At 40.7% G+C, this 220,173-nt stretch overlaps 29 protein-coding genes and 1 long non-coding RNA gene across 77 annotated transcripts; 12 read left to right on the top strand and 18 right to left on the bottom strand.

The window, feature by feature from the left end:
* Window positions 1-1,380: 1,380 nt before the first annotated feature.
* Window positions 1,381-53,203, bottom strand: LOC135163225 (zwei Ig domain protein zig-8-like). Of its 5 annotated transcripts, none has more exons than XM_064122472.1 (8): window positions 53,184-53,203; window positions 36,804-37,399; window positions 28,792-28,958; window positions 10,310-10,520; window positions 9,609-9,662; window positions 6,340-6,503; window positions 5,963-6,119; window positions 1,381-1,899 (listed from the first exon to the last, which is right to left on the bottom strand). In XM_064122472.1, exons 2-8 carry the CDS (start codon window positions 36,925-36,927, stop codon window positions 1,781-1,783), a joined length of 996 nt encoding a protein of 331 aa, XP_063978542.1. In that variant the 5' UTR covers window positions 36,928-37,399; window positions 53,184-53,203; the 3' UTR covers window positions 1,381-1,780. The 5 variants fall into 5 exon arrangements, with proteins under 5 accessions (XP_063978542.1, XP_063978540.1, XP_063978541.1 ...); XM_064122470.1 differs by lacking the exon at window positions 53,184-53,203 and adding an exon at window positions 44,092-44,377; XM_064122471.1 differs by lacking the exon at window positions 53,184-53,203 and adding an exon at window positions 41,352-41,485.
* LOC135163226 (uncharacterized) lies at window positions 47,079-51,165 on the top strand. Its single transcript, XR_010299089.1, has 3 exons — window positions 47,079-47,118; window positions 50,886-50,984; window positions 51,081-51,165. It is a non-coding gene; the product is annotated as an uncharacterized LOC135163226 (long non-coding RNA).
* Window positions 53,204-56,646: 3,443 nt separating the features above from the next.
* Window positions 56,647-60,964, top strand: LOC135163311 (DNA helicase MCM9-like). The gene is made up of 9 exons (XM_064122652.1): window positions 56,647-57,022; window positions 57,646-57,949; window positions 58,037-58,269; window positions 58,450-58,666; window positions 58,756-58,831; window positions 59,165-59,322; window positions 59,446-59,825; window positions 59,878-60,087; window positions 60,171-60,964. Exons 1-9 carry the CDS (start codon window positions 56,928-56,930, stop codon window positions 60,325-60,327), a joined length of 1,830 nt encoding a protein of 609 aa, XP_063978722.1. The 5' UTR covers window positions 56,647-56,927; the 3' UTR covers window positions 60,328-60,964.
* On the bottom strand, window positions 60,104-63,878 carry LOC135163318 (secretory carrier-associated membrane protein 5). The gene is made up of 7 exons (XM_064122662.1): window positions 63,636-63,878; window positions 62,934-63,188; window positions 62,700-62,766; window positions 62,458-62,586; window positions 62,111-62,369; window positions 61,905-62,031; window positions 60,104-61,759 (listed from the first exon to the last, which is right to left on the bottom strand). The coding sequence occupies exons 1-7, from the start codon at window positions 63,690-63,692 to the stop codon at window positions 61,598-61,600; spliced, it is 1,056 nt and encodes a 351-aa protein (XP_063978732.1). The 5' UTR covers window positions 63,693-63,878; the 3' UTR covers window positions 60,104-61,597.
* A 147-nt stretch (window positions 63,879-64,025) lies between these two features.
* LOC135163305 (anaphase-promoting complex subunit 4) lies at window positions 64,026-66,867 on the top strand. 2 transcript variants are annotated; one of them, XM_064122634.1, is made up of 4 exons: window positions 64,026-64,266; window positions 64,362-64,753; window positions 64,821-65,527; window positions 65,598-66,867. In XM_064122634.1, exons 1-4 carry the CDS (start codon window positions 64,161-64,163, stop codon window positions 66,586-66,588), a joined length of 2,196 nt encoding a protein of 731 aa, XP_063978704.1. In that variant the 5' UTR covers window positions 64,026-64,160; the 3' UTR covers window positions 66,589-66,867. The 2 variants fall into 2 exon arrangements, with proteins under 2 accessions (XP_063978704.1, XP_063978705.1); XM_064122635.1 differs by having other exon boundaries at window positions 64,054-64,266; window positions 64,340-64,753.
* LOC135163323 (uncharacterized) lies at window positions 66,679-70,305 on the bottom strand. Of its 2 annotated transcripts, none has more exons than XM_064122676.1 (5): window positions 70,164-70,305; window positions 68,524-68,778; window positions 67,785-67,919; window positions 67,619-67,724; window positions 66,679-67,099 (listed from the first exon to the last, which is right to left on the bottom strand). In XM_064122676.1, the coding sequence occupies exons 1-5, from the start codon at window positions 70,179-70,181 to the stop codon at window positions 66,933-66,935; spliced, it is 681 nt and encodes a 226-aa protein (XP_063978746.1). In that variant the 5' UTR covers window positions 70,182-70,305; the 3' UTR covers window positions 66,679-66,932. The 2 variants fall into 2 exon arrangements, with proteins under 2 accessions (XP_063978746.1, XP_063978747.1); XM_064122677.1 differs by lacking the exon at window positions 70,164-70,305 and adding an exon at window positions 69,544-70,157.
* Window positions 70,306-70,336: 31 nt separating this feature from the next.
* LOC135163328 (transmembrane protein 60) lies at window positions 70,337-71,698 on the bottom strand. Of its 2 annotated transcripts, XR_010299104.1 has the most exons (3): window positions 71,483-71,698; window positions 70,895-71,129; window positions 70,337-70,475 (listed from the first exon to the last, which is right to left on the bottom strand). XR_010299104.1 is itself a non-coding variant. In XM_064122685.1 (2 exons), the coding sequence occupies exons 1-2, from the start codon at window positions 71,696-71,698 to the stop codon at window positions 70,953-70,955; spliced, it is 393 nt and encodes a 130-aa protein (XP_063978755.1). In that variant the 3' UTR covers window positions 70,526-70,952. The 2 variants fall into 2 exon arrangements, 1 of the variants encoding a protein (XP_063978755.1); XM_064122685.1 differs by lacking the exon at window positions 70,337-70,475 and having other exon boundaries at window positions 70,526-71,129.
* A 172-nt stretch (window positions 71,699-71,870) lies between these two features.
* LOC135163312 (T-complex protein 11-like protein 1) lies at window positions 71,871-76,601 on the top strand. 4 transcript variants are annotated; one of them, XM_064122653.1, is made up of 7 exons: window positions 73,700-73,836; window positions 73,933-74,049; window positions 74,302-74,418; window positions 74,607-75,408; window positions 75,464-75,648; window positions 75,717-75,883; window positions 75,966-76,601. In XM_064122653.1, the coding sequence occupies exons 1-7, from the start codon at window positions 73,826-73,828 to the stop codon at window positions 76,211-76,213; spliced, it is 1,647 nt and encodes a 548-aa protein (XP_063978723.1). In that variant the 5' UTR covers window positions 73,700-73,825; the 3' UTR covers window positions 76,214-76,601. The 4 variants fall into 4 exon arrangements, with proteins under 4 accessions (XP_063978724.1, XP_063978726.1, XP_063978725.1 ...); XM_064122654.1 differs by lacking the exons at window positions 73,700-73,836; window positions 73,933-74,049 and adding an exon at window positions 71,871-72,012; XM_064122656.1 differs by lacking the exons at window positions 73,700-73,836; window positions 73,933-74,049 and adding an exon at window positions 73,088-73,229.
* On the bottom strand, window positions 72,188-72,928 carry LOC135163330 (uncharacterized). Its single transcript, XM_064122686.1, has 3 exons — window positions 72,752-72,928; window positions 72,452-72,681; window positions 72,188-72,333 (listed from the first exon to the last, which is right to left on the bottom strand). The coding sequence occupies exons 1-3, from the start codon at window positions 72,843-72,845 to the stop codon at window positions 72,280-72,282; spliced, it is 378 nt and encodes a 125-aa protein (XP_063978756.1). The 5' UTR covers window positions 72,846-72,928; the 3' UTR covers window positions 72,188-72,279.
* A 31-nt stretch (window positions 76,602-76,632) lies between the features above and the next one.
* Window positions 76,633-79,832, bottom strand: LOC135163300 (regulator of telomere elongation helicase 1 homolog). The gene is made up of 2 exons (XM_064122613.1): window positions 78,133-79,832; window positions 76,633-78,024 (listed from the first exon to the last, which is right to left on the bottom strand). The coding sequence occupies exons 1-2, from the start codon at window positions 79,684-79,686 to the stop codon at window positions 76,633-76,635; spliced, it is 2,946 nt and encodes a 981-aa protein (XP_063978683.1). The 5' UTR covers window positions 79,687-79,832.
* Window positions 79,833-79,920: 88 nt separating this feature from the next.
* Window positions 79,921-82,630, top strand: LOC135163319 (glucosamine-6-phosphate isomerase). 3 transcript variants are annotated; one of them, XM_064122664.1, is made up of 6 exons: window positions 79,921-80,040; window positions 80,667-80,804; window positions 80,895-81,179; window positions 81,301-81,674; window positions 82,146-82,222; window positions 82,325-82,630. In XM_064122664.1, exons 2-5 carry the CDS (start codon window positions 80,681-80,683, stop codon window positions 82,218-82,220), a joined length of 858 nt encoding a protein of 285 aa, XP_063978734.1. In that variant the 5' UTR covers window positions 79,921-80,040; window positions 80,667-80,680; the 3' UTR covers window positions 82,221-82,222; window positions 82,325-82,630. The 3 variants fall into 3 exon arrangements, with proteins under 3 accessions (XP_063978734.1, XP_063978736.1, XP_063978735.1); XM_064122666.1 differs by having other exon boundaries at window positions 81,316-81,674; XM_064122665.1 differs by lacking the exon at window positions 79,921-80,040 and having other exon boundaries at window positions 80,096-80,804.
* On the bottom strand, window positions 82,283-84,155 carry LOC135163325 (FGFR1 oncogene partner 2 homolog). Its single transcript, XM_064122681.1, has 2 exons — window positions 83,995-84,155; window positions 82,283-83,710 (listed from the first exon to the last, which is right to left on the bottom strand). Exon 2 carries the CDS (start codon window positions 83,708-83,710, stop codon window positions 83,102-83,104), a length of 609 nt encoding a protein of 202 aa, XP_063978751.1. The 5' UTR covers window positions 83,995-84,155; the 3' UTR covers window positions 82,283-83,101.
* A 477-nt stretch (window positions 84,156-84,632) lies between these two features.
* Window positions 84,633-88,985, bottom strand: LOC135163306 (YTH domain-containing family protein 1-like). 2 transcript variants are annotated; one of them, XM_064122637.1, is made up of 5 exons: window positions 88,285-88,985; window positions 88,150-88,177; window positions 87,647-87,997; window positions 85,863-87,490; window positions 84,633-85,487 (listed from the first exon to the last, which is right to left on the bottom strand). In XM_064122637.1, the coding sequence occupies exons 1-5, from the start codon at window positions 88,318-88,320 to the stop codon at window positions 85,422-85,424; spliced, it is 2,109 nt and encodes a 702-aa protein (XP_063978707.1). In that variant the 5' UTR covers window positions 88,321-88,985; the 3' UTR covers window positions 84,633-85,421. The 2 variants fall into 2 exon arrangements, with proteins under 2 accessions (XP_063978707.1, XP_063978708.1); XM_064122638.1 differs by having other exon boundaries at window positions 84,633-85,469; window positions 88,285-88,984.
* A 573-nt stretch (window positions 88,986-89,558) lies between these two features.
* On the top strand, window positions 89,559-90,691 carry LOC135163324 (cilia- and flagella-associated protein 20). 2 transcript variants are annotated; one of them, XM_064122679.1, is made up of 3 exons: window positions 89,559-89,854; window positions 89,976-90,280; window positions 90,348-90,691. In XM_064122679.1, the coding sequence occupies exons 1-3, from the start codon at window positions 89,809-89,811 to the stop codon at window positions 90,651-90,653; spliced, it is 657 nt and encodes a 218-aa protein (XP_063978749.1). In that variant the 5' UTR covers window positions 89,559-89,808; the 3' UTR covers window positions 90,654-90,691. The 2 variants fall into 2 exon arrangements, with proteins under 2 accessions (XP_063978749.1, XP_063978750.1); XM_064122680.1 differs by having other exon boundaries at window positions 89,585-89,854; window positions 89,938-90,280.
* Window positions 90,655-93,140, bottom strand: LOC135163322 (uncharacterized). Its single transcript, XM_064122675.1, has 3 exons — window positions 92,630-93,140; window positions 91,346-92,361; window positions 90,655-91,215 (listed from the first exon to the last, which is right to left on the bottom strand). The coding sequence occupies exons 2-3, from the start codon at window positions 91,637-91,639 to the stop codon at window positions 90,778-90,780; spliced, it is 732 nt and encodes a 243-aa protein (XP_063978745.1). The 5' UTR covers window positions 91,640-92,361; window positions 92,630-93,140; the 3' UTR covers window positions 90,655-90,777.
* Window positions 93,141-93,857: 717 nt separating this feature from the next.
* LOC135163314 (zinc finger protein 625-like) lies at window positions 93,858-97,627 on the top strand. Its single transcript, XM_064122658.1, has 5 exons — window positions 93,858-94,001; window positions 94,930-95,154; window positions 95,246-95,457; window positions 95,571-95,990; window positions 96,046-97,627. The coding sequence occupies exons 1-5, from the start codon at window positions 93,858-93,860 to the stop codon at window positions 96,389-96,391; spliced, it is 1,347 nt and encodes a 448-aa protein (XP_063978728.1). The 3' UTR covers window positions 96,392-97,627.
* A 272-nt stretch (window positions 97,628-97,899) lies between these two features.
* On the top strand, window positions 97,900-104,610 carry LOC135163307 (nicotinate phosphoribosyltransferase). 3 transcript variants are annotated; one of them, XM_064122639.1, is made up of 10 exons: window positions 97,900-98,139; window positions 98,508-98,678; window positions 99,372-99,498; window positions 100,006-100,217; window positions 100,952-101,070; window positions 101,152-101,345; window positions 101,956-102,204; window positions 102,886-103,432; window positions 103,524-103,652; window positions 103,731-104,610. In XM_064122639.1, the coding sequence occupies exons 1-10, from the start codon at window positions 98,070-98,072 to the stop codon at window positions 103,806-103,808; spliced, it is 1,896 nt and encodes a 631-aa protein (XP_063978709.1). In that variant the 5' UTR covers window positions 97,900-98,069; the 3' UTR covers window positions 103,809-104,610. The 3 variants fall into 3 exon arrangements, with proteins under 3 accessions (XP_063978709.1, XP_063978710.1, XP_063978711.1); XM_064122640.1 differs by lacking the exon at window positions 101,956-102,204 and having other exon boundaries at window positions 97,901-98,139; XM_064122641.1 differs by lacking the exon at window positions 97,900-98,139 and having other exon boundaries at window positions 98,645-98,758.
* Window positions 104,611-104,739: 129 nt separating this feature from the next.
* On the top strand, window positions 104,740-107,652 carry LOC135163308 (zinc finger protein 37 homolog). Of its 6 annotated transcripts, none has more exons than XM_064122642.1 (5): window positions 104,740-104,973; window positions 105,051-105,130; window positions 105,281-105,357; window positions 105,427-105,570; window positions 105,683-107,652. In XM_064122642.1, exons 2-5 carry the CDS (start codon window positions 105,067-105,069, stop codon window positions 107,273-107,275), a joined length of 1,878 nt encoding a protein of 625 aa, XP_063978712.1. In that variant the 5' UTR covers window positions 104,740-104,973; window positions 105,051-105,066; the 3' UTR covers window positions 107,276-107,652. The 6 variants fall into 6 exon arrangements, with proteins under 6 accessions (XP_063978712.1, XP_063978714.1, XP_063978713.1 ...); XM_064122644.1 differs by having other exon boundaries at window positions 105,427-105,549; XM_064122643.1 differs by having other exon boundaries at window positions 105,051-105,102.
* On the bottom strand, window positions 107,534-112,394 carry LOC135163313 (WD repeat-containing protein WRAP73-like). Its single transcript, XM_064122657.1, has 7 exons — window positions 112,245-112,394; window positions 111,973-112,155; window positions 111,695-111,874; window positions 108,466-108,747; window positions 108,212-108,386; window positions 107,920-108,129; window positions 107,534-107,842 (listed from the first exon to the last, which is right to left on the bottom strand). Exons 1-7 carry the CDS (start codon window positions 112,383-112,385, stop codon window positions 107,640-107,642), a joined length of 1,374 nt encoding a protein of 457 aa, XP_063978727.1. The 5' UTR covers window positions 112,386-112,394; the 3' UTR covers window positions 107,534-107,639.
* Window positions 108,890-111,693, top strand: LOC135163303 (elongator complex protein 2). The gene is made up of 2 exons (XM_064122627.1): window positions 108,890-110,788; window positions 110,881-111,693. The coding sequence occupies exons 1-2, from the start codon at window positions 109,203-109,205 to the stop codon at window positions 111,665-111,667; spliced, it is 2,373 nt and encodes a 790-aa protein (XP_063978697.1). The 5' UTR covers window positions 108,890-109,202; the 3' UTR covers window positions 111,668-111,693.
* Window positions 112,395-112,542: 148 nt separating the features above from the next.
* On the top strand, window positions 112,543-117,111 carry LOC135163310 (V-type proton ATPase catalytic subunit A). Of its 2 annotated transcripts, none has more exons than XM_064122648.1 (4): window positions 112,543-112,628; window positions 113,613-113,711; window positions 113,831-114,309; window positions 114,438-117,111. In XM_064122648.1, the coding sequence occupies exons 2-4, from the start codon at window positions 113,630-113,632 to the stop codon at window positions 115,725-115,727; spliced, it is 1,851 nt and encodes a 616-aa protein (XP_063978718.1). In that variant the 5' UTR covers window positions 112,543-112,628; window positions 113,613-113,629; the 3' UTR covers window positions 115,728-117,111. The 2 variants fall into 2 exon arrangements, with proteins under 2 accessions (XP_063978718.1, XP_063978719.1); XM_064122649.1 differs by having other exon boundaries at window positions 112,610-112,745.
* On the bottom strand, window positions 117,101-119,999 carry LOC135163320 (upstream stimulatory factor 2). 8 transcript variants are annotated; one of them, XM_064122669.1, is made up of 6 exons: window positions 119,781-119,999; window positions 119,588-119,703; window positions 119,449-119,522; window positions 118,472-118,821; window positions 118,162-118,332; window positions 117,101-117,938 (listed from the first exon to the last, which is right to left on the bottom strand). In XM_064122669.1, exons 2-6 carry the CDS (start codon window positions 119,614-119,616, stop codon window positions 117,738-117,740), a joined length of 825 nt encoding a protein of 274 aa, XP_063978739.1. In that variant the 5' UTR covers window positions 119,617-119,703; window positions 119,781-119,999; the 3' UTR covers window positions 117,101-117,737. The 8 variants fall into 8 exon arrangements, with proteins under 8 accessions (XP_063978739.1, XP_063978744.1, XP_063978742.1 ...); XM_064122674.1 differs by having other exon boundaries at window positions 118,472-118,749; window positions 119,588-119,713; XM_064122672.1 differs by having other exon boundaries at window positions 118,472-118,767; window positions 119,588-119,713.
* Window positions 120,000-120,140: 141 nt separating this feature from the next.
* On the bottom strand, window positions 120,141-122,389 carry LOC135163315 (odorant receptor 46a-like). 2 transcript variants are annotated; one of them, XM_064122659.1, is made up of 5 exons: window positions 121,832-122,387; window positions 121,350-121,724; window positions 120,926-121,130; window positions 120,561-120,716; window positions 120,141-120,495 (listed from the first exon to the last, which is right to left on the bottom strand). In XM_064122659.1, exons 1-5 carry the CDS (start codon window positions 122,221-122,223, stop codon window positions 120,442-120,444), a joined length of 1,182 nt encoding a protein of 393 aa, XP_063978729.1. In that variant the 5' UTR covers window positions 122,224-122,387; the 3' UTR covers window positions 120,141-120,441. The 2 variants fall into 2 exon arrangements, with proteins under 2 accessions (XP_063978729.1, XP_063978730.1); XM_064122660.1 differs by lacking the exon at window positions 120,141-120,495 and having other exon boundaries at window positions 120,552-120,716; window positions 121,832-122,389.
* A 262-nt stretch (window positions 122,390-122,651) lies between these two features.
* Window positions 122,652-125,043, bottom strand: LOC135163327 (uncharacterized). Its single transcript, XM_064122684.1, has 3 exons — window positions 124,737-125,043; window positions 123,448-124,587; window positions 122,652-122,993 (listed from the first exon to the last, which is right to left on the bottom strand). Exons 1-2 carry the CDS (start codon window positions 124,780-124,782, stop codon window positions 124,154-124,156), a joined length of 480 nt encoding a protein of 159 aa, XP_063978754.1. The 5' UTR covers window positions 124,783-125,043; the 3' UTR covers window positions 122,652-122,993; window positions 123,448-124,153.
* A 154-nt stretch (window positions 125,044-125,197) lies between these two features.
* LOC135163326 (uncharacterized) lies at window positions 125,198-126,181 on the bottom strand. 2 transcript variants are annotated; one of them, XM_064122683.1, is made up of 3 exons: window positions 126,021-126,181; window positions 125,635-125,856; window positions 125,198-125,538 (listed from the first exon to the last, which is right to left on the bottom strand). In XM_064122683.1, exons 1-3 carry the CDS (start codon window positions 126,064-126,066, stop codon window positions 125,369-125,371), a joined length of 438 nt encoding a protein of 145 aa, XP_063978753.1. In that variant the 5' UTR covers window positions 126,067-126,181; the 3' UTR covers window positions 125,198-125,368. The 2 variants fall into 2 exon arrangements, with proteins under 2 accessions (XP_063978753.1, XP_063978752.1); XM_064122682.1 differs by having other exon boundaries at window positions 125,198-125,856; window positions 126,021-126,180.
* Window positions 126,182-127,081: 900 nt separating this feature from the next.
* On the bottom strand, window positions 127,082-130,028 carry LOC135163302 (elastin-like). The gene is made up of 2 exons (XM_064122625.1): window positions 129,871-130,028; window positions 127,082-129,711 (listed from the first exon to the last, which is right to left on the bottom strand). Exons 1-2 carry the CDS (start codon window positions 129,923-129,925, stop codon window positions 127,391-127,393), a joined length of 2,376 nt encoding a protein of 791 aa, XP_063978695.1. The 5' UTR covers window positions 129,926-130,028; the 3' UTR covers window positions 127,082-127,390.
* Window positions 130,029-130,759: 731 nt separating this feature from the next.
* On the top strand, window positions 130,760-132,146 carry LOC135163317 (PE-PGRS family protein PE_PGRS3-like). The gene is made up of 2 exons (XM_064122661.1): window positions 130,760-130,909; window positions 130,972-132,146. The coding sequence occupies exons 1-2, from the start codon at window positions 130,855-130,857 to the stop codon at window positions 132,006-132,008; spliced, it is 1,092 nt and encodes a 363-aa protein (XP_063978731.1). The 5' UTR covers window positions 130,760-130,854; the 3' UTR covers window positions 132,009-132,146.
* Window positions 132,147-132,254: 108 nt separating this feature from the next.
* On the bottom strand, window positions 132,255-165,805 carry Dysc (dyschronic). 10 transcript variants are annotated; one of them, XM_064122617.1, is made up of 16 exons: window positions 165,645-165,805; window positions 156,257-156,615; window positions 155,874-156,127; window positions 155,205-155,216; window positions 152,648-152,778; window positions 148,566-148,901; window positions 147,901-148,133; window positions 147,531-147,825; window positions 147,366-147,425; window positions 145,414-145,556; window positions 144,927-145,008; window positions 144,628-144,738; window positions 138,493-138,696; window positions 136,931-137,236; window positions 135,788-135,866; window positions 132,255-135,699 (listed from the first exon to the last, which is right to left on the bottom strand). In XM_064122617.1, exons 2-16 carry the CDS (start codon window positions 156,595-156,597, stop codon window positions 135,557-135,559), a joined length of 2,730 nt encoding a protein of 909 aa, XP_063978687.1. In that variant the 5' UTR covers window positions 156,598-156,615; window positions 165,645-165,805; the 3' UTR covers window positions 132,255-135,556. The 10 variants fall into 10 exon arrangements, with proteins under 10 accessions (XP_063978687.1, XP_063978685.1, XP_063978690.1 ...); XM_064122615.1 differs by having other exon boundaries at window positions 147,531-147,828; window positions 165,508-165,805; XM_064122620.1 differs by having other exon boundaries at window positions 148,566-148,886; window positions 165,645-165,804.
* A 1,128-nt stretch (window positions 165,806-166,933) lies between these two features.
* On the bottom strand, window positions 166,934-185,843 carry LOC135163304 (ral guanine nucleotide dissociation stimulator). Of its 6 annotated transcripts, none has more exons than XM_064122630.1 (6): window positions 184,566-185,843; window positions 173,606-173,885; window positions 171,282-171,386; window positions 170,696-171,125; window positions 169,619-170,241; window positions 166,934-169,086 (listed from the first exon to the last, which is right to left on the bottom strand). In XM_064122630.1, exons 2-6 carry the CDS (start codon window positions 173,774-173,776, stop codon window positions 168,136-168,138), a joined length of 2,280 nt encoding a protein of 759 aa, XP_063978700.1. In that variant the 5' UTR covers window positions 173,777-173,885; window positions 184,566-185,843; the 3' UTR covers window positions 166,934-168,135. The 6 variants fall into 6 exon arrangements, with proteins under 6 accessions (XP_063978700.1, XP_063978698.1, XP_063978699.1 ...); XM_064122628.1 differs by lacking the exon at window positions 184,566-185,843 and adding an exon at window positions 178,283-178,499; XM_064122629.1 differs by lacking the exon at window positions 184,566-185,843 and adding an exon at window positions 177,802-178,247.
* A 176-nt stretch (window positions 185,844-186,019) lies between these two features.
* Window positions 186,020-204,141, bottom strand: Axud1 (AXIN1 up-regulated 1). 3 transcript variants are annotated; one of them, XM_064122610.1, is made up of 6 exons: window positions 203,805-204,141; window positions 202,028-202,150; window positions 192,012-193,434; window positions 191,034-191,275; window positions 189,852-190,268; window positions 186,020-189,454 (listed from the first exon to the last, which is right to left on the bottom strand). In XM_064122610.1, the coding sequence occupies exons 3-6, from the start codon at window positions 193,414-193,416 to the stop codon at window positions 188,516-188,518; spliced, it is 3,003 nt and encodes a 1,000-aa protein (XP_063978680.1). In that variant the 5' UTR covers window positions 193,417-193,434; window positions 202,028-202,150; window positions 203,805-204,141; the 3' UTR covers window positions 186,020-188,515. The 3 variants fall into 3 exon arrangements, with proteins under 3 accessions (XP_063978680.1, XP_063978681.1, XP_063978682.1); XM_064122611.1 differs by lacking the exon at window positions 202,028-202,150; XM_064122612.1 differs by lacking the exons at window positions 202,028-202,150; window positions 203,805-204,141 and adding an exon at window positions 194,090-194,470.
* Window positions 204,142-220,173: the final 16,032 nt, after the last annotated feature.

Genomic DNA, 220,173 nt, shown 5'->3' on the forward strand with positions numbered 1-220,173 from the left:
TTTCCACCTTGGGATCAATTGCCTCTTGAATTTTATTTTCCAAGTCTATGAGTGCAGGGTCCTTGTCCTTGTCTTTGCCTTTATCCTCCTCATCCGCCTAAAAATTTAGGATTAATTTTACCCTGAAAATTTGAGTTGAGTTGTTGGAGTGGAGTCGGTCGAGACACGAAGCCAACGAGAGACATTTTATTCCGAGTAACTCGAATAATAATTTTAATTTCCCTCATAAAAAATCACCTCACCTTTGCATTGGACCAGAAACCACTTATCACGAAGATAATTACAAATATTCTCAACGCCTTCATATTTTCGCTGTTTATACTCTGCTATTACTTCAAGAACTGCGACGTCCTTTATGAGCTGTTGTCTACTTGGGGACTTGGACTATTGATAACGAATAATTATGCGACCTTCTTCGTGTCTGCGGCAATTACCACAAATTGTTTCCCATTTTTATCAAAACGTGGAACAGAACACTAGCTCTCGGTCTCTTGTGAGAAATATTTCCTGTTACTTTTCTATCCAGAGAAATAACACCATTAAATTCAGGAGTCCTCATGATTCCGAAATTTTCGATTCATTATGAATTTTTAATTATAAAATTAACAAGCTTGGAAAGTTGATAATTATCAGTGCTCCGAACAGCAGAATTTCCAATATTCAAATGACAGCCAAAGGGTCGAAAATATTTAATTATATCAAATCTTCCATAATTTATTCATCAATTCCGTAATAGAATCGATACATCGCTCCATTTATTCTGTTTATCGAGCCATCAGCTTCGAGCATCGGAGAAGCAGCAAAATTTGAAGACCCTTCACCATAACTTCACAAACCATAAACTGCAGACCATCACTCGTTGAAAAATATCCTCCGGACAAGGCCACCGAAAAGATATTCATCCTCTATCATCTTAATCGAATTCAACCTTTAATCCATCTCTCAATTTGATTATCCAGGAGAGTGCACAAAGAGGTGAAGGAATTTTTCATGATTAGTCAGTGAGAAATTGAGCTGCCTCGTTTTTAAAAAAACTGAACAAAACGATAGGAGACAAAGAAGGAATGAAATTGCTCCAGTCAAGTTTGATTTGTAAAATAAGTAGAGAGGAGTGAGGATATAAAATGTGAAAGTAAGCAGATTATATCCAGACTCGGTCGACATAACGTAAAATTGCTTTTCCAGTAGAAGTGGTCTCTTTGATGTACTTGGTGGAGCACTTTGATCTCAATAAATCTCCCCTGCTCCGTAGAGTCCGGGAAATATTTATGATAGGGTTGTCATTTTTGCTCGTATCGTAAAGAGAAAGGTAAGATAGAATAAATGAGGATGAAATAAAAAAATTGCGAGTAATTGAACATTCAGCGTTCCGGATCTGTTTAATGGGGGCCAGCTGCACTAGACGGATTATTAACTTCTGTGATACATTCTCAGGTCATTATTTTTATTTATCATTATGAAACTCATATTCATTTAAATTATTCACTGGGGAGTGGTCAACGATGAACGTCTCAGACGAGGCAAAAGCACGATCCCTCTCGGTGAAGTTCGCAAAATTCGTATTAACTGTCGCGCGCACTCCCCTACTTAGAGAGTAATTAAATATTCAGGATAGTGACATTATTAAAGCTTGTCCAACTGCACTGGAGAGATTGTTACATTTCCTCATTAATTTTCCCCTTTTTTATTATTTATTAAATTCATACTTATTTGAATCGCGCACTGGAATTCACCCTCAAATAGCAAAAAATACTGAGAACCCTCTCGGCGCTAGACACTCTCAGAATTTCCGCAAAGTCATAATCCCCCCAAACAGAAGCAGCACAAAATGCTCTTTATTCAATTCACATCCCGATGAAACGTACTCCGCATCCCTCTGCATAGCCTCCGTGTATTCCCCTGAAACAGAAAATTCAAAATTCAGGGTGGGTCACTCACTTCCCAGTTCGGCTTTAACTGGTAGACGTTTTATTGTACTTCACTGTCCGACTGCAGACGTGACTAAGAAAATTCTCATGACAGTATCATAATTTTCCTCAACAAATGCAAATAAAATATTGACAATTTAAATTATTAACCCCTTTACCATAAATTCCGCGCGCTCCCTCGCACAGTTCGTAATCGCAAACGGACAACTTCTTTTCATTCAATAAAATAAGTTCAACTGACGGGATAAACCGATTGGCAAATCGAAGAGTAACGGTATTATCCAGAGCATTTCCCGGAATAACAGATGATATTGTGCACCGAATGGAGGATCAAAGTCAAACGAACAATGGTAAATTCTTCGGTGGTAGTGCATTGGAAGGCGAGGGGTTGAGCAATTACACTAATGCGCAGCTCCTTCAAGTCCCGATGGAGGAAGAGCAAAAGTCAGGGCTGAAAAGAAGGCAGGAGCTGGCAGGGGTGAAGGGGATGAAGAGGGAATAACGCTGGAGGATCTGAAAAGGAGGTTAAAGTTCCCCAGTTGAGCGGTGTATATGTATACCTCCGGGGCGTGCGAATCGCGATAGAATTTGCCGTTCAAGACGATCGAGCCACCCACCCCCCGCCACCCCTTGGCCACCCGAGCAACTTCCCCCAAGCCCTGCGGGACAATGGTCAAATGGAATAGGAAGACCAGTTGAAAAACCAAAGAATTGCAAACCGAATGCGGTTTGTTTCCACCCCCCCCCCCGTCCCTCACACCCTCTCACCCCCTCTTCATTCCGTTACTCTTGTGATCCTGTTGGGTCTCTAAATTCTTTTTTCTTTTCATTCCTTCCATTGAAGTTGGAAAAATTTCTTGAGGCGCGATCGGAATTCCCCAGTGCAGGAGGGAAACCATAGTAAGGGGGCGGGGGGGAGGGAGATCGAAATAACGAGGGAATATCGTGATTCACGTGGAAAATTGAGTAAGAGAAAATCGATTTTTATACTTCTGTGCAGCCGAAACGCCTATCCAATTTACTCTTGGCCTTTATAGGTACTTTTATGTAAGCATTTATAACTCTTTTATATGGGAAAGAGGATTTTCTACTGCTTCTCCATGATTACATATAAATATCTCAGAATTGAAAATTAATACAGAACTATTCGCCCCATTGAAGTGCTCCTTCTATAACAATATTTCTCTTTGAAACAATATCTTCAGGAGGAAAAAATCTTTCAACAAGTTTTCAACATAAATTCTCTTCTGAATATAGTCTAAAAAAATTATCTCCGGGCGAATTCATCCCTCCCCTTCACTCCAGCCCTCTCCAAACATCATCGCCCTTTTGACTTCATCCACGCGATAAAATAATATGTTATATTCGGACGATAAATGGCAGGTTATGACTCGCGTGTTTATTGCACTTGCCTTCGACTCGTGCATCAAATGCCACACTCATAACCTACCAGTTATCGCCCTTATATCACAATGAAACGTTGATGAGCACTAACTGATGACAGCAATAGTCTCAGCGGTGGACAGTGTCAGCGGTGCCATCGTGAATGGAACAGTGTATTTGCCTGCATCCCCTGTCACCCCTTCACACAGATAACTTTTTCATATGTGAATGAGACTGTTCCAATGCTTCTCTATGATTGCATATAAATACCGGGGGATGGAGAGTGTTGGCTAGCCAGTTGAAATAAATATCAGGGGGGGTGGGTGCGGGAATTGTGGTGTTCTATAGTGTTTGAAAAGTTTTGGGAGGGACTTGCCAACGCGACCGACAATAACGGCCCTCCTCTAGCCAACAAATTGGGGATGGCCCAAAAAATAGAGAACATGGAGGCGGCTGATGGGAGAAGGGAGGATGGCGGGGCAGACGAGGGGGGAGGGAGAAAATATGCCCTCGGTGAGAACGACGGGGTTTAGTGGAGGAGGGCAGCATCCACTAGTCCAGAGATAACGAGGCTGAGAAAAAGTAACGTGGGAGAATAAAGGAAAAGGAATGAGGGGCCGGATATCAGTGAGGAAAAGTTTTCTCGAGATAAAAAAAAAGAGAGAGAGAGGGAATGTATGGTAAGAGCAAAAAATTGGGGATGAGGTGGAGGGAAAAATAATTCGATGGGCAATTAGGAAAATTGAATTTCTCCATCCCCCCCCCTCCCGGCCCGCACCTCTCGGCAGCCGTAATTAACTTTCTTAATTAATAAAATAAGAGAATTGTATCTTTAATCTGGCCAGTTGGAAGTCACGTTTTGTGAGGTTGTAACGAGAGACGTTGATAGGGCAGTTGTAGGTGGGTGAGGGTTGGGGTCAGGGAGTGTGGGAGGGAATTGGATGAGGAGTCGAGATTTTCTCGGGTGAAATGGAGGGAGAGGGTATGATAGAGCCGAAGAACGCCTCAGTGGAGGTGGGTAGAGGAGTCGTTGTAAGTTTTGATATATGCGGGGACGTTATTTACGATCGCATAAGAATTAGCTCCGTGTGGGCCAACCTAGCAGTTTAGCAAAAAGCATTCAACAGAGCTTTTTGCCACTGGGGGATTGGAGGTAAGTGGAGGGTTCGGATGAGGATGGGGGCAAGGGTCACCCGGTGGCTCCAGTGTGTCGTTGAATCTATCTGACTTCGTGATTTCTTGACTTGAAAATTTTCTTGTTTGTTAAAATCGATGGGCCTTGGGAAGAAATACCCCCTCAGCGCCATATGGCGGCACCTGCTCTCTCTTAATCCAATTCTGCTGTTCTTCATCGGGGGTTAAAAAATTTTTCTACCGTCGGAAGTCGAAGGGAGGGGGGGCGAAAAAAAGGGGGATGACTGGAGAAGGGGATATATCTATCATGGAGATACATGAGACTCTTGAGAGGTAAGACAGAAGACGTTGGAAAAGTATGAAATATTGAAATCGATGATGCGCTACCATTAGTGGATCCATCCCTTCAATTTTATCTTCAGTTATTCCACTGCACTCCGCTCTCTGTGTGCCATCATTCCCCCCTATTTGTACTATTTTTTCTTATTCACAGGGACCACTTATTCTCTCATTCCTGGTAAGTTCGAAAAATCATGGTGGAGACTGTCGTCCAATGGGGAAACCACGTAAATTCTCAATCTGGGAGATGGGGGATGACTGGGGAGAGAGCGGAGAGTCACCGAAGTTCTGATTTATCGTTCTGGTTCAAGCGCACATTTGCGTATACAGTGGTAACCAGCAAAGGAGAAACAGTGGTAGGGGTGAGTAGAGAAGGGTAAGTGTATAGGTGAGAGTAAAAAGACGCGAATGGAACAGAGACGAGGAGTTGGGGGTGCATGGGGCTGGGTAAAAATGCGACGCCGCCCCCCAGGAGCCACCAGGCAATAACTTCCGAAGGAAAATTCACGATAATAGAGACCACCCTGTGAATCTCATACAAGCGTGCTTACAGACCCATGCACTACTCCTTATATTTATTTTTTATTTTCACCCCTCTCAACCCCCTTACTCACCTCCCCCTCGCTGCACCTCACCCTTTCCACTTCTTGGTTTTCCAACAGGACCCTCTCCTCATTTGAGTACACTGTATATATTACGAAAAACGACCCCTCTGGCGGGGAGATCAGCCAGACAAATAGCTTCGACGTGATATACAGTCATTCGGTTGAAAAGCCCAACCTCTTGTGGGTTTATTTCCTGGGTACGCAATTTCTGAGATACAGTGAATGGCGCGCTTCAGCCGGGGCTAATCGTCGACAGGTTTTACTTAATATGTAAGGGAGTGATAGACCGGCGGTACGTGAACGTTTATTGGGGCTAATAAATTCCACGTGACAGCAGTTAGAGGGGAGAATGGGCTTCTTGATTGAAATAAAATTGTGAGATTTGTTTTTACGATCATTGATGCCGAAGAGATTGGACAATTGGGGTTGAAATGGTCTTGATGAACCGTCCGCATAATTATAAAATTTGGCTTATTTTTTTTTTTGAGAAAAAAGTTGCGAAATGACCTGTGTCATCGACTTATTTTCTCGGAGAGATTGAGAGTGGTCGCCTGGTGATAAAAATGGTCTCACCTTGCTCTATCACAAGGGCAATGGAATCAGCACGTCCCTCAGTGGGTCGGCAAGTGTATTTGCCAACGTCCTCTTTTGTCACTGCTGCCAATGTCGCTTCAGACACTGTACGACCCGCATCCCTCTCCGTTTCAATGATAATACCACCTCTGCCTGCCTGTAACCAAAATTGACGGTTGCAAAGAGGAACAAGGATAACGCAAATGCCAGTGCCACAGCAGAAAATGACAATATTGTTGGGGAGATACTCTCACTGATAGCCTCAGGGAGATAATAATAAAATACAGAAGGGGGATGAATAGAGATAGAAGGGAGAGAGAGGAGGCTGGAGTTGTTTTCAAGTGGATATCCTTCATCATCTCGAGAACTTCAATTACCTGGAATGTCAGGAGTTTGTTGTCCCGAAGCCATTGCACACCCCTGATGGGACGAGTCTGATATGGTGACGTTATGACACACCTAAGGGTGATCGTCGAGCCTGACGGCACATGCTGCTCTCTTGGACCCATTATTACTGCCACCGGGGCGGTACTCTCGTAGCCTGAAATATGAGTTTACAGTGTCGATTTTTACTGATGCGGGTTAATGGAACAGACACGATCTATCCACTCAATCATTAAACGCGAGAAAAAATTATTTTCCGATGGAATCAATGATTTTATCGGTTGAGGAACAATTCTGCTGGAAAAAATCAATTCCCCGGACCCCGATATTTTACTTGAAGAGAAATTTATTATTAAAAAGATCACACTACTACTGCAAAAGTGAGGCATGAGGAAATTTGATCGAATATGATGTCCTATGGTCATATTGAGAAACGATAATCGCGGACGAAGTATTAACCCATTTCTAGTTTATGAAAATAATCGGAAAAATTATTATCCACGAACGCAACGCACTCGCGTTTACATTAAAATTAAAGGCAATTAATTGTTTCGCCAATTACATATTGAATAATCTGCAATCTCCGTAAATATTGACGATTTCATAGTGAACCGCAATTAATTTTGTCGAATTGAACGCGTCTCATTTAATGTATTTTGAATGACTGAACCGATAACATTTTTTTCTCAGCAATGTTGATGTTTATTGATGATCATTTGGGCGCCCGAAATTATATTTAATATTGACATGGCCCCTGTAAATTTCAATATTATAATTCATCCAACTTGGAATCAATGCAAATTATGAACCTTCGCATTGAGATTTCCAAACAAACTCACCACCGCAAAATGATAAATTCTGATGCCGCGGTGATTTTACTCCCATTCATCTCATATTCAAACTGAATATTGAGTGAAATATAAATATAGATTTAATGAATCGGTGTAAGTCCCCAGTGTATATTGAAATATTCATTAGTGAATTCACAAATCATCCGGATAAACTCGAATGACTCTACCACCATCCCTCTCACGCTCTATCTCCCTCCCGTTGACCCCAACGAATTCCATTAAGTCGTAATTATGGTCGGCCGGAGGGGAGTGAGGCAGTGCGGGTGGGTTTGCGGTTAATTATTCTAGTACTAATCCCAGAACCGCGGGAATTTCCGCAAAGGCAGATGAGCCAATCTCACCCCACGCCACATGTCAAGAGGATCGATGACATATTAGTGTCGATTCCCTGTGAATTATGCCATAATCCAGAGATCCGTATGAAAAATACAATTGTGGACCGGTCCCAACACTTGACCGATGATTCTACCGAGTGACACAAATTACCTGACTAAAAATTTCCAGGATCATTACGAAAATCTAATAATAACTTTTACAAAATTGAAACTCCACAAATTTTCTCATTTCCCTTCAAACAATTTTTTTCAATTTCTCTCCTTTCTTTCAAGTGCCCCCTCTCCCCTCACCCCCTCAGAATGCTCAAGCATTCTCCAGAAGTGGCGCAGTACTACCAGGATTAAAGATAATCCTATTGGACTTAAATTAATCCACCGGGAACTGCATTTCACCGTGGCGTAATATTACGTTATACCATTATCACTATATGCATTATTACTTGCGTCCGCTGGTTGAGGTATAGATATAGATACCTTGTGTATTAACGCAGAGGTCTCGAGAACCTCGGGGGTTTTCACACCCTGTCTCCCTCCCCCCCTCTATTCTCCCTCCCTCTTTACCCCGGTCGCACCATCGGACTCATACCAATTCACTTCTCCCTTCGCTCCCCAACTGTCGCTGTGTTGCATTTAACTTTGAGTTTAATCGAAAAACCACCGTAGCAAAGGTGAAAGAAAACGAGAGCCGGCTTATGCGACAAGTTTTATTAACGGTGTTGGATGTGTTGGTATTTGAGAATTATGGAGTTCAGAGAATGTATGATAATTAAAGTATTTTTTACTTCTGTCACCTGGATTATCTCTGTATCTAGTTTAATATGTATTGCGACAGATGAGAATGAGGGACAGTGGGATAATTAAAATGTAATTTTTCTCGCCACGGTGGGATAAAAGTACTTGGATATTTCAGTTTCAAGTTGGAATGAGATGGAATGAGGTAATTCTGAGTGAAAAAAAAGGAAATAATGTATTCGATCGATTTTAAGGCATCGGAAACCTCTCTGGAATGATCTTTGAGCGATTTATAAATAAATTCTTGAAGTATGACAGGTTTTTTTTGTCAGGAATTTCTGAATCCCGATCGTTCAATTGAATAGCGTCTAGCTCAGTCCACGCAAAATAAACTCAAGATAAATTTCTCAATCAGTTGCTGTCTCTCTCTCTAAAGTTAACGTCTCGCTCCAAGAAATTACCAGGCGAATTCCCTTGACAATAGCTAGAAAAACGTGGAATTACGTGAGTATTTAGGTCCTGAGAATAAATTTCTCGGTAACGAGAAACGGCGGTGGTGATTTAACCCTCGTTAGACCGCCTCCACCCCGCCACACAGCCAGAGAAGAAACGGCTGGATTTCATCTAGGGGAGTAGATAGCTGTAGAGTCAGCCTTCTTCGACTGTCCTTCATCGGTTTAGGAGGCGCGCGGAGGGGCAAGTGTGGGTGGTAATAGTGCATTAGTATTTGTGCTGGAATAGTTCGGAGATGCCGACGACATTGGAGAAATGGACGAGCCACACTACGCGTCAAGGACAGACGTGGGATGTACTCTCACCACTAGACGTCTCACTGCCTCGTGCCCGAGGAAGTGATCGATGATATGGCGATTCGAGTGGCCGAATAAAGACCACGGGTGCGAGCGATTATTCCCATCTCGGCTTTCTTTATGTACCATACGACATTATTTTTTTCCACGATTCGAGAGAATCGAGTTATAAAGATGTTGACCTTAACTCAGAAATGACGGAGGGACTTTGGTAAAGTTCGGCTAATTTTTTTTCAATTTGAACAATAATACGGGGGGAAAAATATATTTTCTCCCCGGAAATCACTAGTATCAACCCTGGAATTTTTAAATGACCGTCAAGTGCCGGAAATTCCGAAGAAAAATTCCCAACTGTCTCCCTTTAACAATACAAATTCCGAACGAAGGAGGGCATTTCAGGACAAAAGATTATCCAACTGTCAATCGAGAAGCCATTGTTACATTACACATAAGGGTCACATCCGGCCGAATCCTCGCAAACTCCCCAAGTTCGGAAGTGAAAGCACCGGTCGACCCCAATTTTTGTTCTACTTACTTATTCGCGTCTGCTGGGAGTACGGGGCGTCGTCTCCCTCCGGCTTATCAGGATCTGAAACACCGAGAATTGTGAAGGTGAGGATGAAGAATTACCACGATCGATCATACCGAGGAACCGAGCTTGGAATTGATGACGTGGAGTGTAAGAAATCGTTGATGTTGTGATAAGAAAAAAGTCGAGGGAGGAGGAAAAAAAAATTGATTCGAGATGGTACGAGATTATGAAAATGCGACGGTGATTTCAGGATCCAGAGAGAACTTTCTGGTGAATGATATTTTAGGAATGTTGGTTGGATACTGGTTTAATAATATATATGGGAGTAAGAGAGACGAGGTAATTTTAAGTTTGGTAATGAATAATTAACCGGTGCAAATACGTCCCACGGAAGTTAGGTAACAATCACACGATAAGTTGGACTCAATCTCATCGTTCATCATCGCTTTTGCTTTGTGTTTTCAATTAAAGTCTAACGATTGCGTGTCAACGCCGCACTAATTTGAAACTTTTGAGTGGAGTCGAGCGGAAATGGGTCAGTGGAAAGTGATTAAAATTACTAAGGTAGTTAATATCTAATGAGAATATTGTTTGATCGTGAATTTAATATTCTGCGGCGCCCTTCAATTTAATCCCGTTTCAAAAGCCCACCGACGATACGTGAATTATCGTAGCTACAACCAACCTAAAAAATACAATCATACCTCGCACCGTCAGCTCGACTTTGTACATAATCTTCGGCTCAGTGTTGACCTGACACTCGTAGCCCCCCGAATCCGTCTTCTTTGCCTCCAAGAGCCTCAGGGTCCAGGCATCACTCTCCGGTACATGTTCAGGTGTGAACCTCGAGTCCGAGCTGAACGTGAATTCACTTGAAGTGAGAATGTGAAGATCTTTGCTCCTCATCCACGAGACCTACAACACACCAAGTGCCGTCCATACAGAAAAAAACAAATTAATAATTCCCTAATTAGCGTGTCCGCATAATTAATTGAATTCAGATATCATTCGAAGCTAAACAAAATCATTTTTGTAAATTAAAATTTTTTCTCTTTATCGGAGTCATGGCTTTTTAAAGTGTAAAATGCTGCCCTGCAGAAACAAAATGACTCACGTAAACAAACCATGAATAACCCCCCCACCACCCCTTGCTGTCGTCAGTTCCTTCGAGCCCATGCATCGCGTTCAATTTGGAGATTGGGAGAAATGGAAATGTCATTTTCCAGCCTACCCTACCTCATAGAGAGAGTAATGGCAGCAGTATCGAGGCCTCCACGGTTATTTTTACAGTGGCTTTTTTCTTGTTGGAGGGGGGAAAAAAATGAAGGATGGACACAGGCGGTGGAGCAGGAGAAGAAAGAGTGTGAGGCAGCAACAAACGTGGCTGGCAAACAGGTCCATGGCTTATCCGATCCTCGTATTTTTCGGCTATTCGAGCCAGAGACGAACGCTCGGATATTAGATATCCGGTTATCGGCTGGCACTCATTTCCTCCCTGTATATATTCCAAACGCCATTCTAACCAAAGTCAATTCACTGAGAACCATGGAAATAACAGTTTCCATCCTCGTAAACCTTTCCAATGCAAATAAACCCGATATACTTTTTCTTGACTCATCATAAAAAGAAAACATTTTTCTTTTTCATGACATGATTGTTTTTTTTTTAGAAAATATTGGCATTTTAAGCTCTTATCTTCGGGCCGTTGCAAATATTACGGAAATAAAAATAGTGAATGAAGAAGCTTCACGATTTATGCATTCGATAAAAAAATATTGAACCTTAGAAAAATGTGAAAAAATATCACAAGCAACAAATGTGTTATCACAGGCAACAAATGTGTTGTCACGAGTCATAAAGAAGCTCTTCATCAGATGCAATAAATTATTACCCGGATTTACTGAAATTAAATCATTGTGCAGATTTTTCAGAATTTTAACCAGAAATCTCAGAGCACTTTATATTGAAAGAATGAAATTTTTCGCGATAGATTTCTCGGGAAAGATTTTTATCACATATGAATTTTCCTAAATTTCGAGATAGAAATGAGAACGCGATGACTCATGATACAATTTTCTAGAACAGTAGGGTAATTTTTATCAAAAATTTCGCTCTCTGTACGACTGCTCGCATGTACAATAATTTTCCAAAAGCATTCTCTCTCTCTCTCTCTCTCTCCTTTGTCCACCTCACCATCGGACATTTCTCTTACCTCTCTCACCGGTAAAACCACCTATCCCTCTTTGTCTTTTGGGAGAGAATCCCTGCATCGCTCGTAAGAGGCTCTGTGCTTCACCATTATTGTTGTATAAATCATGAACATGACCGTTGCTATAGCCCCCAAGCACCAGCAAACCTCGGTCTTATCCCGCAGCTGGAATTTCAAATCGCATGATGCTACCTTCACCCCAGCATTTCTTCTCTGGCTCTCTCTGTCCCTGCTTTTTATGTACTTTATCGTTTTTCATTTAGTTTATCTATTCCCCAGAATGTATTCTCCTACATTTTTAGATTTATCCAACTCAGATAACTGAACACGTGACCCCCAGTTATGATTTCCCTTTCAAATAGACATTCTAACGTTTCTGTATTCCTAAAAAAATAAAACGTCTATTTATCAATAACATATTCTATCAATAGAAAAAATCAGACATGATCCAGTGCACTAATTAATTTAATTATAATTCAATTCAACTGTTAATGTTCTACTCAAACTCAGACTGAGTATGAGTCTATAGAAATGAGGTAACGATGACTCATGATACAACTTTTATAGAATGGTGAGATAACTTTTATCAAAAACTTTTCTCCGTGTACATTTCCACTCCGTTCTTTTCATTCTTTCTCCTTCATCTTCACTATTTTGCGGTGAAGATGCAGTTGGTATACACACGGTCTTTCACGTATGGGCTGATGGCACTTGGTCTGACGCCAGAGTACGGTAGAGATGGGTCCGAAATAGAAGTCTGGCTTTGAGGTTTGCAAAAAAGTGAGGAAAAATGGAATGGAAGATCTCGGGGGGTTGAGGTGAGATGGAAGATGTAAAAATGGGACGAGGCAGGAAATTGGAGGATGAGAATCTTGGAGGTTGTGGAGGGATGAGAACGTTGGGGGGACTGTTATGTGCTTTTGTGGAGGGGTGGGTGAGGGGGACGGCTAGACAAAAGATGGCAGTCGCCGGTAAGCATAACCAGTTTCATCTGCTGCGTCTGCAAGAGTAAAAATGCAACTGCACACCCGAGAGGAGATTTCGGCGCTCTCGTTTGAGTATATATGAGGCTGACTGCGACATCCTGACGGGGATGGGAATGCTCGTTTCTTACTGCGGTGGGTGGTTATGCGAGTTGTATCGTCTTGAACTTTTTTCCCAATGTTTTGGAAGGCGCTGCATTTCTTAGATTAAATTGAAAATCATTGGTGTCTTGTTTTGAATGGTGAACAAGTTATTTTTACAGCGACTGAATTTCATTCCGAAGCGTCCAATCATTTTTTTTTTGAACAGCCAAAGGCCCAGACCCTTCCGTTAAATAAAAATCAAAATACACAAGATAACCCGGACAAGTTCAATGATTATTTCAGAAGTGCTGTCAACAATTGCTTTGCAATTTCATGATGAAACTACGAATGAACAACAGTACTATCTACGACAATAGACAATAGATCCTCGAGAGTTGTAATATATTCTTTGCGGCAATTACACGTGGGGAAAGAGATGTGAAGAGAACTCTGTCGATGTTCGGGCGTAACCCGTCATTTTGTGTTATGTCTTTCTCACAATAGAGACACCCCGACGAGGTGAGAACGTAGGGCGAGGGCTCCGGATGGGATGAGAGAGGGGTTTAAGATGGGCACAATATAGGGTAGGTTATAAGAGTGAAGTCTGAGCAAATGGAGGGCACAAGAGGACACGCGTGCACCCTGCGAGTTGTACATTTTGCATACTGATGAGGCCACTTTGGAGGCACTCCATTCCCATTTCCTCTCCCAGGGCATTTTCCCTTGTCATTTTCAAGTTTCACTTCAGTACTAGGCGAAAGGCTTCCATCATTTCTCTATTCTCAACATTTCATCCCCTCCTTGGTTTTCTCCCTTGCGCTATGTCGGGCTTTTAACTCCTCGGTTCATATTGTTCGGCGGGGCTTGTCTTCTTAATTATCAAGAGTACGATTGAGGGAAAACCACACAAGTCTTTGACCAGCTCACCGTGAAATACGACCTGGAATCGTCTTCTTCGAGGTTTGCTCTTGCTCCGGTTTTTTTTTTGCTGGTCTCTTTGCTTGTCTAATTGTTTTAATTCCATTTTTTTTTACTTCTCCGCGCGTTCTCTCTCTCGTGAAACATCCGCTCCCTCTCACTTCTTTTACAACTGCAGAACATCGTGACGAGGATGTTAAACTCGTTTAGGGACTTTGGATACGGGTAAACGGAGCTGGGGGGTGTGAGGGGGCGCGTGGATTTTCAAGGCGCCATGACTGTGGGAAATAAGTGGACACCGATGTCTTGATAAATTTCCGAGGGGGATTTTTTTTCTAGAGCTTTTTTTTTGCGGTTATTATACACTGTTGACGCGAAAGGGCGAATGGGCGGGGAGAGCACCAACTGAACGCCCTCTCGAGACTTTTAAAAACCTCGAATAATGGACGTGTGAAGTGCGAGGAAAACACTCGACTCTAGCTGTTTTGTAATTAGTTGAAGTGAAGAATTATATTTTTTCGGAAGTTGCCGGTAGTTAAATGAGTGAGGGGGGGAAGAGAAAATAGAAAAAGTACCGGAAAATTACCAACCTCTTTACGTTTATGTTGGGATTTTTATGAAAAATCACTGGCACTTTGTACTGTCGATGGTTTAATCTGAAGAATATCCGATAATTCTGAAGCTTTTGGGATAATGAATATAAATTTCTCTTCGTGGATGAAATAATTACTACAACACTCGTAAAAAATTCATGCCTCTTTGTCACTCAGACAATTTCACGCCCCTTGTTCCATGCCATTCACATGAAAATTCACCAGACACAGCACCGAGACGATGACGCAACACCAGCGAATGATCCCGTATTATTGTAGTGCGCGGAATTTCTCATTCAATGTGGGAAAGGCTGATCTCTCGAGAGATATTTCTGGTACTTTTTTTTTTACACTTTTTGAGAGTATCAGTGACGGCGGCGAGGGCCGGACAAAGGGAGCTTCAAAGGATACAGAAAATGCCAAGTCATTCGCATGACAATAACATCTCTCCATAAAAAAAATCGGCGGTATAAAAAAAATAGTAGAAAAGAAAAACTCAAGTGGGTACGAGTCATTCAACCTCTCGGCAATATTTCCCTTTCATCCATCAATCGCATTTGATTATTCAAACCTTCATGATGATAATATCAGGAATAACATCTCGTTTTTCATTGCAATATAAGATAAAAAAATGACGAGTCATAAAACGTGGAGGAAAACGAAGAGAAGAAATAACCGTGGGAAATAATAGGAGTATGCTGGGGTGAATTCACACAATTTCGGCGAAAATAAAGAAATAAAAAAGCTCTCCCTCCCCAAGCTTTTTCCTCGAATAGCGGTGGTGCATGCCACGTGGCTCCTCCACGTGAACATCGAAAAGACGCAGTAGATTTCGTTGAGAACGAGCTGCAGTAAAGCCACGTTGATTCAAACGCGAGTTTTCTCGGGAAAACTCTTTCCCCTCTCTCTCTCTCTCCCCTTTAGAGTCGAGCGAAATTCGGCTATTGGAGTCGGCTTGAAGAAGTAACAAAAGTATAATATAAGAAGAGGGCATGAGGTACGGAGAAATTTCAGGAAGAGGTTGGAGAAACTGAGAGAGTGTCGGTGGCAGTGAGGTAGCACTCTCACTATTCTCTTTTTAACCGTTGATTTTTTTTACTTTTATTTTTTTCCAACCAATAGGAAGGGAAAAACGGGTACTTCTTAGTTCCAACTGGGGGTCGAGTAACCAGGACGATTTATAGGTTTATGCGGAGGTGAGGGAGTTACTTCAGCCGGTTCTCGGACGATAAGGAGCCCAGGAAGAAGATAGGACGTCGGGGAGGGCGGGAGGCTTGAGATCGTCGGCTGCAAGGTCACGAGTTAAACTTCACTGAGGGAAAAATCGACGAAGAAGATTGGCCGGGTGCAATTCTAACGGTCGAAATCGCTTTGGCTCAGGCTCCTCCTGAGCTTTCTTCTTGCATATATGTATGTCGTTATGGTAATTTTTATCCTCACCCAGAGGAGTTCTGCCTCCTCCGTCGTCGTGTCGCCCACTGTCCCAGCATGTGCCGCCGTTTTCCTACGTTGTGAGTGAGCTTTTCCATTCGGTATCACCCTTTTCACACACTCAACAATTTCCGTTTTTCGTATTTTGTATTTCTCCACTTTGCATCAATGCCCCTGCACCAGCTCCACCGAAGGTAATTGTTTTCACTAAAATTCCATCGGACTCAGAGTAGCCAATTAACCCTCCAACTCCAAAAATTTCGAAAACCCTATTTTCGTACCGAAAACATTCCCCAAATCGTCATCAACTACCATATAACAATTTCATACAACCGCCCTGTTCTCTCCCCCCAAAAAACCCCCAAGCAAACAGTAATTTCGCTCACCAACCGCATTCCCAAGCCCTTGGAAATAAATTCCCCCTGTTGAAAAAAAAAAAAATATTGGTAAATTGAACCCGTCCCTTTAATTAAGAGTCTCCATCAATCGCAGCAATGATTAACCCACGGCCGATCGAGCAAGTGAATCCAGCCTTCTCGAATATCCGCACTCGTTTCGTCTCACTTGAGCGATTCTCCCCTAGAGCGAGAGGGCAAAAGTTATCGGCTTTGGCTCGGTATCAGTCTTCCCCGTCTCCTCTACCCGCAGATACACCAGTGACACGCGTGTGTGACTCGAGTCTACATCGAGTCGATCGACAGAGCGAGAGAGGGAGAGAGAGAAAGGGAGAGATATAGAGAGAGTGAGGTCAGAGGAAATGGGTCCAGGGTACATCGGTATCACATTGTTCCATCGGAGAATATACGACTCCAGTGTATCTTCTGCCCCCTCCTCCTCGCCCTTCCAAGCCCTCAATCTCTTCCACACCCCCTGGCTGTTTGAACTAACCTGTACCACCCCCACCTCATGGAGCTCGACGAAAGGAATTGCACAAAATTGTATCGTATATCTAGAGTATCTGGACACTGGTACATGAGTACGGTCCATTGGTAACGTTTGCTTGAGCACTAGTGAGCCAATGGCCTTCACCATCCAATACCTGAAACAATTGTGAAACAGGAGGATAAAAGAGATCAATGTATCGGGCAATGGATACGAGAGGAATTAATGAACCGGAAGTAGATCACAGCAAGTGGAAGTGGGAGAGAGGGAAATGAACACTAGATGAGACTCCGGGGGTGAGTGTTACGGGTTAAATCGAAATCACCCTGTTTCGCGATATTGAACTAACATTTTCATTTTACAAAATGCTCAACGATTTATCGCTACGACATTTCGTATTTTATTTCTACTCTCGTACGTTTATTTTTCATCTTCTCACGCTATTTCTTTTTCCCCAGTCTTTTCAACGGGATATATTTGAGGGGAAATAGAACAAATGCATTTGAGAACTGGTGCTTGAGACTTGGAGCTCGGACGCTTTATATCCAGGGGGGGTGGGGGAGGGGGAGAAATCGGCGAAAGTTATCTCGTTGCACTTTCAAGGACCGATATTTATGGTACGTACACAGTGGCAAGGATTTTCACCCTCGTTTTAGGGGAGTTTTGAATTCCGGGAGAGTCTGATTTGTCGTCTATTTTATTGGTTAAATTTTCTTCATAAGTGTGGAGGTATGATAGGCGTGTTAGGGTCAAATATATTCCAATGCAATCGGGGTTTGATAGTTGAGGAATTAAAATAGAAGTTGATGATTACAACTTCGCAGCTGTTTTCTGTCTGAATGGCAGTCACTGCCACTGTCCCCCGAATTCAATAGTGAATTTACTAGAATTTTCTGATGTCACTTCACTTCTAGAAGAGAATAGAATGATAATTTACAGTTCTATTCGATTTTACCGTGACGTTCTGAACTTCCAACGGCGATATGTCCCGGAATTTTGGGGCAGGTGAGACGTGACGAGATGTTTATGGGAAAAATATCTGAGACAAAATTTTGAGTACAGTACAGTGTCAGTGCCTTTGTTATCCGAAATTCTCCCCCACAAGCTGCAATATTCCCGGGTTGATACAACAATCAAGAGAGCTGCACAGCCATATCAAGGCACCCCAAAACGATTCCCCCATAAAACTCAGCTGTCCTCATTCAGAATCTCCTTCCGCAAAACAACCGCACGAGCAATAGCCTACTAGCTCCCAAGACAGGAGCTGAGCAGTGTAGTCACTGGCGGCCATAAAATTGACATGACAGTTTGGACATTTAAGACGTGATTGTCGAGCGTCTGAGAAACGATGTGGAGCACCAGTGAAACGCCACCAGATAGATATAGAGACGGGTTAAAACAAGTTGGCTGGATTTACCTCCACCGAGGAAAGATGATGCCTGGAGGACGTTGATAGTGGATGCCGCTGATGGTTTCAGGGGGGGGAAAACGATGGAGGCGGTAAAGGGCGCAAAACTGAAGAGCGTCCCCTAGCTGCCATAAACGCAGTGTCATTGCACCCTGGCAAACAAGCTAACCCAGTAGTAGTCGAGGAGTTTACTTCCTTCGTTACTTCCCATCGTCGTCTCCATCTCTCGAGTCCTTTTGCACTCAGCCACGTTAATTCACCGAGTTGCATTCTTAATAAAAGTAATCGAGAAGTTTTGAATGCAGGGAAAATAATGCCATAAAACCAAAAAGGGAGAGGCAAATGTTGAAAATATCCTCGGGAATGTGGGGGAGGGGGATGGCAGGGGGAAGGTAGAATCAGGAGAGTCAGCAACTCTCTTCTACTCTATTTCTCTTTACGACATTCATTTCCTTCTCGATGCTTTCTCCTTGTCTTTGCATAAGTCTAGGGAATTGGTCGGTTGCAGAGGGTTGGGAAGGGGAGGGGGGGCAGCTGGTGGGAAAAGTTCCAGTTTTCGGGGAAAACTGTACACGTAAACTGCTGTTGGAGGTCGATGAAAGACGCTTGGAGGAGTTTAAAGGGCTGTATTCATCCACCGCAGAAAATGCAAAAGTTTTGATTTTCCGGAAGATGTTACTAGTTTTTCAGAAATTTATCATCAATTGTTGAGTCCCTGTGATTTTCTCCGTATCAAATCTACACTCTACCAAGAAATTGAAATTGATTATAATATTTCAAGTGGAATGTCACTCTCCTGTGAATTATTGCTCAACAACCAATAAAATTCCCATTGTCTTTCCAGAAGGTACGCGGAAGAAATCATTTCCCACGTCAAATATAAATAATAGTTTTTTTAAGAGGGTGAACGTGACAGTGACACCAACGATTTCATTCCTGTGAATCGTCGGGTTGTAAAAACACCAATGAAAATTCTACGTTTTCATATCCATTTTAAACTGATCCACAGATATATTTATGGAAACATAGAATAGCTGGCATTTCTTCAAAAATCAATTGAACAGATTCCATTCAATTTGCTCCATCAATTTGATGTCCCCCTGAAAGATGATGACTCAATTAAATTTCTTGTCGAACGTAACGAGGTAAACTTTCACATCGTCCATAGAAAGAATCGCATTCCATTGAAACGATTGGAAACCAGATGGTGAATTTTTCCCTTGAAAACTCCATCGAATTCCCAACATTTCAAGTCCCTTTTTCCCATTCAAAATGTCGCGGATAATCTGCATTTTAATCCACTGATTCGACCGGATCAACGTGTGAAAAATGAGCGATTAAAGATGGCGGAGGGGTGAGAGTACAGATGAAGGAGTAAATTCAAAGATAGTTGCAAAGATTACCGGCAACTCGAATTCCTTCGCGTCGAGGGAGAATCTCATAAAAAAAAAAACACTATCAAATCCCTAATCAAGAAGTTCCGGCTGCTTTGGTAGCGGAAACTCACGTCGGAAAAACGTCACGAACGGAAGTGTGTACGAGAGTGAGCCCGGGCGAGGGGAAGGGAATGGGGGAGAATTGGCAGAATTGGAATGGAATCGAAGCTTCAAGGATGGTAGACTCCTGGAATGGCTGAGAAAACTTGGAATAACGCAAGTAGCAACCAAGCAAAATGCGGAAGTCAAGACGAGGGTGTGTGTGGCAAACACTCTTGATCCAACCCGTTCAAATTATCTACCCCGCAGAGTTATTTTCTCCCTTCTTCTTCTTCACCCCGTCCACCCTGTGCCCCACCGTACCCACTGCTCGATTCATTCGAGGACTTAACTCGTGGTCGTTATTTCATGGATTACCTCAGCGGTGGAGAGAGTCGAAGAATCATTTCGTAATCCCCGGAACTCTGATATTTTCATTCCCCTTCTACCCATTTGCAGGGATTCCTCTTCTATTATCTTTTCCTCCCTTTTGTTTTAGTCCACCATTCACGAGCATTAATCGCCTCATGCTTACAACTCTTAATCTCGTCATGAATTCATAAAAACATAATTTTCATCATCCGGATCAACATTTTTAATTCAATTCCCGTCCTGCAGTAGAAAGACTTATTTTAATCTGGAAAGGGACTCTGATGAATTCATAATGGTGAAGGGGTGGGATCGGTATTTTTTTTTTTTTTTGTAATTAGTTAATGGGAAAAATAATTCTTGGAAATAATGAGTGATGGATCTCTGGGGGTGAATTTATTCTGTGTGGAGAGAAAGAGGGAATCTTCACTCAATCTCTCTGACTGAAGGAAGCGTGCACCTTTCACGACACTGCCGAGTTTCCCTTCAGGTAATTAGATTTATCAAGTCAGTTATGTTTACACGGGAGGCAGGGAGAACCAGTGATTTATTGGTAGAGGGGCTTGCAGATTAAACAGAAAATATTTACTCCAACAGAAATGAAGTTTCTCTGACAAAAGCTGGTGGGAAAATTTTTCCCTCCTCGGATTTCTGTGCACTTTTAATGAGATTGGATTAATTATGAATGTGCAGTGCCATATTTGCGTGCACCCTTACAAATTCCAGGACCTTTCTGTCACAAAATCACCCGTATTCCGAGTACAGTGAATTGACATTAATTTCAAATAAAAATATCGGGATTTTTTTTCTATATTTTTACAAACAAGACAATGTTACATCGGCGCAAGTGATCAGTAAAACCCGGTGGGCTATGCAGCCCCCCTCCCCCACGTCCTCACGAGATATCAAAAAATTAATATCATCCAATAAAAAACAATCATCCATTTTCTCAACGTCAAGAGCAATATTCATCCCTACGGCCATTTTTATCCTCTCAATCCTTCTGAGTCGACAGATATTCAATAAAACATAAGGATTTCCTAAATTGAAGAATAAAATCCGACTGGAAGGGGCGTAAAATTGATTTTCTATGAAATGGGTTTTAAAGACTTGCCTGTCCAAAACGAGTCTCATGGTATTACATTTCTATGGGTGTGAGGGACTGCACTTGGCAATGGCGTTTGCTGCAGAGGATATAACACCCTGGTGAAACGTTACAAAGTTATTCGCGCGACTAAGCCAGAAATCTCCCTCATAAAAGTCGTAAGGACCGCGTTTGGGAAACAATGGCCATCCACAGAGCACTTCCACTCGGATATGACCCTCCCACAGACCACCCCCCCCAACCCCCTTCGCCAGTCAACTTTTTGTTTTTCTTTTTATTTGCCTGGTACTCCAACACCTTTGGACCACCAGAGCGTACCTCCAGCGAAAAGCCGTCCAATAAATATCGCCGGCTTGTTATTAGCGTTTTAATTCACCCATAGGGGCCGACATCCCCCGGTAACTTAATCCCGTGAAATCGGAAAAGTGTCATACCGCTTGGAATGAAAAAACAAAGAGAAGAAAAAGGGATCGAGTTGATGTATAACGCTTGCGTAAATTCGATACCATAAATAATGAAATAATACCGGCGTCATCGTTTGTAACTGTGTCTAGGCCATAGTATTCCAATTTGGTAGTCGATTTTCAAAGTATTCCGAGTTTGTTAATGCTGAAAAATATATTGTCGTGGCTCATTGTGAGATATTCCAGTGATTTCGCTCGGACGGGGGAAAATTAATTCAATTTAATTAGCAATTTGGGAGACATGATTTCGTTGATTAAATTGGAGGGAATTGGATGGTAATATATTATCAAGGGTGAGTGTTTGAATTTGATTAAGAGGTGCAATGGGGAAATTATTTATTTATTCGGTATTTATGTCAGTGTGAACCTCAACAGTAGCGGAAATATCCACAATATTTAAAATCGATGGAATTTTCAACTCGTGAGGCCCCTTGATTAGGGAAGACACCCTCCCATGGTCCATCGCTAGTAAACTCCCCAGTGAAACACTCGATACTTTCCCAACGCAATCATGAAATGAAGGGTTTGCTTTTACCGCCCACTTTCCCAGAGTGCCGCGTAAAAATGAACTTTTACAACGCAGGATAAATTACAACTCTGTGCAACTCTCTGTAAACATTTCTCTGTTCAGAAATAATGATGGACACCATAGAAAATGCCCACCGAGCACACGAGAAAAAAAAAATTTATCAGCACCGAATGGAGCCCCAAGTTTCCGGACAACCGAAACCTTGACCTGATTCATGACCCCAAGAATCATGGACAATAGGACTCTCCGTGAATATCCAACATCTCGTGTACCCTCTGAACGCCACATAAACCTCCCCCACTGCCGGCATCATGGGCAGAGGACAGGGGGGGGGGGGGTTGAGGAGCCAAGGAGTTCACTGAAGAGGGTGCAAAAATATTGTTGCCTCGTTGGGTAACAATACCGCCGGACTGATAATACCAGCCAAGGGGGTAACCCTCCCCCTCGTCCTCAGGGTCTTGGTTTAATACAAACTCAGCTGTTATGTGGTACATGTTCTACACGCTCACAGAAGCGTAATTCGACTCGTTGACGCCGTCGATAAGAAATTGCTCACTAAATAATTTCTCCCTCTCTCCCCCATCCCTTTCTCTTAAACATTGCATTCACGAGCGTCCATTTCGGAGCGCCTGGAGATTTCATTATTCTTTTCTTTTTCATTTTATTATACAGCATGAAACGCAATTTTCGTCGTCCTCTGGTTGCAACGGAAATTTCCACACAGAAGACGAGAAAATGGGAGAGACAGGAATGAGTTTAGTTTTTTTATGCTAATGATGAATCGTGATCGCAACGGATGAACGTAGTTTTAAATTTCTCAAAGTGATTAACCATAAAAATTCCAGCATCTGAAGGATTATTTACTTCGTTCATAGGAGAATTCACGGTTATCGAGTTAAACTGACTTTGAATTATTTGAAATTGGAAATTCCCTATCAATCTATCGTCACACATTATTCCCTCGATTGAAATTGGAAAAATCGCAGGTTCCAGGCTTTCTACGATTTTTAATAATTTTAATTGTCATGTGCCCCGAAAAATTGAATTCTCCCTTATTTCTTCCTCTGGAATATTGCCTCCCCCAGTATCCAATGGAGACTCCAATCCCTAGACTCCATCGTATTAATTTTTTCATCACACGACCAAAAATGAAATTTTGATTGACTCCTGGTCACAACGGAAATTTTCCCAAAGAAGAAAATAGAATGAACGTGACGGGAATGAATGCAAAAGGCTGAACAAAGAGGAAAGAAATCAGCAGATATTCGATCAGGAAAAATCGAAATAAAAGTATTGTCTATAGAATGTTGGAGGGCTTAAAATGCGGGTAGAATCGACTCGATTGACTTATGGACGGCGGTTGTAATTAAAACGGTATCTACCTGAAAAAAAAAAAACCTATGACTGCCTCCCACCGTGGGATATAGCTCTCCGGTTCTCCTCGTTTTCACGTGTTTTATATGTAACGGTGAAAAAAAAATGCGGCGAGGTCTGCAAAAAAGGGCGAAAAGGGAAGGGCCGATCGGCTGCGCAGTGCTCGGACTCCTCTCTATTTTCTTACTTTTTTATTAATTTTCTTTTCCGAGGATATATCTGTCCCATTTCCCCAGAATTTCAACAATTCCCCCTGCGACCGTTTCACCCCATTGTTACCTCTCATTATCTCCCACATAATGAAACTCCTTCAATAATTAATGGCGATTCTTTGACGAGTATGATTGCATCATCCACTCGCAAACAAAAATTCACCGAGTGAATTCCATTCCCGTGAATGAACTCGAAAAAGCCTTCATACATTTACGACCCCTATCCGTCTCGCTTTCAAGTGTTATCTCGCTCGTGTGTACGGATGATTCCGATGTACTCACGTTTGAGAAAGCGACTGAAAAAAAAAAATCCTGGCTCTTCTGAATGGGTATTACGTGGACGGTTTGAGGTGGAGAACGGCCTGAAAGGATGAGATTTTCGGACTTTGTGATAAATTCACTGTGGACAATGTCACTGTATCCTTATATAATACCTTCTTCTCCTGATCCTCTCGAGTTTTGTGCTCTTTTTCAGATTACATTCGGTTTATTGCATTCGCTGAAGAAGTTGAACAGTGACTTTATAAAGAACTTGTCACATACCACTCCCGACGATTGTAGTGACTCAAAGGAGAAGAGGGATAACGGATTATAAGAGGATTTTAAGTGGGTGACAAAGGGGTTACGAGATCTTACGATTTACTCCTCAAATAATTGAATTCTTTCCTCGTTCTATATGAGTGGAAAAAAAAAGTCTCGAGATGTGACAAGATCTCAAGAGGTTCTTTCGGATAATAGGGGTGCGATGGGCTGAGGGATGAGGCCCGGGACAAAGGGGGTAGGGGGAGGGAAAGTTCGTCGGTCATGCCCGTGCAACCGCCAGTTGTTACGATCGTCGTAAAAATCATCCGGAAACCCCCGCGTCCCATAATTTCCCCGGAAAAATAATTTCCCCTCTGTCGTCAACGGAATCATCATTAAAAAAAAAAAATCACGAGGCGGAAAAAAGTGTCTTCTAACTCTTATTTTTTTCCCCCTTACTTGATTTTAATTTATGTTAATTTATATGCGACGCTTGGAGAACCCGGGATAGAAGTCTCAGGGCCACGGTAGAAAAGTTCCTTGCGGGGCTTTACGCGCCACCGCTCGGTGCCGTAAATTAAGATCCATTTTGGTCATAAAACCCGGTGAGAGTGAATGCAGAGGCGGGGACATTAGAATATAGAATAGGGAACTAACGGTAAATCCAGTCGTCAAAAAAAAATAACTTTCGTTCATTTCTGATTTTTCATTTTGCGGGCGGGTGACTGTCATTATTGTCTTTATTGAGCTCCGGGGAGGGTGGGATTTGGGAGGACGCGGAGATAAGTCGATTTTTAAATTAAAGTTTTAAGAAATATTTCAAAGTAGGAGAGAATAAGAAAATGAATCTGGTCCGTATTTTATGGAAATTTTCTGCGTAGAAAATTTTTTGTTTAATGAAAATCTTCCAGAATTCTTCAGTGGAATCAAATGGAAAAATAATTAAAATATTTTACACCTGTCGAATTACTACAAATTGATCACTAATTAATGAAAAAATTACGAGGCTTCATATTACCACTTATCCACTGAATCTTCGCCATAAAAAAATCCCCATCGAAAATTTCTCCCTCTGCCAGCAAAAACTCGGTGATATAAATTGATTCAATACCGGTATTACATTTTCAATTCCCCAAGAAAACGTAAAAAGTGGATGAAAAATGAATAAAAAGTGTATATCAATTACTTCAGGGCTTTTATGTCCTTTATACAAACTCGAACAGCGTAACGGTCGACTCTGAGGGTTTTTCCATCCGCGAAGCATCCGCATCGGATATTACTACCATTCCATTGATCCGCATGTGGCCCTCCTTTCCCTCCCTATCCCTTTGAAGTGCTTACTCGACCAATAAAAGAGGAAGAAACGACACAACTGCTTGCCTCTCAATGACCGAGGCCACACAGATATGTGCCTCATACTTTGACAACCCCCGCCAACTTCATCTATTGGTCTCCACTAATACTTTATCCCCGAGATGAGTAGATCCTCTTTTCCACCCGAATCTCACACCGTCCAGGACGTGCCTGGTTTTTCATCGTTGGGACGTGACGCGATATCGCGAAACTCGAATCACTGAGATTTTCCTTTCTTCTCATACTTTATGAGACAGCCATTCATCATGAAAATGGGTTAATTTCGCTGATATTGAGATAGTCTAGAGATCGGATAATTTATGTTTAATATACGGTGAGTTAATTACTACAGACTTCGACATATGCAAATCGAAATTCCTTAAAACCGTCAATAAAATCTGCAATTGCCGGAGGGATAATACAACAAATTGTTCTACGATTTCCTCCAGTCCTGGGATTTCCGCGGTTGAAGAAACCATCGGAAAATTCGTTTTCAGTAAAAAGATAAAAATAAAAAATTCGATTATATGAAAATTCATAAAAAATTCTATTCCATTTTAGTATTATCTCAGAGACTTCAACATTTTAAAAGCGAGATCGCGAGTTTCTCAACTTACGATTTAAGAATTCACTCTGGCTCTTTGATGTGAATGGGATTCTTCACTCTCATTATTTCATAAATCACCGTTCATTGGCGTCCATAACTTTTCTTATTAACTAAAATAATAACTTCAATCATATTTCACTTTTAATAGATACTTGGGACTCCAGAAGTGATTATTAAAATGTGATAGACAGCATCTGAGCGCGGACGGAGATAGACACAAGTGAGGCATATTTACAACACACTGTGGCAAACACTGACTGAAGTTTTCGAAAAGCCTCTTAAATTGAAGGCAAGGGAAACAAATTAATGTAATTTCAAGTTTCCTGATGAGCAATTATTTTCCTCGTAACGAATCTCTCGTCGATTTCTATGTTTGAGTCATGCGAAATTCGCAAGATCGATCGACTCTTCACACGACTGTCCTGCATCCGTGCACCCTTAGTCCCCCCTTTTTTTCTCTCCCTTTATGCAACCCCGTGTACTTGCTACTCTCGTTTGACTTCTCGTTCATTTTTCCACCTTCGGTATCTCTCCTCTTTTTCCGCCTGACCTTTCTATATTTATTATGGATGTGGTCGTTAACGAAAGGGCCAACCTCCGAGCAGTCGACTGATTTTAATTATTCCACTCTGACGGTCCCACTGGTGATTTGCTGGGCGCAATGCTCTCGCAGGGAAAATATATTCTCAGTCTGTACTTCAACAGGGTGCGTTGATCAATAGTTTATGAATTCTCGAATTCTGATTTCTGTTACTAAAACTATAATTAAAGGGAGAAGTTTCCCACAGAGAATTTTCTTGATCATAAATTGAAAATCTGGGCCTCACGATCATCTCAGAATTTTTTATGTATAAAAATAAAATAAAACTGTTCATTCAAGAGATATTGTCCTCATGAGAGAAACAATGTCTCACTTATGTCCAATTTTTCAACCCCAAAAACATTGAAAAACTTATAATAATTTACATCTGTTCTTGAAAAAATATTTCAACATTTATCGATCAACACAATTTTTCTCGCGAATAATAACAAAGTTAAAAGTTGAATGGAGTGAGCGCACACCTGGTACGTACCGTGGCTTTCTGACCAGACGTAAATTAATCATATTTACCCCCGGCAAACCTTTACGCGCGTGTATAACCATCCCTCATGAATAATGCACGGTGATTCGCGGTCGTTCAATTTATGCCGTTGAAAAAGGTATACGGCGTGTGCTCAATGTGGAGAGAGGGCGTCGAGTGGTGTAGGTCGGTGGTAGAAGAAATCGGTGGGGGGATGAAGAAGTGATGAAAGGGAGGGAAAACGATGGGAATCTCACGCGTCTCTCGATTCCTCGGGGGCATCGATCTTACCCCGATCTTCCTTCAAACATTCTGGGGTCTTTTGGAGGCGATCCATCAAGTTAAAGGGTGCGCGTCGTCTGTCTAACGTAGAGTCGACGAGTTATACGAGTCAATTTCTGGAGTGAAGGGGGTGGAGATGCCAAACCCCGTGGCTGTCAGGAATGATCGAGCGATTTAAACAAATGTTTTTGGATATTTTTTTTTTTCACGAGCGCGTCAACAGATGAGGGTATTTAATGGATATTAATAGGAGTGAGAAGACGGGTCATTTGATAGCGTCACTATGGGGTGAGAAGGACATCTACTGCCGCCATTTTATCGATAGCCTCGTAACGAAGCTAAAATTCATCTGATTCAAAGATGATTTTTTTTCTATGAAAAAAACTTTTTTTTGCCAATCAAGTTATCAACGGGATTTTCCCTTGCGATCGAGGGGATGATTTTCGACAACAGTTTGGTGGTTAGGAAGAGTGAAGCGGGGGCTAAAAATATTATAGAAATACCTATCGTTGGGCCGACGAACGGTGAGCCCTTTGATCGGCTTTTAATCAGCGCAAAACGTGAGTGGTTTCAACGGCGGAGGGACAGTGGAAGAGGGAAAAAAAAAATCGACTCTGTACCGCGTTGGGACCCCAAACAGTTGATTGGCTCGATTCTGTGCTTTGTTTAACGCGCCGCGATGCCAAACGGTACCACCGACTGACGATGAAAAAAACGGGCAAATTAAATGGAAAAAATAGAGGCGAATAGAGGGGAAAAAGAGGAAGCCCTCGACGGACACGCGTGGAATCTAGTTGCAGGGATGGATAATTTTCAATTGTGCTCAAGTGGATCTTTAAAACGTTTTTCCAAGCGCACATACCTATTGTGAAATATAATTGCCCGTTTCGTAATATTTTTCAAAAATGTGGATCTATGAAAACAGGGAGAATGAGTAAATGGCCTTTGATTAAAATTTCACAATCGGCTGTTGGCAGTGATGAGATTTAATGCGATTATTTTGCACATGAGCGACTGAGAGATATGACCAGATACAATGGCAATGAAAAATAAGAAGAAAATAATCATTTAATTGCCTCTCCGATAATCTGTCCCCAACGGTTCCCAAAATTCTCTCACCATTAATGACGCAATCGTATTTCAAACCAGATATTTCTAGATTCCATTTTATGCTCCAATTAAATAGATCATTCGCTCTCACGTCTATCCAAAAAAAATGTCTCCCTGTGTATTTATTTTCCCGCGCATTTTAAAATCCTCAGCATCAATTTTCCCCGCAATATTCTAAAGATACATTTATAACCAGCTTGAAAAAACAAACTCACCACTTTATCACCCAGGTTTCTGACACGACACGGTAGATAAACAGTTTGTCCAACGAATGCTGTGACGTTGGTGGCTGTTTGCTCGAATACAGGAAGCTCCCCAATGTCTTGAGGCACCTCGACATCCTGAACCCTCTCCCGCCACACCAGTGAATCCTCCAAAGGTGCTGAAAGTAGTTAAAAAAAATTTCCATCAATTCATTGAAAATAATTTTCAAAATCACAAGTTCATTGCTCAATGCCTGTCTGGGTAGTACATTAACCGAGAAAATACATCCGTCATCCATCATCATCATCAGCCGACATCAGTAGTCCATTTTTCCCCCCCACTGGGGATTCTCAATAATAAAGATGAGGAAATGCTCCAACCAGATATATCGTTGTGTACTCAGAAACAGTTTTAGTCATCAACTGTCGAGGGAGCGAAAAACAGAAAAACTACGCAGCAAAAGAAAAATGAAAGAATGATAATGCGAGAGGGATGAGTGGGCGGGATACGGAGTCGATGACACAGTGAACCAGAATCTGGCGAATACATTCTCACCCTCGACTTCCCCAAAAACCCCACTGCCCCCTACCACCGCCACCCCCTTGACAAACCGACGCCCAGGGTAAATGGGGGAGGGGAGAAATCAGTGTGAATGCTACGTCATGACCTTTCTCGGTTGGGTAGATAACACTACCACCGTATCCACGCAAACACACGTCCACTTCTCGTTCGGCTAAACCATCAAGTGTACATTGGTCTGACCATTCACTGACGATCCTCACTCAACTTCCGTAATAGTGAACGGTACAACACTTGGTGACGGTGATGAATTAATAGCGGAGTATTTTCCATGAATGCCAATAGAAATGATAATATTCACTTTTTGAGGGAATGGTAAATCTCCAAACGGATATTGATATTTCAGATAAATTACCCCTGTTCGGGGTGAGTGTATTATGGGGCCTCATTTCCATCGCAGCACAAAATTTTTATCATAAGTTTGTGAACAAATCAAATACTTCATTCAGATAAACGGCTTCACTGGGGGGCAGCCCTAGAAAAGCGTTTGAGACCCGGAGGGATACACCCACCGGGTAAAAAAAAATCCCAGACATCGCCCACCCCTTTTTTTCACACTGGTGTGTGTGTTTGATGTTACATGTATCAAAGTATAACGCGGCGAGAAATAAATTCCACTTCGGTTAGCGAGTAACGAGGCATACCCGCGAGTAGTTTCATTTGAACTCGGCTGGGACCACTTCTTCCCTCGTAAATTCCCCCCTACCCTCCGCCTTTTTTTTCCACTTCTGCACCCCATCCGTACAACTCCACCAGAGATCCGCGAAAGAGTTTGTCGTGCTCCACACTGTATGATGTGAATTCCCTGAGTTATATACACATCCCCAGACCGAGAGTTGTCTTCCCAATGGAAATAATCTCTTACGGGCAAAAATTCTCTATAGAATTGTGGAAAATACCAGTACAAACACTGATTCGTTAATCCGACAAATGCAGTACGCAAAATTGGCTTTCCATCGAGTGACATTTATCTATTTGCGTCATCGAAAAAAATAGAGGCAATATTGCATTAACTTGATGAGTTTTTTTTATGAAAATAAAGATTCAACTGAATTTATTCGATAACATCAAGCGAATTTTGCCATCAGTGAAATCGCGACTTCTTTGAAAACTGAAAAACAAATACTGCACTACGATATATTTTCCATGTCTCCAAACCCCTCTGTTTATCTACCGTTCCATAAAACCATTGGACAACATTTGAAATATTGCATCGAAATACCAAAGTCTGTAACCCAAAATCTGCATATTGACCCCCTCAATTAAAACCCTATCAGCAGCCTCTGTTTATCAGCTCAACGTCAATATCCCAATTGATATTCTATATTTTCTCTGAACAAATAAAATCATTCAACAAATGGATGAAAATCCGGACCTCATCCTACGAGATTTATTTAAAAAAAAAACCATGAGAAAAATTTTCTAAAAATTATGGAACAAATGTCACAGTTCTACAGAATTAATTTCTCGGAAAAAACCTTCAAATTTCTCTCGCGCCCGGTATCTTGTCAATTCTTTTCTTCGCACCCTCCCCCGCACCTGAGGACTGTCCCCCGATGGAAATGATCTCTTATGGCCAGGAACTCTCTATAGAATAGCAGAAAATGATAAAACATACAACGAGTCGTTAATTCTACCCCCGTTATATTCGCTTGAATTGCGTCTGTGTACCCCGTTTCCTCTTCAAAACAATGAGAAGACAAAAGTTTACAGCCCCGAATCCTATCCGAAAGCGCAAGGGACCGAGGATCATATATTTTAACCAGGCTGCTCATAAAATGCGGTTGAACTATGACGCAGTGGTATAGAACACGACAAGTTTCACGGCAGATTTGTGCATCGTTTGCCCTTCTCTGTCCCTTCTGCTTTGCCCTGACTCGTGCCATGTACTCCACCAAAATGTTGCTCGATGCGCATCACCGACGATGAGTGTTCTCAAATGATAGTGTGAAGAAACCCCAAGAGCTACTATTTTTTTTCATTCTGAGAATTTTTCCGGAAATATGAACCGTATTACGTTCCCGGACAAAAAATCGAAAATTTCACGGACAGTTTAGTAGGCATTTTCAGGAGAGTGACTTCCTGTGAAGGGAGGAGCTACCGCGTTTCAAATTTCACGGATTATTTCATCTAATTACGATGAATTTTTCCGCAAACAAAAAATAATATTTCCTTAGGAGGGTTTTTCCTACCAAAAATTTCCCTCCACCGAGAGAAACGTAAAACCGCCTACTCTCCTTTTGTATCCAGCTATTACAACAATAAACATGTTTAAAAAAACACGAAATGCATCCCAGGCCATGTCCATTTCACCCGGTAATATGAAAAAAACCCCTCCTGTGTAAACCTCCATAACCCACCTTTACACTGTCACTCCATGACATTCACAAGTGACGAGAAACTCACCAGCAAATGGAACTATGACGAGATGTAGAAGGCAGTGGAAAACAAAATAATGTCAGACTGTTCTCTTTTTCTCTAATAAAAGTCAACTACAGAGACTGTATGTAGGGTTCGTGCCCCTTCAAACTTTATAAAAACACCGTGTGAAGGGGGTGGGGGTCTCGAAAAAGAAGAACTAAAAAATTACGAAATGGCGGAGGAGTGGTGAGAGAAAGAGAGAGGGCGATGGCAAAGGAATTCCACGACACGCTTCATCGTCCCGTGGTTCCCCTTTAACTCAACTCACTCATACGTTTTTACTCTTCTTGTTATTTACAATTTTCTCGTCATTCTCAGTTTTCTGTTCTGTTTCAACATTTTTTTTCTCACCGGCAAGGACATACTTTATTTATAATTGGCATTATTCCACGTGTACGAGCCCTCCATTTTCTGTTGACCTTTCATCTTGTGCTCTTTATGGTGGCATAAAGTCATGAGTTGGGCGGAGGGGGAGGAGATGAAAAGGTAGAGAGGCCGTAAAAGAAAATGAAAAGCGCGGGAAACTCTAAAAATATGTAAGAGCGCTGGGGTAAAGCGTTCGGACGATTTGTGGAATTCCTTGAGTACTTTTGTTGCCCTTGTGAATAGTCAGAATTCCGCTCGATGTTACCGCTCAAAAGACTTCAGGAAATTGGACGAACATGCGTCGGTGGATATAATTTGGTAAATTATTGGTTGAATGGTGGGCGGACAGGGCGCACTCGACGGGAGGGAGGGAATGAGTTACTAACCTGTCGTCAAGGGCATTTATATTTGAAATCTGTGAAATATACACTGACGATAGGCCAAGACTCTCACGCCCACTGGAGGATATAAATGGATGGTGAAGGGGTGGAGGGGTTGAGGGAATTAGTTTACAGAAATCTGGTAAAACAGTAGACGACATTTAGATGGGGGACCACTGGGGAGGATAAATGATGGGGAGACATTTGGGGGGGGAGGAGGGGGGAAGGTCGTGTGGTTTTGTCTAATTTTAGAGAGCTAGAGAATTTAGAAAGGTTCGAGAATTGAACGGCTTTGGGGTGGGCAAAAAGTCCCGCCATCCCAGAAAATTATTGTACGATCATTTACAAGTTTGACAAAAAAATTCTGTGGAAGCTATTGCATTAGTACATTCATAAATTTCATCAGCCAGTAAAAAAAGAATTTTCACCCATCCAATAACTAACCCGGCAGCACTGCGCAACTGCGAAACGAAAAATCACAGCGAGTTCCAGTTGAAAACGGAAGCACAAACTCTCCCGAGGGGTGGTTTGAAAAAAAAAGACTCGACGCAAGCAAACGAATAAAGAAAAACTGGAAAATACCAGAAGTCAAAAGGAAAACGGTCGAGGAAAAAGAGGAGGGAAATGAAGTAAAAATATAAAAAAAAACAGCCAGGAATGAGGTGAACTGAAACAACAAAAACTGGGGAGTGAGGAGAAAAAAAGGCTCGAGATTACATCGGGAATTCCGAGCGAGAGCGCACGAACAGGAAAACATTCGTTTGTTCGCGAACGCCCGGAATAACACGAAGGCCCTAAATCAACCAATACCCAGAGACTCGAATCCTGCATAATCTAGCATATACAGGTCCATCGAAACTATTTACCCGGAAATTCATCAAGTATGATTAGATAATTACGATTGAAAAGTCCGACATAAAATTTTAACGTCCCATAATTTCTTTAACAATATCATCCCTTACCTCATTTTTAACTGAATATAAACTTGCAATATTAGAATTTTGCACGCAGATGTGCAATTTAATGTGAAATCAAATGATATGGAAAACTCGACGGCAGTTTAAAAGCTTGAAAAAATGTTTGAGGAGAAAAAGAAAAAACTATATGGGGTGGAGTGAGTCGAGAGGACGAAAACTTTGACTTTATTAAACAAAAGTGGTGGAGTACGTGGTGGCCGGGGAGAGGGATTGGGTACATAAAGGGGGAATCTGAGGGGATGTCTCCTGCCATCCGGTGCCGCGGTAGAAAACTCTCAGAGGCCTTTCAGGGGGATATTAAAATTACCTGACCAGCGACCTTAAACCTCCCGCTGCCTATCTCCTACCCCCCTCTGTCGCCTTTTCATATTAAATTCTTACGGAAGCGATTCCACCGTACTCGATCCATACTTTTTTCCCAGTCCCAATTGTAGAGCTTTACTTCCCGGGGAAGAAAACTCCGATAACCGAGTTCAGTCGGGAATATTATCAGAGTTATCTCTCAATCATGATATCGAGTTTTTCCTCAATATTTGCTACTTGTTTATTAAATTCGGAGGGGATCAGTCGGCGAAATTCTCAAGATTTTATTGGAGGTCTAATGAAATGCCACAAGTAAAGCCCTACAAATATTTATCACTCTCAATTCAATGGAACATAAATAAACACCTCGTGAACCATAAAACAATTCTCTCTCGAGATAATTACAAAAATGTCCAATAATTTCAATTGAATACCATTCCCTCGTCGTTGAACAAAATTCATTCGACTAAAATGGCAATTACGCTCATTCACCCACCCCAAACATGCAAATTGTCGAAATTTTGAAGATAACCATGTGCCTTAACCACAGCAAAGTAAAAAGATATAACAGTAGAGTGGGATCAGACGATTCACAGAGTCGTTATAAGGTATACGCCACTACGTGCGCCAGTTACCAACGGTCCAAAGTAGTTTCTCCCTGTATGGGCTAGGCGAGGAAAACTTTGCACGAAGCCCCAGTTCCCCCATCGCCATCCTCATTTCACTCCACCTCATCCACAGAAAGTCCGGGGAAACAGTGTATGTTATATGCCACCATACTCCAACAGTTTTCGGTGGGAAAAAGCCACTTGTATATACCCCCATGGGTTATGGTCTCTCTGTGACTCACATAGGATGCTGGCGACGCGTTCGAAATTTTCGGGATAAAAGTTTTTGGAAGTGTGCTATCATAACACACACAGCACTACTCTATACCACCAATGTGGGTAATCCCATGGATTTCAAAGGAATTTTATTTTCGTTGAGCGTTTTGATTCGATGGGCTACGTGTGCTGACTTGATGATAAACGAGTGATAGATTGAGTCTGCGTGATTTATTTTTTTAGGGATGAAATAAAGGTGTTATTACTGATTTTTCGAAATTTACTGGTGGGTGAAAAGCGATCCTATTGAATCATTGAATGTGAAAACAAAAAATATATTTATTTTTTTCCATCCAGCAATAATTATCGTTCGTTGATTCTGGAAATTCTAGAATTTACAACTAATTAAAAATTCGTGGAATTCCTCCTCCAAATGATAATGAATGGAATAAAATTCTCACTTCCCCTGAAGACAATGACGCTAAAAGTAAAATGAGATTGAGGAGTGAAGAATTACGTAGGCGACAGTAGTGAGTACTCCCGTGAATCATTCTATGAGCATAAATTAACACCCCGTCACAACGCCGGTTAATTAATTAAGCTAAATTATCCTAAGCGTGAGTAACTGCCGTCGCTGAGGGCACCACGTAAGGCTTCAGCACTATTCTCATTTTCATCTCAGCCCTTAAACCCTGAATTTTTCCTCTCATATCCAGAAAATTGTTCTTTATATTTCGCATACAAAATGCACATGCATTAAGAAGTTTCCGGCTCGACTAAAAGAGATGACTTTTGAATTATCGAAGTTTTAAATTCCCTCCCGAGTTTATGGAGGTACGGAGTGAAGTAGAGAGGAATTTTATTTTACAGCGTATCGCGAGTCGTTGAGATAGCTGAAGGTGAGTGGTTGAAAACATTTTTTTTTTTCACACAAATTATGTAGAATATCCAGCAATTACTGGCGCATTAATCACGCGTCGATAGGTTGTTCATTAAATTTTAGTTATTTGAGAGCTTGAGTGTTATCTTAACCATCAAGACCTGGTGACCTGACAGCATCAGAATTCCGTCACAGCTAAAGGTCAACAATTACGATTATTCTAAGCACTTGGGACTTAAATTACCGTTCCATAAGGTGAAACCAATGGGAAAATGGATCTAACCGAAAGCTACGACGTACCTTACAAATTATTTCTCTTGAAACATTGTCGCAATCCTTGAATATCCCTTGAGATAATACAAATATTCAAACATCCAAATTAAACTTTCTACACCACTCGCCAAAATTAATTCCACATCCCTCTCATTCTCCCTCTATTCCAGCAATTTTTCGTCCGCTATTTCTGCAGATGAATTCAGGAGCATAAAAAAAAAATTGTACATTCAAAAGGAATACCAGGATGAAGAACCCCGGTCCCGTGAAGTCGGCAATTAGACGTGGAATTTTCAGTATCCATCTCCCCCTCGAGTCCCTTCAAAAGCTTCAAACCTCATCCAGCAGTCTGTGACGACGATGCTTTTTCGGCTGAGGGCTCGCAAGCTGGAAAGTGGGGGAGGGGCCTGTGTTAAAATCGGTGCATAAACTGTTGTATATACACCAACACCACGACACCGGTGGAAATAGCAGAGAATGAAGTGGCTGTCCAGTGTATACTGTGTTCGCAAGAAATGGAAGCACGAGCTGGGGCAATATGAGCTTTAATTTTGCGCTGTAATACTGCGGACACGTGTATTGTCATTAACTTCGCCGTGGATCTATTCCACCAGCTCCCTTGACTACCGTGTAATCCGATAAACCCCCCGAATGTCAAACTTTTTGCGCTTCTAATCGCCCCCTCAACGTCGACAATTAATCAGTAAAAATTATGGAAAAATTATAGATTTCTTCAGGGAATTGTTCGGTTCATCAACAAATTGTCACGTTTTTCTTTTTCTTCAAGTCGTGACCTGAATGAGCTCAAATATTAACTCAGGAATATTTTTTTTATAATACACAGAGGGTAAGATTCCTCGTAAAAAGTACTTTTTATTAAATCACAATATCGCTCCTTGATTACCTTTCCTATAATAAAAGTCTTCGTGTGCCTAGCTAAGGGCCTCAGGCGATGGCCTCCAAGTTCTCGAAGTTTCAGCGAATTTATTAAAAATTAAAAGAATAAAAAATATCACTAACCAGATATCGAAGTGTTGGGATGAACAACGAAGAATGCTACGATGACGATATAAATTCGTGCCCTCATCTGGCTCAACTCCAAATCTGTCGCACTCGGTAGGCCACCGATTCTTGACCCCCTCATCGTACCGCATAGTTTTCGTGTCTGACACGTTAACGTTGGAGTCGTTACACCCGGTGGATTAGATGGACACTGTAGATTTTAATAAACACTTCCTTCCTCTTTCAAACCCACCACCACACTAATATCACACATGAACGCACTGTAACCCGTTGCGCAATCAAGTTGGGCAACGATCCAAATTCCCGATCGCCACCGATTTATTCCCCGCTAAATTGTTTTGTTTATTTGCACTAATGAAAACGGAATGGTTTTATTTTCTCTCGCACTGGACCTGTTTCCATTACGAAATGCGACGATGTATTCTCCCTTTGTCACCTTTTATTCGTGTTTACATCCCCCGGGATGATATCACTAATCCTCTGAAGCTTGTGTATTTTTCGAGACACAGTCTTTGGTAATAAAAGTCAGTCCCTTCCGCTCCAGCTGATTGTTGATCCTCTTTCATTAAAGCTATTGGAGCATATCTTGGAGCCTGCGAACAATTTTAAAAAATCCGATATTCAAGCGGTTGCGGTAATATTCTGGAAATCTTAAGCAGTCAAGTAAACAAATAATTTAATCCTTAGAAATCTAAACGATGACATATTCATTTAAATCTGGTAAATGTTTGCAGTGAAAAAATCATTAAATGTCCCCCAGCTGAAGTATTTCCGTTGAAAAATAAGAAATACTGCGCAAATAAACGGAAAAAGTTTATATTTTTCTCTATCTGCAGAAAGTTTTTATTCACAATATTTCCTTCAAGATTATATCACTGATCTGCCTCGCGACTCTTTTTTTTCCACCACCAACTGACACTGATACCTGAGACAATGAATGAGAGAGTGAATGAGAAATGGAGGAGATGAAAAATACATTTTTGCAATAAAAAAAAAATATTGAGACGTCCGGGGGTGTAATCAATCATGTAGAAACTAGCGATGATAATCCCTGGTGATAACAGCACGCCCGTGCGCGAGCTATGATCCCCATTTATGACACGAGGGAAAGGGGTAACGTGCAGTTTGAGGGGTGCGGGGGAGACGAGGGAGAACTGAAAAATCGCGTTGGGTCCGGAGCAGTCGCTGACAAATGAACTGAGAACCCGAGTGCAGGGGCCTCTTCTCTCTTACCCACTCTCTCCTCTCTTCTTTCTGTAATAAATGTTGGTGCGGAGAAAAAAATGTTTAGAAAAAAGGAATATGGATAAATGAACATGAGTTGGGTGAGGGAAAGATTGAAAAATCACGTTAATTGCCATTGTCGTGCGATAAATTAAACGGGAGCTTGTGGTGATGTGTCTGGAGTATCGTGGGATAAATATAAGATGAGATTGTGTTAAAGGGAGGACTTTTTTACGAGTTTGTACAGAAAGGGAAGCGAATATTATGTCAATAACGGTAGGGCTTATAATAAATTAAAAAGTTCTTGAAAATAAAAAACTTGGTCTTAGAAAGTCAAGCGTTGTTCCTCTTTGCAATGCCATTAACTTCCTAAAAATGATGAAAGCAACACTCGAAATTTTCAAATAAGGTATTAATCCACTTCTAATTCAGTGGAGCGATGCCCTCTCCCCTACTCATATCTTAATCACTAAAAGTGATTATTCCGTCAACAGCAGCGTTCATAATCACGCTGGAGACCCATTCTGCAATTAATTAATTTCTCCAACATCTTCTATTACTCTTCTGTCGTCGTGATATATTCAAAGAACTCAGTCCTGTCGAAACGTCATCAACCTGACACTAATGTGAATTGCAATGCCATGGGAAAATACGTAATTACAGTGCTGCCTTAATTAATGTCTTTCGAAGCTCACAGCGGGCATTCATCACTGCCGTGCCACGAAAATAGACGGAGATTTTGAGCTCGTCATTACTCAATTTACAATTTACAATTCAGGAAAATGCGATCAATGTTGGGTGAATCAGATATTCAGCGAAATTTTGCTGGCTTTTTAAAAATTGCAAAACTGAACATCAACTCAATTATGTTCTTCCATAATTTAATGCTAATTGAAATCAAAGCTTCAAGTGGAAAATTCCAGGGTTGATAGGCTCAACAGTATTTTCATCCAAAATTGATGAAAGCACATGTATGTTTCACAAATAATTGGGAAACAATGTTCGTAAACTTAATCCAATTTACCCTCAAAAACCGAACGTAATTAATCATCGCATTACTGAACCCTAGAGCATTTTCATGAAATAATTAACCCCATAACTTATTTCTTCCCCTCCAGGAAGCCCCAAGTCGCCAGCAGTTCCTTTCCATTTGTTGCATAAGTCTAAAAAATGCTAAATTTTTTAAAAATTTTCGAGAGGTCCGACTACCCCAGATTCTTCTTACCCCCTTGGGTCCATATCCCAGGTAGGAAAAAACGAATGGGCCAACCTTGGTACAAGCACGGCCGCCGAGCTGCCGTAGCTCGGCACCCGGGCTCCAGCCAAACTCGCGCCGAACTTGGCTAGACCCTGGGATGATAACACGGGGCCAGGCCTGGGACCGAACTTTGGCCAGACTTCGGTCGCCGTACTTTGGCCGCACTCTGGGCTTACCATTCGGCCCGAAATTGGCCCAGGCCTGTTGCCGAACTTTGGCCGCACTCTGGGCTTACCATTCGGCCCGAAATTGGCCCAGACCTATTGCCGAACTTTGGCCGCATTCTGGGCTGACCATTCGGCCCGAAATTGGCCCAGATTTACGACCAGAGCTGTGGCCAGGCTCCAACCGTTGCCTGTATTGGGTTCAGAATCACCAATAAATATATGAACGGTATATCTGATAAGCAGACATGTATTTATTACCTTCAACATTATACAGAAAACAGTTTTATTATGTGACAAAACTTATATTTAAATTTATTAAATCTATTGACAAAAAAACTCAGCCAATCAAAAACTTTTTTCCTCCTATCGACATAGTACATGTTTTCATCCGATTTTGGTTGAACAGTTAAAGATATGCAGTGTTTGTATCTCCAATTTTCATGAAAGATAATCACAACTATGAGATTTTTCCGCGAACAGAATATGAAAACTCAAAAAAATGATTGCAGGTATAAATTGTAGAAAAATCTTTTGTGGATTATTTTCATCCGCTTTTAAAATAAATAATCTACGTAGATCATTTGAATCCGAAATTTAATACGACATACCATATTAAGTCTTAATAAACTCTCTCTTACAATCTAATAATATTAGCAGTCAGTCTTCAGAATTCGAAGATTGTATTAACAAAATATCCAACAAAATAACGCACCAATGTTATTTTTTAAATTAGTAGTTTAGAATTGATAAATTATCGTGCTTCAATTCAAGCATGAAAACAGTCATTATAATAGCAATATTATGGATAATTTATTCCGCTATGGATGATAAGAATTAATTCTTATATCCATAGACAATTGCTGATACGAATTATCCTGATAAGAATTATTTTTTCATCTCGGAAAGACGTCCTTTTTTTACAATAATGTCTTCTCCATCTGCAACTCCGGAACACAGAATGATATTTAGTTGCATTGATTGTGTGCTAGTTCTATATAATATTGCTTATTATATTCACTCTTTCAAACAAACTTAGAAATATAAAAAAGTCTTGGATAGGATTACATATAACTAATTAATTTCAACCCTTAAATTTGAAATCTTTGGGGAATATGGACGCAGTCCGATTGTGAAACTTCAACCTTATAAATATTATTTGACTTGAATCACCAAATACTGAAAACAGCTCTCAATGGCTGAAATTACTTTCATTAGAATTTTTCTTAAAAATTAAAAATCCACTTATTATTTTTCCCTTTAAACTTTTGGACATAATATTTAATCCCTGAACCAACAACGGATATTTATTCCCGTGATCTAACTTATGAGGAAATGACATAGAAAATACTTTATTATGCTAAGATACATCACATTTTCCAATTGTTATTTCCATCTTCTGGATTTCCGACCTCGCCAGGAGAAATATAATAAATATAATTAATACTTCAATGACAGCCGAATACTAAACAATATTCATATATTAATATATATTCTGCCCAATGAAACGCCTCGCGATAAAAATATATTGATAATATAAACTTTTCCTATTAATCGTACCTTTTATCAAGAATATCACAACTAATACAATTACGAAAATGAACTAATGGAGTCATATTAACACAGTGATTTTACAATTCCATTTATCCCGGAAAAATGAAGTATTATCAACTATAAACCCCCAAGAATTGGTTCATCCCTGTCTCCAACGCTGCTATTGGATTCACTGATGCAATCATTAAGATGCTTATACGAGCCACAATCACCATCACCACCCGACCAACTATCACCACAAGCACTAGCATTATCATCGAGATGTCGAACATCGACATCTCCACTAATTTGATCCACAATAGATCCACTACGGATAGTTATTTCATTGGCTGTTGGCAAACTAACCTCTTCCTCATCGGCATTATTGCGTTCACTGTAATCCGGAGTTTTTTCTTTAGCGCCTTCTACGTTTACAGATTCTTTTTTCTTCAGTTGATGAAAATGTCTGTATTTTTTAACCCGTGAATATGAACTCTGAGACATATTACAATAGTAAAAGAGTAATATTAAAATAATAAATTGCCGCACACGACACTCATGTCTACTGCCACAATCAGACTACTCAACACGCCATCTTACGGGCTGTTGTCATAGAATGTGTGGTATACGGTGATATCCACGCATATTTTCCCCTGAAATAGTATGTTCAGAAGAAATAATGGTACCTTCGGAAGAAGGAGAATCAAAGGACGAAAAATTTAGTGAAGGAACATTCCCCATGAGAATTCAATTTTTGGAATGCTGTTCCATATGGGACCCAAGCCTGGCAAACCATGCCCCTTGTCTGCCTGGCCATGTCTCGGGGCAAGCTTGGTGACCCAAGCCTGGCAAGCCATGCTCTTTACCAGTCTGGCCATACCTCGGGTCAAGCGTGGTTGCCCAAGCCCGGCAAACCGTGCTCTTTGCCAGTCTGGCCATACCACGGGCCAAGCTTAGTGACCCAAGCCTGGCAAGCCATGCTCTTTGCCGGTCTGGCCATGCCTCGGGCCAAGCTTGGTGGCCCAGATCTGGCAAGCCAGTCTCGTGCCAGACCTGGCCCGTTTCGTGGACATTGGCATTTCCTACCTGGGATTCCAGTCGTTTTCGTGGTAATTTTTGTGCTAATTTTCTCTCCCCTTGAAAAGTCTGAAAACATCGAAATATCCCGAGATAATGTGGTATTGGCGGGCTCATTCGGAATGTTGAAACGCGGAAAATACGGTAAAAGTGTTAATTAATACTGAGTTGGAAAAACCACTGAGAGGCAGAGAACACTCAGGTGTAAGAGTCCACAGACTTCAGTGGTGCACCCCGGTTACGGACTATTTATAGGAAATTCGTCCGTACGAGAGGTACACCGAGTTTCCCTCCGGTTTTTCAGCCCGCACTCTCATGTTTTGATGAAGTTACTTCATTCACTCATTACCGAGTTGTTCGGGGGATAGTGCGTACCTTGTATCGGGATTCTTGATAATATTCCAGGGCTTTTGTCTCACTTTGAAAAATAATTTCTATACGCTATCGAATTTTTTATCAAATTTAATTAAGAGGAGACTGCACCCCAGTTTAGGGAGGCTCTTTGGTATGTCAAAGGATATTAAAATCTTGTTTCACCGCCGAAATTAATTCAATACCATCATTTCAACGTCATGCAAATATTATCCACAAAGCACTAAATATATCCCTCAAGGACAGTTGACGGTAATGTCCTTCAGAATTATTTTTACAATTCTTTTCGAATAATTTTTCCTGAACTTTTCTCTCCCCGTAAAATTAATCTTCAACTACAATCACCATATGATATTGTGAATTTTGCGTCACAGAACAGTATTATCCACGTGCACATAACGGCCTTTCACGTGTGTGGATAGTGTAACCCGTAAAATAAGTGGAGAAGGAAATTTTAGTGGGGTTAGTCCCAGTTGAACGCAGTGAGAGAGTTTATTCGGAAGTGCCGTTTGCCGAAACAAACCCCTCTTGGTTAGTATCGCCGGTTTGTCCTCTCTCCAGTCGTGTTGGCAAACAAACCGAGTAAATAATGTGTACACGCGTGTACACCAGCAAATGTGTTCATTATTTCAACGTGAATTACCACTGGGTTAAAGTTTGTTTGGTTGTGATTCGAATTATTCTACGTTTTGTCAACTAATTAAGGCATTCATTATTGTTTACAGTGGTTGAAGAATTATGACTGCGGTGTACGTGAGTATTTTTAATTGTTTCAATTACCACATTTGTCTTCAATTACTGTCGAATGAAACGTTCTGATAATTGTTGGAACAACGGATTAATGGACTGACGACATTTGCGCGGATAAAAATAATTTTACTCCAGGGGAAGGTGGGGTGGGTGGGGGAGGGGAGGGATACGCTCGAGAGATATTTGAAAATAAATTTCCATGGGAATACAGTTGCTTCTTGTTTTATTTTGTATTGATACCGGGGAGTGACCGACATTCACACTGCGTACATTTCGCGGATGTCCGTCAATCACCGGAAGACAGTGAAGAATAGAAATAAAAGGGAAAAGAATTGGATGGAGAGAATATTTTTCACACGTTCGATCAGTCGTTCGTGAAACATTTAACTGAATGTCGTTTTCGTTGATTTTTACATTTATATATTCCCTCGATGCGGGAGAATTAAAATCCCAATGGAATGATCGAGATGACGTCCACCTAATTGTTGTTATAGTCAATCGTTAAAAAAGTAAAATTGTATTAGTTCAATTAATACCTCTTTTACTCAGGAAAAAATCATTCTCTCGTAAACATTGTGGGTGTCTCACCTTTACATTGGCATTCGTTGATTTTTTTCGCTCGCGACATTATCTATAAATTTAATATCATAAATTGACTCTCGCGGTTCTTCTCACATCGATAAGTAATTCCTTATTCCTTTCAATTCTACTTCCCCACATTCTTTCATCTGTCGCAACCCACTCCATTATATTTGTCACGCGTTCGTGCCACCCTCTCAAAGCAATCCGCCACTTCAATGGAAAAATTTCTCCCTGGAATGATTTCACGCTCGAAAAATTCTTCGCTCCAGCGACACAAAAAAAAATGAGAATAAAAAAAAAATTATAATGCTCTCAGCAAACATACCAGGGTGCCTCAGTTGCGTGTGAATTCCTCGAATTCTCACATTTTTTTTCTCGCAAACATGGGCATGAATGTCAAAAAAAAATGTCAATCAATTTTATTGGAGGAGTGGCTGCCTGCAGATATAATCCAAATAAACACATAAAAACACAAAACAAAGTTCATTAATTAAAAATGGCAATTAGCTTGATATTCTTTAATGAAGGCACGTGATACCGGTTGAATTGCGTACGAAATACTGAATCCGTCCTCACAACAACCGGGTGGAGGCCCCTCTCGCCAACAATAAACCCAACCGCGAAGAAGTGTGGGAGCGTTACCCCAGTGTAAAGCCCAAACCCGCGGTCACAGGGAGGGGGTAAAAGAGGCAGAGCACGTTTGGATCGTAGTTTATCCATCGTACGAGTGCGTGTGTCATAAACGAGCGTTGATTTTAGGTTTGTAAACCCATGTGTGAAGCCAGTGGTACAGAAGAGGAAGAAGGGGATTCTCCACATGCTGCGGAGATTTGTGCCCCCCCCCCCCCACGGCCGTCATAATTTGTGTTCTTTCCACGGCCACGCTTGTGCTCCACCCCCTCACCAGTTCCCTCATCACGATATCTCTGTTTCTCTTCTCCTCCTCCACCGACAGCCGCTTTACCCAGCTCTCTTCCTGCCACAGCGTGGCGCCAAGGGGACAGCATTCGGAGCCATGCACCTGACCCAGACACATCCACACATGCATCGGAAATATCAGTAGGCATAATCCCTCTTTGAATGCTACGACTAATGAGGAATTCCGGGGAATAACTGCCAGTTGGCAGGCAGAGGAAAAAAAGTTTATTCTGTCGGAAGTGTCTCACATCGATATGGATTACTGAGCATTGGTGACATTCCTATGGGAGTTTACATTTACAATGGTTTATTAAAAATTAATTTATGGTTCCATGGAACAGGTCTTCAGAGAATTTGCATTTTCTTCATTCTCGTGGGTTCACGTGAGATTGGAAAACATAAAAATATGGGTGGTAATGCCATTTTCTTGGATCCAAATGGAGTTTTGGATAATTCAATCTCCATCACATCCCCCTTCACCGTTTCCCTTAAAATTAAAAACAATGTACCGTCATTCACTTACAATCCGTTGTTTGTCAGCCAGTGTTCGTGCAAAAGGTTAACCGCTTCCTCCCCTCGTCAATTTCCCCAAGTCACGGAAGGATTCATCGCATCGTAAAAAATGATATTTTTACCTCTGCTTATTTTCATTTCGTCTCTTCAAACTGGGTGAGAGCGGTTAGAAAGACGATGAAAGGGGCGGGGGGGGGACATGAGTTGGAAAAATAAAGTATATGTGAACGGCAACATTTGTGGGAATGCTATACATTATCCTGTGGAAGTAAATTCACGGAAAAGTACGCGAGGCGTCGCGACAAATCTCCTTGGCCACGGTGGAAACCACCCCTGTGCGTGTCTCCCTTCCACTCACTGGAAAACTAACAATCCCGAAAGAAAGGGAGAGAGCGAGAGGAAGTAGTGAAAGAGGCTGGAGGTGTGTGCAGTGTCTGGAGGGTGAGCATGTGGGGGACTACACTGGACGACTCGTTTCGTGCTCAACCCTTGGTGTACGTGCCGACGATCTCCAAAGGATCGAGGGGGAGGGAGGGGGGGGGGGAAGGAGCGAGCAAGATATTATGCAGATAGATATTCATTGCCATCGGAACTCGCGATCGGGTACCGCCTTTATTTTTCGAGATGAATAGAAATCGAGCCAAGAACACAGAATGGAATATTACGGGTTCGCGGGGGTGGGAATGTGAGGGGAGGAAATTTCATTGTGTTCAGAACGAAATGTCGAGTAAAGACATTATCGAGCGGTGGTTCTCGCATTCATGTCTGTGACAATATTCCGATGATTTTTTTCCCGGACACGAGAATAATTTTTTGATCAAATCAAAATTTATTGGTCGCTTGAAAAATATTATTCTGAGGAGGTGCAATGTCTCAAAAATAAATACGGCTGCCGAAATATGAGCAATTATGACACCTACGATGACGCAGAATAATTCAACAAATTGTCACCCGTATGCGACACTGTAATACAAATTGAGAGCCATCAACATGTGACACGTTAACACATGTAAATTCCAGGATGGATATTAAGACAGAAAATAATTACGAAGTAATAACACGTGTCACTGGATCCTGTAACATTAACTGGACGAGTGAGTACTCTGCGGGTCTCTGACATGATTCTGCAACATTGTGAAAATCCTCCCGCAGTGCCTGGACCACGGCCCATCCCCCCCCCCTCGACCCGTCGCTCCATCAACGGTGGAACGCCACTACGAGATGTGCCCGCAGTCGCTTGTCCAACTGTTTTACCGTGTATATAGCAATGGCGCCACCCGGTTAACGCTCGCCTATAATTAAGCTGCTTGTATTCGCAAAATAATTGGAGAGTAGAGTATAATTGGCTGGGCATAACATACGTGTTCAAGCACTCGAGTTTATAACATTTGGCATCAAGAAATAATCTATTTTCATGTGTTTAAGCCAAATACTTTTGCAATTATTGTACGAGAAACAGTCAATTAAAATCGATTGGTTAATTCCACCGTTGGCACTGGTAATCTGGGAATTTTGAATGGACTGAATACAATTCCAGACTAATATCAAATTAAATGAATTTCATAATTACCATCTGCAATTATATCGAAGTCTCGATTACATTTTCGTGGTTCAATTAATTTCGGCGGTAATTGTTTGTGATTAATTTTTTGATCCGTCGGGAATAGTTGGGGAGACAATAATGATGTTTAATTACATTTAAATTGAATACTATTAGGACCATTGCAATTGGTCAACTCGAGAATTGATGGGTTTGACATAATATGCGTAGAAAGATTGAAATAAAATTATCCTCAGGCTCATCATCGAGTATTTTCATACGGATTCAGTTACACTGACATTTTTTTCTTTTTACAGGGGAGAATATGGTTTATTATTCATCCCGATTAATTCATTTATAAGGGTGGAGTAAAGTATTCAGGTGAGCCCAATAACTTATTCAATCAGCCCCCCGGAATAATTATCGTCATTGAATTACAATCAACGGTAGAATTTAATTAAGTGTATTTCTATTAGCTCGATCAACTCATCCCTTGATCAACGTAATACAATACCAAGGTGATACTTTAATCCCCTCCCTCTGTCCTCGAATCGCGTCGAAAAGCACACTAATACCCCAAAATTGCCAGTTACACCTGATTAGATCAAATGGGCCAGGAAAACAGAAATATCTGGGGGTTCTACAATTTAAACTAATTATCCGAGAATTCGTGAATTAACGCAAATACCCTTGGCACACGAGTCTGGGTAATGCCAATAGAATGAAATTGCCCGTTTCAATAGAAATTAAACGATCGAAAGGTTCACAGCGCTGAGAGGTGGACGGGGGAGGAATTGGAGGAGACAGGTGGGGTGGGAAATTGTGTATAGAAGGACTAGGAGATATCGGGGTGTGTTACTGCTACACGTCTACGCCCATTCGACCGATAATAATCGATTCGACGCGGCTGTTTGCGGTGTACCTTCGCGCCCAACCACAGGGACTCGTAAAACTTTGACCAGGGTCAGAAACGGCCATTAAGGTACCATGGGAAAATTAGAGGAAGCCACCGCATTAACCGCATTAATTGACATAAAAGGAGAAATTAAATCGAGGTATTTTTACCCCTTATATTTGGAAAAATGTGAGCTATTAGATTTTTCCAGAAAATTTCAGCACCGAAGGCCCATCATTTCATTTTTAAATTTTCAAGTTCATTATTAATTCCTCCCATTGAATATTGCTGATGTCCAATTTTTTTTTTATTGTTATTCATTAGAGTCGTATGTGACCCGGAAATAGCAGCAATTATTTACAGTTGGTCGTCAGCTATAATGGTCAGAAATCCCGGGATATGCTTGTCCACACAGCGAAAAGCCCGGAGAGTTTAAATTTTCGACTTCTATTCTCTTCCGCTTTTATCCCCCTATTTTCCGACTCTCTATATATAATCGTATTCTCTTTATACCGTTATATGTATATGCCTACCGCAAAAACCAGGGGGTAAAGGTAGATATAACGTGCACAGTGCAATGCGCTCTAGTCCCGTTCTCAAATTAGCACCGCGTACTCTGTCGCTCTTTTGGCCGCGATACCGCGACTTATGCGCGTACAAATTATCGAAGTGGAATCTCCACGCGACGGAAAGGGCAACGGGCTGAGGAAGAACGAGGGAGGGCGAGGGGGAAATTCGTTTGATCGCTGTAGCGTCAAACACCATTCACTTCGAATAATTGTCAGAGATTCTGAATTCTATTTGTGAGAACAAGAGCGCCGGAAAAAGGCCGACAATGAGAGACGGAGATGTCTTCGTAATTGCATTCGCGAAAAAGCAGTTAACGAAGTACCACAGATTATTACCAATTTACGTGTTTGCAATGAATCGGACGAGAAGTTTTTCCAAGAAAACTCAGTGAGGGCGAAGTCCATGGATTTTCCGAATAATTTCGCAATTCCATGGAATTAGCAATTTTTTGCTAGAAAAATTTCCAGGAAAAATCCGGTGACTAAGCCCGGGAAAAAGGGCGCAAGGGATGATTTTTAAACAGTTATATTTTTTTCAAATGGCTGAATTTTTCACTTTATCGTGAGAAAGTATTAGCAAACCGAGGAACACGATATCCCAGCAGTTAGTTACAAAGGGTCTGCGCGTCGTCGGAATCACAACGCCCGGGTTTCCCCGGCCCTTTCCCCTCCTCGTCACAGAAGGGTTGAGGTTAAAAGCTTCTGGATGAAAACAGACTACCCGTTTCTCCTCTTCCGCCCCTCGCCAAACCTGACAAAACTCAGTTCACGTCTCGGTAAGATGATATCACTAAAAGAGCCAGTGAGGAGGGTGGAGGTGGCAGGAAGTTGAAGTTCGGTAGCTCCTCACGGGGTGTTGCACTTCTGTTGGTTTGTATATTATAGTAACAGTGTCGTTGACGGTCTTTGGGGGTAAACAACAGAGTGGCCCACTCCACTCAAGCTCACAGGATGTACGTGTGACTCCTCGAGGCGAAACGCGCGTCCGGGAACACGGATGCCCCTGTAATCAAATACAGTAACACAATATCCGCGATATTCAGGTCTCGCGTTACCTCCGGATGGGGAATCGCCTCGGGCTTTGGGCGGATGGAATACCTACTTTGGATTAATTCGTTGGGTGAGAAGAATAATGTTGGTGTGTTGAAGCCCCCGTAGATTAATTTCCAATCACCGGTGAAGACCACACGGGCTGGATGACGCATGCGGGTGAATGCTTCTTTCTATGGCCTTTGTGTGGGAGGATCAGTGGAATTTTGCAATTTATTTTTCGAAGGGTATCGATTGCCGGAGAATTTATCCGGGGATTTCATGGATCAAAAGGCTTATCAACGAATTTTCCATTGCTTTGAATTTTTGCTGGAAAACGAAGTGATTGACTAATGGAATATATGGCACCGACTTTTGATCGCATTAAAAAAAAATATTCCGGAAAAATGGGGGAAATTATTACGCAAAATGCAATGGAGCGGCGGTTTTCGGTGGATTTTTATGAGAAAGAAATGGTTCCCACGGATTTTTCTGTGTCCAAGTGCAGATCGCACCCTTTTGGCCATGTGACGCACCACTCGAATGCCCCTTCAGTGTTCGATTGACTTCCTATTCGACCCCCGAAGTTGCTTCCTCAGGACGGGGGAAAAACTGGACGCAAAAGGTCTCGTCCAAAACAGATGAATTTACGACGTTGTCCCCCTCTCACCAATCACCGCAAAAAAACTATATTTATGGACACATAAATAGTTATGGATTGGAATTCGAAAAAACGCTGAAATCCCCTTTATCACAGAGTGTCCCCGCCCACGATTTCATCCCCATATAAATTGTGGAAATGTAACCAACAAGACCGGGGAAAGCCATACGCGTGATACTGGTTGAAAGGGATTCTCCTAACCCACAGATGCGGTAATAAAGATATAGGAGGGCAGGGGGTTTGTAGGTCGAGAAGCCGGTTAGGTCGGCAAGCCCTAGAGCACCGTAATCGGTGGACAGCGATATAGGGACTTCGAGTTGACTCCTCGGGTGTAATCCCTCGTAAAAAAAATTGCGGGAAAGAATAAACCTTCGGGACACGAATAAAAATCCTCCCCTGGTGGCATTCAATTGACATTGAATTGGGGTTGAGCGTCAAATTTTTTCCTTCAACGTTGTAGCAAAATGGGAAAGTCAATTCGAGAAGTAAATATATCCTATATGCCTTCCTCCTTTATATAACATTGGCTGGGGAATATTATGACAAATGTGTAGTTTATTCTTCTGCCTTCACTTTGTTATTCAAATACTCGGTTGTTATTCTTCGCTTTTGCAATTAGCCAACTTACAATTTTTCCCCGAGTTTTCATGAATCATTCCGCAGAAGCGCCACTCAACTCACTGGAATTTCATCCCCATCACCACTCCCAATCCGTTCCAATTGATTAACTTTCCATTTACAAATCCATCGAGATTCTCCCGAACATTCCGCGTTGTCAAATATTTCATTAATTTCTCGAAAAATTCCAGGTCCAATTATCATTCATCATATTTCCCTCATATCCCGAAAAAGTGTCATACGAAACCCCAATTGACACTCAAACAACCGAGGCAAAATGATAAACGCCGCAATTTTGGTTTTCTCTTCCCAATAAAAAAACTCCCACAAAAACAAAATGTGAAAAAAAATACTACTACTCTCCCTTTATTTTTAGCAATCTCGTGAAAAATGCTTTGAAGTAATTTCAAGGCAAATGTGAGTTTGAATAGGGGCAACACGCCTCCACCCTCCACCCTTCATGAGTATATAACCCGTGAGTATAAAAAAAATTCTTTAATATCTGCCTTCTCGGTGGTGACTTGAGAAATTACGTTCAGTCCTTCTTCTTTATTTTTTTGATATTACGCAGGCCAAACGGAGCGTTTAGAATTGGTGTGGTAGCATCATGGATAGGGGTGGGAGGGGGAGAATAAAGAGGGGAAAGTGGAAGACGGAAGGAACTATATGTATAAGATGAGGAGCAGTGGGTGTTTAAAAAACGAACAACTAGATGAATGTAAAAAGGTGAGTGCTGGCTGTCCCATAAATTATCCTCCTCTATTCCTCTCCCACCACCATCCTAGCTCCGTTCGCCCGAGACACTGTCAAAAAATATGAAAAATTTTGAGTGGCGTAAAATGCCGAACTCAATGAGAGGAAAGGCCAAGTGGAAACGGAATATGTATATCAGACCTCACCTCACGGATTGTTTCATTCTATATTTGGAATATCGATTATTGTTACGAGATTTATGGATTTTTTTTCGTGATCTGCGGGTATCGAACGACTTTTATTGAATATTCTTCGGACTATTGAAATAATATTAAAATCCACCTGGAACTTCTTCTATTATTCGGGCTTTCCATACAAAGCAGCTGAGAGAATATGATCCCAGACGCTTCACAATTTTTCATTCCCCTTTAATTTTCTCATTACGTAATTTTTTTTACCCTTCATCAATTTTTTTTGCAGATTGAACCAGCGGAATTGGAAGTTTTTCATCTACATATCCAATTGGAATTTCATTCTTTATGTAAATTTCGTGGAATTGCATCGATAACGCTAAATCCATTCTCAGTGTTAACGAGAAATAAAAATCCCAAGGGATTTAATTAAAATGTCATAAAATTTAGTTGAATGTTTATGACGTGATATTTCATCTCTCGATATTTTTGTCAGGTTTTATTACCCTTCATTTTCTTCATCCAGCGGAGTCCCCGAATACGGATTTGAATATTCATTCAGTGTAATTCAACAGTTACCACTGCTCCAAGAGGGTGAGAGAAGGAGAGAGAAAATAAATTGTGATATTCTCACTCACGATCTTCTCTTTGTCTCAGTAAAGACACATGGATCATTGGATAATGATAGGATGTTCCATTCGGCTCCATTCGGTTACAATTCCGGGGGCCTCGAGACGCCCGCACAAGCACGATCATCATACCCCGGGGAATGGATTACTTGCCGGTGGCAGTGGGTCGGGGGCTAGGGGACTTCCGCACGTTCTATCATTTGTCTTCAGTATCCCTGTCCTCGTCTCAGTTACAGTCTCCCGATAACTCAAACAAACGTAAATTTATTTAGATTCAACTGAGGGATACCCCCACTTTGTCAAAACAACGTACAATGAATAAATAAATTCTGGGGGAGCGGGTGAGACGTGGAATCGATTTCAATTACGAGAAAAATTGCTGTTCGGGGAGAGCCATGAAATTTGCATATTCTCATTAGATTGATTCAGCTCTAATTAATTTATCTGTGATTACGGGATTAACGACCACCAATTCCATATGATATTGAAGGTTCTATTAATTTCAATCGATTAGTTACAACCGCATGATTGCAATTTTATGAGAATTATTATTTTTCATTTTTTTTCTCTTCGGTCTTTAGCCATAAAATTTATATACCAATGAGTGATCAATCAATCAATCATAATTCGCGAATAATAAAAAGATAGGGATATTAGAGTTAATATTCATATAATTGTCAGTGAAATCTGATATTTTATGAGTTTTCCCAAATCGAATTCAATGTCTCTCTCCTGAGAATTAATTGAATATCTCTCGCACAGTGTAATTACCACAATCGAGGGCTTATTTGCAACGCCCAATGTGCACACGATCTGATTGAATACATCTCCAATAATTTAAAAAATAATTACAGAATAAATCGCGGCCAATCGCAACTGAAGGGAGGACTCCTGTCACGTGTATTAGCAGCGTGTTCCTCGCTCGTACGTCATTTTTAGTAGGCCCCAGCTACAAGACAACCCGTAGCAGGTAGTCGAGGTATTAAATTATATTTCATCCGCATGATTAACGATCTTCCTGCACCGATGTATTATTAAACCGTACAGGCCAACACTGGGCAAGAATTCACTTGCTGGACATGACGTACTCCACCGGTGCATTATACAGACTACTGAGTCCCTCAATACAACCTTTTGGGTCTCATGCAAAATCCAACTTACCCAGCTGCCAACTCGATAGAGCCCAAATCTCTCCACCCGTTCTCCTCTCACTCCCTGGGCCAACATGAATGCGAAAACCATCTTCTGACGCCCCTATTAGTTCTGCATATTCTCTCGGTTTGAATTTTCGTGGATATCGATTATACGGGTAAATAGAGATGAGAAGAATTCAGGTCATTTGCAAAATCCAATTTGTCTAATCCACTTACTAATGGAAGGATTTGAAATAGAATTCCGAGACCCAAAATATTTCTGAAACTGAAGAAGAAATTCACGGGAAATTGTCATGTGCGGGGACTGAATTTTTTGGTGTCAAATATTCTATCCTCATCGTTCTATTAAATTGTGTCATGAATCATCAATTCTTCATCCCCTATTAATATTTTTTGTTTAATTAATGAAGAACTTCCCTCAATATTCACTCGCCTCTTGAATATATTTGTCTCCCTGTCATTAAGCTACAAATATATTTTTTTAATTACGTTGCCCGGAAAAAATCTGAACAGCTCACGGCCAACAGAATGTATTTATCAACCGTAACTCGACTAGGGACTAATTAATTAATCCCAAATAATCAACGGCAAAATTTTATTTCATTCCAACTCCAATAATTGAAACAGTAATCATCGAGGAACAGCGTTACCATCACGAAATAAAAAATGAAAAAAAATTTGTGCTAGTTATGCGAGTCCATCCGCAGGATTGAGGTCCTTGAATTTTTAACATGCAAAAAAAACGAAAAAAAAAAAAAAGAACATGGGAGAAAAACGAAAAATACGAGCTCGATGTCGCTCACTGGCATCAGTGACACCTGTTACCGAGGGGGAAGGGGGTATGTCCCGATAACAACTATTCGAAATTTTCAGCATACGCGAAAGAGAGGATGGGTGTTATGTTCCCCTCAGTTCCATCCTCCCCCTCATACCCCTCACACCCCCCTATTTCCTCTCCTCGTACCCGGTGTATGCCGCAGCATGAGCCCTCTAATGCTGGGCATCTGCAGTTGACAAGTTATTTAAAATTCCCGAGAATTTATATTCACCGGGTGTGTAATAGATATGTATAGAATATGTGTAGAATACGAGAAAGGCAGCACCAGAGGGTCGCCAACGGGGCTGACAATTGAACGCGTGTATACACGCGTGACGTGCAAGTAGCGATGGGAACAACAAAAAAAGTGAATAATTTACGGATAAATTGGAAAAAGGCAAAAGACTCTATTACATGCAAAATATATAAACAAAGTCTACGGTTTCCACGGGTTGTTGGAAGAGATTTGTGAGTAAAAATTTGTGACGCTGCGGAATGAGGCGCAATTCCATCAAATTTCAATCCCAAAATTAATCGACGCACGTCCCTAATTGATGAAGGAACATGAGAATCTGTATCCTGATATTTGCAATGAGAATAATGGGATATGGAATTTCTCACTGTGCTGACGTATCTCCATCGTCTATGGTATTTCCACCCAACCCCCGTCCACCTGCTCATCGGTTCGCTGTACGACTAATACCGCTGCATCGTAGAACTCGAGGTCAGAATGTTGTCTATCTCATATCTGCAGGGGAATGCATTCTCGGTACTGTTATAACGAGATATGTTCCAACGCGTATTGTTCCCTGGGGAATTGATGTAATTGCAGAGACGCTGTTCATACTAATGGCGAATCAGTATCATTTGTAATTTAATACGCTCACTAATTCGAGTGGATCAATTTTTTTTTGACTCCCAATAACAAGGGCCAATCAAACACAAGTTGTTCTCCATCTAACGAACAATAAAACTCCGGAAAAAAAAAATAAAATCGTGAAAAAGGTTTCCAGTGTAAAGCGGTGACAAGTTTCCCCGCAGAGGGTTCTCCCGCGGCACCGCAAAACAGAATTGCGCGACAAGAAGGGGAGGAATCTCCAAAAGGCTGTGAGTACCAAACACAAAGTGAACAGAAGGTCTGAAAACAAAAAAAAAACGCAAAACACCAAACAAAGGGTAGGGGAATTGATTAATGGCCGGTGCGCCAATGCGGTTTAGTGAATGCGAAAGAAAAAAGCAGAAAGGCCACTCGACAGTTCGTAACAAGAGATCATCAGTGAGTACAGTCCCATTTGCATTGAGGGCGAAAATCAATAGCCATTGAGACTGATCAAATTCGATAGAGGGAAAAAACGAGAAAGGGATTTAAAAAAAAGCATTTTTATTTAGAGTATCCAAACAAACACATTCCCGGTTTTCGAAATTCAGATCATATTTACGTGAAATGCCCTGACTGCAGTGAATTTTAATGGAATAACTTGATGAAAATTAGTACTTTTTTTCGTTAAATTGGGAATTATTGATAACGTTTATTTTGTTGATTATATTTACTGTTTATAAAATATCAATATCACTCAAAACACCAATTCAAAATAAACGAAGCTAAAGAGCTACTCGATAGTTCACTGAAACGTGAAATAATCAACGAGTGCTTTCTCAATTGTATTATGGCACGAAAATCAATAGCTATTGAGACCGATCGAATTCGATAAAGGGAGAAAAGCGGAAAGGGAAAGCAAAAAAAATCCCATCCTCGTTTGGAACAGCAACAAGATTCACATTGACCCACCCGCTTTGAGCACTGAGGGCCCAGTAAAAAAGACGTTATATTGCGTTACTGCTCTTATAGAGGTTCCATCGTAAAAACCTTGAAGTAATATATCCAGTAGTTTGCACTCGTGAGCCTATCAAAATCCCCTGGAATTACCTTTTACTCGGTGGCCAACCTCCCCTGCTCCCTCCCCTCTTCCCCTGTTCCCACCCAACCACTCCCAGGGATGTTTCCACCGTCGGGTCTTTATTACCACACGTACCCCATGACCTATCTTCTCAGGAATATGATTTTTCACTTTATGAGCGATAACGATAAATTGTCTGATGCTCGGTTTTTTTCCGCGCAATTTTATTTTACTTCTTACCTTGACGTTAGGTGTGTAAAGTTGGACGACAGAGTTTTGTAATGACTCATTACTGTCGATGGGCTTCTTTCTGTTATTTTTTATTGATCCTTGGAATGACGGGGGGAGGTGGATGGGGCACATTCATGAGGGGAGTGTTTTCGATGGGCGTGCCAATGGGAGCTATCAAGAAAATCAGAAAATTATTGTTTTCCCGTGCGGAGAGATATCCTGACCAATAAACAAAAAATTCAAGAGCAAAGTGGTAAAACGAAATCAGTTGACTGACATCTGAGTCGAGTTTTAGGGGAATATCTCCGAATCTAAGGGGGATGCAATTTTTTTTGTAGTTACATTTATTACAGTACTCAACTCGCTCCACAAAAAAGGTCATAATAAAAATTCAGCTATCTATCCTCGATCCCGAGATATTCGTTAGAATCGGGTTGACAGTCAGAAGTGGTTTATCTCATTTTACCACTTCGCTACCGAATTGTATCTATAGAAAATAATTAGTTAAGGGTACAACAAATATTTTTCTCGACGTATTTAAGTCTTTCCCGCCACGGGCTCGCCGCGACGCCTGTGGCCGCAGCGTAAACTAAAATACATAACATTCTTGAAGGAGTTTAAATGTTTTTCGACCCGGCAAGACTCCGGAATTCAGCAAATCATCGTCATTTGTGAGTGCAGTGAAATGTGATCAAAATAGTTCATGGGATCCGGACAATGAATAAACTTTACTCGGAGTTATTGCTATTTTTCACACAACAACAGTGACACGTGCAGTCTAACCTATCAAAGTCACGCTGTAAACATGTTGACGGATTATTTTTTAAAGTACCACGCTGATGATTTGATGACGATACTTGAGGCACCGGACAATTCGATGCATTATCCAATCTACGTTAAGTGAGTTAATAATATTATTATTGAAGCTGGAAGGGATTTCATGAGGCTATTGACCTTCTATCCTAATGCAGTCTCAGCATTTGTTGCATGTCATTTAATCCTGAGATGAACGTTTTGCAGATGATAATCGTGTTATCATTGACATTGACCCTCTGGAATTTTATGTTCCCAAATCAAACTTCAAGTCATCAACTGGACTTGTTTGATTAATGTCATGTTAAAGACTTATAAATTATAAAAATAAATACACTGAATGCAGTTCGAATCGATCGCTTCCTCTCGTGGGTCAGCAAGTTAAATATAAATGTTAAAGCGAAAAAAAAAACAACAAAAGGTGTACTACCTTCAAAGGTGAAGTGGAGATGGAAAGAAAACACAGCAAATCCGGTGGAATGCGTTCCGAAGAGAAAATCAGACATTCCTACCAATATTTCTCTTTTGAATTCCACAGTTCAGTTGTCGGTTTCAAAAAAGGGACTTTGACGTGAATTTCGAGGGAAGAAAATCGCGAAATTTCAAGTACTCGTGAAAAAATGTACTCTACAAATATTTCCGTAATCTTTTTTATATTTTTTAACCCCATTTGATATTAAAAATCGGCTACACCCAATGGTTTCTCGTAGTTTCGTCACATTATTTGGGGCTGAACCGGAAGCAGCCAACAACATCCTTCGGAAGCCAAGGCTGCACTTGCCCCTCTGCGACGCATCAGCCATAAAATCGCAAAAAATACTAGCTCAATCCCATCACAAGATAAAGCAAAGAATTCACACGAGAATCACATCAATTCCCCATCGAGCAAATCACGAGAATATCGGTGAATTAGTAACCACCACTGGCATTGCAGTCAGAATATCCCAACCCAGTGTTTTAAAACTGGTAAAGCGATGGTACTGCAAAAAGTGCGAGCACATCACAGCTGTCAATGTGAGTACAAAAATAAACTGGACATTGGGGAATTCGAAACATCTTCGGAATGAGAGAGAACAATTCTTTTCTTTCTGATTCTTTCAGTTGTCTTGGGAATTGCAAACATTAAAAGAGCCCAAACAATGCGAACAATGTTTCGCAAAGAGCCTCAGAGTTGAGAATAATGTTGATGCGGATGATTGCGTCGATTACCAAGAGGTGAAAATTCAGGAGAAGGTGCAGACCGACAGCAGTAGCACATACAATGAGGGAATGCAGGTGATCCTGATGAGTGATTTGGTGGATCAATGCGCCCCAGGGAATGATGTAGAAATAAGGTAAATTCATTGGGTCTGGTCTGGTCAATCATTGAATAAATTATAGGGTAGAGATGCGCTACAACGGAACAGTAGGAAAAAAATTAATTGAAACCACCTGCGATTCAATTATTCAATAATTATTGGCCTCTCACCGATGAATAATCATCATAACATTGACTCTTTCGTATTTGCTTTAAGTGGAGTCGTTATTGAACGTTGGACGCAAATAGCTGAGGGCAAAAGACCCGAGGCAACTACGGTAATGCTTGCCAACAGTTTATCAATATTACGAAAAGTTTTGGATTCAAATTATTCCGAGATTGAAATAACGGAAATATTCAGAAATTACTGGGCAGGATATGGGGATAATCCACTGGAAGGGAGGAATAATATTCTAGCCTCTATTTGTCCCCAGGTAAAAATTCGTTTCGAGTTATTTCACTTTATGTTATTACAACACCATGGAGATATGATTGATCAATTTGGTAATTAATTTATTATTAGCTCTTCGGTATGTACTTCGTAAAACTAGCGCTTGCTGTGGTTCTTGCGGGTGGAGTTTCCAAGCTCAATCAAACTGGTGAGTTTCCAACTTTGAGAATTTCGCTGCTTCATTCTAGTTCATGACAGGTCAATAGTAGGGAATAAAAAATGAAGAATCGTTTAAAAATAACTATTGTTATTTGAAAGTTATCTAGAAAATTTTCAAAGGATATCCGCAGGTATTTTCACTCCGAAATTCGGTGCTTCGAAACAACATTCTGCCATAGAATATACCGGCAACATACTTTCTGAAATTCGATAACTACCACAGGCTATTTATCGGTTGTAAAGAATTTTTAAAGTATAATTTTTTTATAGAGTTCCTGTCGATATTAACATGACATAATTCAGAAGAATGAGATTCTTCCAGGCGTTAGAGTTCGAGGAGAGCCACATTTATTGATGATAGGTGACCCTGGAACTGGTAAATCTCAGATTCTTAGAACTGCTGCTAGATTAGCTGTGCGATCAGTGCTCACTACCGGTGTGGGAACTACTGCTGCAGGATTGACAGCAGCTGCAGTCAAGGTGTCTTTTCACTTACATTAATCGAATAACGGGAGGAGACAGCGACGAAAAAAATAATCTCTAATTTTCTTGGGCTAGAGTATTTTACAATTCATTGATTAAATTTTTCATCCCCAATCTAAGGACACAGATGGCTGGCATCTGGAAGGTGGTGCCCTAGTCCTGGCTGATGGGGGAGTTTGCTGTGTCGACGAATTCACAACAATGAATTCTAACGACCGTGCATCCCTCCACGAAGCTATGGAACAACAGACGATATCAATAGCCAAAGCTGGTCTAGTGAGTACTCTGAATTCACGATGTTCAGTCATAGCTGCCATAAATCCAGTTGGTGGTAAATTCGTGGAGGGAGCTGAGATGAAGACAAAGCTTGGTAATCCACTTCTATCAAGATTCGATTTGATTCTGCAACTCAAGGACAATAAAAACCTTGATTGGGACCGTATGACTGCTGAGCATTTACTGAGAGCTGCTTGCGACGATCCTTGCGATCAGGATACAAGGTAATGAATGCTGAAGTTTTTTTTATATTAAATTTATCTCGAAATTTCCTAGAACTGTAAAGAAGCCCATGGAACTTCTGAAATCGGAGAATCTGTGGGACGAAGAGAGTCTCCGCGAGTACTTCGCCCACATTCACACCCTGGAGCCTACACTAACCGAAGAAGCCGACATAATCCTGCGAGCAACTTTCCTCCACCATCGAAAGAATCCAAACCGGAGGGAGGAGAGAACGACAGTGCGTCTCCTGGAGAGTCTCATCAGGTGTGAAAACAAACAATTCTCCTGGTTAATCGTACAACTTTATTATATTGATCAATTAATAAGACTCCATTTCGATATTTAAGATTGGCGGAGGGCCATGCAAGATTAATGTACAAGAAGGAAGTCGATATTATGGACGCAATAGTTGCAGCTCAACTTGTTGGTACAATAGCCACGTACAATGACGCTGGCTGTCCATTCCCCAAGGATCCAATGGCGGTATTTAATCAAGAAAGTTAGAACTTTTATATTTTTTTCACTGATCAACTCACATGCTCGGTCAATTTATTTCTTTACTCTCTTTTTTTGTCCAGCAACGGAACTACTCGAATTACTCGGCTTAGAGCACCTGCTGGACTCCTCATCGGACAATCAATAGTAATTAATATTCACTCGCATAAAGAATACATCTCAATATCAACAACAGGCCCTCCATTATCATTCCATTCACCCCTTGACACGAATTTTCAATTTTTTTAAACCCTCAAATATCCTCTCTTCCATTAAAATATTAATTAAAATGATTTATTCATCTAATGTAACGAAAAGTCCCATAGGCCTAACGAACTAAACATAAATTCTCACAGTTTTAATAACGACATCCTTGTAAAAATTAACCTGTTTATTGTTGGTGTACTATAATCAAACATTTTATGAGTACGAATTCATGTGGGACTCCCTGACTCCGTATCCTCTCACATTTCCCTAGAGACTATATAAAAATAACGATACATACTCGTGTCCAAATAACCGGTCTATCATCATCTGGTCCTTCTAATAATTTTCATTTTTTTTGATATACTGTCAAACAATTTATTTTTCCAATGACGAAGACAGTAGAAAGTAAAACAAACGCAGTCGTTTATTCCTCGAATAACTTTAAATCGTGAGACTAGTTTTAACCCAAAAGAATAAATTTTAATTAATTAAATACTCAATGCTACTAATTCAACAGAGCTCGTTAACAAAGAAAAAAGTCGCCAGAATGGCTGTGCATATAATGCAATAGTGTACGTATAATTACATTCAATGTGGTCATTATCACCAGAAATAACTTTGAAAAGTCTCCTCACATTAAATTCTCAGTTCACCAATGATATATCGATTAATACTCACAAGTTTCGTGGAAACAATAACGATAAACCTCGAAAGAGTCAATAAAGCAATAAACGCGACACATATTCAATACTAATGTTATCAATGTTCACGTGCATTTCTCCCCCCCCCCTCTCTCTCTCTCTCTCTGCATCAAATTGATTGTTTCTGTTCATTCTTTTATGATTAACAAGAAAGCCAAGAGCCCTCTGATAAATGTCAGCCACTCTGGGTAGACAAAGAGATGCAAATTGCATTCGGATGCTAGTATGCATACATCAGAGCTTCAGAGGAGAGCAATTCTACTCGTCGAGCTGAACTATGGTGGGTGAGACGCAATATCTACATCGAATTTTTTTTCCTTATTTTAGTTATTGATTTTTCTTTCTTCAATGGACTCACAAAATGTTCATGTTCAGTAGCGCGGCTGAGTGGCGTTCGCCATTTGGGCCCGAACAGCACTTGCAGCTACATCACCAGCTGCATTTTGAACATGCTCATTTCTTAGGAAAGTCGTGGTGAACTCTTGCTGGGCTTTCGACATACTTGCTGGCGAGGAACGATACATTCGGTGAATCTGAAAGTAAAAAATACAATGGCATATGTATGAATTTTTATTGACAGGCAAGGAAAAACTTGAAATATTCTTCAGCCTAGTATCTATCTTCAATCGGTTATTAATTAATTATACAGGACTCACTGAAATCATTTGAAAAATTTACCTTGGAAAGAAGTAGAAGGTCACCGGCGACAGCTACACAGTAACAAATAGCGATCAATAATAAGAGAATGCCAATGAAAGTATCCTTTGCACTGCTACCGAAAGAGTTTATCGCCTTGATGAGACCACTGTATAAAAAAACGCAAATCGATAATGAAGAAATTCCTTTAATGGTGTCAAATTGTAACTATCACTGATTATAATCACCATGTGCCAATGCCAGGTATTCCAATAGCTTGAATACTCGTGACAACGAGCTGGAAGAAAAATATGAAGAAAAACACCATGAAGTTGATGGAGCTGTCGCTCTTGAATGCTTTGTACGCCGGCCGGAACCAGCAGATGAATGAGAATGGTGTGAAAAGGATGAAGTAGAGAATACCGAGACCGAATGTTCCGAACTCCCCTTTTGCCAGCAATAGGGCCAATCCCCCCACTACATTCAGTAGTAATACTAAACCATGAACTGAAATAAATTGATAAAATATTGTTATCAAATTGAATCGTCCAAATTTGGCTGTGAATGGATATTACTTTCAACTTTTTATACTCACACATCCAGAGGTAGTACAGGTGCCTAACGATTCTTTGAAAATCTGGCTGAATTTCGAAGTCAATGTCTTGGTAAAAGCACGGCTGGAAGCAGCACTTGTCGGGTAATGGTGGCCAATTATTTCCGTTAGCTGGAAAAATTATGTCACATTATCGGCAATTGTTTCCTAGGTCAAAAAGTTTTTTGGGACACCATCGTTGCAATCGTTATCACTTAAACATTGTCTGATTAAAAATTACTCACGAGGATATGCCGGTCGTCTCGTCTCCTCCTCAGTTCTGGCTTTCCACTCCTGCTCAGCTCTCTGTTGCTGGATAACATTAAACATTCCAATAAGAGAAACTAATAATGGCCTAACGAAGTGAGAACAATAGACCTTTTCATCTTCAAAGTCAATAGATTCTCTGTCACGAGGTGACGTAACTTTTTGTTCTCCTTGATTATCCTCAAAAAGCCCAGCATTTATCGACTAATTACCTCAGCACTAGGTGACAACGTTGGAGGAACAGTCTGCTGTGGTGATCGTGCATATGCCGGAGGTGGTGGATCTTGATTTGTGGCCGGTAATGTGGCTGGAATGAGTGTTGCTCCGTAACCGCCATAAAGGGGTGGATTTGACGCACCACGAACTTGCTGGGCATTTGCTTGTGATCCAGGCTCAGCAAATGGATTGTAATCCTCAATTCCTCGAGGTGCAGGATTCGTGCCAACTGCACGCTGCACCGAGGGATCCTGGTAGCATAAATTGTCTAGTTATCATCACGAAAAAAAGCGAGGAAACATATTATCTCAGGGAGAAACGAATCCTCCATGCACAAGAATTTTCAAATAATTGTTCTATTATTTCTTCCGACTCGTACCAGCTGAATTAATAATTGGAAATTTACATGTCGACATGTTTAAAGATTTGGGAATTAATGTACATGTCAAGAAATAAATCAATGAAACGTGGCCGATCACAATCTCCGTTGTGCCCTCCGGTGAAAAAAAAATCTGTCAACACGTAGTATCATACGGAAACCTGACCACTTTTAGATACGCAGTGATGACTCACAAACCGCGATATTCACTCGGACATTTTTGACACAACGGCCACGATTGGAGTCTGTAATCCATTCCAATGATCTCCTATCACTGGTTATTGGTTATAAACGTCAAAGGATTATTGAATAAACTCACCGAGAATGGATCGTTGACAGTTGGCTCGCCAAAGGGATTTTCCTCGAAGCCAGACATATTTTTACACAATTAGTGGACTAACCTCTTGCACTTCTGGGCTCTCGTTTTATCGAACTCTTTGATAGATGGACAATCTAAACAGCACAGTGATGAGACATATCTACAGTCGAGTATTCATTATTGTCTCGGGTTATTTCTTATATGGGAAAATCCACTGATAGTCTTTTCGATGTCAGAGAGGACGTGGCCCCAGACGAAAACTGACTAGAGGATTTGTTCGAAGCCGAAGTCAATTGAGGGTGCCATGTCATTGGTGGTTGCCACAGGATTTTACGTGTCATTGGTTCATCGATGTAGACAGACAAGATTGTGGAAATTAATCTTTTTTACCCAGGAAGGAGAAGTGAAGTGAAACGACCGCTGATAAAACAGATGCAGGTGCTAAATTTTAACCTCAAAATGACAGTGCTGTGTTTATATATGTTCTGTGCGATTTTCTAATTGATGAATTCATGATACTATTCAATGTCTGGGTCGATTAGACAATTGGAAGAGCGTCAGTTGCCAGCGGAGGTGACATTGATGCGATGGTCGCCGAAAATGGACCTCCTGGCGGTTGCCAACAAGAAAGGTAAGTGGACAAAATATTTACGCTCAGCTTATATCGTCTATTATCGATCCCAATAAAGAAAAAACTGATCCAGCCCAATAAATAAATACCTCCAGGGGAAGTAGCGCTCCACCGCCTCACATGGCAGCGTGTGTGGTTGCTAAACCCCCCCGAGGAATTAGAAACGGTCTCCAACCTCTGCTGGAGACCCGATGGGAAACTCCTAGCCGTGACCTACCAGAATTCTCGAGCTCTCCACCTCGTGGACATCGAGAACAAGAACCTCCTTCACAAGAAGGACCATGAGTCCAAGGGGAAGGTGACCTGCATCTCCTGGTTACCCATGGACAATCGAACGCCTTCCGATTCTGATAATTCCTCACAAATCTCGAAAACCATAGCCTCACCAACTGGAAAATATCTACCAACTCTTCCAAATCTCAATAGAGGCTTCAGTCAGGAGCCAGAAAGGAAGGACTTCTTGTATCAGACTCTGGACATGCTCTTTGTGAGTCCCTATACCGAAATCCCTGATTTAATGTACGTTTAGTAACTAAAAAAAAATCTTTTGGCAGCTGGGACACGATGGAGGTGAAGTAACGATGTACGTTTTCGGAATGTTCTACTGTGGGACCATAAAAGTAGGGCAGGATTCAATCTCGGAGATAACTGGTGGCTCGGGCAAGCCCATCTACGTCTCCTCCAAAAGCCCCCAAGGAATTAAAGTGAATTGTCTTTCCTGCGTGCTCCTGGAGAAGTCCGCAGCCTTCCTGAAAGTAGCTCAAGTCCAGGCGAACGTGGAGTGTCTCATGGATTACCTGTCGCACACGTTGATGGCGATATCCGAAGCATGGGAGACGATTCTCCTGGAGATGGATGAGAAACTGGCGAGGTACGAGGAGTGTGATGTACCAGGAGCTCTCGCTGCTGACTTCCTAGAGCTGCTCATGATAGGAATCCCAACACCCAAGCTCAAGAACTTTCTTCTTCGAGATTTAACCGAGAAGGGATTGAAAAAACTTGGGCACAGCATCGAGATCTGTTACAGCAATATTCAGAAACTTGTGCTGAAGCATTTAAACAGTGTGGGAATGGCCCTGGTGTATCAGTTGGCGGAGATGAGGGGAATGGCAAGACTCGGTGGTCCCTATGAAGCTCTAGGTCTCAAAAACGAGGAATCGATAACCACTGCTCTTCATGCGTCCGAAGCATTTCTTGCTAAATCATCTGAGATACAGCAGGTCATCGATCACAGCATGAGAGACTACAAAGCATTCTTCAGGTAATTTTATGTTCCCTTAAATTCGCGAGCACCTGTGCGTTTCTAAAAACTCCCGTAAAACCTCTTCCAGATGGCTGTACGTCGTAATCGCAAAATTAACTGACGAGAGGGTTCCCTCAGAGGCCAGTAGAGTGAGTCAGCAAGAGCTGACATTCATCGCTGAGTTCCTCCGTGGTTTCGACAAGACCGACACTGGTAGCCGAAGGAAAGGGGTGAACCTAGAAAAGCTGGGGCAGTATCTTCGTCGAGAAAGCCTTCAGATACCCTTGACCCCGGAGGGTAGTGAGTGGGCGAGCCTCTTAAGTGAAAATAAGTGTCTGAATGATCATCCTCTCATAGTGAAGCAGGATCTCAACTGTTCATTGCTGCAATCCCATGTGAAGCTCGTGGAGGCAGTCACGGGGGTCTTCTCCGAGGCTTACAAAGATCTGACGTCCCATTTCGTAGTCAGTTCGACGATTCTGCCGACTTTCGAAGTCTCCACGTGCAGTCAGGTGATGAATCTCGATGGGGATCTCGTAATCGCAGCCTCTGATGGCGATCACAGGTCCCTCAAGATTTTCAAAATCACATCTGGAGCTGTTGAGGGGAAACTAAGGTTTAAAGCTTCAGTGATATCTGTTGATAACAAGCACACGTCCTTCTCCAGGACTTTGACTGACTTTACCATCAGTGATCTGCAGTTTTACTCCCCTCAAATCCTCAGTCTTCTGTTATTAGACCAGAATAATCTTGGTTCGACTCTGGTGCAGCTGAACATCAGTGAGAAACAGATATTCAATGACCAGGAAGAGGAGCCTGTGTTCCTGAGTGAATTGGTGGGGGGCAACTGGCCCAGGAGCTTCCAGGGCATATCCGCGAGGAGACTGGCGGTCTCAGGGCCCAGAAAAGTCACGGCTGTGCTCAGTGAAAACAACAAGATGATCAGACTTCTCGAAACTGAGGTGGAGCCTGAGGATGAGGAAGACGATGAGGAGGATGAGACTGGGGACGACAGTTGGGAGACTTCTGGTCATCTGATGGAAACTTCCGGGAAAAACGTGTCTGGAGTCAGTACGTGAGGGACAGGAGAATATATGTAAATATGATTGAAGGATTTTTTTATTCATTAAGTATTTGATTATTAAAATTAAAAAAACGATGAATACGAGTAATTTTTAAAAGTTATATTTACAAGTTCCTTAGACAGTAATTCTAAGATATAAATTGATTCAAGTAATTTACAAATTTGTCAATGAACATTGAGTCGCTGTTGTTGTTGGTTTTTTCGTTTTGAAAATCTTCGATTTAGAGTATAAATTTACAGCCTTCATGCTTGAAGGGGGAATTATTTTTTCGAATTGGAGTTTAAATTATTTTTTTACTGGCAACTTCAGAACAATGAGAGATTTTTGAAGGCCCTCAATCAGGGCAATGTGTCTTCTTTCTGCAACTGTTTAAAAACCTTTGGGAAGTCTACGTCCAATCCTGCGTTGTCGATTCCCCCCGATTCTATTCGCGAGGGACCTGCCGTAGCCTGCGGCTGGTTCTCCTTGTATCTAGCGGGCGACCCCTCCCTCGACTCTTCCAAGTCTGAAATACAAAGGAGAAATCATCGAACAATTGATTGAAAAAAAAACCACCAGCGTCAATTATTCTTTATCAACTGTGATGAACATTGACACTTGTTTTGTAGAAAGAATAGTCAGCTGTAAAATTCTATCAAGTCTTCCTCTCAGCAGCGGAACCGAGTAATCGAAAAAAATTGCCACGTTTTATGGTAAGATCTAAAGCTATGATAAGTTGGTCTTATCATTAACGACCTCTCATAGGATCATAGATCTCTTTGATAGTTCCATTCAAAGATAAAAAAATCGTTGATCCATTTTCTATAAATTATCACAGTATCTATTAGATTTCATCAGATTTTTCATGAAAGAACTCAACCTTTCGTGGTCTCTTGATAGTAATGATCAATAGTAGTTTTATCAGGAGTCACCCATAGTTACCTTCCAAGATAAAAATTCATGACCGACATAAAAAATTCCATTGATTCCTTTTCTATAAATCATTACAAAAATTTCATCATGTTGTGAACGAATTATTTCTTACCAAAAAACCTGGCACTACGTTTCCTCTTCATAGTGATGATCAATAGCACCACCGCAATTCCCACGACAATCACCATAACCGCAGCCATTCCACGAAGTAAATTAGTCTGTCAGCGAAAAATTCTCATTATCGTCAGTCTATTGAAATAATGCCGAAAAATAATTACCTCGTAGTCATTCTCCCAAACATCCTCCCAGTCTCTCGTTACTACGAGCTCCACAGTATGAATATTGATCGAAGCATGATCGTTAATTCCTTTTGAGACACATTTGTAGTAACCGGCCTGTTTGCTGGAGACCCCCTGACAAAAATTGAACAATAAGATTTTTTCATTTTCTTTCAAATTTCATTTTTTTAAATCACTGAAATGCATGCCTGTTGCCCAACAAAGATGCTCCAAAGTCCTTGGAGTTGATGAATTACTTACATGTACATAAAATGAATCTTTACGAGAAGATGAAATGGCTTATAATTAACTAATGAAGATGTTAGAATTTGTCGGGTAATAAATCCTCAGTTACATAAATGATTAAACCAATTTACTTCTTTCTCAGTGGTCTAGTGATACTTCAATCGTTTATAACGGGACCGATGATTGAAACAATAAGGAAATAGATATTCTTATGATAACTGCAGCCCGAGCTGCTCGGCCATTTCGTTCCTGAAAAATTTTTTTTTCTGATATTTGCCATTTTCTAAAAAATATAGCTGCGGGATTTTCTGTAATGCGTTCCCTTGCATGCAGACATCGAAATCATCACATGCACGAGGCGAATAATTTCTCTCATCGCTTTTCCATTTATCACACAAATATTTGCACCTTATCGTAATCGCGACATTGTTTATTCATTCTCATGGTAAGCCGAGTGACTAAGTGTCGGATTAATTGGAGGAATAATTATTACCCTGATAAGAAGTTTTCCCGTAAGAACTTCATAATTATATTTCTCCGTATCCAGTGGATTTCCAGGTCCAATGATTTTGCTGTCATCGGTGAGCTGCCAGAACATGAAGCGATGATAATCATCGTTACTCAGACAAGGTAATTCAGCCAAATGCCCGGCCTGTACCTCCTTGACGATAACATTACCCTCGGCCATGTAATTCCCCCCGACAAACAGTAATACAAACATTGGTATCGCCATTAGCCTCATCATCTTCTGTAAATACAACGAGAAATCATGAAAATTAACGGTTCCGCGACGAAGACCGGTATTAAATCTGCATTGAGATAATTTTAAAACCTTGAAAGACAATTTCCTCTTTGATCATTACACGATAGTCAGCCTTTAATACGGTGATTCAATCGTTAAAGCATTTTTCACACATCTATCAGGCAATTGCTGAGTAATTATAGTACTCCTAAGTCAATAGTATACAATCAACAAGTTGAACTTGTTTCACTCGAGGTTTTATGGAATTGTCAAGTGGAAAAAATTTACCCTGATTTCCTTGCGAACCGAAGAGATCGATTGCAAAAGTGACTGCTGAGTCCTTTGAATTTTATTTGCATACGTGCGACAGGGACGACAAGGATCGTATTCTCTTTATGAACTTACGAGAGTAAAGTTTAGCATAGTAAATAAATTATAAATCATTTTATTAATAACAGACCTTGAATGATCGAAGTGAGAGAGAAAAAAGAGAAGTGCAATTTGATCCAGTCGATCAACAGAATTGAAATTTAAGCTCAATTTTTAAAAATCAATTAGAAAAGGAATAGATATAGATTCTCTCGCCGTTATGGAACCGATTGAGCTGAAGGACTCATCATAATTAATTTCTTGATTACCTTCCAGATCTATTCTGATCACAACAAAAAAAATTTACCCTCTTCAATCAATTACACGTCAATTGAAAAAAAATGTCTCGTGATTTTGCAGATGATACAGAATTTCGAGTGAGATTTTTTCCAACAAACTTACAGCTTTCTTCTGAAGTAACACCTTTCGGCAAAAAATCAACCAAGTGAAACAGAGACAATCCTGCTTCCACGCTCGGCTGCACAACAACTTCCACACTGATCTTCAAGTTTGATAAAGGCTTGTATCAATTCTTCCAGTTAAACTCTAAACACCTATCATAAACTCGACTCTTTGTAGCACGTTTTGCTCATCAGGGAATCGTTGCATCATGAAAAACAACTCATTTGTAACGTTCAATGATTCCTTCAAGTTCCACTTTCCCTCAGAATTAGCACCAGTCAAAATATCGCCAAACTATTCTCCACGTTGTGTCTATAACGTTCAGCCCGTCGAAGCTAATTAATCACCTCGAGGTATTCAAAATTCAAACACGTTCTGTTCTTTATTCACAGTCTATTTATAATAGCAAACATTTTCCGTTCAATTCACCCTTGGACTTAAATTATAAATAGACTCCCAAATGCCGTGCAGTACCTCACGTTAGACGAACTGTCTTGTGATTGAAGCGAGTCACAGAGGCAGACTGACTCCTCTGACACTCCGTTACTCTTCCCCAAAGACAGGCATTCTATTGCGTAAGGGGTATGTCGCACTATATTCTTTCTTCATCTGTGACTTACATCTTTTTTCGTTGTCATTGTCTTTTCCTATCCTCCAGTTGGTATTCCATTTGATGGATTATTGGGATCAACAGCTGCACATTGACGAGGACATGTGTTCAACTGCAATGCAATGTTTATGAATGCATTACGTAAAAAATTGCCGATGTAGCGAGGATCGTGGTATTTTTCATCTTTTTTTCTTCTATCTCGTTGGGGTAGTGCCAAGGTTTCTTCTTCAGATGTAATACATATCGACGGTGACTACCACCTCAAACATTTCGAACTCAACATTTTTCTTTTCAAATCATCATTTCCTCAAATATTCCTTCGCTAAACAGGAAAAATATGTTTATCAGGGCTATGAAATATCACAGAACTGGTTTTGGAAAGGTTTTGATGATTTATTTTCTTAATTATTTGGGCGCGGATCCAAGGGTTGGTCTCGTGAAACACGTAAAATTAGATGTTTCCACGTGAATCAAAGCTCGAATGACGTATTCAATATTTGTTTACCATCTGATTTACGTCAAAACGTGGCTTCGATTAGCCTGTTCCCGGTGTGCATTTACGAGTGCACTAAAAAGTTATCCACGAGGCAGCTTATAATAGTCATTTTTTAATTCTATAAATTATCACAATCACAATTTTTTTTCACTAAGGATAAACTGGATAGCGTCGTCCGAACGCCTGACTAGTAAATTCCTAATTATTTTCGTTTGAAGGTGAATATAAGGTTCAAGCAAGTTTACTTTTAATTGTCTGTCAATGACGACTGTGACGCAGGACGTATATGTCTCTGAGAATTGGTCAGTATCTTGACTGTTGAATTAAATGAATAAAAACGTCAACAGCGAGGGCTGGGAGAAGTACCCAGACAGGAGCCAGGACTGCTTTAGCTGGTAAACTCCATTGGGGTGTTTCTAGTTTTAGGCAGATTAAAATTTGAGCACTGAATTTTAGAAGAACTGCCAGGACGTACCATCCCTGCAATGATAAAACCACAAGTATTCAGTGGAAAATATTTTTCTATTTAAGGGAGTGAAAAGGAGCAATGAAAATGAAATATTTCATTACGTCAGACGTATCGTATAAATGAAGGTATCACAAATGAAGATATGGTCAAGAATCAGGGAATAACAATTGCCTTTCTCTCATTTAACAAAAGAGGAATTTACTAAAGCATTCAATTCTATGGCAATAGTCATTGTAAGATAATAATAATTATTGTCAGTGCGAGGTAGTCTCTTACTGTCAGTTTTAACGCAACATTATTTTGCGAAGCGTGAGTTAAATAGATAAAAGTTAATGAGCTGATAAGACTAATCAAGTCTTAATACCTTTCGACGTAGGGTGTTAATCCTGTCGTGCCCATTCTTACAGTGAGATATCATATTGAACACAACATAAGTCAGTAAAATGTTATCGTAGAGCCACATTGGAATGAAGACAATAAACCAATTCCACTGGATCCTCTGGTCCAACCTCAGCACCAGGAGGATTAGGAAGATTAGGAGATTGAACCAGGTGAAGAGGGCCCTGTGCAGCACAGCCATCGTGCAACTTTTTAAATCTTGAAATTTTAATGATCAACTGCATGCAAAGTTCACTTATTGCAGGTGTTTTATAACTGTACTTCAATGTGTGGATTAATTGATACGTTTTGAAGCACAACATATGCACATAACCTGTTCAACAGTCTGGCCTAGACGTCAGCACTAAGCAGAGGTGGGTGATCAGAGATTATAGGGGAGATTGGTGACGCTTCTGGAGTGGCTTCGACTGTAAAATTTCGTAGCGGTGGCGCATGAAATACGATGGTGAAGGTGCCTGTTGGTAAGGCATTTGGGGCAGCCCATTTGCGATTCAGGTAAGACTCCAGGAATTTTATAAAATCGGTTTTTTCGTTTTTCGCGTTTTTCTCGGCTCCTGGGCCTCCTAGAGCAAAAAGCCTCCCATCACAGCCAGCCACGTTCTGCACGGTAGTGCCTTACCGACCGGAGGAGCCGCCAGCGCCCGAAGTAGTGATGTATTTCAATAATTAATTTATAAGAAATTTATTCTGTGCATTTACAGTAATTTTATTCTAAGATAAATCAGTAAACATAAACTACAATAAATCATTTATTCGGATTCATCAATAAATCCATCCGATTTCCGGATATCCTTTGACCGGGCCCACCTTCTTCATCTGAAAGTAAATTCCCGGGAATTAACAAAATTACCGCACTGAGAGCAAGGCCCGGGACGCCTTCTAATTAATAATTTTTTCATTAAAAGAATAATCCAATAACAATTTGAAAACCCACACAAAGCAGACTGAACAGGAAGAATGCAGTGGAGTACAGCAAGGTTTTAGTGTCTTTTTTGTTCTCCTCATCGTACGCTTCCTGCCACGGTCCACAAGGAACGGGCAAAAGGTCCATCATGCATCTCTCTCTAGGCATCTCGCAAATGGGAATAGTCACTGGGTCACAACAGTCTACGGTACTCCGATCTCTGATGGCCTTCAATTTCCTGGCCCAATTTATACAAATTCCTGGAACAAAAAAGATTCTCCAGAAAGAATAATTCTGGGAAAAAATATAGAAAACATAATCTCAAAATACCAGGAAATCCTTCTCCAGTCTTTAAGACTCCAGTCTTCCCCAAGAATGTACCAGTCCTCAGCATATTTATTGACACACCCCACCGCAAGATCATTAAAGTTCAACTCAATCTTCCGCCACGTTGAAAATCATTATAAAAAATGAGAGATTTTTTTGTTTCCTCCGAAAACAATAGTTGCTAACTTCAGAATCTTTGGTTTAAGGTAGTGCTGTCTTCACAAAAGCTTGACAAAGTCAATTTTAAAGCTCAGGTGGAGAATTAAAACCCCAAAAATATCAAAATATAGTTTCAAATCTCGCGCCTACTTTCTAACGCGCACGCAATGGAGTACGTAACCTACTCCAGCGATTGTAAACAACATCATCTGCTCCAAACACGCAGTTTACGTGACTTTCATTTCATTCATGATGAAATTTCGTAGATAGAGTGACAAGTCCGAGGGTTTAACAGTTATTTTGTGGTGAATCAACAAAACAGGTAGGTAAATTTTGCTCACATCCCTGCATTCCAGTCGCAAGTCTAGAAGCAATTTAGGGTTCTTTAAAAATCACCTGATGTTTACAAACAAATCAACAAGTTCTCAAAAATACACGAACGAACCTGCAGGGGAAATTCACGATTTAAGGTGTGATTGTCCGAGGTTTCTGATGTAGTTTAAGGATCTGGCAGTTCGTAATTATGGTGTTGAGTTCTTGGAGTGTCTTGTGCACTGTTCGTGGGAACAAAGGAAGTCCTGAATGCATTTATGGACGTCCAAGGACGACCTCGGGGTCAAGTAATCAGGAAGCAAGTGGGCAAGGCCAAGGATGATGAATCGAGTGCAATGTCTGGTGAATTTCCACTTGTGATTCCCTTTTTTGAGAGACCAGTGGACACTGCAGCGGTTGCAGGAGCCGTGGGTGTTCTTTTTATAGACAAACATCGACCTCTTTTCCGTGTACGTGGCGGAGGGCCGATCAGTTCAGCTCTGGACGTTCTCATCGCTGTTTCTTTGTGTTTTTCTTTAATTCCCGTGTTTTTGCATTTACAAGATTTTTTAGATCGCCCGGGGGTTTAGAATTCGTAGTGAGACAATGCCAACGAGGTGAGAAATTTTGTACAGTAATTACTTTCTTTTACCACGTAACGGTTCAGCTGATTTTACAAAGTCTGAGGAAACAAACGATTGTTCAACGATTAGGGAGAAAGTATTGGTCGGTGCTGGAGTGGTTTGGGGGATCACACTCTGCTGTCTGTTGTTGAGGAGGAAGATTTTTCCTGGAAATATTCTAGGTCTCATTCCCGTCATTCTTCATCGGTCAGTTTATCCCCCTTTAAAAATTCTGTGTTGGGTCTGGATTTATGTCCCTGAAAAATGACACTCTCTTATGTCCACTAACAAAAGAGATTGTGCCAGACGAGTCAAGCGAATCTATACAGTTTTTATATATTTTTTTTGTCAAGTGGGATTGATCTCTAGCACAATTATTCGTGTGCTATCCCTGAACTGAAAATTTCGGATTTTGTTCAATTTACGTTTAGCCGATTGTAAAAGAGTTATTTGTCACAGTAATCACAGAATGGACAGTGAGAAAGACCAGAAGAACAGTATTGAGGACGCGAGCCCTTCCCTGAACCATCAGCCACCCTCTCCGAGTAGTCCTGGTGCCTCCAGCAACTCAGGAAAGTACGTAAACTCCTCATCAATAATTTTAAAGATGGCCAAATATTTTTCAAATATTTTTGAACAATTCGAAAGGCCCATGAATATTCAGCCTTTTTTTTTATGAAGAAATACCTTACGATTTCAATCAACTAATTTCAATGGTGCACAACTGATAAAAATCAATGTTATTGCTGTTGGCATATGTCTAGACAATGGGTGTCGAATTTCATGGCTGGGGCTTCTCCCCCGAAGTTCGTGTCTTTAGAGGAGATTGTCCAAGCTGCTAATGGGATGAAGAACATGGCATTGGCCCATGAGATTGCTGTTGACAAGAACTTTCAACTCCAGAAGCTAGAGCCGGAGGAGAATAGCATTCAGAAACAGGTGAAGGAGGTCATGCACAAGGCCTTTTGGAATATTCTGGCTGGACAATTGAGTGAGGACCCACCACAGTATACTCAGGCACTCGTACTACTCAAAGAAATCCGTGAATCTTTAGAAGAACTAGTACTCCCTCACCACACGAAAATTCGCGAAAATCTCCGAGAAGTCCTCGATATTGATCTCATAAAGCAGCAAGCAGAGAAAGGAGTCCTAGACTTTCGCAACTACTCCCAGTACGTACTCTCTATAATGAGTAAAGTGTGTGCACCAGTGCGAGACGAGAAAATCCATGAGCTGGGTGAATGCACTGACGTTGTGGAGACATTCAAGGGCATCATGGAGACGATCCAATTGATGAGGCTTGACCTCGCCAATTTCACAATCTCAATGATGAGACCAAACATTGTTGCCTCGAGTATCGAGTATGAAAAAACCAAATTCGCGGAATTTCTCAAGGTGACGACTGATGGCCTCCAATTCACCAGACTGTGGCTGCTAAAGCATCTTGACGAGACTAAAGTCAACGCTGCTGGGGCTGATCCTAATGGAGTTAAACACGTCACTCATTATCTTCTTGCTGAGGCTTATCTGGATTTGCTTAACTGGGATTCTAGTCCTGAGGCTGAGGTAGATGAGCCTTGAACATTTTGCAGAACAGAATTGTATTTTATTTTTGTTTCAGACACTCATGCTCGATCAAGGGAGACTCTTAGAGCTCAGAGATAAGATAAATCACCTGTCAATCATCGGTTCTATTCTCCTCGTCTGCGGTAACACCGTCGGCGCACCTGTTCAAGGAGTTGCAGCCTTCAAGAAAGATATTAAAGAGCACCTGAAAGTTCTTCTGGACTCTGTTCACTCCAACAAGTAATGAAAATTTAATTTTAGTCTGCCCGGAATATTGAATATTTTGATATTGACTTTTTCCTGTCCAGGGCTTTGGAAGAAGTGATGCCAAATATTGTACTTCAAGTCAAAGAAGATGTGAAAGCTACTTTAGGTCAAGTTGGTGCTTCAGAACTCACTCCAGAAGTTGAAGCCATTCTTCAGGGACAAATTTTGGATCTCGTCAATGAAGATCATAAAATTCGGCAGCTTCTCAGTAAGTAAATCCAAGAAAAATTAAAAAACTAATGAATATCTAGCCGAAAATGATACTCTGCACCTGCTTTTTAATCTACCAGACTTGAGGATACGACAATTCCTCCAGAAAATAATTCTGAGTCAGACAGCAGTGCCCACTCCAGTACCTCCAGGATTGTCGTCTCTCCAGGAAGAACTAGCGGCAGTGGCTGCAAGATTTTTCATCATAGTTGCCCACAATCGCAGCGTCTTCGGAGATTATTACCAAGAAATTGTGGAAACTGAAATAGCGCGATTAAATTCCACTCTGGGATCATCAGACAACATGACTGATGGCATGGATGCTTAGCTCCTATCAATAAAGGTCTTCAAATAGTGCTGACGATAAAGAAACCAATCTGGATATTCACCAGTTGCATACGCAATTAAATGGCTGCCAGTAGGATTTAACTGTTCAACTGTGCCCGGCTTTCCTCTGTTTAAATTACAAATACATCTTTTGTATCACATTTTAATGAGATAATCACGTAGACGTGAATGGATTAATTTCGACGAATTAATAATTTCCTATTAATATTGGAAAGAGAATCGAATTGTGATAGATCATGTAATTTTTATGTAATAGCGTAATTAATTAATGAGTTCATAACAACTCGAGAAAAAATTATGAAAGATTTGTTCTTTATTCCAACTTGTGGTTTAGGTTTTTAGTTAATAAATAATTTAAGGCACTTTTAGGTACAGAGGACGAAATCCAATGTGATTATTTCATTTTCTCGTGTGAGTATCGAAGGCTGAGATGTGTTGTTTCTTCAAGAAACTTCTAAACCCATTAAAAAGCCTTTCAAATCCACTCCCAACAGGAAACAACTCCTCCAGCGTCTTTAAGAGCTCGTCGAAATCCCCCGTTGTCGTGTACACCTGAATCATCTTCGCGAAAATCTTGTAATTATCGTCGCTGAGTGATCGTTTCACCTCCTTCAGGTACACCCTTCCCAGTTCCTTTTTCTCATCCCCAGGACTTTTCTTCTCTAATCCATTTCCATTCTCCGCCTCAAAGTCTCTAGACGTCGATGGCTGAGCATTAAACGTGAAGTCAATCGGTTGAATCTTCAATTTCCGTTTTTTCGGCGCTGGCTCTAAGGAGGTGGAATTCTGGACAAGTTCTGATTGACTCCAGCCCCCCACAGCCTTCAGTGTCCCAAAGTTAATGACATTCCTCGCCTGAGAGTTCGAAAAATCCTTCCTCTTGACACTCGAATTGTTCTCCACCTTCTCAGGCTTGTACATATCAATATTAAAATTCTCTTCTGGTGCAGCGGTCTCTGCCACCTTGAGGGAGCTCCCTTCACGTGTTTTACTGCTATACTCGAAGCTGGCAGGGACCGCAGGGAGTGAGAACTCCCTCGAGGAGGTTCCTTTGGGCTGTGGAAGAGTGGCTTCAGCAGTTTTGAAGAAATTCCTCAGCTCCCTAGTGACAATTCCAAAGTTGGAGAAGTTCTTTATGTGAGGCCTCAACCAGGATGATAATTGTCCCTTGAAACTTGCGTTGTTGAACCTCGTGTCACACAGAATAATGGCTCCATAGTCGTCCTTGTGCCTTATGATTCTGCCAATCGCCTGATTCACTGCTCTAGAGGCTTCCAGCTGGTACCACTGCTGACCCGACAGTCCCTCCTTGTTCTTCACTCTCATCTCCTCTAGATACCTCTGCTTCAACATAACTCTTGGATCCTTCAAGGGGGGAAACGGCAGGCCTGTGATGAGGACAGCACGACCGTTGGCGTTCGCAAAGTCCAGACCCTCAGAGACCTTGCCTCTGCAGACTGCCAGAAAAATTGCTCCGTTGTGCGTTGGGTCTTGGATCTTCTGGTAAAAATCGTTCATTACACTGTTGAAGCTGTCTTTGGTCTGGGGCTCCACGAAGATCGGCTTCTTCTCGGAAATCGTCGACCAGAGACCCGAGCTCTGCCAGTCGTCTCGACACTTCTTCATCATGGGGTAAGAGGGAAAGAAGACCAGGAGACCGTGGGGGATGAGGCAGCTGAAGTTGTAGAGGGTTCGTCCTAAGGCGGAGATGTACTTTGGGTCGTTTCGGGTGTTGTACGAGGAATTCAGAGGGTGAGAGTCGGGCCCTTGGCTCAATACTCCTGCACATACCTAAAGAATGACAGCCATTGAATTGGGGTGAACAGTCATCTTTGATGGTTTAGATGAAATTTATATGAATTATTCAAGAAATAATTGAGAATAACTGGAGCTATGTACCTGGTTACCAGTGACGATATGAGGATTCTCCAGCTGCACATCAATAGGAATTCCCAGTTCCGAGATAAATGGTTTCAAAGGAGACAACGTGCCACTAGTCAAAATGATAGAATGAACGCCTTGCTCCAGCAGCTGTTGCATTCCAAAGCCCGGGCTGAAGCACCAGTAGCTGATGAGCTTCCCTCCAGCCTTCTGAGCAGGTTTCTTGGGCTCCCATCCATCGTTCCTCCCAATCTTCTTGGCTTCTTCGGGCTGAACATAAACTTTGTACGCCTGCTTAACTCTCTCGCGATGTTTGAATGAATTCGATGACCCCCCACCGCTAAAAACTGTCCTCAGAAAATCACAGAACTTCTGCAAGGAATTTCCACGCCTAGCAAATGGAGATGTGCTGATTGTTGACAGATACAGGATTATCTTGTCGAGTTTTTCGATGACTATTTGCTCTTTCCCATGGGTTAGATCGGCCTTCTCGAGGAGTTCGAAGATGTAGCCGCCAGGGTATGTCTCTCCCTCACTGCCCAATTTCAAGGGAATCTCATCGACGGCCTTCTCCACAGCCAGGAACATTATCTTGAGGACACACAGGTCCTCAGGGGTGAAATCCTTCTGTGCACTGTTCCCAGGGCCTTCGAGGTTGAAACCAATGTCCTCAGCTTTCTCCTCAGCCATGTCCTTCATGACTTTTGTGACTTCATCGATACACAGGGCTATGTCTGTGCTACTGATCTGGAGGGATGCAGCCTCTTCACACGTCTTCTCAACGTTGTGTGCCTCGTCAAGAAGAATCACGTAATTCTGGAGATCAATCCCCTGAGATTTTCTTGTCTTCGGATCCAGGAGGTAATTGTAGGGCATGAAAGTTATGTCTGCTGATGTCTTCAGTTCCTTCGCTAGGAAGTATGGGCAGCACTTCAACTTCTGACCATTCTTAACTAAATCTTCAATGTCGCAAATTTCATTTTTAAAAAGTGGATCGTCTTTTCTTAGCTCAACGTTATTAAAATAAAAACAAGTTCTAGCCCTGACTTTGGCCTGGCACATGTGGATTTTGTTGGCAGAGTTCTGCTCCTTGGAAACCTCAGGATGAATGCACAGCTGATCCCTAGATCCAATGACAGCAACCTTCACGTGTTTGTATGAGGTCCTCTTCAGCTCTTGCATTGCCTGGGACAATTGTGAGTGAGTTCTCGAGGCATAGATGATCTTTGGCATGGCCCAACCAAAATTAGGATTCTGAACTGACACCTCTGTTGATGCCCCAGCAGCATTGTCAAGACTATTCGTGAGATTCTCAAAAAACTTCCCACCAAATTCTGGCTTCTCAATACCTCCCATTAACGCCTGGGCCTGCAGCTGGGCTTTTTTCACTAGTAGCCAGCTCAAGGAGGAGCAGAGCATACTCAGTGTTTTTCCAGTTCCTGTTGGTGACTCCAGAACCCCATGTTTTTTATTCTGGAGGCACTCGATCACCTTTGCCATATAGTCCTCCTGCACTTTGTAGGGAGGGAATGGAAATGTAACCTGAATGCCATTAATAACGATGTCAGGCATCTTCCACAGGGCAACCCCCACACTTTATCCAGTTCAACTCTCACAGAAACCCTTACTTTATCTACGTTAACAAATCCGGACCATATTTGGAGCAATGAGGAACGTCACCATGTCTTTCCACCCAACTTTACCGCCAAAACAATGTCCACACGTGACTGTCAAGGTCATTTAAGCGTCAGGTGCTGCCTTCATATGTTCAACCGCCGAACTAATCTGTTTTTGTATTTTTTATTTGAATGTACAAGGCAAAATAAACACAAAAGAATCAATCGTGAGTGTTCAGTGATAGGTTGGTGTGCCAGCTGATAAGTAGACGGCCGGTAAGTGGTCAGGCGTGTCTCCATTATTCCGAAGGTGAGATTTTTTTAACAAATTCAATTTAAATGTGTCTATTTGTTAAGTGGGCGGAATCTCCAGAGCTTTTTAGACTAGAGAACTTCGTGGGAATGCCGGGGAACATAGGTCTAGGTCGACGATTAAGGGTTTATGGGGCGTCGGTCCTTATCAGAGTTGATTGACCTCCAAAAGAATTCATTGTACGTTCGCGAAACAATATGAGTGAAAGTGATTAATTGATATTCTGAAGTATTTTATCATCAACGTCGGCCATCAGTTTTTTTTATCTGCGGTGAGGGGTATTTAAAGACTTCTGGGGGATTTCTCGTCGGATTTTTTAGCTGGGGCTTTCAGAGAGTGCATTGTTAATGGTCGAGGGAACTGATCACAATAGAACTATAAATTAAAAACATACCGCAGTCATTCGAGACAGATAAACATGTTTCTAGTTTGTGGTTTGATAACGCTGGGTCAGGTTATTTTTATCGCTATCGAGGGGTATTAAAGACCTTTAGAACCTTTCTCTGGTAACTCTCGAGGCTCCAGACCCCCCTGAAAGTGCACTAAATCTGGAGCAGCTGCTACAGCTACAGAATCGTAAGAAGTCTTTAGAAAATCAGGATTGAACTAATTTCTGTTCCAAGGAAAATCATTAAAAATGCGTCTGGTGATCTGTGATACCGTTGATTACGTATCGGAGTGGTCCGCTAAATACGTAATGAAGAGAATCAACGACTTTCAACCGAATGCCAATAAGTACTTCGTCCTGGGACTCCCAACTGGTAAACAATTCACAATTTGCCTGATTAACTGTTGAATTATGTGGAGACAAACGTCTGGACTGGTGAGTTCTATTGAATGATTCTGTCCAGGTGGCACTCCTCTGGGAATGTACAAGAAACTTATCGAGTTCCATAAAGCTGGGAAGATCTCATTCAAGTATGTGAAAACTTTCAACATGGACGAGTACGTGGATCTACCCAGGGATCATCAAGAGTCATATCATTACTACATGTACAACAATTTCTTTAAGCATATTGACATTGAACCTCAGAATGCTCATGTTCTTGATGGTAATGCACAGGACTTGGTGAAGGAGTGCGATGAGTTTGAGCAGAAGATCAAGGATGCTGGGGGGGTCGAACTCTTCATCGGAGGTAGGAATGCATAATAACAGTGTCAGTCAGGCGTAAAATAATAATTTTCGGGATATTCATAGAGTCTTCTGTATACGAGTCTCCTATTCACAATTAAATCTTTCACAAATTCTCTGAATAGTTTTTTATACTCTAGGCATTGGCCCCGATGGTCACATTGCATTCAACGAGCCAGGCTCGTCCTTGGCTTCGAGGACACGTGTGAAAACTCTTGCTCAAGATACTCTCGAGGCAAACGCCCGATTCTTCGGTAATGACATAGATAAAGTTCCCAAGCAGGCGCTCACTGTCGGAGTGGGCACTGTAATGGACGCAAAGGAAGTTATGATTCTCATCACTGGCTCTCACAAGGCTTTCGCACTTTATAAAGCTGTCGAAGAGGGGGTCAACCACATGTGGACAGTCTCAGCATTCCAACAGCATCCTAAGACTCTCTTCATCTGTGATGAAGATGCTACACTCGAGCTTAGGGTCAAAACTGTTAAATATTTCAAAGTAATAACTACTTGCCATTGAATCTCGTCTACTCTATTTGAAATTAAAAAATGGTCTTATCTCCGAAACGAGTCATTTTACGGGAGAAAAGTAAAGATCTATTTTTTATAGTTGAATGAATTCCTAGTAATGTTTTTTGACACGAAAAACCGATTTCCCATATTTTTTCCTTTTAAATGAACAACTCGAAATATAAAGTGATATTTTGTATATTTGCCTAAGTTGCCAATAAAAAAAATATTTTAGTATTAAAAACAACAATTAAACATCCAACTGACTTTCTCGCCGAAGAAATAATCCCTCCCGGGATTATTGAGAATTTCTTCAACTATAAAAAATGTCCAATGAATTTATTAAACGAACAATCAAGGGCCTTATTCTATTTTTGCTGGTAGAGAAACCTATAATAAAACCCATTAAATCGATAACAAAATGTAAAAAGTTTGTTTCTCATTTTCTCGATATTTCCAGGCACTTAGTGAAGTCCATAGCAAACTCATAGAAGGTGATGAGCACACGATTCTTCCACGTCGTGTTCAAAATTAATGGCAAGTACAATTGAGAATTAATTTGATTTAATTCGGGTTGAAACTTAAAATCAGTCAACATTTTTTTATAGTAGAAAATGTGTTTTATTTCGTTTGTTTCAGAGCGTATACACTGCCAACGTACCAATCGAGGACACCTGAAGGCACCATCGATATTGTTTAACACTAAGAAAAATGACCGACTGACTGCTCTTCGGACAATGGAGATTCCCACATTTTCTCGAAGTGCGAATTCCATAATTACAATTTTTTAACAATGAAAAAGACAGTCGAATGTCCTGCCAGAGTTCATTTGACTGCTAAGTGCGAGTTATTCTTAGAAATAATTTCTACGACTAATTCAAAAAAATACAAAACTATTTTACTATGCATGTAACATTTGTACGAATAAACAATTCTTGGAGATTACTGCACTCAAGTTTCACTAGATAGTATTAAAAATTACGTTAATTAAGAGACCAAGAATGGATATACGATACATAATGAAAAAGATGAAGAACACACCAATGAAACATTCAAAGGAAAACCTAGTGAATTCGCTCGGTGCTTTCGATTCGATTCCATTTCTACTGAAAAAATCCAGTTTTTCAATACTTCTACACATATACAATTAGTCAATGATACAATTTAGTCGAACTCCAAATATTCCAGTTCTTTAATCGACACGTAAGAAATGAAAAAGCCAGAAATTGCAAGTTATGTAATCTTTGGTAAAAAAAACTACAGAATTTCGCCCAAAATTATCGAAAAACATTGCGATTTCCAATATTATTCATCAGCGAGACTGCTAGGTTTTTCCACAAAATGCTCAACCGACCCTTCATTGGGGTTCAAAATATATAAAAAAGGTAAAGAAAAATCGCAAGCGACATTGGCACTTTATTCCGGTTCGGTCTGGACAGTTTTGTGATCGTGTGGAGGACCCAGAGTCAGTGAATCTCGTGTATTAGTAATATTGAGGATCTCCCGAAGCTCCATGTTCTCCTTCTTAAGCCTCGAGAATGTCTCTCTGAACTTGAGTTCACTCTCCTCGTCGACCGAAGCTGCCACTCGCATGACAGCTGCCATCTCGTTGATCTTCTCCGCCTGACTGGTGATTATATTTGCATATTTGGCATTGTAGAGGGATGAAAAATCTGTCTTGGAGGTTTTCATGAGGGCTGACGTCTGCTGGCGGTACTTGGACATTATTAGCTCCAAGGTCTTCTGGTAGTCCTCGAGGGCAGTTTTGAGCTCTTTGTTCTCAGCCTGAATCTCTCTCAAGTGTCTCGTCTCCTGTTGGATACTGGTTATTAACTCCTGGTGGGGTCGTTGCTTGGCTTCCGCGTTCAGCATGTCAATCTCGTCCTGGTACTGCTTCATATTGTCGATTTGATTGCACACAGACTGGATCTCAGTTATGAGGTTGTCAGCTGTGTTCTCGTGGTCTGTGATCCTTCCCACGAGCTTCCTTGCATCGCATATTATTTGTTGAAACGTTAAAGACATCTGCAGTGGCAGAAGAATACGGAATATCGATCACTTCTGATGATAAAGGGAAGATTAACCTATGAGGTACAAGGTCGATGTGTCGTATCGACCTATCCGAATGAGAATGTTTGCTCGACAATTACGATTCATCTCAACCGCATTATAAGGGCAGGAGATATTTATAATTTAATAAGAAGTATTTTGGTTAACCCTCTAAGCAAATCACCGCAGAAATTATCACCCAAATGGAAATAATGATGGAGAATTGTTATGATTAATTGGTTCAAATGAAGATTCATTACCTTTGGGATGTGGTAAACTGATTGAAGATGATGCTGGTGGTATTTTATTGAGCAAAATTTATTCTCCTAAGATGACATTTGGTGGATTACTGTCTTCTGCTGTTTTTCTACAAGTTAGGTTAGATTGTTTTTTCCAGAGGGGATCGTTTAACCAAAAAAAACCCCAGAAAGTTTAATAAGTTGGGAGCTCTTAGTCGGTAAAGAAATTCTGTTCGATAATGGAATGGATGCTGCCATCTTATGGCATGAATGACAGTAACAAATTGTACCGGGATTACAGCGATCTTGTAGCCCCCTGAAAATCACCGTCTCATATTTCTGAGAACTCGTCTCTAGAAAATTTTTTGGATTTTAATTTTACTATATCGTGGGCTGCTATAAAAACCTGCGAATCTAGAAAACAGAAACGACCCCCTTCCTGTAATGGCGATGGTCCAGAACGTGCGAATCATACGATAGGAAGTCCCCGTTGCACAACTGTCAAACTATATTTTCCACGACGCTGTGAGAAAAAATAATGAGCTCAAATACTTGACTAAATTCTGGAAATTAGTTATTCAGAATTGGCTAATAAAAGAAAAGCAGATACTAAATACACAATGTAACAATAAGAACGGATTTCCGCATCAAAGATATCATTGATCAATAAAATAATGATAATGTTCTTCCATTTTGTCTTTTTTCTTTCATTTTTTCTACATCCTTCCATTATACATCACAATCTATCTAATAGTATCTTCCACGTTCTTTCATTCGCATAATTGTAATAATTTTTATTTATTTTCATTGTGTCTTTATGAATAGACAATTAAAAAAATTGACAAAAAAAGAGATTTTCTTCAGAAGAAAAAAAAGATTGACAGAAATTATTAAATTCACTCCTTCTGTTTGCTTAATCTTGCTTTGCATTCGTGTCATTTCAATTACACATGATAACATAAAAATTTCATTTCTCATTCGAAATTACATCTTGCTGTTCTTCATTTTCATATTTGTTTCCCCTCCCCATTGTGAGGCCGCAGGCACTGAATTTTCAATTGTCCACTGGGTGGCGATTATTTTTTTCTTTTTCACTCAATCAATAATTATTTGTATCAATTGAACAAACAGTTTTTGCATACTGAGAAAAATAATTTTAAGCTGAATTTTTTTTATCATTTATCTTCATTGCTGAGTTATTTCTCCGTCAGTTGTATTCCATCCTTCTTCATCGTTATTTTTTATATTTTTTTTTATCAAAGTCCCATTTTTTGTTTGTTTCTTTGTCCGGCAAAAATGTCGTGCTCACACATGCAGAGTTTACTTGTTTTTTTTTCTCCTTGGGTAAATAAGTAATAGGTCCTCTTTATCCGCTTCACCTTGTGTATAGCTGTTTATCTCATTTTTTCATTATTAACAGTATTATAGATGCAGTGGGTTAACCATTGCTACTGACGTGGCATTCCTCGTCCTCTGCCGCGACCACCATCACGTTCCTGGAACACGAACGAGGACTATTTCAATTTCTCATTTTTTTCCTTTTCGGCTTCTTACCGTTTGTTCCCCTTTACATCCCCAGCCCCGCATACCACATTCGCCGGAGGTAGACTCGTCCCCTACGAGTCCCCCGCTCCGGCAATGAAACTGTGAGAACTAGAGCGTTACAAAATTTTGGCGCTCACTAGTGGCATTGAACCCATGGCCACAGCTAGAGAAGCTAAATGCGGGCTAAACCTGCAGTTTTTATCTACTTTTGCCAATTGAACAATTGTGATTTTAAAAAACTCCAATCGTACTCGAGATATATTTAGATGATGAAAATGGTAAAGATCGATTTCGGAAAACTTACCAGGAATATACCTTATAATAAAATGGAAAAAACTACTTACTCGACGATGAGGCGGATGTGGCTGATGTCCTTGATGGCTTGGATGTCCCTGATGATGTGGGGGATGTCTGGCCATATCCCCATGGGGTCTTCCCCTGTGCCCTCCCATAGGCGGAGGTGAATGCGCCTGATGATGCATACCCATCACCGGCACCTTCCTCTGATCCTCTTCCGCCTGTCTCCTCTCGTAATGTCCAAAATCATCGAAAATACTCGTTGAATGGGGATAAGAATGAAGAATCCGTAATACTTGAATCCCCCTGGCATAGGGCACCTCCTGAGCATCTCTCGAGTTTGTAACTGGTTTATTTTCATTATTCTCCAATTCAATGTGCCTCAACTGCATGTTGGGCACGTCCTTTACGTATATCCAACGCACTCTAAACTGTCCCTTCCACTTGTCCTGGGACCAAACCGAGCTGCTACTCTGGTAATCGACTGATGATACCATCTGAGCCATTCCGCAGAAATGTCCTGAGCCATTAACTGAAAAGAACAAATACAGAGGTGCTCCCTCTCTCACAGCATCTCTGTAAGCTTGATCGAGCCTTTTATTTCCATGTTCAGTGCTACACCAGATCTCATACTTGATAGATCTGTGAATATCGTCCTCAGAGTACGATTTAATCACGAAAAATTTTGCACCAGGTGCTGTCTGATCGAACTCGATAGGATTGTAATCATTCTTGACTTTCAATTCATCTAGAACCGGATGAGAAATGTTCACTGCTGTCACTTGCTGTGACTGATATTGATTGGATTGATGGGATTGAGGCTGGTGCTGCAAGGGAGCTGAGTGCTGGTGTTGATGCGGATTCTGGTTCTGGTTCTGGTTGTGGTGATTCTGGTTTTGATTCTGATTTTGCGGCTGATTCGGGGCCTGTAGATGTCCATGAGACGGATGGGGCTGGTGGGTTTGATGGCCGTAATGACCTCCTTGGTGTCCTTGATGTCCTGGATGCCCTCCCTGATGAGTTGGACGATGTGTCGGAGGATTGTGCACCACTTGCTGTGCAGGTGGCGGCTGCTGCTGCTGCTGCTGTTGCTGCTGAGGAGATCCTCCAGGATGGTGTGCAGCTTGAACAGACGGGGGAATAGCCTGAGGCGGTCCAACATTTGTGGGAGGCGTTGAGAGGGATCCTGGATGCTTCCAGCTTGGTGGAGGCGTTGGTGGTTGTCTTTGAATCGGTGGAGCTGGGGCAGCAACTGGCAGCTGGATTTGCGGTGGGAGGGGGGCTTTGGGGGGCGGTGGAGCTGATGATTTACCCTCACCCCAGGTCCCAATGTCCATATTGTGTTTGCCGGGGACTATTGGGGGCGGTGGCATTCCTGCTTTCTTCTTCATGCCGGGATTCGCGGACACGGGGGGCACTGGTTTCGCTGGCTGACTGGCTACACTTGCCCAAGTGATCTTACGCTGCTCCTTAGGCTCGGCTTTCGAGGACTGGTTGGAAGACATACTCTGATCATGACGCGGGAGTTCACCGAGGGATAAACCCTGAACTGTTTGCTCAAGGTTTTTCATGTCGTTGGCTGGGTATGTGCCGTCTTGGTTACGGGGCTGGGGGTAGTAGTCCTCGTAACGAGCCTTTCGAGGGGTTGTACCCCATGCGTTGAAATCACCATTTCCTGGATCAATCATTATTGTCAATGATAGTGGGTTCAGACACATTTCAATGGATATGACAGAATTATAGCAAAATATCTCAACAAAAAGCTACGAAATTGTTGAACCGCCACAGTTATAAACAACTCTGGGAATTATTTCGAAGAATTTATCATCACCTGGAAAATAATTAGTAAATGCAGGCTGTCCAAAGCCCCCGAATGCGCCGCCAGCACCAGTGGAGAACATCTGATCCATACCGTATGCATCGTGGCTCATTTGGCCGCCATAACCAGAGAGAAAGGCTACTGACTCAGTGCCATTTGACCATGTGCCATCGCCCGCACCGAATGTTTGGTATGGAAACGAAGTGCCAGCATAGTAAGGATACGGTTCACCAGTGCCGATGGGATAGTTGGAGTGGTGCTGTGTATTATTCCCTCCTCTCCATGAATCAAATGATGCATCGTCCCCAGCATGATCACCTCCTTGTTGTTGCTGTGCCTGATGTTCCTTGGGACCATTGCTCGCTGTAAAAACAACATTGCAATCGTAATTCTTATTGACATTTCGTTGACATCTTGAAGAACACCCCAAGGGGCTCCTCTCTAAGATGTGTCCCCAAACATTCTCACATCTCGTCTCACAGAGGATGTCATATTGGAGCATAAAATTAACTCACCCTGACTATTGGTTTGTCCTTTCATCCGCTGCATTCCGTAGCATGCAAAAACAGATAAATCTTTATATGGATGTTCCTGTTTTCGTATGATGCCGATGATACGGTACCCAGGGCGTCAACAGTGTCAAAACTAACCTGATCTGGCACAGCACCTGCCGATCCAGCTGACATAACCTGACGATTAACAACTATTACTCCAGTCTCACCCTTTTAAGATAAATTGCAATCGTAAAATCACTCTTATCATTAAACTGGACTAATGCTAATGCATTCTCCGGAGTCCTTGAGGAGTTAATCGTTGACACTGGGGGCCACAACAAACCACAGTATGTTGGGTACAATATTTTTCAAAAGGTTAAAATCGTTGGAATAAAGTTATTTATGACGTAGACGTGGGGCACACGTCCACGGGGACGTCGCCGATGAAGACGATGAATAAGGCAATTGTCCTTCACAAATACCCGAAAACGCAACTCCCCCCAGTTGAGTCTCTCAGCGGCACTAACTTTTTTTTATTCTTTTTCACCACTCACAGTTCACTCCTCTAATTTCTGTCTTTTCTCTTTCCACCCAACAAAAAAATCTTCCGTCTCGCTCCACAACTCCCCCCGGCTTGTAGGGAGCCTGTCTGGCAGTTTTGGACAATAAAATAACTTCTATTATTGAGTGAGTTCACAGGAAAGTCACTGGCGGGACAATGATGTACATTGGGATTTCGGTGATTACCGGTGATTGTTTTAGAGTTCTTTTTTTATGGATTTTACGATTGATCTTGGGTGAGAGAGATGTACGGGAGGGTATTATAATTGCGTGACGTGCACTGACCCCCCGATATACTTGTCAGTGTTGCCGAGTGTTGCCGGCAGAGCGCAGGTGGCGCGCAGACGAGAGCGCGAAACGTATCGGTATTTAAAAAGTTGCGGCAACAATCAGGACTTGGACAGATCTTGTCTCAATTTTTAAATCTCAAGTTTAAGGCGAATGATTGATTGTTAAAAGAGAAGGGTTGCCAAGATTTTGTATCGCTAATGGCGTCGTGCAAGGGGTTGGTCAATCACGAGATTCTAACCTAATCTCTTGCAGCGTCCCGACCAATGGAGGACCATAAGTCCCTATGCCCTTCACGCGCGACCAATGAAGAGTGGAGGGACCGTTTTTATGAGATCACGATCAAACAATTGATGTCGGAAATTATCGTCATTTAATTAATTATTATTAGGAATCTGGAGAATATCTTCAGCATTTAGGTATCCCTAGGGTATGAGGAAGGGGTAAGTTGTGGGCAAAGCCCTGATTCGTGCGGAATTTATAAATTTCTCAATCAACCATAAATAGTCATCTAATCAATAATTAATTTTTAGTTGCATTTGTCGAAAACGTCTCGTCATATGACGGCTCATGGTGGCCCTCACAACTCTAATTCTAGCGCCATGAAGTTTGGCGAACGTGAGTCAAGTCAGCTGTAGTACTACTACTTGAGTGTTGGTGGTCAGGACATGACAGTTGCAACCCACACTTTGGCAGAATGGAAATTCGATGGTGATTAGAGGCTAGATCGACCAAACAATATCTTAAATCATACAGTGTAGACTAATTATTATCACAGGACATGAAAATTCAATTATCGCCCATATTTTCCTCATTCTTACTCAGCTGTTGATGTCAACATTTGTGGGATTATTCCATTGTTACTCCAAAATCATTGGTGAGTAGGTGCGAGAACACTCTCACAGGGACTAAAACATCAATAACTAAAGCTCTAATCACTTTTCCCTTTCATTCTCACAGATTGGAGGAGTTACAAGTCATTATACTTATTATTGCAGCACATTTTGTACTCAAAAAAGGATATGCAATGTTCAAAAACACATTTCAAAGCGGATTCCTATCTATATTGTACAGCATCGGGAGCAAACCTCTGCAGATTTGGGACAAGAAAGTGAGAAACGGACATATCAAAAGAATCACTGATAATGATATTCAGAGTTTAGTACTCGAAATACTTGGAAGTAATGTCAGCACTACCTATATCACATGTCCAGCTGATCCTAGAAAGACACTTGGGATCAAACTGCCTTTTCTGGTTATGATTATCAAGAACCTCAAGAAATATTTCACCTTTGAAGTTCAGGTATTCATTGAATTTATATCTCTGTAATTTTATCTGTTCCTAGACATACGATAATTTATCTTTTCAGGTGATTGATGACAAAAACGTACGAAGAAGATTTAGAGCGAGTAATTATCAATCAACGACAAGGGTAAAGCCATTTATTTGCACAATGCCAATGAGGCTCGACGATGGATGGAATCAGATACAGTTCAATCTCGCAGATTTTACTAGACGAGCCTATGGGACTAATTATGTTGAGACACTGAGAGTACAAATTCACGCTAATTGCAGAATTCGTAGAGTATACTTTTCGGACAGGCTCTACTCCGAGGACGAGTTGCCAGCTGAGTTTAAACTTTTCTTACCTATTCAAAATAAGGCTAAATGTTAAAAAATGAGCAATATACAGGTGTTTTATACTTGAGGAAATATTTGATTTCATTTATTTTCATTCATATTCCTTTAAAATATTATTCCAATAAGTTTTATACATCTCTGCGTAAATTTAGAAATTTTTAACTGTTGCTTGGAGGTTCTTCTTCGCTCTTCCTCTTTCGTTTCTTCTTTTTTATGGGTTTCTGGACAATTTTTCTCGTCAACATTTGCGTTTGGCAATTTTTATCGATGGATTTTACAGTTTTTTTTCGACACTTATAAAACTCTGACAGCGTATCAAAAATTTCCTTTGGAGTTTCGTTCGGCTCGTAGTGGCGATCCTGCAAATATATTCTCCGCACTCGAAAATTGGGGAAAATGATAAGTCGGTTCAGCGAGACGTAGTCAGTGAGGTACACTTCTTTGCATAAATTTCGAAGATCTATCTCTAGCATATTCCAGCTATCATCGAGTAATAAAGGGAGAAAAGCAATAGTGGGTGTGATTTTCGGAATTTTCTCTCGGATTGCGTTCGTTATTAAAATAAATCTTCTCCTGAATTGTAACTTATCAATAACCTGAATGAACAAAAGTTATTTACATGTAAATAAATTATTGAGCTTTTTATTTTCATATATTGTCGATGCAGGTAACAATAACTATTTGAATCAAATCAGAAATTATTTATCAATTAATTTATCGACAAACCTGCAACTCAATTTTCCCTTCTTGTTTAAGATTTTTTATCACGAAAACGAGAATTGGTAAATTAGTCTGGAGAAATTCATTAGGATGGGAGGGGCAATGGATAGAAGTGGGAAGAACATCCTTGGGAGTGCTCCCCTCTGTCCTCCCAATTATTTCAATAACCCTATCACCCTTCAATCCTTCATCTCCGACCCTTTTCACACTTCCGTCCAAGGCAACAGTCTTCCCCCATCGGCACAAGGGTCTGTCAGCCACACTACTCAATAATGACTCAAAACCCTCGACATGAAGCATCACAGTGAATTTTTCAGAAAAATTTCCCTCAATTTGATTGATTACATATTTTTAAAAAGATTAAAACTGATTTTCTTTTATTTTGTCAGTTTCCTCTACAACAACAGGCTCATCTGTATGTGTCCTTTTAAATTGATTGAGTGACAATTGAAAGTAATTGCCACGATAAGAACCCTTCAATAAATTTCAATTGCGATTTTTCGGAGGGGTCCTCACACCTCCGCAGGTATCGAGTTGTTAAATATATTTTCTATAATCGATAAGAATTCAGAGGGATGTAGTAATACAGATGAGTAACGTTATCCTGCGCCAGACAAGGAAGAAACAAATGATGCCACACACTCGCTCACGCATGTGCAGGTAGTATTAATTGGTAATTATTAAGTATTGATTTTTTTTAACGAGTGGGTGGTATCCACCTCCAGCCGCAATGATTCTTTTACATCCGGGGCTTGTATTTAGGGCTACAATCGACTACTACTTCTCCTCCACGCTTTTAATCCATCTGTCGATGTTTTTTAAATTGCTAACATTGAACAAAAAAAGGATTTATCCACTGGAGTGATGGAACATACAATTTGACATTTTTACACTATTTTCACTAGAGCAATTGCTGAAGAGCAGAAATTGGAAAACTGGACAGAGAAATTGCAATTAGAATGACTCATCTGCGATGACGCTGGATAGAGGACAAGCTTCAATTCAATTCGTTTCCATTTTTCCTGTGAATGAATAGATAAATCATTACAGGCAGGGCATTGAAGTAGGCCATCCCGAGAATATTCGAGCGCCTTTCTTGGCTCTTCGATTCACCCCGAAAAAACACCCAAAGGACAATACAATTATTCGAATTCAATAGAAGTGGAAAGAAAATCATAAAAATAGCAAAGGCAGATTATTCTACCATGAAATGAAGGAAAATAAGAAAATTAACAGGAATTATTTTTCTGTCACACTGCTGCTTAAAATAGAATTAATTAATTATTTCACCTGGTTGAATTCGGTCAACTCCGACGAGAGTTATCTTAAAATCTGTAACGAAAGCAGATTCTTTCACCACCCATTCCACTTTGTCCTACTATTGTCGACACATCGAACCATTTATAACAATTCGTTACAAACATGTGGAAAATTAATCAAAATTTTGGTTTCCATTATCTCTCACAATTTCTTCTCATAATTCTAATTAGAATTATGGGAAGGGTTTCTTCGAGAACCCCTGCAGGCTATGATTTTAATCTCTACTTGCAATCATCGTAATCTTTGCGACTATCGAATTAAAATGGCGTCTCAATTACATGATGAATGCCTCCCAATCTCAGATTCTTCTCACACCGAGATATTTCCATCCCACCCCTTTCAAATAGTCTCCCAGTGAATGGAAAAATTCTCCTGGTGCTAAATATTGCTCAAGATGAATTCTAGAACCGCCTGAATATTTACCGATGTAAATTCATTAATATCCACCATCTCGAAAATTAAAATCCCTGTCATATATGGTTGTATGTACCAATGGGGTTTGCGCGGTACGCTGGGGGTGAAGCTATTCGTTTTGCCAGCACACAAACCCGTCTAGAGCGCAAGATCACCTCTCGTTACACACTGATATAAACCTAAATACACACATACAAAAGTTGGGTGCCTTTTTCAAATCGACGAATGCTATTATATATTTTGTATTGAGCACTCGTTTCGGGGAGGAAGGGGAGGAGGACGAGGGAGAGAGAGAGACGCCGACGCCCGGCGCCGACGTACTTTTTAAAGCGACGAGAACCGCGTTCAGAGTAATCTCACCAATCCCAGTGGCCATAAGGCATTACAACGTCCCTTAAAAAAAAATACCAAATAATTCTATTACATGAACTCTCCAAAATAAGACCCAGCATTGAGACGACTTCTTGTCTGGGCAGTAAATATAGATTCCATTGCTTTAAAATAATTCATTAAGCCAATTCAGGGGGGTTGTAATATCAATAAAAGCCTCGTGTTTATTTCATGTTTATCTCCTGGGAGGAAGGAACATGAAGCTCAGCAGTAAAGATAAAATGGAAATGCGTGGAATCAATGGGGTCGATGACACAAGCGGGGAAAATCGCGTGCGATCGACGATACGATTGATTGAGTAATCGATTTTATTGATCCCTTCCCTGCCATGGGACTCCAGTGATTTTCAGTTTCACAATCATTTTTGTAAGCCTCGAGGATAAAGATTGATGAGATGGACACAATCAGAAAAAATGATGATGAATTGTGTAGAGTCTGTGCGAGTGCAGTGGGGAAAGAAGAGAGCGTACAGATCTTCGCCGAGGAGGGCAGGAGAAATTATTTACAGACGAAAATGAGGAAATATTTGTATGTCCTGGTGAGTATCCGTAAATTAGAAGAAACATTTTTAAAAATATCCCATATGTCCCATAAGGATTTCTCCTGATAAATTCGATAGCGATGAGTTATGCCGGGGAAATCGATTTTGATTCTGAAGATCCTTTTGGGTGACTAAAAAGTTCATCAGGATCTTCACTATTGTCTTCTAAAGGTCCCTGGAAGGTCCTGCAAAGGCAAATATTTTCCTCCGCGGGAACATCGCAATCAAATACATCTTTGATTCAAGTTTTCGGGAAAGCTCGCTGAATTTTACGACGGTGTCTGAAACCATGCAGAAATCATTTTGTAACTCGTAAATCCTGATACATCCCTCAGCTTTAATGATCCCCGATTAAGCAGGCTGGCGTCAGGACGTTGCAACGAATTTCAAAATCCGGGGGTGAGAAGCTCGTATGCACTCTCTGTGCTTGCTCTACAAAACCCTTGAGATCTGAATATTCAATCATTTGATTATTTCTATTAACATCGGGTCGACCATTTTGTCCTGAGAGAGGCAAAGTGTGAAAAAATTAGCATTTTATCGATTTAGTGACTATGAGTGTTGTATACCGTGTTACCTCTCTCCTCTTTTTTCTTACTCGTTACCTCTCTCGTTTGGCGCTATACTACTGTTGTAATATAACTATCGATGTCTATAAATGTAATTGTTCCGTGCATCGGTGGTGGTGGTGGAGTAGGGGATGGAAAAGCGTCAGCGAAATATCCTGGGAATTGGTGACGTTCGACGGTAAATCGACCGTACACAACAATTATTATTATAGCGGCCGATCGACTTCGAGTAAATTAATATAAATAATTCCTTGTGAATTTTCCATTCCATTGAGGGCAACATGTACTTCTCGAAAAACTTTTTTCCCATCAGTGGGTTGATGTTGGAGTTTTATATTTTTTATTCCATCCTCCAGGTGTCCAGGGAGGACCGATTACCGAAGATTGTTTGCGAAACTTGCGTTAGACGCCTCGATGGTATTCATCGGTTCGCTACTATGGCGCACAGGGCACAGGAGAGGCTCAAATCGCAATTTTATGGTACCTCAGGGGATGAGGACATCAAACAGGAGGATCAGAATGTCTTGGAGGAGAGTGAGAAGAGTTGTAGAGGACTATTGAGAACGATATTGATGAACAAAGTGAGTCTGCGACGATGAACCGATTTGCCCCGATGGTTTTTTCTCTCAAATGAGTTTAGTCCCTAATTCTTGATATTCTTGTAATTAACAGGATGGAGCGGATGTTCCAGAAGTCCCCAACTCCCCAGACTCGTCAATCATCCCTCTGCGTTTACCGGACGCCGAGGGAACTCCCTCAACCACCGAAGAAATGGAAGTCAAGGTTGATCCCATGATATTTCTTCAGTGTGGCCTGGAGTTCTCAGCATCTCCAGAAGTTTCGGACGAAGACTCGGATTACGATAAGAAATCACTCCACATAAAGTTTGTATTCAGTTTGTAAATGCAGATTTGCCTCGACGATATTATCGAATATTGCTGATTTCAATTGAGCCGGAAATTAATAATTCCATTGCATATTCATTAATATTCTCCAGAGCTTCGTGTGAAGATGCAGAGATTCGTCATAGAATTAAAGGGAGTAATTCAATAAGATCTCAAGAGGACCAAGAACCATCGAATGATTCAAACCAGAAGACTCACAACTGCACAATCTGCTCTAGAACATTTTCTTCCCAACTTATCCTCCAAAACCATCTTTGGTCGCATTTACCAAGGAGCGATCGTAGTTACCAGTGTGATAAATCCCTTCAAGAGAGTATTACGAGGGATAGTCACGCTAACAATGGCGTTCTCATCTCAAACAATGATTCGGATAATTCCAGTGGATTTGGGGGCAATGCCAGTTTCGTCTGTCCTATTTGTAATAAGAAGATATCAACGAAAGGGAATTTAAAGGTGCACTTGGAAACACATAGGCCTAAAGGAAAATACGGATGTGATATTTGTGGGAGAATGTAAGTATCAGCCCTTCCAACACTTGATAAATTGTTAATACTTTGAATTCCACAGATTCAAAACTCAATCGAATTTATTCCGTCACAAAGATTACCACGGTGGGGTTCAGTTTCCCTGCAGTGTCTGCGGTCGGGTTTACCCGACGAATTCAACTTTGCGCGCCCACAGTATCACCCACTCGGACCTAAGACCCCATGCCTGTCCCCTCTGTGATAAAACCTTCAAACGCAATCAAGACTTGAAGTTCCATATTAATCAGCACACGGGAGCTCGACCATATCAATGCCCCTACTGTCCAAAGGCATTCGCCAGCTCCGGGAATTGCTTCTCGCATAGGAAAAGAATGCATCCTCGTGAAGTTCATCGGGACAGACAACGAGCCGCTGATCTGATGAGATGAATTCCAATAAAAACAACCAGAGAATGATGAAGAAGTAGTTTTCATGGCTTTCACAAGTCCAAAGGTGATATCGAAATATTTTTAGCTGATAACTTAGTTGAAATATGAATTTAAGCGAAGAAGGTATATTTTTAGAAACCTAGAATACGTGAGGATTAATCCAGACGAAAGAATCGATGAATGTGTTATGTAATTAATACCTTTTATTTTGCCCTGCGACAATAATAGCCAGTGAATCATATCAGGTTTTTTTTAATGCTGAATTTGGATAGAATTTCGAAATCTAAAGGAGATTTAAATAATGGGCATAACTTTTTCCATAGAGTTAATGAAATGTCATTAAGATCATGAGAAAAGGTTATCATTTGTTTAAAAAATGGGGAATAATTACAATCAATTATTCGCTACTGGATTTTCTTGGAAAAAAACACTCCCGGATAAAACATTAGGCCCATTAATTTCTCGTCAGCCTTACTCATTGGGTCAGTTATTATTGAAATATGAAGTAACTTGACACTATTGATGATAATCATTGATTGGATATCCGTAGATTATTTGTATAAACATAGGTCTGTGATAAATCAGGGATCTCGACATTTAATTAATGAATTATTAATTCGTGGCACAGGGATCCAAACCCAACAAAAATTATATATTATTTTTCCTGAATTCGTTCTGTCAATTTTTCCTGGATTTTGTTGCCCAGTCAATGGATAGACAAGGTCCATGTTTTCAGAGGAAAGTAAAAGTAATGGATATAGAGAGTAGAAAAGCGCGAATGGCGTTAAATTAATTGAGGTCCATGGTAGATGATGCAACAACAATAATCAATGTCAATGTAAACGATGTTAATAAGACTGTATGAAAATCAGTGTCAACGTAGATCGTCGGAAAAAAAATCAATAAATAAAATCGTGATTCTGCACTGTGGCCAATCAATTCTGAGCAGCAATATTGTTTACATGAATGTGTGTATAAATGATAGGGCAAATCACGCGAATGACTGAGACATTAGGAACAAAATCACGCAGTAAAAAAATAAGTCTGAGTAGTTTAGTTAATTAGATCTGTCACTAAAAATAATTCTAAAAGTTGCGGAAAACCAGAGTAATTTCCACGGTAATCAAAGATAAATCCATCGAATGAAATATGTGCCAATTGTACTACTAATCATCGTCGGTAAAAATGAACTTTAGCACCATTAAATATGAGAATAAACAATTTTAATTACCCAATGGAATTCTAAGTATTTCTTTCCCTCCAGTGTCCCGCCCTTTGCAGATCTATCGATCATGTCGACTAAATTTCCAAAGTCTGCAACCTGTGATAGCAAACCTAGACTGTTGGTTGTCTTCTGGTTGGCGTTGCCCCTCCCCCCTCTGCCTCCGGAGGGCGGCAAGGGGAGGCAGAATCACCGGCCCCAGTCGCGCAAAGGACACATATATATCAGGAAGATATATAACAGCGTGATGTTTTCAAATGTACGTCAGTTAACTCGCAACAGCCGAACTGTTGATTTCGTCGGTTTTGAGAAGTGAATTTTAAACTGCGATAACCGCCATCTAGCGTCTCTCAATCAATCCCGACCTTTCCCGACACAACAATTACAGTGTTCGACTTGTTGAGAATTTGAATTCCTGTGAATTCCGATTGTTGGATTTTTTTGTTTATTGCAATTATGCTGAATGACAGTGAGAGGCTCTCGGCCGGTATGCAACAAAATGGCGTCGTCCAGCCTCTCCTCACTGGTAAAATTTTTTATTCTCAGACGTTTAACCTCCAAAAATGATAGCGAAATTTCACGAATGTTTGTCTCAAAAAAAAACAACACCTTTGGCACATTTTGATTTAACGGCTTTGTTGGGAAATTGGAGGAAAAGGTGTGCTTTAAATCTGTGGAATAACCTTGAAGTCTTTGTACGATTGTATGTAGTGATAACCGGCTACTCTCCTTTACTGATAAGTTATCATTAATGCATGGCTAGAATGACATAACATTGTATTCGTGATTCGATGGAATTAATTATAGAAGTGCACGAGGAGTTTAAATCAGCCTTGAATTAATCATAGACAATTGAGGCGTAAAAGAGACTGAGCAACTGTTGTTCTGTTTCAGATCTTTATCAGATTACTATGGCCTATGCTTACTGGAAAGGCGGCAAAATGGATGATTTCACTACTTTTGATTTGTTCTTCCGGAAAAATCCATTCAGGGGGGAGTTCACCATTTTTGCAGGACTGGGGGAATGTCTGAAGTTCATGGAAAAGTTTCGATATTCTGACAGTGGTAATTATCAGCAGTGAAGGGGGTTCCAAGGTTAAACGTGTGGAGAAAAATATTGATAAAGAATTTGCTGCAAGAGTGAGGTAATGGGGGAGTAGTAAGACATTGTTGCAACAAAAAACCACGAGGAATAATCAATTTTCCGCACATGCTGCAAAACATTGATAATTGTCGGAAAATTAATTCCAAAATGATGAAATTTATGTGGGATTTCATGAATAATTCTATAGGGAAGCAGAAAAACGTATTGATTTGGGTTTAAGTGTTGACGAGTTTTTAATGAGTGAAAATTCCTCAAAATTCAGTCAAGCACTCAATTGACTTAACTATCACATTAGTAAATCTAAATAATTAGTGAAAGTTCAGCAACATATACTTGAAATGTTCGATTCATAATGGGTTTCACACAATCGATTTAAAATAAAATGTAATTGATTGATTAATCTTATGTCATTACTCTGACATAAAATAGATGCCCTGCGGATGAGTGACGTATATCACTCAAAATGTGTGCAATAGTAAATGGATTTTTTAGATTTGTCAGAAAATTGCTGATTACATTTATAATCGAAGAATTTTTTTTGAAAAGTCAAAACTACAATGGGGTATCCAGATTCCTGGAACAACTTTTTCTTTTAACTCCGATATTCGTGTGCTGGATTCATAGTTGGGAGGGTTTTGGTTGGCTATTTATAGATATTGAATACTTGAAGACAACAATGCCGGAGTCTGTGGAGCCCGAGTTTTTTGAGTACCTGAAGAATTTAACGCCGGTCGATGTTACTATTTATGCTATTGAAGAAGGATCTGTCGTATTTCCCAGGTGAATAATTTCCTTGAATTCTTATTCCTTATTTACAAAGTCATACAATACTGTGTCTCTTTTAAATTCATCTTCCTTTTACTGTTCCAACGCCAGAGAAAAACAAAAACAAAAACACTTGCAATCATTCTTTTCCTTGAACACCACTGGTTCCAGGAACACTGGCAATGATTGACTGCCAGGTGAATCAATAAGGACCTTGCATGATACAATTTTGAAAATTCCCAATATTTTCTATAAATAATTTGTAAACAATCAAATTTCTACCGTGATAGAAAATTGTTTGGAGCCGCAACAAATTTATTCTTTAGAAGTTTATCAGCAATCGATTTCGTGCCTGAAAAATAGGGTTACATAGATTTTAATCAATTTCAATGATCTCTCGATAAATACCAAATGTTTGCAATCTCAAAAAGGATTACATCAAGCACTCCTCGCCTGCCTATCCCTTATTTGTTCCTCATACAGAAATTTTCTATCAACAAAAATTTGAAACATGTTTTATAGAGTGCCTTTGATGAAGGTGGAAGGGCCTCTGATAATGGTGCAACTGCTGGAAACAACCCTTCTAACTCTCGTAAATTACGCGAGTCTAATGGCAACAAATGCAGCAAGATATCGCATGGTAGCTGGTAATAATGTATCGCTTCTCGAATTCGGTCTACGTCGTGCACAAGGTCCTGACGGTGGCCTGAGTGCCTCAAGGTACAGCTACATAGGTGAGATACTTTCTACTACCTTCTTCTTTATTCTCAAGTTCAAGTTTACAATGAATTCATAGATGGATTTATCGAAAATCTTTCTTCACTGCTATCTAAGAAAGTATTCAACTTTCAATGGAATTTCAACGTGTTTTGGCATCACACAGACTTCTCCATGACAACCAGTTTTCGATTTTCCAGTCGATAAAACGGTACCAGTTACCCCAGTGGTACCGACATTCTCCACATTCTCATTCTCCCGAACGCTTAATCGACAAATTTTAACTGGTGGTTCAGTCGGTTAATTGCCGGTTAATCGATTGACTTTGAAATTTTCAAGGGAAACTGGTGCATACCCTTGAAAGAAACTTTTTTGCACAGATAAACATTGTAGCAGGGGAGGAGCCGCGTGTGATTGATGCTTTGGATTCATAATATCTCAATTATTTTGAAGAACTTGTTCCGGAAGTTTTTTACATTTTATCGTTCTATTAATTTTTATTTGGTGATGACCGGGGGCCTGGTACGGGGTCATAATTTTTCCAGGTCGTTTGAAACTGTAATTAAGGTGCAATTAACTGTCTTCATGTAGAATACGCGAACAGAAGGTGAAGAACGTTGTCAGGATTTCATTTGCAGTACTCAAATGAATTATTATCATTAAATTGAAAACAATTTTTCCCAGTAAAAACTTGACAAATGAGTCATTCCCAGATAATTTGAATTCACTGATTTTTAATCCCTATTTCTAGGTGGTTTCGATGGAACAAGCAACATTCTCGCTGGTAAACTCTTCGACATCCCAGTGCGAGGAACTCACGCTCATGCCTACATCAGCTCTTTCGCTGGAATTGATGAATTGAAGCTCAGAGTAATTATCCTCTCATTTAATTTTTAATTTCCTCTATTCCCAAAGGAAATGACTACAAACCCACCATTTTTCAATCTCCAGACTCTAAGGCATAAAGATAGCGGTGAGGAGTTCAATCTCCTTGACCTTGCGTGCCAGTATCGTGAGGCAATAGCTTCTGATCTCGAAGCACTAGTAATGGAGGCATCTGACAGTGAACTTGCAGCTCTCGTAAGCTTTGCAATTGCCTTTCCAGACGGTTTTATGGCACTCGTCGATACTTACGACGTCAAAAGGTAAGATTTATTAACCATTTATTCAACTTAGTAGTGAACTTCATGCACTAAAATACAGCTGCTTCCTTCTGATCTACGTTTATACATTCTTTTATGGAAATTTTGTAGATATCACAACGTATTGATCTTGTCTGCATGACAGATACTTAAGATGAATAAATAATGATACTTTTGATATGTAAAAAAAACGTGTGGCACTGTTTTTAGCACGCTTGTTGTTACTTTTGGAGTCATATTGTGTGATGGTAACTGGGGAATAATTCATATACTTCTTTTCTATTTTCTCTTCACACGAAAAAACAATCGGGGAATAATATTATTGGCTTCCGGGTGGATGCCGCGCTTTTTCCAGCCTTCTGCCTTGGCATGTAAATTTAAATATAATCATACAAATTTTTACATTTTATTACTGGTTGCCAGCTCAGAGACATAAAAAATTCGGAAGTATTCTCCATAAAGATAGAAAAATAAGAGAAATTATCATTTATATCTCTAAATATAAAGAAATTAATTGATGAAACGACAAGAGACTGTTATTAACACATGTAAAAGTATCTATTATTTCATTAATTTGACTCCTGGTTTTGGTCTAACGCTAGTGTATTTGTAGCATAAAATCATCGATCGAACGGCAGGTACGCATAAGCAGCTCAAAACTTAATTCTAATGACACTAAAACCGAGACCACGGTCAGTGTTAGTGATGGAAATAACTTGAATTATGAGACGATTAAATCAGAATCCCACAAGAATGACTTTAATGTCATGCAACAAGACTGGCCCCACAAGAGCCTCACAAGAACACCGTCACACAACACTGATTATTTAAAACCAGGCGAATTGGGCGAGCTCTGTGTGAGGTAGGATTTCGTGTTCTCACATTTAATGAAAATCCTTTCTCTGCCATCGTTGTTTTATTGAGGATTGTACGTTGCTTAATACAGGGTCTTTTTTCGTTTCATTGATTGATTTTACATTTCTTTCATTCATACCTCATGACAATTAATAATCTCACGAATTGGACGGTGAGTGAGACTGTACAGGTGACCTGACACAAAGAATGGTCCTTTTTTGCAAATTAATTTTGTGTTGGATTTTGTCTCTAAAAATCTGGTTAGCATGCTCATAAAGGCATACGACATTCATTCACAACACCCGCAGCAAATCAATAATTTTCTCGCTTTTTCCTTCATTTCTGGATTAAAATTTTCTGCGATGAAAAAAAAAGCATTTTGCGCATTGTTAACGCCTCATATATTGCCCTTTCCAATTCAGCCTAAATACCGAAGATTAATAAGTGATTTATGTGTTAATGAAACCGTGCACGTTCTGTACAGTCCAGTGTAATAACCCAAAAATAAGACTTCAACTGACGACATTCATCATTGCACCTGCATTGATCCTACTCATACACAAATACGGTAGTAAATTGCTGAAATATTAAGACTTCATATTTGATTCAATTCAGGCAATCTCTCGATTGCCAGAATTAATGCTCGAGAAACTAAACAGGACTGTCATGGTCTGTTGTCTGATGACAGGAGTGGATTATTGAATTTCTGTGCCGTGGCCCTGGCTCTCTCCGACTTGGGCTACAAGGCAGTTGGTATCAGAATCGACAGTGGAGATCTTGCCTATCTTAGTCAGTTATCGAGAGAGACCTTCCGTAAGCTTGCCGACAAGTTCAATCTACCGTGGTTTGCAAAATTAACGATAGTTGCCTCTAATGACATCAACGAAGAGACAATAATCAGCCTAAATGAGCAGAATCACCAGATCGATTGCTTCGGGGTCGGAACCCATCTGGTGACATGCCAGAGACAACCGGCTCTTGGTTGCGTGTACAAAATGGTGGAAATTAACGATCAACCGAGAATAAAACTTAGTCAGGAAGTTGATAAGGTTACGATACCCGGAAGAAAAAATGCTTACAGGCTTTATGGGGCTGATGGGCATGCCTTGATCGATCTTCTGCAAAGATCGACTGAGCCTGCACCACAAGTCGGAAGGAGGGTGTTGTGCAGGCATCCGTTTCAGGAATCCAAGAGAGCTTATGTCATTCCTACCAGAGTTGAGACCTTACACAGGGTAAGAATTGTTATGAGTTCTTTTTTGTACTTACTTTATATTCAGGAAACTTCTTTATTGAGCTTTCAATGCAATCGCTTTTAATTTTAAGGTATACTGGAATAAAGGACAAGTGGTGCTCCCAATTCCCACTTTGCAGAAGGCAAGAAACCGAGTTCAGGAATCCCTGAAGACCTTGAGAACTGATATCAAACGCAGCTTGAATCCGACTCCATACAAGGTACCAAGACAGCAAAAAATTTTGAAAAAATTCATTGACAATTGTTATCAAATGCCTGAATATTCTTTTGTAATTCAGGTAGCTGTCAGCGACGACTTATACACTTACATTCATGATCTCTGGGTTCAAAATGCCCCAATCGGTGAGCTATCATGAAAAAACTGTCGAGTCGAAGCTATGGAAGACTTCAAACTCACGAAACTTATCAAATTGGAGAAATAGTCGATATGATGTAAAAAATCTGACGACATGAATATCTCCAATTATTTTCTATGTTCCATTTCAATGGACAAGTTTGATATTTTGAGAGCCGAAGTATATGTGGTACCTTGTTAAAACGACGAACTAATGGCGAAAGTGCAAAATGTATGTGAAAATTAGAAATTGAAAACGAAACTTAGATAATCAAGTCAGTTCTAAATGCATAATTATTGTGAATCAAAGTTGCCAGAGATGAAAAATTTTTCTGGTATAAAAAAATATTTTGAGGGCTAGCAGAATGTGATTAATCATAATAGAGGTTCAACTAAACGAGAGACAGATTTTTCTATATAGAGGCTTTATCGAGGTTCAAATCAAATACATATTTATGCTGCGTATGTAGAGATGTGTATTTACAAGCACCAATGCATGATAAAATTACGGTACAAAGAATAAAAGAATTTTTAGATACAATCGATTAACACTTCTGTATTCTATCGAGTATTGAGTTCTATAAGATGGAGTAGTGAAGATTATCGAAATGTGTTATTGGTAGCTCAAACATTGGAATGGGAATGACACCAAAAAATCCATAGGCATAAATAGAAATAAATATTTTTATTGACGGGATAACAGGCAGCTATTGATTGGGTAATCAATGGTTAATGTACATGCCATTTTGTTTTTGTTATTGATACAATATTTGTTAATCTTTTTATGTGCTTTTAATACATAATAAACTGTTTTTCTCGTCTTATTTTTTTTATTATCTTACCCTTTCCCGATAAATGACGGGGGGTATTTTTTTTCTTAGGAGATGTATTTTACTTCAATTTTCAAAATAACATGACGGCAATAAAATTTAAAGGTACGTGACTCAGTCGGTAACTAATTACATTCTGCACTTGATAAAAAAAAAGAATAATTGTCGTATGCGGTGTAAAACTAGGCGACAATACATTTATTTATTGCTATGAACTTTCCACTTTTTTATTAAATGAGTGATCACCCTTTGAAGTGCGATTGTTTCAAAGGAGACATTAAGGAGAGTGAGGCGCCAGGGTTTGAGACTAAAGTTGACGCTGGTCGAGGTTATCACACTTTGTCGCGGTAGATTATGGTATTACATCAGTTTTTATCATGGAAACTAGCATTCTTGCATTGGAAAGATGATTGGAATTTAATTTCATTTTTTAGAAACGAAAATTTAGAAATGGACAATGTGAAAAATCCCAGGAAATCGTTGAGAGTATTTTTAATTCACAGTTACAGTAGAGGTTAAACAGAAATTCAATGTTGTTGATAAATGAGGCTTTGGAAATTCATTTTTTTTTAATTTCATTTATTTTACTAAAAAAATTCAATATTTGAATCAGCAAATGAATATTAGAAACTTACTTCGGACGATGATTTATTTAATTTTATAGGAAATGGATCGTTGGAAATTTTTTTAATGATAAATACAAAGTCTAATGACAACACCATGACAACGCATAGAACAATGGTGAGTTAAAAATGGTGCAAAATGCACTTATTAATATGATCGTAAAACAATGACAATTGGCACCAACAGGAAGAAAACTTCGTTAGCGGAGTGTTGAAAGAAGAGCCAGACCGCCTTCTACCCACTACTTATATTGAGGACATCTGCGCCTCAACTTTCGAGAAGGTGTTCCTGCCCCTGGAGACCCACGAGGTTGATTTTCCTAATGAAATGGTGATGATAAACTAGAGTATGAATGCTTTCTACTTCTCCAACTCCTCGACTTCGCTCAGTGACTTTTGCTCGCCATCACTTTCCGCTTCTCTGAAAAAAAATTTTTTTTCAGGTGAAACTAGATTTAGAGGGTCCGAACTCCCACCACTCGTGGGTCTCCCAGATCGCCAGCACGAGTTCCTCCTTTAAACTCCACATGAATCACGAAATCGCCCCGAAATCGAAAGAAAATACAAACCAAGAAGATGAGCAGGATAAAAGGGCAAGAGGTGAGCAAGAGGAACCAGAGACACTGAAGAAAATCGAGACACGCAGTAAACTGTCGAAAAAATTCCGAATAACGGTTCCGGCGACGAACATAGAGGAGGCCCTGACCCACGAGGGCTACCCCAGCATTTCTCACACCTCAAAATTCTGTAAGATTCAATGCTCCCTCTGTAACAAATGGTTCCTGAACAACGAGTCAATGATAGCCCACCTCCGATCCCACTCCTCCTCTTTCATCTGTCAAATCTGCCAGGAGATGTTTCCAAACGATCACACTCTCGATTCCCACATGCTGAAGCACTTGGAGACGAAAATTTCCACCGCAACGATCGCTTCAAGTTCTCCCTTGGAATGTGGAATCTGCAACAAAGAGTTTTCCCTCAAAAATTGTCTCCGAAATCACCTACAGGCGCACTTGACCCAGTCGCTAACCAACCATTGTGCCTGTCAGCATGATCAGCACCTCCAAGAAGACAACGACAAACCCTCTACTCTATTGAGCAGTCCTTGTAAACTCTGTGAAGAAAATTGCGAAGAAGAAGCACCAGGAAGAAGCAAGAAGCTGGACTTCAGAGAGGATAAAAAAAATATCAAAAATAAATCGCAGACAGTTCTAAAGTTGAAACCATTCCGTTGTGCCCTCTGTCCCCGATCCTTTGCTCAGAGGACACCTCTGAAGAATCACATACTGACTCACAGCGAGGAGAGGCCCTTTGCCTGCAGAATCTGCGAGAAGACTTATAAGAGAAATTCAGAATTGATCAGGCACACGATGGTCCACACTGGAGAACGCCCTTATGAATGTAAAGAGTGTCTCATGACATTCAGGGAGAAAACTAAGTTAAACTCCCACATGGTAGTCCATACAGGTGAGAAACCCTTCGAGTGTCACATCTGCCATAAATTCTTGGCAAGAAAGTCGGACCTAACCAGTCACATGTTATCTCACACTGGGGGACAGTACGACTGCAAGATCTGTGAGAAAATATTCACCAGAAAGTCAGATCTCAATCGACACTTGCTAGTCCACACGGGTGAAAAACCCTTCGCTTGTGACTTCTGTGATATGGCGTTCAGGGAGAAGACTAGGCTTAACACTCACTTAGTAATGCACACTGGGGACAAGAGACATGCATGTCGAATTTGTGAGAAGAGATTCAAGGATAAATTGGGCCTGAGGAAACATATGATTGGACATGCTGGGGAGAGACCGTACGTCTGTTTTATTTGTAAGAAACGATTCAAGATGAAGAGCACGCTGGTGAGTCATATGCAAGTGCATGAAGTGGACGTCGAGGAGGAGTACACGAAGGGTGAGAATTTCGAAGGTGAAGGAGTCCTGAGGAAACATATTCTAGGGTTGGCGGGAGCGAAACAAAGGACGAAGGTTAAGAGTGAGGGAGATGAGTTCGCAGCCATGGAACAGGGCAATGGATGAATATTTGAAATTTATAGACGTTAAAGTTTTTCACGCGAGAGGTGACATTCAGTGCAAGGGTTGATGGAACTAATTCGATAATTTAGCTTCAGTTGAAGATTGATTTTTCATAAATCTTCTTGGACTGTCTTTGAACAATTGAATGTATTCAGTTTCATACAGAAATCTGATAACTGCGATCAATGGATATTTCATTAAGGTAATTTTGTATCTGGAAATTTTACCGATCTTTTAATTCTACTGAAAATAGGAGAGATAAATAATTAATAAATTTTATTATGCAATCAAGATTTTTTGCGTAAAAAATATAATAAATTATTGTACAGATAAATTCGTAGGTTCTGTGTGAAGACTCCAATAAATATCAGTCAGTGATACGAATAACCGAAGCTTTGTTGTACCCCTGGAGAGCCAGAACTTCCCCTTCTGGATTCCACTTGGAGTTCAATACTTTCATGGCTTTGGGGGACTCGAAAAAACCGGCTGTTGTTCTAGGTCTCCATTCAAAAATGAAAGAGGACTCCGCGGTGACCAACAGACGAGTTTTATTTGGTTCCCAAGAAATTCCTAAAACGTTAAAAATTCACCTTGACATTGTGCAGTCAATGTACAAGTCTCCTGAGTGACTGAAATTTCTCTTTTACCAGTGATGGAGTTCTTTAATAAAAGATAATCAACACAGTCGTCCACAAGGTCCCAGATCCATGCCGTGGTTGGATATAGCTGATGTCTCACTGCTAGAAACCTTCCACAAGGGCTGAACTCCATAATGTCAATGGTAGCGATTGACACGTCCCAGTTTATTGGTATGGTATCGATTTGAATATTTATAGGTCTTTCATTGATTTCCTGCACTGCAAAGTGACAAATAAAATCGCCAATTTTACAAATTTCTTTGTATAAAATTGTCTGTTCATTACTTTTTGATATACATACTTTTGTGTCGGATGTGTCTATCCAGAATTGAAATCGAATTCATATCAGTCGTCCAGTCTCTCCTTTTCACACCAATTTCTTTGAATACTTTCCCAAGATAATTACTCTCTCTTATGACAGGATCACAGTATAATGATAAAATTACGGTCCAGGTGACATGGTTGATAATGACAATCTATAAATTGTATGATAAATTAACAAATTTCAGTTCATTTCTGTTCACTACGAAGGGTATAATTATTTTGTAATGGTACCGTCTCATTATAACCAGCGATAGCGAGTAATTGTCCGCCGGGGCTCCACACCACTTTATCAATCCCCTTGATGCTCTTTTCTCCAGCGATTTTCCTAATGCCATTCGATAATCCATTCTTATGTCTGTCCCCATCGCTGAACGCTCCAATATGCGAATCCGTCACAATCGAATAAACTAATAGTTTCGATTTTTCAATAGTGGAAGACCAAATGGCCAGTAGCTCTCCGTTAGGGGACCAGGACACTCCATCAATTCCGAATAATTTATCACACATCAATTTCTGAAATAATATAAATTTTTACACCTTAATTTATGAAAAAAAATTTAGATTTCATTGCTAACATTTAAATTTGCCGCCCAGAAGTGACAGTACTCTGATGTCATAACATGTACGTTTCGCGTAAATCTTCTAAAGTCGGTTCCTACGTTTTTCGCATTTTTCGCGGCTCCTGCACCTCCTAGAGCAAAAAGCTCTTCAGCCCGGTGAGCACCCACGTTCTCCGTGGTGATGCCTTACCGACAGGGACGTTTACCATGCTAGTTCTTGCGCCACCGCTACGAAATCTTGCGGTCAAAGCGGCTCCATAAGCATCAGCAGTCTCCCCTATAATCTCTGGTCAGAGCCACGCCAGTTTAGAGAGGTTACCCTGTGTCGTAAACAATAATAATCCAAGGAAACATTGATAAAAACAAAGCGAATGTGACGACAATTGGAAATTATTAAAAAATCGGAAGATGTCAACAAGTTACATATCATGTGCTTGCAACTGTCAACCCCGCGCTGTAGACTGGGGCACGAACGGTCTCGTATGCTATGGACACTCTAATTCCATCGCGATCTACGACCCGGCCTGGGAGACGACCGGCAAAGTCGTCCAAACCCTGCACAAACATTCTTCACAGGTAAAAATAGCCCAATGGATCAAAACAGACGTAGACACTCCAGAAAGCGAGATTCTGTCGGGTTCCCTAGACGGTTCTGTCATCGTCTGGAGCAAAACCTCGGAAACGTTCGCCCCAAATATAACAATAACCCTGGGGGGTGACTTGACAACAGTCCACGCCGTCTACCTCAAGAGCAACCAAGAAGATCGGAGCGAGGAGACAGGAGATAATCGCCCCCTGTTGATCTGTGCCTCTTCCTTCAAAGAAATCTTCGCGATCTGGTTGAGAACGTCTTCGGGAACAATCTCAGATAAACAAACACTCGATCTAAAGGAAGACATCGCCATAGAAGCGAGGATAATCCACCTCCCTGATTCTCAGAACACACCAGCCCTAGTGATTGTCACGGACGACGCTACAATTCACCTGTTCACGTGGAGCAGGTCTCCACTCGATTCTGCACCTCTCAAACCGAATTTCCAGTTGGCGAAACGACTAACCGGGCATTCAGACTGGATCCAATGCCTCGACATCATGCAGGTCTCCCCGAATGCGTCTCTGTTGGCGACCGGGTCTCAAGATGGAACGATTCGTTTGTGGAAAATATCGACATGTTCTCACGAAAAACCCCCGGAAGATCGAGTAAATGAATTTGCAGTGGACAATCAGCTGTTTGAGGTGACTCTGGAGTCTATTTTAAGTGGTCACGACCATTGGGTTTATGGGCTCCACTGGCATCCACCTGTTCTGACTGATGGGGAGTGGAAGAGGCCGAATAAATTGCTCTCGAGTGCTTTGGATAAAACTCTGATCATCTGGGAGCCAAATGCTGCTGGAGTTTGGATGGAGACTGTTCGATTGGGAAAAGTTGGGGGTAATACATTGGGATTCTACGGAGGCAAGTTCAATAAGGACGGATCGAGTGTTCTGGCTCATGGATATCAGGGAACGTTCCACATGTGGAGGTTTAACGAGGAACTAAAGAGGTGGATTCCAAGGACTGCCCCCAGTGGACACTTTTCTGATGTCAGTGATCTCCACTGGGATCCGTATGGACGATATCTCATTACCACAAGCTTGGATCAGACGACGAGGGTTCACGTTCCCTGGAGGAAAACAGGGGGTTCTGAAATTTGGCACGAAATTGCTAGACCTCAGATCCACGGTTATGACATCAATTGTCTGTCGATTTTGTCACCTCATTTGTTCGCTTCGGGAGCAGATGAGAAGGTTGTGAGGATTTTTGAGGCCCCTCTGTACTTCAAGAAGTGTCTGGAGGGACTGGAGTGGAGGAATCCAAGGAATGCTGGAGATCGAGCTGCAGTTCCTGCCTTGGGGTTGACGAATAAGGCTATTGATGGAGAGGGAATTCATGACGAGGTGGAGGACGAGGATCTGAAGGTGGAAAGACCACCGACGGAGGAGGAAATTGTTAGGTAGGTTGAGTTGACAATTGTTGGTATTTTCTGGATGGAGAATAATTGATAATTAATTATTTTGGATGACTGAACTATTTTGGGATTAATAGGTACACGCTCTGGCCGGAGTTAGAAAAACTGTACGGTCATGGTTACGAAATATTCGCGATGACTGCGAGACGAGATGGAAGGATACTCGCGACTTCTTGTAGAGCAACCAATGCCGAGCACTCTAGCATCATCCTCTGGAGTACTAAGACCTGGGGACAAGTGCAGAAACTGGCTGTCCATAGGTTGACCGTGACTCAGATGGAATTTTCCCCGAACGATGAATTTTTGGTTTCTGTATCGAGAGACAGGAGATGGGCTCTTTACAGAGCTCTCCAGGATGCGACCGACGATCAAATTAATTATGAGGCGATTCTACTAAGTCCTGCTGTCAATGCCCTGCATACCAGGATCATCTGGTGTTGCTGTTGGACTCCAGACTCGAAATATTTTGCCACTGGATCCAGAGAAGGGAAAATTGGATTCTGGAGTGTCGACAGTCTTGTGAAAGGAGACAAGCCTGAACCTGTGGGGAGCTTGGATCTCCAGGGCAAGTCTGTCACTGCCCTCGCCTTCCACAGAGTGATTTTGAAAGACAATTATGTTTTGGCGATTGGTGTTGAGGAGGGAAGCATTCAAGTGAAGAGAATCAATTTCGATAAAAATGAAGGAACCTTTGTGGATTGTTTGGAGCTGGACACTTCGACTGCCCATCATAAAACCGTTAAACGACTATCGTTTAGACCAAACTGTACTGAGGGACTGGTGCAGTTGGCGAGCTGCAGCTGTGATCGAGCTGTCAAGATTTACGATATAGAGCTCTCAAAAATCTTGGGAGAGGATATTTAAGTAATAAAGAGATTTCGGTAAACTCACTCTTGTTAGTTTCCAAGTTGTTGTTTCATATATCTCTACCCAGTCTCTCCCTTCCTTCGATACTATCACTGATAACTGTTTGTGAGGGGCGTTGAGGATGATGTTCTGAGGTGCTGAAGATTTTAAACTCCAAATATTTGTTAGATTGTGGTCATCCAGTGTCAAGACTGATATATGCACCTGGAGGATTGATTGGACAATATAAAAATACATTAGAACGGAAATTGTACCATCTCACGAGTGAATTCGTTTAGTATAGACACGAGGAAGAGGTTTACGTTTAAGTCTGAAATGATCAATACTGATCGATCGTTCGGACCCCAGAAAACTTTTTCCATCCCTGAGCTTCCTTGCGTCAATTTGCATTTCCATTTTGGGTTTCTAATCGAGTAAACTTGAATGATTGCTCTCTTGAGATTAGCACAGAGGATTAATTGGCCTCCAGGAGACCACTCCAAATACTGAAAAATAAAATTATGGAACTGTTCCGTCCTTTACGACATTCTTCTAATTCCTCCGATTTTTTTAAACCGATTTCCTTCATCCTTACCTCTATAACTTCCGGAAAAACGAATGTTTGAACATCCTCCAGCGTCCTGCAATCCCTCACAACCATTTCCTGTTGCTGTGCAGTGACAAAATACTTTCCAGAGGTCGAGAAAGCGCAGAGATCTCGATTAATTCGAAACATATTCTTCAGTAAACTTGATCTACTCCAAAAAATCCTTCGAGTCACAACAACCTGCCTGATTCCCTCCTCCAACTCGAAAATAAATCTGACAACAATAGTTCATGCGTATGCGCCCATTCAATCTCACCCCCCACTCCAGTTCATTGAGAACCGCCACGTTTAGTCAGCTGACCAGTCTTGTGATAGCTGGGCAGGCCTGACTCTGGGTGGTATCCTCGACTCAGTCCAAGTTGGACGTCTTCAGTAAGTTTTCTCATCGTTTGTACCTATTTTTACTCCATCACTACTGTCCAATCATTGTCAACAGTTACAGACAAGTGTCAACGTTTGTCAGTGGTCGACAATAACAGTACAAAACAAGTGAATATTTTATTACAATCGAATTAACTGTGAATGAACTTATGCGAGGTAGTATCGATCGCCTCTGCGCCATCGTTTCACTCGGGGGAGAATTATCTTGGAAGATTTAATTACTATTCAATCGATGACGTGGTCTGGGGTTCATGGGGGTAATTATCCGAGGTTGATGGGGCACGTCAGGGTTTTTCCATTTTTTCAATTCATTGGCGATTTTTGTGACCACTTTGCACCCAACCATCAGGGGTACACTGTAGGTAGAGGGCTACGCCTTCTTTTCGAACTCACGTGAATTCCGCGAGACCGATTATCATGGAGTATGACGGATGACCGATGTGTAGAGTGGAAATTTATTTATTATTGGTGGAAGAGTTGGAGCCGATCGATTCTATTCTGACAGTTTTGGAATAAGATTGTTGTCAATTATTGCGGATTTATTTGCTTCAATTGTTGGACGACTGGAGGGGGAGGGGTCACATGATTTTTGAAAGCTCGATTTTTTCTGCGGATTTATTTTTGAAATTAATGTCAATAGCAAAAACTATCTATTGCAAGGATTATTGTATTAATAGTACGGATAATAGATCGAGGATTTTCCCTTCGGATTTTTTTGGAGTAGAACGGCTAATGGACCATTGATTACGTCTTTCATATGAAAAACTTAAATTCTTGAATCCTAGTGTTTTAATTTTTAAATTAAAAAAATGTTCAGATGTGCAATTTTTTATCTCGTATCAAACAAATTTGCAATGATAATTTTTTTGACCAAATAGCTTGGAGTTATCTTAAGAACGTATTAGGTTTCAATTACGATAATCTTCGCATTAGAATTGAGTTACCGTAATAATTATTTTATCTTGTGTCTATCAGGTGAATAAATCAGCAAAATGGCGGCTCGTGATTTGGCAAAGCTCGCCCATGAGGACCGAGAAGGAAAGTTCGGATATGTCTACGCTGTATCCGGACCTGGTGAGTTGGTTAATTTCTTGCATAACCTAGTGACATTGTTTATTAGACTGGTCAAACATCAGGGTTTTCATGGGACATGGGCACAGCCTTAATAATACCTTGAATTAATCGATTCACAGTCGTTACGGCAGAGAGGATGTCTGGATCTGCTATGTACGAGTTGGTTCGTGTGGGATACTATGAGCTAGTGGGTGAGATCATTCGTCTTGAGGGAGACATGGCGACGATTCAGGTGTACGAGGAAACCAGTGGCGTCACAGTCGGTGATCCTGTCCTCCGAACGGGAAAGCCCCTGTCTGTTGAGCTCGGTCCAGGTATTCTGGGAAGCATTTTCGACGGTATTCAGCGTCCCCTCAAGGACATCAACGAGCTCACCAGCTCGATTTACATTCCTAAGGGAGTTAATACACCTGCCCTGTCTCGTACCATTGCTTGGGAGTTTAATCCACTGAATATTAAAAATGGAAGTCACATTACTGGGGGCGATCTCTATGGTATCGTCCACGAGAACACTCTTGTTAAACACAAAATGATCTTGCCGCCCAAGAGTAAAGGAACTGTTACTTATATTGCACCTGCTGGCAATTACACAGTCGATGTGAGTATTAAGTTGACGGGTAATTAAATTGAAGTAGTGCTGGTGTCGTTCTTTGACTCTCTTTATCAAAAATTCCATCCAATCCACATGGGAACCAATTAATCAATAATTTTTTTTTTCATTCCCAGGATGTAATCCTGGAAACCGAGTTCGACGGTGAACGCAACAAATATACTATGCTCCAAGTATGGCCTGTTCGTCAGCCCCGACCTGTTACGGAGAAACTGCCTGCAAATCACCCACTTCTCACTGGTCAGCGTGTCCTGGACTCTCTCTTCCCTTGCGTACAAGGTGGAACCACTGCAATCCCCGGCGCCTTTGGTTGTGGAAAGACTGTCATTTCCCAGGCCCTCTCCAAATACTCCAACTCAGATGTGATCATCTACGTCGGTTGTGGTGAGCGTGGTAACGAGATGTCTGAGGTACTTCGTGATTTCCCAGAGTTGACGGTAGAGATTGAAGGAGTTACCGAGTCTATCATGAAGCGTACTGCTCTTGTTGCCAATACTTCCAACATGCCTGTGGCTGCTCGTGAAGCTTCCATCTACACTGGTATCACGCTGTCGGAGTACTTCAGGGACATGGGTTACAATGTCTCCATGATGGCTGATTCCACTTCACGTTGGGCTGAGGCTCTTCGTGAAATTTCTGGACGTCTCGCTGAAATGCCTGCGGACTCCGGATATCCCGCTTATCTTGGTGCCAGGCTGGCCAGTTTCTATGAACGTGCAGGAAGAGTCAAGTGTCTTGGTAATCCAGATCGTGAAGGATCTGTCAGCATTGTGGGTGCTGTATCGCCTCCTGGTGGTGACTTCTCTGATCCTGTTACAAGCGCCACACTGGGTATTGTTCAGGTGTTCTGGGGTTTGGACAAGAAACTCGCCCAACGAAAGCACTTCCCGTCCATCAACTGGTTGATCTCCTACAGTAAATACTTACGTGCCCTGGATGATTTCTACGACAAGAACTTCCAGGAATTCGTACCACTGCGTACCAAAGTTAAGGAGATTCTTCAGGAAGAGGAGGACCTCTCCGAAATTGTGCAATTGGTTGGTAAGGCCTCGCTCGCGGAAACCGATAAGATTACACTCGAGGTTGCTAAGCTCTTGAAGGACGACTTCTTGCAGCAGAACAGTTACTCACCCTACGATCGTTTCTGTCCATTCTACAAAACTGTGGGCATGTTGAGGAATATGATTGCCTTCTACGATATGGCAAGACATGCAGTTGAATCTACAGCACAGTCTGACAACAAAATCACCTGGAATGTCATTCGTGACAGTATGGGAAATATCTTGTATCAACTCAGTTCTATGAAATTCAAGGATCCAGTGAAAGATGGTGAACAAAAAATAAGATCCGACTTCGACCAGCTCCACGAAGATATTCAGCAGGCATTCAGGAATCTGGAGGACTAAGCAAATTAATGATAAAAATTATTCTCCGCACAGAGCCCCTTATTTGATCGATTGCTCGAGGATGCCAGGTGCTTAGGGGTGTTCCAAACGCCAGGCAAAAATTAACGAGGTATTAATCATCGAATGGCATAAATCAAGTTATGTATACTCCTCTTCCGGTGCATTTTTCATCTTTGAAAATATTTCAGTTGCTTTATTACATAATCCGAGAATTTATTGGCCTAACTCTCAGATTTTTTCCCGGCCATGTAAATATTCACAATTACTGATTGATTCAGTAGTGAAGTAAGTTTTAATGAGTCGATTTCCTTCTCTTACTAAATATTATCTTATTTCCATGAGAACCATTAGAAACAATGTGGAGCAGTCTTTTCTTAAAGAGTGCTATATCTACGACTATTGGTTCCTCTAAATTCCATTTTTATGCGAAGAAAATTATTCTGGTAAATTAACGTCAGATTTGATTAATTATTCTATGCCGTTCCTAATAGAACTAGCAATCTGAAAATTGTGTATAAAAAAATTGCGATTCATTTTATCTCGAGTGCCAACTCAACGTTTTTTGATCGAGACAATAAAGGTGGAGCGCCCCTGAGCCCCTGCGGAATTTAAAAATAAAAAAAAATGAATAAAGTAACGAAAATGTGTTTCCAATCATTGTAAACTATTTCTTGTTCAGCCGTGATTTTTGATTTTTTTAAAAACCTCAGTTTTAACCCCAAAAATGGGGCAGTTCATTTGGATCGGTCCAATGAAGAAATAATTCCCCTAAGTGCTTTTTTGCACGTTTTAGAGTAAAGAAAAATAAATTGAAAAATTGGAATTCTATTTCATGTACAATATTGATGAAAAATATCTTTGGGAAAGTTTAACTGTCGTTCTGTTTTCAATTGAAAGTAATTTTATTCCGAAAATGTCTATTAACAATAATAAATGAATAAAAAAAATACACACTTTGCCTTCAATGTGTCAAGTGAATGGAATAAAATGAGATGAAACAGCACTAGTCTAGTACTGATGTGAACGGCAGCTTTTCCACGGAGAATGAGGAATATCAATTAATTGAAAATCATCAAGTATTAGTTACTGTACCATATTATATGTTAACGTGATAGAAGTTTAATGAAAGAGTACATATAAGCGTTGAATAGATTTAAAGTAAAATTATGTTAACGTTGATACGTTAAAAAATGCAGAAATGGAGGTAATAAAATTCTGACAAAAGTTTTGAGACGGTTGTGCATGTGTGGTAGGCTTGACAATGGTTTGCTGAGTGTTAAAGATGAAATTCCTCGGTTGTCCACTGTTTCGAAACAGCTCCACTATCATTTCCATTGTACGATATGTAAAAATAAAGAAAATAAACCGCAAACTGTGCACAAAATTCCAGTGGCTTTGGTTTTTTATTTTACAAAATTAATTTGCATCAACAATTCTCATTATTTAATTCTAATGCAAGAAATTAGGCGAAGAAAAATCAACCGTAGATTCTCTTACTTTTTAAATTTTGTTTTAATAATAATATAACAATAACCCCGGTATATACATTAACGATATATTACAATGTTCATTCACAATTAATCGATCGATGGTTTTTTCAACTTTATTTACCAACTGGCGCACGCAACCAGAGGACTAACCATTTAAACAGAACTATAAATTCTCCGATTAGAATTTTTAAACTGATTTCTTTCGATCTTTGAGATGATGAAGCAAAACGAAAATAATTTCTTTAAGAAGCAAAAAAAACCCGTCCACTTCGAGGGAGCTACAATCAATTGGCATTCGTCATTCACAGCCTTTTGCCTAAACCGATGTACTCTAGTGTCTGATCGAAGGGACAGGATGCCGTGTCCACGTGGATCTTTTGAACCAATCAAAAAAAATTCGAGTCGAAAAAATTTTTCTCACATTTTGGTTGCCATTCTTCCTTTTTTCTTTTCCTAGTAGAGATAGTGTCTCTAAATGGTTGACGGTATTTACAGTGGCTTGAGAGTATTGAGAGACGGATTAAGGGTCCAACTGAGTGTTTGTCAACCCACCAGATCTCAGTTGTGCATTTTCACGTTTTAGTTGGGTCAATACTTGTTTTAGGGCGGTCACTTCCTGACGAAGCTTCTCGTTCTCCTTTAGACATTGGGATAATCCTTGATTGGCGTTCCGGAGTTCGGTTATGTACTCACAGGCTTTCGCTAGGATTCCTCCTTTGCTCTGCATGAACACAAAATTAACTTTGCATGAGTAAGAATGTGAAATTTAAGCGAAATCCGTGGAGGACTGTCTTTAAATTAAATAATTTTATCATGTGAGTCAACAGACAAATTCTAGACACTCCTTTTTCAATTACTGCTTTGAATGGTTCATATCATTCTATCTAAAACACTTGATTTCGTGTAGAAGATGAGAATCTTACATTCAAAGAAATATTTAATACCTGGGTTTCATAATTCACCTTTCCCTCTCCACTGCTATTTCCATTACCATTTCCATTGGTATGCGTGTTACATTCTGGAATAATTTTTCCCAATTTAGCTATCCAATTATTGATTTTATCTCGACGACGACGTTCAACCTCGTTGTGAGTTGCTCTTCTTCGATCATCTCTCTAGAAAAATCAAAAACCAAATTTAAACGGCTGAATTAAAAAAAAACAATCATCGCTGTATTTTCCAATCTGAGAGGCTAGCGCATTGAACAGAGAGTAATTAAATATAGGAGCAAATATGTATTTAATTATTTAATACCTTCTTCAAGCCTGGTGTAGCAGTTCTCGGGGTGTCAATTTGCATATTCCTCGGGGTAAGTGATCTCGTACCTTGTGCTGTTGAAAAAACGTCATTGGCATTCCCGATCACGTAAAACTGTCCATTAATCGGCGATGTTAACACTTGTACAGCTCCATTTCCTTGCTGAGCAACTGGCAGCTCGATTTCGTTGGCAACGGAATTGCCATTGACCTGCACAACTCGATAAGCCAGTGCCTCCTGATAACGTATTCCATCTTCAGTGTCTACAGTATCACCTGCAAGGGGATCCAATGCTTCATCAGCGATGAAACATATGTCACTGACATTATGAATCTTTTTTTCAACTCCTGAGTGAAACAATCCAATGATTTCGGGAACAAGCATTAATGGGGGAATTCATTCTTTAGAAAATATTTTTACTTACAAATCTTAATATTTTTCAATACGAATGTGGGTGTAAAGTTTGAAGAGATGTATCGAGAGGAAAGGTTTACAGAAATTGCCAGGAGAGTATTCTAGGTCATTCTAGACTGAGAACAAAATAAACAAGGCCTCTGACGAGGCTAGTTTGAGCCAATAAAAATACTAGCTAACAATCGTAAACAAAGGATAACAATCTAGAAATTGTGCTTTACAGTCGCACACTTGGGAGGTTAATAGATTCGTCTTTGAACGATTCGAACATCCAGTGAATATTACATTGAATAACTTGTTATGGCATATAAAATTGTCAGCAAAACATTTTTTTATGTTTCGTTAAGATTACGATTTCTCGGAATATCTTTTTAATGAGTAGTAACGAATTTCCCGGCTCTTTCGTTCTCTGTTCCATCACCACACAATTCAAAACAAACGAAAGCCATACGATTGCCGAACGTAATTAAGCAAGTTCATGCAGCGAGAAGAGTAAATTGAATGTGTAGACTAATCGTGGGATTGCACTGGGGAGAAAAAATGAAGGTGTCCAATCTTACCATCGCAGTCAACAATTTCAGCTTCCTCGATGACTATACCCGCGCTATCCTCAGCCTTTGTTACTACTCCACCGCTATGAAACATTAATGAAACATCCCATAACCAATAAATAATTTGTCACTGCAATAATGTGATTACCAACAAACGTTTGTGTTATTGATTGTCATCAATGCCGTCGTAATCTCATTATAAAAACAAGGAAAACTTCAGTCTGTTTGGAATTAAATGCGCACTGTAGGCAATAGCATGGTGACCTTGAGGTGACTATTGTTAATACGTAATTGCTGATAATTTATCTGGAAGAATTGGGGTTAAAATAAATGCTGCATACCTGACATCCTGTTGGTCAAGGTGTTGCTCCAAAATATCCATTTTTTGATATCAAAAAACGTTTGAATTTGTCAAAATTCACGTGAGCTGGTCACGGGACACAGCAACGAGGTCATGTGGTGCACAAGATGGCGATTTATGGCAGCGCGCGCATTCACTGCTACTTGGTTTCTCGCTGACATTTCATGTCTCTGTCGGCGCAATAATTCTGTCCTTCTCTCGGTTTGCTTTTGGAGAGGTGTTACCAGATGGCGTTAGGTTCGTTCCCACTATTTTTTTCTCAATTTAAACCGTTCCAAAACACAGTGCCGTTCTTCCCTTTGCAGTGAACAATTAATTTTTTTATTAAAAAATAGAGGAATATTTTTTGTCAGCAATTTATTCCATCGACTGTATGCTAGACTCAAGAATATTCCCAGGCTATTTTATTACGGATTCATATATATTTATATTCAATCGGGCATCCGCTTAACAAAATAAATGAAAAAAAAACTCGAGACTCGTGACACAATTTGATTGGATTTCTACGAAAAAAAATCCAATCAGTGCGGTCGATTAAACTACAACAAAATAAATTCTGCAGGATATTCAATAACTATAATCTTTAAAATCGCTAACATTTGCTAACAGACAAATTAACACGATCCGTATCAACTCCACATTTACGCTGATGTCTGCTGAAGCAGATTGAACGTTGAGTACGATAATTTAACGAGCTGTAAAATAATAAGATATCGAATCACTTCACGCTGGCAGTCTTTAAACTGAATCCTTAACTCACGCTTTTGAACGATTCAAGTGACATGTCCACGATGGAGCCGCATTTGAAGACAATCGGATGAGTCGTCCGGGTCATTATCAATATCAAACTTTGGATAGTGGATCCATTCAGCTCTGTCCAGTCCATTTCATAAATTGCATCAGCTATACTCTCACTCTGAAAAGAAAAAAATAAGGGGAATGACAATGCGAACTGCTCTGGCAAAAAATGATTCCTTATTTGAATAAAGTAATATTAAATTGATGTGTTGAAAATTTTTTAGCTTCAATGAGCGACCCCGAAGACGACTCCACATCGTCTCTCTGCTCACTGGCCTCTGATCTGTGCCTCATTTACGTATCGATAAAAATTAACATCATAATTACCACAAGTGTCAGCTCATTCCCAGCTGCACACAAAATAAATATCTCCATCAGCATGCAACCGAGGTAAAGTATAATGCCAGATCCTTCTGATGACATTATATTCGTATTAGCCAGATTGTAAATACTGACGCATATCAGCAACGTACTGAGCGAGTATTGCAAAAAGACAACGGCATTGAACACGTCGTTTATTGTTTCAGCGAGTCTGAAAACGCAGTTTTCCTCATTTATATCGTTTATCAACGAGACAGTATCCTGATGAACTTCTGAACTAGACAAAGTGCTTTAAATAAAATTTTTAATAACTTCTGGAAGCGATTTCAGGAGAAAAATGGGTGCTATTAAATATTTTTTTGCTACGAGATATCTCATTTCTAAAGTTGCAAAAAAGCACGCATCGTAGGTCTAGACTATAGGAATAAACCTGAGGATGATGAGATGGCATCGAACACACTCAGTCACTAATCTCCGTTCGTTAACGAATGCGCTGACATTCTCAGACGTCTCCAGCAGAGTTCTAAAATTCAGAAACCGATATTTAAGAACGTCTAACTTGGCGCAGATCTCCATCATCATCCCGGGCACGGCAGTGTCGTAGGCGACAGCCATCGAAGCCGAAAACCATATGCTGATGATCTGCTGGCCGTAAGCGAACCGATAGCCAAAGCCTGAGTCGTGGTAATAGGGCAGCCAAGTGTTGAAGGGTAATTCACCCTCTTCGGGATGTTGTAGTAATGAGCCAACACTCACCATCATCGCGGTTACTTCTGTCAAAATTCCATAGATGAGGGTATTGATCCTTAAAGAAAATAATTGATTCAACTCTTGGAGATGGACCCGGACGATTTATTTTATAAATAACTTGACTCAATTGAACTATAATTTTGGGGGGAATTTTCAACTTACCAAACAAAATGTTCCCTCTTGTACTGTATATCCTCTTCCACGGCGTCCCTCGGCATACACGGATCCCTCTGCAGGGTATCAATGACATCGATAATCGTATCCCGGCAGACAATCATATTAATCGATTTGCCGCAGCACGCGATGAAGGAGAGCAGCAAAAAGTCACTCATCACCGCGGCGATGCCTCCGTGATTTGCTATGATTCCGAGAATCGAGGTTGTGGTGAATGTGTACACCAGGAAAATGGTGAATATGGAGAACCCCTTGTAGAGATACACAAGAAAGGGTGATTGCCAGCTGCGCGGTCTCCAGAGGCCTGTGGCGACGAAGACCCACCAACTGCCAGGCAAAAACCCCTTCACCCCATCCTTCTCCTGCGTCAGCACAACCATTCCCTCGGAATATTTCCCCTCTGGCTAATTGTCAACTCCCTATTTTCTTCCACCGACTGTCGTATTTAGACGATAATTATTTATTCCACCGAATAAGAGATAAACTGGGGAAGTGACGCTCCTACTGGAACAGGTGGAACTGTCGCATCAGTCCCTCCACAAAAGTTTGAATGATGGTACCTCGAGGAGTTTAATTATTAACACATTTATGGCGACGTTTTGTCTCTTCGCGACAATTGTTTTAGTTTATCTCTTCTTGGGAAATTTTCCTCGTTAGGGGAGTTATTATAGACACCTGGAAAATTCACTTCCTTATATTGATCTGGAGAACACCAGGGGGTGCAGGACTAGTTGGTGGCGAAGGCTGTGAGAGTTCGTGGAAGTTTCTTGACAGGAATTTGTTGAAGTGGAAAAATCAGTTGAGGGAATTATCCGAATTCAAAAGTCAATTTATTAATTTGTACATAAAATTGTTACAACATCCGGAGTCAAACTCCTCCGCCTACAAATACTTTAACTTTGACTCGACGCGGCTGCGGCAGAGTGGAATAGGTTCCCAAAAATACCTCTCAGGGGGTTGTTCTTGAGGAGATCCCCTCCTGCATGCAGCAGTGAGTCCCCAGCCTTCTCGACCTGAGTTACCACAGTATCCAAATCCTTCTCAACAACACCTGCTGCACTACTGGCGGCAGCGGCCGCAGGACGAGCTGCAGCGGCTGCAGCAGTAGCCACTTGCTCCTCTTCAACTGGATTTCCGCTGACACATAATGCTGGGAAATATGTACTTCATTAGGAATATATATCATCAGGTAATTGCCAGCACTAACGCGTGGTCAAGCTCCAATGAAAGCCCGAAGCCCGAGCTTCAGCACTTGATCTCTTCAAGTCACTTAATGACATCAAGAAATTATCTGAAACCGTTGATTCTCCAATTTTGAGCTGTTAATTTTTATCGACACATTTTCATGTTCAACTCTCCGTTTGTTTTCAATCTTAATGTTGAACATAAACTGCCTGAAGCTGTTGTGATTTATTTTTTCGTCCTTCATTTACTCACGAAGACAGCAAATATTATTTTATTGCGATCGTATTATATATTTTGCCATGTAAATTCATGTTTGCCTCTCTGCAGGAATTCATAGTGCAACATGTCGCAGTAATTTTAATTAAATAATAATGTTGACGAAATGATTTCCTGCAGCGAAGCAATAGTTCATCACTCACCGAATGCAAAGCACAAAAGGGTAATTATTAAATGAGTATTCATCTCGGATAAATTTTTCGTGGTCACCTTGCGATGAACAACTGTTTATTTCAGTTTCGCACATGCGGTTTTTATCTGAATTGTTGTGTATTAAAAAAATAGTCTGCTTGAATTACGACCAACGTCACTAATAAGTCATTATTTTGATTGGCACAGGAATAACGGCATGAATAACAATGTGGTACTACTGTCCGATAATGAATACCGCACTTTGGAAATTATTTTGGATTTATACCATTGCGACTGGTGGAAATGGTAGTATAAAAAGCATGAACACGTGGAGGATAATGGACCGATATAATCTGTCGAGTAATTTATGACGCGCTCTTGGGTTTATGAAAATTTATTTAGAAAATTCTGAACAATCAACGCATACATACGGTTTTATATTTAATACATACAAAACATACAAAATATCATACTTTCCCGTTTCATGACAATCGATATCATCCTACACTAATTAATTAAAATATTGCGATAACGGTCCTGGAGGTAGCATTATTCTCTCCAGATGTTTAATTTTAAATTCTTAATATTTATCAGTAGATTAGATTGCAAAAAATCCATAAAAGTAATGTGAAGTCTATTGTTTTGTAACTGGTGCATCAGTAAAATTATTTTCTGTACGCTGGATTGCGATAGTGATTTACGTAGTTCTTTGGTACTTCACTTATTTCCCTTCTGTGGTTTTTGCGAGCCACCGAGTCCTAAGAGACCGCCGCCTTGTTGGCCACCACCGAGCCCTAAGAGACCGCCGCCTTGTTGGCCACCACCGAGAAGTCCACCAAGTCCTAAAAGACCGCCACCGTTTTGCTGGCCACCACCAAGAAGTCCACCAAGTCCTGGACGACCACCACCGTTTTGCTGGCCACCACCTGCTAGAAGTCCACCGACTCCTGGCAGCACATTACCATTAAGTAATCCGCCTATACCTGGTAGGAGATTGCCATTAAGCAGTCCACCTACTCCTGGAAGGACGTTATGCTCGAGGAGTGAACCTACTCCTGGTAAAAGTCCACCGACTCCTCCTGCCCCACCATTTCCATTGGCTGTACCACCAGCGTCAGCGGGTACAGGTTTTTGTGCCACTTGTTGTGCCGCTGTTAATTAGAGAGTCACTGTTAGACAAATATAGTCATCCACGTGAAATGGCGCGCGCTATTTTGAATTTCCCGCCGGGGGAAATACTGAGACAGCATAATAATTGTTATAATAATTGTTGTAGTTGAAATGGTACATATTTACTCACCGGAAAGGCAGAGAATTGTGAATAACAATACTATGTATTTTTCCATATTTGATTCGCGTACGTGCACGTCTTCTCGGGGAGGAAATCTCTGACTGGTGTTCACGTGTCGATTCCAACATTATATATCACTTGGAACGGAAATAATAACATCCAAAATTTGTGTCTTTTCCCTCATTAATCTTATTTATTCACAAGTCTTCCCAAGATAAAAAAAGCCTGTGTAATATTTTTGAATGTTACTGAATGCGGAAAGTCCGATCGCATTTTCAAAATTCTATTTACGAGGGAGAAGCCCACGCCGAGGGGTCTCAACGTATGAAAATTTTCTGTAATGTCTCTGCAATAAATTTTCCAGAAATTGCTAATTTCTGTTACATTCAAGAGCGCTCTGGGATGGACATGTAGCAAGAAAGAGGATTATACTGGCGGAAAATAATAAAATTATTAGCTTATGCAAGAGGGTCTTTTACAAAAGGTCATAAACCTTGATGTTTATTGAAAACGGTAAAATCCATAATTTTGGTAATCAATTGTTAGGTGCAAAAACCGCACTAGTATATGATTGTTGTTATATGATGGAAAACTGGGAAAATTCAACAGTTTTATCATCTCTACGGTTGGGCACTTTCACCTCATTCCGCAGCGGGTTCACCACCGGGTTGAGTACCAGGTTGAGTACCGGGTTGGGTACCAGGCTGAGTACCGGGTTGAGTACCGGGTTGGGTACCAGGTTGGGTACCGGGTTGGGTACCAGGCTGGGTACCAGGTTGAGTACCAGGTTGAGTACCGGGTTCAGTACCAGGTTGAGTACCGGGTTGGGTACCAGGTTGAGTACCAGGTTGGGTACCAGGTTGGGTACCGGGTTGAGTACCGGGTTCAGTACCAGGTTGAGTACCAGGTTGAGTACCAGGTTGAGTACCTGGTTGGGCACCGGGTCCGGCACCGATAATCGTGCTCAGTGGTACACCACCTGCGGCGATTCCACCAATTCCTCGAGGGCCTCCACCTCCGATGATTCCACTTCCTGGTAGAATACCTCCGCCACCACCACCGAAACCACCCCCACCGCCACCACCACCAATAACTGAGCTAAGGAGACGAGTCAAGGGGTCTTGTGCCGCTGTCAAGTCAAGGAAAAATATTAAAAAATCGAAAGCTGCCCTTTTGTCTGACTACATTCAATTCTATCCACTTCCATCATTAATAATCAGTTTTCAGTGATTTTTTTTATCATCCGGTCACTTATTCAATGTAAATCTATCAAGAAAACAGAATTTCACTCACCAGCGAGGCAAATGATTGTGGATAGCACCAGTAGGTAGTTCCGCATGTTGCAGCCGTTCGTAACAATCTTCTTAGGGAGAAGAATCTCAGAATGTGATGCCCTCCTCGATGAACAGCATTATATACACCAGGAAGTGGAAACGACAATAGTTCTTCGCTTACCAATCTCCCAATAATAACAACTCCTCCCCAGATAAAAATGTTTTTATTTTTTAAAATCCAAATAGACATAAATATGCTCCTAGTGTTTTCACAATTTGTCGTTGAATAACGTCGGTTGGTGGCTGTTTATGCAGACGGAATAGATACTTCGATATGCAAAAATAGAAACAATTACTATATTCGCAAGAAAGAGTACTATAACGATAGAATAAAATAGTTCCCCTGTTCCCAAATAGAAACCTCTATTTTATGGCTGACTAATATACGCGAACATTAACGCAAATAAAGTCAATAAATACATTCATTACAACTGTGAACACAGTCTTTTAAGAATGAACGAATATTGTTATTTTACGTAAAATTTTATTCCATACAAAATTGCATCAGTCTACGTGTATTCCAGAGAGAAAGAGCGCTTGAAAAATATTGCACATATTGCTACACACACATAAATATTCAATAAAATAACCGATCAATTCACGCGATCCGTATTGAATTATCTTGCGATTGTCAGAAGTCGAATGAAGATCGAAATCATCGCCAAGATCATTAAAATAGTCACTGTTTTTTGGTTCATTCCATAGTCTAACAATTGTTGCCCTTATCTATTAAATTGCAGGATGAAAATTACTGACTCACCATATATTCTTTAATTAGTAAATACTATATCACGATGAGAAACGTTCTCATTGGGAATTCTTATGTCTACAGTTGGGGGATTCTATTAACTCAAGTGTTCGTTATCGTCAATCGGTGTTATTGCAACTCACACTCATGCAATATATGTTGTTCCCCAGCACTCAGTGATTTTACAATTGTCAATCATATTGACGTCAATCATCTACTAGATATTGATCACGTGTGCGTTCAATGTTAGGTGAAAAAAAATTGCAATTGAATTATTAGGATTGTAACAATTGTTTATTTTTTATACTGTTTCCTTAAGTTCATGAGGTGTTATCAGACAAGTACATGAATTTCTTTGTACATATTTTTCATTTTTATTGCTCTCTTATAATAATGAGAATACATAAATGATGGAGATCGAAGCAGCGGATGCTTTCTACTCGCTATTTCCATGACTCTTCAAATACTTAATGATTCTAGTTCATTTAACGTAGAAATGGTAAGCAAATGTCTCTGTGTGATTAATCAGTACAGCGTGAACGGATTCATACAAAAATTATGTTCAATTAAATCTAGTTTATTTATCCTATAAGTCGGCGTGAAGGGCCGATACCGCCCAGTAAACCCCCCAACCCAGATGAAGATTTGGATTTCTTGAGAAGATTTCCTAGTAAATTTGCGGATATTAACCCTCCTGGGCCTTTAGGACCACCTTTGGACCCCAATAATTTACCCAAAATATCTGTAACGATATTGCGCTTAACGACTCCACCGCCATCACGAGAACCGGAGCCATCACTAGGGCAGGATTTCCGAAGGGTGTCAGACAGAGTTTTGGTGTCAATAAGACCACCGCCAGTGCCTTTGGCCTTGTTCAGGAGATTGATTAAGACGCCCAGATTGAGTGGACCTCCGGCACCCCCAGGAATGCCCGTACCTTTGTGCTTACGGAGGAGGTTCAGCAGAGTACCGATGTCTATGAGCCCTTTGCCTCCTGAACTGCTCGGTCTGGGGCTAATTATGCTGTTCAATAAACTGACAAGGGCAGTAGCATTGATTAACTTGGGTGGGCCAATACCGGGATGACCGGAGCCGCCGAGACTAGAGCCAAATAGTCGGCTCAATATGTTGATGAGGATGTTGACATTCATCAACGCATTACTGTCCTTGCTAGAGCTAGGACCGCAGCTTGATTGTCTCAGGATTTTAGAGAGAACAGGGGTACTGATCAACTTTCCAAGGCCCGAAGTGGACTGACGACCCGAATCACTGATTTTGCTGAGAAGGCTGAGAAGAGTATTCAAGTTTATCAGTGAACCACCTGTACCCCCCGCGCTTCTCCCCTTTAGTTTGCTCAAGAGCTTCAACAGAATATCGATGTCGATTAAACTTCCGCTGCCTTTTGATTTACCCGGTCCCGGCTGTCCGCTACCGGAGTCCTCGTCTGAACCTCCTTTTTGAGGTTTTTTCCCTTCGGAGGTTTCCTCACCAGGTGAGCAGTCTTCTCCGTCTTGACCGGACTCGCCGCCCTTCTTGTCTTCCCCGCCAGAACCTTCGGTCTCTTCTTCTGAGTCCTGCTCTCTGCTGGGCTTTTTTACGGGCCCATCGTCGTCTGGTTTTTTGGGGCCTCGCGAATCTTCCTGATCACAATCCTCCTCTTGTTCGCCACCTTTTCCTTTGTCCAGTAATCCACCGATTGTTCCAGTAAGCTTACTTTTATCTATCAGTCCGCCTACTAGTCCCCCTAACTTGTCGCCACCGATTGGTATCCTGGGTTTATCTTTACCAATTAATCCGCCGGGTTTATGTCCAGGTGAATCGCAGTCTTCTGAACCCCCGGGTTTTTGACCAAGCAATCCACCCAACTTATCTTTACCGACTAATCCACCTACTGTTCCAGTTACCTTATCTTTATCAACTAATCCTCCTATTGTTCCAGTAAGTTTATCTTTATCAACTAATCCTCCTATTGCTCCAGTAAGTTTATCTTTATCAAGTAATCCACCTACTGTTCCAGTCAGTTTATCTTTATCAACGAATCCTCCTATTGCTCCAGTAAGTTTATCTTTATCAAGTAATCCACCTACTGTTCCAGTCAACTTATCTTTATCAACTAATCCACCTACTGTTCCAGTCAGCTTATCTTTATCAATTAATCCCCCTACTGTTCCAGTAAGTTTATCTTTATCAACTAATCCACCTACTGTTCCCGTCAGCTTATCTTTATCAACCAATCCTCCTATTGTTCCAGTAAGTTTATCTTTATCAACTAATCCACCCACAGTTCCCTGCAGTTTATCTTTGTCAAGTAATCCACCTACTGCTCCAGTTAATTTATCTTTATCCAGCAACCCACCTACTACCCCACCTAACTTATCTTTGTTAACCAATCCACCTAGCGTTCCAATAATCTTATCTTTGCCACCTAATCCGGGGACTAATCCACCCGGTTTGCCTCCACCCTGTGTTTTGCATTCTTCTTCAATTTTTTTATCAGGCAATCCTCGCACTATTCCACCCAACTTATGTTTCCCGAGTACTTGACCCACTGCGCCAGTCAGCTTGTCTTTACCAAGTACTTTACCAACTGTTCCCACGAGCTTATGTTTACTCAGCAATCCTCCTACTACTCCACCTAATTTATCTTTTCCAGGTATGGCGCCTATTACGCCCCCAAGCTTGTCTTTGCCGAGTACTCCACCAACGGTTCCAGCTAGCTTATCTTTTCCAGGTAAGGCACCCAGTACTCCTCCAAGTTTATGTTTGCCCAGTAGTCCTCCTACTACTCCTCCTGGTTTAGGCCCACTGAGCAACCCGCTCGGTTCTCCGCCGGTGTTATCTCCACCGAGTAGTCCACTGACTCCACCGAGTGCATTTGGAATGCCTAGTCCACTCGTTGAACCTGTAATCAAAATAATTAAAAAGTCCTCAACATTTGCAGAATATTGGTTACGTATTTGTTATATTGTTGCAAGATTTTTTTAGGCATTAGGAATTTTTTGTAATCATGATATTTAACTCAGAGGTAATAAATCAAAAATCAGTACTCAAATGCACTCACCAATTATGTAGAACGCTGATAAGCCAAACAGCGTTAGAATTGGTATTTGCGTCATTGCGCCAGACCCGATTGTTGAGGGTGTGAAAGAGTCGTCTGGACTGACCGTTCAATGATCTGGTCGCTTCTTATAGTATTCCACTAGATCAACACGTAGCTTCGAACATAGCGATTCCATTGTCTGCTAAGATCCCCCTTTATTTCTAGAAATAATAATTGGTGTGTTCAACTCCTCACGGGTAAAAACAATCGATCGCCGGTCGATTGAATAAATATGTACGGTTTCAGGATACACGATGTGCTGGTACATGAAATTAAAAACAAAAGCTATTGCTTTTTCGCTGGTCGGCTTTTAAGGCATCAATTTATTGAAGAAATTAATTTTTTTGAATAATTGGAGAGCCCAATAAGATTGCAATTCAATTGGATGATGAGGATCGACTGTTTATATCGATTATAAGGGCAATGATCCATGGGAGGGACTAGTGCGAGTATTTCTGATGCTACCCTTTCCAAGGGCACGTAATCGCTCAAATTAGTATAACATATTTTACAATGAAAACAAGTCCGAACATTTAACACATGATTTTTTCAATTGCGACGTATAATCTGATCAAATATCGTGGTCTTAACCGAGTTAGGCAAGATTGGTCTCATATAGATAAAAATTCGGCAACAAGGAAAAATCTTCCGAATTCACTAACATACTGCAGCTGATGCATCATGCAGATGACAGTAGATAACGTAATTTGTCATGCTTTTAAGGAAAAATAAACATATCCCAAAAATTCTAGACGGATTATTCGTCATTCTCAGACGAAGAATCAACGCATTATTTATGATTTAATTTAAGAAACAAATCAACACTTCGGAGGATAGGAATTAGTCTTTACCCATTGCAGATTGGTATAAAATGCACTCGAGGTTCCCACAGAATTCATTCTCGTGAATAATTTTATTGTGTTCGCTACAATTAAGTTTGGAAAAATGGTTCGGGTGGGAGTACTCGCACTCCTGGGCCTCACAACTTTTTGCGCAATCGGTGAGTGATCGATTTTTATTCAAATCAATTGCTTCAATTCTGATGTGCAACTGCTCTTACAGGCCCCATTGCACATGTAAGTGCAACGGATCCAGCCGCCGTAGATGTGAAAGCATTGGTTGATATCTTGAATAACATCGGTAGTTCAGGTGGTGCAGGAGGTACCGTAGGAGGAGGTGGTGGTGCTGCAAGTCCTAGTTTAGTTAACATCAATCTTTTGGTGCAACTTCTCAATCAACTACGGAGTGGCGGTCAAACCGGTACCGTCAGTACCGGGACGTTAACTGGCATTTGTAATCGAGCGTGTGTCCACCCACCATCATCTTCAGGAACAAACACAGATAGTTTGATAGCCATAAAAATTCTCATTCAACTTTTAAACACCCTCTTGAGATCTGCTGAGGGTGGTGGTAGTGTTGGAGGTGGTGGTGGAAGCACTAGGGGCGGTGGAAGTTTGCTGAGTGTCACCGCTCTCGTCAATTTATTGAACGTGATAGCTGGACGTACTGGTGGCTCATCCCCTGGCGCAACCACTACCAAACCTCTTATAGGCATTGATGTTCTCCTGAATGCCCTCAATTCCTACAGAAGCTCCAGGAGATCTGGTGGAAGAAGATACTGTCATGTGGGTGAATTCAACAAACTCCTGGATCTGGAGACCAAGCGGGCAGGCCAGGGTGTCGGTGAAGGTAGCGTTCTCAATGCCAATGCAATACTGTCTCTTCTGGATCGAGTTACCTACCCTCCTACACGCACTTCAGCGAGAGACAACAGTTTGATTCAGATTAATATTCTTGTGGACGCGTTGAATCAACTTCTTGGTGGTACGGGTCGCTGTGGTGTCAGGGGCTCGTGGGATTGCGGACGTGGTGTTCAAGGCGGAAAGGATGCTCTGGCATCCGTTGACGTCTCCGCGTCTCTTTTGAATAACTGCTCCAAAGACGGTGGTGGGTTGCTTGGTCTTGTTGGAAATCTTCTGAATAATCTGTTAGGTGGCCTGCTCGGTGGGCACGGTGGTCTTCTGGGTGGACTTCTTGGTGGCCTTCTAGGAGGAGGAGGAGGAGGATCGGGTGGGCTTTTAGGTGGCATTTTAGGGTAAAGTTACAACTACAATTAATATTTTCAAATCTTAAGGAACCAATGGGGGCTATCCCTCTTGTCTCCCGTCTTCTTGAATTACGAAACCCTTTTATATTGACAAGTAAATATTTTGGTAAATAAAAAACTGTGCATTTGATAGCGTGTGTTATTATTCGGACGTATAAATCCTATTATACGTCAGGGAAGTGACTTTTTAAATTAATTTTGACTATCAGTTGTTGGGTAAATAATTAAACAAAACAGCTGGTGTTTAATTACACGTTTATATTCTTCATGATTTCTTTTTACATTCCATCTAATGAATATCAATCAGCGCACAAACAAATAACCGTATTAAACAAACAAACGTTAATTCGGCGAAAAACTCTCCTTATGTCATTAACGCGTTAAACTCTGCAAAAATTTATGTATATTTATTTTTATATCCGACCGGACTATGAAATGCAGTATGAACGAGCGCTTAGGTATAATTTATTTATATATTATATACACGGTTTTAACGTTATCAACTTAAGTATTTGAATTTTTTATCAATTTTATATTCAGTGAATCATTGAACTTGTTATTGACGCTCTGATAACACATCTCGTCATCTCCAAAACTTTCTAATTACCTGGACTCTTCGATGCATCATTCACATGAATGAATACACTTTGGGAAGGGGAGGTGAAGCTTCTCTACGTTGATGAGTAAACAATATTCTTTCTACATTTTCGTTGGAGTCATCTAGTTCTAATCTCTAACAAGGTACGAGACAACGAAACATCATCCGAGGATTTCTCTAAAATAATCTACATAATTTCCTAATTATCAACGAATTAATTTTCCATCATTCGTGAGGACTTTTCACTGACGCTGATCTAAAAAATTTTTATCTGTTGATCTCTTTAATCTGACAATCGGGGTTGAATATGCTTGTGGTTGAATTTTCGTTTTCACATTGTCATTATTAATATTTACTGCAGACACATTTTACCCCCAAATTTGAGGCTTTCGCACGTTTATCATCAACACATAAAGCGTAAGGCATTGTCGGATATGTCAGCTGAAATTGTCTGGCCTGAGCGAGCGTCTTTGATATAGCCGCTTACAAAAATATTCATCTGTTATCATTCGTTTCGGTTAAACTTCATATCGGTCAGTGCTCATGATCCTGTTCTTATTCTCTGGATTACATTCGTTATCATTATTTATGAATTTGAGTTTTTGCTAACTTGGTGCGAATTTCAGACGATTTGTGCGTACTACTCATAAATCAATAGAATTGGTGATGAAATAATATTATTTGTGTAGTTGGTGGTGACCCCATGCCCTAGTCTCCTTCGTTTTATTTTAATCTTGATTTTTCCGGCCAATGTTATTCACCTTATTATTTCTTCAGGGTTTATTGATCTACTAGACTACTTCAGCTTTATTCAATTTTACCACATTGAACTTTTGGTTTTTATGACTTTGGCACATTACCGTCTATCTGCTAATTGGATCGGCAATGGGTGTGTCGTGCAGAACTAGTGATGATTCTTGTTGAGTGTGATCGACAGTTTGTGGGCTTTTTTTTTATCTAAAAGTTACTCTACCAATGTAGTGCTCAGTACCGTTGTTTTTACATTGAGAAAGAACTACAGAAATTATAGTAATTGTGGTTTATGTCGATAACAGTTGGATAATTATTTTCTTCCAATTTTAGTTGGATGATAAAAATTAATAACCGTGATGTTTTTTCCTGTTGTTGAGAGGAGACCACCAGGAGGTTTCAATGCCACGGGCTATTGAAGTGGGACTCCTCATGCATTGAAGATCGATCCTATATCTCTAAAAACAAATCATTAGGGTAAAGCAAGTATTTGTTGCTGATTTGTTTGCGCCAATAACTGGGAATTCGAAAAGAAAAAAAATTGTAGTCTTCTCTCAACAGAAATGTATTTCTTCAGTTTGTTTGATCTCTGAAATTCTGAATTCGTTTCTATTTCATGAATTAAACCTCCTCTTCCCACTTTTTACAATAAACAGTTGATCTGAATTTTTCTTCAACGCTGAAAAGCTTTAATAATTGTCCAATCCTATCATATTTAATTAATATTTTTCTGTACTTCAAGTATATATACACTTATTCATAATAATCTTTAAGCCTCAACAATTCCAGTAAATAAGTCTATTGGTATCAGGTCAAAGTACTCGAGTTGGCTCGACCAATAAATTGTTTTCATTTTTTTTCTCACGTTCACATTAAACAAATATTTTTTTTACATATAAAATGAGTCATAAATCTTGCTATGAGAAAAACGAAACAGGGGGTTACTAATTGTAGACAGTCAAGGCCAGCTCGCGTCTTTGATTGCTTTGATAATGAATTAGTCAATATTTTTTTAAAATTTTTTTCTCCCATATTTTTTACATTTTAATTTCTCGCCTTTAGTCAGACTCGATATTAGGAGCTAATTTATCCAAATTTTGTTTTCACTGTACGTGTCAAGCATTCAATTTAACTTTGAACAAGTGTTTGTGTTTTTTAAAGATTTTTTAATGCTTTCTTTATGAAAGAAATCCTCGAGTGTGTTTTTGGCACAAATGGCGACTCTTCTCGGTTATCATTACCAGAAATTTTTTGATGCAATTTTTCGTCGTATTCGTCTTTCTTTATATATTTATTTGGCGTGACTATGATCCCTCTCGCAACACGATTTAACATACATTTTCCGCTTTTTTTCTCCGCAAAATGTCGGGGAAAATTATGAAAAAATTCCATCTCTAGTATTTCGTAATTCGGAATTACGGAGATTTTTCAGTTGTCAAATATGTCATATGTATGCCAAATATTGGCGCAAAAGAATCGTAATCTTTTCACTTGTTTAGGTTCAACTTTTGAATATCTGCTGAGGGATTTACATGACCATTGTCGCCTTTACGTTGCATTTCAGCGCATCGTTGAGGTACATTCGGCCATTTAAGCCGTTTTATTTTTCAGTTTGCTAGTTTCCCACCATCCGCCGGATTAACTATGAAATTCGTTGGGTATAAAAATGAGGAATGATGGGTTTATTAATTGGTCAATTGGTCGAGGTATTAGGTTTCCCATTCTTCGCTGTGTCGTTTTTTTAGTTATTTTCCTCCTACGAAATGCTTTTTATTCACTTTAAGTATATATTTTTCATGCATATTTGAAATAAAAAAGTTATAATGCATGTCAACCTCTTCAATGCCACATTGCGGTATCTCGCAACGTTCTAGAATTATTATGTATCAAACATATCACAATTTTACGTTTCATTGTCGAGGAGAACATTTTGGATTTTCTTATGAATGTTTGTCATCGTTATTATTACTGTATTTTTAATGTTTAGGAGCATATTTTTCCTGTAGTTGCAGTTAAACATCGCTGTACCTCGATCACGATGACCCTGAGGTCTCGATTAAGCACCAAGAATGAAGGGAATAAACAGGGGAGGGGGCGGGGAAGGGAGAAATGTATGGATGCAAGGGAGTTGAATCTCACGATTTTCACAAGGTGTTTTACGGTGGTTCCGGCTCGGAGGTGGGAGATTCCTGCTACGCCTCCAGGAATATAAGAGCCGTTGGCTTTGGCTCCAGATTACTCTTTTTTGCTTCAACAACAAGAAATTCAATCTCATTGCGATCACGCCTCGCGAAGGATTCAGCTATGAGTCGTGCTACTTCCTGATGGTGTAATCCTGAACAAAAGAATATTTTAGGGGATATTAAACATTCAAATTTTTATAGATTTTTCTTTTTTACGAGAGGAATTCATGAATTTTTTACCTTCTACTTTGTGCCCGTCAACCTCGAGGATGAGCTGACCGACTTCAAGACCACCGGCCTCGTAAGCGGCTCCATTATCCTTTATTAAAATTAAATATTCATTAGAAAAGTAACTTGCTGACATTTGAAGTTGTTTTCTCTTGAATAGTCTTTAAACATTTTCCTCGCCAAATCGTAGAAAAATTATGCAAATTTCAGACGACTAGGCTGAGTATTTTAATTGACGGTCGAAAGGCAGATGAATTTTTATTTTATTCAGGTGTTTTTTAATGGTTAAAAAAATCTATACAAGAGCTGCATGAATTTCAGACATTCATTTTTGCAGTGCACTTTTTCCCTCACCATTTCTCAACTTTACGAGCATTAAAATTTTAGTTCAAAACGCGTGTAGCGAGCCTGGAATTTTGTGTTACGAATTCTGAGGGGCCTCACTGTGAAACGTTCACCGGTTCGATAATTTAACGAATAACTTGAAACAAAAGCGTTTAGCCTTGATCGAAAAATGATAATAATCCTCTCGCTGAATGCCTCCATAAAGTTTTTAAAATAAACGCGTAACGGAATTTCCTCATTCTCCAAGTTTTATTATTACAGTTGCGCTCATCAACTGACAAGGAGACGATTATTATTGATTAAGCCCCACTGCAATACAAAATATAAAGCAGTTTGATATTTTCGTGTCATTAGTGGGTAAAAATTATGTGCTCCACACATTCCACATTTCCCAGTTTGTTCTTCGCATTTCTTTCGGTTATTTTCTTGCGAACGGAGGAAAGTACTAGGTCTTCTCCGGTTTATGTTCAATTCTGGGGTTTTTTTCAGTTGTTACAACCCATCTAGGGGGAAGTATCATTAAATTACGTTACTGCCAGGTTCAGAAGAGAGTTATTATCCTCCCATGTCGTTAATGTTTTGCACAGAGTAATTTTGTTTGAATGCGCAGGTATAGATGATAGTGATGTTTCAATAAGAGCTCGCGAAAGTTTCACAGTTCATCAGAGATTGAATATAAGGACATTCCATTTCTATATGCAGAATAATATTTCAAATTCAAAAGCATTATTTAATTCAGAGCTGCAGGTTTCCTCGATAAATCCCCCCATGAGGAGATGGATTGATGGAAGGAATTTGAAAAATCCTCACATGTATATTAATTATCCTAGGTAGAGGATGTTTGGTATTGGCTCCTCCTTCTATCGCAATTCCCAGTATCGATTTGGTCTTCTTGACTGTAATCCTGAGATTTCCTTGGTGATCAGGCACAACGAGTGCTCCATCCTCTTCCCTCCTCTCTGATATTTCACTCCTCGCGAGCCTTTGTGCGCTGTGATGTCTTCGGGGAGGGCCCCCAGCACCGGACGCACCAGTGGCACCACCAGTGCTGCTTCCATCCTCTAGTAATTGCGCTTCCTGCATGTCGAAGCTCCTCGAGAGCTTATGGGCCAGCTCCTGGAAATCCAATTACGAGTAAAGCCAAAAGATCAAAATTCACCTCATCGCAATAATGGCGTGAGTTAAAGTTCCATTATCACGACTTCGCCAATAACGTTTCGATTATTGATTGATAAAAGATGAGATCTAACACATGGTTTATTTGCAGACACAGTTGTACCTAAGGTGGGCCGTAGATGGTCCAAAAATGTGCGAGAGATTTTGATAGAATATTCAGTAAAATATTGAAGACATGCTTGCTGATAGACTGATTTGGTGGTGGGGTGTTTTTGGTGCTCGGAGAGTGGTGGTGTCGTTAATATTGATATTACTATTTTTTTTATTATGATCATCTTCACGTGAATAAATAGTAATCAATGAAGAATCATCTGAGTTTCGGTGCTTAAAGTGATGCATAGAGTGAAAAATTTTAATGTGAAAGTAAAAAAAAATATATTTCACAGTCACCAGTAGATGGAATCGGCTTAGGAAGTTCACACTTGTCACAATGCCCGACTAATTTTGACTTCCAACTTTCATAATTTTCACTTCCGTTTTTTACAGGCTCTAATTAAAATAATCTTTTGCGTGAGGTTTTTAATTCGTTGTATTCACTGAATTTCTCTAAATTTTGTCGAATGTGGAGTTTTTATTTGTGAGAATATTTGCATGCCAAGACATCTAAATTCAATGATTGACAAACTCGTGCTAGTTGATGAAACATAAAAAATTGTTAATTAATTATCTGGAAAAAAGTCAAAAAATATTGATTGAACCAGTAAAATCTATTTTAAGACTTGAAAGCAACTGTTAATGGTTAAAAAATTTTGTCGCCTAGTATCTGGTGGTGAATAATTGGTCTAAGTAATGTACAAATCACAGTGCAAGACATCTAAATAATTTAAATTAAATAAAACACACACGTACAAATTTGCCTATCGACTAGTCTCTAGAGCTAGAGCGAGTACGATTAGCATTATTGATTGAAAAAATAGGAATTGTGTTATCTAAGTCCAATAATCGCTCAGATCATGCTAAATCATTGTTTCTCATCATTTGAAATAATTTTTCACATTTTTTTTTTCATTTCTCCTTTGACCGTTCCGATTTTTTCTCCAGAAGCGTGCGAACCGTGGCAAAATCCGTGAGATTATTAACATTTTATGAATTGTTGAAATAAAAATGTTAATGAGATAATCGCACGAAAATAATATGAAAAATTCAAGTAAACGAAAAAACGTAATGGTGCGGAAGTTCTTGAATGTAGAACTTACGAGGGGTCTGGCGCCCCAGTACCAGGACCTGACGCGTTGAGTAAGACCACCAAATAGGTGGGACCTCCAACCACCGAAACCTCCCCCACCTCCACCCTCCGAGCTCCTCTCTTCCCTTCCTTCGTCTTCATGCTCAGTATCACGCTCACGACGACCATTAGTGATCATCTCAGCGTCGCTACCTTCGCAACCGCCGTCGCTCTCCTTTGTACATCATGGTATGAGACCCCGAAAAATATAAAACATCATACGGGACAGGACCCCATTAGATACCAAACTACAGCCCCCTTTTTTCTATCACTAAAGGACTAATTTTTCCGTCAACAAAAAATTCCGCCACCGATTTTTGTCGATTATCTACTGTCTGACTGTTCGCAAGTTGTCAAACAATTATCGGGGATTAAAAAAAAATTGAATTCCTCTCTTCAAGAATTTGTACCGCTCCTCCTGCTCTCCAATATGAGAAAATCATCTGGCGTGGGCAGCAGGAGTTTTACAGTATTTTTTTTTAAACCCAGGTTCTATCGTCTCCATAATTTTTTACGGGAAAATCTCATTGCTCGTAATTTCGATTTAGTACTGCCATTTTCTTGTTCGTTTATTTTCTCAATTATAATGTTTTGTCAATTTATTTCCCATTTCCAAGATGAATCATTCGTTGTTTTAACGATTGTGTCCAGTCTCACCACGGTATCAATCACTTTTATGACCGATTTTATGATCCTCCAATGTGAAGAGATAAATAATGATGGTCCAATGAAATTCCCTGCGGCAGCAGATACCAATAATTGCACGAAATTTTCGCAAATAATTATCTCCAGCCCTCATTGCAGGGGGATAATTAAACCAGCAGATTATTATATTTCCCTTGCATTATTATATTTTCATGGCTCCCCATTTTCAAAGAAAATACGACAGAAAAAAAAATAATACCGAGACAAAAATCGCAGAACTAAAGATAAAACCGGAAACTCCCCGGATCCCTCTCACAAGAGTGGTGTATACATAATAATAATCGACCCAGATAAACTCCTCGTAAAACTCTGGTGCAGACCACAAGAGACGCCTCGAAAACTTTCACCCTGAGTCAGATATTGTGGTGAGTAAATTATATATTTTTTATTTGCAAAATCTATTCCGCATGACCTGCGCAGCTGTACGCGGTGCAAAAAAAAAGGGAAAACTCGATGAAGAGGATGGTAAGAAGATTAATAAAAGAGAAACTGTCATTAATTCAATATTCAATATATTTTTAGATCGTGTTTGAAGATCATGGAACAAAGACCCAGACACGGAAGAGCGCAACGATTAACCGATGACCCGTAGCCGGAAGGCGTAGAAATACATCGAGGAATCGTGCGGATGAGTCATCGTCACCTCTCAAAAGGAGTACAATTCGACTCGGCCGAGATTCAGAACTAGTCACTTGTCCTCCTTTGCGTAATTTGTAATTCGTTGCGCAAAGGACGGAAACCGTTGTTTCCGGGTTTAGTGAACGATCATTGGCCCTAAAAAAAATTCATGCAGTGACTGGTCAGTATTGCGCATCAATTGAGCAAACCGGCCAATAATTTCGTTCGCACTGCGCATAAGGCGCCAAATTATCGCGGGAAGAATTGATTTGAATAAAAAAATGATTCTTTTTTTTCCCGCCGTTCCGTTCTAGTTCCGTTCCCGAAGCGACAAATGGATGATTTTGCCAGACAATTCGATGCGAATAAATGACTGATGTGGGAGAAGGAAAAAAATTATACGCACTTAACTTGTTTAGTACGCGTAACCTGTATTTTCAAGAGGCCAAAGCAAAACTTGGCAACGTTGTACAAACTATTCCCCACTACTGTACCACCCCAATCCATCCTTCTCTATCCAATTTCTCGGTGTATGGGTAACAAGTTTTAAAGTCTTTCTCTCACTTGTTGTGAGTGCTGTCCAGCTCGCTCCTTCCTCCTTGGGGCCACAGACTCAGCCACAGAACGAATCAAGGTACTTAGTTACCTGTGCCACGCTCTTGAAAACAGTCGTGCGAGGCTACTCGTAGATAGCGTGTTGCACCTTGCGATTTTCTGTTCATCGATCACCGAGATAAATCGAATGTAGAGGAGAGTACTTCATCAACAACGAGGTGATTCAATCCACGAGACGATCAAATCACGAGGGAATTGGTGAGTTAATTGAATTTCATTTTTTTTCCATTCGAAGAAAAAAAGTTTAAAGTTCTGTGTTGACATGGAAATCCAGGTCACTTCGTTCATTCGTTAGTTTCATTTGTGATTGGAGTAATTTCACTATTGTGACAGCTTTATTGAGCAACGAATGTAGCAAGAAAACGGACAATAGAGTGAGCAGGAAATGAATTTTCAAATTTTATTCAAGATTACAGGTGACAGAATGCAAGTGGACTTATCATGGGATTTATCGGTTGTCTTATCGATTACGATAAGTCATCAATAAATCGCGTTTGATGTTTCGCCATTCTGTCACGGTATTCATAGCCATTTCAAAAAGAGCATCTTCGTATTATACGTGAGACTAACTGTATATCCAATACGGTACACGATCGTCAAGCCTGGGAATTTATATTTTTAACCGGTTCCACGGTCTTCCATAAAGATCTCCGTAATTTCTTCGGCGCATCCTTTTTTCTTCCCTTCCTGCACCACAAAGCCGCCGATTTTGGCTAACAGGTGTATGTCTGATCCACGCGACTTCCGGTTTTTCGAAAATTCTGATTCAGGGAATCGATGAAAATGAAACATATTATTGCGCAAGAAAAAGAACTCGTTTCGGTTCGCCGAGCCGAGTGGCCTAGACTGTTTTAATTTCGTCTTTAATTTGTTTGGTCGAGTGCTTTCATTAGAAGAATATAAAGCCAGTGGCAAAAGTGGTCAAGCAGTTCAAGTCGACATGTCTATAAAGGGTAACAGTATAAAGGGAATCGCGAAGTTCTCAGAGGGAAATGTACAGATCCGAAGAATCTCAGGATTTCCTCAGCTCAAATAAATATTTCCTCTCATTTTGCCATCAAATCGATCATCGAACCTTCCAACATTTTTTTTATAATCCCCTTCGTTTTTCTCCCTAGACTCGTTATTGAAATTTGAAGCAAAATGGAGTCCTGGTTGAGTGATGTACAGCGGGTGCGAATTCCTCGTCCTAAATTTGGCAGTGGAAATTCGGTGAGACGATCGAACTCGAGCGTTCAACACTGTGTCATTCGCGTCGAGTCACATATCGTCAGCAGACAGGCACAGGAGGTCGCCAAAGCGACCGAAGAACTACGCCAGGCCATCCAGGACAAGCTCTGACCTCATGAAAGTTGTTTATAAAATAATTTCTCATGCGCTACTGTACCTCCTCCAGTCGGTTTGCCTTCCTCTGAAAATCCCTCTATCCAGCCTCCCCCTCCCTTCACCCCAGCCCCCTTTTTCATCAGCCCACGAGGTTCATGTTTGTTCATCCCATTTGTACATAGTCCCACTTGATTATTATTAACTTTTGTACTACTTGTTTTTGTTAAGAATAAAGTGATGAAGGTATTTAACTGATGCATTTTCCTTATTTTATGATTGTGAATTTTCGATGATTAAAAATTCGGAAAACTCGTGGCTTTCAGGTGTATTTTATTCGGTCTACTCGGTGTAATGTCTGATTCAATTACCACACTTCAAATAACTCGTGAAAATGACTCATCTTTCTCGTACAATCAAAGATTAATATCAGCTTTTCTCCGATGATAAATGCGATTATTTTCCATTTTCATTTCTATGATTAATGTACTGATTGTTAAGTTTTTCTTTGAAAATACTTTCGATTATGCCCCGATGATTACCATAGAATTATAAGTTGTTTGTGCTGAAACATTATGATATACATAAAAACAACGCCGTCACGATCGGCCGGATATCTCGTTTCAGGATATAATCGGCTCTCGCTTTCCTCATTCGAGCTCACTCGAGCGAGGCCTCCACGAAGCCAGTTTCACCTTCGCCTCACACTCTCCCTGTCGCATTCGATGTCCAAGTAATAAAACTTCGATAAACAAAAAAAAAAACATACAAAAATGACCATTGGAAATGGTAAATATTGTCGCTACTCGTAAAACCTTGCTGATGTTGTGGGCAATTACAACCCTTATTCGGTTCACGTTATGAAGCTGTACTAATGTCTACGTCTCATTAAACTGGACGAAAAAAAAACATAATTCTGTAATTGGCGTCTTCATTATCCTGCGAAACGTAGTTTGCACGCGAGGAAATGACTCAGGGGAAAAGAAGAAATGCGAAGAAAAATTTTGTTAAAAAAGAAACGCTCGGACGACCGTGAACCCATGTTCTTGGCCAGGGGATGAGCCTATCCAGATTGCTCGTTTCATTTTTATCCGGGTAATGCTCAAGAGGCACGCCAGGCCTTGTGGATCGTTATCGAGAATTCGATTGAGGGGAATTTACATTTCAATTGAACTATTTGATTAAAAATATTTCTCAATTGCTAGGTACTTCCACCCATCTCGTAACAACGTTGCATGATAACCGGAAAATGTAATTTCATTACTAAAAAAGAAAATTCGATTTCGTTTGCTGCTGATGACATATCGCATGCGGTTAACGATTTGTCCGGCAATTCGACGAACACAACCGGCGAGAGATTGTTACCATAACCGTAATGAAATTTTATAATTTGAGTAATCAAGTGGTCAAATGGCGAGTTAAAGCATTATGATTATTCAACCAATAATGAGCATTACAAACAGCCGCCGTCTCTGCGAATGGACATATCCTTTGGGGAGGACGAACGTGCTGAATCGAAAAGCTGCTGCCAATTAGTGGTTATTAAAATTTCCTGGCGACTCATTGGGAGAATCAACGCGACTTCAAAGGGTACAATCGCGATATTATTGTTTGCAACAAACGCGGACATTGGGTAAATCACTTGATTAATGTTATTGGTTGAGAACTTAAACGCGACGCACCCCATATGTCGTAATCTGAACGGATTAGACTACGGTAAATAGACAATTTTTTTTATTCAAGGGGAAAGGAAATTTACAGATGAAACCATGAGATTAAAAATGGCCTCGAATAATGGGAGGATTAACCCTGTGGACCACCAATGGAGGGCTTTCATTTTGAGTGAATACCGAATAAAGAAAAACCCTCAGACACTTCTGGAACGGGCACCGTTACTTTCACCGAATAGGAATAAGTTAACAGACAGAAAATATCTCATATTCTGATTTGAAATTTCCAACGTTATCTTCGGTAGAACGAGACTGCTGGCGAGAGTCTTATCGAGACCATCAGGGTTTCAGGGCGTCGTATCTTACGACACATTTTATGGGAGTTAAACGTCAAATCACCGCTCCTGCTGGCTGAATAATCACGGAAGTTCTTCATTAGCTGTGATATTAAATAATTGTCTATCAAGATGACATCAATTGATTAACATTACGATTCACACTCCCACGTGATCAGCCCAATTGAGTCTCGAAGTATTTCGTCGAGGTCGTCAAAACCATTCATCAGTCGGAAAAAAAAATTGAGTAGTTGAAGAAGACGAGTTGTCTCACCTTCAGACCAAGAAATTTAGTGATGAGTATTTCGGGATCTGAAGGGGTTGATTATGATAAATAGAGAATTTTTTGAAGAGTAAAATCAGAAGGCGCCGCCAGAAAAAATCCAGCACTTCCAAACTAATCTCTCACCACAGATATATCATTTTAATGTTGAACGATGGAAAATCACTTAACATAATGGCTGGTTTGACCCAATGAATCATAACGAACTGCTTTCATGTTGAGTGAATAGTAAATTCATGAAAGGGAAAGCCCTCAGACATTTCCAGACTAGAACCGTTATTTTTTTCTAATTTCGAACGAGTTCAACAGACGGAGAAAAAATCATTTCATTGGGAGCTTTCTCCCTGATCTACTGAATTTGTCTAAAAGTTCTCCAGGACATCCCTAAGGACTATTACTAGTAGGTTATTACACACCCAGTTAACACCTAAACCTGTGTCTAGGATCCTAGTAACTATGAATAGTCTATTTTACGCAAATTTGAAAGATGGAATATTTGTAGCAGTAGAATTTTTCGAAAATATGAAATATGAAAAAATGGGGATTTAGTCCCTTACCAAATTGTCGGGATGCAGATGATGATGCGCGTAATCTCGGGGATTGCCTCGGGAGCCACTGGGGGAACTGTGCCTTCTGCCGCGGTCGCTCTCAATCTCGTCCTCGTAATCCTGAAAGTACGTCGTAGGGGGCATTTAGCGAATGTCATCGTCAATAAATAACAGTTGTTGGCTTTTAAAATATGGAGTCGTAATATAGGGATGTGGCTGACATTGTGCAGGAATTATCTGAATAATTCGGTTTTATTTGGTTGCTTTTCGCTTTGATAATACGTTTGGACTTGTGATATATCAAGTACCTGGTTGTCGCACTCATCATCATTGGAGAGGGCGAGGTCGGATGTGGCTACCTGATGTTGCTGGGCACGTCTGCAGCCCGGCCTGGAAGCCCAAATATCGACGCTGTTGTCGGCTATTCTTTTATCATTTCAATTTTTTTTAAGGACTATCTTCATTTAGCGACTCATTTCAATTTTCCAGAAACGTTTCTCACCAATTTCTTCACTCATCTGCACCCACTGAATTGCACAAACGATTTTATTGCGAGAGATAGAAGTGAAATTCAATGCTCATAAGTGTCAGGAACTAAAGCAATCTACTTTGTTGGGCACGGTAACCCCTGGATACGCGTAATCGATCGGTTTACAATGTTTTCAAGGGCTTAGTGTGTCGAAGAGTGAAAAAAATTGACAGGATCGACGTCCCTGAGGTCGGCAATTTCGGAATTCGTCTCCAAAAATGATTTTATCAATTTTTTTATTGGAGGATTATCTGAGTTTCAGGCACCTAGTTCTGGGCATATCAGACCCTAGTCCGCTGTCCTCGCTCGGTGATCGGTACTCCTGATTGTCCCGCGTCAGCAGGGGTCCAGTGACACCCAGAGGATCTCCCTCGACGTCCACCAGCCGCCCCGGTCGACCGCCACCCCTCTGCGACAAATCACAGAGACAATCCCGTAATCCTTGCCGCTGCCATCTTTTATTTCTGCATTTTTTTTTTTCAAATTCCCGGTTTTAACGCTTTTTAGCCATCGAGCTTGCCCGAGCTTTGAGTCACCAGTCCGACCTCGTTTCCTTTCGCAATGCGGGGGAAAATTTGCAGCGAATACAACGAATTGTTGAGAGCATAAGAGGATCAAATGAATCTTCGAATTGCGGGTGAATATTTGCTTGAAAAATTCACGTCGGTTAATGGAGGGAGCAATTTTTACAGAGTCGAGTGGACCACAGATTCACCCGCTTTCAGTTCATTTTTCTATCGCCCTATGGCTCTCAAATGGTCGGAAGATATGTGATAATAACTGAGGATGGCATGAGAACGAAAAAAAAATATTATTTTTCATATTCTCTAGGTTTCCGCATTTCCGCTAAATGCAATATCGTCATGGCAAAACTTACGGCACGAACAGAAAATTTTCAGCAAAGCTCAGGCGAACTCGGTGGGATAAACATTGGAAATAAAATAATTATAAAAGAGCTTGATGAGTGTTTTTTTTTTCTGTTTATGAAACAAGTTTCGAGTATTTTCTGTTCAATGGCTTTTGGTTGGTTCTGGTTAGGCAGGTATCGATCAAAAGCACAGGGATTGCGTGCCATTTTACAGATTTATGGTGGACTTCGGTTGGTTCATTACTCAATGACAAGACAAGGTTAGCGATAGCGGTATTGAAGCGCTAATATGATGGGAAAAAAATTGTGGAAAAAAAATAATGTTTCGGTGGAAGCTCCTGTATCCTAATGAAAAGCCAAGTGGTGACAAGGCTTTTTTTTCAGTATAACATGCGGCATTCGTTAGAGACGGGAAATGAGAAGAAGAGAATGAGGGAAAGAAGGCAGATACTACCAGGCTTAATGACATAATCAATAGACTCGTGCTCGTGCTTTTTTTTCTTTATGTTTTTTTTTCTTGTTTGATAATATCCAGGTTCCTATGGGCCATCCTTCCTCGCACCTCTCCAGACAAAGAGTACAGTTCATTCATATTTTCACATATATTATTTTTTTTTTCAGGAGTTCCATTAAGGAGCTTTCTCTGCAGCTAAACTAGCAGTGTATTATTCTCTTCTAAAGAGTTGAGATATCCTGTGTGTACTTGTGTGTGACAACATAAAATATTCAGTTGCTGAATGGAATAAGCAAGATGGTAATTTTTCGGTGAATTATTGATGGACTTGAGGGTAACTGGGGCATTATTTCGAGAGAGGGAAGTTAATTGAGATGGCGATTATGGTTAACTTGTCATTTTTGTTGCGAGAATAGTCCAGTGGAGAGGAGAGAGGATTCAATAGGAAAGTAGCGAAGTGGTTTGTGGAATGTCTGTACAATTGAGAAATTATTCTGGTAATGAGGGGTCTATGGAGCATTATCACGACACGTATTTGTTGGAGATTTTTTTTCTTATTCAATGGCGGTCTATGGACAATCTATTGCACAACTACTCGTTGTTGAGGTGGGTAATTTGTGGGGACAACTCTTTTGTGATCTAGGGACTGAATTAATTTAATTATGGTTTTGTTAAAAAAATCAAGTCAATTTCAAGTCCTGACTTATTCCATAGAACAACAATTTCTGTACAGGAACTAGCGCCAGTGGGTCACACGCAGAAAGAGTAGAAAGACATAGAAAATAGACATGGGAATTTTATTTTATTCTAGAAAGTACTATAAAGGTCTTGAAACTCAGTGAAGTGTCGTGATGAAGTATTAATTCAGCTCTTTCGAATGTATCGTTATCACTTACCGGAAGATCGTGAATAGACGGAGTTACCACAAGATCTGAATGTGCCCTGTCGCCTTTTCTCTGAAAATAAAAATGTTGTCCCCATGAAAGTCATAAAATTATTGCATCCTGTCGCGTTTTTTTTCATTACATCCTCTTTCTCGGGGTTGGCTATGATAAACATACTCGAGTCATGGTGGCCCTCGGGCGATAGACGAGGTCATCGAAGGCCGCCCTGTCTTTACTCTCAACGAGCTCCCTGAGTTCAGTGAGGAGAGTGAGCTTTTCGTGGGTGTTCAGAAGATCTGCCAAGGACGCCACTAGGTCCTCTATCGTTAGCCTTCGTATCCTGTAGTCCGCCAGAAGCTGGGAAAGGGCTGCCCGCTCACTTCTGGCTAGGACTACCCGAGCTTTTTCCTCTACCATTGCCGCAGTTGCTGAGGAGACTGAATGCACCCGATGTCTCCATTCACTGGTACTGCTACTGCACAACAATTAATTCATCATCAATCAGTCATCAGGACAGTGTAATAGAAAAATCCACGTGGATACTTACGAAGGGCTTGGAGGACGATTTCCAGGGCTCTCCAGTATCATTTGAGGATCATGGTCCTGGTACCTTGAGCTTGGTACGACGATTGGCCGGCTCGTCGTACACGAATGAGGAACTTTACCAACGTCTCTAATCACGAGACTCATGCGTTTGTTAGTCTTCAATATCTGTACAGCCTCATCATGCGTGGCCTCTTCGAAGCTCGTTCCATTCACCTCGATAATTTGATCGCCAACCTATTATCCCAAGCATTAATTACTCCATAAATCGATATCTAGTCTACATATTATGGTGACAAAATTTGATCACAATATTAGTCCGCAGTAGCTCGTTAATTGAAGTTTTATTAGAACATCATGATAATAGGTTCTAGCACTGAGTCATATTAAGAAAGATTCAACTAATTTGGTGATTTTTCAACAATTTGTCTATTATTGCAACTGAGATAATTTAATTTTCAACATAATGAATCCATAAATAACAGATAAATGTCTTCAATAAATGGCAAGACATGAGATATCGTATGATTGCCACCAATTCATGTTTATTATCAGTTCGTACACAACAACATGAACCTCCTGATAATACGCAAATGATCGTCCTTCAACTGAGCCCCGGAATAGTAATGAAATTGGGAACAATAAAGATTGAAAGATGAAGAGCAGTACCAGGAGACCAGCACGATCAGCCACACTGTCCTTATCAACCCCAGTCACGTAGATCCCTAAACCGTATTCCAGTCCTCCCCTTATCATCAGCCCTAGGGATTGGCCTGGCTCGATACAGAGCTCTACTTTTCGGGTTCGGGAGCCGTAGCGGGAGTCACGGGGATGAAGGGGCGGTGGCGATGCTGGACGACCCTGGCGATCCATCCAGGAGCAGGACTGCTGTCTACCAGAACCCGACCAGACTGGATGACCACCACGACATCTTGGATCAAGGGCTGGTCCACGCACTGTCATGCTCAATGTTCGACAAGACTTTAACATCTGTTTCGAAAAAGGCTATTATTTTTTTTCTCATTGTAAACATCGATTCTGAGTAATGGTAATGATACGTTGGGGTTGATTGAGGGGCGGGAGGATTCGGATTTTTAATGATTCAGGTACTGCGGTACGATAATTGTCTTCAAGTCGTTAATTTTTTCTCGGCATTCAATTAAATTTAATCAGGTCTTTCTGCGGGGAATGGGAAGGTCGTTGGTGGCCGGGAATTTGGGGCATTCGAAGGTTTAGCACTTCATTGAGTCAATAATTTAATGATTGAGTCGATATAGTAACTTCATCAATAAAAATTAAGGTCTGGAGAAGGAAATACAATTTTTTTATTTCACGCCGACAGAAGTGTTCGGTTTACGGTCAAAAAAATTGAGCAATAACTTTTTCGTATCATTTAACGTTGAGATAATACAGTGGCAGAAATAAGCAGGAGTGCGTTCGGTGGAGGGCGACGCGCCACCGGGATATCGATCTCCAGGCACAGCCCGTGACGTCATATCCTGGCTATCCTTGACCTGACTCGAGTCCCTGCGTCTCGAAAGCAAGTGCTACTTTATCCCGAGAAATAAGGAGATTTTACCCCGTTCCTCCGATTTCAATCAATCGAGAATTTCACATTCAGCACTTGGAAGAGGGAAAAAAAATCAATTTTTCATCAGCAAATCTCTGCAGTTGAGTCGTAAAACACATCTGAAAATCGATTGGTTCACTGTCGTGGTGATCTGGTCGCTCTATGATTTAAACGAGCCACTGGTGAATTTCAATTCGACCCTCGACGTTCATGCAAATAGTCAGGATACCTGGTCCGGATAGCATCACAGATTCCATCATCATTTCTGGCACTAGCCTAAGGGATGGAAAAGGTATTTTCGTTGGTGTAGATTCAGTTGCCAAACACGTATGATATTTCAGTCGATTAATTCTGAAACGGCATCCTGATGTATCGATTTGAGGAGGGGTTTACGGTGGTAGGAGGATTTGTATAATTTTGAGACATCTTCAATCATTTTTCACTATATATTTATGGCGATTTGTATGGCCAGCTTGACCTAGTGGAGGGACTGATCAATTATTGAACGAAAAATTGTCCATTCGATTTTTCACACTACGAAAAAAAATGTAGTCTCGTCGTGGAAATTATTAGTTCCCACGAGATAATATTTTGCAGTCAATTATTGAATCTCTGCACTCGAAAATCGTCCTCACTTTGCAAAATGATCGGCAGCTCCGGAGGAAATCACCGTGATAGACGATGAAATTCAATTCATTTTCGGGGCGTGTTATTGATGGATATCTCCGATTCTCCGGGGACCGGAAGTATTTTCATAAGTACAATAAACGACCGTTTTTGGTGGAGATAAATGAGAGCATTGGAAAATAATCCTATCGAAAATCCTTTAATTCTCGAACAACTTCCGTTTTCTTAATTTTCACCCAAGACTCAACTCCGCTCACATTATCCGATGATCGTGAGAAAAATAAAATAGTTAAATGGAGTGGGTGGAGTAAAAAGAAATGGTCTGAGAGGGAATACGATAGTTCTTACGTCATTATATATATATCCATGTATATATAGGGATGGTAAATGACGATGGAGCAAGGAGTAGAACGAGGGCGCCGGGAATCCTGGCGCCAGCTCCCACCAATTCCTAGGGATCTGTTCTGTATAAAACTAGACAGACACGAGAGTGAAATTGCGAAGGCTGTGAGGGAACAAGGGCGACAAGTTTTTTAGGGGCACCATTGAAGTAATGAACCGGAGTTTTATATCATGAAGATTGTTGGCAGACGCCCTTACTAATGTTATCGTACATTCCGTCATTGCACTGGGGTGATGGAACTTCTCTGCTTATTTTACATTCTCATCTTCCCCTGGCCATTAAATACAGATCGATATTCAGATTGTGCGGAGAAATATTGACATTGAAGCATAAACTCTGAGAGCAGAGAGGGTTCAAACTAATATCCGAGGCCCTTTCACAGGGAAAGTAAAGTTTAATTCTGATGGATCCACACGGAGAGAAATCCTGTGTCAATATAATGGAATTTATAAATTGGAAAGTTTAAGGGATGGCAGCATAATTAGCATTAGCATAGATAACTCCACCCTAGGCTCATGTTACCATGGAAAATCTCCCTCTCCTGTCGATGCTGCCAGTGTCACGTGTCACCTTCTCAGCTAATCAACATCCCTTTCTCCCTCGATAAAAATCCTTCGGAATTTTTTTTAATGGAACTGATTGCGAATCTCTCTGACTATTCTCCCTGAAGACCCCCTGTGCCTATCAAAGAAATATATTTCCAATTAAAGAAGTATCGTTTGTAGAACGACGAGGCAATTTAACGACAGCTGAATCCCCTCCCCCCCTGCATTGTTCATGTCGATCGATTTTAGACGAGCAGAAGTCGCGACTCCAGGCCAGGGTCGAGAGATACCTTTTGACTATCGACATGATACAACAGAACAAAACAGAAACAGAAGGGAAATCCCTCGTCTGTGGATGCACCCGCTGAGTGCACCTCATTTATTTCGTCTCAGCTCCAATCGTCAACCCCCATATCACAGCTGCAGGTCTTTGAAGGGAGGACCGAAGGCAGTGATTAGCTGATGGGACATCGACGAGACTAGATCCGCTCATATATACGTTTAATCGATAATTGAAGGATTGTTCTGGTGGGAGTAGCAATTTAAGTCAATCGGTGGAATTGCGCGAGGTGAAAATCCTTTTGAACCTGATGAAGACATTGTCAGGTTCCATGGAGAGGTTGGAAGATCCAATAATCTCCCGTCAAATAAAATCACTGAATATCGACGAGCATAAGACGTAAGTCCTCCGCTCATTTTCTGTTACTGTCCTGAGCTCCTTTGTTTGCGTCTTTGTCGTCATTTTTTTCATCTCTGACGATCAAACGTCTTCCGATAGTGCTGATGGCCCATTGTCGTGTCACCGTTTCCTTTGTCGTACGAGCCACTAGAGCGTGATGAGCCGTAGAGACTCAGCTGCGTCGTTCACATCAGAATTCATGAAATGGTATAGTATATTTTCTACCCTGTACTTCAGTTTTTCAGAACTATTTGCAGCTGTTGCCTCGTTTAGGTGGAAAAGAGATCAATGAACCCCACCGATTCTCATTAAGTCCGAAGAATAGATGATTATATATTATTTCAATCATCAGAGGAAAAATAGTTGATTGATTTGCAGTGAACTGCAATGAAAATTGCCAAAAAGAAAAAATTAATCAGTAGAGTCGGGTGTGAAAAAAAAATCACGTCGTCCCAAATTTTGACTCTGATTGTAAGAGTTAATTTTAACACCGGTTTAAATCTCTCACAGCAAAAACTGTAACGCCGCAGGTATTTACTGCGTCCATAGTAAAAAATTCGGTGGTGATTTTAACACCAAACCGGTGTTCGAACAATGCGTTTGCGGTGTGGACTAGTGGTTTTGAAAATTTAATGGGATTATATCGGCGATAACGGTAAAACTGTGAACCTGGATTTTTTGGAATTTCCGATTTTTTAACGAAATTTCTGGGAACCGTGATGGGATTGAAGTTGAATCACTCCTGGAATATTGTTTCATTTTGTTAAGAAATTCAAGTTGGTGATGTTTTGGTCTGAATTATCCTTGAAAATATGGATCTACTTCAATGGAAGTCTCTCTCAATGCGAAGACTTGGATTATTGGATTTTTAGAAATGGAGTGGATGGTGGAAAAATGAGAGGAAAATATTATTCCGAGAAAATTTACCTTGAGGGCTTCCTCGTGTGTGACAGCGCGAAAGGGGGTTCCATTAACTTCAAGGATTGTGTCACCCGGTCTGAGGCCAGCTCTCTCTGCCACCGAGCCCTCCTCCACTCTTGAGATATACACACCCACACCTGAAAACAATTCCCAAAGGATTATGAACTTATAGTATGAGGGACAGTCTAAGTTTCGAGGATTTTGTGGGAGAATAGTGAATCGCGTTTTTTGGCTTCAAGTGGTGCGCACTAATTGTCCTACATCCTGCATTCTACATCCTGCTGCTTCTAGTGCCTCTAGTGCACTTGTACTTGAAGTTTCGAGTGAGGGCAGATGCTAGATGTCGGACCAGCGTTATTGCGAATATTGTGAAGTACAGAAATTTAATATTGTTTCGTTTCAGGGTTGAGTGGAGTTTGTTTCGTCGAAATCGAATGGCAATTCGAGGAGAGCAGAGTAACCGATCAATTTTTCAACGAATAACAATTCATTAGAGCTCACAGTGGAAACTTTTGCAAATATTTTTGCTGATGGAGAATCAATAAAAAAAAGATAGACATAAATTGTTCTGACAGAGAAATTAAATCCGTGTTTCCATTCAAGGCAAGGGGATGTAGCATTGAATGTCCGATCGATTACAATGAATCGACTGCAGTGAATTAAATGTTCGAAGAAATATGATTTTTCTCCCACAGTGAATCGCATGGAAAAAAAATTCAATTAATGTTACTAAAAAAATAGCAATTACAAATGGAAATTTAATCCTCACGTGAAGGCACATTCATCAAATTCTAGAATTATGGATCACTTGCTTCATTAAAATTGTTGAACCTTGAATAATTGTTTATTTTCGAGGCGTAATAAGCCTGGGATATTATGTTGTATTTTTAATTTACTCGCACCTGGAAAGTTACAGTTCCCTTCCCTTGTAAACTCCAGTCATCCCAGTTTATGTACAGGATGCAACAATGATCTATCATGCAACTGCTCCTCTGCGCATCGTTAATAAATGGGGAACTGAATCACGGTTAATACATGCTAGGTATGCAAAGAAACATGACAATTGACAGTGCCATGGAGGGAGATTTGAGAGTGAAAAAATGGGATTATGGAAAACGAGTTCATTATTCGAAAAATGAAGGCCACCTGGGGTTGGAATGAGTATAGTGCACTTGGGTTTATAGTTAATTAGCCGTTGGTGTGAGGATTCCTGGAATGGAATAAGGGATTGAAGAATTAATCAAGCGACATGATTGAGGCACGACGATACCAGAGATAATGCGCTCGTTTAGTGATTTAAGGCGAGTGATTGGAGGCTTAAAATGTGGAAGTAAATTCGTTAAGATGATTATTAAGGCAGTGGTAGCAACGAGAGATGACCTTGATTTTTTTTTTTGATACAACGAGGTCTCGCAGGATATTTCTGAAATACTTTGATTGTCAACGGTCATTTTTTGATTAACCGGTTGTAATTGGACTTCGGACATTTGAAGTTTGATTTTAATCTAATAATCAATGATATCGACTTCACACTCCTGTAGTTGTCATTTCTCAACATATTAATTAGTGAATACTCTCATCAGAAGGTTCAATATCGTTGGTTATTTAACTGATGTCAATTAAGCAGAATGCGCCAGTGCCCTAGATATTCGTCATCAACGAATAATCAAAAGTAGTTGTGATGCTCTCATTGCCTTAATTTTATAAAATTAACATGCATTTCTTTCTATAATTCTCTAGAATATTATTCTAGGCATATGATTACAATTGATCAGCCTAAGGGAACGAGCAGATCAATCATTAATTTCATAACAAGCCTGTCATAAAGGGAGAATCGTATCCTCGATGTGAAATTGATACTCTAGTGATAATTTGTGTTCATCGAGCTGATGGGATTCCGTTCAATCGTTTTTTCTCGCTCATCGATTCATCTCCTCGTTCTGATGAATTTTGAGAGATTGTATGCCGAAAAAGAAATTAATAGAGATGTATTCATGCTACATTGATCTGCTGTGAGAGGTACAAGGGCAAAAGGAGTTGAAAATAAATTTAAACAAATTATATGTGAAGGCAGATGAAGTAGTAACCGCCTGCCATGGGAAAGTGATAATTCTATATTCCATTGCAGGAAACTCGGTACAGAGAGAAATTTTCTAAATAATTTCTTATGGAAAACAAAATTTATATTTCTTGCAAAATTTTTGGGGATTTACGAAAACAGTTCACAGAAGTTTAGGACAATTTCACGATTAACCCAATAAAATCTCCATCACGAGTCTAGAATTTTGTTTCCTGGCCAGGATTTTGCGCTTTTTTTCCCTTCTAGCGCAAAAATTTTCCACAGAAATTTCTCTTCTGATACTCTGCAACATCTTTACACATTTTTTTTCCCATGGAAGTCGGAGAAATTGAAACCGCATGACTCGTGTGTCAGGATCATGAGTTCAACTCTCCGTTCGGTTTTTTTTTGCTCTCTCTGGGGATTGGTTGATTCAATAAATGAAAAAATATCGATTAAGGTCATTCTCTTAGTTATTTTGCTCCTGTACTATGTTTTGTTTACCTGACTGCGCTTCTGGGTACAGCGAGAAAAAGACAGAAAGTAATACATTCCCAGTGACTTTTACTTTGCTTTTCTGGTCTTTTATTTGTGGGGTAAATTGTGAGTCTGGTCGAGCCATCGAGACTCTGACAAAGTGAGCATTGCATGTTCTTTTTTCGAGTTGTCAGGAGTTCTTTCCTTCGCAGGAGAGAGCCCGTATTGGAGAAATTGGTCGTTTAAGTTTCTGAAATTCTTCTTATTTTTACAATTCAACTGAAGCGATTCTTCAGTATTTCTGACACTCACTAGATGAAAAATGTCATTCTCAATCTATTTCATAAATTCCATTTCATTTCTGGGTCATGTACATTCAACGCCCAATTTTATTACATTTGCGCCCTTATCCCTCCCATCTATCGTAATTTTTTTTCATGTGGGAGTTTCGAGGATTCGTCCAGACTTGACATTTCATGGGAAGTGGGACAGTCATGAATAAAAAAATAATAAATTAAGGAGAAGACGAGATCCGGGTGGATCCCAGTTCCGGTGTGGAAAAGGATAACCACATGGTGGAAGGAGCAAACAAAAATTTTCACCAAGGGATACATTGGGGTTTTTCTTCCGTGAGATGAGATGAATAAAGTAAATAAAGACATGAGAGAGAGAAAGGGAGAGAAAGATTTGGCTTACCAGCGTCTTTGCCCCCTTTAACACATATACCAAAGCCATGGTGGGAGTCTGGGGGATCGCGAGTCATGGTAATTGTTCTGACAGTCAGCTCTTGAAGGCTGAGGGCTTGAGGCGATTGTGGGGTTGAATTCGCTGGCTGTGTCTGCTGTTGAGAGGCAGAACTCGCCCCACGAAGAGCTGAGACACTCGCTGGACTTGACGCTGGGGTGCGACGTTCATTTTGTCGTCTTTCAGCTACTCCATTGTTGAATAATCTGTTTATTTTAAAAAATTCCTATCACTCATCTATCGAATTATCACCGGTTATGTGGAAAAATCAATAGCCTTTCGTGCAACGTCTACTATAAATTGATTTTTGGTTTAAAAAATAATTCTCCCTCCACCTGAGAACTTGCTCTGGCGATATAGCACCACCACCACCAGTTCCATGTCCCCGATGTCTGTACGGAGTTGCATGAGAGGAATGATGATGCGGTGCACTTGGTGGTCTCTCCACAATGGTGTAACTAGTCCCAGGTGGGCTGTAATATCCTCTATTCTGCGTACTCCGATGTCTCCCCGCCGACGGTTCGAGATCCTCAGCCTCGTAACATCCCCCAGCACCACCCCCGCCACCGCTCCTCAGAAACCCACCACCGCTGTTACGCAGAAAATGAGAGGACCCACCACCACCCCACTGGAGCTCCTGCAGCTCAGAGCCGTAGTCCTCCGTACTGCTCGCCATCTTCTTCGATTGTCAAACCTGAAATTTTATTTTCCCATCAATTTCAACCCTCATCACAGTTCTTAATTCGCCACAAAAAAGTTTTAATAAAAATTTCGCCAAGATGAATTGGATAGGCTCCCCAAGGTTCCATACCACCTATGGCCTCTTATATCTTATATTATTACACTTTTTCGAAACTACTTTGGCCCGGCGATACGGCAAAACAATGTTTTTCAAGTATTCTATTCTTGCCGGGTCGCCGAAGCCCCCGAATATTGCACAGATTCAATAAACCCCTCTGTTGGGTTCGATTTACAATAATCGATCTCAGCAGTTGGCACCAGTTCAGATGAATAAGTCCCCCCGCAACCCCTTTCCCGCCCCTGTGGTGATACCAGTCTCGCTCATTCTGTTGGGTCACTGCACCGAAATTCACTGGGACAATTTTCAAATGTGTATAAAACCGTCACTCACGTGCATTTTGGCACGCGACTCAGGCCTCTCACACCGCCTGTCTGTACCACTTGCCAACTGGAAAGTCTTCGAGGGTGTTCAACCCTTGACTCTGAACCTCGGAAACTTTGGTATTCATAAATACCAGCGATTCACGTCCTCGAAAATATTCAGATAGCTCTATAGTTTGGTACCGATTTTTCCATCGAGATAAATTTTTATCTGCGCGGGGACAATGTAAACGAATGAGATTATCTTTTACACCCCCAAGAATCGTGGCGATAAATTGGAAGAAATATTGAACCGTGAAATCGGAAAGCGTCAATGAAATTGCAAGCTTATGTCACGCCCTTAGCACCAGGGGGTCTCTACCTGGCGTGTCGTGATACCAGGAATCTCAGGCTACGATCTTCACGGGGGCCGGTCACGTAATTGGACTACTTCCGGCCCACACGTTTTCAACCCAACGTCGTCCGTCGATATAATTCTCGTAATGGTCATGTCCAACAATTTTTTTTCTTTGTTTCTTTTCCCTCTATTCCGTCACTCCTAAAGCGTTCATTTAAGCGATGAAGCCCATTATGGTGTGATATCTTTGTCACATAAACGTCAGGAAAGAGTTACACGAGTGAAAACATTTTACACTGGACGTTTGATTGACGAAGAATAGCAGAAGACCATTGCAATTGGCCGAATGGCATGTTATATCTCCGAATTAATTTCATTTCATCAATTCACTTAATTAATTAATGAATAAAAATTGGTTAATGTCGATTTTGACTCTCTCCCGGAAATGACCAGTAACACCACGCAAATACCGAATATCGATAATCCGCGTCACACAATTTTCCCGCACATTTATCACGCATTTCACCCGAGAAATTCCCATAACGAAAACAGAAGTTATTTTACGCTGAGTTTCCCCCGCCCCTATTGTTCCAATCTCCTTTCATTTCCATCCGATAACATCCCCTTCTCCGCCGCCTGGAGAAATCAAAATATTCCCCTCAACCAAAAAAACTGTCCACAATGTTTTGATACGAAAACTCTCCATTATCATCGCAACGAACTTGAAACTTTTTTCATTGACTACCAGCGGCCCACAGACCGCCCAAGAACAAAAGCTTTTGAAATACAAAACGAGGAATGAATGAGTGCCCTAGAGTTTGAAGAACCCTTTGAATGCCGGGGTGGAAGAAAGGAACTCAAAAAATAGAAAAAAAAATGATAAAAACAACAACGACGAGTGTAAACCATCAGAAGGTAATGTGTATATATCGATAAATTATTTATGGGTATACAGAGATACTTTTTTCATTAAAGTGGAACCTTGACAGTGCGATGAGATACGAGAGGAGACGAGTGAACCCTTTTGCCCTCTCTCTCCCTCTCTCTCTCGAGTGGCTCCAACAGCAGCTGAGCAACCGCCACTCGTACAACGATGAGATAAAGATAAGAAGCGAGTGAACGTTAAATAGATATCACAATATTTCTCATCAATGGTCACGTGGCCCGACGGGGATTATTATTTATCGACCCTCGTATCCTCTGGGTGAGTTGTCTCCTAATCATCGAATTTTCAACTCCATGAAACTTCTTGAAATGCTTGGGGGATGTTCCTGGTAAATTTTCCGATTCAGAGCTTTTGTTCGAAATGAGAGAGATTTCGTAATTGACGAGTAATTAATCAATTCACTTCAAAAACAATTCCCAAACCAACGTAATAAGATTGATGGATTCAGTATATTCTTCCACATTTCCTGCAGAATGATTGCTGACTCTTGTGATACCCATTTGACCCTGAAACTTCCGGCAATATGTCCATTAATCTCCAAATTTTCCTCTTGAAAGAACTTGCAGAGCACTCACAGAAGAATTTTGAAGATTTTTTGCTTCACTCAGTCTCTTCCAGATTGTCAATGAGGCTTTTTTCGAGGATGACCTTGGCACTGGAGAATCCTCGTTGGCCTTTAACTAAATGCCTGATACTGCGTTCTCTCAGCGATGACTCCAAGGTGAGTCGATCAATAACGTCGTGTGATAGTGGTTTTTTGGCAGACGGCGAATTTAAATGGTGTCTACTATTTTTCCCGGTTATCGGTTTGAAACAAAATAGCGGAGTTCTCTGGCTGATTTACTGTTACTCGATATGCCCATAGTTGGAGGCCATTCTATGATGTCGAACCGAAAGTTTATCCTACAGTTCCATTCGCAAAATAGTCGAAGAGCTGTGCAGTGAAAGAAGCGCTCAAAAATAGTTATATTTACTGGGGATTAATATTTTTGCACGTGATTGAAATCGTCGCCATTACCTGAAATAATTGAGACTGATTGGTACCATTTTTTAATCAAGAAAATTTTAATTCAAATGACTATCATCTACTTGACGTCGATCCAGGGCGGTCGGGTCAGTCGGAAGGTCCGCCGAAGCCCAAACCATTTTTTAACGTCCCCGGCAGGCTTCAACCCCTAAAATACGCATGACAAAAGCATTTGAATGGCCGGAAAAAATGAGTTTGGCAAAGAGAGATACGGAAGAGATGGTAACGCTGTGTGTGGTTTGGATAAACGGGTTGTCCTCGTAAATTGGCCGTTTATCCAACGCGTCACGTCACGTGAAGAGACCTGTCCGTACCCACCCCCGCACATGTACATTTCTCTGTTCATGCGTCCTTCCCTCTATCTATACCCACCCACCCCTCACCCATCCTCAGCCCTACCCCTCTGCCCCGGTGACGCAAATACATCCACGACATATATGCGGTGTATAATGTCCAACCACTTCTAGGTATACACCCGGTGCACTTCCTCCACGAGTCAAGAGGGTTTTTTAATACAGGAAATGCTAGAGAAAAATTGACTTGGAAGCACAATACGAAAATCAATCGATCGTATATAAAGAAAATGACAGAAATAAAAATGTGGTAAAAATAGAATTTTACGAGCAATCCTTAGTTAAATATAGATTCTGCTTTCATCGGGAATTTTTTACTTTAATTGTGATAGTAGAAATTAAATTATTTAAACAATATCGTGAGAGAAATAATGAATACGTAATCGAGGGGAGTGACACCCAGCAATTAAATAATTCGGAGATGCAATGCTAATTTTTAAGGATAAAATATACTGTATGAACTTCAAGGACAATTTTCTCCCCTTTTTGAATATTCTTGGGGGCAGGGGGTAGAGAGAGGTGGTGAGGATGGAGGAGTGGAATGGGGTACATATTTGCATGAGAGGTTTGGAAGTTTTTAGACCGGAGTGGAAATGCATTTTGTTTTATGGGCTGAATAAAAATTGGAGAATGTTTGAATAATGTCTAGAATCGCGTGTAGATCCGGGATTATGCTGCGGTCGCAATATTTCACGTAAGATCCGGGGACTTGGAGTGTTTCGAGGGCGGCAGAAGGGGTTAGCCAGGTAGATCCGGAGGGATGCCAGTTGGGGTGGTAGGGTGATAAGGGATTTTCTGGTCATGCTACGGAGATGAGTTTTCTTTAGAGATTAGTTTTCTATGATCCACCCCCAGCCCTTCTATTCACAGTTCTTTATTAAAACATGATTTTCCTTTTGTGCTGCCTCAATTATTAATTTAATGATTGTTCAGGCTGACGGAGGAAAGGAAAAATTTTCGTCTCTGTCCCAGTCCCACAGGAATTCTCAAGCCTTCGCTCTCTCTCTCTCATTTTTTAATGAAATTCTCTTGCAATTGATCTCGACGTTGAATTTCTCAATATTTATGATGATTCATTGTTTAAGATTAACTCTGAGTACTAGTAAATATTGATCGGGATGCTCACTCGCGTGGGAGGGAATATAGAATCACGTTCCATTAATTCTTGAAGGCTATGAGCTCCTCGAAAGGGCACGAGGAACCAATCGATTCAATGACTGAGGTATTGTATGATTATATTTCTTTGTTGTCCAATCCATGCATAACCTCTCCCTTCCGGTTTGTTCTTCAGAAGGATACGATTATACTTGAAAATTCTGTTTGTTTACGGATCGACTTGCAGAGCATATTGAAAAAAGGAATCTTTGCTTCGTAGCATATCCCTCTGGAAAGAGGGCTTCCATCGAAAAAACAATTTGGTTTTGATGTCTGTTTAGTTCACTCTTTTCTTTTTGGGCACACGTGTGCAGTTTACTGCAGTGGATCGGCTATTGCACCAGGGAATAGACGTAGTATGAGAAGAATAACTGTCAGTTGAATTTCAAAAAGTTGGACAAGTCAATTTCCGCCCTGGTTCGATCCCTTTTTGGTATTTCGTGCGTATAAACATCTTCTTGGGGAGAATCTATCTGGCATTTTGATGGATGTTGGACGCGCTCGGGTTCGTGTCACTGCTGGAAATCGCGTGTTCGCTCCAAATGTTTCTTTGATGTACAGATGGGAAAATAAAATGACGGAGGAAAATTATTAGCATTTCCAATTCACGTTGAAAATTTATTTGTTCGTTGAAGAAACTTCCAATTAAGTGCAATTTATATTGCTGCTTACAGTTGGCGATGTTTGTTTGACATACACAGGAGGAAGTATTTCGTAAGATGTAGGGGAATCGGGTTTTTCGAATTTGATTGTGGAATATGAGGTCGTTAAACCGGGATGTAAACCAACTTTTTTACTGTCACGCAAAATGGAATGACAAACCGAAAGACGCATTTCTAATATCTGTCATCGTATTGTCATGTTTCACGATGTTTTTTATGACAGAAAAAGTCCCTGTAGGGCTTCGGTTCAAGTTTTATCTCATCATTCCCATCTGGAAATTTCCGGGGTTACCGCAGTAAAATCGCTGTAAAATTGAAATGTTCAAGTCGCATCGTGAACTATTGATTCGCAATATCAACCAGAATCTTCATTCCATGTACGTCTTACGGGTGAGTGCAGAAATCCTTTTTCAATGACGGAAAATTTGGGAGAAATTTCACATCACGTCATAAATCATCCATTGATAAGCATCTCCCTCGATTAAATTCTCGGGGCGAAGGGAGGGACATATTGGAGCGAGCCCGGACCTCAAATGTTGAAACGTTATATTTCCTAGTCTCATGAAGTTCTAGAACATTCTCGTAACCTTCTTGGGGGATGGCCGACTGTGTGGGTACGTGCGTGCGTACGTAATAAAAAATTATGCCATGATTTTCCGGAACGCACGGGGGACTATATTTTCCCGATCGATGCGTCTCTATTCAACTTTGAATTTCCTTTGAATTGAGGAGAAAAAAAATTAGCCAGAGATTATGATTATAATGTAGCCGAAGGGGGTCGATGATAAATTTTAAATGAATTTTCACTCACAGAAATAGAATGAAACGTTGAAAATTTAATGGCAGAGGTATTATGTCACGATGATCGCCTTTTGAATGGTGAGTATTAAAAATTTTCAATACGCCCTCATAATTGGGGATGCGAATTATGTGACAGCCGTGTCAATACACAGCGATAATTTCAGCAATATTACGCACGATAGTTCCAGGAACATTGTATACGATAATTTAAGCAATATTGACTGTCACAATCAAACTGATAATTCTGCTGTGATGGAGAGAATTGTACCATATGAAGCCCCATTGATAACTGCTTTATCGTTTTCATCACGGTTGCAGTCAACCACAACGTGATTCCCTGAAGTACCGCAAACTTCTAGCGTTCCCTATTTGAAAGTCCATTATCGGAATTTAGGATTTTTTGCCTAGTGAATTCACGATATTTTCTTCGATACTTCTCGTGGGTATTTTTTCGTTGTGCTCACGCCTACCAACACGGTCTCAAAATTGAATAAAATTCTCCTCTAAATTTTAAATGCAGTCTGAATAGGATGAAAGCTCCCGCGAATTCAAGGTCAAAATATTCTTATCGGTATAATGGCTCTAAAAAATGTCGCAAAAATTTGCATTCCCAGTTCACACCGTGAATTATTCATGAATTATTCATTACCCCTGGATTTGTTTTATTTTCATTTTTAGGAATCCCTTGCAATAAAATTCCGGGGATATTTGAATATTCAAGATGCACTCAACTCATAAAATTGACAGTAAAAAATTTATGGTGAATTTTATTGCTGGGTTAAGGAAATGTGTGTTTTTAAGACTCACAATTACAGGTATTCGTGCAGAAGTTATGAGAATAGCGTTCGAAGTGTTCCTTTCGTGATGAAAAACGCTGAGTCGACAGTCTGAAGTTTATCAACAATACAAACATTTGAGACGTTAACCCACACGCACCGGTAACGTTGTAGTCGTATTTTGTTCCAGAGGGTAGTTCAATCGATCCTTTAACCTGTGCGAGGTCGAGGACTAGGAAATAAACGAGTGTCGTCGCCGTGAGGAACCTCGGTCTGACCCACAACAACATTTTCTACTGGAAAAGCATTTTACCCATTGTTTATATATATTTTTTTATTTTCTCTTATTCCATGAGTGATTTTCATTTTCCTCGCTTTTTACGAATTTGTCTTTATGACAAGTCAAGCACGTGCACGCTTTGTTTCACGGGTTTTTCGCTCCACCAACCGTGTGTCGGCATAAAATGGGGATAAAAAAATGTGAGAATGGGTTAGAGTTGACTGCCCACTCTCGGAAGCAGGGCTAACCATTTTCTTTTTTCCGCGCATATAAAAAAAAATTCTCCCTTTGTAAATCTGAGAATGGAAGAGCGGAATTATCTGCTCGTCATGCATTAATTCGAATATTCATTGGATCCATTCCATTGAATAATCCCCAAAGCGCTCTATCCTCGGCCACAAAAAATGACTCCCCAGTCCCCCGAAAACACTTCACAAAGGCATCAAGAGAGGATCCAAAAGATACCTAACCTTCGACCATGTCTTTTCCCAATTAAGTCAGAGTACTGGAGCGAGTAATTACATCGAGCCCAAGTGGCCTCATCGACGTGTGCTCTTCTCATCCTCCAAAAAATGTTCAGCTCCACCACTCGCCACACCTTTCCATCCAACCCCCATCGACGTTGCTATACTGGTGGATGTGACAGTCTCAATATCCAGCGTAATGGAGCGAAGTTGAAAAAAAAAAGAGGACAAGAGTACGAAAGGCGGTTACCAGGTTACCTCACTGAAACATATACATTTCCCGGTCGCCGATCGAACACGACAATTTATTGAGAAATTCGTCACTTCTTGTTATTATGAATTTGTAAATAAAAAGAGAGGCTGAAGTTGATCGAGTGATAAAAGTCTCTTTATGTTTACCTCAAACGTGAACTTTCGTAACGATTTTTTTGCGCTCCAGATTGTCTCGCTGGCAATAGTAAATACACAACCGTATAATTTGCGGTCATATTCAAACAAAGGACATGAAGATGTGAAGTGATTTCTCGTGAGCGTAAATCGTAATGGGTTCGAGGAAAAAAGGGACAGCGAGATCAGTTTAAATCTAATCAAAGTTAAGTGGGCTAATGCAGAGACGCAAATTTCCATGGGATCTTTCCATTCCCATGGGATTTGCAGAGCCAAGTGGCGACTTAAAAACGAATTCGGATGGGACTTTTATTATTTCGCTTAAGAAGTAGAGACCGCGCGGAGAAAAATGTTGAAAAAAATTACCGAACATTTTGTATTCATAAGATTTCGTTTGTAGAACGAAATAGCGGAAACCTCCCCACAACCCCCTTCATTTCATAATACCTCTGTGGAGCTGATTTAAAAATGGGGTTTATAAATGCAAATTCACCGCTGTACAACTAAGCTGACCTCATCCCCGTAACCTTCCAACTCGAGGAGTTCCCCTCTCATTCTTATCGCCTCCAACAATTGAAAGAATGAAAAAAATCCATTTAGCACGATTCCACAAATTCGTCTGTCCCAAGAAGAGCCTCGAGGTCAAGCCAACCAGAACCATAACCTTTCCGACAAACTCCATGAAAATGACCTAGAAATTCCAGCATCGAGTCAGCAATAACACACCTAAAAACCGGATTATTACCGCGTAATTTCCCTCTCAACGGTCAGATGATTACACCCCACAAGAGTCCTATAACCCTCTTTCTCCCTCGTTCCACATAATACCACCGGGTAACATGGAAAAAAAAAGTGAAAAAATAAATTCATAAAAACAGAGAAGGGAATAAACATTGTAAAAGCAGTGGCACGCGATACAGAAAACTCGACTGCAGAAAAATTGTGTCGAGGGCGCGACTCCACTTCCTCCAATATTTTAACAATATTTTTAACGTCAAGCCTCCATTTCTTCATTCCCCGCAACCCAACCACCCTCAACCTCTACTGTTTTCGTTCAATCAGACAGAAGCTAAACTCGTAGAAACTCTTGTCATGAACATACTCGTTATTTTCACATAACACGGATGAGTTTTGCCCCTGGGAAAAAAAAAGTGTTACTTTATGGTCCCAGAGGTCGATCGATTGTGAACATAAAAATAGCTGGAAAAATGTTGAAAGGGGTTTCGAGTGAAAAAGAAATTGGTGGGATGTTGGTAAAATGCTGCGAGGGACTCACGATATCTTCCGAATGAGTTGATAAATAATTGATGAGATTTTTTTTTCATTCACGATTATCAACCTCGTCTCCATTATTCCTTGGCATCTAGGCAATTATTTGTGAAATGATTTCGACACAAATCACTAGGAACTCACGTCTCTCATGTTTGTAAATCTGTGATTGCACGTCTGTGGTGTGTCATGAGACTAATCACGACCCGCTGTACGCAGGAGTACGCGCGATTGAGGCGCATCGCCTCACCAGGCCGGCGAGTTCTTCACGACTGCCTCGGTTAAAGGGAACAACGACTGTCAGACTGAGGGGTGAGCCTGGGTTTCGGAGGTAGGCGAGGGTGAGATACTCGAAGGGCATTGGGGGTGAGGGTGGTGCTCCGACTCGGAGTGACATCTTGCGGGAGAGTGAGGAGTTCTGAAGCTTTCTATGTGTTCGTGGGGGATGTTTACGATACGATATTTTGAAATTCCCGCGTCCTCGGGTATCAAATATATATTCAGATAATATAACATATAGTTAAAAATATAAAGAGGGAGTCTGTTTACCGCACAAGCTCAGTCTTTCCAATTCTCTAGTCTATCACAGACGTGGGGAAATTAATTGGTGACGAGGAAGGGTTCACTATTTTTTAAAATAAAAATAAAAAAGTAATAATTACTAGACTATAATTTTATCAGTCCATAAATCCCTGCAGAGGGATGATGAGATAGCAATTTCATCTGAAATCAAATGTCCTACGAGCCCTGCGCCCTGCGCCAGTGGAAACGATCCTCACTACTCTCAAGTAGAATAACCAACATATGATCAGGCAGATCGAGCGGACGAAATCGCTGGCAAATAAGCGAAGCCTCGTACCCTAATTGATCCCTCAGTGTTCATTAACCCTTTTATATTTCATAACGTTCAACTACCTCTACTTCTAACCAGATTTCCGCTGAACCAAAAAATAATCGTTCAACAACTTGATAGACATAACGAATAAAGCTCCACTAACTTGTTGTTCGCCTACTGCACTTTCCATTCTAAAAAACATAAATAACGAAACACTTTAAGATGCCATAAAGTAAGTGAACCCAAGAATCAGCGATCGCGATATACAAAGAACTTAACAACGTCCAAGATCGATGGTCGAGTCAACAGGTTTGCGTGTCGGAAGTCTCCGAAGGCAGGTGGGAGTCCAAGAGGAAGTCCACTCATCAACAATAAAGGGTGGTCTAGGGCTTTATAAAGCGATCGCAGCCGGAGATCGGATTCGGTGGTTTTCCTTTTCCCCTTTTAAACGCGGACAGCAGTGAGAGCTTCTGATCGATGCAGTAATGCCAGAGAATTTGATAGTGAATTATGATCGAGAGTCATGAAAATAGGATGCGAGAAAGGTCAAGGGTGTTGGAAAAATTGACGTTTAAATAACCATACAGTTCACCTACCATTTCTCTCAACTCTCATTGTATTGTTTCTCATTGCATAGTACGTGGGTTCTACGATAAGGAAGTAACATAATCGTTGACAGGTTCGATAAGTACAAAATAATATATCTAGAATTTTTTAGGAGAGAGGAGGCAAAACGATTTCAGTTGAATATGACATTCAAGAGGAAATATCATGAGGTCTTCATTATTGGGAAGATAATTTTGGCTTGATGAATAAATAATGTTTCTATCACTTGGATAAGTTCCCCAAGAATTATAAATTTTGACGGCAAAGGTCGGAGCAATTAATTTCACTTAAATCGTTTCACCACGTTTCCACTGATTTAGTTCACGTTAAGCCCTTGAGTGCGACAATTGAGGCCGAAAATTCACTTTAGAGATTCCAGTATCACAGAATGCGTCTCGAGTGTTAATAAACTCGATGGAACAAGATATCGAAGAAAAAACAAAGATACATAAAAAATATTGCAAAATTTCTCCATAGAATTTAACGATAACTAATGATAGAATTAAAAACACTCGCTGCCGGATTATTATTTACAACTAAAATACCACATACACCTCACTGGTCCACTTAGTTCATATATTCTAGTCCGTATACACATGTAAAAACCGGATATGATGAATTCTACTTAGTCTAAAATCTTTAAAACGAGTTCCTACGAGTTCCCCTCGTTTTTAATTTATGAAGTTGTTGTACTTTTTTGCATGTTCATATAAATGGATTTTTAATTGTCATGTTAGATAAATATCAGCATTTGATCAACGTCAAAGTTTCAATCGAACAGAGTAATACAGAAAATTGCAAGAAAATTGGTTTTTACGATGAGAAAAAGAAAGTTCTCCCAATATTTTGGAAATCAGTAGATTTAGAAAGAATTATCAGAACGTATTATCGTGTAGTTCTCAAAATCCTACGTGAAAATCACAATAGCAAAAAGTGTTTGTCCTCACCATAAAAATCATTTTTCTTGTCTAGAAGAATAATTTAAACATCTCATTAATTATTTGACGTTACCAGAGCCACTCTCCCTTTGTCTTCAGACCCAGGACTTGTAAAATTGTACATTGTAACCCTCGAATTCAGGATTTAAAAAATCCGGAGCTTTTCAATTTCACCAAAGTCTTCCCTCAAGTTTCATCACTTAATTACAAAACCTTCTCCATAATTTTCAAACTTATCAACTCTCCAATTCCAATTTCACGTCAATCTTTTACCATTAACTTTCCCCTTGGGGCTTTCGGCAGTGGATTCATTGAGGTCACGTCTGGGTCTCAGTATGAAATTAAGATTATGAGCAGTATTAACAGCATAATAGACATTAGCTGAGCTGGGTAATACCATCTCCCTATCAGGCAATACCTGAGCAAGTGTATATTGGTCTGGACTGCCCTCGATACAGAGCTTAAGCATAGCATTTCTAATGACTTGTGGTGTACGTTCATTATTAGACAGCATGATGGATTTGTACAGGACAACGCCCTCAGTCTCAACACTGTCGCTCTCCATAGTTACTTTGATTATGTAAAAATCAGGTGAATTTTTGTGTGAGTGACTGGGACTGGAGAGACCGGCTAAATTGGGTGTGCTGGTTCCATTTGTTGCTATTGCAACTGGTGGAGCTAATCTCGAAGTGTTACTGCCCCCTCCAGAGCCCAGAGAGACGTCCAACGAGGGTAACGACGAGTTGGAGGATGATGAGGACAATTGTGAGGGCGATGTCCGTCTGTCTAGGGAATTGTGGGGTGAACTGGGAAGGGAATCGAGGTCGCAGTAGAACTGTGAACTACTGGAGCTCGAGGTCGATGCCAGGGAGTCGTTTTTTCGATGACCCTGACCATTGGATTTTTTCTTCCGATTCAGAGTATTCCCGGGGGGTGGGGGCTCTATTTGACAACTGAGTTTGTAAGCTTCCCTATCATCCAGAACCACTATCGAGTGGAACCAACAATCGAAGAGGGGATCCGAGGTGAAGTGGTAGGCGTTAGCTGCACCCTGAAGAAGACGAATTCGGGCGAGGACTTCGAATTCTTTTCGACGCTTGTCGAAATTTATCAGACCCTCAGCCACTGTATCCGGAATTGCTGTGTCTATCATCGTCAGGTCGGTGAGGAAGGTACCGAGGTATGGAATTGTCCCATAACTGATATTCTGGAAAGTAAGAGATTAATAATTAATTATTGACCAAATTAAAATGATCATAGCCAAACGGAAAACGTATAATTTGTTGTTACATTTCTGTATCCCAAAATTGTACGAAAATAATATATCTATGGAGGGACTAAAGCGTTCCTGCACTAAAGATATAAATAGATGATAACTCAGACGCTAGTAAATTTCCTGTCATTTCTAGAAAAGCCTTCGCAGTAACACGTCAAATTTCTCACTGAAAGGCTCCCCTAAGGAATTCGCCTAAACCTCTTCGCTTTCCAGTTACTCCCAAAATAACCGAGCCATCATTTCTGCACTTGTTCCCTTCCACCTTCTCATTCCAGACCCGAATGGAATCTCAAGCAATTTCATCATTCCCACAGATTCTCCCAATTTATCAACAATAACTCCATAAATCCATTTTTTTCATACCTAAGGAATTTTCCCACTTTTCTTGGAGATAATCTCCAGCTAATATGGAAGGCATCTCATCTATCAATTTCATTTCGTACCAGACATAATATCAACTCACCCCCGCATGAGTATTCTGCTTTTGAAATAATTTCTGAAGATGTCTATCACTTCTGCCAGCTGTGTCAGCAAATTTAGCTGTGCCCTCTTTGATAAGAAGCTCCCTCTGCGTCCAGGCGTTATTTTCCTCCGAAAATATTCGCTCCAGTTCCATAAACAACTCGTGCTTCTCCCTGGGCATGCATTGCCAGCACTTCTCAAGCCTGTAAACTGGATTACTCTGTAAGCCCGAGACAATAGCCTTGAGACTGCTAAAATTTTTTAATATCCTCAACTCCTGGGCAATGTCAATCCACGTTTCGAGTATTCTGGCACGTTCCTGGGATTTTGTCGTTGGCTCCACGAGAATTGTGGAGATGACCCTCAGTGATACGGCGTTGAATTGATTTACAGTTGCTAAAACTGTTGCTGCGTCGTGACTACGTGATCTGTCACGTCGAGACCACACAGCCCCTAAACATTGGTGGGCGACGAGCTTTTTGAAGACTTCCGCGTCCATGCGGGTCAGCTGTTCGGCAAAGTGACGATGGGGAACTTCCGGGAATTTGTAATTTGACCAGTGGTCTGTATGGGAGTCCGTAGAATTGTGGAGGGCCAGTCTTCCATTGTCGTAGATACAATTGTCTGGAACAAGTAGAAAAATTCACTTGTATTCTATTCAAAGATGAAAACGTAATTTCCCTACAGAGAGAAGTTGGAAATTTTCATTCCATCGATTCACTTTGAGTTCAATGAAACACTTATCATCGATCAATAATGTTTTTTATTAAAAAAGACGTTGATCACTATAATCTTTCATCGCTCAACATGGAATGACTTCATTCGCAATGATTTAGCCTCATTTCCCCTCCCACCAACAACAATCTTCGCATTTCTAGGGCAAAGCGTAAATATAAAATAATAATGTTCCCCAGACAAAAACAATTTATACCTCAGAGTGGTTTGAGTGATTCACTCTTCACTCACGTCATAAGTGTTAAGTGTTAATTCGTGATAAGAGGGACAGTACATCCGGCTCGTGTTGTCTCATTTTTCAAAGCATTTAAAAATATATGAAGAACATGATAGTATGTCATACCGATTTCATCCTCACATTGGAACCTGTGGAGTCGATGTCGGGCCTTAAGTTCAAGCTCAGACCCAGGTAATCGTCGATGCGTAAAGTCCAAAAGTCTGGCGAGTAACGGATGACTCGGCGCTGACTTCCAGTCACCTGGATACGCGTCCAGCCATACGTGGAGGGCCTGAACCAGGGTTTTCCGATGCTGTTCACCGCTCTGCGCTGGGGAATTATCATCAAGTGCATCGTACCTCGAGAGCAGGAGCTCGAGAACCTCCCGGGGCGTCGTAAATGCTCGGTACGTCGCCAGGAAGACATTGATGTACGTTGATTCCAATTCGCCATCGTCATTCGCTAGACTTTCTACCAATTTTTGGACTGTTCCCGCTTTCAGGAAACGCACGCGAACTGTCTCCCACTCTAGGTGAGATATTTCATCGTCAGAGTCCTGGGAAGGATAAATTATTAATCGATTATTCATGTTTCAACGCGAATGATTGTTTTTTTTTTTGATCGACAAGAATTCCGTCGCGAAACGGTGTCACGATAAAATTCTGCAGAATAAACACAATTGCAATATTACGTTACAATCTGTTGATCTTACCGAAGTGGATAAACTCCTTGTTGGCCGGTGATATCGAACTTTCTTCAGGTACACAGTGTAGATAACACCGTCACACCTTTCCTCGCCCCATAAACGCCACGTGGGCTGCAATAGACAAAGAGGAAAATTCAAACTTAAATCATTGCCTCAAACATTCCAAGGAATTACCCCCGGGATTCTCGTGGCATACTCAGTCTCGGGTGAACGAGATAATGATTTATGGAAGCAATTCGCGGGTGAGTTTCTCAGGGTATTATCCTGAGAAGCTCCCAACTACTGAGACCATCGATCGAGACCAAAGTCTGGGATTATTATTCTCGTAGCTGGTGTGATTAATTTAGAATTCAATTAGAGCTGTGATTTCACTTGACGTGCCAAAAGCCATGCAATTGTTTTTTTTTTCATACACAATAAAGTTGACAAAAACAAAACATTTATTCTGGGGGACGGACATCTGTGTTGTAATGTGAATATATTTTTTCATTTTTTTAAATTTTATAATAATATCGTGCCACATTTTGCACTGTCTAATTGTCTTAATGGAAAGCACGCAGAGCGAGAATATGCGGTGCAGTGTTTTTCGGCCTGAATATATGAAGTTGATTCATTCCGAAGTGAAATACAGCACCGGCCCGTCGACTGGTGTGAAAATTGACCCCGCGATGGAGTCAAAATGGACATATCAATCAACAAAGTTTAATGTGAAAAATAAAAAATAACTCCGTCCCAAAATTTGACTCCAGGCCAGAGGGTTAATTTAAAACCCGGAATGTGAACCATCTCATACCCGAGACAGTGACACCGATTTTTTTTTGACTGTCCAGAGATATTTGAAGGATAAAATATATAAGTGCCCTGAACTGATCTGTTTTCACTACATCTCTATGTAATTACTTAAATTTCTTCCGGAGATGGAGCCTTTCAAGAGCCTCCAAGTAGTCAGTTGAATAGTTGCGACAGACACCGGTGATTAAGTCACCGGAAATGTATGACAAGAGTCCTCCAACATTTGCTACTGAATAATTTTAAGGATTCCAATTGGTTTATTAGCCACGAGTTCACTGACCTCGTGGAAATTTTCCTCTCCAAAATAGAAGAGTCGATAGTCCAATGTCCTCGTTTTGACAAAAGTGACATGCAATTTTCTCCCCATATCGATTCCTCGTTCACTCGAGTGCTACCGGTTATCGAGTATTTACGTTGACATTCGGCCGAAAAATTGAGCGGAAAAGTGAAAGGATAAGCGTGCGTTATATATACTCTCCTAAATGTTCACGAAGGAGTCAGAGCTGAGAACCAAGGACGAAAACGTCTCCAAGCGTGGACAGTGGAACAAAGGCCATACAATGTCTGCGTGTAAGTCGAGTGATTCTTCCATTGGTTCACATCACTGAGCCCTCACGTTTCCGGTCAGGTAACGCGTAATTACACGCCCAGTTTGGCCCCACCTGAATCTTTAAATATGTGTGCATATATATTCCCATACGCTACCGAATGTTGACGCATTCCTCTAAACAATTATTTTTTACGATCCATAAATTAACTTCATTACTGGTTTAATGATGTAATTCATTCTTTTGTTTCAAATTTTTAAAGTCAATTGAATGGGGTAACGGTCAGTGATGAAATTCATTCCAAGAAGATGAATGAATTCTTTCGTAACATTCGAAATTGTTTGTTAATTAAGCCATGACCTGCCATCGCCATAAAATTTTTTTGTTTCCATATGAAAAATCACTAGGGGACTATAGGTCAGTTTTTAATTTAATTTAAATCTGAGGAAAATTATTGCAAAGTTATTTTTCGGCTTTGTTGTTATTTACCCAATTTAAATAATTCAATCTATGTCAACTGAAACAGGTTGAGTACTCTCACAGTAAATATACATATATATAACCTTGTACAAACAAAGATTCGAGATACTGCATTCACGTAATCAGAGTTATTTGAAGTGCATTCGAGCCCCTAGATTTATTTAAATCCCCAGCTTTCCATAAATACGATTACATGTCACTAACCTCTTTACATAAACCCCGGGTACAAAGGTCAACAATGCACTTAATTAATCCTTTTATCCTGAATTATACAGGGAAGACCTTCATCGAAATTTCAATAAGCCCTAAAATAAACAGAGGAAATAATAACAAGCACAGCTTGCAACTATCAATATCATGCTGGTGCAAGCGAAAGGACAAAGGACAGACCAAGAGATAAAACAAACAAGACGGATAAGCTATCGAAAACAGGCGGAACATCAATAAACTGCAATCAGCTGAGCAATGACATTCAGGGATGAAGAAGCAAAACTATCGACGTGATTTTACCTGCTGAACGTACCACTGGGTGGTACTCTGATTCTTCTTGGTAGAGGGTTTGCAGGGGGCGCAGAAGAGTAGTGGACCGAATTTCCCTTTGAACGGGGCCTGAGGTGGAGGCGGTGGGTCCTGTGGCGATGCGGGCCTTAGCCCAACATCACCCAGCACAGGCCACAGCATCCAGTACTAATAGCTTCAATTGTTTATCGGTTCTACTTCGTTAATCTTAGCTCATTGTTATTACTCCCTCGCCCCGATTTACCGATTAGCGACAGCATTATTGATTTATCTGGAAGAAGTCGATTTTTACATTCGATAATATGGGCAACGTTGGCACAATTTATTCTTCTTTGAAATTTCACGTCGTTTCAGAATTAATAACTATAAATTAATCTTTTTTTTATTTCGTTAACTAGTCTATATGAAGCTACAAATTCAGTTGAATATCCGTCAGTCGGGGGTTGAGATTTTTTCACGAAAGCGCTTCCCCTCATGACAATAAGCCATTTGTCAGAAATAGAATTATCAAGATTCCCCATTCCACCAATTTTGAAGTGAATTGATGGCTCTCCAACGCTCTGACCTATTGACATTGCGGCAAATAATATACCGAATACAGGTAATTCCCGAACAAGTGCAAAATCAGTAGCTACTACTTTGGCGTAGGTGTTCGACGCACCGAGTGGGATGAAACGTTTCAATTTGTTGTGACATTCAGGATCGATTTTCTAACTTTCTGGTACCCGGAGGTCGTCACTTGCAGCGAGAAAAGGTCTTCCTGTACAGCGACGCGTGGGCAACATTTTCCGAGTAACAACTAGACAATCTAATCATCGGTCTAAATTGAATAGACTATATTACTGTCCCTCTCATTTCCTCATTCTCGTTTCTTCGTTGATGATTATTTTTTGAGAATTTGTGGAGGAAGGAGCCAAATGCATAAGTGCTGCACGCGTAAGACTCGATAGTGTGTGACCCTGACGTGGAAATATGAGGAGCGTTCTACATACATTGATCGATTCATGGGAATGAAGTGATGTCTTTCACCTCTGGGATGACACGTGTGGATTCTGCGCAATTCTGAGTCTGGTTGAAAAAGCAGTGTAACGGTTTTCGATTTTGCCGAGTTCAGACTCAGTTGCATTAGAATATCAAAGATTACATTAAATTAATTCTCAAAGTTTATTAAATTTTCTTATCAAATATATGGAAGAGATTTAAATTATCAGTCTATTGAATAAGTCTCTCCGGGAAGAACGTTATCTTCGTGATAACAGGGAAATTAAATTCAATCGGAAATTGGTCATTGTCCGACTAGTCCAGTTGGAAAACCCCAAAAGCTCTAAGCTCTGGTCCATCAATGGAATGACGACTTTATGCCGCCTGATAAGTGCGTTTGACGCCTCGTTTGGTGATAAGGCCCTGAATGGAGCCTGTCACGTCTAGTCACGATCATCGTACACATATGTTTACATGAAGAGCAGAACTTCTCCGGAATAAATAAACGATTTTTTTAAACATTGGAACGGCCGAAGGTTCCCGCCTCCTTGGCACTACTATCGGGGGCAAATTCACTCGTTCCTCCTTTTTTCAAAGCAAACCGAACAATAGAGTTTGTAGCCAGTTATAAGTCTTACATAACTAGTCTATGAGGATATTCTGAAGTATTGTGTATGAGATTGCATTTGCGTTAACGGATTCGAAGAGATGCGGAGATAAACACGCGCGCGTGTGTATGAATTATTGGAGATGAGGAAAATGTTCCGTTAAGTGTTTCCGATTTTTTTTTCGGTGTTTTTATTACAACTGAAAAATTTACGAATCCTCGTGCGATGTTATTATGTTAATGGATCATGTAATCATAAAACATTCTGAAAAAGATTACGAAACACTCCGACAAAATTTCCCAACAGATTTGTCAAATTTTCCTCAACCGAATTTACGTTCGCTGGATATTTTTCCTCTGGAAATTAAAAAATTCTCCAACTTCCGACCATTTTTATGGAGTTGATGAGTTATTTCTACGTTCCGACTCGTAAAATTTCTCAATCGCTGGGAAAAAATTGAGAAACGACGTATTGTCCCTCTACAGCAGTGACTCATCAGACGGTTAATTTTTGCGAATGAGATTTCTCTGCTCCAGAAGAAAAATTATTCATCAAAATTGTTTATCAAAAATTTTGCCTCGTGTATTGACTGAAAAAATGACTGTTGACTGCATCGGTTGGCAACAAGTGACGGAACCTCCCCATGTGATCTTCACGATAACGAATGAGGTGTCTGATAAACCCACGTAATTCTCGAATAGGCACAATCATCGATAATGTCACTTTAATGGAAAAAGCACAGTCGAGGGGAGGTTCTCCCCTCTGAGGTGCCTCGATACACTTCCATTCTCTTTTTAGCGCATTTCCGCTCTTAGAACGCCCTGGGAAAAATAGCGAAAAAAATGTCCGCCAACCGACGGCGATATATTTAGAATACCAGAAGATTTTCGAGTCAAGGGTTAACTTTCGAGGGAATGATTTTAATAAGCCTTTCAGTATCAGTATAACGATTATATTTATTAAAAGCCAAATGTTTACGGACTCACAACTGCATCACACCCGAATAAAAACAATTTTCTGACGTACCTGACGTAATAAAATGACGAATAAATAGGTAATGAGTCTAACAACATAATGAGTCCAATGTAACCCACAGAAGAGGACAATTTTATTCACTTTATGTAATCGTAAACTTTTTATGCGCTCCAGTTGAAATGAAAAAATAGTTTTTCAATTTATTCCACGTGTTGGAAAAGTTTTCCAATGCCCGAGGGGAGACCGTACGGACCAGTACGGATGATCCCCGTCGATTGGAGCGGGAGTCAAACGATTGTCAAGGCTCTATATCGATTCGCGTGTCCCTCACAGCCGATGCGTAACCCCACGATTATTTACCATTCCTTCGAAAGTTAATTTCATGACTTTTTTAAAGCGAGGCTTCAAATTAACCTTCTTTCAATTCCGTTCAATAAAATTCGACCCTCATGGAGGCATTAAATATTATTGTTACGTGTTCCCCTCCCTAACTTGGATGGATGACATAATATCGATACCTGTCCCTTTGGATATCTAATCGAGCACTCATCCACGTGTGTTGTCTCATTCGAATAAATAAAAAGTCCCTTTACCACGTGCTGTTGACAGATTAATTTTATTAAGAGAATTTGGTTGCGATATGACCTATCGTTTCGTGAAATATATCAGTAATTTATTCGTTTATGTAAGTAAATTATAATTGAGTTGACCATTTTTTATGTCAAATCAGCATGAATATGGTTTCACAGAAAAAAATGAGATTGTAGATGTATAATACATATTTGAAGAGAAAGATATGCAGAAAATATTCTTCTTCTATCAACACACAAGCAATACTATTATGTACTATTGTGCATTTATTTCGCTCTCTTTCTTTCATTGAGAGGAATGATATGAAGGAAATGAGTCGACTGTTTAGTCATCTGTTTACTGTGCCTTATTCTATGGACAACACGTGTGGACAACAGTCACTCGGTCTGAGTACATTTGCTAGAGAAATTGGCGAACAGGCAGAGTTGTTTCTAGGTAATTCCATAGTAAAATGGTAATTTTGATTTGTAAAGACACAGAATGTTGCTCAAGAAACCTATCGCATTCTTCTGGTTGGGATTTTTTAATTTTTATAGCGAGGGACTTTCCGACTGCCTGTTCACCAACACTCATTCAATTTTTCTGTTATTCTACTGTAAAAGGGAAAGTATTGTTTTTCAGATAAAGAAACAGTGGCTTTACTCCTAGTAAATTATCCGCGATTCGCAGAGAAAAAAAATTGTACAGTGAATCAATTACTAAAATGTTATTGAGAATGAAAATAACTTCTGAAAGAATTTGAACTGACCCTGGAGGCGCGATGATGAGTCCGCGATAATTTCTGGCTGAATCCCTTAGTTAAGAGGAAACGACAAAGTTCTCATGGAGTGCTTTCTCATAGAGGGAAATTTTAACTGTTGAAAGCTTCGCATCAAATGTTTGGTATTTACTACCGATTAAACTATTTATGAAGAATGTCGCTCAGACATAAATTGTAGTAGACAATTTCAAATGGCATTGATTTTATGCCGCAAAAAAATGCACAGTACAATGAGAGAAAAACACACGGTAATGTTAATTGACGTGACTCACGGCCTGGCGATTACCACACAATTTTTCCTCGGAATGAGTTCACACGTTGGTTTTTCCAAGGATTTTCAACCTCAAATTGTCGAATTAATTCGAGGTTTTTTGAGGTACACGAGGAATGACGATGTTAACAGTGCGACGCTTCTGGCACGACTGAGCCGCGCATTCGCTCGACGACCTACGGCAATCAAACTTGGTCCCTTTTTCCCTGACGGGGAGGTCTTTCCGAGATTTATTACATTCATTTTTTCACCGAAACTATTTTACGAGATTTCTAGGGGGACTTTATGATTATTTCATTTATTTGTTTGTGGGTCAATCACTATTTGTCGAAGGTGAGTCCTCACCAGGGTAGCACTTCGATCGGGAATAAGAATAAACGATGTACTAACTCTACTGTCACATTCAATAACTTTCGAGGAAAAACGAAAACCAATATCAGGAAAATCTAAAGCGAGGGAGGAGATGATGTATTTGCTTTTACCTTTTTGAAGAAAAATATTGATTTTATATTCATCCGAAGCCGGTGCTGGTGGTACTATTCTACTAGAGTAGAATTGAGTTAGTGCATGTGAGCTCCACAGCCTAAGGGACTCAATAGCCAACTGAACTGGCGACTTGTCCAGTAGAATTTATTCAAAGATATCGCGAGTGTGCGTGGAAACGCATTCACCGTCCTCGCTGCAATAACATTCGTATTCCCCTCTTCATTCAGTTTATACCAGTGAGAATTCTTCTGATCAATCGGGAGTAGAGGAATTCTCTTTACCGGTAGCACAAGAGGCAATGCACCGGATTTAATTTGTTGGTAAAGCAGAGGGAGACAGGCGGCTTTTGAAAAAAAACGAAAAAGAGCGGCGAGAAAAAGTGAGAGATTTTAGACGCGATCACGCTTTCTAGACGTGGAAGACTGAGTCGAGGACAGCGATGTCAATTATGCGGACAGAACGTTCACCGTGTGATGTCTGTCTCGAGTATTATTATAAAACAAGAATTGTGGGAGCGTTGGGGGAGCCGACTGCACGCGGTGGATAGCGAATCCATTGGAATTTTCAGTTTTGCAGACGGATGCTGGGAAAAATTTGGAATATCGCCAATCAATTCCAGTAAATTCTCTGAGAGAAGAGTTAAGGCTAATGAAATTGTCAGGGAAATGATTAGTTCAGCAATCGGTTGCCCCGGTAGAAATGATGCGTGAGAATGTTACGAACAGGTGAGCCACCGGTTCCGGACAAAATTTCTCATATAAATATCAATTCGATGTTGCAACGCGGCAATTGCGAAAGCAATTGTACACAAAAAAGTGGATAAAAACGAGTACGTGAAACAGTTATGTCACGTTTTATCTAGATCCATGGAATATTAATTGTTATCCACAAATATAAAGGTCTGAAGAAAAGTATAAAACGCCCACCGGTACAACTATCGGCGGTGAGTGAATAAAAATAAAATCGAAGTGTAATGTCTTTCTTTATGGCAACATTCACCGCCATAAAACCAATTCAACCAGATCAGAGACGAACAGAAGTGTTTGCCCGTCACAGCCGTCGCATCCAGACTAGACGGTAATTCCATTTCCCGTGTACTATAGTACTGAGTCATCAAATCGAAACTTCCCCCATTGCGTGAAGGGAGAGCAGATGAACTTCAAACACCCTCGAATTCTGCGGATCGATAGTTCGAGGAAGAGAGACATGTGGGTGTAAATATTTACGGGGAAGGTTTGCTCTACTAATAATCTATGCACAACAAAACAACTGTAGTGGTAGAGAAGGAATTTGACCGGAAATCACTAAAAAGGTAGAAAAAAAAATTTATGAGGGAAAATAATCAAAGTACGTGGATATCTCGCAAGTGGTGAGAAGGAGTTACGATGTAGGATGAAATTAGTATTTGTTCATCAAGTTAATTCGGCATGGAGGCAGCGGGAGATAATAAGCAAGCTTATCTCATTTCGTTAATGATGAAATTATCACGCGGATAAATGGATTCAGGAGAAATTAGCAAGCGACTGCTTTTATAAAATAGTGAGAGAAAAGGTTCCAGTAAGAGAAAAGGTCTTGTGGCATTTTCTCGTGGAACGACTCGTTTCTGACATAATTTCGCAACTAATAGAATGTCCGATCCAACTGATTAATTTTCACTACTTGAAAGACAATTTACTTCGAGTAATGAACAAAATCGACGAAATTATCCTGTCCTCTTTGGCATAATTTCAATATTTCTTCTAAGGGCATAATCACTATTACATGAGCCAGCGCATAAGTGTCAGAACGCATTGAATAATACTTCACCGGAGAGACAAAAAATTAAGTGAAATTGAAAACACCTTTTCTTCGTTCCATTCCGCTAATTGAAAGAAAGACTGTCTGTCACTACTGAATACTGACAAAGCTTTTAGAAAACTTAACGTATGACATCCTCCACTACACAGAAATACACAGACTACTCGGGCTCTTTTGTCATCGGCAATAAAAAAAACGTTGAACAATAAACTACCGAGTGCAAGTAAATTGCATTGATAAAACCGCCCCACCATACTACGCTAGTCTGACGTAAGCGGTCCCTGTACTCCTCGTGACGTTGACAGTGGTCACGTCACTCAGCGGCACCCGCGTCACGATGAGATTAAAGTCAACGCTGACCATATAAAATTTTTATACCTCAGGATAAGCGCGTCGAGCTTTGAGAGAAAAAATATTCTGAAATACAGGCAATTCTTCACCGTAAAATCGATATCTCCATCTTAATTAAAATGAAATTAAAATCCCAGACAAGGTGGGGTCGTCATCCCTCTGATGGTTTTTCTAATTCCAGTGAGTTATGTGACGAAACGCGGGGTGGGGTGAAACAATTGGGACGTCTGCAGGGAAGGGTTCATATCGATTTTTCTCTCCGCCCTTTCGTCTGCCCATCTATGTATACAGGGCTTGAGGGCTCTTCCCTCGTGCCTACGCACGCAACGTCAAAGCAAAGGGCCTACTGCACGCCAACTCATTTAACTTCCCCGGACTTGTCTCCTCTATCTTCTCACAAAGGTCAAACACCAGATGGAATTACATTATGCACACGATAAACAGCGGCGAACTACTCCATAGCTCCTCCAGAGATGTTGTATAATTTTTCAAAATTTTATTTGGCACAATCATAGAATAAAGATGGCAGTGGAAAATCAGGGAATGAAATTCATAATTTTCAGGTGGAAGCAGGAAAATATCCAGGTCAATGCACTGGGACATATTTATTGGAGTTGCAGGGCAGCTGCGTTACGATTAAGAAACGTTTTTTGTTATTCGGTTTTGTGGATCGTTGGCCCACTTCAGGGGCATGTACCGCTCTGCACTGGGCTGCGCTGTCCAGTGACCTCGGCCACGAGAGCAGGAAAGAAAGTGGAGTACTGGTGGCAGTGCGAGAGAGGTGAATGAAAATTTGTTAGGAGATACGATTAGATTGGAGTGAGCGTACGAGAGTATGTGATGTGTCGTGAATGGCTTTCACCACTTTCTTGGGAGAAAAACTAGTATTTATCAGTGTTGGCCTTATACCACGTGTTGGAAACGCTTTTTAGAGTAGATTTCGAATTTTTTTGGTGAGAATTGTAGGAATCAAGGTCATGGGTGTGGAGTTATGAAATGTTTTGATTTTGAGAATACGGGAATGTTAGTATATGGAGTGAGTGGGTCACACTCATTCAATAAATTCTTTCTCGTTAGTCTTCCCAATTTCAATTTACCGAAGTGCGTGAACAATTGACCTACAATTATTTATGCAATAATTCGATAAAGTTTTTAATTTTATTTTCCTCTATATTCATCTGAAAATAAAATGTAAACGACAAACAACTTTCTTCGGCACAGCTCGACGCAATCCAATTAATCCGAGTTCGATCAATGCATGTGATGTTAATTTCATTAACGGGTGAATAGCAGCTATTCATTAAAGAAATTGCACAGAATGAATTGGATCAATTGTATTGGGTGAAATTCTCTGAAAAAAAAATTCTCGCGCCATCACCACGAAACAAAATGCGCTTATGAATTGAGAAATGATCGATGGAGTAATTAATTTTGTTTGCTGAATTAATTGAACCCCTTGAACCCTTGTCGACCGCGGAATTTCACCCTTAATGTTCCCGAAATGACTCCTATTATCACGCCCCACAAAAATAGAAATTGCGACAGCTCTAGAATCCCCGTCCTTGTAGGTTATTCCCCATGTGGGAGGAACATGACTCATAACCAGACAAATGTCCCACGCTGGCGTTCCTAATCAAGCATCGTAAACCTTTAAAAGAATTCCACTATCTTGTCAACAAAAATTACGAATCCATAAACATGGAGTCACTCGAGGAGGAAAAAAATCGCTGACGTTTCGTTGGTCCTTGCACTTCTGTTGTGACAAGTGCGGCATTATTTACCATTCAAACAGCGACTCATCGATACTTTTGTTTCTTTCATTCTCACCCTTGAATACATACACTGTCGAGCCAGTAAAATACATGAAAAGACATCCGGCAATTCGATTTCCCGACGTACACTTTCCCCCATTTAAATAGCTACTCTCTTTATGCGGCAATAAATAACCAAAAAAAAATCAGCAAAGTGAAATCTTTTCAAATTGCGCCTATAGCGCGAGAAGTAGTAACAGTCAGTGCATGTCCGCCTCTAAAATGTCTTTAAATTCATTCGGGAATTGTGATTTTTTAATATAATTCATAGAAAATGGAGATTTTATTTCAGACCCAGATTTATTTTAAACTCTGAAAAATCTCTCCGGAGGATCTGTCAGATTGAAAGACTCGTTTTGCTGTGATTCGTCTCGGATCGCTCTCCCTTCGCCATTTCACATCTAAACATATCGAAAATTCGAAATCACCGGAAGTTGAACCACCTGCATTGGCTTTACACTTTCCTCCATGAATAATGAAAAAAAAAAAGTATGTATCAGTGAACCTTTCCACAATTGTCTTCACTCAAGTTGCTCAATCCGAACGCTCCAAATTTCCCACCGACTTCCCTCCTCTCATAACGTGAGAAATGAATTCCCGTTTGTGATTAACTCTTTCCCTCATCAAAGCAGAACACAACAAACGTAATCCTTTCTCCTGAATGATTTTTTACACGATATCTAACGTGGATAACGGATGCCTACGAATCATTACAAATGCAAACGGAGTGACTAGTGGAATAGAGCAAAAATAGTAGTAGTAATAAAAAAAAAACTGCATAACTGTTTCCAGGCATTTTTCTTCTGTGCCTTGTTCCCTTTATTTTTTTTTTCATCGGGTTCTCTCGGTGTTCTATGGAGCATCGACGCGCACCAGAGAGCATACTCGTGAGCAAGACAAGAGTTACTCTTGCATTCCGGTGCGACGCGCCTTGTTGGACTTGACACGTATTACTTTGCATTCCAGCATTGCCTACCCACTGTCCCTCATTTATCTATCCAAAACGCCCTCACTAAAATTCTTTGCACAGGTATAAATAAAGCGAGAGAGTTACAGAGAACGAATATATGTAATAGAAATAATCTTCAGCTGATGAAAAACATGGAGAATTCATTTGAGCACAGTGAACGATCGTGGAAATTGAAAGGATTATTGTTGGTACACAAGATCTCCAGGAAGAGATACTTTTAATTAATAATTAAGGTTTTTTGCGCGATTCCAAAGTGAGCTGGAGAAGTAGAAAATTTTGAGAAACTGTCGCGGAATTTTAGGGGCACATTTCCCTCGATGCACTGATCTACTGACATTGTTAGATAAATTTTAACTGAAATGTTGAATGACTTTGTGAAATTTTCCAACTTTCGAGATATCTTGGAAATAAAATTGAAAAATTCCCCGCAGTCAGCAAGTTCTGTTGTACTCCACCGAAGCCATCTCGACAATACATAATTACGAAAGAGAAAGTCAAAAGACTTCTTCAATCAATGCAATAATTGTTTATGACTTATCATCGTATTTATCCATAAAACCACGCGTTTTCTACACTATCACCTGATTTATCAATTTCTTCACTACTTCATTGCAATTTCTATTTTCATGTACTTAGTTCTTTGACTTCATTAACTTGGACGTTATCATGGATATTATGAAATCACGTTTATATTTCACGGAATTAATTCAAACAATCTCTAAAAACGGGTTTTAAAAATGAGCGTAGAAGACCGAGGCTCAATTCAACGACTCAAAAACCGAAAGAATGCCGAACAAAACATTTAATCGTCCGATAATCTTGGTAATAAATGATGCTAGATAAAAACCTGATAATGACATATTCTGAAATCGTAAAATTTTCCGTAAAAAAAAATACCGGACGTTCATTCCCGTTCGTTCCCAAGATAAAAATCAATCAATTAAAATTTCATTCTGTCATGCCAGTGTTCCCTACCCCCACTAATGAGCTCCAGCTGATATTCAAAATTGCGGAAGAATCTTCATGTTTGGGGAAATGATTTAAACGTAATGACACGCACGAGGGCGTCACGTGTGAATTTTCCTCCCAGGGCGCCCTCGGGGTGAACGAATCGCGGTAAACAGCGCGAAAATACGGTACGATTATAGTTGAATATAAATGACCATCGCATGGAGGCAATTCTCTGTTGTAAATTTGACAATTACCGCGTGGAATACAAATTGACGGCTGACTATTGAAGCCTCGCGTAGAGGCAGCGACCTCAGTCCAGGCAACAAAGTATTCAACGAAAACAATCTGCTTCGTTCGTTCTATTGGTAAAATAAAATAATATTTATTGTGGGTAATTACCAAGGAGTCGTCTCCATTTTCAGTGCTCATAGCCCGAGGTCTCAATCCACCTCTTCATCTCCTCAGTGTGAATAATCCTCTCATGTGTCGTGAATTGGAGTAATAATCCTTGAATTTCCGTTGCTGTGATTGAACTTTTGTTTCATGTTGCACCTGTCATTGGGCACTGGGGGGGACTCGGGGGGTTGAGTGAGAGGTGAACACTCGAGTGTGAGAGGAAGAAATAAACACTGACACAAGAAACGTCAACGGTAATCTCGTATTTTGGATTAATTGGCCACGAGGAGGAGAAATTTCACTGGGATTTGACACTTATGCGGGTGAAAAACTTCGCGGATTTGTTTGAATTTAATGCTGCGGTGAGAAGGTGGGGGGTTGAGGGATTTTTTATTCCTGGGGGCATCAGGGTAAATTGTTAGATGAATGAAAAAGTCAAGGGGAATGGGGCTCGTACCGCGCGGACTCGCGTACAGTCGCAAACTTCCAGAGACTCCAGCGATGTTCCGCTTGGGGCCCGACGAGGGACGCCATTCCCTTTCCTCGTATTGTATCCCCACTCGGTTTTACCTTCTCTCTCTAGTTGGTTGGTGGAGGTTGATCAGGTTGCTGCGTTTCTACGAGCCATCAGAGGTGTAACTCTCATGGTCACAGGTAAAAAACGTGTTTCCTGGAAGCCAGTAGATTGCGCTGGAGTGAACGCGCCAATCGCCTTTGTGTTTTCAATTTTTACATGAACAAAACATTTCGGAGCTTTGAATTTTCGGTCTTGATAAGCCACTGGAATGAACCAAATCCAAAAATTCCATTTTCCATGCATTTTTGTTTAGAAGAATTAAATTAAAACCGCTGAAGGGCTTTCCAAGACCACAGAACGACTATCGAACGCGGTCAACGCGTTGTTGAAAGTCATTTAATTATTATCGGGGTGAATGTACAATAGTTGCCTTCGGAAAAATGGTTAAAAGTCTTATTTATGTAATTAGGAATCGGGTAATTTTCAATAGGCGTCTCCATTTCACCCCAGCAACCGAATAATCATCCCAATCATTCAAATCGCCAGCAATTAATTGCTAACGACCATAAACTCATTGTTAGTACAGAAAATTTCACCGCTTCCCCAGGTCCTTGAATTATTATTAATGATCGCTCATTAACAGCTGTTGCATTGTGCCTGCAAAGTGCAGTGCAACTATCTGCAGTCAAATTATCGAATAACTTCGGACGTAATTTCCACAGCGCAGTCGCGTTCGGTATCGATTCTCACCCAGCAGCCTCGCACAGGTTTTTATTTTCTCACATCACATATATTTTTTGGGGTGACTTTAATGCTGGATATAATGATAAAATAGAATCTACAGGAACAAATAAAAAATGGAAAGGTTTTTTTCCTGGGAATACGAATACGGACAGACACAGAGAGACTTTTCCACAACATTTAATAAAACGCTATCAACTATGTATGCCTTTTTTTTACTCAAATACTCTAAAAGTTACTTACATACGTGATACTTCGTATTTATATTTCTTTTATATATAATATTTATATATTTATAATTGTAAGGAGGTGTCACGTCCCTCGCAAATGTCATTGCTCTGCCAAAGTATTTAATTTCATTCGAGGAACCCACTCGATCCTTCCGCAATATTTTTTTTCATTTTTCCGTTAAACATTAGTATTTTTACTATTTTACAAATTTTTGCAGATTCATCGTCCTCTGTGACGATTTAATTGACGCAACAAAATCAACCATGAATTACGATACTTCGATAAACAAATATCATATACAATATTCATATATTTATATATAATTTTGTATATTCTGTAGCGAAATGGGGACAAATCGACTAATTTTGTACAGATTGTTCAATAATAATCTCGGTAGCCAGTGGATTCAGAAGTGAAATACTCACTATTGCTAACGAATCTACTGATTGCAGAGATAATTTTCAAAATCACATGAAAATTTATTTTCGGCTTATCGACTTTCCACCACTTCACTACTGATTTCTCTCTCACAGTGTATTTTAGTCGGGATTTGCTCGGGAGCTGACACGTCCGGGTAAATATGTATAAATTTAATGCTATCGTCGTACAGTTATTTATTTCTTCCTTACGCAGTTACAATTCAATCATGTTTTTAAAATTAAAAACACGAACTCTGAACATATTGCCCCAACAAGAACTTAGAAAGTTGTTCAATGCTTCTCTAAAATCCATCATTCGTTCCATTAACTTCATTGATTGAGTTATAAAGCGGTCCCCATTTTCATTAAAATTGCTCCATAAGTTTTCGAAACTTTGAATCTGTAGTGGAGTGGGAAAGCTCAGGCGACTGTATTTCCGATATCTCTAAAACTAATGGATACTCTTCTTCTCAAAAATATTCCCACTTCACTGCTAAATTCCTTCGAAACCCAATATCAATGAATAATAAATAATGAAATAGTATGTGATCTCGATCAGCCGGGCACCGTGATATATCTACGTATCTCTTTTGTGTGTTTCTAGTGTTCTCTGTGCTCAACGATTTTCTTTTAATTTAATCAACAGTATAACGTCAATAAAAACCACAAATTCAGCTCAACAAATCCTGAATAAATTTTAATTTTAATTTTTTTCTTCATCTTGCTTTTTAATGCACGTTATCACAGTTGCATCGAGGGTGGTCAGTATGCTGATACTACCCCTGTGCAACGAAGAGAGAGGACGACCCTTTTTTATTTTATAAAAAATTCTATCAAGCGCAGTAAAATGATAGAACGATTTGATTCGACATCTTACACTAGTTGTGGAGTTGTAAGTTATCTCGGTCATGAGCAATGCAAGGATAGACTGTGAGGATGGCTTTTCAGGATAGCATTGTCTGATTCCACACGAAAATCGCCTCACTTTCTCTCTCTCTTTTAACTTATGAATTGCCCATTTCCGAGATAAGCACCTAATTAAGAGACAAGTTTATACGACTCATCTCGTTCTACAAATTTACTGTCAAATAAATCCGGATGAACTGAAAAATTGATCCAAGGGTCACCCCCAAAATCCACGTGACCTGCGAGTCTATGTTTTTAACCACGATTTGTGTTCATTTTCTTTTATGTATTAAAGTTGCGTAATAATAAACTGCAATCTAAGCTGATCCCATTTGTTGTTTTTTGGTCACAACCTCGTTGAAATATCGTTTCTCATCGTTAAAATTGTTATTGTCCCTCCCACAGAAATCAATAGGCAATTAATTAAAGTAAGAAAATAATACGTAGAATTGATCTACTAAATCAATTTTGAGCAGGCAAGTGGTAAAACCATTATTTATGTAATTACACTGGTAATTGTTATTTCGAGAAGAGACTACCAGATTTTTACACTGAATATTTTATATTCGAAAAAAGTTTAACCACTTTTTCCCCTAAAATCAATAATCAGCGAATTTTTCTCGCAATCACCAAAACCGATGTATTTGAATTAATCCCTTTTACCACTTCACTACTACTTTGAACGTTACCACCCGGACAGAATTCCGAGTAATCGTATTTTCGTTAAATACAATTGTACACGCCCTATCGTATCCCATTAACAAATTAAATAAACACCATTAATCAATCGATGAATGGATTAAGGAATGAAGCGACCATTTCAGAAATTTGTCAACGTTCACGTAAGTCACACCATCGGTGATAAAAAAAAATCTGTCAGTCTGAAAAAAAAGTTAAATTCATCATTCAGAAAATGTTTAAATGCACATTCAACCAATTACGGTAAAATTAAAACATGTGCACAACCCGAGAACCATAACCCGTGGAAATAGAAAATTCTTCCCATCACTTCACTCCAAATTCAATGAACGATTGATTAATCAAGAAATTAAAAAAATGCAGAGCTTTCCCTCAGGTACCCAAAATATTCTGCCAACAAATTAAAACCGATGAGACACTCCATGCCATGTACCACCCCTTCAAGCAGACACAGTTTCAACCATGCTCTTCTTGATGATTTCCCCAAAGTTCTCATCACAATCATCGCCCCCCTCCTCGCCCTCCTGTACCACAACCTTCTCCTCAATTTTGGTTGCATGATAACTGCTGATTGGCTGTGGCTCAACATCGCCGTAATATGAGTAACGACCCGCTAATAATTCAGAGAATGGCTCGAGTTTGCCCATTTGCTGTACAACACTACTCATGGGTTGTACTGAGTTGAGATTAGTGTACTGCTGGACGCCATTATCGTCGGTGAACGACGTCTCATAGATGGGCTGCTGTTGCTGCTGCTGGTGTTGATGCTGCTGATGGCAGGACTGCTGCATCGCTGGATCTTGGTAAGGAGAATAGTGGGAGAAGTTTTGATTTGAAGGTACTGATTGAAATTGCGGTGGAAATTGAGTTCTAGATGTCGAGGGAAGATTCTCGTAGGATTGATAGTCGGGGTAGGTCGGTGGTGGAAAAGGCTGTGTTGGAAAGGGTTGAAAAGCTTGACTGAATTCGGGATGGAGCTTGCGGGGTGAATTGTGCGAATTGTCGACGGTTTCTTCGGAGGGATAACAGTCATCACGAATAGCATAAAGGTCCAGGCTATCTTCCCGGGCTGGATGGAGAGGCTGGCAGACGGTGGGATCGTGGGGATCGTAGTGGAGGGTTGTGAAACCGTTGGTCAGGCAAGTGTCTGGGGGTTGGGGTTCGTGAATTTGGGCTGGATGATGATCGCGGAGGGGACCTCGGGGGAGGGAAGGCTCGTGCTCAGTTGAGTCCTCGTCGCGCGATTTTTTCTCGAGCTCCAGGCGCATTAGGGTGTGGATGAAATGTGTACGAACTCGAACTGGATTGAATTCTATCCGCCCGGAGGAGTTTGCACAGCCGTCGCGGGAGCAGCCGCACGGGAAACCTGCACGATCCACCTTTAATTATTGAAAGATTCATTAGTTCTAGACAGGGAGCGCTGGCAATGTCGAGGGCTTCGAAGCGCCTTGAATGCGATAGGATGATGTGATAAAAAGAAATATTTTTATGAAAACTCCTTAATCTTGTCAAAAACCCATTCAAAAGCCCTCATTTTATAGGACGAAGACAGTTCATTGCTCATTATCTTCTCCCCTTCCTCCCCTTCTTTATTCTTCTACATGTGGATGTACAATTCAAGTAAATTGATTTTTTTTCCTACTGAGTAATAGAGTTATTTTCTTTATCTTGATAACTTTGAAATGTCAACATAAACCCCATAATCCCATCAGTTGCTGTCTTCGAAAAAAATTTCGGATTCTTCAGAAAAACTGAAAAATAATCAAGATAACTCACTTGGCACTTAACATTAGCCCTGGAACAAGGACAACTCTCAGGATCGCAATAGCCTTTACAACCACATCCGCAGTGCTCTCTACTAGCACGTATATCCCTGCACTCGTCTTTCTCAAGTGCATCTATCCTTCTGACCCCGGCGGCGCGTAGCAGAGCGCGCCTCTGCCACGTAGGTACAGGCTGTAGAAAATAGTAGCTATCGATATCGAGCTCCTCGCCGTCGCTGGGCTCCTCATCGGTGTCGTCGCTGGGATCCTCAGAGCTCGAGGCAGCCTCTACCACACAATTCGCTGCTCTTTCCGAGCGTACCTGCGCCAAACGCGCACGATGGAGTCGTCGTTGTTCCGCTGCATGCTCAGACAGGGAAAATCTTTCTGCGTGGGTGTGCGTTGCACTCATGCCCAGCGTACTCCCACCCTAAGTAATTCCATTAATTAGAATCAATACGGTTATGATCCCCCATACCCTGCGATGTTCTCTCGTTTTTTTTTTCGTCAGGTATGGAAGACGTCAAGGAGAAAGGACTTTCCTCGCAAATTCGAAAGCGCTTTATTAGAAAATTCATTTTATTTTCCTATTGTTATCCGGTGTCTTCTGACATCGGTTATCAGAGAGATAATTCTATAATTGCATAGTACTAGTGCCGATTAATTTAACCCGTTTTATCGCCCCCTCGGCCTCCCCCAACTAATCTATCCAGTTGAAGGAGATTCGTTTCAAGTGTATTAATCATTCCGGAATTTCAAGCGCAGTTAATTATCACAATTAAATTCACTGTCCACCCATTTCGAACAAGTCCTCTCAGTCTCAATGGATATGAATAAACAATATTTACTATAAAATTCATTCATCGCAGTCATGGAATAAATTGGGAAGAAGTTGACCCGCAAATTAAGAGGAATTGGCTATGAGATTCCAATTACATAACTTATTGAAAATTGTCACTTCAAGTGAAGTAAGATATTTTTTTTCCATTGAAATGTTTCTCAGCATGAAATTAGAAATCCCCACCCTAAGCCGCGCCTCCTAGGTCCGGTCATCCGGCGAGCGATTTACTCCATTCGCAGCCAATACTCCCGATTTATTTTGCAATTCCCAAGATGTTTTTTTCCACAAAAAATTATCCGAACTACTACGAGATTCTTAATATGACAGAGATAATAATGAATATAGAATCAATACCTGAGAGGGCACACAGGTGAATCCTTGAGACCGGGGAAAATAATAAACCGTAACAGCGTCAAACTGTATATTACGTTTTTTCCTGGCTGGCTCACTGTTGTTACGTTTGGCATTCGGCTCACCCTCCATGCAATCGCTCAATCGTCGCTTCAGGCTACTCTTTTGTGGCGTTGGAAAACTAGGCAGTGTCACTGCATTGGCACTGCCGCTAGGTGACCCATAGTCCTCCAGTGTATTCACCACTTTAATCAAATACGTGATAATTATTAATATTGGATGTTATTTTATTGATTTTTTTCAGTAGTGTTGAAAACCCCTTTTGGACTAGTCCAACCAAATTGCATGTTATTTCTACGCTCCTGATTGGATAAATTCATCGCTGAGAAATGAATTTCATGAAGTTCGGAGTCTTTTTTTTTTCGCGGGGCAGAAGGGGGAAGGTAGAAAGGGTTCTGGGTAAACTAGTGGTGGTGAATATCAAACTTTGGTCATTAAAGTTTTTCTCGGTTTTTAGAGACCATGCAAAATTATTGATTTTCTGAAACCCAGAGCAGCGGCATATTACCGTGACGAGTTTCATACGTTTTCGGGAATAATTGGAGAGCGATGGATGGTTAATTTAGAAGGAACCGTTATAAAAAGGGTTTTCATTTGTAGAACCGAAATACTGGTGTTTTCATGGCTCTAAATAGCCTTACACCGAGAGCAAGAAATCGGTTGGTAATTATCAGAAAGAAGTACTCAAGCTGCTACAAGTGAGTGACAACAATTTCTATGGATTTTAATTGTTTAAATATGATAAAGCCCAAAAAAATCATAACTGCAAGACAACGCATCCCTAAAGAAATGAATAATGCATGATTTCATTATCCTCGACTGAACAATGTATGAAAAGCAAAAACTCAAATAATCTCCCGTTCTAATCCCACATAAAACAATTATTTGACGCCCCATAATTAAACACAGATCACTCCTAACCTTTCTCCTTATCGGAGAGGATATCATCAGGTATTCTATCCAGAAAGCTCGTCTCTGAATCACTCTCAGGAGCCGGAGTAGGTCCCGGATCCCCTGGAATTTCTCCACCAAGCCCCGAATCACTTCCATCCGACCGGACTTCATCCCTGGTCCCCGTAGCCAGTGCGAGGCTCTCAGCCGAGTCCTCAGTAAAAGCCTCGGGTTCCCCAGCTCCAAGCCTCGCCATCACCTCTGGATTTACCTCATCACAAACAATAGCATCTCCCCCACACCTGGCAGTCTCATTAATAGGCATTCCAATGAGTTCCGAGCTATCAGAGCCGGTTTCAGTCTCAGTCTCAGTGTCTTGCTGTTCCTGAACCTCCCCAATCCCCGCGCTAACATCCTCCAAACAGTCCGAGGACTCACTAATCTTGCTAGCCTCCAGCACATCGTCTTCCTCCTCAAAATCAACCTCAAGTTTCCTCACAATTCTCACGTCCTCCTGCTCAACCAGTTGATCCCCCAGCCCACTGACCCTTTCGATCATCACCATTGGACTCTTCCTCGTCAACTGATCGTTCTCCAAGTACTTGGGCGACAAACTATATCCCTCTACATCCTTCACGGTCCTTAAATCACTCACACACGTGTTTTCCACCCCCAACTCATTGCCCTCCTTTAACTTCAGCTGCAAAACCTCTGGATTCTCATCAATTCGCTCCAACACGACCATCAACCCCTTTGACGTACTCATTCTCTCCTTATCACTGACTCTACTCTCTCCCATCCCCAGTTCCACACCTGTTTTAGTCTCATCTGTTTTATCATCATTGTCACTCACAGCACTCTCAACATTATCTACGTAATTACTCGGTGACGTTTCCTGATCATTTTGTTCATATTTTTCATCATCAAATAGTCCAGAATCTGATGTCAATGATATCTCACCGAGAGTTCGTTCATGTGTACTCACAAGCACTGGTGATAATCGTCTGATATCGTTCTTCAATTGTTTGGCCTCTTCCTCCGATATCTCAACACCAATTTTTTTCATCTCTGCATTGATTGGTGAAAAATCACATGGCCTTTCCTTCGGTAATGGGGCACTGTAGGAATATAGTCTATCACCGAGGGAATTCACTTGGGTCACCATAACTTCAGTAGTAATAGAGTTTTTATTTTGGGAAATGCTGCAGATTTCGTAATCGTCAGTTGTTGGGACCATTGCACCATTGTGAGACGATTGCTGTGATGTACATTTCTGATCTAAATCATCCTCATGATTGTTTGCTTTGAAGTGGGTGGTGGATGTCTCGGGGACTTCAATAAACGCTTCATTGTTACATGTTGGTTGATCCACTGAGCTGGAATCCTCTTGGGCCTCAACGAGGGGAGAAATATCCTGGGCCAAAGCCGATTCCATCTCGTGCCTTTATCAGATCTATTTTCCAGACAGAAATTAACAAAAAGAAAGTAAGTTTATAAATTTTCGTTGACATAGTGTTTTTTATTATAATAGATATTTTTAAAAAGTGGGGAGATTTCATTTAAATGGTTTCGACAAGAGCTCGGGAGCCAGCGGATTGAAGAGAAAATTTTAGGAGTTTTTTGCTCGTGGAGAACGAAATCCTCGAAAAAAAAATATATCGTACGGTACTTTCTTCTGAATTCTTTTGTTGAGGAGCTGTGTATAGACTAATATGAAAGTTCACTTTCACTTATGAATAAAAAAAAGGTTCTAGGCGTTATTAATTAATGAAGGTTTATGCGTTCAATAATTTATTCGAAGGTATCATAAACAGGGGAAAAACGTAGTGGATGAGGAGAGCGAAGGGATCAATAAGCCGCACGGTCTAGGCTGGTACCGCGCACCACTCCTGTGGAGAGTTGAAGTGTTTTGACCAGCGTGTGACAGAAGAGCGAACATGAGACAATTAATAAATAGGATTTATTTTTCATCGAAATTCAGTGCTTCGGATGGCATTAAATTTACTCATAAGTTCGATTAATCCAACTGATAGAGCCCACGGATTAATTATTAACTAATAAGGATTAATGAAATTAACAGAAAAGTGCAGAGACGACTGGACATTTACCTTTTTTCAATTAAGTCCCTGAATCCCACCCTCTTGTCCCCATAACACGTAAGTATATGATTAAACCACTCGCAAGTCCATTGGAAATCATTCTTGATTAATCAATCAAATGATGTACTTAATTTGGCAAAGAATTAATCAATCGAGATGAAGGGTTTTTAAGTGTCAAATATCGGGAGTTTATTTCAATGGTTTTCGTTGGCTTTAATGAGATGATGCAGTGGGATTACTAATCCGTAAATTGTTTTCGCTTGTTGGAAAAAAAAAAACAATTGTATTTTCTCCCAGTGACAGAGTTTCGGGGAGTGTTAAGCACCCGTCCAGCCCGTTCACCGGCTCGCGTCGGAGTGATCGCTCGGGTTTTCACAGTGCCTTCGACTAGTGCACAGCACAAGCACAGGATAGCGTCATACATCCCCACCATTTTCTCCCTTTCGCCCCCGCTTCCTCACCTACGCGATACTGGTTTTCCTACCCCCTCGTCGTCATCGCCGCGCTAACCCGGGTCAGCCGTTCTCCGCGCTCTGGCTCTCTCTCTGGTACACCGCCGCCTCAGAGTTGTACTCGCAGACGTCGCCGCGCGCAGTTCACCACTTTTCGATTGATATTTCTCGATCGAAATGAAACATACTGCGAAAAAAAGTGGTGAAAAAAAAAATCAACAAAATCAACGAATCCCTGACTATTTCTATTTCATATCGTTGGTGGTGTTCAAGTTTTTTTTTAGATGGAATTTGCTGCCGAATTTCAAAAAGAATTTTATATTCAATCGATTGAGTTGAGGTCAAGAGAAGTGAAGTCCATGGGAAGCGGGACTTAGAGGGACTCAATTGCAAATTAATAATAGAATTTATACAGTGATTTTTTGATAATCCTGATTTTCGCAGAATATTGATTAAAAATGCGAAGGCGTTTTGTATTGTTTCGGACTTTCACCGCGAAAATATTGATAGAGTTCAATGTTCAATCGAATGAGCTCTACATAACTGACACATCAGTGATAGATCGCCCCGAGTCTTTTCGGCTGATAACAAGAATTCCTCTCTCTTTGGTTCCGAACTCCTCAGTCAACCGAAATAATCGCCACCGTGCGCACTACTTGTTCTGTACACTGTTCCCATCCCGTCTAAAAACGCCAGTTGTCAATAAAGAATTCCAACAAAACGAAAATTACCAAAATGAAAAGAAAAAAGTGTCGAATCCTCTAACTCACGCAGCTCCGCGCTGCGAGTAAAACTGTCTGACCAATTTTGTAAGTAGAAAACCTCCTCGCGGTCCTCCCTAGCTCATTGAGACCCGAAATAACAGACTTCAGCTGAAATATTCGCTGTTTAATCCAAATGAACTCTAAATAATTGATGAATCAAATGGTAGATCAGATCCGAGTCTTTCGGTCGGACCATAGTGAACCCAATGGCTGAGGGGGTAGATGAGGAGAACCTCGGATTTTACGAGTGAGGCAGACGGCGTCGGGTCGACGATATTGCCTTCGTGCTTTTCCGCTTTCCAGTGTCGGACTATTCGGTCTCGTACGATGAAAGAGGTACGAGATAGCTCTAGCCATCTCCCTTCCACACCCACCAATAGTTTCTAACCCGAGAGTTTCGTCTGCGCTGGCTCATGTATACATATATCTCCACCCTGTCCCTCTCACCCACTGGATCTATGTGAGCGTACATGGTACATAGGTACACGTTTATGTACATTAAAGTACCTAGCGCCGACCTACGGTTATACCGCCCGCCATAGTTGATGCTCTCCATCGTACGTCGAGCCCTCTGCAATACCCGTGTTCTAATATATATCCACCTATGTATATACCTACATATACACATCGAGGTATATACAACAAATGTATGTGTGGAAAATGTAACCTCATGCATAGTGGCCTCTGTACATAAACCTCTAGAGCGAGGGAGAGGAACGACTGTCCTGAGAGAGCAAGTGAAATGACGCGTCGAGGGAGAGGGAGAGAGAGAGAGAGATGGCAAGAGGAAGATGGTGAATATTACCGTGTTTCCCGTATGCCTGTATTAGTGTATTTGTGAAAATTCGATGCATCTGTGAGTGGAAGACCTCTGCCAAAGGCATAACGATGGGGAACGAAAAAAAAAAAGGAAAATAAGAGAGGGAAGGATATATAAGTGGTCATGGTTTGTCTTTACACTGTGGAATTTTACTGACATTCTTCGAGGTGAATTCACATTCGTTGAACATTTGTAAACAGTGAATCGATGATTGTGTCATAAATTAATTTCGCTAGTCGCACTATATATATATTATATATATATATATATATGATTTTATTCGCTAATTAGGAGGGTGCAGGATTTCTTGAGGGTTTTCAGGACTGACGACGACAGGGGGAGGAATTTTTGGAAGGGGAGGAAATGAAGAGAAGAACGAATGTATAGGTGAGGGGATGAAGGGGGGTGGGAGAGGTATATTGGGGCTTGTAAACGAGGTTGAAGCGGCGAGGGGTGGAGAAGGGATGAGGGAGGAAGAGGAGTGCTTCCACCTCTGGTACCGAATCGATCCTACCGCAGTGGTAGCAGTGCTATATAGATCAGCCCACGTGCATACCGTGAAGAGGAACTCATGGCTGCACAGTTGGACTATACAGGGTGTCGAGCAGGTAGGGGCGAACTCTAAACAGGCATGTTTTGGGGGTGATTCTGAGCAGAAAAGTCCTTTTCTACTTTTCGATCGGACTCACCCCTGCAGAGATATGGGGGTGAAAAGAACGGCCAATGGGGCGCGAGCATTGCGCGGCTCTCCGTCCGTGTGCCGCGGGTAAGCAGTGTGCGTGCTTCCCCTTCTCCTCGGGCGGACGTTCCATTCCGCTAGTGAGTAAGAGAGAGACAGGGGGAAAGATATTTCATGACAATCCTTTCAGGGGGGGGGGGGGCGCTAGGATGATTAAAAAACGATTATTATTTACCTTAGTATTATTTATTAAAAGACAACATTCTGAAAACCGCGGGCATCCCCCTTGGCGTTCCAAAGCTAATTATTTAAATGTTAATTATCTCATTATGCAATAGCCTTACAGTGTTTTGTCAAGAGATCTTTTTTATTGTAAATTTAATTTACAACAAGAAAGGTCTCTTGACAAAATGCTGTAAAAGAGCCTATTATCGAGATAATTAATGATAAACAATCGCGGGGAAATTTCAGAGGGGATAGCTCGCGATTTTCGCGGAATCTGGAGCAATAACCGCGTTATCTTGATTATCACGTAAACAAATGGATTTACGGCCTTTTGTCACAAGACATTTTTTGCAGAGAATAAAATTATCTACAATAAATGTCTCGTGGTGGAATCCCGTAAATCCATTTGTTTATTGAATAATTGGATTTGAATTTTAAACAATAATCCGCGATTAATTATCAAATTAAGACATCTACGCGATTTTTCGATAAGATCATTAATGTTTAAAATTGCATTTCTGGCAAAAAAGCCGTCTTGACAAAATGTTGTAAACCCATTTGTTTACAAGATAATTGGCAAAACGGGTTTTTTGTTGGAAAAATTCGGAAAATCGTGGGCATCCCCCTTGGCGTTCCAAAGCTAATTATTTAAATGTTAATTATCTCATTATGCAATAGCCTTACAGCATTTTGTCAAGAGACCTTTCTTGTTGTAAATTAAATTTACAATAAAAAAGATCTCTTGACAAAACACTGTAAGGCTATTGCATAATGAGATAATTAACATTTAAATAATTAGCTTTGGAACGCCAAGGGGGATGCCCACGATTTTCCGAATTTTTCCAACAAAAAATCCGTTTTGCCAATTATCTTGTAAACAAATGGGTTTACAACATTTTGTCAAGACGGCTTTTTTGCCAGAAATGCAATTTTAAACATTAATGATCTTATCGAAAAATCGCGTAGATGTCTTAATTTGATAATTAATCGCGGATTATTGTTTAAAATTCAAATCCAATTATTCAATAAACAAATGGATTTACGGGATTCCACCAGGAGACATTTATTGTAGATAATTTTATTCTCTGCAAAAAATGTCTTGTGACAAAAGGCCGTAAATCCATTTGTTTACGTGATAATCAAGATAACGCGGTTATTGCTCCAGATTCCGCGAAAATCGCGAGCTATCCCCTCTGAAATTTCCCCGCGATTGTTTATCATTAATTATCTCGATAATAGGCTCTTTTACAGCATTTTGTCAAGAGACCTTTCTTGTTGTAAATTAAATTTACAATAAAAAAGATCTCTTGACAAAACACTGTAAGGCTATTGCATAATGAGATAATTAACATTTAAATAATTAGCTTTGGAACGCCAAGGGGGATGCCCGCGGTTTTCAGAATGTTGTCTTTTAATAAATAATACTAAGGTAAATAATAATCGGTTTTTAATCATCCTAGCGCCCCCCCCCCCCCTGAAAGGATTGTCATGAAATATCTTTCCCCCTGTCTCTCTCTTACTCACTAGCGGAATGGAACGTCCGCCCGAGGAGAAGGGGAAGCACGCACACTGCTTACCCGCGGCACACGGACGGAGAGCCGCGCAATGCTCGCGCCCCATTGGCCGTTCTTTTCACCCCCATATCTCTGCAGGGGTGAGTCCGATCGAAAAGTAGAAAAGGACTTTTCTGCTCAGAATCACCCCCAAAACATGCCTGTTTAGAGTTCGCCCCTACCTGCTCGACACCCTGTATATTGGGGTCTTTTGCCTCAATATCTTGATATCTTTTTGGTTAACGTCAACATATCGTGGGGGAGGAAGTGTGGGACGGGTTTATGATGTTGAGAGAAGGGTTTGGTGGATATATTGGAGAAAAGAAATTGTTTGGAAATGTGAAATGAATAATTTTAGTCGAATTTTTTTATTCGATGTTAGATCATTGAGTAGATTTTTATTATTGATATGAGAAGAGCTGGGAATTGATGAGCGAATGTTTCTCCACTGATTGGAAAATTAACTGGCAATTTTGAAAAATTAATCGGTGAATTATTCCACGGGTTATCAGTGTAACAAATCCATACACTTGCCCCTTTCAACCCACCAGGATAAAGGTGCATAACGGTATCTGAGGAGGAGCCTGAGGTCAGGCACGAACCAGTGTCTAGTTGAGTAAAGCGAATAGTACACAGTAAACAGAATGCAGAAGGAAACATGAACACATTCTCTCTAGGTTTTTTTTTCTCGTTCCAACTTCCGAAATGTTTTCCTTTCGGTTCAGTAATGTTGTTAGAGGGGGTCAAGAATATCGTGGATATGGTATGACGTCAGTGGTGCTGGTGCGCAGACGTTTAATTCCATCGTCATCGCAGTCTAGCCTCTATCCTGGTGCACGAATCGTAAAGAACCCTCTCACTTCCCTCCCCCTGGGTGGATGTACATATACGCATGTATACAACTGGGTTGTAAGCACGTGCGAGAATGCTCGTAAACTACTTTTTCATGGCTCGACAGGCTCCCTCAATGCATCCGCAAATTGAGTGTCAAATCAAGATTTTACAAAATTGTTCTTTGTTAAATTTAAAATTATTCGTTGGATAATTTAAATACCGCGATAGGGGGTTGACTGAGTAGGAGATGATGCTGAGGATTTAAGAACGTGACCCACATTTAACCTGTGCACTGTCGGTGGAAGGACACGAGAAGAGAAAATAAAACTCCGCAACAGAGATATTAAAACTTGGAAAAAGTTTTGTACAATTCAGGAAAACTTTATTTACGTATTGTTTTCTGAGATCTTCAGATAGGAGGGCTGTAGGGTAATTCGGCACAAAATTTTAAGAGTTGTGCGAAAGGTCTCTTGATCATTCCTATCAAACATCTCGTACCAGGGGAAGGAACAGTCCATTATCATAATTATCGTCATTTTTTCAAGGAGAAATTTATTTTGGTCAGTGATTTTACTACAGGCAATTTACTCAGTGGTAAATTTATAGAGCTTTTCTCATCTCCAAGTCTCATAGTATTCATGACCATTATTTTGGCTAAAAAAAGACAAGAGTTCCATTCTAGTGTATTAAGAATTTTTTTCGCGATAAATATGCAAATTAGTTCAATTACTGGACAGGTTTGGATACTGGGCGGGTTCACTCCGTAAACGCACCGGAGTGCAGAGGTTCCTAACGAAAATTATTTCACTTCCCAACCTCGGTGCACGAAAAAATTGTTAAATTTTTTTATACGATCAGCAAAGAAGAAACTGCGAAGCTTTGAATTTAAATTTTTCTCTGATGAATCCCCGTGGCCAAACAAAAAAAATTCAATGGTGCCGAATCAAACAGATACCCTTACTGACGTCAACCCCAAACACCTACGCGACTTCACGAAGTCAAGCATGAGTGAAGTTTGTTCTGTCATTGTTTCCATAAATACATCCCTATACAATATATATACATTCACTGGTTGCCATGGCAACGATTCTCATAGTGAGCCTGAAATTCTGTCTTTTGCTCCTCTTGCCACCCTCCTGGCACTAATTCACTCGACTACCCTCCCGACAACCTCCCTCACCGCCCCTCTCGGACTCACCTCCTCCTCTCTCATTGGTCAAATATATAGACTCTATACCTATATGCGCGCGGCGCAAAACTGGGAGACAGACATAAACAGAGAGTCAGTGGTAGTGAGAAAAGAAAAAGTAGAAATTGAAAAAAAAAAAGGATAAAATAAGAAAAAGAGGAAGGGGGAGGCAAAAAATACGAAAAATGGACAAAGTGAGGAAAGAAAGGAACAAAGAGTGTCGAGAAGAGGGAAATAGAGGGAGAAAGAGAGATTGAGTAAATAGGGGGGTTGGGAGAAGGATGGAAATTGGTTTGGGTAGGAGATGGGTGGAGGGAGGGAGAATGACTGGTTGAAAATGGAGGGCGGGAGGGAAAGGGGGAGGAATCAATGCCGGTCGCCGTGGCAACCGTGGTACACCCGATCTTCCATCCATCTAGGAGCAACTTCTCGCCATATCCAACTCCCACATCACCACCTACTGGGTTTGGTATACACAAAAAAAAACACCTATTCTATACTACGGTCTTGTTCCATCGCTCTCCTCATTCTCAGAGCTTTTTTACCATTGGAATAAATGGATAGATCGGGGAGAGTGAATTTTTAAAATTATTCTTGGTCGTGAAATTTCTTTCCTGAGATGTGAAATAAGACTGATGACGAGGAGACCACGAGGAGATGATTTTATCATGGTCCTTGTTTTGATGGAAAGGTGGGAAGGTTTGGAGGGTGCATGAACAGGGCGCGAGGTTGTTGGGTGGATTGGAGTGCAACCGTTGAGCTGATCTTCACATAGAGCAGCCGATTGAGGACCGATGACTGTCACGCCAAACCTAGCACAAGGGAAGTTGACGTCATGTAACTCGCAGATGACTTAGACTTCACCTCATCGTACAGTTTTGGAAAATTCCAAAAACTATCAATACTTTATTTCCCTAAATTTAGCGCAAAAAATAATAGCCCTGAGTAATTAGCCGGACCTGCTTTGCCAAGTCACCGAGGGAATACCTGTCGATATATTTTTCTAATTCCAAGGTAAATGGCAAGTGAGGGAAAAAAAAATTCAGACGGTAGAGATTCAACTGGTCAAGTGGGAATCGATAAGGGAGTGAGTACCCATAGTATTCTCGAATGCTTCTGCGCTCGTAAGTCTCCTCTCAATGTACCACAAATCGCCCTTAATCCGTTGCCCTTGACCCAAATAGGATTGCCGGTCATTGGATTGTCGAGTGGTAAAAAAAAAAGTGGCAAGGTTCAAAAGACGTCTGCCCTGGGAATAGAATTAGAGCTCGGACGTTGACCGTGAACGATAAGCTCGGTAATAAGGCTTTCAGACAGACGAAAAGTCGATTTTTCATTTCTCTCAATGTATTTTCCGCTCTCGGGTCGATATATTTTTTTTCCTTCATCAATTCAACGTGAGTGGGAGCGAATGGTAAGTGGTTCACTCACCAACAGACTGGACGTAAAACGTCACACGAGCGCGGGAGACTCGTGACCGACGTACAACGTGTGTGTTTGTCGCTTCGTCGACGTAAATCATTCGGCCTTCGGTCTCACTGCAGCTTGTCGCTCCTGCCATTCAATGCATAATCAAAACAAAAAATTATAGGAATATATATTCTTATATATATATATTATTTTCTATCCACGTAATGAAATGAAGGCTCAACAATTTTTTTCTCAAGTTGTTTTTCGTTAGAAGAAGCAAATGATGAAGTCATCATCACATCTGACACATTCAATACTCTTTCGGGGAGGGTTTTCTTCCATTAACTTGACAGTATTAACTAATAACCAAGTTAGCAATTTTTTATAACAAAAACGAACGTCAGAATTTGCTCACATCATTTGTAGATATCCTTCAGACACTAAAAAACGTCTGAAAAAAAGTGAAACTGTCGGAATTTCAGCTGAACAGATATTTGTATCTTTCACTTCACGTGTGAAATTCCTACATTCGTTTTTGTGGTGTTGTTAGTAACAGTGTCCCATGTTCATTCCATTACGTGTCATATTTCCTCTTAAACTTGTAAATAATTAAGGGTAGAGAGTGAAATACTGTCTTGCGTTCAGCAAGGAAAACAACAGAATTCATGTGACGAAGCGCTCCGCTGATACGAACATCAGGTTTTCCGTCAATTGACAGAAACATTTTTTTTTAATTTCCGATAGCCAATCGATTGTGGTGCAGGTAAAATGAAGCGTGGAAAGCGCGGATTTTCCACATATGGTGATCAATCTAGTCTTGAAGAGTAAATCACGTTTCTTTGGAATACCGTAAAATATCCAAACTATCCTTCCCGCTAACTGGTAAATTTCATTGCGCATTCATGTGTTTTTTCGCTTTCCCTCGGGTGGCGGAAAAGCTCCAGAATTGTGCTGGACTACCAGCTCCACTTCAACCATTACCATTTGCGTTCTCTCAAGTCAAACGAATGTCAGGAGTTTCTAACTTCTGCGATGGTGAAAGACTTTCGAGGCCCAAATAAACCACTCTTCCATTTCTGTGATAACCGTAATAATTATCCCCAAAAACCGCGTTAACAAATCACCCCCTTGCCAACTCTTTGCCCTGCTCACCCCAATAAAAATCAAGAGAACCGAAAGGTATTAAAAAAAAAACAGAAATAAACTCGAATCCTTGACGACAAAAATAAATTCTCATTGTTTTTCCCCTACGAGGCCGAAAAAATCCTAAAAAGACAAACGAAACTCTCAAGACCTCGTGAAAACCGTCGTCAGTTGGAGTTAGGTCAAACTTGCCCCCCTCCCTTTCTCCTGCCACTCTCTAACCCATTAAAACAAGTAGAAGAAAAACATGTTCACTATGGTTGAAACATTGGAGTACAGAAAACCGTTCTCCAAGCATCCAATACCACCACCACCATTCACCTAGGCCTCAATCAGGCCTCACAAACGCAGTACCTCGACCAGTGTATATAATCCAAGTATATACGTAAGAATTTCACACAAACAATGAGAGAGGGAAGAGAGGAGACAAGTGGGATGGATGCGAGAGAGATAGAAAAAAATTTGTGCGATGAAAATAGATGTTAACGTCATCTGTCACTAAAAGGAATGAATTTTGGGTGGAGGAGGAAGTACAAATGGGTTATTTGGGTTTTGACGGGGGCAAAATGGGGGCAGTAACAGAGATGGACTGGAGAATGTTTGACAAAAGGGGGGAAATATCGCCGGTAAGGCATTGGACGAAGTCTGTACTCACCATGTAAGGTTTTTTACATGTTGTGAATCATCGAGGTTATCACAATTTTGCCAATATTTGAGACACTTTGTGGAATTTTCGAGTTGTTTGAGCGTTAGGTTGAGAGACACTCAGCAGCACTGCACTAAACCGTAAGGCTCGTAGGCACCACGGCGGGCGACAGCACCCAGGCCATCTTGAAAAATAACCTTTGAGGGGGGGACACACACCAACAATGCACGCACAACACCAGCAGCACGAATTCTCATGTACAAGAGGTTTGCACGGTTTTTCGAAAGGGAAAAAAATGAGAACGGAGAAGCGAAGAGACACAGGCGATGCCGAGACTATGGCGTGAGGTGGGATACGTTGTGCCGGACGGGGGCAGCATCTGCTGGGGTATGCATCATGGCGGCGCTGGCGGCAATTTCAAATTTTGAACAGTACTGCTGGGAATCGTGATCTCATGTGTTTAAGGGTTCAATTAACACTGTATTTCTATTTAGAATTTTTTACAGTTCTAATTGTTAAAAAAACAATGTCATCCATGTGTAGTATTTATGAGTATATAGTCTGTATGATTATTCTTAGTAGTACATCACTTACTCTGGAGTGTTATCAGTGAGACTCGACTTAAATGGTTTGAATTTCCTCTGTTCAGTTTGTTGTTACTTACAATATTTTATTTGAGCACTAAACGTTCAAACTACACTACAATAAATATCATCATTCCTTTTTTCCTAATATTAATATTGACGTTTCGTTTCATTAAAATCTACCAAAATCGCACATTATAATTGGTAAATTTGTTATTTCTTGGAGAAAAGCTAATTGTTAATTCACTCTTTTACTTTCATCGTTTGTTTACTTCATATCAATCAATAATAAATATCATCGTCTATCATTAAACCATTAGACAGATACTTTCACATGCACGTTGGCACTTATTGTGACTTCGTCGTTCTGAGCTTTTATATTAATTACCATAAATATATTTATACTTTTTGTTTTCTTTATATCTCAATAAAATATCAATCAAAGTTTTTTCATCAGTTTACCTTGAGATTAATAAATATATGACTTCAATGCTTGACTTTTATGGACGCACATGACTAGGAATTAATTATTCTCACATGTATCACATGCTATATTGACTATCGTATTTACGGACGGGATTCAAAAACTTTTGTATTTACCTTTTCAAAATTTTTGAATCATTATTTTCGTCATTCTAGCCCTCCGTTCATTAAAAAATGATTAACTAATTTATCTCTGATACAAAAGAGGTTCTATCATTTCTTCGTTGATTCTAAAAGTAAAAATCTATCGACTCAAATATAAAAAAATATTTTTGTCGTTGAAGGAGATATTGTTTATGGTTTTTTGAAGATTCTTCTGGTGTTTAAGTAGTGATGGGGATAGAAATTTCGCAAATATATTTAAAAGAAGAAGATTTTGGAGAACAGTGTCAATGCACTTGTCCTCTGTGTCTTTTTTCTGGATCCAAAAACCTCCAACATAGTTGCAAAAATGATGTATGCAATTTTTTTATCGATTCAGTGAAAGCACCGTTCCCAGATTATTTCACGAATGTTCTTCGAGGCAAAAAAAATCAGAGACAATGTCAGAGTCTGTGTTGAGTAGGAAATTGCGAATAATACGACATTCTCCCAATATTCGATGACATCTGCTAAATAATCTGTGTTAGGGAAACTCGTGGGTGACTGGTACATCCCCCTAGAACTTGAACTTGATACTCTCACTCTTCTTGCGATTAACTTTCTTCGTTTTCTCATCAAAAAAATCCCTGGATGACTTTCGTGATGTTTTCCACGAGGTTCAGGTAGACTCAGTACCAGATACATTGAGGTCTCCAGTTACTGTGATATCAGTGGAGGGACCACTGGCAGTGACAGTTGTTGTGTTCATGGCAGAGAGACTCTGGAGGCCCTGGAGCTCGGGAACACCCTGAAAGAGCTTTCCAGGGAAGCCCTGAAGTAGATCATAGGACACTGGAGTCGGTGGCAATACTGCACCATGTGCGTGAGGGGATTGGAGAACAGTTATGACTCTTCGGAGTTCATCCAGGGCATTTCCTGTGGATATAAAAATTCGATTTCTAAAAATCAATGCTCTCCTAATTTTTGTCAGTAATCGTTCATCAAATTACCCTGCATAAGAATATAATTCTTCGCCAGCAACAGTGTTGCAATCTTGGATAACTTTCTCACTGAAGGACTGTGAGCATAAGGAATGACCGACCGCAGTTCATCAAGAGCATCATTTAAGTCGTGCATTCTTCGTCGTTCTCGTGCATTTATGTTCAATCTGACACTTTTCCCTTGACGGGTGCTCTTTGATTTCGATGGGCAGTTCAACCTCGATCCTGCGGGTCTACAACGTTGAAAAAATATTCATCTTGAATAATGAAGGAATGGCAATGTCCATTCAGACATTTGTAGAAAATTAAAAAATTGGCGAAATTCATTGGATGATGGATTATGGAGTGATGAAGTACCTTTCTTGGTCCGGACGATTCTCATCAGAGGATAGGGCACTGGAGGAGGCGTGCGGCTGTGGTTGTTGTTGAAAGTAAAAGCCTCCTAGACCAACAGCGCCCAAGGGAGTCCTTCTGCCATGATTCTGCGGATGCTCAGTTCCTGTGTAGCCTCCAGGGGCCACTGGAATCCCTGGATGAGACGCCGGAGGCGCTGAATAGGCCATTGACTCCAGGGACGCGTTAGATTGACCCGGCAATTGAGGCTGAAGTTCAATCATAATCATTTCCCTCAGTCTACCTCGATTTTATTATTACAGGAAGGAAGAGATTGTAGAGCATTCACAAATTTTTATAATTAGCTTCGGCTGTTGGCCCTTTGATGGATAAGTAAGTAAATAAATAAATAAATAAATAATGTTGACTCACTCCTCGATGTTCCCAGGCCCAGGTAGGGTGCGAGGACCTCTGCCAGGGCCCTTGGTTCATATGCACTTCTGGAACCCCCTCCCTTCTGTCGTCCTCATCCCCCGAACTGCTCTCTCCATCGTACGACCTCATTTTAGCCTCGATTCTAAACTTTTGTGAGTCTTATTTTAGTTTCATCTGTGATGAGAAACAAAATTAAGTCACGCTTTGCAGAGAATTTTTTTTTATGAATAAATTATGGATTCAGTGACTCACGTATATTCTCTGAGAGACAATCTATGCGCAGGACATCACTCTCATTGCGGTCACAGTTCCTTTGATGACCCAGGGACAACCCTTTCAGCTCTTCGATTAAAATGCGTGAACAATAATAAAATTTCTAGTTATTTTATAAAAAAATTTGGCTCTTCTTTGGTTTAATATTTAATGATGAACGAATTTTGACACTTGTTTGGAGTTAGTCATGGGGATGACTCCAGGAGGCGACAAATCACAGCCATTTTATTCAATCCCCCACCCCCTCACCGAAGCGATTGAATCACTCGATTAAAACTTGTCGCTTATTTTAACGATGAAATACAACACTTTTTTAGCACTTTGGGGTGAGGGAATAGGGACAAAGTGGAGGGAGGGACAGAGGGAAATTTGTCGAGGAAAATTGAAATTGATTATTTAAAGGATTTCAATTAATATCCGGAGCTACTTATCGCCTCGGTTTGCCCTGCGCCCTCGTGGCTCTCCTATTCATCTTCACTTATTTCACCACAATGGGGATGTATTTTAATTCTCAATATCCCCAAAAGATAGCGCCATGACCGGGGGTTGGAGTTATTTCCGGATGCTGCATGGACCGACGAGTGGCGAACCCTACCGAGGATTTTCTAACGAAAAAAAATTTAGGGGTGTTTTTTTCCGCTTGTGCCTTCGGATCAGAGAAATCAATAGAAATTTATCGGAATATTTTTTCCGACAAAATTTTATGATCAGGGAAAAAAGATTTTAACGTGTCTCGATATACCCAGTGACTCCGGGATTATTCCAGGATAATCCACGAAAAATATTGTATTTCAATAAATATTCTACATTAAATTTCAACAAATATACGAGGAAACATCGGAATATTTTTTCAAACAACAATTATCCACCCTCCGATAAAAGTTCTCTCAACATGTTCACTAAACCCACTTGTTTCCGAGTTATTCTAACTTATAATACTTTCATCACTCAACAACAGACTTGTTTCATCTCGATAGTACGCAACTACGTTTCTATCCCCTGAAAAATCAATTTTAAATCCCTTCTCTCGGGATTTAAACTCCCCTACTCCCTCCACTACCCTTGAAACTCGCTGAGCAATTTGAGAGTCCAATTAAAGTCGTTTTAATTAGTTGAATAAATGAATTCTCTCCTCTTCATTCGAAAGAATGGGAAAATATGAAAAATGAGAGAAAAAAAAATTGTTGGTGTATTCAGTGAAAGGGTTGCGAGACGAAGGTTGGGTGAGTCGATGTACCGAATTTTTGAATCGACAGCTGACGCATTCCTGCGTACAACTGTACCCAAATATGCATCGGGATAATAGCAATTCGCTGAGAACCGAAAATGGGAAATTCGTTGGTTTCATTGTTCAGTCCCATATGTCACGCAAATTACGGAGGGGTTGTGGGAGACTATTGAGCGTTTTGATGTATCGGAAATGCTGATTTTTTATTCATTGAATAGTGATTGAATTCAGCCAGACAAAAATGTAAAATAAATATTGATGAAATATTCATTGGGCAATTTAACCGTTGATTTTACGTTGCCTTCATAAAAAATTGTTTATTAATTATCAGGTCGTCGGGGATCTATTGTGCAGATAACGAGGGGAATGTTGACTGTACGCAGACTGGCATAATGCTGGTACACCCTCTGAAAATCCCCCGACAATCCTCGGGTGAAGAGAAAATCCCGAAAACGATAAATAAATGTAAAAGTTAACATGGGATAAATCCGATCGATCTACATTTCCCCATTGTGTCATTACGAAATATATTTCACCATGAGAATAAACCCCTCGTTCCACTGGCCATCTCACCCTCCTCCCCTCCTACGTAATAATCCCCAGGCGCTTCGGAGATGGAGAGACAAAAAAAAAATTCACGAAAAATCCCAAGGAAAATGTGAGGAGTGAGGAAAAAAAATTGAATAAAAAATGTAATCAGGGTTCTTTCTGGTTCCTACCCCCAACCCTCGCTCGCATTTCCAACTCTTTTTAGGACAGAGTCTTATAGAAATACGCGGTTGACGCATATGAACATGAAAAGACACTTTTAAGCGCGAATAAAGAATGAGAAAACGAAATTTAAAAATTCGAGGACATGAAGGAGGTGCAGATGGGGCTCTCTCCAATTTGAACGCGCATGATTTGCTTCTACGTATGGATATGGAAAATGTTTGACTTGTGTACGATTAAAAATGACAGACAATATTTTTTTTAATAACAATTTTAATGGTTAGCGATGACGTTGAATGTTTTTAATTCCATACACATCAATTTGGGCTATCATTCATACTTTTTGCAGCTGGGGAGGAATTAAATGGGGAAATCAACGAGAATGATTGCAACATTAGGAATAAATGATGGCAACAATTCATCTGCTGGCGGAAACATTAAAGTGGGACATTCCATTTTCCCAGCTTCTGCGTAACAAAATCCGCAAATCATTAGAGAAAGACAATTTTTTTGAAAAGACTCTAGTGAAACCGATAAAAAACAAAATATTTCTCGGTAAATTTTTCTCTGTAAGATATATTTTCATTCTGAAAGCAATTTTTGGGAATTATCCGCTGGGGTGATTGGCAGCTCGTGGCAAAGCGGGGAAAGACCAACGAGAATCTCAATTTATAGAGAAAAAAAATCCCCACCGCCCAGCTGGAATATGAACCCCAGTCTCCTAATTCCCCGCTAGACACCCTTCCAACTAAACTACTGGGAACTGCGGGAAACTTCTCTCCGAATTTGCCTCCCGGCCCCGCTTAGCCAGCTTGAGGCATTAAATAAATTCGAAAAGCATTAGAATTGAGAAAAAAAAGCTCCCCCTCCCCCCATCAAAATTTCGTGCCCATCATATACAGGTACAGATGCTTGGAAAGTCCCCAATTCGGGCCCCAATATCTGATTTCCGCTCGACTCACGAACTAAAGTTCTGCCGCCACATTTAAATAAACGAAGTTACTACATAAAAATTATAATAATAATAAAATGATGATGGCGATGAAGTTCGAACCCCCGAAGTCTCCCTCTCCCACCTCTGCCCTACCCCATTCGCTCTCTGCCACCCTCGCACCCCTCGTACCTCGAAAAAACAAAACGCTGAATTCACCGCAAATAATTACAACATTACTAATAAATGATAGCAACAATCCATCTCCCCCGAAAAAATACCCCCTAAAATCTGCTTACACAAACACCCACCCACCCTCTCCCTCCAGCATCCCCCCAAAACATAATAAAAAAAATAGTCAGATGAGAGAAACGTGGTGCACTCCGGTGGGGATGGTTTTCGGCCTAGGTGGGAGAGGGTAGCTGGGAATGGTCCATATATCTGTATGCGTATTGTATATACGGTTGGGGTTGCCAGGCAACCAGGGGGGGCTTACTCGTGTCTGTCTCACTCCAACTGGATCAATACAGCATCCACGAGCTCTGCTTTCCCGGACCAAACACGCACCCCCTTCCTCCCTCTTCTCACTCTTCATGGTATCCCTGTACCGCTCCCCTTTTATACGAGAGAGTTGTACAGGGCGCAAAAATTATTCGGCCCCTGGACTCACGGAAATTTCAAAAGCGCCGAGGGAGGGGGTGGAAACATTGGGGTGGCCGCAGCACATCCACTGTTCTCATCCCACTTGATAATTTTCTCTCTCCCCCCCCTTATTTTCTCTTTCTTTAGCCCCCCTTTTCCCCCCGTGGCCCCCAGTGTTTTACGAAAAATTGTAATGGAAAGCCGTCACTCGTGGGCATTCACCAGAGCGGCTGCCTCGAAGCATCGATCCCAAACCGACCGTTGGATTTTTCCGGGTGAGGTCGGAAAAGAGGGAAAGATGGTGCCTTGCGAAAAAGAAATGAAAAAAAAATTATTAGGGAGAGAAAGGAGAGGTACGGGGAAGGGAGAAAATAAAGAAGATTTATTGCTGGTACGGGCGAAGGGAAGAAATGAGGCCCTTAGAACGCTTTCCTTTTACGAGAATAATTTTTTTATGATAAATAATTCTCTTTTATTTTTAAAGATGATAAAAAATATGCATAGTCCGCGGAATGAGAAAGAGGATGAACATTTTTTTTTTTAATTTCCGTGATTGCTGCTCTTTCCTCTCTTCAGGTTTCTTTTGTCCTCCAGTCTGCGGAGAGGATGGGAAATTGATTGGGGTAAATGTGAACTAATTGCTGGCACTTAGACACCCACCCAGTGGGAATTCTCATGTGGAGAAATGCCACGGTATAGTTCATCTCCATTTGTAATAAAGAAAAAGGAAAAATTCATCGGTGAATGGCTGATGTGTTCCAGAATTCATATTTCATTTATTTGTCAATTTTAGCTGAACTCCCCGCGAGGATTCGACGAAGGGGAGGGGGGTGGTTATTGACGTTTTTTGTCCGCAGGGTTTTTACAATGCTCTCGATGTCTATTTGCGAGTGAAAGGGGTAAATTATTTGGCAACCAGTGGACTCGCGGCGATGATTCATGAAAAAAAAACTGCATTTTTTTATTTTCATGATGTTTAACAGAATAGGGAAATAATGCCTTCGTTAATTAAGGTGACTCCGATCATTCCTCAATTATCACAATGTCTCCATTGCAATTTACAGGAAAAAACCGCTTTTCCTTGAGCAACGGAGACGAATATTATTATTTTTATATTAATTATGGAATCTTTCCTCTCTCGACTTCGAGAACATGTTACATTTAAATACCACAGCCGGCTAAAAAAAAAATAATAATAACATGGAAAGAAAAATATCCCAACTCTTTATTTTATCAAAAGGATGAAAGGGCTGGAGATAAAAGGGAAAAAGGGTGGTAAATTAAATAAAATTTGATCCAGGCCCTGAGGCGGCCTCGAACTAGTGCGCGGCCGGGTCCGTTGGCGGTCACCATGGCGACGCAGCATCCCGTACCCTGTGACGTCACTGCTCCATCGATCTGTCGTATTGAAGAGAGAGGGGGAAAACCTTTCATTTATCTCTCTCACACACGAGTTATATCGTGAGTACGAAACCAACCGGCGGCTTTTCTCTCGTGAGAGATTCAACCAACACCCCCGCACATACCAACCACCTTCTCCCCCACCTCAGCCCCTCATCATGATAGAGAATTTCTCCCTCTGTACATCACCCTCTTCTTCATCCCTCCCGGCTCGTTTTCGTTGTACCCTCGTTCTCGTTTTCGCGCCCGTGCCAAACCCGTTTACCCGTTCACTCTTCTGTCCCTCTGTTTATTTCTCCCTCACTCGCGTACTCATCTGTACTACCACCGAAAATGGGGGAAAGTGAGTAACCTTGCCGAAGTGGAATCGCTCTCTGCCATCCTTTTTCGCACGATGAAACAACCACTTTCTTTCATAAATTCCTTGGCTTTTTTGGGGAGCTTGTTGTTTGGGGAAACTCGAGGATTGAGGAAGTAATTGTTGCACTTTTTCGAAGGGAAGTTAGTGTTTTTATTGCCTGAGCTTTCTATCTATAAATTGAGAAACGTTTTGTGTCACTGGGGGTGGGAAATTATATTTAATAAAATGAAAATGTAAGTGGAGTGGAATATTTCAATTAGATTGCGATTACCGCCCTCCTCGTACCCAAAAACGATCATTCAAAATCTCTGCTCCCGCGTCATCGGGGAAAATTACCCCTGAAAAATGTGCACTTGCAGAAATTCAACAATTTCCCTTATCCAGGAAAAAGGTGAACTCCAGCGTGTCCGATGCCCTTGCGCATTGGCAGACAGCGCGTCGCCGGATGTTTTCCTCCCGTTCTTTACCCCCTCGCGTCGCCGCCAATTAATCTCCTTCAAAAGCGAATGGAACAGCCCTTTAATGACCCCCCCGCCCTTCCCAATCGCCGTCGAAAAAAAAACATAATGAGATACAGATCTTTGGGTTAAAGAGTCAGTATGAAATTGGTAAAAATTAGGAGTTGCGTGTTTGTACGTACCCGGTGAGCCAGAAGGGGAGAGGGAGAGAGAGAGAAAGAGAGAGAGGATCTTTGGCAATCCTGCGGGCTTCCAGGCCGAGGTGGAGGGTTGCCTAGGCGACCTCAGGCTATACCGTGTACCGGAGAACTCGACTCTCTGGCTGCCCCATTCCGTGGTGAATCTACTGGCACTCGTTTTCCTATCGTCTTTCTCCTTTTCCCACCTCCTCCCACTCCACCGTCACTTTCATACTCATCTTCTTCAATTCCGTCTTTTCTCGGTTTCTTTCCCGGTTTTCCTCTAGTCCCTCTCCTCTACACTTTTCCTCTCCCTTCATCTCTGTTCCACCCTTGCTCCTGCCAGTCTTAATTGGCTCACTGGCCTCCGGCTGCGATTAGTCCGCGAGTCGTATTTTTTTTTTCATCGCTCTTTTTTTTAAATTTTATTTGTCGGTTCTCTCCTTTCGGAGAGTTTTATTTCCTATTTTTTTATTCACTTCGTTTGAGCTTGAAGGGTGTGGCATCCTTGCCGGTACTTCCTTTATCTTTGGTTAGTGTTGCAACGGTTTAATTAAAAGAGATAATGAGGAGGGAATTTAATGGGAGAGTTAGTTTTTTGGCACTTTTGCAGGCTCCTCGCTCTTGACGATGGGAGAAGCTTTGAAAATTTTGCAAATTCGTGCGTTTAATCGCAGATAATATGTTGCTAGAAATTTCTCTTTCCCTAATGAAGGGGGAACTTCTGATTTCTCGTTATTTCGATTCTCTTCTGCATTGAATATCCTGAATAAATTTTTATGTGGAAAAATTAATTGTAAATTTCTTCGGTGAGCGGATAGAAGTCTGGAGGAACCATAATTTATTTATGAAAATGGATTTATCGATGCTGAAGATGACTACTTAATTGATTATGAATTTGTTAGCAGCAATCGATCTCCTGTCGACTTTTCCTGTAGGTTCTGTTCTCAGTGGAAATGGGTAATTCATTCAGATACAATTAAAATGTAAGTTCGGTCCATAATTTTTCATGCAAATGAGCGAGGGACGAGTCAAATTTAACGGAAGAAAGGAAAGGAATTTTTTTTTCAATTTTTCCGACTGACCAATTGATTATCCTTTGGGCAAGAATGATAAGTTCCCCAATTTAGGGCTAATTGTCTGTTTTAGCCCTTCATCAATAATATTTCAAAAATATTTACTATTTTAATTTCTCTGTTGAAACATCTGGGCCAACCTCTTGGTCCCTTGGTCTTTTTTTGTGAGGTTACACGCTCCTGGTAGATAGCAAGGGGTGTAGGGGGGTGTGTGGGGATTGAAGGGAGCCAGTGGAGATGGTTGTTTGGGCTTCGTGCTTGCTTTGCGCGATACGCCCGCGTTTTATTTACTCCCCGTTGAGACATCGCAGTGGGGTGTCCACCGGGGGATTCCCTTGACGATTTGCCAGCAGGCGGTCGTTGAATCCTCATCCCTCCTCCGCTCCTTATCCCACCAATGGGTGATGAAGACAGGAGAAAAATCATCTGAAATTAAATAAAAATCGTCTACTCCACTTCATCAATTCGAGATGAAGCTCAACGGTTTCAAAGTGATACATGAAAAGTCAATTTTTCAGGTGAATACACTCGTTACAGTCTGGGGGAAAAAAAGTACATCTCCAGATGGATTTTGACCTTCGATTTGGGGACGGGGTGGAATCAACCACATTCTCCACAGGCGATCGACATAATCTGTCCTGGGTGGTGAGGATCGAGCTAGTGATCGCGGGAATTTAGTCATTTTCGTTATCGTTTCGATCGGATAGAATTTAATAAGCGCAGTCTCGATTGAGTCATTTTTTCAGAATATTTTGTGATTGGATTTTAGGAAGAATTTATCTTTATCCCACCAATCAAATTGCGAATAGGAAATTCGAAAATTAACTGAAAATTCTTGGGACTAGTAAATTTTTGAGCACCCGGTCCTCTCGAAACCGCCCACAACAAAAGTCCCTTTCATAAAGCTTTCGCTATAGATCCAACCTTTTTTCCCGCGTCAAGTGCAAACGCAATTTGCGAATTCCTGAGCGTATACACAACGAACTCACTCTCTGTGTACACACAGCGGGGGTGGTAGAGCCCCTCAACCGTGGGTGAGACTAGTTCTCCCGTTTCCAAAAGAGAAGAACACCCCTATGAAGTGGGTAAAAAGAGAGCAGAATCATCACCCCCCGTCGCCATTCTGAGACTCAAAGTGGCGTGTGTAGGGTGACTTTCACAAATAATTCCGTCCAAAAAAACAATAAAAAAAAAATCCCTGCAACCCTTACTCACAGCTTCCCCTGACCAATGGAAAAAATCAAAAAATCAACCGTAAATATTTTTTATCCATCACGAAAACTCAAAAGCAACATGGGACCGCCACATTTCCACCCTCTTCACCCACCGCCCTTGAACCCCGCTAACCCCCATCCACTCTCTCTTCCCTCCCCCCTCCCCCATTCCAAAAACGGCCAACAAAGCACCTCGAGATGAGGATAGGCCGATGAGAGGACATTGGGTTTGTCCTTTCTCTCCTCCACCATCTCCAGCCTCATCCCTCCCATCCCCCTTCGCCATTAACCATTACCACGCAGGCGTCGCCCAACTCATGGACAAAACTAGACAGAGTGGGGAAACACCTTCCATTCTACACCCCCGAGAGGTAATGTAGTTTAACTCTTCGGTTGAATGTCCTCCAGGCACACCCAAAAAACTTCTCCAGGTAAGTCATTTCCCAAAAATTAAGTCACAACCTCTCGTCCCCCTCCCACCTCCATCCAACCCCATCAGTCCTTTACTCCTCATAATCATCGAATCGCCTCCTCCGAAGTCATGAAATATCATCGAATCTTCAAATTCTTTTCCCCTACTTTTTACCCTCCGCCGTGTTAATTTTTTTTTCCAGCGGCGATGGGGAGGTGGGGGCGAATACCCCCACTATACTGTGGTTGATATGCCAGTGAGAAAATCGCGGTGGCGAGCGCAGTGGCCTCTAGACCATCAAACCAACAACAACGTCTATAAACCTCCTGGAGAATTTGGGTGGAAGCTAAACGATAAGGATGGAAAATGTGCGAGAAATTGTAGTGGTGCTGGGGTTGAGCGGCGAGGGGGAGGTGAATGAGGTGGTGGGAATTCACATGATGTGGTCCCGCTACTCGAGATGGGGAAAACACGGTAATGGGGTGGTGGGACAGGGGCGGGGGGGGGGGACTAGTGTGAGAGAGGAAGAACGGTGAGGGTGCAAAAACGGGTGGGACGAAGGGGAAAAGAGGGAGAGTGTGAGGTGGTGAAGGGGGTGAGACAGGGGGGAATTGATATGGGGCTGTGTGGGGCAGGGCGACGGCGGAGAGGGCGCAGTGGCATCGCGACCATCAAACCAACAACACCAAGAGAAACGCCCCGCTTGTGGCTCCTTTCTTGGGGCACTAACGCTTTTTGCAACGTATTAAATCTCCTCTAGCGCATGATCCGTTACGCGCTTTTAGGAGTTCGGAGGTCATTGTTGGTAGAAGTTATTGAGAATAGGGAATTTCTTCATTTATTTTTAATTGGGGAAGAGCATTTCTTTGGGACGGATTAGACTTGACGTGGGAATTTTGAGTTTGACGATAAGGGATGCGGGAGGGGGTGGAGGGAACAGTGAGTGTGGAACCGAAGGTGACAGGTAATTAAATTTATTTGTTTATGTGATTCTTGATTGCTGGTAATGCTGAGTATGATTTTTAAGATTTTTTCGGGGATTGGGGGAGTGCAAGGCTGACATTGCTGGGGTAGTTTTTGAGTCTAAGGGGATTTCGAGGTGGGAGGAAGGGTTTTTAGAGATTGTAGGGACATATGGTGGATTGGAATTCAGGTGATTTTTCAGCTGCCATATGGCCTCTAGTCCTGAGGGATGCAGAATGACTTTCAACTCTTTTTCTGGTATAAACGATGGGAAAGAACATCACTCATTTAGTTTAACGATTTGTAGCAATGAAAATTAGTTAGTTCGTTGTTGAAAGCAATGGTCTCTCAAATTTTGGAGATTGGAATGGGTTACAGTGTGTTGTTTTATCAGTAATGCATGATCGCCATGGCTACGGGTATGAATAACCGGGCAGTTTTATCTAAAATTCGCCGACCTCATCGCCTAATTCACAGCTAAAAATATCCTAGTAGTCCTGAAGCCGTTTGAATACAGCGCGAAAGCCTTGAACATTAAAAAAAAATTTCTACTTCTTTCAGGAAAAAAAATATAATTGAAGGAGTACCTTGAGTGTCACCGATGCTCCCCTCCTCCTGGCTCATGAATGAAGGTGTTTAAAGGATCGATGGGGTGGGCGTGTGTCGGCGTGTGGGAGACGCCGACCGTGACGTCCACGTGCTCCTTGATCACACAAAACACGAAACGCCCCAGACCATAAGGTATTCCAATAAAATTGTTATTTTCCCCAAATCTGTACGGAAACGGAAAAATCCGAATGACGATTTTTTTTCATTATGGGGTTGTTCATGAAATGAGGGGTCTTGTGGGACAATGTCAAATGAGCCTTTTCGTGGTCGAGAAATTTGTTCAAAAAGAGGTTCCGTGACATTTTCCTCCGAAAGTATAAATCGCGGGCTAATCTCAAAATTGAAGGAAAGATTCCATTTTGAGGCACAAGACAAATATTATCATTGTTTAGGAATGAAAAATTTTTTTCAAGAGGATCTTCAGGGCCTGGAGAGGTAAAACAACCAGGAAACCCGGGGTATAATTAGCTTCATACCACGCCCGATTACACACCCTCCGAGCAAGTCCAAGAGTGCCATCTATTCCCTGTAATTGAAAAAAAAACTACCCCTGAACCCGTCGCGCTGGGTCAACATACACTTTCTCCAACCTCCGAGGTTGTCTACTTGCGCGACGAATCATTGGAATTAAAGGTAGATGGGTATCCAGATGTACTTGGGGGATTTAAATAATGGGGGAAATTTCAGGGGGGATTTAAACGCCCCGGGGAGTCATGACCCATAGGAAAAAAAAATTACGTATTCACGAGATGTATTTTCCCTTGCAAACTTGAAAAAAAATGATTTTCCTATTACCGATTCCATCAAATCTAACGTCAATTACATTCCACAATTTATCAAGAAAATATTCTCAACGCCTACAGTTATTTATTATTTAAACAATTGTCACCCTTCCCATGTACTTAAAAAATGCCGCATCCCATCAATTAATCACAAAAAAAAATTCCCGAAGTTTGCGTCAACGTTCGTCACCGATAAAAGGGGAGATGAATTCTCGATTATGAGAAATGTCTTTTGAACAACAATGGGGTGGTACAGAAGGGCGCTTTCCCCGGCGTCAGCTGCTCCCCCGGGTATCAGCGTCCACCTCCGATCGCCCCAGAGAGATCGAAACCTACGGGGATAGTCACCCCACCACCCGGACCCCTCTAGTCTGAAATAAGCAATAAGTTACGATTTTCGGGGGTGAAAGACCCCCTTTTTTCATTCCGCTTGGAAATGCCCAGGAGCATTTGGGCAGGAGCGTGACGTTCGGCGTTTTGCCCATTGTATCGTGTCGATTCCCGTCCATCCCTCGGACTCCCCCATCACCTTTCATCTCTCACCCCCAGTCGCCCCCTTCCCTCGTCCACCCCTACTCTTTTTCGGTCCTCACCCCACTCTCATTAGGTTTAAAAACCAACGAAGCGTCCCCCAGCTCCCAGCGCCATTCAGTCTCGATCAGATCATCGCATCTTCAACTTGAACATGAAAATAATAATTCTCCGTAAACATTGGTACTTGAACAATTTATTTTTCCTTTTTATAAATTTTATTTCACTCACTTGTCGGTGACTTTAACCATCTGTTTGTGGATCGGTGGTGATATGTGAATGGAATTATTGAAATTTTCGTCGTTTCGCTGATGTCGAATCAAGTGGATTAGATGAGTCTTTGAATTCATTTAATTGGAAGAGATCATCCATGAATACGTGAGTCTGCGCTCCTTGCGTTCACAGCGGGCTTCCATGTGCCAAAAATTTAAAATTCATAAGGCACGCGGTGAATGCTAAGAGCGGACCATAATCAACAGAATTTAATGCACCAGTGGATATCTATTGGTTTGATGGAGGATTATGATACTGGGGAGTGAATTGGTTATTTCGGGGATTCGCATGACGGGTTTTAATTATTTTCGAGGGGTCCTGCATGGCTGGAGCCTTTGAATTTCGTCCATTGAACCTGGGAAATAGTTGGCTGTAAGTTCCTGACAGTTACGAGAATGAATCGCCATTTTTCGGTGGTTGAATTTGATGGTGAAGTGAGAGCTGTTTTTAATTGATGGATTATTCTAGTCAGGAGGGGATTTGGAAACTGAATATGTCTTGTTCTATTGCAGCTCGTTGCGAATTAAGTCTTCAGGTTCGTGGAACGCAATGTTGGCAGAAAATTCCAAATATCGGGATTTTTTTTCATTCTCGGACGCGGTAAAATTATTTTTTACTTTCGACCGATCTCATGTCATTCGGCAAATTTACCTGTAGAAGATGCCGTTAACTTTACGGCAACACAGACCATTACTGCCCATTACTGGCTTTTACTGGTCATATCGTAGGGTATTGTATACCTACGGTATTTTTTATTGAGTTGCATTACTTCCCGGGATTACCTATTAGAAAATAAAACTCCTGACATTTTCTGGGTCATTTTGTGGAAACATTTCAGAATTACTTTTACGATCTACATGATCTTCGAGAATTACATTTTCTCCCACAATGAATCTTTATCTACGAAGTTATTTTGCTGTTCAGATAGATTTTCTCGGAATTTCGGGGAAATTTTCGCAACCGTTCAATGAAAGATTTCAGGTTTAACGCAATAAAATTTCCAGTTCCAGCAGTGGATTTTTTTCCTGGTCACCACATGGCGCCTCTTTTCCTCGAGATTTCTCTTCGGCTGACACATCTTATTGCAACAATTTTTAAAAGCTTTTTTACTAACTCTGATATGCTTAATGAACCATTAACAAGCTAAATTTGCCATTAACCTTTTTGCAGAGTTATCACCCATCAACCGGAAAATTATTTTCCCATTTGTTTCCACGATACCGTTCATTTCTGAAGTAATTGTTGAACGACACAAATGGAAGTATCGACGTCTAAATTTGGAAATGTATTTTTATATGAATCAATTGTGCGGGATTTCATTGGAGTCAGAATTCCCGGGGTGGAAATTAGGGAATTCCCGGCTGAATGTACCCGATAAAGGAGGGCTTGTATCGACCCCTGTTTCACGGGGACACGA

Source organism: Diachasmimorpha longicaudata, chromosome 6 (assembly GCF_034640455.1).
Source record: "Diachasmimorpha longicaudata isolate KC_UGA_2023 chromosome 6, iyDiaLong2, whole genome shotgun sequence".
Lineage (NCBI taxonomy): Eukaryota > Metazoa > Arthropoda > Insecta > Hymenoptera > Braconidae > Diachasmimorpha > Diachasmimorpha longicaudata.

Excerpts from the sequence above, each read along its gene's own strand:
- LOC135163225 (XM_064122472.1), bottom strand. The coding sequence starts at position 36,927 with ATGAGGGGGTCAAGAATCGGTGGCCTACCGAGTGCGACAGATTTGGAG. Across the intron at positions 6,504-9,608 it reads CTCCCAGCAGACGCGAATAA|GCTACGAGAGTACCGCCCCG; the intron begins GTAAGTAGAACA and ends CTCATATTTCAG. Across the intron at positions 1,900-5,962 it reads TGCCCTTGTGATAGAGCAAG|GGGAATACACGGAGGCTATG; the intron begins GTGAGACCATTT and ends TTTCTGTTTCAG.
- LOC135163311 (XM_064122652.1), top strand. The coding sequence starts at position 56,928 with ATGTTGACGGATTATTTTTTAAAGTACCACGCTGATGATTTGATGACG. Across the intron at positions 58,270-58,449 it reads GGGAATGATGTAGAAATAAG|TGGAGTCGTTATTGAACGTT; the intron begins GTAAATTCATTG and ends ATTTGCTTTAAG. Across the intron at positions 60,088-60,170 it reads CTCCTGGAGAGTCTCATCAG|ATTGGCGGAGGGCCATGCAA; the intron begins GTGTGAAAACAA and ends TCGATATTTAAG.
- LOC135163318 (XM_064122662.1), bottom strand. The coding sequence starts at position 63,692 with ATGTCTGGCTTCGAGGAAAATCCCTTTGGCGAGCCAACTGTCAACGAT. Across the intron at positions 62,767-62,933 it reads CGTTGTCACCTAGTGCTGAG|CAACAGAGAGCTGAGCAGGA; the intron begins GTAATTAGTCGA and ends AATGTTATCCAG. Across the intron at positions 62,587-62,699 it reads GAGACGACCGGCATATCCTC|CTAACGGAAATAATTGGCCA; the intron begins GTGAGTAATTTT and ends TAATTTTTCCAG.
- LOC135163305 (XM_064122634.1), top strand. The coding sequence starts at position 64,161 with ATGTCTGGGTCGATTAGACAATTGGAAGAGCGTCAGTTGCCAGCGGAG. Across the intron at positions 64,267-64,361 it reads GGCGGTTGCCAACAAGAAAG|GGGAAGTAGCGCTCCACCGC; the intron begins GTAAGTGGACAA and ends AAATACCTCCAG. Across the intron at positions 65,528-65,597 it reads GACTACAAAGCATTCTTCAG|ATGGCTGTACGTCGTAATCG; the intron begins GTAATTTTATGT and ends AACCTCTTCCAG.
- LOC135163323 (XM_064122676.1), bottom strand. Across the intron at positions 67,725-67,784 it reads TTTGGGAGAATGACTACGAG|ACTAATTTACTTCGTGGAAT; the intron begins GTAATTATTTTT and ends TTTCGCTGACAG. Across the intron at positions 67,100-67,618 it reads ACGTAGTGCCAGGTTTTTTG|ACTTGGAAGAGTCGAGGGAG; the intron begins GTAAGAAATAAT and ends TTTGTATTTCAG.
- LOC135163328 (XM_064122685.1), bottom strand. The coding sequence starts at position 71,698 with ATGGCTGTGCTGCACAGGGCCCTCTTCACCTGGTTCAATCTCCTAATC. Across the intron at positions 71,130-71,482 it reads TTAACACCCTACGTCGAAAG|GGATGGTACGTCCTGGCAGT; the intron begins GTATTAAGACTT and ends TTATCATTGCAG.
- LOC135163330 (XM_064122686.1), bottom strand. The coding sequence starts at position 72,845 with ATGATCTTGCGGTGGGGTGTGTCAATAAATATGCTGAGGACTGGTACA. Across the intron at positions 72,682-72,751 it reads GACTGGAGAAGGATTTCCTG|GAATTTGTATAAATTGGGCC; the intron begins GTATTTTGAGAT and ends TTTTTGTTCCAG. Across the intron at positions 72,334-72,451 it reads TCCTGTTCAGTCTGCTTTGT|ATGAAGAAGGTGGGCCCGGT; the intron begins GTGGGTTTTCAA and ends ATTTACTTTCAG.
- LOC135163312 (XM_064122653.1), top strand. Across the intron at positions 74,050-74,301 it reads ATTCCCGTCATTCTTCATCG|TAATCACAGAATGGACAGTG; the intron begins GTCAGTTTATCC and ends TATTTGTCACAG. Across the intron at positions 74,419-74,606 it reads GCCTCCAGCAACTCAGGAAA|ACAATGGGTGTCGAATTTCA; the intron begins GTACGTAAACTC and ends GCATATGTCTAG.
- LOC135163300 (XM_064122613.1), bottom strand. The coding sequence starts at position 79,686 with ATGCCTGACATCGTTATTAATGGCATTCAGGTTACATTTCCATTCCCT. Across the intron at positions 78,025-78,132 it reads ATATCGTCACTGGTAACCAG|GTATGTGCAGGAGTATTGAG; the intron begins GTACATAGCTCC and ends GTCATTCTTTAG.
- LOC135163319 (XM_064122664.1), top strand. The coding sequence starts at position 80,681 with ATGCGTCTGGTGATCTGTGATACCGTTGATTACGTATCGGAGTGGTCC. Across the intron at positions 80,805-80,894 it reads CGTCCTGGGACTCCCAACTG|GTGGCACTCCTCTGGGAATG; the intron begins GTAAACAATTCA and ends GATTCTGTCCAG. Across the intron at positions 81,675-82,145 it reads AAACTGTTAAATATTTCAAA|GCACTTAGTGAAGTCCATAG; the intron begins GTAATAACTACT and ends CGATATTTCCAG.
- LOC135163325 (XM_064122681.1), bottom strand. The coding sequence starts at position 83,710 with ATGTCTTTAACGTTTCAACAAATAATATGCGATGCAAGGAAGCTCGTG.
- LOC135163306 (XM_064122637.1), bottom strand. The coding sequence starts at position 88,320 with ATGTCAGCTGGATCGGCAGGTGCTGTGCCAGATCAG. Across the intron at positions 88,178-88,284 it reads CAGGTGCTGTGCCAGATCAG|CGGATGAAAGGACAAACCAA; the intron begins GTTAGTTTTGAC and ends TACGGAATGCAG. Across the intron at positions 87,491-87,646 it reads ATTTACTAATTATTTTCCAG|GAAATGGTGATTTCAACGCA; the intron begins GTGATGATAAAT and ends TGATTGATCCAG.
- LOC135163324 (XM_064122679.1), top strand. The coding sequence starts at position 89,809 with ATGTCAACATTTGTGGGATTATTCCATTGTTACTCCAAAATCATTG. Across the intron at positions 89,855-89,975 it reads TTGTTACTCCAAAATCATTG|CACATTTTGTACTCAAAAAA; the intron begins GTGAGTAGGTGC and ends TTATTATTGCAG. Across the intron at positions 90,281-90,347 it reads ATTTCACCTTTGAAGTTCAG|GTGATTGATGACAAAAACGT; the intron begins GTATTCATTGAA and ends TTATCTTTTCAG.
- LOC135163322 (XM_064122675.1), bottom strand. The coding sequence starts at position 91,639 with ATGCTTCATGTCGAGGGTTTTGAGTCATTATTGAGTAGTGTGGCTGAC. Across the intron at positions 91,216-91,345 it reads AAGGGAAAATTGAGTTGCAG|GTTATTGATAAGTTACAATT; the intron begins GTTTGTCGATAA and ends TTGTTCATTCAG.
- LOC135163314 (XM_064122658.1), top strand. The coding sequence starts at position 93,858 with ATGGACACAATCAGAAAAAATGATGATGAATTGTGTAGAGTCTGTGCG. Across the intron at positions 94,002-94,929 it reads GGAAATATTTGTATGTCCTG|GTGTCCAGGGAGGACCGATT; the intron begins GTGAGTATCCGT and ends TCCATCCTCCAG. Across the intron at positions 95,991-96,045 it reads TGTGATATTTGTGGGAGAAT|ATTCAAAACTCAATCGAATT; the intron begins GTAAGTATCAGC and ends TGAATTCCACAG.
- LOC135163307 (XM_064122639.1), top strand. The coding sequence starts at position 98,070 with ATGCTGAATGACAGTGAGAGGCTCTCGGCCGGTATGCAACAAAATGGC. Across the intron at positions 102,205-102,885 it reads TTGGGCGAGCTCTGTGTGAG|GAGTGGATTATTGAATTTCT; the intron begins GTAGGATTTCGT and ends GTCTGATGACAG. Across the intron at positions 103,653-103,730 it reads TGAATCCGACTCCATACAAG|GTAGCTGTCAGCGACGACTT; the intron begins GTACCAAGACAG and ends TTTGTAATTCAG.
- LOC135163308 (XM_064122642.1), top strand. The coding sequence starts at position 105,067 with ATGGACAATGTGAAAAATCCCAGGAAATCGTTGAGAGTATTTTTAATT. Across the intron at positions 105,358-105,426 it reads TGACAACGCATAGAACAATG|GAAGAAAACTTCGTTAGCGG; the intron begins GTGAGTTAAAAA and ends TGGCACCAACAG. Across the intron at positions 105,571-105,682 it reads TTGATTTTCCTAATGAAATG|GTGAAACTAGATTTAGAGGG; the intron begins GTGATGATAAAC and ends ATTTTTTTTCAG.
- LOC135163303 (XM_064122627.1), top strand. The coding sequence starts at position 109,203 with ATGTCAACAAGTTACATATCATGTGCTTGCAACTGTCAACCCCGCGCT. Across the intron at positions 110,789-110,880 it reads ACGGAGGAGGAAATTGTTAG|GTACACGCTCTGGCCGGAGT; the intron begins GTAGGTTGAGTT and ends TGGGATTAATAG.
- LOC135163313 (XM_064122657.1), bottom strand. The coding sequence starts at position 112,385 with ATGTTTCGAATTAATCGAGATCTCTGCGCTTTCTCGACCTCTGGAAAG. Across the intron at positions 108,130-108,211 it reads TAGACACATCCGACACAAAA|TGCAGGAAATCAATGAAAGA; the intron begins GTATGTATATCA and ends GTCACTTTGCAG. Across the intron at positions 107,843-107,919 it reads ATTAAAGAACTCCATCACTG|GAATTTCTTGGGAACCAAAT; the intron begins GTAAAAGAGAAA and ends TTAACGTTTTAG.
- LOC135163310 (XM_064122648.1), top strand. The coding sequence starts at position 113,630 with ATGGCGGCTCGTGATTTGGCAAAGCTCGCCCATGAGGACCGAGAAGGA. Across the intron at positions 113,712-113,830 it reads CTACGCTGTATCCGGACCTG|TCGTTACGGCAGAGAGGATG; the intron begins GTGAGTTGGTTA and ends ATCGATTCACAG. Across the intron at positions 114,310-114,437 it reads CTGGCAATTACACAGTCGAT|GATGTAATCCTGGAAACCGA; the intron begins GTGAGTATTAAG and ends TTTCATTCCCAG.
- LOC135163320 (XM_064122667.1), bottom strand. The coding sequence starts at position 119,821 with ATGGATATTTTGGAGCAACACCTTGACCAACAGGATGTCAG. Across the intron at positions 118,333-118,471 it reads CTACACCAGGCTTGAAGAAG|AGAGATGATCGAAGAAGAGC; the intron begins GTATTAAATAAT and ends TGATTTTTCTAG. Across the intron at positions 117,939-118,161 it reads AGGTGAATTATGAAACCCAG|AGCAAAGGAGGAATCCTAGC; the intron begins GTATTAAATATT and ends GTGTTCATGCAG.
- LOC135163315 (XM_064122659.1), bottom strand. The coding sequence starts at position 122,223 with ATGGTTGTGCTGACGCAGGAGAAGGATGGGGTGAAGGGGTTTTTGCCT. Across the intron at positions 121,131-121,349 it reads TGCCATCTCATCATCCTCAG|ACTCGCTGAAACAATAAACG; the intron begins GTTTATTCCTAT and ends CTGCGTTTTCAG. Across the intron at positions 120,496-120,560 it reads CACTTGAATCGTTCAAAAGC|CTCGTTAAATTATCGTACTC; the intron begins GTGAGTTAAGGA and ends ATTATTTTACAG.
- LOC135163327 (XM_064122684.1), bottom strand. The coding sequence starts at position 124,782 with ATGGAAAAATACATAGTATTGTTATTCACAATTCTCTGCCTTTCCG. Across the intron at positions 124,588-124,736 it reads CACAATTCTCTGCCTTTCCG|CGGCACAACAAGTGGCACAA; the intron begins GTGAGTAAATAT and ends TCTAATTAACAG.
- LOC135163326 (XM_064122682.1), bottom strand. The coding sequence starts at position 126,066 with ATGCGGAACTACCTACTGGTGCTATCCACAATCATTTGCCTCGCTG. Across the intron at positions 125,857-126,020 it reads CACAATCATTTGCCTCGCTG|CGGCACAAGACCCCTTGACT; the intron begins GTGAGTGAAATT and ends TTGACTTGACAG.
- LOC135163302 (XM_064122625.1), bottom strand. The coding sequence starts at position 129,925 with ATGACGCAAATACCAATTCTAACGCTGTTTGGCTTATCAGCGTTCTAC. Across the intron at positions 129,712-129,870 it reads ATCAGCGTTCTACATAATTG|GTTCAACGAGTGGACTAGGC; the intron begins GTGAGTGCATTT and ends TTTTGATTACAG.
- LOC135163317 (XM_064122661.1), top strand. The coding sequence starts at position 130,855 with ATGGTTCGGGTGGGAGTACTCGCACTCCTGGGCCTCACAACTTTTTGC. Across the intron at positions 130,910-130,971 it reads CACAACTTTTTGCGCAATCG|GCCCCATTGCACATGTAAGT; the intron begins GTGAGTGATCGA and ends CTGCTCTTACAG.
- Dysc (XM_064122615.1), bottom strand. The coding sequence starts at position 156,597 with ATGGCGAGCAGTACGGAGGACTACGGCTCTGAGCTGCAGGAGCTCCAG. Across the intron at positions 145,557-147,365 it reads CGTCTATTCACGATCTTCCG|AGGGGTGGCGGTCGACCGGG; the intron begins GTAAGTGATAAC and ends GATTTGTCGCAG. Across the intron at positions 135,867-136,930 it reads CTAGGATAATTAATATACAT|GATAATGGAGCCGCTTACGA; the intron begins GTGAGGATTTTT and ends ATTTTAATAAAG.
- LOC135163304 (XM_064122630.1), bottom strand. The coding sequence starts at position 173,776 with ATGCTGTGGCCTGTGCTGGGTGATGTTGGGCTAAGGCCCGCATCGCCA. Across the intron at positions 171,387-173,605 it reads CCCAGTGGTACGTTCAGCAG|CCCACGTGGCGTTTATGGGG; the intron begins GTAAAATCACGT and ends TGTCTATTGCAG. Across the intron at positions 171,126-171,281 it reads CAAGGAGTTTATCCACTTCG|GACTCTGACGATGAAATATC; the intron begins GTAAGATCAACA and ends TATCCTTCCCAG.
- Axud1 (XM_064122611.1), bottom strand. The coding sequence starts at position 193,416 with ATGGAATCGGCTTTGGCCCAGGATATTTCTCCCCTCGTTGAGGCCCAA. Across the intron at positions 191,276-192,011 it reads CCTCTCCGATAAGGAGAAAG|TGGTGAATACACTGGAGGAC; the intron begins GTTAGGAGTGAT and ends ATTTGATTAAAG. Across the intron at positions 189,455-189,851 it reads GGGCTAATGTTAAGTGCCAA|GTGGATCGTGCAGGTTTCCC; the intron begins GTGAGTTATCTT and ends CAATAATTAAAG.